Raw genomic sequence first — 288,358 nt, 5'->3', positions numbered from 1 at the left:
CTGATGACTCATTATACACACATAAACAGAACAAAGCACAAACAGTCATCACAGAGTTACTGCATGCGTTTACACATGCAGCACAGCAGAGTGTCTCTCAGCTCCCTCTATCTCTGTTTGTCTTTTTCGCCCTCCCCCTCTCCAACTCTTTATGTCTCTCTCTAACACACACACACACATACACACACACAACATGGATGCACGCAGAACGCACAGAATGCTACACCACTGTAGTTTTTGGATATGAAAATGGAAACTGGCACCAATTAGGGAAACCAATAAAGTAACCTCAGTTCTGTACGTCTGCCAAGTGGTAGAGGGGATTCAACTGGAGAGTATAGGGTTACATCCAGCCTTTATCATCCAGATAACATCATCCATTTTTTTTCACCATGGATGCAATTATATCTCAGCCTTCACAGAAACAGGACATCATATAAAACACATTTTGTCTCACTTGGAAGGAGCATGCTCCTTGTTCATTTAATGTCTTATGTCACAGATCACAGTTTGTGTCAACAGGGCAAAATAATTCAGCCTGCTCAGTAGCCTTTCATTAGGTAAGTCAATGTTTACATCCACTGGCTGCACAGCTAACTAGCAGCGGAGCAGGGAGAGGGACGTGTTTTGATTTACTTAAACACTTGCTAATTGTGATCCTCATGGCTGCTGCCATTAATCGGTTCCTGCAGAATGCTGTAGATAAGAAAGCAGAAGGGAGGCGGCAGATGGGGTGGTAAGTTTAATCCTGCCTCTGGTAGAGACACAGTAATTGGGTAATGATCCTGTGGCCCTCTGGTGCTGATGTGGTGTTGAGAGAGCAAAGGAGAAAGGAAAAGAGAGAGAGAGAGAGAGCGACCTGAGCTGCAGGAGAACCACTAAATGCTGCCACATTCATCCATGGCAGTGACGCCATGCCACACGCCAGTCACCCAATCTGCCACACACTGATGTTTACACACAGATACACACTCTCTCTCTCTTTCTGGAAAGGGCACACACACACACACACACACACACACACACACACACACACGTCAGGTATAGCAGCATACAAACATCTACAAGCATCTTCACGTCGGTCTCACAGACCACAAATAAAACATTAGCAAATTGAGAAGCAGTTTGACAACACGTACGTGGCATACAGTCTTACAAAACAGCACAACTTTGACAATAACAGTCCCAACTGACGGTCCACGTTCTAGCTTTTACTGCCGGATCACATGGTGTTTAGAGAAATCCCTCCAGCGGGCTCTGGTAATTATGCCGGGGGCAAAGCAGGAAGTAAGATGACATCATAGAGCGACAAAGCCAGTGTGAGGTCGGGTTGGATCGATGGCTCAATAAAACATTGCACTTTAACATGGGACACTGCTGTTCACTTCCTGTTTCCAACCATCAGTGCTTATTTTAACCCAAACCATGATCTTTCCCTAAATCTGAGTCTTTTTTTTTAATTATTTTTGCCTAAACCATAACGTAGCACTGTCACATCATAAAACCGTGATTTGAAATGGTTTTGGAAGGCACAGACAAATGGTGTCGTCCCGTCAGATCTTGAAAACACTTACATGTGTTGTCCTAGAGGGCATGAATCTGTTGAAGACTGTGTGATGTGATTGAAAGCTTGGGAAAAAGCAGGCAAGTGGACCATGAAGGGTTGCGTACAAAACAAATTAGATCATCTAGATATGACAGTAAAAGTGTTTGTAGGTGTTAAGAACAGCCGCAGTCACCATCATAAGCTGTCAGTCTCTACCTGACAGAAAGAGGCAGAAGTGTATTAAGACTGGTATAAGAGAGCTTGAGAGAGACTTTCAAAACCTCCTTCCTTTCTCCTTGCTCTGTGGCTGTCGTACTGACAGTTTCGTAAAGTGGCATAAAGTTTGCATGCAGCTCTCCCAGTTCCCTCTCTCCCAAAGGTGTGAGTGGAGGGAGTTCACGACACCATCAGATGGGCCAACCAGCACTTTGTTTAAAGCATACCGAGTCTGTCATACTACCAGTCAGGAAGGAACTTTCTTGCTTTGTGTAACAACACAAGTTTCCAGAGACACTGGTGAACACGCCTGTCAACTGTTAGCGATGTTGGGAAATGAGGCAGCAATGTTTATTTTGGTTTTACTCGTTCTGATTAGACTGATATGATTAGAGATGAGACTTTCATGAAGCTTCAAATTTCTTTTAGATAGATAGATAGATAGATACTTTATTCAACTCCGAAGAGAAATTTGCAGTTCCAGCAGCTCAAAAGGTAGACATACAAGGGCATGCAAAAAAGAACAAGAACTACTTTGAAGTAATGAACAACTTACAAGTAGAGATCAACTCACTAGTAAAGAACAACTTTCAAGTAGGAGGTAAAAATACACTACAAAATACAAAATAACAATATAAGAAAGAATAGTGAAGTAAAAATAAAGAACTAGGCTATCCAGGATAAACGTCTTAACATCTGGCTATACAGGATAAACATCTGTAATACAGGATAAACATTCGAGCAGTTAAATATGTGCATAGTAGTGCAGTTGTGCAAAATAACAGTGTGCAATAGTCGGATTGTCCACACTTGGGTCCAGCATTAAGATGTGTGTGTGATAAAGTCCAGCATTTTGATGTGTGTGTGATGGAGTCCAGCATATGGATGTGTGTGTGATAAAGTGCGTGTGTCCATGCTGTGTGGTGTAAGTGTGTAGTGGGTTCTTTTGTCATATTTTATGATGTCATGACCCTATAAAAATTAAAACTCCTCAATCTGAATGACGTGATTCATCATATTAAATTAGTTTTCTTCATATACATATATATATATATATATATATATATATATATATATGTAAAATCATATTCTCTAATGAATAGAACTCATCCATTTCATCAACATAAACAAATGTAGGCAACCGGTTGAACCAATAAAGAAATAATAACTGTGCCCTTAGGCTTAGAGCGATGTTGTTCTATGACAGAAATGGCAATAGAGTAAATCAGAAATTTCTAATAATACTAATAATATTACTGTAGCCTAATCTTTATCTGCAACTTGTGCAGAAAAACTCCGTTTAAACAGAATGGACAAAAAAACAAAACAAAGCAAAAATGGCAGCACGACTCGTTTCAGGAAGGCCCCAAAACAATAAATACTTACGTTCAAGTGGCAAAGCCCTCTAGTGGCCAAACTATTTATGACGGGAGGAAAGGATGAAGACAAATGACGTTGACGACAAAGTCTGCGAGGGGAAAACATCGGACTTTACTTTAACATGGGAGGCTCCTGTTTGTTTTCCATTTCCAGCCCACAGTCAGTGTTGGTTTGTTTAACCTTTCCCCAACCTTAACCAGTTGTTTATTATTGTAACCATGATGACGTAGATCCACTAATCTTAAGTAAGTGCTTAATTTAACCCAAACCATGATGATTAGGAAAAGATCATGGTGCTTAAAACTAACACAGTTTTAGAGGGCATGGACAAAAGGCCCAGTTTGTCATTCAACTGTTCTTGGCTACATGCTCAGCGTCGGCCTTTCACGAATAACTAGTGTGTTCATGTAGTTTTCTGTATTCGGCAGATGTTTCTTCATGCATATAAAAAATATTTGTTTATTTCTATTTTTCCCAGAATGCCAAGGTTGTCCGAGTCGTAAATGTGTTTTCGGTGCATATAAGCGGTCTCGGCTGCTGCTTACGCACACGTATTTGTGCGTGTGCGTACATGCTACACAATTACGCACATGCACACGTGTGCTGAAAAGTTTCCGATAGAGGGGTTGAAACACAGAAAAGAGTCGAACTGGTATGGCTCGCACTCACAGACTCGCCAACAAATACCCAACACACAGGAAAAAACAGACATGTGCAAACATCCAATCCGCAGTAAGGCCGGTCTGTGTGATGCAAATACAATATATGCACAGTCACAAACTTCTCTGTGTTTTCTTTTCATGAAACCTTCCTCACAATGACTCATGTATGCACTCAAATATTTTTTATATTATGAAAACAATTTCCCTCTGGACAGTAGTTTGTTTTTCAAAAGGAAAAGTCCCCAAACCAGTTCTCTGTGGCTCTTTGTGAGCACCCATTTAGCCATATCCTGACGTCGGCTTCCTACTCCTCCTCCGCGCCTCCTGTTCTATACCATATACCGTTTCCTGTCTCTTTTCTCCTTTCCTGTCTTCCATCCCTCCTTCAGTCTCTCCATCCCTGCCACCCCCTCTGTCTCCCTCTCCCAGCCTTTCTGGCCTCTCTGTCTCCCTCTCCCTCTCAGTTGGACTCATGTGGGACTGATTGAGCTTGAGGATCCAGCCCTCATCAAAGGCCGAGTGTGGTTGAATGCGAGCAAGCCACTGAGGCTCCAATCTCGCACTGGTTAATGAGCCCCCTCTCCCCCTTTCCTCCTCCTCCTCCTCCTCTTCTTCCTCACCCCCCCAAAGCCCCGGCATCCCTCCAGCGGCAAGCTCGTACGACACAACCCCCCCTCCCACCCCCTGCTTCTCTTTTTCCCTTTTCTCCTCCTCCCCCCAGCCTCTCCACACTTCAGCCTTCTCATATCACTCTTCTTCGCTGCTGCCTCTTTCCGCTCTTTTGGCTCGTTCATTGCTAATACAGCTTCCTCCTCTCCTCTGTCATTCATTTATCTTTCAGCATTTCAATCACGGAAATTTTCGCCTCCTTTCCTCTTCTCCCTCTCTCCCTCGTTCCCCAGTCCCTCCGCTCTCCATCAGCCACAGTCCCTCTTCAGGCTCAGCTCCAAACCAAGGCTGGCGTCTGTCTCTCTGTGTCCGACCCCCTCCTCCTCCTCCTCCTCCTCCTCTACCTCCTCCTCCTTCTCTAACCACCGCCACCATCACCGCACTGATGATACATACACTCTGTCACTCTCTCGCTGCGGACCCTGACTTTAATCACTGCACGCACTCCAGCCGCACACTTGTGCAAGTGCACTTACCGTACTGTGTGCACACGCATAAGCAAAAGCTGCGCACACACAGGTGGGCAATTTACAGGCCGCTTCACTTATGCACACGTACTAGTAAACACACACACATTGGCATAATTTTGCTAAAGCATACATGAATAATTTATCAATTCTACCCTCAGTCCTGTTTTACTGTAGAAAGCAAGAGAAATGCCACAGTAATTTACATTAATACAGTAATGCAGGGGTACAAAGGAGCCACTTTTGATTGTATTCCAGGTGGTAACCGGGTTTTTGATCATTAAGGTTAAAATATGACTTCTAAACTTACAGGAAAGCAGTGAAAAGATGCTGCAAACTATCTTGTGATTAGATATTATTTATAATTCAAACCGCGAGAGAGGTGAATAAACAAAAAATGCAGTCGTTTAAACATGAAGCGGTGAAGCTGAAACTATCAAATGACAAAATCATTTTAATTGGGGAATAATAATATGTTGCTTCTCTGTTTGTCTGTTCCCTGATTTGCATGTGTGACTCCAGTATTGGAAGGGCTAACACAGCTGGCTGCTTAAAAAACAATACATTAACATTTCTTTTAAATTACTTCTATTACTCTTCTACTTCATTTAAAACAACGGAACTTCTTTAATTAAAATATGCACAGCACAGATATAATAATCAATATGCTAAAAGTTAGCATCATATTCAAATCATATCCAATAGTTAAGAAACAAGGACTTACTGTAAACATATCATACCCTCTTATTCTGCAATAAATGACCTCCTGTACCTTTTGAGGATTTTTTAAATTTGTTGTTCGACAAGGTAGAAATGCTAAATGTTTACATAGTGAATGAATCCTGTGAATAATTTAGATATGAGCCAATTTGTAATATTCTAATATTCTAAAAATCAATCCTGACATTCAAAAACAGCTGTTAAAGCAAAAAGTATTCGATGACTCCAGAATTACTGCATGAGATAACATGAACAAGATCATTATGTTAATCTCAGCGGTTTCACTTCTGAACGATGGTGATCTTTAAATGTTGATATGATTTTGCTAAAAGTTTGACAAAGAGACTTTTATCACTGCTCTGGTCCCCGAGCTGTCTGCCGGTGACAATATGACTTCTGCCTAACTAGTTTCCACCATCGCTGTCCGAGGCATGTTTACCATATTGTGTGCCTGAAATGATGAGTTGTGATCCAACCGAATCAAAATGCGATGTGTAATTTTCACGCTTAGCTGCGGTTGCATTATTGTTGTAGAGAAATACCTTTGACTCACCACTCTGTCGCTCGGTTCTGGGCAACAAAGACACACAGTCTAGTCTGGTGTGCCTTTCTTTAGGGAGCCATCTTTGGCAGAGGACACGAACATGGTGCCGACATCCGCGTGCAGAGAGCACGTTTGACAAACCAAGAGCTTCATTTTGTTACTTGGCGAACTCACCAGATTAATGAGTCACAGCTGATAAATCCAAAAGCGTCAGTTGTCATCTCAACTGTGAATGCAGATGTACAAAAGAATATTTTTGCTGCATGTACAACCTCAGCTCCTTGTGCAGCAGCTATTATTGCCCACCATACAGTGCTTATTAGATTTTGTTTGGTTTTATCCTGTCACTGAACAACATATACATACACAATACAGAATGCAACTCCCCTCTTACACCCCCAAAACCCAGTTATTCTTTCTTTCATACAATATTTATGGTCCACCATGTCATCTGCATTTGTTTAGCATTTGCTAGTTGCCGTCTTTCTTCCACAACATACTGCCAGTCTGCCATAAAACGCTGCCCATGTATCATCACCTTCATACTCAGCCTCACACCATTTCTGGCCCATCTCCCGTCTTTGTTGTGTGTAGCTGTCTGGAAGAGGCAGAGGGTGGAAGACCAGCAGTCAGACCACTGCATGTGTTTCCAATTCCCCCTTGCAGACCTTCCCTCTCCTCTCTTGGCCTCCTCGTGCCCTCTCTCTTCTCCTCTCCTCTCTTCTATGTGTGTGTGTGTGTGTCTTTCTCTCTCCATGTCCACCAAATTGCCCATTAGACTCTATTTGTCTATCTGCTGGCCTGCCTGTCTGTGGCGTGGCAGCCAGCTGAAACTATCCCTCCAGTCCATGCCAATTACACCATGGGAGACCACTTCTAACATTTTATACTACATGGCTGCCAGAAGCCAGCTGGGTTCTCCTCCTACACACACACATAGTATGTGCTTACAAGAAAGTATTTATTTGGATCATGCAATTTACACATGCATGTGCTTCGTTGCATTTTTCGAAGCATCCACAAAATTCAGTCCCAATGACTGAAAAACACCCAGTCCGGTAAATGCATGATTCATGTGTGTTATGTTTGGGAACTGAGGAATTTGTATCAGACATTTTACATTAACATTGAAGCTCTTCCTCTGTCCTATTTTTGGTTTATATGTCCATCATGTAGCTGCACGTAAAACTGTAGAAACATAGTTCATATGGGTTCGACATTACATCTGGTTTTACCCTCATGGAGTCTTACATATACTGTATGTTAAATATATATACAGTATGTGCTTTTTTTTTTTTTACATCTCTTTTAAGAGACGTTTAAAAAAGCAAAAATGCGTCTGTTCCAAGAAAAACTGACTGATCAACCTCACACATTTCCAGTCCAAGACAGTGACCAAAAGAAGTCAAACGATGCGGTCGAATGCTTAGCTAAACATTGTTGTTGCATTCTGTAATAAAGAGAGGAAACCTACAAAACCAAAAGGCCCTCTGAGGGAAAGTTATTAATAACCTGTCAGCAGTAAATTAGCTGTACGTGTACATGTCCCTGCTCCTTCTCTTTGTTTTGTCTAGCAGTGGTCCTTCCATTGCTGCGACTGGCTGAGCGTGTGTCCCCCTGTAGCGGTTAGACAGAGACTGCATGGTCATAAAACTGCTGACAGAACTGCAGAGAACAAAAGGAGCCCATATATAGTACATGTGTACATGTGCTCGGGTTGTGGAAGGATGATCTATAGTCAGTAGCAGGATGTGTTTGTATGTATCTATACGTGAGTGAAATAAACCAACAAAGCATTCAGACCAAGTCAAAGTCCAAGAACAAGAGCCATGGCTGCCCTGAGAAATAGTGAAGAAGAGACCAAAGAAACAAACAGAAACCGTCTGCCTGTACCAATGAAAATAAATCAAGATGAAAAACATGAATGAACAAAAGGTGCCAATATGTCTGTGCCTAGAGTATGAACCGATGCCACACACAGTGACAAGATCCTCTTAACGATGTTAGTGAAGTCCCACCGATGACAGGGGTGTTTGCCTGACTATAGTGACTGTAGTACAAACTAATTAGAGACAGTCTCCAGTAGGTCACAGTTTAGTCTGTAGTGGCCTTAAAAGAGACAGAGTGGGAGTGAGTGCACAAAGAAGGTGAGAAGAAGAACGAGTGTGGAAACTGGAAGGAAAATGTCACAAAGGTCATTCATCGTGGTGCAGAACTTTGTCCTTGATGCATTGGTGTAAGACGTATTCACATTCTCTATTTAAAGCTGCACTAATCAATATTTTGTATACACAAAGGATCAAATGACTATGCCTTATGTGAAAGGAGTCATTTGTACTGACAGACTCACAGAAAATAACCATCCGACTCTGCAACTCCCTCAGCTCTGAAGAGCAGTTTCCAGCAGCAGCAAGCAGCTGTGTTCAGCAAAAAGGCTCTGATAAACTGAATTTACACGACCTGCTCAGTACAAAATGACTGACGTGGTTAGCAAGTAGCTGATGAGGAAAGTCATACAACTAGTAAAGCTGGAGACAGATATTTCCCTCAGGTGTCGATGGAAACTGAAATATAGCTAAACTTGTATTTATTATGCCAATACTGCTCTGTAACTTCTGGATGTGTAAATACACAATTATAACTTTATTAGGTGTTTTCAGTTGGTTCTGCTGCCCCCAAGTGGCCAAAAAATCAAATAATGCAGCTTTAAATAAAAGCGGTAATAAAACAATGTAAAAAAAAACAACCCTCCCATCATCACATGTAAAGTCGTGTTCAAAACTTTGCTTAAAGCTGCTGTAATTAATATTTTTACATCAATAAATAATGAAACGATTTCGCATGATGATTTGATTATTCTTATTGTTATAAGTGCTAAAGTGAATTTGAACTATTTAATATATAGTGTAACTCAATGTACAGTATAACAAGGCATCATACTTTATATGCTTATAATATGTGTTTTAAATCTTTATCTGCAAAGTGATTACTAGTAAAGCTGCCAAATAAATGTAGTGGAGTAAAAGTGTAAAACTCAAAATTCTCTGAAATGTGGTGGAGTATAAAGGAGAAAATGAAAATACTCAAGTACATGTACCTCAAATTGTTCTTAAGTATAGTACTTTAAATGTACTTAGCTACTTTCTGCCACTGACTGGAGGTATAGCTCTGATGTGTGACATTTGATATGCATTAGAAGAAGTTAATGTTGGAATTAAATTACTAGGGAACACTAACTTTAAGAGCAAAGAGTTTGGGATTTTAAAATCGCCTGTCATAAGTAATACACAGACATGTGCACAACAAACCGAGTGCAGATCAATGCAGCTTTTGGAGGTTTATTTCCCTGGAAGTGGATCAGACTACATCATGCTCTAACTGTCCAACTCGGTTAAAAATTGTGATATATTGGAAGCCATACTTGCTGAGGAAGTTTACTCTGCATGAGTGCCATCCCTCAGTGCTGGTGTAGGCTCCTGCTGAAGTCTGCATATCCTGCTCGCCGCCTTGTTAACCCAGAATACCCTAATGACTTCCCCTCTCTCGCTGCCGAGCCACACTGTGAAGTCATCCATGTTTCCATGTAGCCTAAAGCGAGGAGAGGAGTGAGGAGGAAAGGAAAGGAAAATAGACAGTACGGAGGACAACTGGTACCATTAATGAGGTGTTTTCTGATGACATAAATCCTCCTTAGAGTGAGCAGCATCTGAGTGGCTCCGCCCACCAGTGGACATCCGACATACAGTGCATTACACTCATAACCACGTATGGGACCACATCCTGCCACACTCTGCTGTAAAGCTTTAATATTCCTCCTGAGTCTACTTGAAGTATGGAAAAACAGTTAAAGATCCCCTCCACACATGTATTAAGGCAAAACATTAAAATTGTCTAATGTGTGCCTGAAGTGGTTTCGCCAGAAAAAAAAAGGATAATCACGACATTAAAATCCTTAAAATTGCATCTACTCCTTCTCCCTCATTAAAAATTCCAGGCTATATCAACTTGCAAACATTTTTCATTCCACAAGTTCATCTGCTGGACACAAGATGTCTCCTGTCCATTCACAGTGTGTTTGTGCACCGAAGATCTCATCACATCACACTTCTGAATATTTGGCTTCAAGGCTGTTAGTGATGTTGCAAATCATGTTCGTCGGCCCGCCTCTTAAAATCAGATTTTCAATTAGGAGCTAGGAAATGTCGACTTTCAGCAATGAATGTGAAACAGCTTGTCTGCACATACATCATTCAGCACAGCAGAGCACCAACATTCAGGAACAACAAAGAAAAACACATTTTTACTGGAGGAGGACTTTAAATAACCGATTAGACTCATTTATTGCCCTTCCTTTGGGGGAAATGAGAAAAAGGAGACGGAGAAGGCGGGAATGCTGCAGCGCTGCCTTTGCAGGCCACAGAAATGTTTGCTGGGTTTTATCGCTGTTTTACATCACTGTCAGCTCGTGAACATTGTTGTTGCAGAAACCTCACATACTGTATGGATGATTCAGGATTTTAAGAACTAAGAATAGTGGAACCACGTATGAGACACAAAAAGTTGTATTCTACATGCATCAGTAGCTTTATAATTTTTTATTCTATTAATACCACTAACAAACAACACAGCTGTTGTTCTTTTTTATATTCTTATTTTTTTATTTTGAAGTTTGAGATGTGGTACGTACACAGTCTTTGTCCTTGATGAAGATGGTTGAAGCTCTCAGTGCAGCAATTGGTTGTCGCCATCTTGTGGTTGAGTTTCCCACTCAGTTCTTCTTGCATGTGATCCATGCATGACACACACATACGTGCAGGCTTGCAAACACGCACACACAGATGCACACTTGCATGCGAGCGCGAAATAGGCCTGTAAGCAACATGCATGCTTAAAGCACATGTGTTACCAATAACTTAAAGGATGGCTCTGTTCTGTTCAAGTGTCCCAGTAAGTCATGACAGTGTGACAGCAACAATACCAGGACCCTGGAAGTGAATGTCTTCAGTGAAAAAGGCCAAATACGCAAGCGTGGATGCACACACACGTGTGAACACATACTGTATACATGTGTGACTGTGCACACATGCAGCAAAGGCCAAGCATTTACTAAAAGGGTTAGAAATTTCTTTCCCATCTAGAAATATCACCCTATCCTGGTGTCATGTGTTCAGTATCACACATCTCCGGTATAGATATGGATTGGGAGAATGGTTATGTTAAACAGAAATACAACATAGTGTATAATCTGTATTGAACACAGTGAACTTCAGTAACTGTAACTGTGGCTGTAATGAAATTGTGAGTAGGTGGTTAGAATGGCTCCCTCGTTTCCTGCAGCCTTCTGTAATTTCTAATTTCGTTATTGATTTCAATAACAACCCCAGTGAGAGAGCTGCTGTCACTTGGACCTGCCTGCTCAGACAGAACAGAAATGGACCAGTAATTAAACCAAAGTCCCAGTGCAAGGGGATGACTGACTGTATATTTTTTCTGTGATGTTTCTGTGGGATAGCTATTATTAAGCCAGAAACAAACAAGTCCAACCTGCAACAAGATTACTGGGACTTTGCTTTTAATTGCATCTCTGTGCCCTAAATTCTCCTCAACATCCCTGATTCTCAAAAAGTTTTGATGCTGTGTGAAATGTAACGAAAAACAGAATGCAGTCATTTGCAAAGTGTCCTTGAGCCCATGTAGTAACATCCTTTATACAGTCATGTGTTCACTAAGTGGGGAACCTCGCTCCATCCTTGCTTATGGACGACTGAGCCTTTGAAAACGCACCTTTCCCAATCCCATTACCCAATCATGATACTATCACCTGTTACCAATCAACCTGTTTACCTGTGGAATGTTCCAAACAGGTGTTTTTGGAGCATTTCAACACTTTCCCAGTCTTTTGTCGCTCCCTTCCTGACTTGAAACGTGCTGCGGCATCAAATTCAGAATAAGCAGATATTTACAAAGTTGATGAGGCAACACAATAAATATATTGTGTTTGCACTGTTTTCAGTTGAGTATATGTCAAAAAGCATTTTAAAAAATGTTTATGTTTAGCATCCTGACTTTGGAGAGAGTTGTATGAAAGTAAGTAAACAACCTTGATTATGAATCCATTCAGTTTTGATGGGTAATCAATACAACATCTCTTGAAGCAAGCCTGGGCGAATACTGTCATCTGTAAAATGAAAATACTTCCTTTTACATTCAATTTTTATTTGCAATGAACTAAAATCATGAAGCCAAGTTTGTATTTTTTAGGCAGGTTACTGTCTGCCAATGCGAAAGTCATCAACTTCATTTTAATTCTGGAGTGGACAAACATGGGAGTACACTGAGAATTTGTTGTTGACAGTTTCTATTTTAATTTCAGTTGAGGCAGTTTTAAACATTTATTCATTTGACATCCTCTTCATGCATAGAAAAATGGCAAATGGATACTGATTAAAAGGTTAAATATTCTTTATATTGGCAAGCCATTGGCTTTTATCATCAGAAGCAGGTAGAGGTGTGGGAAAACAGCTAATCAAAACCAGGTGTGTCAGCTGATTCTCCACTTAATTAGTTTGATGGTGTCACAGGTCCAACCGAAGGCTTGAAACTGCAAGAAGCACCTTTGCTGTTTAAGGGGTAACTTTACTCTTACAGGTTTCACATATAAGTGGATGTGATCTTTTTTGGTAAACCTGAATTTCCATAAATATGATCACTCAAAACGTTCTGTCTCACAATGAAGTTTAACAGTGATTTGTAAGAAGTGAAATAGCTACTAAATGTTTGGATTTAGATTTTATTAAATACTTTCTATTCTACACTAAAGCGTACTTTACTGTAATTCACATGACCTCAATAGTTTTAAAACACAGTGATCAAAGTGGTCTCTTCTTCTTTTGACTTCCTGTTTCTAAAAAAAATCGACTTCAGTTTCAACCCTCATAAAAGTCCCATTACATCTGAACAAAACACTTTTATAGCGCTCCAATAGTGGTGCATTTACCTAAGTATTGCATTCAATGAACATGTGATGTACTTGTATTTTACTTGAGCATTTCATGTCACTTTATATTCCCACTCCACTACAGTTTAGAGTCAAATATATGGTCAAGTATGTGTGCACATACGAGGAATCCAGTTTAAACATTGCACTCAATGTACTTGCATAGAACAAAAGACTGAACAATAAGTTAAGTTGTGCAAACACATAAACAGAATATACAAAGAATGATGAGGCAATAAAGAGTCTATACAATGAAATTTACAATGTGCAGGGATTTATGTTGACAGTGACAGTGAGTGGTGAGTGTGCATGTTAAAAATTGCATTATTAAGGTAAGAGTTTACACACAATACAGTAAAAATGTGTAACATTGCAGAAGATTTAATGGATATGACCATATGTTAGCATAAATAACAGTAGTGCAAACTGTAGGTTTGTGATGCTATAATGGGAAACAACATAAGACACAGTGTTATATTAAACAATGCTGGAGTTAAATAGTCTATGGGATGATAAATGATAAATACTTATACCCAACTTATAAATACTTACTTATAAATACTAAATGATCTGTGTACTTCCTCCCTCACTGGCAATAATACACTCATTTTAAACCATTAACCCACCTGACAAGGCCATTAACACAGACAATGGAGTGTATCTGTTTTGCTGTGGCGCCCCCTGGCGGTGTGACGGTGGCGTTTCAACCGCTTTCCAAACACTCTATTATCATTGGTTTAAACAGTCACCGTCGCTTTCTTGACCAATGGCACCAGTTTGACTCCGCTTTTACACATGCACGCTCCTCCCTCTTCTGCTACCCCCTCCCCCTAACAGACACACACATTCTGACACACACCCCAACCCCCTGTGATGCCAACCGTTCTGTGGCTGAACCGGACGGCGTGTCTGTCGAGGCGGTATAATCTCAAACCAAACCGGGACCTGATGGAGCCGTCGATGTGTTGACGGAGATGCGACGGCGCGTGAAAGAGGTGATTGAACTCGCAGCCTTGCACATTAATACACGCGCTAATATTCCTCCGCCGCGCAGTTAGCAGATGGCACTAACTCGCCTCTGTGTGTAATCAGTGTTTGGCCGCATTGTTGCACGTTGTCGTCGCTTTTCCCCTCAGAAATAATCCGGTCGTGTGTGCGGTGTCGTCCGCGGAACAGTCCGTCTCCACGGCGGGATGAACTATGATCGGCGATAAACGAGCAGAGGAGCGCGGAGACAGAAACCTGACTCACTGTAATCCATCAGGGCACTGGGGGGGAAGATGAGGACCATGATGGCTTCGATGAAAACGGCATTATTCGTGCTTCTACACTGGGGTGAGTGCAGTCCGCCTGGTACCTGCTCGCTCTGCACACAATGAATAAAACCGCTTGGCCATCTGTCACATGCAGATGCATTTGCATGATTGTTTCTTCATGCCAATCAGACTATTCAGTTGCATTTTGCAGCTACATTTCATGATTTGACCTGCCATTAATGCAGGACTTGAACTTGTAACAGACTGTTTTGGGATTGCATTGTTACTCTTACTGGAGCAGTGGTGCAATGCAACTAAACTCTACTTTCACATTTCAGACCAACATTGTACTTTCTACTACATGCATCTCCAATTTTAGGTGTTTTCTGAATCTGATTTGGCTGCGCATCAACTTGCAGCCCTGTGGGTCATCGTATGAAGCATCATTTCTCACGTTCCTGTGGTGTGCGAGTCATTTTCCTACCTGCTATCTGAATAGATTATAGATTTACAGCACAGATGGGACAATCCACCATCAAAGAAAGCTTGGACACAGTCTGTTTTGACGGATGGTGAGTCAGTGGTGTGAGAGAAACAGGTTTTAAGCAAATAAACCGAGTTCCTGGTGGCATACAGGAAGTCCCAAGCAAAGGTATTCACACAACAGCTGTTTTATTGTAGTCATACCAACCCTGTAGAAACACTAGTTAACATATGAATTATATTCAAACCTTTTTAATGCCTTCAGTTTTATTGTTTGACTGTGGCCGTTTTGTGTTGTCACTATTTGCTATTCCTATCAGCCACGATTGAAAATGAGATAAAACTATTGAATCTTGAGTAACAAAGCTGTGCTTTCTGATCCCAGAAGATTTTTTTGCTTTTGAGGATGTTCTTTGTGAGGGAAAACGTGGCAAGATAACCAAAGAAAACAAAGGAAGTCAGTTAAGAGTTTAAATAAGACTTAATGTAAAAGGAAAAATAGGATAAACAAACCAGATGAAGGCAATTACGCTAAAAAATGCAAAGCTGTCTTTTAATATTTCTGCCATTGGAGCTTCTTGTGTTTTTAACTCTGTGCTTCATATTTTCGATGCACAAAAAGCAACAGTTTAGACACACAATATTCATAATTCTATGACTCAGATCTAATAGCCACACGGCGTTCAGTCTTCGGTCCAGCGTGCATCTCTTTGTGGGCTCCCCTTGATAAGAAAATCGGGGCTCCCTCCTGGTTGCACAGCATCTAATCCAGACAGTATCGAGCGTCGTCGCAGGCTGCGGTGTCCCCCAGCCCTATCAGTCCGGCCCAATGTTAATTAGGACATGATCCGCTTAAGCCTCCCACTAGTCTCCCATGTCATTATCTATGGGCGTGGTGTTATGGGGCCGCGGCTCGGCCTGTGAGAAAGCTCCAGTTGTTTCTATGTCTCACAAACACACACCCAGACACAGAGGTGGGGAGTGCCGAAACACACCCAGCTTGTATTTCTAGTTGATCAGGTAGTTATCAGCTTTGGGTGATGGTAAAAGGGCGTGTTGGCTGGTGCTGATCCTCTGTCCAGTGTCAGCTCCGCTGGTGGGCGCTTGTTTGTTCATTATTATGTCGGGTAATCACATCTCATTTGCATTTTTGAAATAATGATAATAAACATGTAAATTTAAAGCACTTGGTAGGAAACAGCATTGAAGGCGTGCACCCTTTTTCATGTCTTTAACAGTTTCCTCCCACAATATGGAATAAGTTACTCTGGAGTCAGGCTGTCTGACCTCCGGCTGTCCATCCACTTCAACAGCTTAATGCCACTCTAATGAAGTCAGTGTTAGCTGGTGTGAGGTATTTGGGTTTTTTATGTGTTTAAGTGCTTTTAACCGTGGTTTTGAAGGCATGCAGATACTGACCTTGTTAAGCAGTTAATACAGCTTCCTTGTCAATAACACTATAAAATACTCATAGTGTTTCTGCTTTCTGCTTTTAAATGTGGGGAAAAAGAAAGCACCCTGAATCAATATGGGGAGAGAAAAAGATCGATGCGTCTTCCAGGTTTGGAGTAGGACTACTTTTAAAGTAATTTTTGTAAGCTTTCGTGATTATTAATATTCTTTTTTTTTATTCCAGATGTATTAGCTTCATATTAGCATTTGTCTCGTTTATCAGTTGGTTAAAATGACCAAAAAATTGTGTTGTTGCAAAAAACTAAAGGAAGAAATTAAACGAATTTGCATATAAAAGATGAATATAAATTCCTAAGGAAGTCTGTAGAGCCAGTCCAAACACATGCATCATCTCAGATTGCATTCTTGGTAAATGGTAAAATCATCCACAGTGTTACCCTTTTTAAAAGCGGTGAATATTTATTAATGTGAATATTTTAAGCACCCTTATCCTGAGAAAACAGTAGTGACATGAGGAATTTCAGTGCCTGTGGCTGGAAGAAGCTTTTGGTATTTCGATAACCCAGCTTGGTCTGAGCCTACAGCTCCTTCAGAGAGGTTTCAGGGGAAGTCGGGTATGCGGCCAGACAAAATGTGAAATACAATGAGTCTTGAACCTGGAAGCTGGCAGCTCTCAGCCCTGAGGCGTTCACACTGAATATTTTTGCTCATAACCAGAACTCCAGTGTTGCCAGGCTTTTGTTGAACACTAATGGGGATAGAGTCCATTTTATTTTTCCTTTGGCCTGAGGAGAGTTGTTTTATTCAGTTTCAGTGTGATTTGCAGTTTGGAGATATCCGGTTTAGCTCATTCCCAAAACATTGCACTCAGCAACCTTTGGGTTCTGCTGCTTTGAGCATTGAGACATTACATCTGCATAACTCAACATCAACATCTTTTTCTTAATATATAACGCAGCTGCACACAATAAGCCACACACCAGTTTCATAGAGAACTACTAAGTACACCAGCAAACCACCTGCTGGACCTCTTTAAGTTCAGAGGGAACACATGTTGCAGTTGACTTGGTAAAATTTGCTTTTTAGAGCTGAGACGATTGCTTCATTAATCAATAAGTGGACAGAAAATGAACCAGCAACTGTTTTGATAATCGATTTATGGTTCATGTTATTTTTTGAGCAAAAAAGCCAAACGCGACCTAGTTTCAGCTTGTCCGTTGAGATAAATTTCTGCATGTCTTTGTTTCATGTGACGGTAAAATGAATACTTTTTGGTTTTGGACTGTCGGTCCGACAAAAGAAGCCAAGACAAGTTGAGCATTTATCACTGTTTTCTGATTGCTTGAGAATAATTTTAATGGAAAATGAAAATAACTGTTATTTAGAGCATTATTGTTTTTTCAATGCTTCTATTTCTGAATGCCACTTTTACTGTTTTGCAGTGAGACACAGCCAGTTTCAGCAAGTCTTACTGAAACTGTAGCTGAGTACAAACTTCAGTTTTTTAGTGAACTGTTCCTTTAAATTAACCAAAGTAATCAGGGAATGAGCTGATAAGCCCAGTGAGATGATTGTTTAATGTTTTTCATTTATTAAGTGTGTCATTGTATTCAGGGGAAGCTGGCCTTGCCCCAACCCTCGTGTTTTTTTCTCCTAAGCTATTTCATGTATTGATTCCGTTAGTCAGTCATCAGCTCAGGATATTGATCGGTGAGCCCATCCACCAAACATGCTGCGAGACTGTGACCCGCAGAAACACTGTCACTGCTTCCCATCTTTCCTAACCACTCAACGCTTTCTTTCTCTTTCTTTGTCCCCATTGTTCTTGCACAGTGCTCCAGTGCGCTGTGTGTCGCGACGTGTTACTTCCCCCTGGACCCCTCTACCGTGTTGCAGGGTTCCCCCTCTCCCTGCCCTGTGCCGTGTCAGGCTACGAAGGCCCACGTACGCAGGACTTTGAGTGGTTCCTGTACAGGGATGATGCTGGTGGTAAGCATATGGCAGTGGTGTCCACCAGAGACAAGGGCTTCCCCTACGCCCCGTTCCAGGCCCGGGTGAGGAACGGGGAGGTGAGGGTGGAGAGGGACTCGGGGGACAAAGTCAGGCTGGTGATCCAGAGGCTCCGGGCCGAAGACCAGGGGAAGTACGAGTGCTACACACCCAGCACGGACAGCACCTACCAGGGGAACTACAGCGCCACAGTAACTGTGAAAGGTGAGATATAAATATAACTAAAAGATTGAATAGTTTTTGGGCAACAATGGAGGTCTGTGACAGAAAGGAAAAACAAACATCATACTTGAGAAAATCAGTTCATTGTTGGGTTTGATCTTTTCATGGTATCTGTTGAAAATAGGAAAAATAGAGAATATCACCAGACTCATCCTTTTACCAGAGAGAAGATCAGGGATCAGTAATCCAGATGAGATGACATCAGAAAGCTACTATTATGTACAATGTCCTAGCTATTACGTACAATTGATCACATGTTAACAGTCAGTAACGTACAAAAATATGAAAACAGATGCACAGTAAAACAATAAATAAAACACAACCCTGATGATGTCAATACATCCTGGAAGTCCAACTGAATAAAAAAGCTAATCTAAACGCGCAGCAGGACCAGCAAGCCTCTAGCTTCTTCCTGTTTTTTTTTTTTTTTTTTTTAATAGCCAGTGCTGGGTACGGAGTCCTCAGTCCTTTTTTGGTAAAGATGAAAATGTGCCAGTAGTACAGAGTTTTGAAAAATGGCAAGTCAGCAGAGGCTGGCATTCAATGCATGCCCGATTGAGTGAAATCAAAATGTTGCTAATTTTGCCGGAGTGTGTGTAATTGTTGGGCTGCTCGTGTTAAGACGACCTTCAAAGCCCGAGAGCTGCGGCTTCGTTTGTTAATTGGAAATATCTCTTCAAGCAAGCCAGCGTTTCGGTCTTGCTACCAAAAGCCTTGTGTCATATCACCAGCTGCTATCACATGATTCCAGACGATAGCCAACCCCGGTCCCGTTGAGATGGCAGTCATAGTTTCGTCGTGAGGTGTACTGGAAACCAAACTGATGTGTTCAAGTTCACCGGAGTGTTTAAGATTTTATCAGCGACTCTGCGCTCAATCAGCCAGATGGATGAGATATTTCATTGATGAATCATACTACGTGCTCAGCTTAGTTCTCATCCTGAGCTGCTATTTATACTCACTGTCTGCAGCTTGTGCTCTGCTTCCTCCTCTCTGTTTTTCTGTCCTTCTGCAAGGAGCCAACTGCTCAAGCTATCCAAAATATTCTGGCAATTTTCCACCATCCATATGGTTACCAGTTCTGTTTCTATTCATCATCAGCATCTTTGTGCACCACTGAGTTTGTGTTTGTTGGGTGCTGGGTGTTAGTTTTCCAGCTGAAGAGTGTTATCTTCAAAACAGCCAACTAATCCCTCTTTCTTTGTCCAATCCATTGAGAGCTAAGGGTGGTTAACAGCTTGCAGTCACTCTCGGCAGCCCCGTCTCATGATTTAGTGTTCTAAACATAGACACGGTACACAGGTTATAGGAATTAAATTTGGCATATATTTTCCTCCCATCTGGCTCCTGCAGCTTCTTGATGTAATATAATTGTCTGTGTCCACACCCGCAGTGATCCCTGACACACTCCAGATCAGCTACTCCCGCTCACTCACCAGCCAGCCCGTGCCAGAGGGGGCCGAATTAACGCTGACGTGCTCAGCCGGCATCCAATCGGAGCAGCTCACCCATCTGTCCATCATGTTTGGGAAGCGCAGCGGCGGAGAGGGTTTGGGGAGCGGAGCCGGAGGGGAGGTCAACACCGTCAGAGAGATTATCTCCATCGACAAGCTGCTGGGGGTCGTCCCCGGACGCTCGTACAAGAAGCGGTACGACGACGGCGAGATCACGCTGGAGAAGAGGAACGGGGAGGGCGGGCTCGGTGTGTACGTGATGAGGATGAGAGCGGTGCAGCCAGACGACACCGGCTCGTATTTCTGCGAGGCCTCGCAGTGGATTCTGGACCGGGATCGATCCTGGCAGAAGATCGCACAAAGGACGATGGACGTTGGCAACTTGACCGTTCAGCAACTAGGTTGGTGTAACCGAGAAACCGTGCCAGTGTTTGTGCTGACATTTCCCAAAACCATGATAGCGTGTGGCAAGTACAAAGGTCGCTCTGCAACAATCATATTGCACAAGATATCATGAAGTAAAGCTGGCTGCTCTAGTTGGAGAATAACCCAGAGACAATAAAAGCGGAGTGACTGAAGTTTGGTTTCTACATGTCAGTTCAGGAGTCTTGACTCTTTCTCTGTGGCGTCAGTCGGCCTGGACTTGTTGTGCTGTTGAGGACATTGGACTCTTTCCAGATTTCAGACTGGATGTTTGTGTTACTTAGAGCTTAACTGAACGTCTCGCTGGCTAACTGAGCAGTTCACTGATGATAGAAATGGGCCTGATTTAAATACTGATGCATCTGTAGTCAGCACATTGCCTTGTTTGTTAGCTGGTTGTCGGATAGAAAAAAGAAAGTGTTGGGGCTTCTGATTGGCTGCTTGGATGGCCTGGTGGGATGTGCTTAGCTGTGTAGATGGATGACGATCTTACTGCTAGGGCTGGAACGAATCAGTTACTCTTCTTATGTTCTTGATTAATTGATTCACTCTTTGATCTATAAAACAGTGAAATATCTCCATATCACAGGTGACTTCATCAAATGTCTTATTTTACTGCACTGTTGTATTTACTATCAAGTAAGATTGTAAGAAATTCTCACATTTGAGAACCTGAAACTATTTTTTTTAAAATTTTTTAATGGTTTAATGGTTAAACAGTTAGTCGATTATCAAAATAGTTACCAATTAATTTTGTGTCAACTGACTAATTGCAGCTCTACCTACTGTCTGTTCGGGACGTCGGCTGTCAGACCTCCTGACTGACGAGCGTGATGCTCAGCTCTCTTGTTGATTATCCAGCTGGATTTGATGGGTCGATGGCTCGCTGGCCGAGCAGCTGGATATCTGCCCGCTGCCTTGCAGCTTGGCTCAATTTAAATTGTAAAGAGCTTGTGTAGATCTAAAGGATTAAGTAATCTTTTCTCCCAACTTGTCCTCTCGGAGGACTATCTCTCTGTCAGACTGATGTGTCAGAACAGGACTGTCATTTTGGATGGAAACATTAACCCAGTATATGTGCATATGTTCTTTATGTTTGTTTATAGGACAATACTGCAGATGTTTGCCAATTTACCATCTTCATCCATATAATCTGATTAAAATTAGTTAACACACAGTTTTGCTTGAGCTGGATTGAAATGTTATTTATTATTACTATTTAGCTTTTTCTTGACAGAGTTGCTGATGAGAGATACAAACAGCTTCTTCGTAGGAAGTAGTGGAGCTAAAAGTTATTTAGGTGAATTATTTTCTCTTCAGCAGTAAAACTGAAGCTGCTGTTTGAGCTTTGAATCTCATCAATGCATGCATTGTTTTTTTTTTTTCCCGACACTCGCTGACAAGCACTATTTCGTTGTGTATTTTCTGGCCCTTGTTGTCTGGTGAACACAATGGTCTGACATGTCTCCTTTTGTCTAAATAAGTAATGCGAGCAGATCTGTGTTTAGAGAAGTGCTGTGGTGAAATGAGGCTTTGCTCACACAATGGACCAGTCTTTATATCTTCTAATTATACCAGGGGATTAGTACAAACTATATGAAACCTTTTCAGTTCGTTAAACAAACTTGCACGTACTCATTTGTGCTATGTTCTGCCTCTGCTGTTCTGCTTTATTTGTATGTCTGAATACAACACAGCAAGTCTCTTTCATAGAGCAATAGTAGAAAATCACGGCGCAAATGTAATTGTCAAAAGTGCTAATCCCTTTTATCCTGCATGTTATCCACAGCAATGATACTGATATATCTCTTCTGTGAGATTTTTACTGTCGCAGTCTACTTGCTTGCTCCTCTGCACAAAGGAGGATTTTCTTTCACTTTTACTAAGCTGCCTCCCTCCACCTTTTCCATTCCCCAGCGGCGTCTCTGAGTGTAACATCCTCGCCCAGAGGGGAGGTGACCCTGCAGGTCGGTTCACCTCTCATCCTCACGTGTGAGGTGTTGGGGCTGCCGTCTGAAGTGAGCTCGGGTCTGCTGGTCCAGTGGATGAGGAGGGGATCTGTGAGCAGCGATGTAGCTGGGACCGGCGGAGTCGAGGTACTTGTTCTCAGTATGCTGAGTTCATGGACTAACAGGGTTTGTTGTTTGCAGGATATAGCTCAATGCGTGCGATTGTTGTGCATAGTAGAAAATGTAGAGGTGTTATTTTTTGCTTGCACAGTTTGACAGAAGTGTAAGTGAATGCATCGGTTCTTGTATGAAGTGAAAGAGGGAACTGATGAAACATTTCACATCAAATTAATAATATTACAGATTCATAGTTCATTCATAGATTTAATTGCAGAGGTGGCTAGGTAATCCATCATAGTCACCATTAAGTGTAATTTATCTTCTCAGAGTTACATTATTGTTTCACGGTTATTCAAAATTACAGATAGATTTGAAATATTTTTAGGCGTGGTGCATTCAAGTGCTAGAGGCAAAGCTGTGATAAATGACCCTTGAGAGTTGGCTTTCAAAAAGCAGCCTTTTTCATTCAAGAAGTGCAAAACTGGACATTATGGTGTGTTTGACCAACATCATCAGTCTACTAAGCTGTAGCACACTTTAGGTAATCGCCAGCAAAAATATGAAGTATTCACAGATTCTAGAAAGTTGACTGAAATAAATTTCAGCTTACAATCTAACACCTGCAGACACGTTGTGTTTTACGTTCAGGTGGAGGTGGCCCGGATGAGCCCAGACGGTATTGTGAGCTGGGAGGACGACCTCAGCCGAGCTAGCGGGGGCTCTATGGAGAAAGTGGCAGAAGGGAGGTACTCTCTGAAGCTGTTCTCAGCCCGCCCCTTAGACTCGGGGGTGTATCGATGTGTGGTGAGTGTGTACGCTGGAAGAAGAAACCCTGGCCCCTCTACTCCTGCAACGCTCACCCAGAGGTCTGAGGGGGTCACCATCAACCTGAAGACCAAAGGTGAGCAGTGCTGCTAAAAAGTAAAGGATTAATGGTTGAAATAGCTAAAACTAATGTTAATGGATAAATGGTCAAAAATATTTAGCTAAAACCTGTGTATTGGTTTGGTCTAAGAAATGATTTCAATACATTTAAGTTCATGGAGTGCCTTGGGGGCCGAGAGGTCTGGGCTGTGGGCCATTTGGCTGAGTTCAAGTCTGCAACAAGACCTCTGATGCTTGCTGTCCCAAGCGCAGTTGCAGTTTTGCAAATCTGTCTTAAAGTTTTTAGTAAATTCATAAAGCTTGAGTATTTTCTTAGCAGCAGTTTTACTGAAAACATCAGGGGTAAATGATGTTAGTGTAGTGTTCAAGTGCTCAAGGCTAGACTGCTAAAACTGCAATCTGTGGTTTGATCTCTTCATATTTCTCAGAAATGCATATTAGCTCAATTTTCTTTAAGTCAGATCACCTTATTAAGCTCATTATTGACCACAAATGAAAATCATACATTTGGGTTTTGTTCTCAAGCTAGCACACATGTTCAGTTCACCCTCCATAAACTAATCTTTGAACGTACCACTTCCCTCCACAGACGTGCTGGTTTCAGCTGTGGCTCAGATCCCTCGAGGCCCCCTGTTGAAAAGAGGCAGCACCGTCACCGTGATCTGCAATGCCGCCGTGACAACCACAGGTCCCGCCCAGGCACAGGTGCAGTGGCTGCGGTGGCCACTCCCAGTCGTCAAAGAGGGGCAGAGCCCAGCATCTGATGTGACTCTGCCGGACCCCGCCGTTGAGGAAAAGCCCAGAGTGGTAGCTGCCCTCATGTACGACGGTGTTGCAAAGATCTACACCAACAGTAGTGAGGTTAGCGTCGACCGCCTGTCCGCTGTCAGCTACAGACTGAGGGTCCACGCAGCAACGATGGACGATCAGGGCATGTATGCGTGTCATGCCGAGGCATGGGGGCAGGACCCGCATGGAGGCTGGTACAACACGGGGGCCAAAGCGGAGTCAAATGCAGTGACTGTTTACCTGTATGCCAGAGGTAAGTTGGTTTTTATAATCTTAGTGATGGTGGATAAAAGTAATTCACATCTGGAAGCTGCTCAGTACAACTACAGGCTGATCTGCTACTGAGCAGCCCCACTGGGGCAAGTGGGGGTAAGTGCCACCCTTGCAGCTTCCCCATCCAGATTTTTCGTGCTGGTTTGGGGATCAAACAGGACCATCAGTCACAGACTGACAGGTAGCCTGTGTCTGCACAGTTTATAAAGATAGATTGTTGTCCACATCCATCCCAAGCAGATTGCAGGGCATGTTTCTCTGCGTTTATATCTCAAATATGTAGATATGAACTTCATGTCTCGTGTTCCTGTGACATGTCGCAGTAATTTAATACTGTGGGACTTTCAGAAAACTAGTCATGGTCCTTGAGTTCAAAATGGGCTTGCAAGCAAGGCTGCAATTACCCATTAGCTTCATGATCGATTGATCTGCTGATTATTTTCTCGACTGGTCGTTTCATCTATGAAATGTCAAAAAAAAAAGGCCATTATGATTTCCCAGAGCCCAAGGTTTTAAATGTTGTTTTGTCCTGCCAACATTCAAAAACCCAAATGCATTCAATTTGTTGAATTTGGAAAAATGTGCGGCTAAAACATGACTTGAACGGAGCTGATGTGGAGATTAAACATGAAATGTGTATTTGCTACATCTGGAGGTGATTTGGGTGAAATGATCTTCAGTGCATCGTGGGTAGGTTTGCATTGTTATGCATTGTGATCCCATCTAGTTCCAGTCTAAAAATCCAGAATATATTTGTATAAAACATTTGCTGGACTCGTGATCATTTGTACACTAATGATGGGTTTGCACTGGTAGCAGTTTTAGTTGTTGACCCTCTTTCTGTTCTACATTAAGACCAAATGGACTCAGTTTCCAACACTAGATGAGTGAATCACCAGAGCAAACTGTGCTTTTCATTTATCCAGCTGCACAGTCCATTAACTTGCTTTTCATCAATATGTGTGCTGCCTGGATGTTAAAAGTACTATAAAAGTCCATATCTGTATTAGCTTGAACCAAACAAATCAATTTTTCCCACCATTTTCCTATTTATGTGCCATGTATATTTGACATTTCCCCATCTGAACATGGGTTTTAATGCTGTTGAAAAAATAACATCAGTCAGTTTACATCACAGCATCCTTCTCTCTTTATTTATCTTCCCGCAGCTGCTGACCTCCTCCTCATCCCCTTGGTAATCGGAGTCTCCTCCGCCTTGTTTGTGGGCATCATCATCATCGCGACAGTAACTTGTTGCTTCATGAAGCGACTGGCAAGACAGCGTGCTCAAAAGTAGACGTCTGCTGTCGCCGCCTGTCTGAAATCTGAGTGTTCGTGAAGAGGCGCGAAGAGGTCAACGCGTAGAACATAATTAATAAAATGGCCAAGAAAAAAACTTCAGGACAACATGACTGTCACCCCCGTTAGATGATTTTCTGTGTTTTGACCTACCTGTTGAACAGTCAATGCCAAAAGATTCTGTTTTATATTCTCTTGTATTTTTATATCCAAAACTTCTCAACATATTTTAGTGAGTCACACACCAGTAGGCGTAATATCCTAGATTTTTGAAGCCAACACCCAATAGCTTCTCTCCACCCCTCATGACGGGAAACACTCGAAATTGTATTAGCAGTAATGATCCCTTTGTCCCAGATTATCGCTCGGTCTTGACTGCAAAGGGCTCAAAATACACAGGCAAGGTCAAAAGTGAGGAAGGTGCTGCAGGTTTAATTTGAGCCTCTCAGATGTCAGGAATCTCAGATACTGTAAAAGTCTTGTTTCTATAGAAAGGCCAAACAAACTACCCGCACAGATGTCATGGTTTGATTTTTAGAGCACGAAGGAAGCCAGTGGTTCTCGGTCTGTCAAATGTTTTGAATGATGCAGGGGAGAGAGAGACGGGATGATATGCAGCAAAGGACCCGGGCTGGAATCGAACCCAGGCAGCTGCGGTAAGGACTCAGCCTTGATGCGTTGTACGCACTCCACCGAGTGAGCTACCAGGGCGCCAGAACAAAGAATATTCTGTGTTTTCATAAATTGTTGATGGTGTTCCAGTTGTTCTTTCCTCAAACTGCATGTTTTTCATTTATTACAAACATCAACAAGGTCCAAATGTGTTTGCATGGTTAAGCCTCTACCACTGCCACTGAGGGTCACATGAATGCTGATTGGAGCAGCTCAGCCTCCAGAAACTTTATGTGAGCCGGGCCCTTCCGCCGCCTGCAGCCCGGCACCACTCTGCATGTAAACAAAGTCTGTCTGTTACTTAATAAGGAAGGCGCTGGCTGGGGACTTTCTCATGCCAAGACCAATTGAGCACCAGTTCCAAACACAAGCATTCCTCGCCTGCGATGCTTCACGCTGTTTCTATACAGACTTGTATAGATTTGACAAACAGAAATGGAAGAGATATCCGTAATGCACTGAGCTAAAATATGTAAATACTGTACGGAGTTTAGCTGTTTTATTTTTCTTAATGTAAGTAAGAATATGCTGTAGTGCCACGTTTTTGGCAAAGCACCTGTGTTTAACATTCTGCAGCAGTCTGTTCTGCTCTTTTGAAGCACTTGGACAAAAACGGGACTGGGACCAAAGCCCCTTGGTATCATTCTTTTACTTGATTTTCTTCCAGCCGAACAGTCTCGTCTTTGCCGTACTTGAGCGAGTACTGTGGGTTTTTTTTTTTTCTTTTTTTGTGTGTGCGATTAATGCTTCCTTTTACTGTGAAACAGAATCCCCCGTTTGTTAGACTGAGTTAAAGAAAAGCCGTTGTTGTGTCACACTGTTTAGGATTTTTGTCCCTAAGGTGAAAACTCCCCCGGCAGTCATACGACCTGAGTTAAGTGAAGTCTCGCCATCGTCATAGTGATCATGTGGTTCAGGCCACACATTTCTGCTGCCTGGACTTATTATGACTGTAGCCCCCGCTGCTAGCCCGCAGAAATCTGTTGGGCAGATTTACTGTGTCTGCGCACTTATTATGAGTGAAATCCATCCTCCTCTTCCTGTTGAAAATAACACTTCACTTCACGCCAGTGTGAGCGTTCAAAGTTGGATACTTGTTGAAAGGAGGAAGGTTGTTGTTATCCGGCTTGTGGCTCTCTCGTGAGACTATTTCAGGTCACTTTTCTGTTTTTCTACGTCCGTTTGCGCTGAGCTGTGCTTTGCTGTCTCAGTCTGTCTTCACTGCCTCTGCCTCCTGGTCGGTTTTCCATGTGAGAGTCCCTCTAAATCTGCCCGTCCTTCCTAACCTGCGCTCTAAACCCTGATTATAAATGTTGTTCACGAACATTAGGGAATAAAATCACAGCTCTGCTTGCTTCCTGAGCCACTTTGTTCCAGATCAACTACCCAAAGCTGATTTGTTCCCCCACATACTCACCCCACCACATGATTACACACTTGGACACATACGTGTACACAGCAGCAGCAGCAGCAGCAGCAGCAGCATAGAGCTGGCTGGCATTTTTGATGGAAGCGAGTATCTGCGTGTTCATCTCTAATCCCTGTTTATAACTGCAGTGTGTCCCGCTGCCTTCCCCCCTTCTCTCAGTGTGGCTCCCATTCGATTCATGTCAGTCCCTCTTCCATGAGAATTGCAGCCAGCTGTAAAAAAAAGAAAAGTGTAGCGTGCAAAGTATGAAAGCTGCTGTCTAAGCTGTGCTTTTGTTTGAAGATGTATTAAACCCTCTCATGAAGGTGTTATGTTTTCTTTGGATTGTTTACTCATGCTTTAATACCACTGTTCCTGAAAGCATCTTGCTGCCATTGAAATATATAAAGGAGGGTTATTACTCAGTTTGTTTCTTATGGTGCTTTGGCAAACCTGCCAGCTGATAAACCAATAAACCACTCTGGATTTATAATGTCACTTTCGTTTTATTTATTCCTATATTTTCTGCTGCTGTGACTGAAATCTGTTTTCGGCAGAGAACCTGGAAATGTTCATATCGGAGGCCGCTGGAGACAGCTGAGGTATTGCAGGACATTATGTGTGGAGGGAAATAATCCAGTGTGTCTGCTGCTTGAGCACATTTTCCATCTATATAGCATGAAAAACCAAAAAATGTCTTGTGGTTGCCGCAGTTTCCGTGTTAGGACCAGCCAAGCGGAGGTTTGTATTTCAGTTCAAGTTTTCTCTCAACACTTTGTCTTGCAGCTTTAGAGGTAAACAGGCAGAACGTTTGACTTATTTTGTTACAGAAGAAGTACTCATGCAATCCAAATAATAAATTTTATATGGCTCATGCTGGAGAAAGTCATATAAATGTTCCTACATTTAAACTGGCAGTACATGCTGAATACATATGAGATCTCATATGAGAGCTTTTATTGTATTCATTTATTGTGTAATTGGTCCGTTGATGATGTCAGAGTGCATCACATTTGCAGCCACAATTAATAAATTACTCAGTATCTCCCTGACATGGTGCTGGCTGATCAATTTCATGCTGTAGCTGAAATCTGCCAATGCAGCAGTGCATCAAAAAAAAAAAAAAAAAAACATGCAAAGATAGATTAATGCTGCCATTATCTGTATCTTTATATTAACAAAGGATCAAGTCACTATATGTTAAAACCGTTACTCTTAGTGACAAACCCACAGATGATTCAGCTCTATAGAGCGTTTAAGCGTCCTTCAGCTTGTTTTGGTTCACTCACCTCTCATCAACCTTGTTTCAGCAAAGAAGCCACTGTGTGCTGGTGAACACAATGGAGCTTTAAGCAGCTAAAAGTCTGGATATTTCATTATTTATTATTCTCAGAAGTTGGTGGAAACCAGAGATAAAGAAGCATATTGGATTTACGTTCGTCAGCCGGTCAGAAAAACAACTCCAAATGAATTACAGTGCTGTTCTGTTCCTGCTGGGTGTGTAAAAAGGCAACAGTTTGCAAAAACAACTTTATATTGTGATTTATGTCATTTGTTTCAGAGGCCAAATTCAGCTTTCATGAGGAGACATGAAAAGATTTATATTTGTTTCAGCAATGTGGAGAGGAAGGAGAGGTTGGCTCATTAATGGCTGACATGGACAACTGCATCCATCAAAGAAATGTGTTGCAGCAACTTCCATGTGTGTCAGAAGAAAGCTAAAGAGAAAAAGGACGTCAAACACAATGTAAAAATTAAAATACAAGAAACAGATTTTATTTTCAAGCATAGAATTTGATAAACTATGTCAAAAGATGCAAATATATGCAATTCTACCACTGAGGCTGCCACTAAAACTGCTGTGGCCCTCTGAGCTCTGTGGTATTACAGTATATCAGTTTACAGAGCATTACATCACTAATGCAAACACTGTACCGATGTTAATCCTCCTCTTCCTCTATGAGGAAGGGAGGGACGTGGCAGGCAGACAAACAGAGGCTTTGTGGCAAACCGATAAGACGCTGCGCTGCCTGTCGTTGGTTGGTCAACGTACCTGCTGTCCCAACCAATCGCTGCCAGCTGAATGTCAACCAAGGCAACACTAAACACGCAACGCTGCAGGCCTGCCCGGTGCCGTCACCGTGGCGAGGCCTGTTCAAGGCTGCCTCTGATTCCATCCATTTTCTGTGAAACATCTACTACAACTATCAAAAAGCAAAGACACGTGGCTGCTACAAGATGAGAATAAAAACACTCCTGTTTCAGGTTTTGTGACGTTGCTTTACTATAAATATAGCAGAGATAAAAATGCAATTACACATTTTATTTACAAACAATACACTTCTCTGGGTTCATCTTACAACATTTAAATATATTTAATAATTCAAAAGATTATGTTCAGGGAGGTAAAGAAATCAAGATAAATGCAGCACATGTTTTTGCCTTTCTGTGTGAGTCAAGGGGGCAATTAGCCTATCTTAGCATAAAGACTGGCAACAGGGGGAAACAGCTAGCCTGTCCAGAGGTCAAGAATCTGCCTACCAGCTCACTGATGTTGTACCTTGTTTGTTTAATCTGTGCACATATTATCTCAAAACTCCAAACTTGATAAAAACCTTTCTTCGTCGGTAAACAAGCCACTTGATGATTTATGTGACACAGTTTGCTAATGTTCCAATTATCAGTCAGCGGCTGGCAAAACAAAAATCAGTCCATAAAAAAATTTTTTAAAGAGAGCATACTATCAGCACAAATAAACACGTTAAATAAATCAGATGTGATAGACCAGTGATGCATCGATATCATCACACCTGACGACGTAAAGACACTTGACCCAAAGAAATCGTCACTAAAAACAGAAAACCTCATATATTTACATTTCAAGTTCCTTCCTCTCTCCTATGTTCAGTCCATCCTGATTTTCACACCGCCGTCCGTTCATCGTTCACCTCTCGAGCAGAGCGTCCGCCTCATCTGCAGGACCACGACCGAGGCGTCACCAGCTCCAGGAAACTATTCTGTTGAGAGAGAGTTGAAGAACAGGGTTGAAGCCTTCATACGGTGCTGCTGCTCCTCCTCCTTCTAGCAACATCATCTGTAATGCTTTTATACATTTCATTTGTTTGATTTTACATCCACTCATTATCACGTAATCTCATTTTACGGATGCCATGTCTATTTTTAGGCGGTGGTGATCTGTGTTAAGCCATTGTGTGTGTGAATGATGGCTTTAGAGGATGCCTTAGCTGGGGATACACAGAGATGTAGTAGTTCATAGTGGTATAAGTATGTTAAGTACATCTGCGCCCATCTGTCAGGCAAATCCTTCACATCTGTGACTTTATTAAACTCTTGGGGTTGGACGGCGGCTTTTTAAGGGTTAAATACATGTCAGATTTTTGTCCGTTACTCAACATGTATGTCTCTCCTACTTGTGTGTGTAAGTTGGGTTTGTTTTCTCTTTAAGAACAAGTTTAAGCACATCAGCCATGTAATGTTCTTGTGTTGTACATATCCATGAGTTGTTGTTCTTGGCTTTTAGTCATAATGTTATTTGTATTTCAGGTTCGTTCACCTGCTGACCTACTTTCCATTGAAGTGTGTCAGGAGGTTCTGTGTAATGATGTCACTGTAGTGCCGCACACTGCAAACAAACTGCCGATTCTTTTAAAATCCTCGCACACGGTATCTCATCGTGTGTCTGCAGCTCTGCCTATTCAAAGGATTTAAAGGTTTTTCATGTTTTGTTCTCAGTCGCGCAGCTTCTCGCTGAGCTCAAACACAAGCCTCGTTCAAGCCTTCAAACACCGAAATAAATCGCTCAAAGAATCGAACAGTGTAATTACGTACGCCTGCTGCAAAAAAGGGTCACAAATGTCACTTTCTGTCAGGCTTTATTGATTTTATTACAGACAAATCCCCTGCTTGTGTCACAGATGCAGGCAAGAAAACTGCAGTTTAATAAAACCTGACAGAAAGCACGTTTTGTTTCTTTGTTGCTATAAAATATAACAATGTCTGCTTGTCAGTAAGCCTGGAAAGAAGCTGCAGCAGAATCTGCAGGTCTGATGTCATCAAAAAAAGACAAGTAGAATCATCCACATCGGAAGAAACGAATTAAACATGCACAAGTCTGATGATGGCATTGCTCCTTATTAGCAGCTCACGTGGAGGTGGAGTACATACCCCTGTCCGAGGGCAGTGTATCTGGGCGTACCACTCCTGGCAGTACAGACACACCTGGACGCCCTGACCCAGGAAGAGACACGCCCACATGATGATGTTGAACACAGGGCTCTGTCGCTTGTCGTTCATGGTGAAGTTGAACACCACTAAGAGAGGGCGACATGGGGGAGTGTTGTTAGAACAGTTTAATTGTTGAGGTGCGAGGCTGCTAGTATGAACAAGGGCAAGAGTGTGAAAATAATTTGCCAGATGACTTCTTAATGAGTCCCAGAGGAAAAGGACATAAGTTCTGTAAATATAATGAGAGCCGTCCTCTGAAGACGGCTGCTAAATGCATGTTCGATTGAATGATTACAGACGGCGCAGTCCAGAATGTAGAACAGGACATTTACATATTTTTAACAAGCTATGGACAGACGATCCAGAGACAGTGTTTTAACTTCAGCAAAGGTAATGAGGCCCTTTGAAAAGGCAAGTGTGTTATCAAATGCTTTTCAGCTGCCAGGTCAGAGCGCCGGACACCGGTAACTTCTGCTCATATCGCCGTGGAGATAATGAGTGTGACCCTCACCTCCCAAGATGGCAAAGAGGCAGAACATGACGGGATAGAAGAAGCCGAGGCCCATGGACAAGGCGTACTCGTGGACGACAGCAGAGACGATGAACACGGAGAGCATAGCAGCTGTTCGGAATTTCCTGTTCGACAGCTGCAGGGATCAGAGAGGCACAGAGTTCAGGGGTCAGGCTGGTTCAATGGGGAATCTGTGTCAGTAGAATTTCAGGACGACTGTCAAACTACTACACACGCATCATGGGGTGACGTGCTGCTTTGGAGATACAGCCGCTGGGACATTATTGCTTTTCCTTTTGTTGTTATTTATGTCATTTTAGATTGCTGGGTTTGCACACTGCTCACCCGGAGGAAGTCTCTGTATCCGTAGTAATAGAGCCAGTCATGCACCACCACGTTCCAGGTACGGTAGTAGTTGGCGAAAGATGTGGAGTTCCACCAGTCCTGGAAAATCAACAGAGGGGAGTAAAATGAGCGTGGGGATCAAAAACAGAAGGGTCACTTCAGTTCGGGGACCTTTTTTAAGTCATGCTGGTGGGAGCCAAACCTGTATGACCTTGTCCCCTGATGTTAAATTAAATGTGGTCTTAAAACTCAACTAGAGTTTTAGGGTTTGTAGCATAAAGAGCTCCCAGTTACTGTAGTAGACTCAAAGTTAGAGGTAATGTTTTGAAGATCTCATCTGCCGTATATTTATTTGTTTAAAATGCAGAATTACAAGCACGAAAGATTTCATCTTATGCCTTCATAGTCCAGCCTGGAACAGGTGCATGCAATTAGAGCAATAAAGCACCTACAGCAGATTTAAAGGAAACAGCATGGCCACGTTATCATCACAAGCAAATAAGAATACAGCAAAAGAGAGCTTCAGAAAACTGCTGCTTGAAAGGAGTAGTTTAACATTTTCAGAAAATACTCTTATTTGCTTCCTTTATGAGATTAAGAGGAGAAGATTGATATCACTCTCATTTCTGTGCATGAAGCACGGAGCTGATGCCAGGAGGCCATTAGCTTAGCCTAGCATAAAGACCAGAAGCAGGGGGGAACAGCTATCCTAGCTCTATCCAAAGTTAAAATAATCTACCTACCAATGCCTGTAAAGCCCAGTCATTAACATGTTATACCTTGTTTGTTTAATTTGGCCACAAACTGGGATGTAAAAACGACAATTTGTGGTTTTAGGGGGATTTGCAGTACACGCAGCACTTCGTGGTGTCTTTGCTTTGGCTCACTGAAAAGCTTGTTGTTGTGTTTAGAAACAGCTACAGATCAGCTATAGCTCCCCCTAAAACCACAAACTGTCATTTTTGCATCCTGTTTTTTCTATATACAGTGTCATTTGTGAGATTTACAGGTACTTGTAGGTGGGCTTTTGATCTCAGGGGAGATTCAGGGTAGCTAGCCCAAGCTAACGGTCTCTGGCTTCCATATTTAAGGCACAGACATGAAAATCAAATCAAATCAAATTAACACTTTAAAATCTTCGTTCAGAAAAAAAGTGAACAAAGAAATCCTTCTCCAGCAAACTTCATTATTATTTTAATGTCAACATTGCAAACACTGGAACAGATACAGTGAAGTTGATCGATGTGCGTTGCATTGTGTGCATTGAGGTGGAGGACCAAGATAGAATTGGCCCTCCTCCACGTTATTTTTAGACCTAAATCAGTCTGTCAATTTGAATTCAATCACACCTTGCAGGACTTGCAGGAACACAGGTCAAAGCAGCGAGTCACATGCACGCGAAACGTGAGGGGAAGTGGCCGACAGCCTAAGTCAGGGTTTTGTCTCTTGTTCAAGAGCAAACTGAATCAACAGAGCATAATGGATGGAAAAGTTAAACTGTTTTGGGAGCATCGGGCCACCCAGCTGTAATTTCGCTTGTCATTAATCAAACGCTTTCCCGTCTGGAAAAGCAGGCGTATCTGAATGTAACGTGTTCGCAGCAGAAGCGATGCCACGCAGAAGGAGCCATACCACACACCTTGTAAAACATCCTGTCAGCAAAACACAGCAGCTCCCCGAAGAGGTTGAGCCAGCAGTGCAGGAAGGCAAAGAAACACAACAGCAGGAGCATAATACCTGAGACAGACACACAGAGAGAGGAAGGTTATGAGGAACACTTTCATTCTGGGCATCGCTCCCAGCTCTCTCATAAGACTTGTCACTGATGCTCTTATATCAACACTTACTGAAAAGCTTTTCACTTAAAGAGAGTAATAAACACGCCGGTCTTTGATACCTGTATCTGATTGCATAATAGCATCTTTAATCTTATCACAGACTTAAAAACACTAGAGACTCATTTTCCCTATTACCATCTTAAGTGATATATTAACTAGTGCTGATTCACACAGATAGGAGATAATAGAGGTGAGAAGCACTTCATGTTTGTTTTACTCCTGACTTCCTCTTAATAGGCTCAAAAGCCTTCCAGAGAAATAAGCTCCATGTCAGTAGAGAGGAAAGCGTACAGTACCTGGTAATATTGAGTTGAACACAGCCAGAACCATTGTTCGTTTACTAAAAGGCTGGCGGATCTCAGATCTGAAGAGGGGCACGCAGAGGCGGACCAGGATGAAGTAGCCGTAAAATAGGGATCCCAAGATCTGCAAATTGAGCGTTAAAATGTAAAAAAAAAAAAGTTACAATGGGAATCCAGGAAGAGGAAATAAAAGCGAGAGCACACTTGAGAATCAGCAGTAGAGAGCTAGAGTGGTGTTATCTGAGTTATCAAAGATTAAAGCTATTAGGCACCTAGTTTATGATTGCTTCACCTTATAACACAATGCTCAAATGCTACAAGCCACTTCCAGCTCAGACGCTTTCTAGGTCAGTAACCTCACTGCATAGACCTTCTACTTCAGATGAACAGCTCATATAAAGGAAGGAGTTTAATCTTACCATACCGAGCGTGACGCCAACATATTTCCATCTGATGTGGGAATTCCTGCAATGAGCAGACAGCCCAGGTCAAAAAGTAGTACACTTATTATAAATATACTCTACTGTTTTCTAAATATTTGTTAAGAAAGTCATTACAAGTACACGTTTATGTTTGGTGCTTAATTAAGTATGTTTGACTCTTTTTTTTTGCAATAAACCATTAGCATGCTTAATTAAAATGTACTTTCATTTTATGTCATTTGAAGTATATTTATGTGTATTTCCGACACACTGGTGATATAATACAATTGTACTGCAAGTGTGTTTTGAATGCTCATCCTGATTTTCACTGGTGGACTTAAAGTATACTTAAAGTTTGGAAAAAATTATGCCAATTTAGCAATTTTTACACTTCAAGTACACTCAAGAACACGAGAAAAAGTGAACCAAGGTCAATGCTTGACTTACAACATGTGTTCACAGTAAGTACATTTATGGGAATGGGAAATTATTTTTTTCTGCTTGCTGAATGTAAATCAGTTGGATCAATGCAATTAATTTAAGCTGGTCCAAATAAAAAGGGACAGTTCAAGCCAGCAACTGCGACACAAAGTGAGCAGCTGCTTTTCATTTTCAGTCATCCTTGCATGGAAAACTTCACCAACTTAAATTGAGAGTAGTGTGATATGATCTCTGTTTCTGTGGTGTCAAGTAATTAAAAAGATCATTTAAGTTGTTGTAGCACGTCTTACCGAGGATATGATTCCCTGTAGATGAGCGTTGGGCAGAAGAGGAAGTACAGATAGCTGGATAAAGTTGGAAATCTGGGACTTTCTCCTGAAAAGCAGAGACAGTTTAATAATTATGACCACCAGAGTGCAGGGGTCCACTTTTAAGTCCTAAGATCTGCCAATGAAATTGCTTTTATCCCTCAAAAGCTGCCTTAAATTATTTTTTTAAACATGTTAAATAAGATCTGTGGTTCAGACATAAGCTTCCCATTTCATTCTTCTTGTTTCATTATGTGGCACAATACCAGCCATTAACTTCCTTTTCGAACGCCTTACTGTGCCTTAATGCAGGGACCTGAAAACAAATGGCTGTCTTTAAAACTCAACGACAGCGAGTTTATCACAAAATCGTTAAGCCATTATGTCCAGTTGTCGGCATTTAAGCCTCTAATCTCTTTTGCTGAATTATTAGCTGTGCTAAAGTCCAGCTTCAACTTTTTATTAATGGTAAAACAGTGCTTTTTTGTGCAAATTGCGTTGAACAGAAACATTAATCTGCGTTGAACGAGGAACTTCAGCCGCATTCAAACAATGGCAGGAAATGGACTCTTCTATAAAGGCATCCTTTATGCAGACTGCAGAGTTTTCTTCTGGTGATATTTTACTGCAGTACGCATTCATGTTTATTACTATGAGTTTATAGTAAAAGGAGACACATTCTTCACCACTAACAGACTTTTACAGCAGGATCTCATGGGGATGCACACACTTGATCTTATTTATTGTATGTGGGTTCATTCATTGTTAGCAGGAACTTCAGCATGAATCATTAGGTGGCAGCTTTTTCTTTTAGTCATTTTTCTCGGCTGTCTGGGAGTGTCACCGTGAGTAATTATACTGCCTGAGGAGTAAATACACCTGACATCAATACAATACAGTACAGTACCTTCCTTTGGTGTATTCTTCACGACAACAGGAGCCGTTTCTCTTATGAACGAGTAGCTCTTCATCAGGAATCGAATCTGTGGAAAATTGACACAGTTATTATGTGAAGTGGAGCACAGTGTATCGATGATAGCTGTGTCTGCGTTGTCTGTCTTTATTACACGAATCGGCAGGATGTCTGACATGAACAAGCGACATCTTTATGGCCTTGATCTCACGCTTTTTGTGTCTGCACAGTATATATTGACACAGTGATATATTATTTGGTTGTTTGCTTACTTCTTCTGCAATTGATCAGGAGGCATCACAACAAAGGGGAACTGTGTGGCATGGCAGAGCAGACAGAAGCACATTTGGAGAAGTGTTTTTGTTTTTAGTCTGTCATAAAACGCAGTTCAGACATGATGCACCATCAATCTACATACAGCAGGGAACCACTTACACTTTCAGTGAGTGAAACACGTTCAATTATGCACCAAAAATCAATGCAATGCAGTTTATAAAGGGTGCGGGCAGCATCAGAATTACAAATAGACTGATTGGACGCAGGACAGATGAGGATCAGGACCCGGTTTCCCAAAAGCATCTGAGCGCTGGGATTATCTCACTCCACTGAACGCAGCTGAAATGATCTAAGCAGTAAGTTTTGGGAGACCGGGGCCAGCGTCATAAAGAGGATGAGGAGGTATTATGGTGCAGGTCCGTGATGTCCAAAGGTTGGCTACGCTGAGATCTGCTGTCTCTTTTGGCACCAGACCAGCTGGAAGCCTCCCATCTCTGTCCAGCAGGCTTTCCTTATCACAATGTTCCTGCTGCGTCCAGAATTTGGATTACCGACAAATATAATGTTACAGCACAGGGTGTTTCTAGGTCAGGTCGTTCCTAATAAGAACTTGTGGGATTTATTCTGATGGGTTTTTATGTTCAAGCTGCAATAAAAACACTTGAATCGTACTGCAGGAGTTATTAAGAGAAGAGTGACGTAACTCGGAACTGTAAAAACTGATTTCACTAAGGAAGCGCTCATGTCAGCTGTTTTGTGTCATAATCCATCGTTGTTTGGTTACCTATCATGTTCATACAAGTGTACTACGTGGCCTTTACAATCTTACATAATTCCCAACGTTAGTTCTGGTAACTGTCTCACGGGACATGATTTAAGCTTGCTATCGCTGTTTTACTGAGCTCTAATCATCATGTGTGTTAACAGCTTCTTCTGATCCTGCACCATATAACCATGGTGCCATTTGTTTGCATACATCAAAATATCATATCACATCTTTATCATGAAAGACTGTTTCCTCCACAGTCTAACTGTTCCCCTGCTTGCTGTGTGGCATGACCGTGATCCAAAAACATCATCATCAGGTGGTGTTGCTAAAGGTGGTGTCTGTATCACAGAGAATTACAGTTACATCTGTACTGAATAATGAAAAATGATTCATTGTATGTGTCCGCATACTTGGCCAGTAAAGCTAATTCTGATTCAGATACTGTTCACTAGTTTTGACCTTTATTTGTTATGTTTGTTGACTTCCCTCTGATGTGATGTCACACACACACGTGACTAGTTGGGGGCAGATGTCAACTAATACTGGATTTTTTTTTTAGGCCAATAGCAATATTTGAGAGTGAAACAGACATCTAACAATTTGAGGGCCAATGTTGATTTTTTAATAGAAACACACAACATGAACATTTTTCATAAGGATAAAGCATAAAGAATTGAGCGAGACGTGTTCAGGAGGACATTTTGCAGCTGAAAAAATAACATTTCAGTGCGCTCTGTGCCCATTCACCTGACAAAATCAGCTATTCCATAGACAAGCACTCACCTGTTCCAGTATGACAATGAACCGTGAGGCTGGTGGCAGCTGGTAGTGCACAACCACGTGAATGGGGAACTGTCCCAGCACGTACATCTGCACTGCAGACAGGACCAGGCCCGTGCCGAGAGACAGCCCCAGCTTGGAGGGCATGCTGTGGTACAAAGAGCCCCAGAACACCAGGGTGTAGTAGGGAACCAGCAGGGTGTAGGCGAACATCACAACCCAGGCCCAGGTGACTGTCCCCAGCTTCCCAAAGGCAAAGAACAGCAGGTCGAACTCCAAGACCAACCTGAGATTACATTAAGAATTACACATTCTAATTATTACGTAAAGACAATGGACATTTTATCATGAAGAGGAGACTTAGTTCCAGAAAACTAACTGTAAAAAACTGTGGCGTGTTGTAGCTTTAAACAGGGTTTTAATGACATTAAGGCATGTCTGGCTTTGGATATTTACCCATTACTTTCTCCCACCTGAAAAGAGCCCTCTGGCGATAATGATAACAGATTTTAAATACCCACTCGTAGCAGGAATGAAGATTTGTTTAATTCAACAAAACCACTTGCAAGTGTGATATTATCATTTTTCATTTCATCAGCCTACCCATATTAAAATCAATGTTAACTGAGGGTGGATGCATTGATCCATTTGCACACAGTGGACAGTTGCCCGCTGGCACTTTCTCTCAGTGCCAAACACAAGAATTAAACTCACAACCCCGTTTCTGCAAACAGCAACCAAATCATTACCGAGCTGCCCAAAGCGGCAGCAGAAATACTCAGAGGGATTGATTGCTCTATCGCTCTGCTGCCAGATGAGCAGAGTGGCAGGGAGAGGAGGAGCGAGGGAGGGACACGGCTAGCAGAAAAAGAAGATAAGACGTGAGGGAGAAGAAGAAGGCCTCGGGGTAAGTTCAAGGTCACGGAGTTTGAGATGCGTCAGAGTCGTAAACATTCGAGCTTCCACAGACACACGGCGCACTGACCTGCCCTGGTCGATGTAGTCGACGGCCAGCGTGCTCAGACAGAAGATGAGGAGCACGGCTATGAACATGTGGTAGATGGTCCTGATGTGGCTGATCTCGAACAGTTCACTGATGAAGAGGAGGAGACGCAAACATAGAAACTGAAAAAGCTATGTTGAATTCATTTGCTTATCTGTAGCGCTATTTAGAGGGTTATTGATCTCTAATACACACAAACACCCCTGTGGAATGATCTGAACCATCTGTACTTATTGACCTCGGTGCACAATCGTGCCACAGCAAGTTAGCAAGTTGCATACAACATGCATCTATTTATATTTCAGCTGTCTTGCCCTCATCAGGATGGGATATGAGGTTCACTAGAGACTACAAGAAAAATCTAAATTAGAATAAATACAGAACGCACAAGAGGGGTTTAAGTTTAAATACTGTATTTGGAAAATTATATTTTGTGAAGACACCATCAAGATGAAGGCAGGAGAAACTAAAACGATATGGCTGTGTATACTTGATTCATTTTGAGGAACTTGAATTCAAGTAGGACTGAAACTTTATATATATATATTGATCGATTAGTTGACCAACAGAAAATTAATCTGCAACTATTTTAGTTAAAAATGTAAAATGTTTGCTGCTTTTCTTTGTCTCCTGTGATTCTAAGATTAATATTTTGAAGACATTTGAAAGAGACATTTGAAGATGTCTCCCGGGCTTTCAGAAATTATGACTATTTCTCACCATTTTCAATTAATGAAGGCAATAACTGTCTGATTTATCAATGATGATGACGATCGTTAGAGGCAGCCCTATATCGATGTTCCCACTGGTCTGCACCTTGCTATGTCTCCATTCTCTTAACTAAAAATAGACTGCCAGTCTGTCATACTTACTCCAATAGTGACGGCCTGGGCATAAAAATTTTGCCATCATCCATTCTCTGAGATCTGAAACAGATGCCACAGAAAAACACACACACACACATTTTACAGCAGTTAAAGAGAGGATAAATCTGTCGTCCAGATCAATAAGGAATTTTATGCGTTCCAGTAAAAGTGGCCGACCCCTCCTCCTCACCTGGATGACGGTTTTTTAGTCATCTTCCCATTAACTGTTGGCTGGACTTGAGTAAAGGGCTGGACGGACTCAGTCAGAGCTTTGTCTAGTATATCACTGAGCTGATCCTGGACCTGCTCCAGGACTTTCACCTTCACCTTCTACAGGAGGACACACAGGAGAAAATGCTTGTTTTAGCTTTGTCAACTTAAAGTCTTCTCCATTCGTTCACTGCACGCTCTAAGTGCTGTACAAGTTACCTCTTTTGCACACTTTTAAAACATCACTTCACACTGTGACGCATTTATTCTGCTCAGCTTTAGCTTCTGTTTCCTTTTTCTATACGAGTAAGACAGAGGAGGGACTGTTGGGCAGGTTAGTGGCTGCAGTGGAGTTGTGGGTTACCTGTGCATGTTTCTGCCACTGTCTCAGATCATCTTCCTGTATGTTATTATGGTCCCCAGCTGCAGAGAGAACAACATAAATTACATAAGCTTATCAACCAGCTCAATACATTGCACATATCGCACCTGGATTAATATTCAGTGAAAATCTAGGCAGAAAAGTCAAGACATAAATGGAAATCCCAGACTTTGCACATATTTCTGCAATAATCCTACATATATAAATTTCAGATAAACAAAATCATTTTAACCATGGTTTAATGTGCTTTATATGAATGAATGTATCAAATGTATTTTTAATCCCCAAACCTATTGAAAAGTTGTAACTCTTCATTATCATGGAACCCTACGGTAAATATTCCAAAAGAAATACCGTATATATTAAATGCTATGGCTGTGTGTAAATAATAAAGCAAAATATGCAGCTACTCCTAACAAAGCAACACAGTAGAACACAAAACCACCTAATAACACACATTGACCATACCATGACTGGAGATCTCCTCTGACTGGGGGGCCTTGATGTTTCGGAGCCGGAGTCCGTTGGGTGGCTCTGCAGTCGTCATGGCAACCACCAGACCACGACACTTATGTTCTGCTGGGACTCAGGCGGACAATCCTGTGCATATCAGAGTTGTGGGTTACTCTCACACACTCCTTCTTTCCCGAGGATGAATGATGGAAATCAAAAGCTACTGAGGCTTCTGCATCGTCTTGTGATGTGTGGTTTATTAATGTTGCCTGGTTTGTGTTTGGCCCGTCTAGCCGGTTGTTTTCTGGTCTAATGCAGATGGGAAAACATAAAAGCCTGAGGTGGCTCTGTTGAGTTTACTACTACTCATGATTTGGATGCACACATGACGCAGTTCCTGATTATAATCTGAGGTAAATCCACACCAGATCACTTAAAGCAGGAATAAGATGGTGCATTGCCCACTCTGAGACGCCCCAAAAAGTGATGCGAGATCAGGTGCTTTTGCCCCCTTAAAGTGCCGTGACACCACTGGACGAAGGTGCAACATGCTCAAAACCTTCAACCCATTGCAGCATCATTTTAAATTAACTCTTTAAACTACAAATTGAGAGATTAAATGAGGTCACAGGCACATTGCTGGCAGGTTGCCTCATGCCAAAAGGCATTAATATTCCTGATGAGCCTCAGTTCCAGGGAGCTCAGCTTGCTTCGTGAATCACAAACTGCAGAGGTGCACAAACTCCTGGTCTGAATGCAGAAACATATAGGTGAGGGGTTTTGACCGGCAGTGACCTCCAATGCGTTTCCATAACATGAGTGCTACCACCAGTCAATGTAACTCAAGCTAAACAGTGTAAACACACGATAAAGCCGGTCTACCTTTTCCCTGTGGATGTCCACAGACTAAAGATAAGATACAGATGAATGACGGAGAGGCTCTGTTAACTCTGAGGGATGGACTAAAAGACACTGAGTGACCTAATTCTCTAAACCATGCTGTTTGATCACTGCTCAGGAGAAACGTCAATATAGCTGATTAGCTTTGCATAGATATAGAGACAATAGATGAAAGAAAACATGTTTTTGACCAGATCAACCCTTTTTGTTTGCATGTCTGGGGTAAGTTGAGGGACTATGCATGGTCACTTGCAGCCCAACTTTCCTCTGATTTGGTTATAATAAACACCTTTATCATAAAATAAGAGTTTTAAATTACATACATAATATATATAATGGGAATTAATAAAAAGCATTATAATAAAAGCACCAAGTAATAATTACCTTTCCAGCAGAATTTAACATAAATTTCAATCAATCTTGTTGGACCTGTTAGAAAAACATAATGTTTCATCACCCATTTATTATATATTATTTTGGCTCATGTTCACCTCCTCTGACAGCTGAAAGAGCCAGAAAATTGCTGATTAAATAGCAGTTTCCCTTCAGAACAAAGTAAAAACCTGGTCAGGATACTCAATGAAGAGTAAAAAGCTGTATACAGCTTTTTACTTAAGTGCTTCCTGTTTGTACATGTAAAGAATTTCCACCCACCACAGCTTCCACTCTGTGTTGTATTTTTCTCATTTTTAAAACTGCGGCTTATGCAAAACTGCAGAAAATTGAACCCATGCAAGTGACAGATGTCAGACACAGATGTGTGAGGCAGACGTGACCTACATGATCAACATTGTTCAGATTTATACTCACACAGTCTTCTAGCCTCGGGCTGAGTCGGCGGTCCACAGGGGCGAGAGGCACTGTTTCAATAGATGAGTCCCGCTGAGACAGAGTTGCTGGAGTGTTTTTAAGTGAGTGTGTTTCACAGCTCTTGTGATCTCTGTCCTCTCCTTTCCTCAGCAGCTACTTTGCACTTTGCCCTTTTGACTCCTGGCCCTGGTCCTCCGGAGTCCAACCCCCCTGTACTGCCTTAAAAAAATCCTGAGGGGAACTTTAAATATGGAAATAAATGTATTCATAAACTTTCCTCTTTTGTGGAAACATGTCTCAAAGTTTAGCTGTAAAATTTAAGGCTGACAAGAAAATAATGTAAGAAGTCTCTTATTCATAACTGCAGTATATGTACCTCATAAAACTGACAAATACAGGAAGACCTGCATGATGTAATGAAACTATGAGCAGAACGAAGGCAAAGGTCATTTATGGCCAGAGCAATGCAACTTGGTACTCAACAAACAAACAGGCGGGGCAATCAATTTGCTTTATGTCCCAGTTTTCAAAAAGTGGTTAACTTGGACAGGAACTTCAGGTAAATGTTTCAAAAGTTAAACATTTACACAGTGCTTAGAGGGACACGTCTGTTATTTCAATACAACATGTGGGGTGAACAGCTGGGTAACTAATGAGCAGCGTGAATTTAAATGACAAAGAGACAACTGGAGGCTCTTTGCCACATCAACAGTCCATGAATTTTACATGGATCAGTTTCACCATCGTATCAACGAAAATCATTTGCACCGAACTGTATTAAGTTATACCAGTTATGTGATGAATTTAAGTCAAAACCACAGCGGAAAGCAAAGTAACAAATATAAACAAATCCACATTCTTTGGTCGGTTATGTAAGGAGTGTGACTGAGAGCACGACCCCGTCTGGATCCTGGTTTGCTCTGCTTATTGATTTGTTTTGGCTGAATGTTCCTGTTGGCTGATGTGCTTTCCTCTCCCACTCACAACAATTCAAAGCCTACAAATTACCAACATATCCAGAGTGAGACATTCCAACACTTGAATGTTCAGTTTTTCAGATCAGCCTCATTGTACACGACTGCGGGACAGAACAGTCTCTAAAGGCTCAATCATGAGTCAAGGTAGGCGCATGTTGCAGATATTGATTTGTCTCGTCCTGACGTGGCACTGACCGCACTGTTACAGCTGTTTTTACAGCTGCTCAGCCTGTTATTATATCTGGATTTATTGACAACCAACTGTGCCACTTGAATGCTTTTATGTGCTTGGGGACTGGGGGAGAGGGGGGGTTATATTTAATTTTATAAACAAGCTAAACCCTATCCAGCGTTAGCAATATTTACAATGAAGCCTTCCCTTCCAAGAAACTGCAACACCCCCCATCCCACTATCTTAAATCTATGTATCTATCTAGTAAGTGGTGTAAATAAATTGTATTTTCAGTATTTTGGTATATATTTTTTGTATCTATCATAGGAGTGTCAACCTGTTTAATGTGCCTTTTTAAAGTACTTAAGTGTAAAAATGCCACTTAATTAGAGTAGCAGTGTAATAACAAGACGATGCAATAATGATATTTACACAGGATCATTTTTATTGGAAGGAGTTTCATGAGATAACAGTACTGTTTCTCAGCAGCTACAGAAGAAAGTACTGCATGCACTAAAATCACACGCTATAAACAAACCAACCAACGCACAAATGTACAAACAAACACAGACATGTTGCCTCTGTTTTTTTCTTTTAAACCGCCTCTCCCCGCTTGTCATAGTTTTATTTCTGCATACTTAGGCTACAGCATCACATATTATTTACCTTGCCAGAATATTTTCAGATTGCTTACAATTACTGTAAAACAAACAGAACAAAAAAGACTGAAAATAAATTCTACACTCAATCGTCTGAACGGTTACAGCTCAGTATACAACCACAGCGCGCGTCAGGTGAATCGTTGTTTCCTTCGTGGTTTTCACTGATTCACAGCAGACTGACATTCACATTCAACTCATGGTTTCTACAGGTTTGTGTAAACTCGCTCAAATTGCAATGCTAATGTAAAGTTTGTGACCTTTTAGGCCCTCTGGAGAAAGTCAAACTGAACCACTGAAGTGTTCAGTGTGAAGGCTTGTGAAGGGGACAAAGAGACACAGCATAAAGAAAACTGGTCATAAAGTGCTTCATGTGTTTCTGATGTTGGTAACGCTTTAGATTACAGCTCAGTTTGTAACGTAATAATTACGCATTGAGTTAAAGACTAACTGGGTGACTATATGGGATAAATATAGGGAGGGAAGTACAGGGAAGAAAACAAGATGGTGGGTATAAAGGGGGGCAACAACTTCATGTTTAAGAGGGAAGATGGGGCAACAGTGCAAATTATGGCATCATTTATTTTAAAAATGATGATATGTTTACTAAAGCAATTTCTTTAGGGAAATTACACTGTAAAAGCAATCTAAATATAGAGTAAAAGTATGAATGAAAATGTTATTATTATTATTATTATTATTGTTATTATTATTATTATTATTATGGTGTGCTGTATAAGTCGCTGGGGAACAAAACATTAGGTTAAGCTTATGCGTAACTTTGCAGCTGCAGCTATAAAATAATAATGAGTCTGTTCCTATTATGATAAAAGGATGACATCATATTTAGCATTCACGCCTGTAATAAAAACACGTTTTTATACTGAGTAAAAGTGCCAGATGTAGTCTGGCTCCTTTTCAAGGCATAGCTGCTCTGTGCTCCTCCTGTTGGTCCCCTGTCTGTACCCTGGGACTTTCAACATGCACCAGTTTGTACCAAAAAGTACTGAAAGTGTACTTTAAACACAAATTTCTCACCCCCCTCACGTACACCTTCCCTTGTGCCTATCCGGAGTATTTACACTGGAAATGTGCAGGCTGTAATTTAATGCTGGTCTGTTTAGTTAAAAAGAGACTTTAAGACTTTCAAGAAAGTCTCTGCTGAGATACAGCTCCTGCTCTCTCCCAAAACACACACACACACACACTCAGCTACAGTCCCCCCACTCTCACTCTTGACTCTCTTATCCTGACTGGCTGATCAGGAGGTCAACAGAGCCTGATGGGCGGCTAGGGGCGACTGACCATTACTCAGGCAGTCAATCACCTTATCTGCTCCGACTGCACCCGAGTCATACAGTCTGTGTACTGTATCTGTATTTTGGGGTCAAAGGTTAAACAGCTGCCTGGCTGATGACACACTGTATCTGAGTGTGTGTCAGAGGAATAAGGCAGGGCTGTATCAGTTGCTGATAACCTACAGTAACCCTTGGTTTATGTCTCCTTCGTGTGTACGTTGATTATTGTAGGGCAAGATCCTCTTTCAGTGACTCACTGCAATCAGGGCTTTGGTTCCAATCTGAGGTGGTTCATAAAGAGCCGTAGGATCGCTCAGTTCATATGAGAACACGTGCGCGCATTTTCATTCAGTGACACAGCTGAAATCCAGTGTAAGAAACCCACATTTACACATCAAAACAAACGCTTCACATTCAACAACTGCTATGAATTAAGAATAAATTGCAAAAGAATAACATTTAAAATAGAGCAAATTATATTAATATAGATTTCCTTTAAAGTAGAACTAGCAGTATAAAAATAGTTGCTACACTTTTTTTTTTCACTCTGCCATGCTTTTGGTTGACATGACAATGACTTAATATCTGACAGACGATCCCTGACAGGCAGCTTTTGTAGGGATAATTTACAGTCTCTCTACTACAACACAGTCAGTTATCTATTTTTTTAAACAATCAGGAATCATGTGTTTTAGACTTCCCTCGTGGTTCAGATGAAGATGCTTTTCAGACCAGCTAAAACCAGTGCAGTGAAGCAGAACTCAGACATGTGGCCACCGATGTTAACCACTGAATATTTGAGTGTTTTATTTTAAACTGTTCGCTAACCAGCTTCCTGTTTTAGCAAGATGGTTCTTCCTGCTCTTGGTGACATGTTTCACTGTCAGAGCCGTCTGAAGATTTAAGATTTAAAAGGTTTTTATACAAAGAGTTGTGATCAAAAACTGGAGGAGGCGGTTCTGTATATTCCTCTTCATCTAACAAGAGAAGAATGTTGGAATATGGAATATAGCTTCCAAGGGGACCAAAATACAAAACTATCGTGTCTTGAAGAGTTTTGAGACCGGAAGCTGTTTTAAATTTTTCTCTTTAATGCTGTTATCTCGAGATCAAGAGTTAATTACTTCGTTATCTCATGAAAAAGAGAAGTTCTACTTTCTGAGATCAAGATAATTTTTCACAACAAAACATTGTTTCCAGTCACAGTCATGTTATACAGCACAAATCATCATCACGAATCATGACACATCTTCATGTGCCAGTGTTGGAAAGCTGAACGGAAACGTTCAAACGTGGTGAGATGCAACATCTGGATCCAGACAGGATGTCTGATGTGTACGCCATGTTGGCTCGGTGTCTTGGGAGATTACATGTGCACCTGTTTGTTCGATCAGTCCCGCATTGGTCCTTTCTGCCCGTGTTAGACCTTGATTGAAGTACAGTCCAACGTGTTGATCAATAATGGGTCACCTTGATCTGACATTTTCATCTTTAATCAGCAAGATAAGTAATAGGAGGAAACGACCTTTTCTTTTCACGTGATAACGGGTCGAGTATCTCGTTATCTCGAGATAACAAAGCTTTTTTTAAGATAACAATGTAATTAGCTCATGATCTCGAGACAGCAGCACTGAAAAATAATTTTTTCAAACATCGCCTCACCTGCTTGAGGAGTGACATACTGTACTGTCTATATAAACTTAATCTACCTTTGTTTAGACTGAGTGAAAAAGGGCAAATGAAAAATTGTCTAATGTCTGAATTAAGGCTTCACCAACTTTTTTTTAGTGTGTGCTGGTTGTTACTATGGCTACTGACATGCTTTCTAAAACTTAGAATTAGCTTGAATGTTGCTTTTAGTTTGGATTGAAACTGCTGAATGTTTCAAAACTCACTTTAAAGGACAAGTCTGGTGATATTCTATATTTTTCTCTGTGTGAACAAATTCTGTAAAAAGACAAAAAACCAACAGTGAACTGTTCCTCCTAGCTGGTAGCTAAAGCCTGATACAGTATCTTATTCCTCTGAGCCAATGACCTCCTTTGTTTCCAGTACCAGTCTATGAGCCAATCAATGAGCCACGCCATGAATATATGTGCTATAGTTTATTTTCAGTCAACCCCGAATACACCGTCCTGCTGCTATAAACTCACTAAACTAAAAAATTTACTACGGTTTTAGTAATACTGCAGTGCCTGGTTGTTTTTTTTAAATGAAACAATATGTTCAAGGCCTGTTTAGGAGATTTATGTCTTCAGTTGCTTTGAGACTGAGAGGCACCAGCAGGCGGAGCAAGTCAGAAAACTTTGAGACAGAGGAACATGCTGTTGGTTTTGGCCTTTTTTACAAGATTTATTGACTATAATATTGAATAATGCCAGCCTTATCCTGTACACACAACTTTTTTTTAAGACTGAATTTCCCGTTCACATTGAGTTACAGTGCTTCTCCTGCACTGGTGTTTGGACTGAAACTTTTTATGATAATGTTGCCTCACTGGCTCTCTTCCTCTTTCATGTATTTTCCATGAAACGCTGAAGACCAACATTGAAAATCAACATGCACAGTCAGAAGTATAAATATTAGTAAAGTGAGCTCGAGGTTCACACTGTTTTCAAGTTGTTTAACACATTTTAACTTGGAGTTTTCAGATCCATACACATGTTTAATAATGATAATAATAATGATAGTGATGATAAAGACTGACTTCAGCTTGCTGTTAAATGTACTTGTTTTATATCCACTGTGATTCCCTCACTGAGACAAACAGCACACCCTAGTGGTTACCTACAGCACTGCACCTTCTCTTGCCCACCTTTCTATCTGTGGTCCCTGTTTTCCAAGTCATGGGGGAGGGTGTGCAGCAATATGGGTGTAAGAGGCCAGGTCGGGATTTTGAGATGCAGTGCTTGCCATGGATGCTACTGATACCCACATACATCCCGCATCATTGAACAGGAAGGAGAAGGGATTGAAGAGGAGCAAGCAGGGGATTGAAAAGGGACACAGGAGAGAGAGAGAGAGGTCTGTTTACAGCAGGTGAGGATGGGGGAGGAAAGAGAGGCTGGATGCATGCAGATTTACTGAGGAGGCCTCAGAAAGAGCGTCTGCCTGGAGAGAGAAACACACACACAGAAACAGAGAGAGCGACAGTCAGATACATTTGAGGGAAACACTGAGCGCAAACGATGGCAGAAAAGAAGAGACAGAAGCCAGTGAGTCATGCTAACATTGCCAGAAGGAACACGTCTCGACTCATTTTATTTCTGGTGTCTTCACTGAGAGTAACTTGTGTTTGGGAACTGCATGGAGCACTCTGGGGCCAGATTTAGACTTCATAGGATGCAAAATTCACCAACACTGTGCAAAACTTATATTTACTCTGCAGCAAACTTCATGCCAGCTTGCAGAGCTTGAAAACTTGGGGTAACTTGTATATTTTGGCATATAACTCTTATAAATAAGTCCTCAGTCTGCAGTAGTGTGAGAATATTACATATTATTAGTTTAGTGTTGAAATGTGTGTGTGTGAAAATGATGTTTGAATAAATTGCAGCACTAGCTCTGCAAAAGTAGTCAATTAACTCCCTGTGACAAGTGTTGTTGGATATTATTAACTTGAATACATGAAAAGGGCAAAAAAATAAACCCTGTGACTGCAAAAGTAGTGGGATGAAGTAAAAACCCAGAGCCAGTGATAATTTAATCCACCTTTCTCATACGGGTCTTTCCCAGAGCAATATTTTACTAATGTATAATCTTTAACCCTGCTGATCTGAGACAGATGCTGTTTGTTGGCTATTTTAGTGCTTCACAGTGCAGTCAGTGAGTGGAGGTATTTTTAGTGTGGATGGCCCCAGAAAAAAAAAAAAAAAATCAGTCCCTTCACCCTGACAGCTGGCCGGGTTTCTGCTGTAAACTGCACACAGCAACCAGGAGCTGAGACCCAATACCATCTCAAGTCATAGCGATAAAACATAGTGTCAGACAGTGTCTGCTCCATTCTAATACTACTTTAATATATTGTTGATTTTATTTAATGTGCAGGCGCAACATGCAAGCTGCAATTTACAACATTAGATTATTTCCTTTCCTGTTAATTTTTATATCTTTCAATAATCAAAACAAATGCCATAGTTGTGATTGCACGTGACTGCAGGACACAACTGTATCCGAGCTGCAGTCATGCATGAGATGTGATGTTGCCTTCACTCGTGATCTTGTCAAATGAATCCATGCTTCATGGTTCTTAGCATTCACATTAATTATGTAAATTCAATGATCAAGTCAATTTTGGTTATATATCCCGGAACCTCAAGAACAGGCCCTCGGTTTGGATAAGGAAAAACTCCCAGATCCCCCCCGAAAAAATACCTTAACAAGATTTGCCAAAGTATATATAATCACTGACATTTAATGTCTTTTGAGGAAAGCTTTTTAATATCAAATGTGTGCATATGTAGCATTTTAAAAACATCATATGCAATTTTAATTAAAAAGGTTCAAAATCATCATTGTATTGAGTCACAATGTCACAAAGCAAAACTATTCAAAATGTTCTGGCTATTATTTATGTATTGGGTTATTTAAATGTGCAACAAGAAGTAAAAACTGGCAAACTTGTCATGATCGTGTGTTCTGCAGCAAATAAACCGAAGAGCTGCTCTGCTTTTCTGTGCTCTTTCTTACCTGCTCTGGACTATTAGCTGGCCGAAGCCTCCGGCTGCAGGCTGTAGAGTTTGGCTGGGTCCTGGTTGTCACAGACGTCAGTTCTGGTAACAGAATTCACATTCAGACACATGCTACCAAACACAGCAGAATCACAGGCGGCCGCAGCACCGTCACCAGATTCATCACCAGCAGCATCCACAGCAGCAGTGGCAGTGACAGCAACAAGGGGGCAGCGATGGAGCAGAGAGACAAAGCAGTGAGGGAAGCAATTCAGTGATGCTACAGTCTTAAAACACAGGAGGTGCATGCAAGGTACATGAGGCAGTGTCACACTTAAATGTGTCCCTCGCCCATAACTGACTATTATCAAACATATTAAAAGTATGAGTTAATTACTTTTGGCTCTGCGACAAATTTTGAAATGGACAGCTGATTATTTCCTAAAAGTAAACATTTCAGGAACTTCTGCTGTCAGAGGTTTCTGCAGCCTGCAGTAAGACAACAAATCAAAGCAGCAGGTGTCTGCAGTAGTCAAAGACAGTGTGCCAGCCTTACCTGTTGTCATTGATATCTGTGGTGTTTCCTGCAGACAGAAAGAGGTGCATAAGGAGGCAAGCAGGTGCACAGTGAGAGGGTTAGAGGTGTGTAAATTAGGGAAGAAGTGGCTTTGTCAGACACACACACACACACACATACTGTATGGGTTTAACTGAAAGAGCCCAAAGCCATCGGAGATGACTTTGGAACAAGCAGCTGCATAATGTGTTGGTTCTGAGACAACAAGTCATTACACATAAATGACTGACTGGGGGGGTTTGTCTGTGCATTTTAAAACAACCCATACGTGCATTTTACTGGCGACCCAATCAGACAGGCAAACACACAGCAGCACTTTTTACGGCAAGAAACCGGCACAAACTGTCGGTTAAAGCCTTTGTACCATTTGTAACAACCAGCCTCCACCTGAAGAGCTTTCACAGTGGTGTAAGAACATTCTACTGAACATGAGCATGAGTAATTTAATGGTGTTTGAACAAATGACCAATGTTGTTGTTCTGGAGAGGTTTTTATTTGCTCACCTGCCGGAGGTTGCTAGTCAGGAAAATGTGAAAATGGGTCATTTTACAGTGTTTGACCAAACAATAAATTCTGCCATATTTCTGGTGAAGACAGTCATATTTCTGCCTCTACCAGTACAGTTAATAATAGCAATAACAAAGTGCTTCACGTTTTAAAAGAAGGCCCTTCTGGATGGCTCTTTTTGTAGTTCATGGATCAAAGTTACGTTATATGGAGCCTGATTGACTGCATTCATTTTCCAGGTGTATCAATGGTGAGTGCTTTGTCAAAACTCCTCCTCCTACAAGCTCTTTTATGTTATATTCACACCCAGACATATTAAAAAGCTTCTGCCGTTTCTCCTGCAACTGAGAAGTCTCATTTATTCATTGTCATTCATGGCAGACAGTTTACCTCAATTTTGATGAGTGGGCTGTTATCAAGGGACCTCATGCTTGACTGGATTATAAGGCTGTTCAATTTAATCTCTTAAAAAAAAAAAAAGCTGTGACACTTAGCAAAAATCTTATCCTAACAGGAACTGTCAGGGCTACACCTCAACAGACTAAAACGACCAGAAAAAGAAACAGGCCACGCAGAGCTGTTTGCAGTTCTACACTTTCCCATAAGCTCTTATTGAAATTCATGACACTGAGTAGAATTATATCCCAGAGTGAAAATTACTAGTGATGGACCAGAAGAAAATTTCCCACCGAGCCTGACTTCAGAATACATCACAGCGTACAAGCACTTTCGTTCCAAAATGTCCATTTTGGAGGAAAGCACTAAATAAAATATAAGCAAAACTGAAGCAAATGAATCTAAAAAAAAAAAAAGGTGCAAACTAATTCTATTCTTTACGGTACAAATATTTACAAATCTCATCTGAATTGCTGCCAGTATTGAGCGTGAGGATTTCAATGCCAAAAAGAGACAAATATCACCATTTTCCCCCGAATGTTGCCAGGGTTCACTAAACAGCATCGTGGGGAACATGAAAATTCTTTAAAGCTTCACTGCACGACATCTGTTATTTAATAAAAGGCGGGTGCCGTGGCAGTAGATTGATATATCGGCTCTAACGCTGTTTCTGACTTTTATTGATGCTCCTGGAGAATCGAAGAGGTGTGGCGTTGTTACGTACACAACTCTACAACTGTCATCGCTGGGTCACGGGCTGAGGTGGGCACTCGGCCCGTCTGGCCAGCTATCTGTCTGGCAGAGTAATGACACTGCAAGCTTAATCTATCTCCTCCACAGTCTGTTATTGATGGGCGCAGACACACACACACACACACACAAACACACACACATACACACACACACACTCAGACGCAAACATGAAGATGCACAAAAGTACACACAAGTAGCAGCAGTAGTACGTATAATAACTAAAGAGAATTTCCACAGTGATTTTTAAAATGTCAGGCTGTGTGAATATAGGGACACGTTATCCATAGAGTGTTGACTGATGCTGAAACCCTCCTCATCATCACCAGTGGCTCAGTATTACAGTCAAGGCTGCTGACTATGAGCCCATTGCAAGAAGAAGAAAAAATAAAAACACAAACAGCCAGCAGAATTGTTATTGTAGTGGCGGGGCAATCACTGTAAAATGGTTTAACAGCCACCACTCTGTAACATATATATATATAAAACAATATCCTAACATAATGGCTTGTATGATAGCATAATGGCAACCGCTATAAAATCTTTGTAATAAGAAGTGAATTCACCCCCGCTGATCTCAATCATAATGTTTCTCATTATTCTAACAGGCGTCATCTGAGCAGGGCTCACCATTTTCTGAATCGAGCATCTCTGCAGTGTTCTTCTCTGCTTGGCTCAGCGGCTCAGCCGGAAGCCTGCAGAAAGCAGAAAGAAATGTTTTTCAAAGTTAACGGAGGGCTCTTTGCTTCAAAACCTTACATACAAATGCAAAATATATGTGAGCGCTCACTCGGCCACAAAACAATAAATCAATGTCAGGACGAAAAAGACGTAAGTTAAAGTGGAAACTGGCTTTTCGAAGTGGTGTTATTGTTGCTACTATTGCAAAGGCAACCGGGTCGCTTTCCGTTTTCCTCTGAGCCCAGCAACTACCAAAAACACCAGACACACCACATTTATTTCCAAACTTTCATGAAGAAACAATCAACACCACTTTGGATGTAAGAGAGAAAAAAGAAGCATGTGCGCTGAAGAGCGCTGAAGGGCGCACATTCTGAAATTGTCAGAATTTTAGAGTAATAGCACAGTTTGAGTATTTCTTCATGCAAAATAGTACCTACAGCAGTGTCTGCTGTCAGGTCGGAGGGGGGAGTGGAAGAAAATATTAAGAAAAAAAGCACAAGATCATTTATTAATTTAGTCTATAATGCAGACATGAAAGCAGCCTGACTGGATCGCCAGCCTTCATTTTCTTGGGAGATCGTAGACAGAATTACACATTGAAAGCGAGGCATAGGGAACCAATCTGAATGCAGATGGTGTCATTGTTCTATGGCCATTACGCTGTGCAATCTACATTTACCTCATACTGATAACCTAAAGCAATAAACTCGTCCATTGCCATTGTTTAACTTTGATCTGAGCGTGAACATTCATTATCACCCTTGGAAATTCACTCACTAGCTGTTTGTGAAGCACTCAACTGCATTTCACAGTCATCATCAGGAGATCGTCATGACAACTCTGCTGTGGTTAAAACCTCTGGAAAAAGCTAGTAAGTGAGCTGAGAGAAGTCTGAGCTCTTACATCCATAGACGTGGCATCGTTATCACCTGCAGGAGATCACTCTCTGTTAGATTCTAACACAAGCGACAGAGTTTACTCACATGTTGTCCTGAGCATCGTTGTCGTGTGAATCGTTGTTTTGGGAGTCCGGGTGTTTGGCGGGGCTGTTCTGGTTGGAGCTGGCCTCAGGCAACCTGGGCTCGCTCTCTGGCGTGGCGGGCGCGGAGGGAGCAGCCGCATCTTGGTTGTTGCTGTTGTGGAAACCGGCTTTGCAGAAGGCAACGGGGTGATCGCTGTAGCCTCGGATGAAGAAGGGGTTGGTGGGAGAGCACGCTGGATAGTGGCCAGGACGAACAGGCTTGGCTGTTAGTGATAAAAGAGGATTCGTCTTATTGATCGATCCATTCATCCAGAAAATACAAAAACATCATCTCTATTTTGGCCTGAAGGGATGGTGCCACACGGGCGACTGTAGCACAACACAATACATTTTTAATGTGACTGCAATACAGAGAATACATAAAAGTCCAACTGAAATCAAATTCCAGTTCTTTGTCTGCTGCAATTTGCTCGGTAAATCACTCTATTCTCTTTGAGGAAAAATCTGAATATTTTTGGGTTGCATGATGGCGTCCACTAGTTTTGCATTAATTCAACAGGAATAATGTGTCAGTATGTGTCCCAGATGGAAACTTCATCTCAATACAGTCGCATTAAGCAGTATTGTTAGCTTTCTTTCATAGGCAGAGATGATCACATCGTCTGAGCCACTGACTGTGAGCAACAACCCACATCAGATTTCCCGCAACTCTTTACTGCACCTTAGCTTGTTGAATGAGCCAGCAAACAAACATTCACAGGGAAAAGCACACCTACAAAAACTCTGCAGTCCATGTAGATAGGGGGTTCTGAATGTCAATTTAAGAAGCCAGCGAATGATTGAGGGCAGTACAGGAAAACCCACATTGTTGTAACTTGCTGTAGGCTTCGTGATTAGTCTCGTTACAGCGTTTAATATTAAATTTGTTAAGGACTAAATTCACCTGCCTGCAGATAAAGCAGATCACTTCATCTGTCCCCTGAGGTCTGACGAAGTAAGGATTGATCCATTTTTCACCTCCACCATACAGCGTTTTGTTTCCATGGTGGCTTTTCCATCTCACATCCACATGAAACTGCCGAGTTGTCCATCAAAAATGCTAACTTTAGCGATCGGCACCAGCACTGATGATGGAACGTGATTCCCGTGACAACAGTTGCCATGCAACTGACAGCTGATTGTTGGGGGGGGGGGCATTTTGGCACAGCAGCCAAGTAATGTGTTAAATGAAGGCTATTGAAAGTGAAAACACTTAAATGGACTTCACAAAATGTTTCTGAGGGCCCCCATTGCCCCACATGCCGCACTTTGAGATACTCTGATTTATATGCTTTTTGCTGTCCTTCCTCTTCAATACCACTAACAACACACTGTCCGCCCATAACATGCAGACTACAATGCAAGTTTGTTTACTTCGTCTCTTGTTCCGTATGGTGTAACCGCGGCACTCTGGCAGCCTGTCAGTGGCTGTCAATCAAACACAGACAGGGAAACGCCCCTCCAGCCGGCTGAGATGCTATTTCCCCAAAGACTGTTGTGCTTCCTTTTAAGAATATAAAGCTACTAAAAAAACATCTGAAAAAAACACTGACATTATATTTCATTACAAAAAGGATGTGAAAATGTGATTTCAGTTGGACTCTAATAAACCTCACAATATCACAGTTATTCTCAGTTGCTTTGGTATAATTCTCCACTGAAAATCATTATTCTAGAAGCACTCTCAAATCAATAGCTGATTTTCTCACAGCAGCATATGCGTCTCGCATTTCTTTCACACAGGCTTCAAACGCATAAGTGCAATTTTCTCTTTTGACACAGTGATGAATTGAGTCTTGCTGATCAAGATGGATTACAGTGCTTTTCTCACAACTTGTCTTTCTCTCAGAAAAGCATACTCACTGTGTAAATCCTTGTATGCTAAGTATTCAACCATCGCACCAATTCAAGCATAAATATTGCATAAAGCATTTTGGTGTGATCATGAATATGGTCAACATTGCTGGAAGCTAACATATGTTGTTGAATGTAGTTTCTACCAGTTCCCAACATATCGGTGTGTTCCACACTGGTGAACCTGAGCCTCTGGTACTTCCAGTCCCTGCGATAGAGGATTGGTGCCGAAAACCTGTCTCGCAGCTCACTCGTGCATGAGGAGGAGGTGCATGAATGTGTCCTGTTCTGGTTGGGACGACGACAGATGATGGAGTATGAGGGAAGCAAATCTAAAGACTTGACCATTTCACAATTTTTGTCAGAGGAAGCGGATAAAATACTGTGGCCAGAGAGACTAGAGTGTTACCATGTGTGACCTGAGCGGTAAAGTGGTGGAGAGGATTCGCATTGCCATTTCTTCAATATTTCCTGTAATAATTTACATGAATTTTAAAAGTATTTTGAGACATTTGTCTTCATTAAGAGAAGAAATATGCTTTGTTAAAACTACAGGTGTGTAGCATCAGCTTTGATGGCTATAAAGGTGGATGGCTGCAGAGGAAATCGGACATTACCATTGGGAGATTACAAAACTGAATTTCAGTGGACTCACATCGGCACATTTCCTTGAGAGAATTATAAGAAAGCAATTAATGTCCTAAACAAGAAAGCAATGAAATACTGGAATATTGCATGTTAATACCCACAGATCAGATTATAATGGATGGATGCAATGGATCAATGTCTACCTACAAAGAAGAGAAACTGCTTTAATGCCGTCATTCTATCCGATTACACAGCTGTTATGAAATGACACACGCAGCCATGTAAAGCAGTGTGCAGATCACTGCTGAGGGCTGTTCAATTATTCTGAAACAGCAGAATCTGTGAGCAGGGTGCATGTGTCACCTATCTGTGCAGCATGGGGACGGCGGAATGGATTGCGAGCCCTCATCACATCTTTGATGCGCTCCACTTCCTGCTGGTAGCGGCGGCGGTCCTTCATGGCCCCTTCCTTCGCCTCCTTCAGTGCACCCTCCAGCGCCTTAACTCGCTCAGCTGTAGACCGAAGGCGTTTCTCCAGCTTTGGAAGCTCACAGCGAAGATCTGCATTGTCACGGACCAGCTGTCTCACACACACAAGAGCACTTTCAGTATGCCCACAGGGATTGACATAACATGTCAATGACCATGCAGTATAACCTCCTATATATAAAAAAGATAGTGATGAGAAAAAGTTAGAAATATTGTTTGAGTCCCTTTGAATTGCTGCATGCACCACTTTGAGACGTGGGCATGATGTTTCACTGTTTTTCTATTGTGTTTGTATTGTAGCCAAAGGATTAAGGCGATTTTTCTTTCTGACTTTGTGCAGTGTGAGTGATCCCCCTTTTGTAGCACGGAGAGAAGAACAATGAAACAGTGGAAGTAGCAAAGTGACCACATTGCCTCTTCGGTTTAAACTGGAACATTCCTGTCAGTTAGAGCTAAATCGGTGCAGCAGGGTGGAACAGAGGAGTGTCAAGTACAATCTGATGGGAAAATTGTCTGAGAAAAGACAGCCTATACTGCCTTTTACGTTGAGGAAACACGATCGACTGGTTCTGCTGGCAGACAGTCCCAGATCGGCCTAATAACATATTTCACTTATTCAACAAGGAAGACAACGCATAACAAACCACTTTTATCGATATTAGTGTTGCATCTTTTGCTAATAAAAAATATTGATTGGTACCTTTACTATTTTGACCAACAAAACACCTACAACAAAGACTGAGTTATTTTATTGACTCCATAATAGTCTGCAGGAGTAAGAGTAAAAAGTATTCTTTAGGTACAGTAACAATGACGTAAAAACTTGGTTTCAAATTGCTGCACACTGCATGTTTCTTCTATGAGAGAAAGATAAATGTGAAAATCCAGTGACTGAGCACTGAGAGTTTGCTGCTACGTGATCATGAAAACTAATCCGCGCCCTGCAGAGATACCAAGTACAAGACTAGAGGGTTTATCAAACAGGGCAAAGTTATCTAACAGGCAACGCAGGCAAAGGATTCAGGGAATTCAATAGAGCCACTGGAGGCTTAGCAGTACTAGGTTACTGTTTTGTGGTGAGTCATTTTGAAGGCAAAAACAAAAAAATGGAGACCAGACAGGAGGTAAATTATGTTATAAAAGAGCTCATCACAGTTGTGTGTGTGTGCAGATGGATGGAGAGACATTACTATATCTGTGCTGGGGCAGAGACACTCATACATAGCCCCGTTGCACTGTCCACTACCAGTCTTTGGGAGCCTTATCACTCTCCACTGGGAGTTTGCTGATATATGACCATGACTTTCATCTTTCATTCCCACAGTATCAGCAGGTGGTGGATGGGTTGGAGACTCCCAGCAGCCACTTTAGGATTGGTTTTCTGCCTGACAAACTGCTGCAGTGCAGCTCCCACCAATCTGCCAGACTGAGAATATGTGCCAATCTGCAGAACAGTTAGCACATCAACACTTAGCCCACTGCTTTAGTCCATTTAGGAGTATTAAAGAAAGATGTGAGGCGCGCGTGTGTTGATGCCGAATCTTTTCGAGCGCTGGGTTGCTTCTGAGAGCTTGTGTGTGACAGCTACAGAGAGGAGACAGACTCTGTGTGTCTGTGTGCACCTGCACGGTGAATTCATTTGTGTTTATCAAATGTGAGTAAGTGTTCTGCACTGCGCGGCTTCCTTCCCCTGAAGGCAGCACGCTTTAACGCCTCCTGCCGCTCTGTTTTCAAGGCGACGTTCGTGTGAAGTTGCTCTGGTGAGATGATTGATGGTGCTAGCATTACTTTTGCCCGTAGGAGAGCAATGACAAACGGCGCACACTGCTCTGTATTTAAATTTGGCTAGCTTTTTGTCCCCCTCTCATATTCTACCCAGCAAAGACGTTTCTGCCTTACTGCTCTGCTACGACACAGTGAGAATCAGGCTTCCAGATTAAAGGAAAGGCCGATGATCCATCCTATTTTTTAAAGAAATGCTGGCCTGGTAAAATGGCATTTTCAGCCTCTTTTTACTATAATTCTAAGTTTTATATCTGCTGCTTATACTGTTACCTGTTTGTGAACTTTTGTAAGCTGGTCCAGGTTGTTTTCAAGAAAGGAAATCTTCTGTTTCTGGGTGATGTATCCCCCGCTATCATCAGGCTCCATCCCCGCACTCTGTTAGCAGAAACAACAGAGATATTTATTTTTGTGTGAAAAAAACAAGTAAAAACAAAACAAAACAGTTCCAAAAAAGTAATTTGCATACAGCCAAGGTAAAACCACATGTACTATCTCTGCAGTGGTTACTGCATATGTGCGGGATTAAAGGTTTGTGTTTGTGTGTGCCTTACTTTTCTAACTCGAGTCGTGAGGTCTTGAACAAAAAGCTTGCGCAGGTTGTGCAGGGTGTGGAGCTCACGAGCCTTCCGTATTAAGGGAGAGACAGAGAAAGGAAATAGTGCAGTTCAAACAGTTACAGAGCATTTAGTGGATCAGTGGTCTCTGAGGGAGCAAAGTGAATAACGGCGGCAAATAATGACTTACAACCGTCTCCTCCAGCCCTTTGAGGTCCTGCTTCGACTGCTCATGTCGCTCATGGAGGAATCTACAGATAGACAGAAAGATATAGTCAGGCAGATAGAGAGGAAATTCAAAATGAAATTCTCTCTGCCAAGTTATTGCCAGAATAATTCATGAATAAAGAACGAACGCAGCATGGACCGGCTGCCCCACTCATGGGCTGTAACCCATCTGCCAATCTGATGCAATACGCTGCAAAGGTCAGTTTAGAAAGAGGCCTATTAGCAGCCAGCTGCTACCTTATCCCAGTAATCTCCATAATGGAGAAGTAAAGAGAGTTACACAATCAGGAATAGAAAGAGGCACTGAGAGGGTTAAAAGGGTTAGCCCCCAGGAAATTTCAGCCTCAAACTGTATGACTATAATACTCCACAGCGACAGAATGCTCCATAAATAGGATAACAGTCAGAGCTGTAGAGCGAGACGAAAATAAATAGACAAAAGCAAGACAAAGGACAGAGGGAAAAGGAAGACGTGAATCAAAAGAGGCAGCCCGCCCTCAGGCCTCCATATGGTGAAGCGTTTGAAAGCTGTCCAGGACGGTAAAGCACAGACTCACGTCAGTTCCTCCAGCTGCCGGCTCTTGTGATGCTCTTGGCTCCTGAGATGCTCAAAGTCACAGTGCAGTTGCTCCAACTCCAGCTGCTGCTTCTGGTTACAACTGGAAAGGCGAACAATGGCTCACTGAGGGATTCAGTGGATAGGTTCAAAATAGATACTTACTCTCCAAAAACAGAATACTAATATAGAATTTAATATAACATGCTAAGTAATATAGTGAATTCACTATACCTACTACCTAATACCTTCTACTATGAAATTCATATGTTCTTTATTTAATTCAACTTCGACTACCTCAATGTCCATCTTTAATTTTACTGCTATATCGTCAGCTATTTTACAATTAACGTACACCAGAGGGTTTATAATTGTTTTTAAACTGGCAGAAAAATGCTTTTTCATAGGCTGATTGCTTGTATTGTGACGGGGTTTTGTTGTCTTAGAATAGCATGACAACCCCCTCAGTGTCACATGAGAAGAATAAATTGTCTTTCCTGAGTCTGAGGTGTGAAGCTCCAGCTCAGTGACATGCACAGATTTTCAAAGCGAGCAAATATTATGAAGTGTTTCTGCATGCATGCATTTTGGCTGATCACGGGGGTACTTGAGTGGTCTGAGGTCAAAACTAAAGTTCCATTAAGGTTCAGATACAACCTATTTAAGAAAATAGGTCAAAATAGGTCAAAAAAAGCTGCACACTTGCACGCACCACTGTGTGTACCCTTAATTTGAACCATTTCACATTTTACTCTCCTTGAATCATGGAAGAACATTTATCATGTACACCCGCTCTGGCTACTCTACCTCAAAGATCTGAAGGGTCTTACTCCTCCTATTTCAAATGTATTCTTCGTCACTGACATCCAACCATCCAACCATCCATCCATTTTCAAGCTGCTTATCCAAATCAGGCTGCACCAGCAGGGCGAGCAGTGCAGCCCTAAAAGTCTTTTCATTCATAATTCTCAGCAGCTGCTCCTTGGGTGTCACCAGACACTCCCAGGCCAGCTGGGAAATGTACTTTAGTCCCTCACGAGGGCTTGCACTGCAGTCTGCAGACAGTCTGCTACAGAACATCTTCAAAACGAGGCACCTGAGGGGGGCGTCTTTTCAAGGAGCCCGAGCCAGCCGAGTGGCTCCTCACATCGTGGTTCAGCAGCAGCTTGGCTCTAAAGTCCTCCCACGCTGCAGTTTCCTCACCATGTCAACCTCCCACACACATTTATTTCAGATTTCAGCCCCTCTTGCAGCTACAGCAGGGCTTAGACTTCTTTCAACTCAGCTACTGACTGAGACCATGTATCCCAATTTTAGCATTTCCACGCTGCTTAAAATGGGAGAATTGAATTTCAGACTTGAGCCTCGAGTCAGCTGAGTGGGTAAGCTGTCTGCTTCTGGCCTGTATTGTATAGTGCCACACAGTCCAGTCTTTCCAGGACATTTGTAGAATTTTTGTATACTTTGGTGTATTCATATCTCTGCTTTAAAATGCTCCTGTACTTCTGTTTTTATACTCCTACACAAGTCAAGAGCAGAGTCCTGATTTAAACCCTGGTTTAGTCAGAGAAGGTGAAAAATGACAATAAAGCACTGACTCGGTTAAGTCGTCGATGATCTTCTGCTTCTCATTGATCTCGTCTCGCAGGCGGCCAAGCTGTTTGCTGTGCACCTCACGGTGTGACTCCATCTGCTGCTCCAGAGCCCTCTGAGGTACAGGCAACAAGAGGGGGGGGGGGGGCATACATATATAATGAGAGAGAGACGGGACCAGGAGGTGGGAACAAAAAGAAAACAAAATGACAAAATAACAAGAGAGGATACAATTACACACACCGGTGCACATGTGGACATAGGGGGCCACATGGGCACTGAACACATACACACAGCAGACCGCCACTGATTACAAAGAGAGACATGGCCAGTGAAACTGGAGCGTGTTGCACGCTGACATGCAAAAAGACACTCGTGAACATGTGCACAAACACAGGCAGGTGATCAAAAACAACAAACAGCTGTACAGGAGTGTTTGGCAGCTGAAAACCACATGTGCTGCATGTTTACTGTGACGCCTGATCAGCAGCTGGACCTCAAAAACCCCTCAGTTCACTGTTTGTCAGCTGCTTTTTGGACATTTTATTACTTCTAAATTTGCTTAGGAGTTTGCACCAGTCAAGAACAGTATGAAGTGGATTCTGCATTATTGCATAGTCTCGTGTCCTTATCTGTACAGGAGCCCTGTCTTATATCAAAATATATTTTACACCTTTAATATTTTACATTATATTGTATTCACATGGTGTATTTTTCAACATAAAATTGTATTTCATCAAATTTACACAACCTAACCTGGCATACAGAAAACCTAAGGCCTGGTGCTATTCCAGTTTACTGTTTATTTCTGGGTCTTTGTGCAAAATATACCAAAGCTGCGGTCTTTAATGCGCTGTGTGCACTGTATGTGATGGGAACCCGCAGGTAACAGATGCCCAAAAGCAAATGAATACTGAAAAACCGAAAGTCATTTATCAAAGAAAAATGCCAAACAGTTTCCAGCTTCTCAAATGTGAGGCTGTACTGCTTTTGTCTATTTTGTTTAAATCTAAATTGAATATCTCTGGATTTCATTTGACATCTGGGGCTCTGGGAAACTGTGATGAGGCATTTTTTCACAATTATCTGACAATAAAGGAATTGTTTGACGTTTGGGGAAACATTTATTTGCTTTCTCACCAAGAGTTAGATGAAAAAATTGATACTGCTCTCACGTCTGTACAATAAATATGTAAGTGGAGGCAGAAGCTCCACTTACATATTTAGACTTGAAACAGGGGGAAAGAGTTAACCTGGCTCTGTCCAAAGATAACAAGAACTTGAAACTTTAAATCTTGATTGTTTAATGCATACAGAAACCATAGCATAAAAATCAGAAAGTTCCATTTTACAGACAATTATGTATCAGGCAATTTCTTGGCTGGCACCAGTTGCTAGGCAACAAGTGGAGACTCCAGGAAGTTATTCATCCCAGCCAATAAATAGTCAGCAACATCGCCCTCCCTGTAAAAATATCAACGTTTCATTTTTATGCTGCAATTTTGTTGCCTTTGGACACAGCAAGTCTAGCAGTTGCCAGTCTTTATGCTAAGCTATGCTAACTCCAGCTTCATATTTATCACACAGACATGACAGTGGCATGAATCCTGTCATCTATAGAGACGAAAGCTAAGCAGCAAATGTCAAAATGTCAAACTATTCCTTAAATCAGTCAGTTTGTTGCAGCCCTGGTTTACATGCAAAAGCACTTGCACTCATGATCCCATGCACAAGCACACAGACACAGTATACTGACACATGTATGCATGGAAGCAGTCGTAGACCATCAGACCTTTACACAAACACACGCCTCAGACCCACACAGCCACACACATACACACATATACCTACACACACACAATATACACTTGCAGTTAGCTGAGTGCTAAGGTGGTGTGATTAAAGGTCATCACACTGAGTTGCTCTCACTGTAGCCATGATTACCTTTATATCACAAGAATCCTGGACAGATGTGTGATGCTTCCCCCTAGCCACCTGTGACATGGTCTCTGAAACACACACACACACACACACACACACACACACACATTTTTAGGAGAAAAGACAGAAAGAGAATGACAGTGAGCGAAACCAGGGCGAGAAAAAGAAGACATAAGAGGAAGAGAAAAGCAGCCTCATAAAAGAGAGTAACACTGTGATGTAGAGAGAGGTGACAGTGACCTGACTTTGACAGCACAGCACCACTGCCGCTTGATGTTGACAGCGAGGTCGACGCGATCTAAGCTGTGCCTTGGGTGTAATAATATCTATTATTGATAAAGACAGCTATTGTTTCACACTGATCTGATCTGTTGTTAACACACTGCTGTTCCTGGTGTCTGATGATGAAATTACAGCGCTCTCTATCTCACACCAGCCTGCGTGATCGACGTGACCTGCGGCACTTTGTACTTATCCACTCCTGTAATGACTCGAGGACCACCTGGCTTAGGCGCGGCGTACGGCCAAAATTGATTGTCCTACCCTTAAATCCAGCAGTAATTTAATGCAGTTCCGTGGGACTCCTCGGGAAGAATGACTTACATTGCCTTTGGCCTGGTTTGTGAATTGTGCCAGTGTCTTGGGAGTAACTGCAGTTAGCTGGACCTGGCACAAATTTCAAACGTACCAGTAATCTATTCGTGCTGTGAAATGTTTGGGAGCCTAAGCTGTTCATCACTGTTTACTCTTGTTTTTCTTTTTCTTGACAGGGTAGAAAGGCCTCTGGCACAGACTAAAGCTCTCCATTGAAGCCAATAAAATTGTTTTAAGCGAGGAGGCACTTCCTCTCAGTTCTAGTCTGGTGGAGCTGAAATGCAGTCAAACAGACAGGCTTGTTGTCATTTTTTATATTTCACTTGGTTCAGACATGATTCTGTTTGACTGTGGCAGAACATTAACCTCATCTTTGACTTTGTCATCTGAAATCAGCAATTTCTCAAGATTTATAGTGTAGATCAATCTAAATACTGTCCTTAACTGTGCAGTGAGTAAAAATGTCACAGTGCTCAGATCATGCTTTATTATTTCAGTCCCTTTAGCACGATGTCATCTTAAAAACATGTGCTTCCAATGGGCAAATGTTCTGCTTTAAACCTGCCGTATTTTTGGATTTACTGAGCAAAGATCTGATTTGTTGACTGTTTGAGCATGCTGATTGGATTTGTGCTGGAGGCTTGTATTTTGCCTGATTTATCAACCATAAACATTTTGTTTTGCTTGTCTGATCATACTGATGTTTTCAACTCCTTCATCTTAGAGTCTGAATAAATGTTAAACTCTTAGTTCCTTGTTTTTCTATAAGTTCGCTCACATCGGTCAAACACCCCAACCTGTGCCTCAGGCAAAGACACTATTATTACAAACACAGAAGCTGTGCATTTTATATGTACTGCACTGACTGTGTTTATGCACTATTGATCCTTGAGCGTCAGGTTTGGCTGGATTTCACCTCAAAAGCTCAGTTCATGTGCTATTGCAAATACTCAGCCTGACTCTGTAGTCCAATATTAGTATTTTAAGTAGTGTTGACTAAACTGTCACACAAGCATCATGGCTGTATGGATGGAAATGTTGGTTGGTTCAACACTTTGGTCCGATGAAAAATCATTCATGGTGCTCAGAAGATTAATCCCGATGACCTCCCCCTGCTGACTTTGGTGATACCTGGACTTTTCTTCTAGTGCCATGAGGTTGAGATTTGAGCTTTTCATTGAAATGTTTCACAGCTATTAGATGCAAAATTTGAGACAAACGTTCATATTCCCTTCAGGATGTAGGCATTAACTTCGGTGATGCCTTCACTTTTCATGTAGCAGCATTATCAGGTTTGTCCAGCACTTTGGTTTATGACTAACTACCTGCAAAACTACTGACATGGTCACCAACTGCAGCTGTATGCTAATTTATGGTGGTGAAAATGGTACACATACACTGGCTTAACGTCATGTTAGCATGCTTACATTAGCATTAAGCTCAAAGCACCACTGTGCACTGGCTGCATTCTTTAGGCTGGCTGGTTATCTGTTCTCTGTGTTTCACATTTTGATAAAGCTACTGTTGTACTTCAATCATGATGATGTTTTTTACTGTAATGAAATAGCCTAATGTCGCATTAGTCAACCTTGAGCTTGGAGTTTGGCCAGTTCCTCGCTCAGAGAGTCATAGCTGTCCTCCAGGTGTCTCTTCTTCAGCTCCACATTCTGCATGTAGTCCGTCAGAGAGCGGATCTTTGCCTCGTGCTGAAAGTCAGAACACAACGTCTCAGATGCAGAGAGTATACTGATGAGCAAAGGACCTACCTGAGACAACAAGGATAAAATGTCCTTACTCACTGTGGGATGGATTTGATCTATGCTGAATGATCCTTGTCAAGACAGTAAAACTCACATGATGGCTTTTTCCACATCAGCACCAAAATACCCAAATCTCCCACTGGATTAACAGATTTACAAACTTCTTTCTCACACCAGATGTTTTCAGATGTTGCTAGTTCCTCCATCAGTCCCTCACCTGTGAAACGAGGAGGTGACACGAGGACAGCTCTCTGCCCGTCTCCTCCATCTTGCGGTGACACTCCATCTGAAGGTTTTCCAGGTGGCGGCAGCGCTTCACCATGGACTTCACCTCTGACTTTATCTTACTGATGTACAGGCGAGCCACTGTGAACTCCTCCTCGATCACACCAGTGATCTCCATGGGCTGGAGATAAATGAGACAGACAGGAGGAGAGCTAGTTAAAGGAGCAGCAGAGACATCTGGTTAAGATCGAGTGGGGATGATTTAAAGACAGCTGGGAAGGTAAAGAGAGAGGGAGGTATCTAAGAAACCCTCACTGCCATTTTGCATGCACATCCATTAGGTTAACAGCATCATTTAGCAGATGCTGTGACTCCTGCTGTATGAAGGATAGAGAGTCTAAATATTACAGCCAAGATGGATATCAGTGGATATGCCCATAACATATCCTCAGGTATTACACAGAGAGCTTGATAGTCAAGGGAAGTACATATACATCACTATATTGTATAATGTATGCGGGAATTTCTACAGATGGAAAATATGTCAAGCTGAATTAGATATAATTTTGCATAAAATAATGAAAAAGACATTTTGAATGTTCAATTCTTGGGTTTTAAGATTTCACAGCATGATAAAGGTTTAGTGGCCCATGGCTGGGAATCACTCGTGTGGAACACATTTAAACTACTTGAAATAATTGGGTTTCTGCCCGTAGGTTTTCAGCACACAGCAAATAAATACTGTATACTGTATATGAATGGATAAAGTGTTGGAGAGTCCAGAGTTATAAAAACATCACTGACAGACATTCTGAGTCTCTGTAATTTAAGAAATGTACTATTACAAACAACAAAACACTACTTTTCATGCACTTCGTAGTGATGTAAGTATAGGTCGGTGGGTAGTAGTGTCACTGAGAACAGATGTATGGACATTTGTCTTTAGACATGGGGTGTTTACTAGAGAGACAAGCTGCAATGGTGCCAGGAGTATCTGTGCACTCTGGATATGACTTTAAAAAGAAAAATATTTTATATATATATATATATATATATATATATATATGAACTGTATCGATTGTGTCAGAATAGTTAAATGTTATTTGACTGTAGGGGGATAAGAGGATTTAAATGTTTTAGGTAGAAAAGTTTACTATTAAAAATGATCATCATCTTTTGTCACAGAATCAGGTGTTATATATCAGTGTAACTGTCTGTTCCTTCTTAAACGTCTCTGGTAAGTGAATACAATGTCCCACTCACCAGCTTGATGTCTCTGTTTCCTACGATGGTGCTGAACTCACTCAGGTCCCTCATCAGCCCGTTGAGAATCTCAGCGATGCGTTTCCTTTGGTGGCTGCTCACTTCCTGGATACGGGACAGCTCCGCCTCTAAAGCCACGAGGTGAGCCTGTGGGAGGAGAGGAGTGAAATGAGGGAGTGAACAGAGAGGAAGACGAGGGGCGGGGGGAGAGGAAGGAGAGAGAGAAAACCCAGGAGAGGAGAGAGGGGAAAGAAGAGGAATAATAGGGGGAGAGAAAATTGTGTAGCAGAGGGTTTAGAGAGGTAAGGATTGGGAATCCTCTAACCTGTGAGCACACACTGCCGCCAGACACATTTTTACCCCTGACCCCCTTCTCATCCAAGAATCCAAACAGCAAAACATAATGGCCGCTAAATTACAAATCAATAAACTGCCGAGATGGAGTTTGATGGCATCTGCGCTGAATGAAAGCATCTGGGAGGGAGAATGATGGAGCTTCCTTTGTCCTCCTCCATTTTGTACAGCATCTATAGAATGCTGTAGCCTCAATGGCTTAAACACAATTACACAATTTGTGTCCAATCGATACTCAACAGGTTTGAGGACATAAACTGAAGGAAGGGCAGCTCAAAGGTTGCATCCTGCTGCACCATGCATCAACTTTTCAATATGATTAACATGAGCAGCCATGAATGAGACCGAATTTACCCCAGTAAAACCCCATCCCCCCAAGAACTGTTTAATAGCTGTCAAAAAACTTCTCCTAATTTTATTTATTAATTTAACTGTCCACTTACTACATATACGGCTTTAAATAAAGTCATAATGCATATAACTTATGTATACATTGCTATAGAATTATAATTACTATAGATGATTTCTCCGCAACGCCAGGATAAAGTCCTGTTGGAAAAAAGTAATTGTATTTTCCATTTAATAGTAGTTTTTGCCAAGAAACAGACAATAAAGAAAATATACAGTATTTTGACCAAAGAATATTAAAATCAGACTTCAAAACCAAATTTCTGGAAACATTATTGAGGAATGACCTCTGCGTCCTCAGTGGTATCTATAACCTTGTTCTTGGTTTAGTTCAGTGTGACCATGAGCAACAAAAATGTATTCCTTTCAAATAAAGGTTAATCAAAAATAAGCTTTTCAGTTCTACACACATTGAAGGTGTTTCATTATATATTAAATGAATCGTCTATTGTCAGATAAATCATGTACTTGAGGTCTTTTTTAATGGTGTATTTAAGCTACAGCCCCCACGGATCATCAGTCAAATGAACACACCATTAGCGGCCTTCATTAAATACAGCAACATTTACTTCTTTATCAACCTCTCCATCTTCATCCCTTCATTAGCTTCAAGCCATGTGATCATTTTCCAGGTCACTTCCCATGTCAAAACATTAGCTTAGCAAAAAAACGGCACTAAATAATTAACCGAAATCGATTCATTTATGAATAAGTAAAGAGAACAGGAGAGTGGAGGTTAATGAAAAGTGTTTAGTTTAGTTGAAGAAAGATTCATGAAGAGATATTGAAGAGGAGAGATGGTCTGCTGAATGATAAATGAATTTAATCATAATGATAGAAAAGGGGCTTGAATGGATGGGCGGATGAAAGAAGGCGCTTAAAGGAGCTGATGAGTGACAGTGACAGTGAGCGATGGCATGGCCTCCTGCAGAAGAAGAGAGGGGTTTCCACTGAAAGCAGAGATGAAGACAGCTGAGAAGACGGTGGGGTGAAGACAGTGATGAATGCACTCCAGTGCACCATTTTTCTCGGTCAATGCTGCCCCATTTCTACTGTAGATAGGGAAAAATTCAAAGAGCGGCAACAATACACATCAGCATAACAGCTGGGATGCAGTAAATGGAGATTTGCTAATAAAGAGTCAGGGGGAATGAAGCTGGAAAGGGCCTCGAGAAGCTGGAATAATTGGATTCTTTTTAGATCACTGGGTGGTTTCCTGTACGTGTTGAGCTTCCCATCTTGTCAGACTGCCAGGCAGCCTCTCTGAGAAGACGCGTCAGGAGAGAGGTCAGGACAGGACAGACTGAAGAGGCCACAGAGAAGCTGAGCTAAGTGAGATGATTGAGGAAAAGAGAAAGATTTCAGCTGGCTTTAGCCCACTAAACTGTGCATTGAGTAGTTATATTGTCAAATCATTTCATCAATTTCTGCGCCAGCTCCGGAGAAAGACGGAGAGGGAGGAGAGGACACTGTGGCAGATTGTAAAGCGGTGCATGAAATATTGAAGAGGTCTTAAGAAGGTGAATAATAGTCCTCTCTGTTCACCGAGCCAGCCACAATAACTTTATTAAGGACTGACCAGCTCTGCAAATACTCTTTCTTTTATCTCAATTTGCCTTTTCAAAAGTGAGTTAGATCCAGTCACATTCAAACCCTTAAAATCATCAATACATACCACAAATTTGCTTCACTGATGCCACATTTTAAAGGCCCTGAAAACCTTGCCTTCAGCATTTCTTAATAACATTAAAAATTCAAGACTAAGCGGCATTCAAAGTCCAGAAATGTCTTTAGATGTTACTTATCAAAACTTTAACATGAACGTAATCTCATTCATCAGGTGAGTGTTGTTGTGGTTTTGAATGTTTCTTAGAGCCTTATGAGTGAATTCAAGGGCCGAGGCCAAGAAACCAGCTCTGGCTCGAATTTGAACAACATTTGTGATGTTTTATGTCAAGTTGTTGGTTACTGTCTAGAGTGATTATGGGAAATAAAATAGGTTTACTTTTTTTCCCCCTCTTCTTCCACTTGCCACCCATTATATTTATACTTTCCTAATATTTCTTCTTACATGGATCTGCAGCTGCACCTTTTATCTGAATTTTCTCTTTTATCTTTTCCTCCACGCAGCTCTGCTCATTATCTCTCTAATTGCATTTTGAACCACTAGTTCTACATATTCTTGAAAGACATGGATTTAAATGGATAGATGGATGGATTACTTTATACCTACATGCTCCTTCTCTCTGTTTTTTTTTTTTTCTAAATGTGCTTCCAAGCTCTGCATACCACACCACCACCTCGGTCCATGCCTTCATCAGTTTTCGCTAATGCTAGGACAAGCATGTAAAACCCCTCTCCGTTGATCCCTCTTTGCATTTCTTTTTCTCTTCACCGTTCTCTCTTTTTCCCTTTTGGCCCATTTTGCGCTGCAATAAATATTCGGTCTTAAGGCATGAAAGTGAGCCTCCGGCAAGCCAAACCCACCATTTTCTTTGCAAGCTCTTCAGCCAGCAGCTTGTTCTGCACGCTCTTCTCCTCCACCTCCAGGCTCTTCTGGTCGTAGTTGACTGCCAGCTCCTCCAGGGCCTGGAGGACTTCATTCACCTCAGCCTTAGCAGACTCATTCTCTGTCTGCAGCCTGCCGAGCTCCGACTGCACCTTCTCACTATCACCCCTGGATGATGCCAGAAGCTGAGGGACAAGGACATTTAACAGCTAAATATGAGCTGCAAATAAAAAAAAAAAGATTTGGTGTAAAAAAGGAACAGAGAGAGTGAACTGTCTGCGAGCATACAACAAGCAGCAGCTTCTTCGTTATTCACGAGGCAGAGCTGTGTTGTTTCAATAAAACATAATTGTGGGGTTTATCTTGCTCCTTTGCTAGTAAGAGATACGCATGTCTACCAACCCTATTACACAATACAGGAGCAATCTAACAGATGAAACATATTTTAAATATTCATGTTAGATTATCACTTGGCACTGTAAGAGCTGGCATTTTTCTGCCACCGTGGTGTTTGTTTGCATATGCACTGCTGTAGTCCACTGTGGGTCATTTTATTGAATGGGTGTCATTAAATGTGGATGTTGCTCTACCCAGGGTGCCCGCGTGTTTGTGCTGTAGCATACACATTATGTTCGGATAAATGGGTGTCATGTCACTGCACGCCAGCTAAGGCTGGGTAGTTACCTTCGTGTCAGCTCAACCACAGTAGACCCATTTTGGGATATGAATGAACTAATTTTGCAAATGTGGAGTCTTTTACTTGGCAGCGTATTACATGCAAAAAGCTTGGTGCAGGCCGTTTGGCCCTATGGTTCAGCTCCTGTTATGAATGCATGCTGTAAATACTCTTCTTAATTACCTTTTAATGAAGTCTTTTGATTGCTGTGCTTCCCACAAGTAGTTATATACAGGCAGACAGTTTACTGTAGATTTGTGTGCGAAACAGGCTTAAAACCATTTACTTGAACAAAAAAGTCTCCAAATTCACAAAGATAGTGGAGTAATGCTCATCCACAGCACATTAGATCACATATCAGATCAAACGCGTGCATTTCTTTGTGTGTTAATCAGCTACAATGTTACAATGTTAACCTACATGCTTCAGTCCTTCATCAATCTTTGTATTGATCCTTCCGTCCAATCATTTGTGTCTAAGCAGCCACTGAAACCCATTCCAATTTAAACTGCCGGGAACATACAAATACATTCATGATCAATAACAATAATGCTTTATGTTCTTCAAGTGCTTTCTGGCACCTGAAAAGTGTTTTTTTTTTTTTTCCTTTATTCATCTCAAGGGCAAGATAATAAACCTCTCACGGCTGAGTTCTATTCAAAGTGTGTGTTTTCAATGTCACGCTTGCAGGCGCTGCAGCCAACTGTGGGCCGTTTAACCAAACGGATGAAAGGATGTAAAACAGAGGTCTTTTACCTCCTCCTGGTCCAGCATCTGCTCCTTCAGTTTCTCAACCATCTGGCTCTGGTGGTTGATCTCATCATCCTTCAGAGACAAAGACACACATGGACTAGAAACAGTTCATTTACAGTGTTATGTATTGCACACACTGGTTCAGTACAGATACTTCGTACACTGGTGTCTAAATGAGAGATATGTAGTACTTTCAATACTATTTCAGACAAAAACTTCGTAAGACTTTATATTGAGCTACATATATTCACTTTTTACCAGTTTCTTACTAGAATTGTATTGTATTTTCCTCAATAACCTCCCAATTACTGCTTCTTGAAGGAAGCTGTTGTATATTAAGTATGATCTTATTAATTTAACGCTCAATAACCCTAACCCCCAGAATAAGGCATCAATAATTGCTTTATAATGACTAATAAAGAGCCAATATGCTACTAACATGCCTGCTCATAAGCAACTTATTAATGATGAATACTGTATGTGTACCTCGATATTAAGTGTCACAAAAACATCAATGTAGTATAACATAAAAATAAAGAAATGCACAGTATATTAATAAGGGTATGATAAATTACTAAATACAGCAGTTATTTGATGGGCTGTAGTCAACTGATCATGCATACCACAATGGAAAATGCAAGCCCTCTCAATGCTAAACTCCACTACCTCAACCAGAAACACTTCAAGCAGAAGTCAAGCCACACATTTGTTGTGTGTATAATACAGGTCTACTTCACCACAGAGTGCATCCCCATGGATTTCCCTGCACAGTATGTGCAACTGCATACCTGCATCTGCTTGCTTGTGTGGAAATGTCAAAAGGGTTATGTGTAATGTGCTTTCTCATATGAAATGTAAAAGGAATACAAACTGTGCCACACACGACCTGCTCTGCAGATTTAATGGAAAATCCGTTGACAAAAGCAATAACAATACACAGCACTGTGGAGCACAGCATACATGTGCATAGACGTTGAACATTACTGTTTCCCCAACGGCTACTAATAGCTGTTACATTAGTCACTACTTTGTGCCTGATCTTGAAATTATGAACATGAATAATGCATGCATGGTACGTTCTTTGTATTCATGTGGGCATACCCTTATAGAAATCTCCTCCATCGTGTGTACATGGCTCTACGTTCATGCACACAAACAGGCCTCATGCAGCATCCATTCATCACCTTATCATCCAGCTGTTTGTACAGCTTGCGGATCTCCTCCTCATACTTCTGCCGCTCCTCCTCAGAGATGTGAACCACAATGGAGGAGGCAACTGAGCAAGGGCTGCAGGGGCTGCAGATGTCGAGAATTGGCTCCTCAGATTCGGGAGGCACCAGGGGGACGTCCTCTGATCCTGGACTCAGATGCTCTAGCTCAACAACACCCTCACCTAAAGGGACAAAATATTAGATTTTTGGTGTTGCTCTTATCTCTGGCAAATCCTCCACTATGGATTAAAGCATAAAAAAAGGGATTAGTGAGTTAATCTTCAGGGTATGTCCCTTCCTTACTTATGGACACATTAAAATCTCAGGTTTGAGATATTTCTGTGCTATAAATGATCTTCCTTTCTATGGACTCAGTACAGGAGCAGTACAAATTACCAGACCTATATAACATTAAGATGTTAGATTTCTTGTGTGTCGCGTTGGCTCAGACTCTAGTATTTCAGAAAGAGAAAGGCTGTTGAATGCAGAAAAGGGAGAATATTCACCACGCTAATTGTTCACAAGTACAAGCACCTAATGCCTTGAAGAACACAGAAACAGGCTCAGACCGATTGTTACTCTGGTCATGCGTCTCTGGCTACATGCTCGTCCTTACTCATTAAGGGGGTGTCCCTTGGTATAGGACACAAGCAGGAAGTGATGCGATAAATACAACAGAGCACAAAACCATACATACATACAACATAATAGTGGGATGATGACGCTATTGGTAAAGAGTAAGATCCTCTCACACTGGCTAACTTTTAACACATTAGCATTTACATTATTCATAAGGAGAGACAACAATTCTGTTTCCTGGAAAAAAAATAGATATACTGTATATTTATTAAATATTGTTTTCAACCAGACTGGAATATTATACTAACTTAAACCAAATGCTTTTTCAAGATTCTTTGTGTCAGTAAGTGCCTGTATTTGTGCACTTTTATCAAGTATATTAAATTTTCAATTTTTTCTGCATTCAACTGCGCCCCCTCTTTTTTTCTTTGTGTTATAACTGAGCCGTTTGGGAAGCCTTCTTCCACTGTTTTCTGTGTCACTCCAGCATTTCACAGCACTGATTTGATTGATGTAATGTAGCTGGGAAGAAAAGGATCAATTGGGATCAATTGAGTGCTTTGCACCTTTAAGATGAGGTCAAATGAATCCATACAGGAGACAATACACCTTTTGCACCTGTCACCGATTAGGCCTTCTTGTCCGTCTGAAGGTGCACTAATAAAAACAGCTGCCTGGTTTAACGCCTGAAACCTCGAAGCACATGGCGTCACACTATAGGAGATCCCCACTCTAGACTGTAGAGGCGATGGGGTGGAATTTACTCTAAGAGACAGCTGTTCCTGTCTTTGAGCCATCCTTGACTAAAGAGCCGGATAATATGATACAAGATGGAGGTCAACAGCATTTGTCCCAGGGAGATCCTGGCCTGAAGTGGGCAACAATATATGGAGCAGTGAAGGTGGGAATGGGGGCAACGATGTTGTCAAAATGATCCATTAGGAAATTAAAAGTACTAAATTGTGAGAGAGACAAAGATGAAGAGAGGGCAGGGAGAGATTGTGTGTGTGTTTGTGTGTGTGTGCATGCCTGTGAAGGAGAACGAGAGTAACTAAGGCGGATGAACCAATAAAAGGAATCATTTTCACTGATAGGTGTTCAATAAAGATGTGTTACAGCGTTTTTAAAATTCAGGTCAAGCAGTGAGGGAATGATCTTCAAGAAAAACATCGGACAGGATTCATTACATGGCTTGAATGTCAACCGATCACTACTATTGAGAGCTCTGACATTTGAATTGACCTACAGTCCAGGAGGAGAGGATGCTTAGAAATGTGTGTGTGTTTGTATAATTAGCTGTGAATTTGTGTGTGTATGTATGCAGTGCTTCTTGTGCTTGTGTTTTTGTATGTGCGCCGACACAGACGGTGTATGTGTGTGTGTACCAACATGGAATGGGATCGGTGTACGTTATGGCTTTTCTGTATATGCGATTAGCTCTTGTTGCTGTGAGGATTAATAATACATAAAGGATTCATGAAAGATAAAGCCTCCAGTGATTCTTGCCTTCAGCACAATGTGAGGGGAATCAAATTATACAAAGTGCAAAAGTCTGAATAATATGAAACAGAAACCGCCAGAACGGGATTTTTAAGTGTTTTGGGCACAAGTCCAGCGAGTCCGTTTGGCTGCTCTCCTCCCTCATCACCACTGGCATGTATTCAGATGATATCAAATGAGGTTAAACCTGCACGTACGCAGACTGAAAAATAATGTCTGCAGGCTAGCAGGATGGTAAAATTTTCATTCCTGTAAGTAAGTACTATTTCATGCATGAAGAGGGACTGGAACAAGGAGATATAGTGGAGGGATTTTTCTATGTGGGACTATGTAGAGGCTGTATTCACTGGACTTGACTCTAAGCACTCTTCAGGTCAAGCTCCTTACCTGCAAATACCACAATTCTCATTTTTTTTGCCGGAGAGCAGGAAGAAAAAAAATGACTTAGTGTCCTGGTCCTGTCCAATTTTCATTTATTTTGTGTCATACATGTTAGGCCTACAGTAATTTAACATTCCACAGCTGTGCTGTGAGGCTGCACAACAGTGTTTAGTTATTATAATATTAGCATGTTCACCATTTTAGTGTAGCATTTTAGCATGCTACCATTTGCTACTTAGCAATACGCACTAAACAGAGATGAGGACGATGGGAATAAGTTGCAATATTATTAGTTTTGCAGATATTTGGCCATAAATCAAATTATTGGTCAAATTAAAAATTTCACCTGGTGGCAATAGATTTAACAAGTTATTACAATACATCCAGATAGGGATATAACAAATTTCAATGGCAACCCATCCAATGGTTGTCAAGACAATTCCCTCCAAACCATAACCGAATGGTGGTGTTAAATGAAAAGTCAGAGGAGCATCAAAGTCATTAGGATTCGTCCTCTGGGGACCATGAATGTCTGTATAAAATGTCTTGGCAATCCATCCAGTAGTAGTTGAGATATTTCAGTCTGGACCAAAGTAGTGAGCCTGACACAACACCGCTTCTGTGGCTAAAAACCTGAACTCAATTTTGATAATGTCAGACAGCTTGGGCAACAATTTTCAGTTCACTTTGACATTCTGTGTTTTTGGAAGTTGCCAGCGTGATAACAGTGTAAGTATTACCGTTCCTCCAGTGGTTCAACTCAGTCTCCAGCCTTTGAACAGTCTCCCTCAGTGACCTGTTCTTCTCCTTTTCCTTCTCGTACTTCTTCTTCCACTGCTCTGCTGTGAGCTCCAGGTTCACCGACACAGTATTTCTTATGGTTTTGGCCCTAATTGCAGTGATGCGGGGAGAAGCAGGGAAAGAGCAGAAAAGAGAGAGAGGGAAGGAGTGGTGGGAGAGTGAGAGGAAAAGATACAGAAAAGAGGAAAGAAAGTGTGAGAGAACAGCAGAGAATAGAAGAACTGTCAACAAGGGTATTTCAGCCCTGGCTGCTCAATGAAAATGGGCTCGCATCTCATTAATTGGTATGCAAATTGGGTTCCTGCCAACTGTGTTTGATGATGCATGTAGGGAGAAGGAGGTATACGGAGGCAAGGATTCAAAACGTTTCAGACCTCTTACAAGACATTCACATAAAATATAGCAATCGTACAATTCATACAAGAGCAGAGGAGTACTGTATGTGGCTATAAATTATTCCTCAATTATGACGCAAATAGGTGGCGTCACAGAGTTGAAACATTCATGATGCTCCAGCTGCAGCACTCAGCTCAGGCTGTGAATTTCACATCAGGGGCTATCACTTCATTTTACACTCCAGTGAGATAACACTGTTGTGATTATTCATTTATTCCCCGATATTAGCAATACAAGCAGCCCCTATCTAAAGCTGCCCCGTCACATCAGAATTCAGATAACACGTTGTTTGGATAGTGCTGATAATCAAACATCAGGTGGCAATAAAGTTAATGTTGAACAAAACGGTAATGGCTAATTTATGTGCTGCATCTATACACTATGTACCCAAACCATCCAACCATAAAATCTCTACTTCTAATAGTAATAAAACCCCTAAAATGAACCCTAACCGAGACACTGTATTCAGTAACCTGCTTTTAATGCCATGGATTCGCCTCAAGTCTATTCATTTGTGGATATTTTTCTGAACCATTATAGTCACTTGACACGTTGATAACACTGAAAATATCCAAATAAAGTGTGACAGAAATTTGTTTAATGCCATGTCATAGTATTTTGGTGCAATATTGATTTTAGGAAAGAGATTAATTGGGTGTTCAACAGCTACTGTGGCTGACAGGGGGAGATAAGAGACAAAATTTTCTGCTCAGTAAAATTCTAATGTCTGCTCTGGATTCTGTCACTCCCTTTGCTCGGTCATACATTATTTATTTCAGCCAACTCTCATGTCAGTCTCTATTCAAGGAATTCATTGGTAGGGGGAAAAGGCTTGGGAAGCATAAGGAGGCTTTTTGGGGATCTTTCTTTCCATCTGTGGGTTCCTTTGAGTTGACAGTGAGCAATAGGAGTGGAAAGCTGGCAAGCAAACCAAACCGCTGCCTCTATGAGTGCAGCTTACGCTTAAGATTAGAAAAGATACTCTTTAAGCAATCCCAGCACGATCAGAAACCAAATTGCAACACAGACCCTGCCTCCAAAGCAGGGTGTGGGCCGTCAAAAGCAAAGTTGGAGGCAGTAATATGTGAGCAGCATATCTGAGCTGAGCACATTTCAGCAGAAAAACATCCCAACAGCTGCAGCTGAGCGAGACAGTGATGTGTGTTGTGCCGCACAGTGCAGCAGCCCGTGGCTACTTAGCATGGAAGCAAGTTACCGTTGGCCAAACATCAAGGTGGATTTGGTCTCCACATCATTGTAGCTGGAGGGAGAGCAACAGATGAACATGGTGGTGCGACAGTTCCCGCCCAGCGAATCCTGCAAGATGCGAGTCATTTTGCTGTCACGGTATGGCACGTGGGATTTCTGCAACAACACAGAGAGAGGTTGTATGAAAGGGAAGCCATGACGGTATGAAAGACATTTTTAAAAAAAAGACAAGCAGAAAAAGGTAAGAAGATCACAAACCACCATGCAACTGAATTCCTTTTAAAACATGACAAATATGCTGCTGTGAGCATCAGCAGGAAACAAGAAAGATGAAGTTTCTGCTGCATCATTCACAATATTACTTTTTTAACCTCTGGAACGTCTTCAAAAAAGACTGTGTCCTTGCTCAATGAATAAAGAATGAATGCCAGCAGATTATGAAAGATTTGTGAGCCATTTACAGTCTGCGTGCCTTTCCGTTTTATGAGGAGTTCCCTAAGAGTTATATAATATTAGTGAATGTTTTAATTATGATGATGATGCTTGGAACGACTATAGAGCAGGCAGAATGGATCCAGTGGTTGAATTTCCAGGTGGCTTATATGAATATGAGTTACCAGCTATAGCAGCGTTGGGAATTATAGATGAGGGGTCAGAAAACTGGCTAGCATGTCACTGCAGCATTTTTCTAATCCAACTGCTAGACAAGAATGACAGTATGGGAGGATTCAGTTAAATCTGGTTTATGTTCATCGACAACATTAAAATTCTTGCTTTCCACAGTACCTGTGCATGGCGACTACGGTATGGTCCACATTAGGTAAAGATAAGATAAGATAAGATAAGATAAGATAAGATAAGACTGTGGTTATTGCAACTAGAATTTTGTTAAAGGACTAGTTTGCTATGTTGGGAAACACACCTATTTGCTTTCTTCCCCAGAGTTAGATGAGAGGATTGATACCACTTTAAAGGGTAAATATTGAGCTACCACAAGCAGCCCATTAGCTTAGCTTAGCACTCAGACTGGAAAGCATGACAAACAGCTAACCTGGCACTGTCTGAAGGTAACAAAATGAGCCTACCAGTAACTGCAGACCTATAGACAGAGCCAGGCTAGCCCCTGCTTCCAGTCTTTATGCTAAGCTAAGATAGCCAGCAAGCTTAACATTTACTGTACAGAAATGAGAGTGCTGTTGATCTTTTCATCTAACTCTCAGCAAGAAAATAAATAAGCATGTTTCCCAAAATGTCGAACTTGTTCTTTAAGGTAGGGTTTAGGTTATGGGCATTGTTCCTAAGGATAAAGAGACCGGGCTGATTAATTGTACTCTGTGATTTGGCTATTAGAGACTGTTTTGACACTATACAAACTAAAGACGTTGAAGACATTTAGGCTGTTCTAATCTAATGCATTCAAATAATTCACTGCAGCCCAGACTCAATTTTGTAAAATACATTGCTTTGGCAGCAAGTATCAGGTACACAATTGAGAGGAAAGGCATTAGGCAGCTGCAACACACATAGATAAGAAAAACTGCATAGATTTTCTCCACCATACCGTTCCCTCGGCCAAGGCTGAGATGACGTTCCCCAGGGCCGACAGAGACTTGTTGATGTTCTTGGCCTCATCCAGCACTGCTCCCTCTGCACCTGTCTTACTGACCTGACACAGATACACACACATAGGAGAAATTAGCTCTGTTATCAGCATAAAAAGCATTTATTTTTCTTTATTTATGCATTTAGTTTCTTTTATTTACCAACAAATTACATGATTTGTGACTGTAAATTCATAAGCAGGTTCCTGCAGATGACTATGTAATTGGGTGTCAATTATTAGAAGAACAATTAACCAGCCAAGAGAGTCTTATAATCAGTGTACAGCAGCTCAGCTGAACGAGCAAAAATGTGAAACTCGTATACAGGCAAGCATGCAATTCTTATTTCTGGAAATAAGCAACTGGAAAGACCACCAAAAACACTTGTTTTTAGGAAACTTCCAAGAAAACTAGTCAGAAATAACAGACCTGTAAAATGAAGCACATATTGTATTGTAAATGATCAAAACCAGATAGGAAACACTGAGAGTCGACCGGTTTTTGCAACACTTTATGCAAGACATTTGACTTTAATAGGAAAGGCACACCATACTGTGTCACAGTCGTCATGGGATACAATTATTTACAGCAAGATAATGAGGAGCTTAATTATAGAGGAGAGCAAGTTGAGCAAGCTGTCTGCGGAGCGTGCACCAGCTTCACGTCTAAGAAGTTGTTGGAGCAAAACTGTTTAACCATTTCCTCCTTCATCCTCAGGGAGGACCAAGACAACTTACAGACCTAGATTCAGGACTTATTAGCTAAACCATGTTTGTTAGCATCTATCCAGGCTGCACGGCTACTCTAAGCAAGCATTATTCTATATTTTGCATAAATACTACAAACAATAGACTACACCCAGGAGCCAGCTTTGTTGTTGATGTATTTTGTGTCTGCTTCCAGACTATGACCTATGTCCTGGAGATAAATTGCTTCATAGATGGTGTGATGGGGCTGACTCAGATTTCACCTAAAAGGCCTTGAAACAGGGAAACAATTAATTGTTTGTGGCTCCCCTCAGTTTGACCTCTGTCTTGGCTGAAACCTTGTTAAAGCTTATCTGTACGAAGAAAAATAATTTTTGAGAGTCTATTATTACTCAGAAAATGATTTTTTTTGCCTCCCCCAGTGGGATCGACTGAATTCCTTAAAATGAGAAAACATCAGCCCTGGCATTGCATCAGTGACTACAGAATTAAACTGAAAAATTCAAGAATCAAAACGAGAATCAATCCTCAGCCTCCAAGATGGATTCTTCGTAATGCAGAATTTAATAAAAATGTAATGCGGTGCCATAAAGTGAGTGATTTAAAATGCTTTAAGGGCGAAGTTCAGGGATTTAATGCATTGATTATCTGATTCTTAGTTGGCTGAAAACACCATTTCTTAAGAAAGATGTCTGGTCCCAGTGTTACACAATCCTGCAGACAGTGAACGTTGCGAGTTAATAGCATTTTTAATGTTTGTAGAGCAAGATACCCCATTGGTCCTACCTTCTCACTACCAGCAAGGTCGACCAGGTACAGCTTTCCACTCAGCTTCTGCTCTGTCTCCACATTTTCTTGTTTGATGTTTATCAGGAAGATGCTGTGACTCCGGGAACTGTGCTCATTCATGTCTAAAGAACAAAGTGAGGACAGAGGGGACTCTAATTCAGACTCATTTTATAAAATGTCATTCAACTCATTATTTCTCATAGACGGTGTTGTTAAGCGAGATGTTCACTTTGCACCTCATCGTGCATTTCTCTGCTTTGCACCTTAATATTGTTATACTTAAACCGGGAAAAAAAAATCTGATGTGAAGTGTCTGACAGTGTGAGTGTCAGAACATTACAAACTACGACTCAACAGAGTGACTCACTGGTGACAGCAACGTGACGGTTGGCCTTCCCTTCGTCTATCACATCCATCACTTCCTCGGGGCTTGTGACGAAGCGCTCCGTGCAGCCCTTAGTGAAAGAAAGAAATGTGCAAGCGTTCATTTGTGCTGTAAAGAAAACAAACAAACATCTATACACATATGCTGTATACATAGCATGCAACCAAAAACATGCTGTATCTGCAAATGAACGCTCCCTTAAGCTTCTTCTTTGCACACAGTTGTCTGCACAAATAAAAACACATGAAATCAAACAAAGATGAAAGAAGTTTGCCATTTGCTTTACTTGAAATCATCATCCTTTAACTTTAAAGCAAAAAATTGACATTTTGGGCAATAAGCTTATTTAATTTCAGGCACAGAGTTTCGTTGGCTAACGAGATGTAAAGATTGACAGCACTCAAAGCTATAACCAGGAGCCGGTTATCTTAGCTTAGCACAAAGACTGAAATAGGGAAACAGCAAACCTGTCCCTGTTAAACGGTAACAAAACAAACCTCCAAGCATATTTTGTTTTGTTTGTCAAATCTGTAAGAAAAATAAAGTATAAAAATCACAATTCTCCATTTAGCAGAGGGCTGTGTCTCGGATTATTTCTTGGCTTTGAACAGCTGCAACTCCAGGAAGTCGCACCAGGAAGTTAGTTTGGCACACAAACCTGTAACAAGGTGAACTGTTGCTTTTTAACTTTGTTTTTTGTATGGATTATACATAACAAGCTATAACATGTTAATTAATGATCTCTACAGAAGCTGGTAGATGATTTTGAGCCAGGCTAGGTGATTACCCGTTTCCAGTATTGGCGCTAAGCTAAGCTAATAGCCTGCTGGCTGTAGCAGAAACTACATCTACATAAAAAAAATCAGTCTGAATCATGTCAGACTGCTGATGACTCACCTTCACATAAGGAACTCTGTATTTGTCTTCATGCACTGACAGGTTGGTTTTTGTCACTAGGGTGTGAGGGAAAATAAGGAGAGAGGTCATGGTGTTACCCAAAGCATTATCTGTTTGTGCTGTGTGTGTGTGTGTGTGTGTGTGTGTGTGTGCAAATGTGTTTTTCTTTATTCTCTGCACAAATATATTCAGACCTGACTATGTTCCCTCTTTATATGTGAGTCAGACAGTGATGCTGTAGCTATGAATGTTTTTAATGGAACTGAAATATTTGTGCCAAAGTAGCACAGAGGGTAAAAAGATGCCTCTGCTAATGTCAGCAAAGAAAATACACATTTCTGGCAAAGCCACTTATTGGCCCGAATGGCTGCTTCAGTCACTTCACATTTGAAAGTCCTATCTTGTCGATGATAATTGAATTTCACCGGATTGCGGAGGCTGTTTTTTCCTTGGAGACTGTGTGCTTGTGTGTGCATGAGCGTGTGTCTGTGTTTGTGTTTTATCACCCTACAGTCACTTTTCCTCTGTGGAAGTTCCTCCACAGGGTGTTGTTCTCCGCACTGCCTCGATTCATCTCGCTTGCTGTTGACTCGTTTTTTGTTCGTAGCTTAAATGCTCCTCAGCTGCTGTGAACTCCCCTGCATACAGATGGGGGCTTTCACCGCCGTCTCTGGCTCGATTAAAGATGCAATCACAAGGATGCTGCCTACCTCAGGCCTCTCCATCACTTTACACTGGTTATATATCTCAGTGATAAGCCTGTGAACTACAATGTTGTGGTGCTACTGTGTGCACAATGTGCAAAAACCACAAACCTTATTGTCAGGAGCAGAAGAGAATAAAGGAAAGCATCCTGGTTATGTAATTCTTCAATTCAACTTAATCAATGAAAATGTCTTGAGTTTTTTTTTACTGTTATCATAACTTAACCATTATCACCATGGCAACCAAGTACATATTTTTTTGTTTCAGGAGTGTCTATATAGAAATATAGATGTATTTTTCATTTATAACCTGCAAAACATGTAGAAATAGATCAGCCCTGAGTTATGTCTGCAGTCCTCCCACCTTCCATCAATAAGGCAGGTCAGATCATGTGTAGCACAAGAGGTAAAAAGACAAAGACTCTAGTAAAATTGGGGTGTTTGGGTGGGTTTATGCCCTGGAAACTATGTCCTGGATGTCAATGTTACATTTTTATCTATATGCACCTAGCTATAGGGGTTTGAATTTCCAACTTCATACTTAGCCTGTGCAGTATTCGCAAATACAAGTTGTGTTTTCACTCTTTTAAGTCATGTGTTCAGTGCAGAAACCCACCATCCAGCAGGTCCCGGATTTTATCCATGTATATCTCAAAGTAGGAGACCTGCAGCAAATCAAAAAACATGAGGCAGTTAATTTTAGGAAAACCGAAGGGGAGAGACAGAAACAAGGAAGTGACACAGAGAGAGAGGGGGGGAGACAGAAGGGACGCTCATTGTGGAAATATGCAAAATGATGCTGCAGTAATCTGTCCTCTTCTGGGTCTGACGAGGTATTATCCTCCATTAGAAGACTGTGGTGTAAAAGGGAAAAAAAACCAAAACAAATATTGCGGGATTATCATGGTTTATATATTATGATTTATTGATGCTTGGCTGATTCCACTCAGTCCATCCATGTGAGGATTACATCACAGGCCCCAATCTGAACTCCCACTGAATGTATCAGAGTGTGTAAGACCAAAACTGAGCATGTACATCCCTGTGTGACACCTGCACCAATGTACACATAAACAGACGCACATTGAAATTCACACCGACCTTTATGTGGAATTCTAGGTTCTCATCCATGGCAAATATGTGCTCAAAAATGTCCTCTGAGATGCGGGGGATGATTCCCATTCCCTCTGGATCGTGGAGGTTCCCCTGCGAGAAGAAAGAGGCCAGATAAGAGCATGTCAGTGAAGAGCAAATGCAGACCCTGGGACGGATTAAGCAGGGAGAACAGTAAAAGACAGGAGAGCGGAGAGGCTTTTGACTTGAAAAGGAACAGGGTCCTTTCCCAGAGAGAGTTGTAAAGGAGGTTAGTGCCCACAGAAGGCTGGTAAAGACAGATAGTGAGCGATGACAGTGATGGAGGGAGATGTACTGTCAGGGCGAACAGAGGAGCAGATACTCTATAAAAAAAAAGGGGCGTGTGTGTAAGGGCATGTGTTCCACAGCAAGAAGTCTACTTCTTGAATTATTTAGTGATACTATACCTCCATGGTGTGTGTTTTTCCAGAGGAGGTCTGCCCATAGGCAAAGATAGTCCCGTTGTATCCACCCAGTACATCTAGAATGAGAGAAGAAGAGAAAAAAGCATGTTAAAGAAAGAAAAAAAAGCAAAGCAGAAAACCATGTGAAAATGAAGAATGGCAGCACGACTGCCAGACAAAGGGAAAACGTGACTAAATGTGACTCAAGCTAGACACACGGCAGACAAGCACCCAGACAAGGCAAATATCTTTGACCTTTGCTCCAATGACAGATCAAACTGTGCCCCGGAACGCCTGCGTGCACTTAGAAGCATGCGGCATTTAAGCTTGGTTAGTCGCTGAACAACCTCTGTGGTTGCACACAATAAACAACATTTACCTGCAGTGTCAAAGTCACCAGGAGGCACTCAGTGAAGTCCCAAGCATGTATATCTACATTATTCTCCCCATTCATCTGGTAGGAGCCGCAGCGAAAACAGCACTTCCTCACCAGTCGGGGTTATAAAAGCAGTGGCACGGCTGAATGTCATATTGCTGACACAGTCTAATAAACTCCTGTGGCAAAAGTCAAACATGGCTAAAGAAAAACACATCACCCTGAAAGGCCACCAGCTGACCACAAACTAATCACAAAGGCTCTCAGCTGAAAACACGAGGTGCCCTTTCTTAATTCTTGCGGCCCTCAGCTCGGAAACACGTCTTCTTCTGCCTCCACGCAGGTCACGTTGCGGCCAAAAAAAAGAACGTGACACATAAAAGAGCAAAGAATAAAGAATTTGACGACGAGAGGATATAAAGACAGCGGGAGGCAAGATGGCCAGACATCAGAGACCACCACAGAGGGAAAACACAGAAGGGAATAGACAGAGAGCAAAGACAGCGTGAGTGTGAGAGAAAGACAGTGAAAAGGGCAAAGAAAGAGGCAGGACAACAGAGGCAGACAGCCAGAAGAGGAGAGAATGTGTAAACATGCATCTCCAAAGCAGCTTTTTCTGGCCTTGCTCGCCCTCTCCATTGCCCTTTTTCCTTGACACATTTCAAATCACACTTTTCATCTCATTCCTTCATTTTGCTAAATGCCTCCCTAACCTTGAATTTTTCCCAACCCTGAGCTGCGATTCATCTCGCCTTTTTATTTCCGTCTTTCCTCGGCCTGCAAAGTAATCTCACACTGTAAGTAATCTTTCTCGCCGAATCAATCTCTTTTTCATGCTCCATCTAGAACTGGTTCAACCGAGTTCCACGCTCGCTTTGAGGGAGGCACGGAAAAAGAGACCCTAACCGGGCGAAAAGGGGGCAGACAGATGAAGGGAGATGAAGACGGAGGGAGGGGCGAAGGAAATAAGACTTGGCTCTCGAGGGCGTTGATTTCGTTTGATCTACTGTCTTCTGGATACACCAGTCCTGCTGTGCTGTGATAAGCATGTGTCTTGTTAATCAGCACGTTTTGAAGCTCATACCTGTAGGTTGTGTGTCTATAGAGCTGCTAATGCATCCAGTCAGTGAATAGAGCGTAAACCCAAGGATACAGTGATTCAAGATGTACTGGCTGTCTCCCTTTTGTGTCCCTCACTAATCTTGGACAACAAAAAGGCAAAAACAATGTGCACACGACTCACCTTTGACAATCTGCTTGGCACAGGCGTTGTAGACCTGTTCCTGGGAGGTGTTGGTGGGGAACACCTGGTCAAACACATACGACTTCCCCTGTGAAGGCCAGCACAAACACAGTCAGCTACACAACCGCACAGACAGTTTAAAGAAGGCTTCAGATTATTGTCAACACCTCATCCTCCCCTGTGACTCGCTGTAAAATCCGCCCTGGGAAGTTTGTGAAGCAGAGCACAAGGGTGTGTGTGAGTGTGTGTCAAAGGGAGGAAGACTTCACACATCGTGTGCATCACTAAAACATTATGCAAAGCCATATTGCCACAATACAAAGTGCCACATCAATATTTCCTTTACGCACAGTGAACATGCTTAATGGACCTTGTGTCCATCTGTGTGTTTTAGGCCTGAACAGTGGCGCATATATCATATCAAGAGCCCCATCTGTCTCCTTTGAGAGGTATGCATCCCAAGTTTGAGCTTGTGCCTAATTTTATTTGTGTGTATTTGGTGCTATTGCGAGGCGGTGGGTGTTTTGAATGAGCATGAGGCTGGGCAAAAGGCTGTGTGACCCCTAGAGAGACGGAGAAAGGGATCACGTCTGAGGTGAGGCCATTAGAGGCGGTGTTTGAGGACTTGAAGAGTGAAGTGATGGAGTGGAGAGGAGGAATGGAGAGGAGGAGGAGTAAAGCAGAGGAGCGCAAATGCGGAGAGGGTAGAAGAAAGTAGATGACCTGCAACCATGCGAGAGAAAAACACAAAGAACGACGGGGGAAAGGATGGAGAGACTGAAGTGGGTCTTGGGGGAACCCAACAGGTCAGCCGACCAGCTAACTATCAGAAATTGAACGAGTCACACAGCCAACCAGAGATATGCTAATTCGACACACAGGCTCGGAACCTTTGAACCAATTAATTAGCAAGCTAGAATTCAGCAGGAAAGCCAGTTCACCCAGATACTCAGTCAACCACCCAACCCATCATACTTAGCCACACGTCAGCCACATTCTGGTGATGAGAATAGTGACTGGGAGCATTCCAGTATCCTTAACACAACATGCCTCACTGCTAACGGGCCATATTTTATGAAGAGTGTGTGTATGGATGTATATGTGTGTGTGCAGGTGGGTGTACAGATGCACATATCCACACCCTGCAGACATCCACTGTGAGAAGCAGGCACTTCTCTAACCTTCACACTTGTGTTATATCATATTTTTTCGCTTAATTGTGTTGTGGCTGCATGACCAACTTTTTGAGCATTAATGGAAGGCTTATATACTGGAGTGTTTTTAGGTATTCTGACTTCAGGGGTGTACCATTTCTAGACATGTTTTCTAAACTCTTCCATGAAAGTTAGTGGCCTTTATCTTTTCTTTCTTTTTGTTTAATGCCATTTTTGTCTTTACGGTACAGAGAGACAGGGAAAATGTGGTGATAACATGCCACAAAGGCTCCCAGCTGGATTCACAACCCTAAACCATGAAACCACTGGGACACACCAATTTATTTGTTTAATTGTCGGAATCTGCATTTCGTCAAATTACATCATCATTTCAAGTGCGGAGGACGTAACAGAACCAGACATAGGACTCATCTCAGGTCCTGATCTATAATTAACCATAGAAAAGTGACTCAGCTATGTCTCTTTCATGCCTGTAGAAAGGACACTTATGGCTGTAAGTAAGGTTTCTTATGTAATCTGGATGTACTGTATAACGGACAGGATTTATAGATTTATAGTGGCCACAAACCAACAGTTTTCCATTCTATCTATATTGTCCTGAGGGCTGCAAAGTGAGTAGGAGCGCCACGTTATATAAGCAAGGCATTAAAGCCATACATGCTCCACTAGTCTGGTTCTATTCATGCTCCTCTACTTGGAAAGAGAAGATTAATTTTGCGGAGGGAGAAGCACATTATTATTGCTATTACTACAATTCAGATAAAACAAACTGTATAAGATTGAGAAAAAACAAAAGTTAGGGATTGAGACACAGTTTAGACACAGAGAAAAGAGAGAGAGAGTGAGAGCAGCTCCAACAAGCTGCCATACGTGGTGCACCATCTTGCATGTTATCATTTTAGATTGGTCTTAATATGCTCATCAATTGCCATGCTAATGCTTTTTACTGTTACATAATCTACTATGATGACAATTTCATTTTAGTCAATACGCATTCAATACAATTAACCAAGGGTCAAGCAATGGCTTAACCTACAAACTATACATGTGTTCACAAAAAATATATTTATTGTTTCAATTTATGGGAAATTATTCATTTTTGCTTGCTGAACAGAAGTCAGTGGGATCAATAGGAGGGACATATGAAGGAGAAAATTCCTTGTATACACACTACACATATTGGGCCAGTAAAGGTGATTCAATAGCTGAGACATCTCACTAAAATGGAAGGAGCCTTTGTCATACTCAAATAAAAAACTGTTCATTTTCAAGTTTTTGTACTGAGAATGTATCTCTTTCACACATGCAATTCCAACTGAGTCTTTAAGGTTACAGCTTCCCCCATTTAAATCTCCTTCAGTTTTTTATGGATAAAGAGCTGGTACAAGAACTGAGCAGCTCCATGATCATAAAGCTGAGTTGCTGAACTATCAGCTCAGCGTTGCAAAGGAAAAGTGTGCAACTGCCATGGCTGACAACGAGGCTGTGAGCCAGCAAAACGCTGCCAGCTTTGTCAGATCCTGGAGGTGAGCAAGAGGCTTCAGGCTGAAAAAAGCTGAGCTATTGAGGAGCAGCGTCTGACCTGCTCAAAGATCTGCTCCAGCTGAAGACCAGGGAGAACGAGGCCCTCCAATCCGAAATCTAGTCCCTCAAAGTCAAGCTGAAACCCTGCGACAATTTCAACGCAGACAAGCATGACAAGGCAATTGCCCCCAGGAGACGTCACCCCACCTTTGTGGATGGTTGTCCCGGCTGTTCAAACAAGAGCAACAGAGGCAAACTCAACAAACTTTGCATGTTTTCTACCTAGAGAACAATGAATATGTGGCAGTAGAGAGGCTCAGCAGTCGTGACTGCAGCCACACAGGATGCAGCTCTAGGTTCAAACCCAGACCTGGAGCTGCTTCCTGCCTCAGTGGGTTTACTCTGGGTGCTCTGGTTTTTCCCACACCACAAACACCTACAGGTCAGAATCATTCACCAATTAAAAAATGAAATCATTTTTTTTTTCTTGTGAAAGGAGGGATATAGTAAAATGTTAAGTCTGCCGCTAACTGATGAACAGCTCAATCTTCAGAGAAAATATAAACAAATACAGAAACACTGCAAGTTGCAGAGACCAACATTAGCCTGTACATCATATGCACATTATTTGGACAATGTTTCCGCTACAGTAAATGCTTTACATAAAAGCCATACAACTCTGGAGGATGCTCTAAACCGTTATTATGTCTGCACCAGCAGTCTGGGATAAAATACACCAGTAATCCCCTGCACCTCCAAGTATTACACACAGGCCCTGCTGCCGCTCAGCCTCTTAAACGACACATTCAACAACAACCTCGACACAAAATCCCAATGCACACAAATTTATCACGGCCTGAATAATAAGTTCTCTTCCGGGCTTTCAAGGATGGATTCTTTTGTGGTTTAACTCACAATTTATCATGTTCATTTTCAGTTCACAAGCACATTTATTATGTTGGTTTTCAAGTTGCATTCAATTTAAACCCTTTCATTTATCCGTCAGTGAAAAGCAAACTTGTCACAGTAAAGATTTGATTTTTTGTATGATCAGTAATCAATTACGGTAAGCGAAGATGAATGATTGACACCAAAATTTTGTTATGTTTTACAGAGCAGTAACCAGCATACACAACCAGGGAAGAAAGCAGAATAAGCATTTTGAAGGCTATTTAGTCAATCTCTGCAACACATAAAAGTTGTATAACCTTATTTGTGTTATAATCAGTGCTAACAAACAAAATGTGTTATTTTAGATTATTTCAATTATAGATTCAAATATGTTATTTCAATATATCTTAACCAAACCAAATCACCAAATCATTTGTATTTAGACTGGAATCAGTTAACTGCTACTGCTAGCCTAGCTACATTTGGCAGAAGATTAGATTAGCTGCTACTTTTTGTTGTTACTATTTCATTTAGCCACTGCCCGCATTAGCTTTAGCTGAGGCTAGCTGTGACTGTCTCACCAGTTAGCTTTAGCTAGTGCTGTCACTGCAGTTTCATATCTCTGTTTTCTCTTTTTGCTTTGTGTTTTTTTCTTTTTTTAAATACACATTTCTGTGGCATAATGTCATATTGTCAAAAAAAAAAACAGTTTCTTAGTACAACATTTCAATTTCCATGTATTTTCATGTGGTTCACTTGAAATGAAAATTAGATATAAGTACTGTCAGTGGCTACAGAGCAGCTCGTAGCCTAGTCCCTTTCTGTGTTGCCATGATTTAACATGCTGTAGGTATACTGTCTAGTTGATACACTGAGAGAGTGACATAGCCTGCATCAAGAAAAGAGTATTTTCATATCTGTCAGAACAGAAAAGTTCAACCTTGTGATGTTTTTCCACACTTTCTTAAGCAATATTTTTAAGGCCAATATATTGAGCTGATATACTGAGATTAAATCAGACTTGTTATTTCAGTCTGCCAAGATAAACCAGATGTTTCTGTTGTGCCACTCAGTGCTTCTGTTCTAACCTATTTTATTAAGAAAAGCCACTAAGCAATTCGTGCCACTCTTAAGAGCTGTGGCTGAAAATCAGGCATCACTACAGAGTACAATGTTGAGTGGGAGCATTCCCACAACGAGCTCCCACTTTACAGTTACAGCTTTGTGTAAAATAAATTGTTTGTGACAGAGGGTGAAGACATTTTGGCAGAATCCAAGCTTCAATTTGGTGTATTCCTCTTCCACTTCTTTATAAGGTGAACTTTTTTGCTGTTGTGTTCAAGTGCCGTAATCACAGCTGCAGGTACAAACAAGCTTCCCATCAGAAGTAATTAGGGCTGAGACTGTTCCCGATGAGCCATTTGTAATACTACACAGAGCACACATATGCAGAGGGAGGGGAGTCTGGAGGGAGGGAGTGAGGAAATCATAATGTGGTCTTCATTGGGGTGAATAAAATGAGTCAGTTATATAAGCTGGATGAAAAACAACCCCTTGCCAATCATTTGTTTTGCCAGCTCCACCTTTAAAGCTCTAATCTGCTCCTGTGCTGCATAAATATGATGATAGCATAAATGCACAAGACGTCCTGTAAGCTCTATATCAGCATGGCCATCTCTCAGCCTGTCAGTATGGCTAGGTATAGAAACATTTACTTGTTTGTGTGTTTGTATAATTTAATGGATGTCTTTTCAATTACGTGCATGCACACTGATGTCGAATGCTGAAATGGGAAGCAAAGCGCGTGTGTGTACGGGTGGAGATAATATATCAAATTATGCTTGTACATGCAGACATTGTTCACGGCCCTCAGCCTTGTGTGCCATGTCCAACACCCACAAGCCCTGTACAGCCTGCAATCTGCTGCCGTCTGCCAGGAGACAAAGAGGCGGTCGCTGGGTTGCAGGCAGAGAGGGAAAGAGAGAGAGAGAGCAGGGACAGAGCGAGAATTAAAAACTGCAATAAGCAACAGAAACTGTGAGAATCGCTGGCAGTGGGCAAAGAATAGCTGAAAACAAGGCTGAGCTGAGCAGGATGGCGAGGAGGGAATGATCAGTGAGGAGAAGTGATGAGAGTAGAAAAATTAAGACACATAATATACGTAGACGACAACAAACCGAGAGACAGAGAGAGTGAAATACAGTCAGGATGAAAAATGATGGGGGGAGGTGAACAACATACAAGGAAGAGAAAGAGGAGAAAGAACAGAGAGCGGTGAAGGGTTGTAGCAGCAGCTGTTGGATTTAGTTGGAGGTCTTCTGGTACACAGGGTTTAAGGCCCTTGGGGCCAAAGCGGCCCCCGTCCGACCAGAGGGCTTGGCATGGGAATCACAGACACATGCATGCAGCGTACAGAAACAGTGACATTTTGTACTTATGTCTTTTCACAAACCATAACATGCAATAAAACAACAGTGAAAACATGACACCCAAACAGACGCTTAGAAGGATCAACTTGGCTCAAGTGTGCCTGACTAAGCTAGCATTAGCTAACACTAATTAGCTAGTAGTGTTTGGCTAATTTCAATTAGGATAAAAAGCAAATACAAATAATAATGAGTATTGTATTCCACTTTATTTATGTGTTTGATTTGTTTTCATTTAAAATCTTCCATATGTAGGCAAAGTGCTGCTGGGAACTAAATGCTAATACATCGCAGTTTGGCTTGGTAGAATGCTAATATTAGCTAATTAGCAGTAGACACACTACAGCTAAGGATGATGGGAATGTCATTAGTTTTGCAGGTATTTGCTCAGTAACTAATTGAAATTCAATTCAATTAAAGCAACTGCAATGATTACTTCCAATGCTGCGCACATGCACATAAAAATGACAGTCAGGTTTTTTTACTTAAACCTAAAGCAAAGGAAACACCAAATTCAAATTCTGTTGAACTTCATCCTGAGGAGGGCATGAACGGAGGGCATGAACGTGCCAAATTTCATGGCAATCTAATAGTTTTTGTGGCATTTCACTTAAAATCACGAATATCAGTAGGATACATCTTTCGGGGACCAAATTTTTGGATTAGTCCATCTAGTAGTTGTTGCAATATTTCAATTCAGACCAAAGTGGTGAACTGACATTGGCATCGATAGAGTTTCATATAGTTTTCATATAAGGGTTTCATCTGCAAACTAAATGATTATAGTCTGGTTGATTAAAGGTGCCCTGTGAGGTTTTTGACCACTACTGGTGCTATAGACCACTGTCTTGATGAGTTGGTCCCCGCTCATACACCATCCACCCCAACCTTCAACCTTAACCTGTGCAATAATTACCTCATGCTACACCCACCTTTGCTCCTGAGAGACAACAGGTCTTAGTCACATGGCCACAAAAGATTGTTTCTCAGGAAAACATAGTTTCAAGTGTTTGAGCAATTGAACAATGCCTTAATTTTCTTGGTGAGGTACTGTAGCAACATCCACAAGAGAGGGCTGACACAGAATACAACTGCCTCTGCATATGGCGACTATTTGGTGCCTGCCAATACATGCTGCGAGGGAACAATACTTTCCAACACAAGCACACGCACGCACATTTAGCTCCCATTCAGGGTGGCTGAATTCTTGTCACATCCTTCCTCTCCATCTAGTTTCACACCAAAAGCGTCCCTCCCACTAACCAGGAGATATATAGCTATAACATTTTAAGGGAAGAGCTGGATGAGATGATAAGAAGATTAGGCATGTGTTCCTCCTCCTCCTCCACATTGATGGGCTGACAGGCAGGCGGCTGCTCATTTTTTGCTCCGTGGCTTCACGGTGGTTTGGTGCGAAAGCTTGACTGAGGGCAGGGGAGGAAAAGAAGAAGGGGTCCTATTTTCCCTTGCCAAATCCCGTGTGTGAGTCTTTGTCAGTCTCTGTATCAGTCTCCCCCACAAACTCATCAGCTCCCTTCTCTCACATTTGCACACACAAGCACAGTGAGACTGACTGAAGAGGAGTTCAGGCTGCCAATGTCTGTTCCATCAGTCAAGCTAATCAGGCTTCGAGCCCTAGATAACAGCATCATTAGTGATTCTTTCGACGATAGAAAAGCCCTCACAACTGCGAAAAACTCCAGTCACACAATATTACCAAACATTACTGTATCTCCTAATACACCCTGCTGACAAGTCTAAGTGAGTCGGCTGGCACAATGCCTCGAGGGCAAAACGGCTCGCAGTGCCTCAGATATACAGTAGTGAAGACTGAATGGTGAAACGTGATGGTGGTGGTGTTATTTTGGATTTTTTTTTTTTTTTGCAGCTATCTTGTACTTATCAAAACAATTTAGTAGCTGTTACTTAATTACTAGCTTAGGGAACCAAAGTTTACCGCTCAACATTACTTTCTTAACAGAGAACTAATAATTGCACTTATTTTTCTACGTCAAGTTTTTTTTTTAGGAAGGATCCACACATTGAAGTGGTGCAATTAGTCTCCCATCAAAGTGGAATACTCTGCATAATTCATCAGGATGAGTGAGGGAGGCAGGAGGCAGAGGAGTGGAGAACGAAGGGGAGGGAAGGGAAGACAGGGCTTTGTTAACTGAGTTTCAGACCGGAGAAAAAGAGCAACATCAACCTCCCTACAGACATTATGAGAGTGAGTAAAAAGGAACCACATCGACATCCAGTTGAGGAGACTGAGACAGAGGAACTGATCACGAGAACCACGAGATATGAACTGAGATGACAGCCAGAAAATTACAGAAAGGGTAGACACAGATAAAGAAAAGACAGCGATAAACAGTATTCGTTTATTTGATTCAGAGTGTGTCTGGAAAATGACAGGTGCCATGGTGGCTCCATCTTTTAGGCCTGGATATTAAGCCTCAGCGCTTCTTTGGTTTGCTTTCAGAAACTGTCAAGTCCTGTAAGCTGCCATTCAATGTCTACTCATGTTCATAATCTTACTGCATCAGGTAGTTCCTAATTTAAATCATTTTTACCCATTCCATCCATTATGATTTATTTGTAGCAAGTCCAATGTTCACTCTCTTTTAGCTCTTTTAGTTTTTGGTTTCCACCAGCTCCTGAGGGAAATATCTGGGTCTTCAGCTGTTAAATGCTCCGCTATGTTCACCAGCTGGTTGCTAGCCGTGACTGTCTGCCGTTAAGTGGTGAGCAGGTAGTGTACAGTGAATTTTTAGAGCTTTTTCACTGAAAACAGATGCGTGCTGCAGCCGAAAATGACACCAACAGAGCAGCAAGAGTGAACCAAAGCTGTAGAAAGTTGTGGGCGGACAGCTAAACAATGAGCTGAAACTATAAAGCTCAGTAAATCCAAGGGGAGCTGCAGATTCAGGTGATAATTCTCTGTAGGTTCATCACTGCATCACAAACAACCTCTCTCACATTGTCACACTGTCATTTGATGCATTATTATGGTAAAAAAAATGGCGAAAATAGCCACTTTACAGGAACAGGTCAACATTTTGGGAAATTTGCTTATTAGCTTCTTTGCTGAGAGTTTGATGAAATGAGGAGATCGATACTCTGCTGTAAATCTGGTGCAGCTGGGCAGCTCAGTGTAGCAGCACAGCCTGTGAAAACAGCACAACGGCAAGCCCTCTGAAGCTGACTAATTAACATGTCTTATTCGTGTAATCCATACAGAGCAGAGGCATAAAAGTGATACGTTGCTATGTGTGGGACTGCCGTGAGCAGTGCCTTCCTGGAGTCTTGTCATCACTATGAGGTTGCCAGACAACCAGCGAGATATAATGTGCTAATTAGTGACCTTTAGAGGTGCTGGTTAGCACATTTTGTTAACTTTGGACAGAGCCAGGCTAGATATTCCCGTTTCCAGTCTTAATGTATCCAATAATACACAGCTTTTAACATGTACGTTCATGACTCACTATCACTGTCAACAGACATTGTAAATTTCATTGTATATATTGTTTATTGCCTCATCATCCTTTGTATATATTGTTTATTTTATATTTTTGCACTAATGAACTTATTGTTCAGTCTTTTTGTTTTGTTATTTTTGGTCTTTCTTTCTCTATGCAAGTACACTGAGTGCCATGTTTAAACCGGAGTCAATTTCTTTGTATGTGCACACATACTTTATGCCAAGCTAATCTAATCGGATGCTGGCTATCGTATTTCAGTCAAGTATTCCATTAAAATATGGTAATTTTAAACATTTACAATTCAATGACAACTGAGCAAACTCCAACTGCTGATGAAGATCAAGTGATGAGGCTGAAAGCATCTACTAAACAGACTTTGAGGTGAAATTATTTTGTTAGATAAGTTTCGACAGAATTTGACTGCATTATTTAAGCAATTCTTGTACACCTTATGATTAAAAAAACATGTAACATTTGAGAATTGTTTACACTTCTCAAAGTGAGGTGTTGAATAAAGCAGGATTTTCGTATGGGCTTTGAAGTGCAGCTATTATATTGGCACAAGGATCCTAAACTTGTAGATAATACAGCCTCTCTTTATTGTGAGCTCAAGCACATATATCCACTCAGGAGAGGCCAGAACGACCTCTAACAGAAAAGCACACAGAAAATACCAAGTTCAAACACACTGGCAATGAAGATACTGCAGAGACTGAGAGAACAGACGTGGTTGAAATAGAGGGAGACTGAGGAAAAAACTTGTCAGCGATGACGAAGACTCCCCATCACCTAAGTGACACGTTGAATGTTCCACTGCTTGCCTGCAATGTCACATTTGATTGGGTCTCCAGCCTTTATATGGACTTTGAGTTATTTACGTAGTAGATTTATAGAAATCCTACAGAAAATAGAAATTAACCCTGAGAGAAATGAGTTGTCACACATGAGCTGGAATCAGTAACCTCAGCCTGCAGCAAAGAGCTTCGATTACAACCTGAGACAGTCTGAGAGCCCGGCTATTCACTGTCCTGCCTCTCAAAGGGAATATTTGATGTCAAAGGAAATATTTGATGTCAAAGGAAATATCTAAAATATTAAGGCCTTGAAGTCAACACCTCTCTTTTAGCCAGCATCCACCTGCATTCAGCTAAATCTGAGTACATGTAAATCCAGGTAAAATTAATTCACACATGATACAAGCTAACTCCTGACAGCAGCTTTGCCTCTGTCTGTGCTGCTTCAGCACAACAGGGAAAAAAGCCAAACACATTTAGCATTTAATACAGAGGAAATCAAGCCAAGTGACAAGCTTACCTTAAAAAAGCATTGTGCCGAAGTGCTAAAACATCTCAGAATGTGTAAAATAATCCAATCAACACTTACTAACACTGTGGGAATAGACAGGGCATCAATTTATCACAAGTAAAATTTTATCCGAATGTTTTCTTATTACAAAGTGTGCATGTTGCACCATTTATTCCGCAAATACTAGCACTAAAGACCCTCTCTTTTTCCTAGTGAAGCCATGTTTGGAAAGAAAGCTCTTAACAGAGCCATCAATCCCTCTCTATCAGTAATTCAATTTGTACATAAGCCTGTGAGCCAACTGCATTGAGTGAATTTAGGCGAGATGTAGTGGTCCAATATGAAATGATAATGCAGGCAACTTATAATGCAGCAACCACAGACATCTCTCGCACTGTGCCAAATTGAAATAGAGATTTTGTGTGGTCCTGGACCACAGTTTCAATTAAATCTGAACTCAGAGCCTCAACTGTGACTGATCCTCAAAAGCACAAGTGCCAGAGGAAGACACATGCAGTAATCCACCAACTGTGCCAACGAGCTGTGTCGCACCATTAGTATGAGCCCTGTTAATGACCACATGTGCCGGAGAATTAATAAAAAATTAGACCATAAAAGGGTATACATAAGCACACGTTTCTATGAACTTGCTGACAGCAATTATCAAAGTCAGGGAAGCTGGCGGCATAGCTGGGTGGAAAATGAAGCAATCCAAGAGCTAGTAGTGAGCAATGATTTAAATGTGCTATAATAATCAACAACACTGTTATGGGGGATTCTCTTTGTAATTCAGCCGCAACTAATGACAGAGCCATGCAGTGAGGTTATGTGGATGCCAAAAAGCCTCCAGAGGAAAAAAAAAAAGAAGTGAATAGGGCGGTGTCAGAATTTGCATAAAATGTAATTAATTAGCTCCGGGAGACAGAAGCAGTGAAGTGAAAGAGAAAAAAAAAACAAAAAACTGTGTTGTGATTATTGATGTACCTACTGGGAGCCACAAAGAAGCAGCATCATGGCTCTGTAGCCTGGAGAAGTGTTTCTAAAAGTCCGGACTGGGACCAATCCAAGGCCGTGCAAAGATTAAAATAAGCCCGCAGTTCATGTTTGCCAAGCTTTTCCGTGTCTCTTTTATGTCATGTATATAGAATACAATCCTAAATTAGATTAACCTAGATCAAAAACAGTAAAGGAAAGGGTGCTTAAAAGCATGGCTCCCCTGAGAGAGGAAGAACAGCGACCTAGAGGAGATGTCAGAGCTCTCAAGTGTAAGATCAATAAACTGAACTGTGATTAAAGGAAACAGAAGTCCTGTGCATACAGAAGGCAGGGATGCTCCTTTTGTCTCCTTGGGATTTCCTTGCTGTCCTATCACCACGCTAACATAGCACCAACTGCTTGGGGTCCTGGCGCTCGCGCTCACACGTGTGTGGACATGTGCAGCTGGTTGCGATGTACTGCCCTGCCCGCAGACGGCACACGGAGGGCAGACGTGGGGACCAGGCAGCATCCTGGGCAGGGCCGTGGCTAATGAGGAGAGGATGCTCCATTAACGCTCCCCGGAGCTGAAAGCCTGGTCGTCACAGCCCACTTCTGTCATGAAGGGAGCGGAATGGGCAGGAAGAGCGTTGACGAAATGGCACGGGCTTATCTAACCCCGGCATGTGTGCGCGCTGAGTAAAAATAAAGATGAGCGGGAACTGGCAGCTCATATGCTGTTGAGGCTGGCAGCTGACTAAATTGGTGTCAGTTTAATGTTAATATGAAGAAAAAGATGAGTGGGAAAGCTGGCAGTCCTTATTGGTATGGTCGTGGGCAGATAGATTATGTCCTTAAAGTCCATAAAGTAGTGTTGATTAGAATCCTGATTTTACTCTTGAAATACAGCCAAATTAATCTCAGCGAGTGTGTTTTTCATTTTGGAGATTCTCACATCTCTGAGCTGACTGCCGTGAAGTAAACCTCACCAAAGTCACTTGATCCCTCCTGATTGACAGGAGCTTCCCCCTTGACACCATTAAAACCTGCTAGCAGCTCCTACCTAACTTAATGAGACGGCAGACCGAGTTGAGCTTCTCCTCTCACATCTTCCCAAAATTGCTGCTGAGTCATGGGGAAATGAGCAGCAGGAACATAACACCGTGAAATACAGCTAGACAGAGAGAAATTCAGTGAAGCATGTATTGAGGAGAGACACAAGAAGACATGAAGAGGTGCACAAGATGAGGTTTGATCCCAAGTAGTAGCTCCTCTGATGGCGGTGTCCAGCGGGAGAAATGAGTGTGGATCTTGACCCTATGCAGCAATCCCATTACGCTGCCTAATTGGATAGGGTATGTGCACTGCAGTGATAGAATTAGAGCAGTAAAGCGTGCACTGGCACAGGGATGAGGGGAGCCCTTTGGACCTCCATTTCTGATTCTGTTTGGTTTGCAGACAGTTAAAGCCATTGCAAAGAAAAATCCGACAGGAGAAACAGCACCAGTGGAACTATAAATAACAAAAGGTACGAGGCAAGTAGATGATTTTACATTGCGCCCGCCATGCGCTGTCAACAGTTTGTTTCAACAGCAGCTGTTTTTCCCTCCTATTCTCTACCTTGGCCCCTAATCAAGGAAGCGATAGGAGAAGAAAAGAGAATCAGCTCTCGGGCGAGCACGTCGGGAAAAGAGCCGCAGCTCCATCAGAAACCAGACATCCTAAAAAGTGGCCGCTGATGAATAATCGTTTAATTTTTAACGACATTACATGCCTATTTTCTGCAACAGTAGCACACCATATGATGATGATATGACTAATTCACTTTCATTATCCCAGAAAAAGCTTTCAGGAGAGCAAAAATGCCTGCTTGTGGCAAGCGCAGACAAAATGATGAGCTTTAGTGCAGAATATACTTTACTATGTCAACCTTTTGACACAATTGTTCTAATCCTCTATTCTTCCTAAAGATGTAAACAGCATTATGCAGCTGTGAATACAGCAGAGTTTAACGCCCTGGGGTTTCTATAGTAGACTTGTAAGCACACAAGATAACAGCAGCCAGGGAAAGGTAATCCATAGAATTACAAATGGGGTGCAGAAAATAGAGAATCAATAGTTCTTTAATGCGCACATGTCAGTTGGACCTGGGTGGAGGAACCTATTTCATCACAAATAAGTTCATCCTCCTGCCATCTATCATGGCCAAAAAAAAAAAAAAATGCCTGCATATGACAATGGCAGGGAGGTCAGTGTAGAGGGTATGAAGGATGTTTTAAACTATAGTCAACACAATTACTCAGCATACACACATGAACAGGCACGCGCTCACACACTGAGGTTGAGTCTGACAGTATAATAACTGACAGTTTGGGTAACAAACACAAACAGGAGACTTTTGTTGCTGTTGTTGTATTTTGGTCCAAAACAAAATCAGCCTGGTCTTGCGCTGCAATGCAGGCTCAATAAAATGGGTGCTCCAAAATCTTGGACAGTAACAGCATGACATAGAATGGACTCACAGTTTCAGAGACACAATGACCTATAGTTGAAGAGACACTGCAGGCTAAAATCCACTCCGGAGGTCTTAAGCATTTCCTCTTGCTCGCTGAAAATTGGATCTAATAGCCTGTGTCAACAAGTTATGTCATGCTACCATACCCCCTTAAGTTAAAGTCAGCCCAAGCGTGCAGCCAAAAAATAATCACGTTGGTTTGCAACAACAGTAGCCAAATGAAGCATAAAATTATTTCATTTTGGACAAAGGGAATGAAAGAGCTCCTGTTTATCCAATCAAACCTTAAACCTTTTGCAGCTTAAGGAGATAACACAGGAAGTGATCATGGAGTGAAGAGCACAGGTCTGAAACAGAAGTTATTTCTTACAGACTCCTAACCCATATCTTATCATCATAATACTGCCGCTGGTATGATGCATATGCATACTATCTAATTTTAATAAGCCGACTCTGTGTATGGCGCTGACATGTGATCTCTATATGTCATTGTCCGGGAGCAAGAAAGAAAACATTCCATATCTTGCCACCTCCGAGGCAGCCATGATCACTTATTTATTCATAGAACTGAGTCCAAAGCGTGATTCATCGTGGCAGTCTTTTGTGCCTGCCAGAAGATTAGGAGGGACAATCTGGCCCCTGTGACGCCGCATTATTCCAGACAGTGAAATACTAGAGACAGCTGTGTCACTCCAGCGTGGAGCAAACACAAAGGCCGTGCCTCTGGGCAGTGCAGACTGAGTATGGTTATTACTGTCACACAGCCACTCAGCCCTGCGGAGCTCCACAGGTGGCCATGCATGTGAGATGAAAAAAGACATGAGAAGAAAACTAATAATAATGTGGGGTGTGACATATTGCTATTGTCATCAAAATTACTCATGGGAAAAATTGTGCTGCAGTGCCTGGAAGTGCTTCGAGGAGCTGCTGAGAAACCTGGCCGTGTAACTCAGGGCTGTGCAGCAAAAGGTTTACCTGTACTACATGTACAAATATCATCTGTCTCTTTTATGGTCCAACATTTCAGGCCTGAATGAGTGATTCTGCTCAGCACTCTTTGTGCTGCTGATGAGTTTCACAAGACTACTGTTAGCCCTGACTCACTGCTGATGTCAAGGGAATGCAGCATTGCACATCCTCTCCTATGGCAGCAAACTCACCAAACCTGAAGTCTCAAGTCAAGTCCTGAGTGTGCGAGGTGAAATACAAGTCCAAGTCACTGAGGTGACGTCTGCGTCCAGTCTCGACCGACTGAATTGAGTTCCTGGCACTCAGGTTGGTGCCAACTTGGGTCTAAAGCTACAGTAATCATATTATTAATGGATCAAATGTGTAATGTGAAGTGGTGGCCAAACTTTTTCCCTTGGAAGGCCAAAACTGAAACTTAATGGTGGACAACGTGCCAAAAGCACACATCTGTTGTAGTTTATTGTGTTGATAAGATGCAAAATGGTACTTCCCTTAATTGACTGGCTTCCTGCACAAAGTGTCAGTCTGCCTTCCGTGCTCAGACTGTGAAAAATAAATAATTAGTCATCCTACATATTTAAAGAGCAGACTCTGCTGTTCCCCACAGTTCTATGGTGTGTTTTAGCATCTTTTAGATTTTAGTTTTGCTGTCTCCAACTGCATTGTTCTGATTCAGTCTCAACGCTCTTGTCTGCCTTGATTTCAGCCACAGAGGGCATCTCTTTTCAGTTAAAAAAAAAGCTCTCATGAACTCACCACAGGCTGCCTGCTGAGCATCAAACAGCAGACAGTCAGACGGAGCCACTAGCTGGTGAACATGGAGCATCTAGCAGCGAAAGAGCAAGATATTTCCCTACGAAGTTCATGGAAACCAAAACTTATTGGACTTTCATCATGAGGTGGCCAGGAACACAACTCCCAGTGGATATTAATGCTGGAAGTAATAACACCTTTATGAGGTAGCTTATGGAGTATTATTTTAGAATAATTGGACATATACTGCTGTGTAGCTAATATTTCAGTTTGCCATCTTTACGACACTGATCTACTTCTGCTACTGCCGCACTGTGACACTAGACGTTATTAAAGGTATACAGTCTTGCTTTACGTAATCTCTTAGAATAAATTATATATATATATGCATTATATATACTGTATATATATGGCTAATGTAGGTTTTTTTGTAATTGACAGACGCTCATATAAAGATTTAGGGCAGCACATAAAAGGATGCAGAGTAAATGTTTCAGTTAATGTGTCTACTTAAAGTGCAAGTCTGAGTTCAACTCATCAAAATTCCAACTCAAGTTTTGACTGTGGCAGGAAAACACTCTACATTTTCTACCCACTCCCAACGTTTTGATGCCCCAGAGACGTTCCTCCATCAATTCAGAACACACCAACACAGCAGCTTCCCTTCCCTTCCCATCTTTAATCTCTCCAAGTGTCCTCCTGCCTGCCACCCAGGTGCAGCCGAACCATCACTCAACAATTCAAATCATTGCTTCTGTCAGTTAACAAGTTCTGGAAGGTGCAGACAAATGTGGGGCCATCAGTGCTGCCCAGATGCGAATTGTTTTTATCAACCGTCAAAATGTCGCTACCGGGTCCCTGCAGCGTGCCTGTTTGCCTGCCGGCCTGATATTTTAAATCCTGATCCAATCTGACGGCCACAGCATTTAAACTCTCAGGAGACTTTTTTTTTTTTTTTTTTTACAACTTCCTCTGAGCGTATTCCCGAGCTACATGAGAAATACCTCAGATGGAAAACACACAGTCTGACTCTACATTTGCACACCTAAAAAAAAAAACCCTTCCATCCTACACGCCTCCAAAATAATTACATTCACAGAGATGTAAACGCTGCGCATGCTTTTGTGATTACAGTCATCTTAACAGAAGGAATTTGAGGGCTGGTGCATGAAATACATGTAAAGAGCTGCCTCTGTTTCCAGACATTATCAGTTCTGAAGGTTCCTGCTGCCATACAAAAGGGTAGGCAGGGATCTCCAGCAGTACAGCGTATGTTGTCCTTTCAGAGTAATGGATCGTATTTCCCTCAATTAGATTATATGATTTTACTTCATTTCTGCACAGTTTCCAACTGTCATCATCTGTAGAATAATGAAGCATGCATTCCCACTGTCTAACACACTATGTAGCCCAAATGGAACAGAAGCACTGACATCCAATCATTTAAGACAGTAAATCAAGACAGTCTGCAGAAGTTAATACTGAGATACAATTGTTTAAGATAACCTGATAATCTGCAAGAATGAGCATCTGAATGCTTTTTTTTCATTCTTGTGCTGCCTTCAAACGCACCACGAACACAGGAATGAATGATTTCAAGCTGTTGTACTGCCAAGCTGCCATTTCCAAATAGCATCAAAATAATGCGATAATGAGCATTCAATCTGCTTGTGGAAGACATCCTGCTGATACAACCAGGATATACAAGACAGTCGCACAGGGATATCTACCCCAACAATGCTGTCTTGCATTTTAATAGGGGTACACGTGTGTGTGTGTGTGTGTGTGTGTGTGTGTGTGTGTGTGTGTGTGTGTGTGTGTGTGTGTGTGTTGCATGTGTGTGACAACAGAGTGAGCAGACAGGGATTTTCTGCTGTCTTCATCATCACTTGAAGTCAACCCTCAGGCCAAATGGGTGTGGATCTCTCTTGTGTGTGTATGTTTTAGAGATTGCATGCGTGTCTATTTCTGTTTCCATGCTTGTGTATGTATTTGTGTGTGCGTGTGTGTGTGTGTGTGTGCGTGTGTGTGTGTGCGTGTGTGTGTGTGTGTGCGTTAGCCTTGGCCCAGATGTGCTTACATCTAAATAATGAGAACATTTGCATTTAGAGCACTCTAATCTCACGGTTAACCTCAGCCTCAGATTGATGAACATGTTATAGCCTGGTTCATTTCCATTGCTGCTCCATAACAGTGACAGTAACCATCAGTTGATATTCAGTGTGCACTGAGAAAAAGCCCAAATCTATTCACTGGACAGAAACAACCCACAGAGCTCAGTAGATTTGCAGCTCCTAATAAATCAACGGTGCATTAAAGGCTGACTACACAAGATACATCACCAACTCTCCATCAATCCTGCATAATTTTCTGATACAGGAAACACACCTAAATCCTGCAGATCAATACCACAGACGAAGCAAATGATGAGGCACAGCGTGGGATCACAAAGGTGGGGTCCAGATCCAAATTCCTTTTTAACACAACAGAATGAATTTCAGAAAAGAAAAGAATGATCTAAAGACATGACATGAGAGGCAATTCATCAGCTTGATCCAGCCTTTTACCCTGCAAAGCTCAGCCTAAATGACAGATAATCAGGAAGCCTTGTTGCTCCTTCACGGCAGCAACACACACCTGACCGATGCAGCATGCTGATCAGAGTATTGATAGAGGTTATACTCAGTTTGATCCCTGTCATGAGCCTTTGAGCCCCCGGTCATTATCTGATGTGTGTGCGAGATGAGAAGTGTAACCCCTAACGTTACCGCTGATCGACTGCATGGAAGGGTGGCAATAAAAAGAAGAGTAGATGGTTAGAAATAACTTACCCCGAAGATGACAGTGTCCTCTCTTTGAAATATTGGGATGAACTTATCTCCGCGGATAATTTCGGACTTGTTCAGTGGGCGAAACCGACACAACACCTTGATATTGCATTCCGCGTTGGCATCAGCCATTGTGTAAAGACAAATAGTGGACGCGCTTCCAAAAGATAAAGAGGGATTTCTTTATCTGAATGAAAAATGAAATATTCCCTGTGCAACCTTTTCCCGTACAGCACCTGGACGCAGGCTGGAACCACCGGCTACACAAGCGAGACTGACAGGCGAAGCATTTGGACGAATGGTCAACTACGACTTTTTGGAGAGGATACAGCCAAATTCATTCAGGAAATGTCAAACAAAAAGGGAGAAAAAGAAGCCGTTTGAGAGTGTTTCGTGTTTCAGATGCCCTCGATGCAAACTCAGGTGCAGCTGAGCGGTGGAGAACAGGTGGAGAGTTGTAAATGAGGGGAGTATATTCCAAACTGGTCCGGTCGGCAGTGTCTGGATAGGCTGCAGGCTCCTCACAAGCATGCCTTGCATCACTGCCATCCCTGCTCTCTCACTGGGGGCGGGGCGTGGAGAAGTAGCGACTCCAATCCTCTCTCATCAGCACCACTGAGCGCAGGGACCGAGGCGCGGGGAAGAGAGCTCCGCGTTCCCGCACACACACCTGCACTGGCCTGCATGGAAAAGTTGTTATCTTGCTCTTTAACTTGCACGAAAAGCTAAAGGCATTGATTGCATGAGGAGATATAATCTCTGTGGCCAATAGTTTTTGGGGAGAGTTCTTTCTTTTTTCTTTTTTTTTTTTTGCAGGTCCGCACCAGACTGGTCGTCATAGCAATGCTGTTTTGCATGACAAACTGGGTGGTCACATGGGAACCAAAGGCTCCATAATTTTTTGCCCTGAGATTTAAAGGGATACTCCAGCGATTTCATCAAGTTGGATGAAAGTGAGACAGATTGAGAGACAGACTGATGGAAGTTTAAGCAGCAAATGTCCTGATATGCTCACTTTTAGTGTCTAGGGCTCAGGCTGTTCATGGGCTAATTACCCCTCATGATGAGTAAACAGACCTTCATCTGCAAAATTGGTGAAGTGCCCCTTGTAAAAACATATGGGTTCTCACTGTGGTTCCTGTAGCACATGCAAGGCAAGAAATTCAGTAAGACTGAATAAAACTATGGTACTTACAGTAGGCTTACATGTAAAGTGAACACTGTTTTATTTTTTGCATTTTATATGGGGAGTAGGTAGTATAGAGTATTATGCAAGCTATGTATGTACACGGCCATATCTCAAGAAATAAATTTGTACTATAGGCTTAAACTTCCCACTGCTCCTTATATTTGTTTACTGATAATAAGTTTTGCTTTTGATAACACTGTTCCACTATTTTTGAAGAAGCCTAAGAATACAAATTAGATGATGCTCAGTCAGCTACTCAGTCATGTGATCGGTCTGTTGCATGAGTTATAGGCTAGTGAGGGGGAAAAGAATCATTGGATGACAACGGAAAAAAATAGAACATCATCTACATCTTCATTGATTCATAAATATGTGACATGTTTCCCAATATTGTATACAAGTCTAATTTCCCTAAGTTTGTTATATGATACTGATGATGCCACTTTCATTGTATGTATGTTAAATCTACTAATTTTATGCTTTATATGTCTAGTGCTGAATGTGACATGTGTTAATAATGAAAAACAAACTTGCATTGCTAGATCAAACTCCTATTTAATTACTAGACTTTTTATTTTTGCTTTTTCATTTAGGATATGACAAATCAGTCCCTGCATTTTGCTTTCACTATGAATGGTATGTAACAAGTGTGACATAGGCAACAGAATACTGTGATACATCTTTTTAATGAATGAGAAATTTCATTTGGCAATGTATTCAGGATTTTCAATGTAGTTTTTTGTCCTGAGACATGACTTATAAACACTTTAGATAAGGTATATCCATCGGAGTGAATCATCTTATTGATCGACCATCTTTGGCTCATTGATGAGTTGTTTGCTCGTGCTTTTAGCGCCACCGTGTGACACATTGGCTATAATTCAACCACATACGTTTTGTAAATATAGACAGAATAATTTTGTTGTTGAAGCAAGTTAGCTGTTAAATACATTATGGGTGCAACTGCAAATATTGTGTTTGATGGTAAAAGCAAAAAGAACGATGATAAATAACAGAAATGGGACGGCTACATCATATTGGTCAAACGGCACGCATGCGTACGACGTTCCACTTTGTCGGGGACGTTTGTTTCGTTGGTTTTGGCAGGCCGTTAAACTCTCTCCTGTTGAAGGAGCGAACACATCACCGCCCATTTGCCTGCGCTTGCATGAAACCCAACGTACACAACACACTGTCAAATCAAGCTAGTGACCACATCAGCCTGGAAACGTCCGCCGGCTGAGAGACTGCTGGCTCATCTATCGTTAGCTTTTGTTACAATTCGACTCGGTTCATCGATAATTTACACGTTTTAAGAACTGTTATTGTTCTCTGTCGTGATTTGTTCTTCTAGTATTTGCTTCCCGCTGACAATGGCTGATCCTAAATACGCAAACTTGCCAGGAATTGTAAGTGGCTAACGCTAGCAGACAGATTAGCTAGAATGCTATTTGGAAATGCTAGCGCCAAGCTGTGGCAGATATGTTAGCTAACGTCCCTGCTGTTTACCGTGTTGTATTGCTCGCAAGTGCGATACAACTAGCGTTAATAATTGCAGACTGGATTAGTTGCTAAGTTTTCAGCTAATGTTGTGTCATGTAATACAAACCAATAAGGCGCAAGGGTTAGCAAATACGTGCTGTTGAATGGGCCGGGGCGTTGGCCGGCTAATAACAATAAACTGGAAATGTCATTGTATTACATGTTGTTTTCCTTATTGTTTTAATAGGCCTTTAACGAACCGGACGTGTACGAGACCGGTGACCTTCCAGAAGATGACCAGGCTCAGTTTGAGTCGGTGAGTGGACGTTTTGTGTACACTGGGTTTGTCAGTTTGTATATTAGTAGTTTAGTCGCTGCATACAAGCTAACCTAGCCTATACAGATTAGATAACGGTACGTATTTCTTCATTGTAATCACTAAGCATTATTCCTGCCACGACTAAACAGCTAACCATGCAATTAGTTGTGTTACCATTTCTACTTACATGGCAAATCTCTGATTGTAGGTCAGCAGTAAGTTACTGTGTTGATGCACGTAAGTGACGTGATGTCCCTTAACATTAATTATTGAGCTTTCATTTACGAAATAAAAATAATTGTAATTCATATGATGATTTTGTGTCACCAGAAATTATTTTGATTTTGTATAAATTTAATTCAAAGGGCCAAGTTGCCCATTTCAGGTTGCTGTTTAACTCATCTTCCATATAATGTGCATATTAGTATATTTGCTTCATGCGTGGAGAGAAGTAAGTAAGGAAAAGCGAATATAAAATGTTTGAAAAGCATACTAAACATACATTCTATATACCCACCCAAGCACCATTATCAGGAAGATGTCAAGGAACAAAATGTGCTGTGGATGGTCTTGTGACTCTTAGAAATGTCTATTTTCACTGTCATCTAACTGCAATGTCAAGCAGTAATCTAGAGTTAGCGGTCACGTTGCTAGAATATAATCTTTTTTTAACTGTGATATTGTAAACAGTCGAGGGATGCTGGTCTGACATTGCTTTTAAACATGTCTGGGCAGTTTACTGACCAGCTGAGTGAATTCTAATTGGCATTTTCCCTTCCATGTTTCCACATTCGTTCTTCCCATACCCTTGCCCTTGTTTTGACTCTTCCCCACCCCTCCTGGGACCCTAGTTTGTACAAGTAAGACTGGCTCCATTTTACTCTCAGTGAGCTTAATGCCATGCTTTTTATGCATGTTTTTTAATCTCATATCCACTTTTCCTGCCTCTATTGATTGGGATGATGAAATGAGAAATAGATTGATGGAGTGACCCTTTTGTGCTCTGTAATTCATCATTTTTTGATTCTTTTGAAGTGCAAGGAATTGATTCTTTTCCTCCTATTTGTGTCGCTCATTTAAACTACTTTAAGGGAATAATGATGTTGATGGGACTTCAGCAGCACTTAAATTTGCTCTCTTTCACTGGGTCATCCTTTGACCGAGCAGTGAAGGCTCAAGTATGTGTCTGTGTGAGTGTGAAGCACTGCAGGAGAAAGAAAAGTGTTTATTGATTTTAGATATTTCCCTTTTTAACCTGTCATCATGTTCTAACAGTTGCTTCTTGGCTAACCACACTGTTCTAACTAACTGGACATTTTAAAGGCTCCTATACACTGTGCGCTAACGTCTTGCAGGTTTATTGCATTGTCACGCTTTGCCAAATGGATGTAGTAACAATAGAATATGTGTGAATCATAGCATTTATTCTGTCAGTTTAAAAAAAGGCAAGCAGAAACACGCCATCACTTGTGCAATCCACCTGTGGTGCTCTCGTGTTTTTGAAAATGCGCTGCACAAAAAACAGGCTGTCATCATGGTGCTGACCTTAATAAGGTGATCAGGTATTGGCGAGATATGTTGCCGATCCACACTGAGATGAGTTTCTTTGTCAGCATCATTATGAAATTCTTCCTTTCCGTTATCAGTTACAATCATTCAGTCATAGCAGGTTAGTTTCATGTCATATTCCAGTTGGTTGGTTTGTTGAAGTCATCGTGGAAGAAATTACACTTAGAATTTGGTTCACAGTTTCTGACACTGTCAGAGTTCTGATGCTGACTTTCTTGGGTCACCAGTGCACTAAATTGGCCATGGGTGAACAGTGTGAGTAAAGACCACCATCTTGGATTTATGACCAAAGATGTCATTATGTGGCATTGTCTGGGACAGCCCAGAATCACACAGTGTATAGGGACCTGAACTTGTATATACCCCTTTTATCGCTTTGATTACGTCTAGCAGATTCATTCAGATTGAACTGCATGTTATTAAGCTATAAATCCCCTCGACTGAATGATTTATGAGAGATATAAATTTTCGTAAGGGAAAGCATTTCAGGGTTTTCAGGCCTTTAAAGTGTCTTTACTTTTTACTTTTAGGCACACTTAAACCATCATGCACCCTTCATTCTTACTCATTGAATGTTGTTTAAAACACCAGTCCCCTGCATCCATAACATAATGTTGTGAGACCTACAATGCCCTCGATGAGAGCATATGGTTGCACTGCATTATAAGGTACAGTATGGTATCAAATGAGAAAGTAACTTGTTTTATGTTAATGGTCCATCTTACCACCCTGAATCGGGGAAGAGAGAAAGAACTGGAGACATCATAAGCAGTCTGAACAGTGTGTCTCCAGGGTTTGTAGCAACTCTCAGAACACTGCTTTCTTTCTTATCTTTCCCCAACCCTGGCCAGCTGTTCCTGTTGTGTGCATGGCATGTGATAACCACATTAATCTGTGTTGTCTCTCTCTCTCTCTCTTTCTCCCCCCTACTTTTTTCTCTCCCTCTGCTCTTCCGTTACTTCCTCTAACTCTCTTTGGAAACCCAAGGAGCTGGTAAGAGCCTGACTAACTCTCCTTCTCACTACTACTCCTCCTCACTCCTCCTCCTTACATCTGTGCAACTGTCTTGTGTTCAGTGTGTTTCCTTGATCTGTCTTTTTTTATCCGAATCTGTGTGTTTGCCCGGACTCATGTCATCTATCTGTATGTGTCAGTGGTGTTTTAATCTTAACCATAACCTCTAGTTCATCATAATTGATCACTAGGAGGCTTTGAACAAATGATTCACCTTTTTTTTTGTGCTCCCCAGAATCACTAATAAAAAAAGTAATCTAGAAAAGAAAGTATTAGTAGCTTTCAGCTTTGGTTCTGCCGTTTTCATTCACATAACATTGATTTACCATCGTAGACTTATACCACATGGATGACATTTGTTATAAAAGGTACCTTTTTAAAGAGCAAGAGTCTACAATCATACCGAGGTAAAACTAAATTTGCACATTTGTCTCTTGCCCGCTGGTTCTCAAAATTGTGCTAAAATAATCTGGTTCTCCATAAAATGGCCCCAAATAATGGGACTGAAATGATTCATGGCTACACTGGCTTTTAATTTCTGATGCTGACCTTTGTAAGCAATAATACACTTATTGACTTAATTGCAGAACTCATGATCTTTTTAAATCATCGTTCGGAGCAAAAGATCAAGCATAGAATGTCCTCTCAGATCATACCAACCTGTCAACATATTTCAAGTCTACCTTGGGCTTTGAGACTTTTGGCTCACTGGCTCAGTAAGCAAAGGCTCATTTTTAAGTCTTTGCTGTCTGTATAATCTAACATGCCCTTAATGATTTTGGTCATCGTCGTCTGACTTTATTTACTGGTGTTTCAATGACAGGAGGAGCTCTGCAGTGACAGCGTGGAGAGGATTGTGGTCAACCCCAACGCAGCCTATGACAAGTTCAAAGACAAGCACGTCACCACCAAGGGACTTGGTCAGTTTATAGTGGATGATAAATCATTTTCAACTTCTCTTTTTATTGAACATATTCACTTAACAGAGGGCTATACAGAGGGACACCATTACTGCCAGTAAGGATATGGACTGAGAGTTCACAACAAATGCAAAATATAATGGAGCTGTAACTCCTATCCTATCCTATCCTTAGGCCTCCTCCTCCTTCCTTAACAGTGGGGTGGACAGAATCATTGCAACACAACAATACAACCTGCACACAAAAACTGAACATAAGCTGAGCATTCAGTTCAATTTTTATGGATTTATTGCAGGACTGTTGTATTAGACTGCATTATTTTTAACTAGGTGTACTTAATAAACTGGTAACTGAGTGCATTTCTTTCATCATAGAGGTTGCTGAGGTTGTTTCTGTTGTCCTTACATACAGTACGTCACTCAGTCCAATGGTGACCAATAATCACCATGAATACTCAGTGTAAAAGACAACTTTACAATCATTTTTTTAGAAAGTCTTTTATAAAATACAATATTTCCTTTTAGTGGATATTAACATACAGCATTATAAACTAATTTTCATGCAAATGCTTTTTGCAGAATGGAAGACTGGCTGTTGCTTCAAAAATGTTGCTCTTATTATACAGGTGTAACAAAACCAATCAATCCTTTCATTGATTTCAAACCCCAAATCTTGTTGTGGCTCAGATTGGGCGTCTTCCTGAGACCCAGGCTGCTTTTTCTGCCTCTTTTTCCGCTTCTCTTCTAACCCATTTGTCTCCTTTTCCACAGACTTCTCAGACCGAATCAGTAAAAGCAGAAGAGTGGGCTATGAGTCAGGAGAATATGAAATTGTGAGTGCATTTTGTTCAGCAGAAATTCATTACTTCACTTTTTATTCCTTTAGAAGAGGATCCACTTTGAGGGTAACAACACCATTATGATTTTTATTTCACCCGCTACATGTGCTTTCTGATAAAGTTAAGAGTCTGAGATCGTGTTTATGTGTGATAGAACATCTCGGGGCTGCACTCTTCTGGACTAGACTCATTTTGCTGTTGTGTAATATTCATGTGTTTTTTTTTCCTCCACTTTCTCATCTCTGTTTAGCTTGGAGAGGGCTGTGGAGTGAAGGAGACGCCTCAGCAGAAGTACCAGCGCCTGGTGAACGAGATCCAGGAACTCACTCAGGAGGTGGATGCCATCCAGGTGAACTGACAGCGATACACACATGCGCCTGAGCATTCTTTTCCCTTTGCCCACAGAACTTGGCAGGGGTTGGTCCACTCTGATAATCCGGCTTTTTATCTTGTTCTCTGCAAACAAATTAAATTGCCTTCCACCGAAGCACTTTCCTCCACTCTGCTCCTCAACAGTGTCATCATGTATTTATTCAGTGGAGTGTAACCTTGTAGAACATTTTAAGAGTTGGAACATTTATGTCCGGTCCATTGTCGCACTACAGAGCTGAAAATGCAATCCAAAGCTTAGTATGGTGTGTGCACCAAAGCATTAAAGTCCCCCTGAAACTAAGTTGATTAAAACCAGTGCAAGGAAGGACTTACAAAGACACCACAACCCAGAAACTAATTAAACCTTTGGTGTCATTAACTTGGATACACACAGAGCAGGGCCTGCTGCTCTATGAGTCTATCACCGGATTCTCATTTAACCTATGAATTGGCAGTTTTTTTGACAGTGTGTGTGGGTGTCAGCTCATACGGGTCATGCTAGCAGAATAAGCAGCCTGACTGTGGGGAACAAGCTGCTTCTCTGCTACAGCCTCTAAATTTGCACTTATGAAAGACCTCCGTGGTGCAATTGACTCGCTTAGAGTAATGTGGCTCCATTTGTCAGTGTGACTGTAGTGAATGAAAAAGTCAAATGCTGCATGCTTGGGGAAGAATAGACTGCAGTTCAAAGATTAAATAATGTTTGATGATACTGTAAGCTATCGTGCAGCGTTCACTCCAAAAATGTGAGCATGCCGATCCAAAGTTCTACCTAACAACAATAAATCATGAGATCATCAACTGTGCTTTGCTGTTGTCAATGTTAAAGCAAGATTCTGGCATTTGCCTTGGCCTTATTCTCATAATTATGGTTGTTTTGATGATGAGTCCAAATAATTTGCGCCTGCCACCTCTGTCATAGAGATTCAGGAAACATGAACAACAAACAACTCTCTAGCAAAAGAAGGTGCATCAGTAAAAGCAGCTCAAGTCTCCGAAGGTTACCAAACAAAACTTACACAAGTCATTTCAAACATTCGTCTGAATTGAAACAAAAGGAAATACATAAATTAGCTGGATTTTTGTATTTAATTTTGCTACCCTTAAGTAGATCCCTATGCGGTTAGCTACAACAGCTAATGCAAATCCATGTTTTTGTATTGGAATATCCCTTTAACTTGTATTTGTATTGTAATTTGAAAAATAGTGTCAGAACAAATCCAATTGACATGCCTCATGCAAGCATGCATGTTTACGTATTCAATACATTTTCCTTAATTTGGCATGGGGCTCAGTGGAAAAACATACCTGGTTGGCCCAGACAGACTTCTAGTCCTCCGTTTCATCAACCTCTTTCAACAACTGTCATTGCTGCGTAGATCTCAGTTACTCAGTGACTCTGGTGTTCCTCTGCCTCCAGGCTGCCACAAAGGAAAGCAATGCAGAGGAGCGCCTCACCCCGGTGGTACTCGCCCAGCAGGCAGCCCAGCTCAAACAGCAGCTGGTTTCTGCCCATCTCGACTCACTGCTGGGACCACAGGCACACATCAACCTAGCTGACCCAGATGGAGCGCTGGCCAGGTAAGCTGAGAAGAGGGGGGAGGACAAAACAATAAAGCAAGAGGACAAGCATCTGGAATCTGAAAGCTGAAGCTACAGACCCTGACAGAGTGATGAGCTAGTAGGCAGGGGCTTGACGGAAAGAATGAGAGGAAAAGAAGAAATAGAGGGAGTCTGTAATAGATGGTTGGAGAGAAGAGCAGGGGAATTAATTTTACTGAGCCTTGGACTAAAACCCAGATATAAAGAGTGAGAGAGTAGTAGAGGTATCAATTGCTCACATAAAATCCCACTGGTCTCAGTGTAGCACTACCTGGGGAGCACAAGAACTGATGGACGGATGATTGAAGAATGGAAATAAAAACTGGAGAAGGTGAGAGAAGTCATAGTAAGCGTAAAGACATACTGTTGGGACAGGGAAGGAGGCAGTGACACTAGTGAGAGGAGGGGAGGTATTGAAAAGATCCAAGCTCACCTTGACCTTGCAGTTCAAAACAGAGCCTGACAAGATTTGTGTCAAGAGAGAGGGAGGGCACAGCAGCACATGGGGCTGATAACAATATTGAACATATAATCCTTTTGTGTCTCCTTTTCCTTTCGTCCCGCAGGCGTCTGCTCACCCAGCTGGAAGCGGCCAAGGGCAGCCGCGGCGGCACCGCGGGAGACAGCAAGCCGACGGCATCGGCTAAGGCCCCAGATGGAGTGGTGCTCTACGAGCTGCACAGCAGACCAGAGCAAGAGAAATTCAATGAGTCTGCCAAGGTAAAATGGAGAGGGAGGTGGATGAATGTGCGCGCAAATGTCAAGTGGTATGATCAGCTAGACGCGTTTTGTATTCATTCTCATGGGAGGAATGTCAGAATATTTGATGGCAATGAACGGGACAAAGGCAGGGAGGTATGTGCGTGGGCGTTTGTGCGTGTCTTGTGGGATGCTGTTGTCACTGCCAGCCATGTGTTGCCTTGTTCTGTCCCTGTAGATGGCGGAATTGGAGAAGCGTCTCGCTGAGCTGGAGATCGCTGTTGGCTCAGGATCAGACAAGCAGGTACACAGTGACTCACACACAGTCTTGACACACAGACACACACACACCCTCTCTAATGCTTTTCTCTTTCATTCACACTAATTCTGTTTATCTCTGTCTCTCTTTCACTCTGACACCAGCTGAATTTTCATGCTGCTGTTGCTGTGTAACCATCCACAAAGTGAAATTGAAATAAAATCTTCCACTTGATTTATGTAAATTATGGGGGTGGCTTCACTGCTTCTTGTTAAAATGTATTTTTCCTCCTTTGTGTTAATGTTGCAGGGACCTCTGAGTGCTGGCGTACAAGGAGGCAGTCTGATGGTAAGAAGTCGACTCCTTTCTTTTGGAAAACACTGTGTGGAGTTTGTGTCTGTATTCATAACTCCGTGTATCTGATGTGCAGCCAGAGAACTGGGTCATGCTTCAAATATGACATGAGTTCCTCCAAGTTTGTTTACTGCTACTGTGCCACTAGTTAGGGCAAGAACACAAAAGTTTTGTCGGCAAGCTTATATTTAACTTGTGTGCTTTGTGCTTGTTTGTATCAGGACACCATAGAGCTCCTGCAGGCGAGGGTCAGTGCACTGGACTCTGCTACTCTTGATCAAGTGGAGGCCAGACTGCAGGTAACAAATCCATGCACACCATATAGAACAGAGGCTTTTGACATAAATAGACAAGTCAGTTGCAGTTTGATAGCATTGATTTGTACATCATGTTTCCCTTTTAAAAACCTTTTAAAAGAACACTGAAATGTTTGTTTTGCTGTCTTATGGAGAGTTTGTGACAAGCTTATATTTGGTCTTGTTGTATTCAGTACAGAAATTGGTTAAGATGTACCAACCAGGACCACCAAATGCAAAGCTTATTAAAAACTAAACACTTCTAGAAACTTGTGTATCTAACAAATGTGAATGTCTCAAATGAGACATCTAATGATCTCCTCTTCTGCAAGATCTCAACCCTTCCTCTGACTCTTTGTGTTTTGGTTATGTACTGTAGCTTTCCCGCTATAAAGAATCAAAAGTTAAAAAGGTGTTTTTGAAATGATGCCTAGCATTGGATGGTTACTAAAACACAGGGAGGGGAGCCATGCATTTGGACTTGGTGGTGAAATATTGATAAATACTTTTGAAAATGTACTTTCTTAACTAATATTCATACGGTTGGTGTATCCCACCGTGAGAAACTGTCAGTTTACCACAGTATTAACATTAACCTAATCAATGCTGGTCTTTTTTTTCTATTTATGTCTTTGAATGCCTCATCTGAAATTGTACCTCTCGCACAAAATAAATAACTTCCCTCTCTGTCATTTAGAGTGTCCTCGGAAAGATGAATGAGATTGCTAAACACAAGGCAGCGATTGAGGACGCTGATACACAAAACAAGGTTTGTAATCCCTGTACATCCATCAGTGCAGAAATCATCACAGATGGTTTCACGCCACGTGGCAACTTACAGTCAACCTGTGATTCCTCCGTTAAAAAATGACTTTTAGAGGGATGGTTCCCCCAAGGAGTTAAGCTTGTATCAGGGAGTTGTATAATAGGTCCAGTAATCTTGTAGTCTCACTGAAGAGTCTTGAATCTTGCTAGTTTGGTAAGGATCTGTCAGCTGGCCTAACCAGTGAAGAGCAGCATCATATGTATGTTAAATTTAAAATTTGTGTAATCTTTAACCAGCAGCAGGCACAGCCTTTAAGCGGTCAGAACCAAACCAAAATGATCATCAGGCAGTTTAATTTTGAGTCACTAATAATAATAATCAAAATTTTTTCAGGTTTTTCGTGTTAGATTCATATGAGAGAACTGAGTGATTTCCAGGCAATGTTCTTTTGAAAGTGCTGTACACTGAAAAGGCCAGCAGAGGGCAGGGCATGATAAAGATATCATTATGGTGAATGATAAAGTCATGCAGTGTGGTTTATTTTTGATACATATTGTGCATTACTGTTTGATTCTTTGAGAGACTGTAATGTACTGTAATAGCGATTTACTATATAGGGTGCGTGACTTCATTACTTGTAAAAAGTATAGGTACGGAAGCAGTGAACTGTGAGACTATGTAGCCACGGTAGCTGTCTTCAGCTATAAAATACAGCTGAAGCAGCATGAGCAGTGTTTGTAGCATTTGATACCGCAGCAGAGTATTAACACAGGTGTGTCGTAATAATAAATGCAGTATGTACGCAGGATTAAGAGAAACTGAAGTCCCCACACGGCTCACATGTCAACTACCAAATCACCACAGCAACACCTATTGCTCTTTTGACAGAGATGCATGAATTTTATCAGTTTACATTTATATGATTTACAGTATAATAATTATTACACCAGAGAACTCAGGACAAATCTGTGTTCTTGGCTAAAATAAACATGTTGTTTTAGCTGGAGGGCTTTGTCTGGGTGATAAATGTGCCTGTGTGTGCTTACCTGTCAGGTGTCGCAGCTGTATGACGTGGTGCAGAAGTGGGATGCCATGTCCACTTCTATACCCCAGGTGGTGCAGAGGCTTGTCGCTGTCAAGGAGCTGCATGAGCAAGGTACGGTAACACACAGGAACTGGAACTGGTTCACAGTGTTTCAGCCCAAGACTTTGACATAAGTCACTAAGCCATGAGACAATAGTAGTTGTTGTTGTGGGAGACGAGTTTACTGTCACATCACTTTACCCCATGACATTATATGACTGGTGTACTGGTGTTGAGTAATTGGTTCATACTGCAAATATTGTAATAATATTGCTCTAGGGGCAAGTTTCACCCCAGTGAGGATGATAACAATGAAAACTTGGATAATTTATGTTCTGTTCTTTTATGTGGGTGAAGAACCTTGAAATGACACCCCTGAGAGTTCAAGGAGAGGATATATGTAGGTTAGTGGGGGTGGGGAGTGGGATTAAAGACTCAAAATATGTAGGATGTAGCCACAGAACATAACAGGGTGTGAACCCGGATCACATTTCAGGCCGCGTCTGCGCTGGGAAGCGATACTTGGTCTGAAAGATTTGCATTTGCAATGGGAGCGTCTGTGTGCGAGACAAAAGATGAAAACTAAGCGAAAATGGGATTCAAAGGGATAATGGAATTAGCCAAAACCATGCCATTCTATTATAACAAAGGGCAAAAAATCACTGAAAGGGAGCCTCAAAATGGTAATAGAATTACACTAAATCTAGCAATACTGTTAAACACCCCCTCAGGGAGAAAGAGATGCATGATATTATATATCACATTATCATCTTTTTATTATTTAGCACATGAAAGCAGAGCCTTGGCATTAATAGATTATATTGATAATTCATTTCTGAGAGCTGAAGGAGGTCATTTATCATCCAGACTCTCTTCGCACCAATCTGTCACAGTCTGCAGCTAAAGTGTTCTTCGCTCAATAGAGTTTAGCTGCGCTGACTTTATTTTTCTGTGTTTTTCTCTCCTGATCTTGCTTTACAGATGAAGGCATACGAGTAACAGAAAAAACTGTTAAATGTTTCAGGCAGCCATTCATCCGTTTCAGATGACATTTTTCTCTACTGCCCTTCACTTTAGCTGGGAGCAAAGACAACATTGCATTTATTTTTAGTTTTTTGAACCACAAATTTGTAAATTTGAAAACTAATACTCCACCTTACGTATTCCTTCTCCCTCTCTATGCTCGTGCCTCTCGATTTGACTTCATCCAACCCCACCGTCTTGTAGCCATGCAGTTTGGCCAGCTGCTGACCCACCTGGACACCACTCAGCAGATGATCAACAACTCTCTGAAGGACAACAACACTCTGCTAACACAGGTACAACTTCAACATAAATCCTTTTTAACACTGAGACCACACCACTTAACAGTTTTGGCCACTTAAATGTTGACCTCGTGGTGAACTACTACAGCCACAAGACCATCAGCATGAGGCCAGTCGATGTTCATGTTTGTGTCAGTGGTTGGTCCACGCAAAAAGATTTCAAACAATGCTGAAATGTTGCAGGAACTAATCACTTTTTACAGTCAGAGACTGAAATTCATCTTTTTAAAAGGTAGAAACCTTGAGAAACCCTGCTCTAGTTTTTGTCTATTGAAAATGTTGCATTCAAATAAACAGAGAGACTGGACAAACTCAACCACTTGGCAAAAACATCTTGTGCATGCAATAAATGAGTGTAAAAGGTGTCCTCTAACACACTTTCAAGTGTGCTGTGAAGCCAAAACTAACAATCTAACAAAGTGCAGCAGCTAGCCATTAGAAGGACAGACGCTGTCTCGAGCCTCTTCTGGCCTCAGTCAATACTCAACCTGTGCTTTCACAGTTCAAGGCTTCTGGCTAGATGGTCAAAGCAGTGCCTTGTCAAGTAAAGCATTTCTTTTGATGGTGTTTGTTGAAAGTTAAAATATGAAATCAGAAAAGTTCTGTTTTTACTTTTCATAGACTTGCACCATTTTCTGAAGTGGTGTCCTAAGGCTTTAGAGGATTATTGAATCTGACGTTAACATACTTTCACAGAAAATGTCATTTCTTTTGTGGCAAGCACAGTAATTCTCTCGCCTCCTGGAACAACTTTGCCCTATAATGATGGCTTTCAGTAGCATTTTCAGTCATTATTTGTATGTTTTAACTCCCTGTGAAGTTTTCCTTTCACATCCATGACAGATTTATGTAGAAATATTAACAGGGCTTCAGCGAACAACTATTTTTTATTATCAATTATCCTGAAAAATGCCCATCACTGCCCTAAAATGACATTCTCAAATTGCTTGTTTTGTCGGACCAACCGTCAAAACAGATGGATATCCCATTTACAATGATACAAAACAGGAAAAGCAGCACATCCCCACACTGATGAACATAGAACCAGCAAATATTTTGCATGTTTGGTTGATTAAACTAGTGAAACAATTGTTTCTGTTTCAGCTGTAATATTTAAGTAACCAGTAAGCCTTTATTTTCATTCCTAAGTGATGCCTTTAAATGTCTTGTTTTGTTCAACCAACTTTCCAAAGCCAGATGTTCATTTTACAGTGATAACAGACACAAAATAGTGAATTCTCACATTTGAGTAGCACCTGATTAGCCTGCTATGTAACCGGGCTCTCCCTTCTTTAAGATCTTGTTGTCTTGCTGTCCGTTGGCTTTTTGCTTGTTGTCTCTGGCTCCTCACACTGTTTCCCTTTCTGCATCTTCATTATGTCTGAACATTTTCCTGCTTCACATCAAATCATTATCATCAGTCCTCCCGACCCACAGCTTCCTTCCTGGCACTTCTCTCTACTCCATCTGTTTCTCTTGTACTCCTTTACACTTAACTTTCCTTCCAACTCCACTTCCTTCTCTCTTCGCTAACCTAGCTTTTTTCCGCCCTCTTCCCCACAGGTCCAACAGACAATGAAGGAAAACCTGGTGGCTGTAGAAGAGAACTTTGCTGCGCTAGATCAGAGGATGAAGAAGCTCTCCAAATAAACGGAGGCAGAGCTTGGACCGGTCCAGGAGAGTGTAGAACATGGACAAATAAGAGTTGGCTAGAGAGCACAGAGGGGGGGATTTGGGGTTTTGCTCTGTCCTTTCTCGCCATTCCTCTCTTGCTCTCTACTTCGCCTCTGCCTTTTTTCACTAAGTGGAATGTTTAGAAAGATGGAAAAGATGGATTAACAAAAAAAAAAGGAGACCAAATGTTCTTGTCCACCCTCCTTTCCTCTTCCTTTCTCTTGCATCAAATTGATATCAACTTAAAACACATTTGTCCACTCTATACATGCCACTGATTGCAGTCCCCTGTTAAGCTTGTTAAGTTTTAGACTGGATTGTTTTTATAATTATTGGTATTAAATATAAGAAATTCCTCCATTCCATTTGGAACCTCACACTAATACTGGATTTGTACTGTATACCCTGGTCAGATTAAATGGATCACGGTTATGTTGGGCTGATGGATGACACATTAAACATGTTGTCAGCTGTGTAAAAAGAAAATCAAGATCCGTCGTCTTACAGTGTTGTAGCAGGAGCACGTCTGTGCGAGTGTCAGGGCCAAGTCACGGAAGGAAAGCTTGTAAATATGCCTGTGTACCTTATTGTTTCTTCACGCTCAGTCGCTTGTAACTATATTATTATGACTGAGACCAGACACCACAGACAAACTTTTAATCTGCTTTGTCATTGCCTACAAGTCAACTGTATTGTACATCTGTGGTCATGGAAACTGATCAATAAAACAAAGTGCGATAAAATTGGCTCCTTTTATTTCATGATATGAAGATCTTTTTTTATAATAATATTACTTGATTGCTGACCTGGCTGCCCATCTCATCAAAAATAAAAATATGACTAAATTTATTGTATAAGTCGTTTTTGCCAATTTTATGGATTATGTGATCATGTCTTGCCAGACACCTGAACAGTTTGAAAAATATCAGATGAATGAAGGGATGATGTAAGATTACATGTTAAGAGTCATCAGCTGCTGGTATTGCAAAATATAGCTATGATACTTGTCATGTAAAAATATATTCAATAGAGAGGGATACATTTGAAAGTCATACTTGCCTTCTTAATCTCTTATCTGGTACACATACAGGTATTTAAAATCCTAAAAAAAAAAAAAAAGCTTTGTGTTTTCTTGAAAGGAATTGTTATGCCTACCTATGAACACTAGATGGCAGCACAGCCTCTAATAAAACAGGTCAAGCTCACTGTACAGCTATTCTGCTCCTAAAGATAAAAAGATACTAAATAGATTCCATCAGTGAAAATTATTCCGCCATACTTTAACATGTTTCTGTCCCTGTAGAAATATATTTTATTACACTCCTAACAATCTAGTTGCCTTAGTTATCCCTAAAAGAAGAGTGACTTAGACACTGCCTACAGTGTAAAAACTACATTTAAAGGGGTTTAAAAACTTGAGGTAAACAAGATCTCAAGGGGCAACATCCCCGATCCTCGAGTCTGGCCCATCTCACTCATCACTCTCCAGTCGACTATCGATACTCGATAAGACCATTGTCCTGAAGGATTAAATAGCAAATGTTCTTTTCCATTGCGTACACGACAGCACTTATACTTGACAGTGAATGAAGACTTACAGCAGAGTAAGAGACACCAAGGACGACTAGTCTTCGTCACTCACAGAGTAAATTAACATAAGGGACTGAATTTCCCTGTGAGGTAAACCTCAAATCCTTCTGGCATTAGCAGGTTTATCAAAACAAAGAGCTTGCTCGTGTTTGATGTCAGGTGATGGCATTAGTGGCAAAGGCACAAAGGTAAGGGTCAGGTGTTTCTGATGAGTCATCCAGACACAGCACACTGTAGTCCAGAGGTCACTTTCACAAACATGTGTGCTTCTGGCTAATTGTGTCTTGTCTGTGGATTTCTCCTGTAGCTGAGTTTCATAGCTGCATCTTATTGCCTGTCTCACATCTTTCTTTATTTTTCAAAGATTTAAGTGCTGTGCAGCTTTCCGTTTCCCCTTCATGAGGAGGGACTTCAGCACCGGCCTGCTTGGACAGGACATATCAAGTGTGACTTGGAGGGAATTAGATCCAGAGCTCCAACTTAGAAGGGAATGCCCCAGATGAGCACAGAGACATACCATGTACTGTATATCATGTTATACTGCATTTGTCCTTCTATTTTGGGTGCGCTACATCGGGTCAGCCCGGCCCCATCTGTTAAGACGCATTTAAGCACAATTACAAACTGAAGATTAGAAGAGGTCAGCTCAGACTGTTCGCGACAACAAGCATTACGGTTTTATTTCAGACTATAGCTCTATATGTGGCCCTGAATATGAATGAGAATAGAAGGGTGATGAATGAATGATAAACAGAACCCCATTTGAAAAACAGGCTATTTTAGCAGTGGGCGATAAATCCAAACAGGGCTTTTACATAACATAAATGGCATTCAGTCATTCTTGACTCGACCGTGAAATTACAGCTACTTATACATGTCAGCAGTCCACACCAACCTTTACTCCACTGGACAAAGTAAATATTTAAGTCCTTGGGCAGCACAGAGCAGCTGAACACAGAGGAGGCCGTAGGGAGCACCAATTGCTCCAAAATCTCCGTTTCTGGTGCTGAGACGGGGGAAACTAAGAAGAGAGGAAGAAAATGATGGAGTAAGAGCCTGGAGTGTGTGTCTCGCTGCCAGTATACGCACCTGTTCAGACAGGCTTTTAAAGTTTAATGCCTTACAGTCTCTTGCTTGGGCTTGTTTTTATGCCTTTGCCTTTTTTCTTGTGCCTCATGTTTGACACATGTGTCAGGAAATGAAGAAATCAAGGCTGTCTGTATTGTACTGCACTGAGATTTTTGAGACAATGTAATCAAAATCAAGAAAATAACTAAAGGCAATCATATGGACTATTTGGAGAAATTTAAAGATTGCGGAAATTGACTACAGATTATTAGAATGTCACATAATAAAATATTTACTAAAATTTCAATCATTGCCTTTACTGCATGGATAACACTAATTTGGAGGAAGAGAAAAGTAGAAGCAGGGAAATAACAACTGACATCAGAAAGCAAAAATACGCTACAGAGAAGAGAAAGCCGATCACATGAGGACCTCTGCATCAGTTTGTCAAATTTCCCTGAATGGCTCTGGACAGGTGAGAAGCTTGTGGCGAAACAGAGAGAAGGACAGACAAAGCGGGCGGAGGTAGGCAGAGTAAAATGGGATGGATGCTGTCGTGGGGCAGAATGAGGCATGTAGCGAGTGGAAGAAAAAAGAGAAGACGGCGGAGACGGCGGGGTGGAGAGAGGTGAGGCTGAGAGGTAAACAGGGTTTTAACTGACTAACAAGATTGATCTGCAAAGTCGTCCTAAAGCTCCAAACACAGAAATCTCAACAAGTGGATGTGACATTCAGCTGTTCAATCTGGACAGGGCGAGACGGGATTGAGTGGATAACCTGAACACCCTGGAAAATAAACCTGAAATAATTTCTTAACTCTGAGGGAATGAGGATAGTTCCTGCTGCGTGTGGGTGCAGGACATCTTCCTTGTAAAGGAGATGATGGATGGGGAATTAAAATGCTAATGAGTTGATTAATGGGCATCATCAGACAATAGAGAATTGCAATATTGGCCTCAAATCAGACGGCCATCGGCAAAAGAGATGAATGCAGTATCAATGGGGACCTAAAGCTTAAAGACAAAGCACCGTTAGTAATGATTGTTGGCAAAATACCCCATTTGTATTGCCGTAGAATCTCACACGTGCCACTTTCAAGTTGACGTTTCATTGCTCACACAGCCGCAGATTTATTTGAATCTTTCCGTCCCAGTTCTTGTCAATGGGCCGGACTTTTTTGACAAAGGTGAGGAGGGTCTTTCTGCTGGTTGTCTGGGACCCAGAAGAGGAACTGAAACAAACAAGCAAACAAACAGCGAGACAGGGCAAGCCAAGGGAGAGAGAGAGAAAAAGAAAAGGATTTACCGTATCACCAGTACATGTTAACAGCTGTATCAGTGGTCTCAGTTCAGAGAGGGGAAGGATTCCGACAGCTGGTGTGTGTGTGTGTGTGTGTGTGTGTGTGTGTGTGTGTGTGTGCGTGTGACAGGGGGAACTGGGTGTGGAGCTTTGACCAAGGGCAAAGGACAGAAAGAAGGGAGTGTGGTGGCTGGAAATTCCCCAGACACTTTGTGCCTGTAAAACAAAAGAAGCAATAGCCCAAATCTTAGTTTTGGAGAGATAACAACTCAAAACATTAACAACTGTGTCTTTTTTTCATTGCTGAATGTTGGTTATAAATGTGGTAGCATGACAAAGAGCAACTAATAAATAAGCAAATAAATACATAAGGTGAATTCCTCTGTCCACACTTTAACACCACATTTAGAATTCAGTTCAGTTCTTCTCATTATCATTGTAAATTTTGGTCGGCTTCACTTGTTTGTCATGTTATTACAGTCTGGTAAAGTTAAAAACACGTGATGTAACAAACGGCAGATGTGTCGAAATTACAGTATGTTGGTCTGCCCAAAAAATATTAATGAAAAAAGAATAAAGAAATTATATTCAGTTACTTATGACTAGGCAGGAAAAAAGGGTATTTAGTGAGCTTGTAAAACATTACAGCAACACCACTGCAAAAAGCATCAGTGAATATCAATCAGTGTTTCCTAAAGCTTAAGATGAGGTCCTCAAATGTCTCGTTTTGTCCACAACCCAAAGATATTCAGTTTGCTGCCATAGAGGAGTACAGAAGGCAGCAAATATTCACATTTAAGAAGCTGGAGTCAGAGAATTTAGACTTTTTGTCTTAAAAATTTACTCAAACTGATTGATCGAATATTAGAATAGTCTGCGGTTGATTTTATAGCTGACAACTCACTGGTTAATCGTTGCAGCTCTACAAGTGATGTCTCCAAGTACAATCAGTGAACTGATCCACATTACCAGACAGTTGTCAGTTTGAGCGCTTGTTTACGCTCAGCTGTCTCATAAATCCTACATCTCATCTATAACATACAGTGTTTTTATTTTTAGTTATTTAATTTAATTTAATTTTTTATTTTTTTTTATTTTTTATTTTTTTTACTTTTTCCATTAGAATAATATTTGAAACGACAAAATGAATCTAAAACAGGGGTCGTCATCGCCAGACTATGTTGAAACGGGGAAAAAGAGGCAACCTAGATCTGGGGTTGTAAACAGTGTTTTATAATGAATACAACACAGACGACGGGACTGACAAAATAAACAGACGGCCGGGGTGGAGAGGGAGGGGAGGGGAGGGGGGGTGCAGAGAAAGTATGCTGAACTACTCAGCAACAGCCACTCAAGCCGTGACGTGTTCACGGTGCTTCCTGCAGCGCTTTAACCCGGGTCCTAGAGACAGTATTTGAGCTTTCTATTCGCTGCTTGGCGCTGTTGCTATGGGGCTGTGCATGTTGAGCCGTGCATGGAAAACAGTTTGTGTGTGCTGAGTTTGGGATTAGGGCACAAAGTGTCAGGAGCGGGGCGCGGAGCCCGCGTCAGGAGCGCAACATGATGAAACGTGGCTTTATTTCACCGTCACTTTTGTTGTTGTTGTTGTGTTTGTTGTTGTGTCAATGGTGACCGTCCAACAGTTACTGTACTGGGCTCCTTGCTATCTGCGATGATGACCTTACCTCATGTTATATCACTTAATTTTTATGAGGGGGGTTTATTGTGTGTTGGTGACCAATATTTTGTTTATTTTGACTTCATCAAGTCTTCGGCGTCACAAATCTATAATGTTCGCCTGAATAGTATATTGACAATACAATCTCTCATAGAATATCTATATCTGTAAATGTGACATTAAAGGGACTGCTGTGAGTCTGTAAGTGCGACCTCTTACATGGAAACACTAACATGTCACTGGTGACCTATTAGTGAATGTTTTCTCTATAAAACAATGGTACTCATCGTGACTTTATCGCTTCTGTGCAATCACAAAGCCATAATATAGCTTTTCATATGCTATTTATGTGTAACATCATAGGGGCTAAAGTTGGTCTATAAGTGCGAATCATACAATGGTAAAACGTTTCAATTGGGACCTACATTGTGTATATCTATATATAACACAATATTGCATAAGGCGTCTGTAGTGCTCAGTGGTGCTTTTTTGGCGTTTTTATCAGCTATAATCTATCAAACATTCCCATGAAAGTGCTGTTTTGGTGTGATGTGTCAGCCTATATTATTCTAGTAAAATTCAACCTTGTATCATAGCGATTTATAGTAAAAATAGCCAAATAAATCAGTAAATATCAATGAAGTAAAAATGATAACACACTTATCAGAATACCGTGTAAGAAAAGTTTTTAATCGCGGGCTAATGGAGAATTGTGCTGAATTCCATCACTAACAGCTGAAAATATGACCGGACAGTGAAAAGGGGGACAGTCTGCTGTTGGTTCACACCCAGCAGCAGCTCGCGCCACAGACGCTCCGCCGGCCGCCCGTGTTTTCATATCTCGCGGAGCTGCGACAGAGCGCGCGGTATGAAATGAATGAGAATATGACACCGCTGTACATGTGTGCTGAACGTCCGGACTGTGGCATATTACAAATACCTGGCAAATAAAAGACATCTGTCTCCAGAGCCACTGCGGTCCGTTAGAAAAGTGTCGTCTCGAGGGGAGGACCGGTTATTTTTTTTTCCTCGTGGACTATGGAGCGAAGGGGGTGTGTGTGATGTCAGTGCCACCGACAAACTTTAGACTCGCACCTGCAGTCAAAAGACAGGTGAAAACAATCAATTAATGTCACAGTGAATAAAAACATCAGCAATAAGCGCTAAATTGACACGTAACGGACTTTTTTTCATTGCGATAAAACACTTCGTGAGAAAATCGATTCAGCTTTTGTGTTCCGGAAACAAACAATTCTTCGACATTAGATATCCATGCATATATGTATATTTTTAGATTTTAGTTAGAGCCAACACTGTTTAATAAAACATGTTCTGATTCTGCTGGTGTTATCCCCAGCTAGAAATTGGTTGCCAAGCATTGCATCATTCCTTTCATGTGACTCCCATACGCCCCAAATTCGTCCTGGCCGTCTTATGACTGCATCACAATTGCTGCTCGTACAAACTATACGGGCTGGAGAGAGAACAACCAGCCAAGACGACCTTAAGCCCCGCCTCAGCACTGATTTCGGGTAACCCTATTGGATGTCGCCAAGGAAAAGATCTTAACTTCGTTACGCTGATTGGACTTTTGAAACGCCAGCCATCTCCGTCCCTGCTAGGTTGTGATGAAACTACCTTCCCATGCATAGTTCGGTTGGCCTCTCCCTCCATATAAACACCGCCGGGAGTTTCCGAAAAATCACATTCAGCCGTCAAGACTGAACAATGGTTAACATGAGCTATCACCAATTTTTACTAAAATATCCACATTCGAGTTCAAGACAGTCGAGAAGGCGAGCGAATAGAAGAAAAAGGGTAAGTGGAGCTTCTTGTCAGTAGTTTTAGCTATTAGTTGCTCGATGTTTTTCAGTCTTTCGGGGAGTAACGGCTACTTAACGCAGTCCTGAAGTGGTCTGGTGTCCTGGAAAGAAAAAAGAATTCCTGTTTTTGGCAGATATCCCAGTGCCATTTTTAGAAGAACAGTTGTCTTAATCAGTCACACTGTACATCTAGTTGTTTTCATGTGTCGTCTGCTTCGTTTGACAAGTTGTCAAAGCTCATACGGACTTGATGCTAGGAAGTTTCGAGGCTTTGGACACGAGCGTGCCAAACGTTTTAAAACAATTTTGTGGATTTTGTAGCTTATAAAAAAAAAAAAAAAAAAACAGTTGGATATAGTGTCATGTCATCTGAACAGTATAACAGACATTAGCCTCCTCCGTGTGACGTCTGACAGTTACTGGTGGGGCTGTTCACTCGAAACCGCACGGGTTTTATTTTTGACAGCTGTGCGTGTTTTTCACACTTTGGACAAACCCGTGTAAAGTAAACGTTTACCGCCGAATGAATGGATGTTTATATTGTTTTGTCCTTTTCCTCTCAACCCACTCTTTTCCTCTCTGTACATATCCTTTTGTTTCGCCCATTCCTCCTGCTGGACTTGAATTTCCATGACGTAATTGTCTTGGCTCACAGTGGACATGTAGCCCAACTAAAGAAGACATTATTTACACTTTGAATACTAAGTAATTGTAGAATAAAATAATAATTGGTACGGTATATTTACTGAGACAAAGTTTTAATGCCTGTATGGTGGCGCTACCACGGGGAGTTTAACGTTTGGCTTCAAGTTAAGGAGGATTTAATTGTTCTTTATCATTTGGTAATTTAGTAATTCACATCCCTGCCAATGCTACATCTTTGTAGGACTGTTTACATTCCCCCCCCTATTTTTGTCAACAAAGGAGCAATAGCGGAAATTCCTAATAATAGGAAATTATTCAGCTACAAGCTTTATCTACAATAAGCACAGTATTTATGATTGCTTTTGTCAGTAATTTGGACAGATTAAAGCAATTAATAAAAATAACAGACCTGACTGTCAGAAAGAGAAAGATCAATGAGGATTTACTCGCCGTTTTTAACCACTTGTTTATCGAACCCAACGTGTTTTGAGGACCGTAGAAAGCAGGGGGCGCAGTAGAGAACATTTTGGTCTTTGTTTACAAGAATTAAGTGACAGGAATTGTATTTTCTTCATCCCTGTTGATCATTTTAACAATTATTGACAATTTATTTTGTTGAATCATTCTTTTAATTCTTCAGAATTTTCCAAAGCAGCCATTAAATTTTCATTTAAAGCACCCTTTGTTCTCTGTATTTGTGCAAATCATCATTTCAGTTCTGAAATCTCAGCAAATTTCGGCTGCCAGAAGAAACACTTTTCACATCATTTAAGACTAACCTATTTTTTTTTTCTTTCAGAATTGTTGGGACAATCTATCTCCAACAAATTTGCAGACTTGATTAACAGAGACTTTCTAAAGGTAAATTGGTCTTCTCATATTTGACACTGAATGCTGCATTCAAAGCTGATTTTGCATTGATCAATTTGTTTATTTTAAGATTGTATTGAAACAGAGTTATCGAAATGTTTCATACATATTTTGAATTCCTTGTTTCAGCAATTCCAGTGCAGTACAGACATTTCCTCACTTAGTGTCACTGTTATTCCATTTCACAATTAAGTGGATTACACAATGTGGTGTGGTTTGGTCTAGTTCTCTTTATCATGATGTAAATAATTCTACAGATAAAGGCTTCTTGTAGTATTCTCAATAATGATACATGCCATCTTGTATGCCTGCATACCTACAAACCATAGCTCAACCAGTTGCGTCACGGTAGAGATGAAACACGAATGACTTTTAGTGATGTGTCAGTTATCTAATGTACGGCTGCTCTGCATTTTTCCCTTTATCTTTGTCGTTTTCCCAACCCTCCTGTGTGTGGCGGCAGGTCCAGTGTGAACCGTGTGGCCGAGTATCTGTGAGTTGTGACTGACTGGCGAGATGACTGCCGAGTGGCTACACCTGCCCCCGCCGTACCCCCCTGGCGTGGGGCCGTTGTGTGGTGCAGAGTTGGAGGCGTGGTATGAGGACCTGCAGGATATTCTGGGCTCCGACACGGGAGGGGCAAAACTGGCACGTGCCCCCACATGCACCGAGGTCAGTAGCTTGAAGAGTGAAATGGCTATCACACCCACGATGAGTGTGAGTGTTTTTGGCAGTTGCATTTTGGTTAATAGATTTGTTTAGTGTTTTGTGAAAAAAAAAATCCATTCACACACAAAGTGATGTGAAACGTTCTTATACTGTGATGTTTTACATGTTTTGGGAGGTGTTGACGTTTTCGTTTTGTGTTTGTAGAAGGAGCCGGAGTTTCTGGATGTTCTGGAGAGTTGTTCTCTGACGTGGCTGACAGATGGAAGCCAGACGTGGGGCGAGGGTGTTCAGAGGGCAACAGAGGAGATCCACAACACCCAGCCTCTGCATCACACCTCATCATCATCCTCCTCTTCTTCCTCCTCCTGCATGAGTCCAGCTGTTGCAGAAGAGCGTCGGACGGAGGCTGAGAATGGCAGAAGTGGAGAGAGCTCGGCGGGAGGTGGCAGTGATCTGCTACCTCCTGAGTTCTTTGAGTTGCTGAGTGAAGGAGGAGTGGGAATGGTGGATCCGAGCGGAGCGGTGATCAGCGGTGGCTATTACTACCACCATCATCAACACCACCAAGTTACTAACGTCCATCCTGCATCTCCTTCAGCCAGCGAGGAGGAACTGCCCTGTGTCCCTGATTCTCCATCCTGCTCCTCCTCAGCCTCCCAGTCGCCATCGCAAAATTGTTCTTCTCCCTCCTCACCTGTCTCTTCCCCCTCTGTCTACCCATCCTCCCGGCTGGGAAAACGCAAGAGGACCACCAGCGAGAGGGCCAACGGTGCCTTGCCCTCTTTCACCTCCTCCACGCAACGAACATCCTCATCCTACTCATCTGCCAAAAAGAGTCGCAAAGAGAGAGAGCAGGAGAACGAGAGGAAAGTACAGGAGCTGACGGAGCAGAATGAGCGTTTGAAAGCAGAGATTGAAAGGCTGGGAGAGGAGGTGCAGAGGACACGTAGAGCCCTGATAGAGAGATTAGTCAACACCAGGAAATGAGGGGAAAAAAAATGAAAGACAGGAAGGAAGACAGGAATTAAAGATGACAGGTCCTGCAGAATTGGAATAAGCAGTGGTGGGGAAAGGTGTAACATGGTGGTCATGAAATGCCTCTTAGACAGATGGAAACCAAAGATATATTTCATAAGCAAGATGATTTTTGGAAAAGCATGAGAGCTGAAGATGGCAAGAAGCAGGAAAGTGATGAAAGTCAAGACAAGAAAAGGCACAGAGAGAAGGGGCTGCAACAGCATTGCGGCAGATAAAAAGACACAGCACGTATAAAGGAAAGGGAAGAACAGGCAGCTCTAAGTGCAAATGATGCAGTGGTTTTGATGAATGTTTGTCATTTTAAAGGATGCCTAACTCGAAGTTCCACCAAATAGGATGGCAGAAATAACAGTTACGAGCATTTGATGATTTGTATGTTGGACAGAAAGGAACTTAATTCAGAGTGCATTTCATTGTCATCCGTTCCCACCATTTTGCAATAATTGTAACTCCTACGGTAAGGGCTGCAATCCAGCTAGCAGAGATTATTTGCCCCAATTTGTGGAGAGTTAAGGAGCTCAGGAAAAGTTTGAAAGTGCCCTGTGCAGTGTGAGTATGAGAGAATGAGTTTTTTTGGGAGAGAATTCATACTCTTTCTTACTTTTTTATAACTCATGGCTTGTGTGTATGTGTATTTAGATAAAGTAAGTAGGACCCGGCTATACTTTCTAAGCTGACCTTTTCTATCAATATGGGAATTTGTGGTAGAATTACCACAACTTGTTCTACCCTGATTTACTATTTTTATATACCACTGTAATATATATTCACAATTGTACTGTAATGGCTTGTACTGTAAAATGCCAACATATCCACTTTTGTTTTCTCATTGTAGTCACATTAATTGTTAATCGTACAATAATATGCATGGCTTTTATCATTGATGGCATCAAATCCATGTATTTTACCTAACCATTTATTTTATCCTTCATTGTAATCTCAAATTTGCAATAAAAGAAAAAAGGTGCAACTTTTCGTGTCATGTAATGTTTATTGGTTTTCCTTTTTTAATGACCTGTGTATTAATCTTTTTTTTTTTTTTGTAGAAAATAGTGTCAACCGGAGGTTACTGAGAGAGGGCGAGGGGAAGAGTACAAACTATTTTTAACAGAGCTTAATCAATTAATTAAATGTTTTGGATCCAAAAGGTGTTTGCAGCAAATGGCAAACACAATTTTCCAGGGGATATATATATATATATATATATAAAAAACATCTTTAAATGCAACACACCTTCCAACGCTAATATCGTATGCTGACTTTATCACAGGGAGAGTATAAAATCAGTTTCTTTTGGTGTAGGGATTTGGAAAAATCCCTCCATTCTGTAGCTGTATTCATTTGACTCTCTCTTTGTGTGTTTTCGTTTCCCCGTCGGCCTATCCAGCATTTCATTAGTCCTCAGTGCCAATACCACATTGTCTTAGATCCTGTCACGGCTTTGCCTTAAGCTAATACCCTCATCTCTCTTAGTGTACATCTTGTTCCCATTCTCCACTATCATACCTCAAACCATTCTACTCTTCCCTCCCTCTCACAAACCTCCATCATTTTGCTTTCACTTTGTCTGTCTCACTTCTTCTTGCCCTTCTGAGATGCAGGCTCAGGGCTCTTCCCCTCAGCCAGAGCCAGCTGTTTCTTCAGGTCCAACAGTTTGGCCACCTCTGCTGTGATCACGGCCTTTTCCGCCTTCTGGGCTTTGAGAGCTCGTACCTTCTCCCCCTGCGATAGATAAAATGACAGGTTTTAATAGATTTCTCACACTCGCATTTGTCTTTGATTAAACACTTTAGCTTTTATGGTCAAATAGATGTTGCCAACTCTTTTTATCAAATAGTACCCAAATAATTAAGGCGGCATTTTGTGATTTTAAAAATTATTTGCGTCACTCTGGGTTTGGAAATATTGAGAATTTGAAAAATTCAACCGCACATTTGTAGGAATAAGTGTAATGTAAAATGCCAAAAATCTAATTTGCAGATAAAAACAAAAAGATCAATTAATTGAATGCCTGATAATTATCAAATAGATATACAATGTAAAAAAAGCTTTTAAAATTAGCCGTTATTTATTTCAGCAGCCAGTAGTTTGTTGCATGCGTGATTTGATTTTTGGAGAGATCGTTTTAATTCCGTACTAAAGATGACGTCCGTTTTGTTATTGCTATTACAAGACGGCTATTTTAAAGATAAAATAATGCAATCAAAATGAACTTATTGAAACACAAAATCTGTCCAAATAACAAATGATTGATTCCAACATGTCAAAAATGTAAGAACTGGGTTTATGGTTGGTAACTCAACGTTGCGTTGCCGCTAGTCAGCGATCTCACCTGCTCAGCCACAGCCTGTGTGAGCTGCTTGGCTTTCTCCGGGTCCACTTCATTCACCGTCGCCACCTCAGCAGCAGCAGCAGTAGGAGCTGGCACAGCGGCAGGCTGAGTGCTGGCAGCGTTCTGAGCCGTCGTCTGAGGGAGGAAACGGACAGATGACGATGTTTAAATTTGAGGCGTTTTGATGGTTATTATTTCTACAGATCACTTATTTCATTTCAGACAATATCGCTCATCACTCAAAATGCCGACAGGATTTTATGAGTCAGGGAGTGTGAATGGACAGTGAATCACACTGGACACACGGGGATGAGTAAAAATTAAAAACATTAGATGAGGTGCTCGTGTTAGTGAAGGCGTGCACTAATCAACATTGACACAACAGTGTGACACTTCACACACAAATACCGCTCAATACCTTTTTTTTAGGTGGTTCATCTTCAGGCTAGAGGCAGGCGGTTGAGAAGAAGGTTTACAGAGGGATTATTTTTTATCTACTGTATATGATGGATGCTATGTACAAATTCTTATTCATGACGGCAGTCTGAGGGAGGGACTGTGAACGGCTATGCATTATCAATTCTTTCTCACTTCATTATTCATAAATAGTCAACCTATATTACCACAAGACCTAACTAATGCACAGACCATTAGGCATCATAAACATCAAATACCTGCTGTCCACCAAATCTCTTCTTCAAAGCCTCGATCTGGTCCACCTCCAGTTTCTGGAACAATGGGCTGACCTGGGATAAAACAGGTTGACAAAGGGAACAAAAGGTAGAAATTAACAAAAATATATGCACGAATATTGATAAAGTTTGCGCTTGTGGATCCAGCCCAAGGCCAGTGTAGCTGGAAGATTTAACCTGGAGGCTCAGTGCTCATCTTTGAACAAAGAGGATTATGCAAGTAAGTAAGTAGATAACTATGTATGAGAAATTTGCAGAGTTTCAATCATGATCGCCACTCTTCCAATGCAGAATTATAGTTTTGACAAAAGGCGTGATTTGATGAGCGTCGTGTATGGTGCATTAGTGTGACATTAGTGTTGTCTGCCGCTCCTTGCCTGGAGACCTCAGTCACGAATCATCATAGCCTTGGAGGCTGAATGCGGCGTTGGCAGGCTGCTGCAGACACAGGTCACCACAATTAGGCCTGAAGGGACAAGTGGCCTGAGAGAAACTTGCTGTTCGAAAGGCTGAAGCCGCGAAACCCCGTCTAGGCTATTATTCTCAAGTGTGTGTGTGTATGTGTGCGCCCACACGACTACAATGTCCTCCAGAGCGCTGAAATATCGACAGACTGTTGCATCCTCGTTGTATCACCCAGCGTCAATAGGCTCCACAGGTTTGTGGGTCTGCACATGTATGAACTGTGTGTATACTTTTTCAGGTTGTACTCACAGTGCCAATGCGGTGGCCGGCACTCAGGGTGCACACAAAGCTGCCAGTGCCTTGCAACATGGCGTTGACGCAAGACTGGGGTGCGTTGAGTTGATCCCTGATGGTTTGGCTGACCGTTGGCATGTATGGCAACAGCATCACTGAGAGCAAGCAGGCGATGTTTACAGAGACACCGGTTACTGTGCCCGCACGCTGCCTGAGTCAATCAGATCATGGATATAAATGTTTTGGTTAATCTTACAATGCATAGAAATTACATTACTGCTTGATTACTGCTCCTCTAATTGGCTGTAAATACACCTATTTATTTCTCCTAAGAATTGATTTTATGACCTCAATCTGTGCTAAATCAAAAGAACTTTTCCTGTGCTCAGAGATACATGACTGAATGAAGGTTTCTGTTTTTAATATAAAATGAGAATTCACACATCTGAGTCACAGCTAACAAAGTTTTACACAGATCTATCTACCTTGCACAAAACTACAGAGGTACAGATTGCACTAAACAGGTCAAGGCAACCTCACCTTTCTGTGTCTCCTCCCTTGATTTTCTTCCAGGGTTCATTGACTTGAATATACTGGTTGCCATGGCGAGAGATGTTGAGGATGTGTTTCAGAGCATCGCGGATTCTGGTGGAACATTTGAGAGAAAATTAGAGATGCATCTCGAGATGAGACAACTGCCAATCTAAAAGGAGTAACTGAACCGATGATTTACATGTTTCATTTTCAGATTTTAATCACTTTAAATCCATGAATTAAACTAAAGCCAAGCAGAATTTAACTTCTTAACAGTCATTTGAATTAAATAGACGAGTTTCCGTCTAAATCCCAGCGTAAGCCATTTGACAGGTATGTAAGTAGTCTTACTTGACTTTGTCCATCAGCTGGATGTACTGCTGCAGCTCCCAGCCCACCAGAGCCAGGAGCTTCTTATCTTCCTGCTGTAGCTCCATCGCAGGCACACAACCCTCAAAGAACTTGGTGACAAACATACCAGCTCTGGAGGAGAGAGCGAGAGGGGGGTTTTAATGAGATGGATAAAGAAAGAAAAAAAAATTGGGGGTCAGGAAAAAAATGTGGGAACACAGTAAGAAAGCCAGTGAGAGAAAAACTGTGAAAGAGAGAGAGAGCAAAACGAGAGAAGGGCATTTTACTTGACTTGCTAATTGTTTATAAATTATAGATTTTGTTTCCAGATGTAACGCATTGCTCTGCTACACAACAGTTTGCTGCATTGAGTCGCCTCACAGCTCCTTCATGCCATTTTTTAACGTAGATTTATGTGCACATCAGGAGGGCGTTCTCAGTGAGAAGGTCTTTATCATGTTTGATGTAACAGACCTATATTTAACACATGACTCAGCTTCGATGTAGGGTCTGCCAAACCAAAATGCTTTGACATAACCGCCAAATTTACAATGAACTGTGACTCTGATGTGTGAGCGTGAACTTTGTGTGACCTGCATGCTTAATTTGTCCTTAATTAAGTCCTTCAATTAGTCAAACTGATGAGCCCTGAGGTGTTTTTTCATCCTGGGACAATAAAGAACAATATTCTTACTGCTAATGATAACTGAGTAATCCAAATCAATAAAATAATATATGCTGGTGGTAAATATTAAGTAGGGATTTACTCATTTCTGTTTGTCAAGCTGATTATTTGTGAAATTCTCAAGAGTCAACATTTCAACTGAAGCGCAATTAGCTGGAGCACCACAGCCCAGAAACCGTTATGAATTTGAAAAGCCGCATAAGATGGACACAGTGTCGCTAATGATGTGATTTAGTAACTGGATCCAGGCAAGGACAGAATTTCTTTTCTGAAGCAGAATACTTTCTACCTCCAACACCTTAGGCTGGATGCAATCTACAAGATATTTTTGAGCCAATTAGGCATTAATGTTGCTGCCCGAGACCAATTTTGAAGATCAAGGTACTTTGAAAAAAAGCTGCGGAGAAAAATCTTTGATGTGGGATTTAACCCCGATCTTTTAAAAATCATTTGAGGCGATGTAATTGGGGCTAAATTACGCCATCCCAAACAAATTTAGAAAACTAGGGTGAGCCTCTTGTAATAGTTACTGCTCTAAAAGACTTTTTTTCCCAATGAGTACAACAATCTGAAAACTTAGTTGTTAATTGGACTAGATGACAGTTCTGCTGTGTGTTTACTTTTTGAGTGAAACTTATTATGTACAAAAATGTGGGCAACTTGAGGTGGATTGCCCCATTTTTTTATTTCACTGGTGACTGATCTCAGTTGATAAAAAGTGAAGTGGAACAAAAAACAGGAACACAAAGTCACAAAGTTGAATGGCAGGGAACAGGTACTTACTTTGTTGGGGTCATGGGGCAAATCTAAATTCTGTAGTAAGTCTAATTCTCACTAGTAAATTCTACCAACCTGTTGATGAAGTTGCCCAAGTTGTTGAGCAGCTCAGAGTTGTTTTTCACAGCCATGTCAGCCCAGGAGAAGGCTGAATCCTGTCCCTCCGGACGCACATACAGGAGGTAGAACCGCCACACATCAGACGGGATGCCCGTGTCCTTGGCCATGTCTCCAAACACACCCACGCCTCGGCTCTTGGAGAACTTAGTGTCCTCATAATTTAGATACTCTGTGGGGAAGTTACAATGTAAATTACCGTCAAAGCTGAACCTTAATTTCCAGTGTGAATGGGATCGTTCATGGCGTCCACATTGCATAACTGCCATACAGAGTGAATGAGCCATTATTGTAGATTTATGAGCATTTCAAGGTCTCTTAGTCTAATAATATTGCATGTAAATAATTAATCAACCTGTGAAATCAGTCAGTCTTACCAGTGGCAACGAGGTGGTTGACCAGAGTGTAGTTGTCCTGAGCTCCCAGTAGAGAGCAGGGAAACACCACACTGTGGAATGGTACATTGTCTTTGGCCATGAAGTTGTACAGCTCCACCTGATGGCACAGACACAACACTGCACTATTAGGATGACATCATATTAGATCATCATGAGATCACCCGGTTCAAAGAGGTCTTATCAGCTCTCCCCAACCCCCATCTCTCTCTCTGTGCAAATACAGGCCATCACACACACATTACAGGAGCTCAATCCTGGGGTTTTAAGTGGAGATGAGATGAGTCAGAAAGAGTGAAGAAGATATGTTAGCTATTTTTCTTTTATCTATAGGGTTTTAAGAATTTTTTTTAAAGAACTTTAAAGCAAGAGTCGCAGTTTAAGTCCACATGTATATGAATGAGCTAGCTAACTAGCATGTGTCAAATAATTCCCCCTTTCGAAGTAAAGCCGATGTCAGCATCATGGACAACAAAAATCAAGAAAATCTATGGTGGACAGAACATGCTGAGACTTTTTTCTGAGAGGTGCGGAATCTAGAAGTGGGCCTGTATTGCCTTCTACACATTATACTGACTGTGCGTACATTGTAGCTGTGGGTACTCAACTGAATGTGCATTTCATTCACAATCACAATGAAAGAGGTTATGTCTTCATCTGTTTCACAAGAGGGTTATATGGGGCTAGGAATTACACTGTTCTAATGGAGAGTGCAAAAGACCAGATGGGGCAATGAAAAAACCAATCAGACCCATTCTGTGTTTTAAAGAGTACAAAATCTGTGCCAAGCTCGTGCATCGGCACTCTGCTCGGCTCATAAATTCTGACAACATGTGTGTGTGTCACGGTGGGTTACCTGATGAGGATTCTTCCACCACTTTTCCCATTTGTCGGTGTAGTTGGCAGTAATGGACAGATATCCAATGGGGGCGTCAAACCACACGTAGAACACCTACAGAGGCAGCAAGAGGCATGAATGACAAAGGATGCAATTTTTGCATTGCTTTGTGTTACAGAGATAAGTTCAGGATCACATGACTCACACTAAAAAGGACACAAAGATTGGGAGGAATGATAAAATGACCTGGATACAAATGCTGATAATAAGTGTGCATGTAACTTTCCTTATGCGTTTGTGTTTGGAGAACATTTTAGAGGTATGTACTAAAAGAAGTGGTCCGTGTTCCGATATGTTTAGACATGTCAGACTTAGAGAGCCTCCCAGTTAAGCACAAGAGTGCTGTTAGAGAGCACTGCAGCATCATCAGTCACTGCAGCATTTGTAAACAGCTAATGAAGTGCACAGTCATTTTCAATGTTTAATTAGGAACCTGACCTTAGATATTAAGTGTTTGCATTTGTTATCTCCTCAGCAGGCACTTTAGCTCAGCCCTAGGGCTTTATTATACTTCAATAAAAGATGAAAAAAACACAATGGTATGAGCATATTTTCGACTGTATAATAAACTATAAACAAGTAAATGTTTTCAAACAGCAGTTTTTACGTGAAAAACGCTACAACAATAGCAGACCTTCTCTTGAAAGTCAGGATGAGGTACTGGCGTTCCCCACTTCAGGTCCCTGGTAATGCAGCGAGGTTTGAGTCCATCTCTCAGCCAGGAGCGAGTGATCTGTTTGGCATTTGCTGTCCAGTCTCCTGTGCTGGTTGACTTGTCCAGCCACTGCTCCAGCTGAGTCTCAAGCTGCATGAGCAAAAGAGGGAGAATGAAAATGCTGACAAAAAGAACCGAATGTCTTAACTCTAAACCACAGCTCTAGAATGAGTAAAGATGCGTAAACAATAAAGTTACCACAGGGACGACTGCCATCCACAAGCTGTTTGACTTTCAATTGCATGTTATGCTTTTACTCTCTAAACAGGCCAACTCTGTCTCAATCCCTGCTGCCAAAAAAGAACCATCTAAACTGTCGAACGGACAACCCAGGCCATTACCATGCAGTGTGAAAAGCATACCTTTGGCAGGTCCAGGAAAAGATGTTTGGAGGAGCGGATGACTGGAGTCTGCCTGCAGACCTTACACTGGGGTTCCTGGAGGGGACAGCCATCAACAATGATCAACACTGGTTAGGTTGAATTTAACCTGATTTTTACCTGAATCTGCAAGTATTTTTTCCTCTGTGAAAGCAGAAACAATTTCAAATGTTTCTGCGCAGCTACATTAACAGCAAATGAAAGCTCACAGTGGCAGAGTCTGATTAAAGGAGAAAGTCTGCATTTCTAGATTGACAGTTCTGCACAAAGTGAAAAACCAATACAGTAAGCAGCCCAAAAAGATCATACAGGTACTGCTGCTTAAGTAAATGATCAGTTTTTAATATATGGTGCAGCTGCCATCACAGATGGATCACAACTCAATCTCAAAAAATATATCTATATAAATATCTATACAGACAGTATGGCAACTGCTGCCCCCAGCATTCTCTTTCTAATAGTCAATTAATAGAAGTAATTATAAAATCATAGATTCATCACGGTCATCTACCTCTTGCCTTTTATCGTCAACATGCACCGTCCAACTCACCCTGAGCTCCACAGCATTAATGAGCCTTCCACACTTGTCACACTGGTCACCACGGGCTTCTGGGTAGCTGCAGTGGGGGCAGGTGCCTTCTACAAAGCGGTCGGCGAGGAAGCGCTGGCAGTTTTCACAACGCAGCTGCTCCACCATGTCCTCCACTAGGAAACCATGCTCGTGGAGTCGCCAGAAAATATTCTGGGCTATCCTGAAAAGGTAACAGAGGACAAAGATGGTTGAAAGAGACTTCAGGCGTCGTGCCTGGGATGCAAGGAGAAAAAGGCTGTCTTTTGACCTAAATGAAAGGTGTATGCAACTCTATTTTTGTACATTTTTTGTATATAATGTATATATAGTTGATTTCTTATTTTGTATTCCTTTTTATTGCCCATTTTGGATTCTTTGGACAATTTCTTTTTTTTTTATTTTTGCTATTATTGCTGTCTGTAACAACATAATTTCCAAAGCGTGGGATCAATAAAGTTCTCTTTTCTGATCTTATGAACACACTGAAAATTGTGTCATGTGGGAAGTAACACGTCTTTGAACCCTGACACCATTTCTGTTTTCCAACAACTAATACCGCTCTTCCCTGTTGACTAGAAAAAGATGTAAACTTAATGGATCAATATAGCATCATAGATATAGAGCAATATTCTACAAAAAGAAGATGAAGGGAAGAGCGTTTGTGTTATTGATTTGTTAAGAAAAAAATGGTACAAAAACAAAGCTGATTGTAATCTTTGGTGGTGGATAGTAAATCTAAAATGTAAGACCTAACATCCAAAGCACTTTTCATGAATCGAGTCAAAAGACTTTAATCTGTGGGCTGTTTTCATTTTTCAAAGCACATAGTTGTGGTGCAGAGAGTTTGATGCCTTTTATGTTGTACTCTATCAAAGCAAAGGCCCCCAAACAAGAGGTCTTATCTTGGTAATATTTTGTAAGTACAAGCTTGAGAAATTCTCCACTTTTGTATCCCATTTCCACATATAAGTAGATGAACCCACCAAACCCCATTATTTATAATTTATTTATTATTGATAATTAAACTATAGAACATCCAGAAAGAAATATTTTTAACAGGATTTCTTTTTCTTATTTGGTAAACTCAAGAAACGTACGCATTAACCTACATTCTACAATCACGTTCGATAATCTGAGATTAAGTAAAGCAGAATTTATGCTTGAGAGGGCTAGACATCCACACCAGTATCTAATGCAAGATTACAGTAATCCTATGTTGCGTAATTGTACAGTAATCACATGGAAACGTGCTCTCACATACCAAAGCCAGACAGTATCAGAACCTTCAACCCACTAGAGGACCAGGGTTGCGAAGCTCAAATAACAGCAGATGATATTTTTTACAAAACAGGCCAATTACAACCATCTTCCCTGCTTCCACTTACTCTGTCTGCTTCTCAGTGGTGGTTCTCCCAAAAAAGTCAAAGTCAATCTGGAACCACTTGTAGATGCTGGAGTGAATGGCGTGGTACTTATCGCAGATCTGCTGCGGCGTCAGACCCTCCTCTCTGGCCTTGTTCTCTGTAGCTGTGCCGTACTCATCTGTGCCACACACAAACAGCACATTCCAGCCTCGCAGACGACCGTACCTTAGAGGAGGAGACGCACACAGTCAGCACAGGAAGACATGATAGGCGCTCAGAGAGAGGGATGAAAGTGAGGGAGACAGGTGTAGAGAAGAAAAAAGAAATGGAGAGAGATGACAATGGGGAGCTACACAGTGAACAACAGTGAATTTTACTTTGTGAATTGTGGGTTCTTAACTTCTTTCATGATCATCAGGATTTTGTTGCCACCTATGTAGACAGAAGACTTACAAGATTAAAATCATACCTGCAGAAGACATCAGCGCTGAGGACGCAGCCGATGATGTTGCCCAGGTGGGGGACGTTGTTGACATAAGGCAAGGCGCTGGTCACGAGCAGGTTTCGTTTGCCTTCCTGTGGCAAACTGATAAGAAAAAAAAAACAAAACAGTTCTGGGTTTTAATCTGCCTGTCTCTTACTCAAGAGTCTAGATCCGCATGGATGAATTTCTAAATACTGCAGCTCAACTCACTCTACTTTTCTGCTGTCAAATGATCACTTGACAAATTTCAAGAGTTTAGAAAATTAGGTTGCTTCTCTTGAGACTGTACATGGTGTTTGCTGGGTAACATTTTAGATTGTGGGAGTATCCCACAGGAAGATGATCTTAGGTGAGGTGATCAAACTATTTCATATAATAATAATAATGTCCTATATTTCAAGTCATTGAGTGTCTGCTCAATGTCTAGAGAGGGACACATGGTACTTTTAATTACTCACATGGGACACTGTCTGTCTGGAGCCAAAGGGCAGGCATTCAAACCTTTACTCCAGGTGAGAACAGCTGCCTCCATCTCCTCCTCTGAAACCACACGCTCACCTTCCTCCCCCTAAACAAACATTTAGATATAAAGAATAATCAGGTTAGTCATGTCCACTATTAAAATTTAGCATTTTAATCCTGCTGTTTTCTTAATTTTAATTACTTAAATATAATAAATATTTGTTTAATATAGACAAAAATTCCAAACGATACTGAGACATTATGACCTATACATTTTCGGAAAGCAGTGAAAGGCTAAAATTAGCTGTTCCATGAACTATTCATAATAAACTGGCTTTGGGGACACTCCACGACTGAACTTTCAGAATTAGCTCAATTTAAACATGAATGTTAAACAAGCAAAAAACAAGAAGAGGCACAGCAGTATATGCACAAGACTCATACAGTATGCAGTAAGTGGATTTTTTTAAGTGTTTCCCTTTCCGCTCAACTGTTCAGTGTTCAGTTTGGCCCTTCTCATCTGCTCTTTTGACCTCTAACCCCAAAGCATTCAGCAATCTGAGATACACACACTCCGCAACTTCCTCTGACTGGGAGCTATAATGGCTGCTGCTATATTTGATTGACACCTGTTCACATCTTCCCATGCTCACAGAAGAAAGAAATAGAGGATAAAGAAAAAGGTGATGTAACCTTTACATGCTGCATGTTCTATATCCTAACACGGGTGTTAATTTAGCTTTCACAGAGCCAGGTTAACTCTCACACGGAGACTGCATCTGCGCTTAGCTTAAGTGGGTGAATTCAAGCCTTGCAACCCTTTGAATGCTTTAACTTTTTCCCTAAGTAAAAAAGCTACGGTGAAGTAAAGACAGCCAATGGGAAAGGACATGTGTGACAATTGACCAATCTTGCAAGGTGGTGTTTGTGCATCTTTAGCTTGAAGAAAATAAAAAAGACAATACAGTTTCTTGGAAACCTCACGTTTCCTGAAGAATAAGCATAAGTGCAGCACTGAAGCACCTCCGAATGCTTTTGGTTCAGTAAGGAAGCTTTAAGCCTAATAGCTATCCTGATGATCTGGCTGATACCTCAGCAGGGTTGCTGTTGCATGGCTGTGTGTCTCTGTACTGGCTGCTCCGAGGGGCAGGCTGCCTCTGCATGTAGCTCTTCATGCCCTGCAGGCCTTTTCCCTGCAGCACTTTCTGAGCAGCAGACTGGAAACTGTGCATAACAGCCCCACGGTCAAACCAAGTCTTCACAGACTTGTGTTCACCTGAAGAGGAAAGCAAAGGGTTGTGGTAAGGACCGTGTGAACATAGACAACAAAAAATTGGAAATAAAATATCTGAAAATAAAATAAAGGAAGAAGATAAGTAAGGGGTAAAAAAAAAAAGAGGAGAAATTTGTTAAATGAAAATAGGGAAGAAGTTTAGGTACTAAAAAGAAATAATTAGTTAATGGATGGACAATTTAGGCATGGCCAACAACAAAGAATTTAAAATTTTAATAACACTTACCTATTTCTAGTGAAGAGTCAGATAAAACAGGGTACAGAGCAGCCCACAAAACAACATCAGCAACTGAAACGGCTTCCTGAAACACAGCACAGTTTAATGAACAGCATTTTCTAAGCCGTTAACAGACACTATTCCTGAAATTACCATATGTCCTTTCTTGCCGCCCCATCAAAAACCTAAATGCCTGTCATTTTGAAAGCCCTAAATGATGCAGAGGAATAATTCCCCAGACCCCTGATGACTTTATACATACACAACAACCAAGACTATTTTCAGCATGATTGTTTGGTATTCTTGCATCTCACTGAACATGGACTATGTGTACTTCCTCACTGAGTGTGCTCACCACTGTTTTTCTTTAGCTTTACACAGTCTTCCTCCGAGCCATGCCAATCACCAAGAGACTTAACAAAACATATTTCAGTGCACATGAAACATATGACAGACACAGATGACTTGTTGCCACAGGGGCTGCAAATAGCACAGAGAACTGATCCCCCCCTCACCCATCCACTCTCAGGCACATCTACAACATAAGGGACCTCCTCCCCAGATAAATCGCTTTAACTCAAAAATGCATCACTAGTTCAGCATCAGCAGCTGAAAAAAAGAAAAGAAGAAAAAGAAATGTTGCCGGAGGAGCCTGATGCGGCACAGAGGAGACACTCAGCTAAGCTCAACTGAGCTTCCAAAAACGCATCTTGAACTTTTGACTGGATCATATGTTATATAGTATTGACTGAAAAGGCCTTGTTTAAGTAAGGTGTTTGCTTTTATCTTCGAAATGCACTATCCACAGCAACTACATGGATACTGAAAAATAAGAAGTGCAGTAGGTAAACAGGAAATGCAAATGCTGTACCCCAGTTAAATATGGCATGTTCCCCTTGCTCAAGCTTTGGTTCAAGTAGTTTAGGGGCCCCTGGAGGACCTTGGAGACCTCTGATCCTTTTCCCTGCAGCACTGCCATGTAGAGGGCCTCAAGCAGTGCAGGCTACACAAATAAGACAAAGCAGAGATTAATTAGAATTGATTGGATGACATTAGATCAAGCAGTATACCAAAGATGCATGATCGAGGTTAAACAATTAATTTCCTTAAACCCGACACAACATGCTAATAGATTTTTTCTGGACATTGTTCTTTTGAGAGCATGAGTTTTAATCATTTAGATGCAAAGATTTTACGTCTCTTTTAGTGTGGGTTTGCATTCTACAGAGGTTTAGTGTTTTGTACAACAGATAAATACAAAGTCTCCTTTATGTCAAGCTCACCTGAAGATCTGTGGCCTCCCATTCAAGCCACTGATTGCAAAGTTCACTGCAGTCTTGTCCACTTACTTCAAACAGGTATCTAAGGTGTTAAAAAGTAGGAAACAGAAAGAAATCCTGTCAGACAGTGGCTTTCCTCTGATAACAAACATATCTAAAATATAGATATCCGTCACAAATCTGCTCCATCTTTGAGAGTTGGCTACAGAGCACCTCAAAACTTCATTGTCATGTCATTGTTGTCAGAATTAAGCGGAAAAGCTGATGTCGTTGCCTGCCTCGCTTTATCGTTGTGGCATTTTCAACTCAATACATTACCAGATCATTAATATTCATCGCCAGTTATATATATCATGGAAATTTCATAACTGAGGCAGCGATTAACAGCCTCCACATTCGTGCCAACTGCCACTGGCATTCATAAAAGACCAAGCAGGAAGGACTATAATCTACTGACCGGCAGATGGCATTGGAGCTGAAAAGGTGCAAACCATTAGGCAGGAGCAGGGCTGGCAAGGCTGGACGGCTAAGGTGGGGCACCACTCTCTCTGTGAGGGGAAAAAAATAAAGAAAAAACACAAAGCTAGTAAAATGCATACAACAGCAGACATGATTGTTATCCAAATGAGCATGTTTATAGACTTGTTAGACTAGATTCTTCACCTGGTTGAAACATGTCGACTCAAACTGTAAATCTTTCTAATGGCTGTGTATTTACAGAGAGAGAAGAAAAGCTAATTCATCTCTACACTTCCTGAGCAGAGATTACATTAGAATTCAATGCTGCATCTCCAGGAGAACTAATAACACAAGACTCCTCAAATGCTTCAATGCTTCAGGGATAATCCTTCGATCAAATTCTCAGGCTCCATACTTCAGTTAAATTGCTTGAATGATCTATCAAGAACACAAAGGTCATGTGGAAGGTCAAGGATTTGATCTTCTTAATCTGGAACTTATCAGGACTCAGGGCAGATGACCACATGAGGGGGTTCTGATACTGAATTATTACTGATGGCCTGGCTTCACATTTGCCAATACAATTTGATATGTTATGAAGGCTCTAGGATTGAATACAGCAGTAATAACACTGACATTTTTATTACATTAACATCAATAATTGAGCAATATTTAGGACTTTGTAATTAATCAAATCATCGATAGCCAAATCGAGGGGTATTATCTCAGTACAGTCCACTTCATTCATACACTGTGGCTATACGCCAGATGGTCCTGATTATTCAGCTCTGTGATCCAGCTCTCAAGGAGGACCTGCACTCATCTGGGACTGGGAGTGAGGCCTCCCTGACATGTCTGAGACAATCGGACCGTAAGCCTGAAGCTGAGGTGTATTACCATTAATTTAGAATCTAATTCCTTTGCACAGCAGAGGTCTAGATGACGTTATGACAATGCATCTATTTAGAAATACCCTGAGTCACAGTAGCATGAGTATATCCAGCCCATAATATGGTACAACCATATGCAGGAATCTCTCTCTTTTGTTTGTTTATTTGTTTTCATGTCCTTATCTAATCAGGTTTGTTTTGTTGGGTGCAGCCTGACAAGCCTGGCAGGAATAACAGCATAACACTGTAAGCCATATCAGATTTTAGTCTACGTTCAAAAACAATGACAATGATTGTTGAAAAATGTGGTATAACGAGCTCTAACAAGACATTTGACTGTGTCAGCATAACGCAGCCCTACTACTTTATAATGTAACCCAATCCAAGTAAATCGGGACTGTTCCAGACCTGAAAGGTGTAGCTATAGTGAGGCATACTGTACAGGTTCAGTTGAAGCCTGAACACCTGAAGCTATGCGCTGCTAAACAAAGGCTACATTAAGCTACACAAAGAGTGCCAAAACAAGACGAACAAAGCAGTGATGTGCAGTAAGAGAGTTTTCTAGCTGTTTCTCAGATACAGTTACAGGTGGACTGTTCACTCCATTCACCAGTGACTGACACTGACAGGCAGATATCACTTGTACAGGACTGAAGCTAGCTAGCTGTTCAGCAGTTACAGCCGTCGGTTACGCCACAAACTCAACTCAAACTTAACAAAAATACATATAAGGACTTGCCACTGCCGCTTTAAGCAAACAGCAGCTGTAATTATTCTGCAATGTAGGTAGTCTTACAGAATAACGTTAAGCTAACCATGCTTTCTTACCTTCGTGGTTGACATACTGAACGTCACACTGAACTCCAGTCACTTCTAAAGAGGCTAACACCTTCAGGCAATGCGGGTTGCCTTCACTGACGAAGAGCTTCATCTGGCCGTTGGTAGCTATTCCGCTATGTAGGGAATGATGAATGGCTTTAACGGTGGCGAAATCTTTACTTTTAAACAAGACAAGAAGCTGCTGGTAGAAAGTTTGCCAGTGTGTGCCGTCCACACGCTGATGCAAGCGGCACTCGTCCGGTTACAAATGGCGGATATGTAGTTTTGGAGCGGTGTCTGTGGGATCCACAGAAACTGTAGCAGCTTGTCAAATAAACTACACTTCCCATGAAGCGTTTCACAGAGCGTAACGCTTGACATGCACGAGACCTGCTTGTTTTTCTTTCCTCTGTAGCACCACCGGGCGGGATTCGTCTCTCGCGATGTGCATCACATACCGGGCGAAGTCGTGCAATGAAACGCGCACACTACAATGCTGCCAATTCAGTGATCTTATTGGTTGTGTGTAAAATCATATTAGACGATTGTAGCCAATCTAAAACCACCAAACCCACACAGCGAAAGCTAGTTTTTTCATGCACTTAAAGCGCCAGGAGTCATGAAGAGCTGCAGCGGGTAACTTGGTGCTCATGTGTGACTGTTAATTTGCAAAAGTGCACGGCGGAGTTATCTACGAGCTTCCGTTGCCTGACTTATGTGAAGTCATCAATATTTTTACTATTCCCACGAGAAAAGACGCAACTCCTGCTCTCTCTGCAGTGCACCCCAAAAACACCACTGAGCTGTCATCAAGCCGCTGCTAGGTGAGTGTTATGTACCTCGAATGCAAAGATGAGATTTCTGCTGAATGTTTTAGTCAGAAAACTTCTTTTCTGTTGTGAAATATAACATTACTGCATGAAATGTTTTCTGCAAGATTTCTGTTGTTCAGTCACCGTCGGTATATTGATCTGCAGGGACTGTGTTTAGACTGTGAAACCATGAAACGACACTGAAATATATAATGTAGGTTTTACTTTTCAAGTTGTTAGACCATATCATTTAATCACCTGCCACATCTGACTGCAGGTCAAGAAATCTGTTATTCTCAATCACTCATTCAGTTTAATGACAGAAGCAACTTATCAGATTGTCACAAGTATTTTATTACTTTAATGATCTTTTTACCTAATTGTCACTATTTTGTACACTTATGTGAGTTGTTTATGCTTTATTTTGAAAAGTGACTTTTAGATTCATTCTAACACATTAAGGTTTGATAAAATGACAGTGCATTCATCATAGTCCATCTAATGCTGCAAATGTACTATTAAGCAACTTACAGTAGGTCTTGCTTCCATAAATAGGTCATGCATTTTGCAATTACTAGTCTCTTTTTTCCATAGCGTGTTTTTTTTCCCCCACATCATAGTGTCAAACCACATGCCACCTATGCTGTCACAACCACTGCCACAAAGGGCCAGCTTTTATAGACCCAGCACTGAAAAGAACCTACAGCCACCCTTTCCTGTTCAGCCCTCCCCCTATTTGCACACACTTTTTAACACCTAATGCACTTTGTTTTAATTTTTTTTGTAATTTGTGTACACCTAGTCCTTGAGGCGCTGATGCATCCTCACACATGTCATCACTACAGTGGTGCTGACTCCATGACCCCATTTTTGGTCATCTCTATTTCCCAGTCACTAAATGTCACACTGATAAGAATCACTAATCTCAACACTTTATATATGACAGACCTCTTTGCATGCAGAAATATTTGCACGCCACTGCAGGCTTTTAGCCCTTTGATGCTTCACGGAAAGCGCGTGGACGGGTTAACCACAGGGTGTGATTGAAAGAGTTTGACTGACGCATTGCATTTTTGGTGTTTCATAATCTTTCTTAAGTCCATGCAAAGCAGGAGATTTGCTCCCCTTTTCGCCAGCCTGTGACGACACAGGCTTGAAAGATTATTCTCCAGTTGCAACATTGACTGATTAAAAGTGCCCCGTACCATGTGCAGTATTAGCAGGGGGGTTAGAAGTTCTCTGTAATTGCTCGTGTGCTTCACTGCTGAGACAGATTGAGAGACTGAAGCGTTTCACATCCTGGTGTCAGATTATTCTGCTGCTTTCGGATATTTGAGCAAGTCTTGTGTCTGTCAGTCTCTCTTCTCTGCTTGCATGCATTCGATCAGCTGTAGAGTAAAATTATACAGTAGCAGATCACAAAGTGCAGCAAAACCTCATCTGCTCTGTACTGTAAAGACCAGGTGTCAGCCACAACACAATTCAGTCTCTTCATGCAGTCCGGTCCTGCAGAAACAGTCCTACACCGCCACATCTGACAGATGCTTTGTTGTTGTTTGTTTTTTGGTATTAATGTACAGATTTGTCTCTTCAGGTCACATTGGTCTGTTGAAGGTACTGAAGTTCTCATTACCTTGCCATCATTTTAAACTTTCTGAGAGTTCAATTTTTTTCTCAACCTTTTTTACCCCTTGACCCCATTCCTACGTCACAAAAAACTCTCATGACCCAAAACTGTCATGTGTCATGTGACATACTTTAGGAGCCTCAAACAGATTAAGTAGAAATGATGGTATATTTAAAACATATGCTTTTTTCTTGATAATGTGTCAAATATATCACTATGTACACTCAGCTGCCAGTTTATTTTGTACATCAAGTTGAAATTGATGCAGTCTAATACAGCAGCTCTGCAATAAATCCTACTTTAGAGTTAAGAGTTGTTCATGTTTTAGAGAGGTGGTCATTTTAGCGGCTCATTTTAGCGGCTGCAGATTTTAGTGCTGTTGAATTGTGCTGATTTATTCTGAGAGATTTTTCTAATGTTTTGGCCACTCTGTATAAACTAAATGTACAGCCCGATGATCTCAAGCTTGAGAAACTCAAAACTCGAGCATCATTAGAGCTCACTCTTGTACAAAAATAAATTTTTGTGTTTATGGTTTTTTCCACAAAGACATTTGGCTCAATGTGTTATTACTAATTGGCAGGGAAGTGACGTTAATGCAGATGCAATTAGAGTCCAGGATACATCGTCAGGCGATACTTGTACACTATGTGACTGGTGTCTGTCTCCTATTTACTCACTATAGTGTATTTTGTACATGCAAGCAGCTTCTCATGTCACAACTAATGTCCAGTGTAATAACGCCAACTACATTGCCATCTGTGCTCTGTTTTAATCCAGTTTAATCCTGCATTTACTTAGTATCTGCGCAATGATTTGTGCTTTCACTAGCTTGCATTATGCATAGGTACGACAGTGTGAACATCAATCCAGAAATTGAGAAGAGGATGAATATCATTGTCAAACAGGACTGAAACAGAACTCACATTTGATTATGGCCACGCTGGTTCATACACTGCCACATAATGTAAAATGAATCAATGTTTGCATTAGAGCTGAAACAAGTAATCAATAATATGATAAATGGATTGACGGAAACATCTGCAACTATTTTGATAAGCAATCAATCATTTCAGTCATTTTTCAAGCAGAAGTAGTGAAAAAGTCTGTGGTTTCAGCTTCAGCTCAAATGGGAGACTTTGCTGTTCGTCTTCATCATATATCATTGTAAACTGGCTATTTTTAGGTTTGGGACATTCGGTTAGACAAAAGAAGTTGTTTGAAGACACCGCTTCTGGCTCTCTTCAATATTTTCAGCTTTGTTTTGCATTTTGTAGACCAAATGACTCGTCTAATAAATTTCATGAAAATAATCATCACTTGCAGCCCCAGTCTGCCTACACATATCCTGTGAGTTTAAGAAAAAATGGAAGGCAAGTCATTCTTAGAAAACCAGCTGAACCAAATAGACCTGAAGGCACACAATACTCCTCTCACGTCTGACACCCCCTAACCCCTTATTATTATTTGTGTAATGTTTCTTTATTGAACAAATAACCCCTTTAACCCAGTGAAGGCATCAAAGTTGCGTCTGTGTGTGTGCCTCTTCTCTGTAGCGTTTGCCTTGGGAGATTTCGCTGCTCTTCCTTGTGCCCCGGCAGTATCGCGCCTGCTTCAGCTGTACAGAGCTGAAAGTGGGTCTTTGACTTGCCTGATAGCTTTTGACAGCTCACTCTCATCCCCGGTGGATCAATGGAGCTCAGCGCTCTTCATTAGAAACATCAATGTACCGCACATTCCCACAGGCTCAGCACCAAACCCATGAGCCCAGTCAGAGAGTGAAGGTTTGTTTTGTTATTCTCTAAAGACTGTTCTTGACTTCTGTGGAGCATTTTATTTCCTTCAATTGAAGAATATTGTGAGAATATAGCGAAAGAGGACTGTCTTGTTTGGTTGTCATTGGTTGATATTAGCAACAATATGCGCCGTGTTGGTCAAACATCACCTTCCATGTGAGTCAATCGTGATTATTGTTTAAAGATTGTTTTATGAGTAACGAATGATTTAAAAAGCTTCTTATTCTGTTTGAGTGCTGCAGACTAAAATCAATGCACTGCACAATCCATATCTTGCCAACTCCAGTCTTATATTCAGTCTTGAAATCAACATGGCTCGACATCTCCACAGTGCTACAGTCCAGTTTACAAGCGAGGCATGATCCATTCCTGTGCGTGCTGAAGTGATTAATCGATTCTTGATAATCAGTCATGGCAAACAGTCACCTGATATGAGCAGACTGGCTGCTTTTCTGTCTTGTTATGTTGTTGTAAATTGATTATCTTTAGGTTTGAGATTGTTTATTGCACAAAAAGCAATTTTTTTTACATTTTTTAGTAAACGATTAATTAAGAAACTGATGCACAGATTAATCACTAACAAAAATAATTGTTGATTCCAGCCCCAATTCTTTTGCTGTAATGTTAATAAATTCACAAGGAGCAAAATCATGTCCATTAATTATCTGAAACGTGATTTCAAAAGTAAAACCATAGGGTGACGGATATTTTATGCTGCATTTCTCATACGTAAGACAAGCTTCTTGTAGAAATAAGAAGCATTATTCATGAGCTTATTTCTCTTGCTGAAATAAGCGTATTATGATTGAACTAGAAGTATACTAGCAGTGTATTTTTCACTTCCCATTTCTTTTCCACAAAAAGCATAAAAGCTAATTAAAAATGTGATGCTTGAATTAATTCTTTCAAGAGCTTAAAATGGCCCCTGAGCAATCCTGCACTACTTTGCCTAACTGGCAAGCACTGGTCTGTCTGGTTGTTGTTTATGTTGAAGTGGGAGAAAAGGGAGTATTATTCAAGCGAACTCTCTGAAGAAGTTTGCTATGTGTCGATGCAGGCTGCAGGGTTCATTGTAAACACGAGCATTGCGTCAGCAAAGGCTTGAAATGATGGCATCACACATGTGAAATGTTGTTATGTGCAACAAGAAACAAATAGCACACATACTGGAGACACTGGAGATGGTAGTTGGTCACAGAGGTTGTTGTCACGATGATGGGAGAGAGCGTGAGCCAATGGCTGCTTTACCGTCATCATCTGCATTTTGATTGGCTCTCTGATAATTTATACAGCTCATCACTGAAAGAATCCAGCCCACCTGTTCACAAAAACACACACACGCACGCGCTTGCAGACTTGCATTCATGCACACAGAGGCAGCCAGCCGTCACACTGGGAAACACAGTGTGTGTTTCAGTGTCTCTCTCTGGTCTGATCATCAATAATGCATGGCTTTGGGAGGATGAAAGGCTGTTTTGGCTTGAGGCATGTGTCTCATATGGCGAGAGAGACATCAGCACTAGTAGTGTTAACTGTACATCCATAGACAAAGTGACTGCTCCTTCACATGGCTGTCCTCAGTAGAACTGCTCATCGGGCCAAGATTTCAGGCTAATTGTTGAAATTATTTAATCAGGAAAGCGTTTTTTCCCTTTTTATTTAGGCTTTGTAGAGTTTTTTTTTTGTTGCCTGAATTAAAGATCTAAGGATAGCGTGTGTTGTATGTTGCACATATTGTAAAACTTGACCGTCATTGCGGCCGGATTCATACTGAAGCAGCTCATTGCAAATTTCTAACAGCGTTAAATGTTAAAGGCCTTGAGTTTAAGACTTCACTTTGTGATCATTTAATCTGTTTTAGGTAGTAGTTCAGGTGAAGTCTTGTGACTCGTGCTTTGGTTTAGCATTGATTTCAGGAAAATTTCAAGGCCTTTCTGTGCTTATCGTAAGCTGTACTGCTGTGTTAAAAACTCCTGTTACTCATAATATCTGATGTGTGGACACATGATGCAACATTTCACCTCACACACTTGGCTTCACGCTGGGCCTCGAGCCGCCAGCTGAGCACACAAAACATTGGATGCATGGGAAAAATCATCATCATGCGCAGGCAGCATGGCTCGTATCACTGTCAAGACATACTAGTAGCTGTTTTGGCTGACACAGATATTAAATCAGCAGTCCTGATAACTTTAAGTGTCACACTTTTTACTTGTTTTCGTGGTGATTAAAGTCACTTAACAGCATGTATGATGTGGAGCAACTTGTTCTTCTTTCTCCTTTTCCTGTGAACCCTTTGGTTATAGACATTCATATGTAAATACAGTACAGTCTACGTGCGGATGTGTGTGTGTGTGTGTGTCTGTTTGCTATGTGTATACGGATGTGGGAGCGCACGCAGAAACCCTTTGAAGTTCCTCATTCACTCTATACTCCTCTTCCCCATGTCTCATCTCTCTTTGAAGACCATGTAGCCGCGATTATTAAAGCCGCCCTCTTTCGACTTCAAACGTATGGAATGAACATGGATATGATATGACGCCGAACTTTCCACCACCACCCTTCACTCCACTCCCGTGCTGCCGTGTGGTGGAGTTTGACAGGTCCTGCTATCTTAAACTATCTCTGCGGGAGCTGAGCTTGTCGTTTAGTGGCTTGTCTTGCAACATTGCCACTTCCTGTCATTTTGTCCGCACAGCTTGTGGTACTGTTCTTCTCTGGCGTCAGCTCAGGTGCCCTCAGATAGCCCTCAAACATGCTTCATCCCTCCGTCATGTAGCTTATTGGATGGTTATTTGCATCCACCGTCTCTCTCTCACCCTCCTGCCTCATGCTGCTAAGTGTCATGATAACATTATCCACAGGTGGTTTTGCATGCATGCCTTAGCCCATGAACCACATATTGTTTATACTTTATACTGCTTTTTCCAAAGCACGCCACGTGTGTTTACACCCATCAGCCACAACATTAAAACCACTGGTCGGTGAAGTGAAGAACACCGGTCATCTCATTACAATGCAATGTTCTGCAGAGAAAGTTAGTGTCCCGGCATTCATGTGGATGTTGCTGCACAATAAGTGCACCCCTCATTGCAGGACAGTGCGCCTCGCCACAGACAGAGAGCTCAAAGTGCCAACCTGGCCCCAGACTCCCCAGATCTCAATCAACTCATCAAGTCCGATCCATGGAGGACACCCCCAGAGACCATGTGTCCATCCCCCGATGGCTCAGAGCTAGCACATAGACAAGCGTGATTCTGTGTGTGATGTGGAAACTTGAAGCGCCCAGCACGCAAACACTGAAAACAGGCTTTTCGGTGAAGTCTGAGATATCTTTGCACAGTGGTTAAGCTATTGAAGTGAGCAGTATTTTCATATTCATATATTTTTTAATGATGGAGAAGCAGTAGACATGATTTTAAGATGTTTTAACAAAAAAAAACATAAAAACCATATCAGACACAAATCATGATTCAAAAGCAGAGTGTTTGTTATTTATGTCTTCAGGGGTTCTTTAAGATTTTAAGCAACTAAATGTTCTCTGTGATGGATTATCAATCTTAAACAAGCCTCAAGTGGATTTTCATACCATTGTGGCAAATTCCATGAAGTTGAGAAGTGAAAATTGGTGCATGCTTTGGAAAATGGTTGACTGAAACATGCAAGCCCAGCAGGAGGCCCTCTAATCCCTGGAATATTTAATCTAGTGGCCTTTCAGGATTGTTGTTTGACTGAAAATGTAGTGATTCGTTCTGGTACATTTCAAATTTAGCGAGGTATCTCCCCTGAGATGCCAAACAAGATGATGTGGCATAATGTCCTCTGCTCCACTGCTGACATTCATTTGGTGGACGTGCTTAACTGTGTGGTGGATCTCTGATGTCCAGTCGGCTCTGTGTACAGATCAATAGCTCAGTCGATAAACCTGGGCTGCTGGTCGCCTTTGTTGGGTCAGCACACAGGTCATCTCTCGATCCGTTTCTCCCGCTCGCTTTTTTTTCCTCTTTCTCAAGTTCAGATATGGTCTATTTACATGAATGGGTGATAGCCAGGTGGCACTCTCTCAGTCACTTCCCCTGTTTCTAGCTCTCAGGCAAAATGCTGGCAAAATGGGGCAAGGTCAGGTCAGGAGGGGTTCAATGAGTGGAGGCAGGATCATTTTGCTGCACAGGATTAACTGTGTGTGTGTGTGCGTGTGTGTGTGTGTGTGTGTGTGTGTGTGTGTGTGTGATTTCCTGCAGGAGGGAGCTGCTAGCTTGTGTCGGTTTTCGTGCTTTGCTCACCACCTTTTTCATAAGAGCTCAGTGTTTGCTCTCTAATCGTCGTGAGGCCAGAAGGCCTAGACTCCTCTGTTTGGGCAGGTGGGCAGTTGTTCAGATACGTTTTCAATAGTTTCTCATGCAGATTTGTTTGTTTTCAAGGGACCGAGTTGCACGCATGGATCTGATTGCAGGGTGAGCTGGCGACCTTGTTGACAGAGACGCACTCTCACTTCAGGACCATGGTGAGTCGCCCTTCCTCTCTCTCCGTCTCTCTCGCTTGCATGCACAAATTGTGTACTCTCCATTTCTTCGGCTCAGTCTGACTTGCATGCACACACAGTCCGAGCTGGAGGGAAAGCACTTGAGCAAAGGCAGACACATGAAATCGCACTCAGTTTTTTTTCCCCTCTGCCTTTTTGAAAGTTTGCTCTCATTTCTTCCTGTTTTCCTTTATTCCTTCCCTCAACGTTCACTCCTCCGTCTCTCCATGTGTGGTGTTGTTGATACCACAACATAAGCCCTGTGCCCTCAGCCCCTGGCACTAACTATCCTTGCCTCTCAGCAGCCGTGACAGGGCGCCTGCGTCTGTCTCTGACACCATATGGGCCTCTCTGTGTGTTTGAGTGTATGACGCCAGTGCCCCCTCCGCTGCCATCTGACCTGTAAATAGAAACACAGTCTGGACTCATTTCCCTTTTGTGGATCCTAACTTGTTACGATCATAATTTGCTCTTTTGATCTCAACTTGAGTCTTACTCTTTGTGCTTATTTAAGTACTTCCTGTTAATTAACATTTTAAAAAATAGCCTTTTAGATCTCTGGAGTGAATCAATCACAAGCAACTAAAATCTTGTGTCATGTGGTGAGAAAGCTCCATTCCCGACTTATCATGGCTCCCCTTTACAAGCAGCCTGAGCTGTTGCCCTGTGGGAGCGTTGTTAAAGTGCCTGAACTCTGAATAATGCAAGCAGGGACTTTAACCCCACTGTAACAGCCTAATTTGCACATGACCCGATAAAGCCTCCTGCAACTGTGTGTGACATTTGTACCTGTGCTGATGAAAGAACTGAGAAGACTCTGCAAACTCAACAAATGTTGAGGCCTACAGCGGCAGGGTATCATTCAGTTATTCTGTGCAGATCGACAGGAAAACACAAACAGGTGTGCAGCAGTATCAGAAGAGCTCTTCCTGTGTGTGCACGGAGAAGAACCTGTGATAAATCGTGGACGGCTTGTGCGAATGGGCCATGTTGTATGTTTTGGCCTTTCTTTAAATGATGTAATTCTGCTCTGCCTATCTTGATGGTAAATTACACATTACTGAAGCCATGCTGCAGGACTGTCAAGCCACAAACGGCCACTACTCTCTGCATCAAGGCTAGTCTTGGCAGTAATTAGTGCTACTCATAGAGCTGCACAGTGATCAGGTGGGACAACAGGGGCAACACAGCGTCACTGGGTGTGTTTAAGTACTGGTGAATGCAGCACAGAGTCTCTGAACTAAGATGTCAGAAAAACAAATGGCAAGTTAGAGAAGGATATGACCCAAACTGTGGTTGAACCCTGATGTGTCTCTGCAGTTTCCTGTTTTCTTGCTCGCCTTGTACTTCTGACTTTTGCCTCGTCAGTCAGTTGGGGCATTTCAAAAACCGAAGAGGCTCGCTGCACACCAGAAGACTGACATTTAATTTTTTTTGCATATATAGGAACCAACGCATTTCATGTATGCTTCATCAGGCTCACTTGCTTTAGGAGTTCTAGGAATTAACTCACAGGTGCGACACAGTTGCTTTAAACTCTTTTTTTTTAACTTTAATTTTTTTTTTACTTTTTTTAATTTGGTTTTGATCAACAACAGAAGAACATTTTCTTTTTCCAGCTGTTTCAGCTGGCAATTGTACGCTGTGCTCTTCATTAGACATGAGGGCAAGTCCTCAATGATTCTCAATTTAATATGTTTTCAAATTGTAATTTCTTTTATCCTTTTAAGTGAATACATTTTAGATTTAATTAAATTAAAGTTAAGACTTAATAATAACTGTCCACTCCAAGTTAGAATAGAATAGGTAAAGTTACAGGTGCACACATGTGTGTGCAATGTGTGTATGTGTGTAAAGAGGGAATTCAAAGTAAGAGAAACCTCATCTAATCCTAAACCATGTGCACAACAAAAACACATTCGCGCTCGCACTCACAGGTTTTTGCTGCTACAGCCTTTCTTGGTCTGGTATGACCGGTAGCTTATAAGGGTAAGATTAGAAAATTAGCCAACTTTACCTGCATAACTGCAATCAGTGCACTGACTTTATGATTCTCTTTACTTTTGCAATTACATTTTAGCGTTATTATCCTCTTGTTCATAGAAAGTTTCATCGTCTCACTTTGAATCATAAGACCATAAGCTTCACATTCATTATTGTGCACACTAATACTCACACCCAGTCTGACTTCTTGCAGATGAGTACACTTCTGTGCAGAAAACTCTTGATTCTCTCACTGATTATGGGGCATGGTTCCCTTTTGTTTCTTGCCTTTGAGATATTCATCCTACATATTTGTAAAATAAAACCGAGTAATATGAAAGAAGAGCCCTCAACAGATGTCAGTCTAGTCTACCGCATTTCGGTTTTCCTAATGTGGAAAGGTATTTATTCTGATCCATTACATTTTGATGAAGTGCCTTGGAAATGCTCCTCTGTGAGCCAGGCAGGCAGGCAGGCAGGCAGGCAGGCAGGCAGGCAGGCAGGCAGCCCCTCTGCCCATATGCTGACACACAAGGATTTTACTGTAATTCTCTGTCACGGTGGGGGTCACAGATTCATTCCTGTGCTTTAATAACGGCAGGATTATCGAGGTTCAGCCAGCTAACCCTGTCCTGCCTTTCATTGCCTTCTCATGGCTCTCAGCTTCATCCAGCTTCATCCATTCCTCCATCTCTCAGTTTCTCCATTTTTTTTTTGACTATGTGCTCTTTTTTATTTAAATATATCTCTTTTTCTTCTGTGGTTTGTCTTGTCTTGTTTGTAATTCCTCCACCCTGTGTCCCAGCCCTTACATCCTCACTAATAGCGTGCATGTCTCCATTAATTTCCTGGGATCTCTCTTGTTTGCTGCCTCTCCTCTTCTCACCCAGACTGAGATGGGTTGGGCCTGACTGTGACTGAAGCACTGTTGCTAGGTGCCCAGGGATGTTCCCCTATCTGTGTGTGTGTGTGTGTGTGGGTGGGTGGGTGGGTGCATGTACTGCGTGAGGCTGTATTGCTATGTGTCTGGCAGAAAGTTAGATGTGCTCTTATGTAAGCGGGTCTTGGCTGGGTAGAGCAGGGCTTTAGCTCGGGGATGCTGGCTCAGGTGGAGAGACGGAGACAGATGCTATTTTGGGTGCCCTGCCCTCCTTACGTCCTCAAACACATGAGTTATTCACTCACACGTGTCTGTTAGTTCTCCCGCCACGAAAGGACAATAGAGAAGTCGTGTGCTGTGGTGGTGTGAAGATATGTGCAGTGACATTTCATCCTCATTCATGTCTGTCAAGTGGAGAAAAAACAACAAAATGTATTAATCTACAGATACTGGCAATAGCAGTCAGTTATTTCTGTCTGATACTAAAGTGGTTTGTCATGTCATTGATTATCTGCACAAAATAGTTTTTGTAATCCATTAATTACTGAAGTCATATATCAACCAAAAATAACAATACACTTGTTCCAGTATCTTAGATTTGAGGATGTGCTGCTTTTTTCTTCTGAGTTTTAATTTACTGACTAAATGATGAATCAGATGATGAGAAAATGATGGAGTGGTTAATCGATAATCAAAAGAATTGTTTCAACTTCTGTCAACCTGGTACAAACTGAGCTAGCACCTTCTCCAAAGAAGGGAGAGGGAGGCAAAGCGGTCTTTATATCATCGGTCATTATAGAATTATAACACAGCCGTTACAGCTTTACACAAATAGAGCTGGGTCTTTTGTTTGTTATTTGCAAATAGGGCTGCAACTAAAGATCATTTTCATTAGTCTTTAATCAGAAAATTATTTTCTAAATTAATGAATAATAACCGGCTGGTCAGTGGTATCAATCTGCTCATCTAACCCTTCACTAGAAAGCGACAATCCAAAACCCCAAGATATAGCAGAAAAGTCAAGAAGCTGGAAGCAGTGTTGGGCGTTTTTGCGTAAAACAGACATTTTACGAAGGTCAAAGATGCAGAGAAAAAATAATGGTTTTCTAATGTTGTCACACATATCAGTGATTTTCCCCAGATTAATCCAGATTTCCATTTATAGCTCTAAAAGGATTCATGTTCTCTCCCTTTGAACCTACGCGCAGCCGGCTGGCATGTTCTCATTGTTCTCTGACAGCTTCAGTAATCCCCCCCTCTCTGCATCTCTCTGTCCATTTTTCTTCTATTTCAGAGCATGGCACTGGCCAGGCTCCAGTCTCACCTGCCCTGTGCTAACCCAACCAGTGTCAAGCATCGGCACGCTTCCAGCAAAGCTTGCTGAACAGGACTGTGTGGAGAGCCATGCTGTCTGGGACTTGGCGGCGCTCCGTGGGGCACCAGCAGTCTGCTGCACCGCCGGCGGTGGCCTCCAGGGGGATGACGGTGTGCGGGGTCCCCAGCGGCACGGTGGTCCTCGAGGCCCAGTATGACTACAACTACCGCGGGGCTGACGGACGGCAGGTCTGCATTCGGGAGGGCGAACGGTTTATTCTCCTGAAAAAGACCAACAGTGACTGGTGGCAGGTGAGAAACCGGTTCATCTTTTGTTTGTCTTGTGCCTGCGGAACCAAAGATTTTAGAAAAACATGGACATCTGCATCATCTACGGCTTTCTATTGACCAAAACCAACAACACAATTCACCTGTTGTACTTTCCCACCTCCCCTACACTACGGCTCTCAGCCTCAAGCCCATTTGTTCTCTCTGAAGACACAAATGTTTGAAAAATAAAACAAACAGGGGCGGACAATATGGATAAACTCTTCACTGAAAGAAAAGTTTGAGAGATTGAATAATCAGATGGTAGTGTTGGTTTTGGCTATGATCCCATAAAACATCCAATATCCATAAATCGGTCCTGAGCAACACTTTAGAAAAGGTGACATGAGCAGCTGGGACCATAAAGTCTTGTGGTAAAAAAATATTAACTTTTTGTGTTAAAAGAGAAGTTGTGGGTTTTGTCATTGCATCTGTTTGCATTTCCACACAGTGTTCAGGTCTCAGATGTGCTGGTTGACGCTTGGTTGAACTCAGTGGATCTACGTGGGAGAAAATAGGAAAAGCATTTGGATTTCTGTTTGCTCTTTGGCAGGTGCGGAGGATCGGGGCAGCCAGTAAAACAAAGCCACTGTACGTCCCTGCCACGTACGTGACGGAGGTGCCCATTGCACCGATGGCCTCGCCCCAGCGCCTGGTCATGTCCGCCTCGCTGAACTCCAACCTCAGGGTACTGCCAAGGGTGTCGCTCTCTCCCAGCCCAACAGCGACTCCCTATAATGAACAGCATCAAGGTAACGTGTGAGGGAACATCTGGTGTGTGTTTTCACTTGCAAAGACTGTTTAATTCTGTTATAAGAGTAGAAGGAAGGAAAATAAGTTTATCATTCACTGTGTAAAATGTGTTCCCCTTTAGTGAACAAACCCATCTACCGCTCCATGGAAAACCTCAACTCCAACAGTGCCTTTCACGGGCTGGACAACCACACCAGCATGGATGGGGGCCGCTTCCCCATCCTGCCCCTCTCTGGATTCAGCTTTACCCCCAGCTCTCCCACCTCCCCGTCGGGCCACCTCATGGTCCCTGGGTCCCCCGCAGCTTCCACGGCCCAAACAGCACCACGGAACCCCAGGGTGGTCCCCATGATCACTCGGAGCCAGAGCTCCAGCAACCTGCCTGAAAACGTTGCGGAGAACCCGTACGACGAGGTGGGCGGCGGTTTCAGCAGCCACAGGATGCCCAAGAAGTCTTGTAGCCAGTGGGATGTGGTGGGAGCTCCTGGCAAGAACCACCATCTGCAGGTTGGAAGAGGCCCACAAACCTCACACAGATGTTACTCAAACATTACTTTTCATGGGGACTCCATGTTTCTTTACAACAAAGGGCGTGATTAAAAGTAAGAAGTCACACTGACCAATAGTCCTAATGGACGAACATGTGAGAATTACACCCAGGCGGACAAATACCAGAATTTCCCTTCAATTTAGCCGAAGTTGGGCTTGTTTACATCAGCTGTGTTCGAGTAAAGCTTTAGCCCAGTAAGGTCGATGCCTTTCGCAAAGATCTGCTCCCTGTGCTCAGTTACCCCGGCAAAGTTAGGAAAAGCACTTAAATCTCCTTCGCGTTTTCTTAGAAACAAAGCGCAAACTGAGATTAAGTACTTGCACAGAAAGTTCATCTGGATTGATTAATTTCAGGAAAGGGTCAACACAACAAAGCAGATTAGTCCAACGCTTGTAAAAGTTTTTCACAAAAACTGTAACTCACAGCTTTAATGCGACCAACAATTGTTAAGAGTTATCAAACTTTGACAGGTTTAAGGGGATGCATGTTTTCAGCTGATCAGCTGCTACTTGATGCTTTCTATGATCCTAATTAGCATGAAGAATAGTGAATGAAAATAGGTCAAACGATTCCATCACATGTCGATGGCGCTGAAGGAAGTGGGATAAGATTAAATTTGACTTCCACTCATAGTCAAAATCACTAGTCTGGTGGATTTACAGCTCATTCAGTCGGAGATGCTATTTCAGGTGCAAACAAATTATTCTACTAACATAGATTTTGTAAAAAAAAAACCTGATTAAAATAAAAAAAAGACCTTGTGTGTCAGCTGAGCACAGCCGTGGCAGCAGGGGTCGTATTTGATCTACGTCGGTACTTGACCTTAATAATCCTCCTAGAGCAGCAATCAAGTTAGCATTGTCGTGACGTCAGAGCCTCCCTGTATTACATCAGAGGGGATTACACAAGGCGCTGTTGTATACTGAAGGTTATCTGTCCCTCAGCTGAGGGAAGCTCCCACAGCTAGTCTCTCCAAATAGCGTCTTGCTTCCACTGAACCATGCATGCGTTTCTTCCGACGTTGGATAGCAGTGATCTCACTGGAAATGACTGCGCTCTTGTTTCTGCGTCTCTGGTTCTCTCTTCCTCCCTGTCTGCTTCTGTACCTGTCACTCTCTCTCTCTCTCACTGGGGACCCTCACATTCGAGCCTTTAATACCAGTCAGCAGGATCATTGCAGCCACACTCAGGTCAAAACTCCCTGTGCTTCATGCAGAGAAGACACTCTCACCATACGTTTCTGTCAGCCGCAGTGATGATGACTTTGAAGTCAGCATAATCTTTGTCCTCCAGGGGGCGAAATTCCATTTGATTTTAAAGAGATAAGACTGACAATTATTATTTTCATGGCATTTTTGAGCTAATTCGTTAGTACACTACATGGCAAAAGTCTGTGGACACCTACACATTTTGTCCAGGAATAATGGTTGAGCATCCCAAAACCGCAGGTGTTAATATGCTGCTACAATCGCTTCTAGGCTTCTTTTCAAAACAATATAGGAGCCTTTCTGCAGGGATTTGCTTCTATTTAGTCCCATGAGCTGTGGTGATGTTGCCTGGCTCACAGTCAAATTCATCCTAAAGGTGCTGCATGGTAAGTAAGTTAGAAAAGTTTATTTAGTGTTGCATCTTTCACAGATGAAGATCAGGAAGTGCTTCACGAGTAAAAATAGTTAAAAAATAGGACTAAAGACCTCACTTTGTGCACAGATACAATGTCATGAAACAGGGTCTTTACCAAACTGTTGCCAAAAAGTTGGAAGCACACTATCTAGACTATCTAATATGTAATTGTTTGCTGTGACATTAAGGTTTCCCTTAATTGGAGCACACGTCCACATACCTTTGGCCAGATAGTGTTTGGCAGATAGAGACACGAAACACAGGGATAGAAAGTGAGAGAAGTGGAAAGCAATAAAGGCCCCTACAAAGAATCAAACTGGCAACATTATGAGTGTGTACATAAGACCACTAAACCACGTGGACACCCTGATGTACTCTATTATCTAAAGAATGCAAAGTTTAATGGCAGGCTTCACACCAGATGACCGAACAAAAATAAATGATCGTCACATTGAACAAAATTTACTGCAATTTACTGATCTGGTCTATTGTGTTCCCAGTCAGATGTGACTTACCATAGAAAAAGAGTGCATAAACAGTTGAGCCACACACCCACCACACCTGCAACATCTCCTCCACTCTCGAGACCCCTCCCCCCACGGAAACCAAACCTTTCAAGCAAAACGTGGGCGAGAACACAAAGTTCTCACGTCTAACCACAGTTACATATTTACACTTGGAACAGCTGCTTCTCTCTCACATATCCTACTTTTCCCAACCGTGAGCACCAAACATTAAAAACTACACTTCACACTGGTTAGCTATTACAGTAAACATGAAGAACAAACTGATCATGCTCATTGTCTGGAAACAACAGCCAGTGATGCCCTTTTCATTAGCATGTTTGTGAGTTATTTCATACTGAATAGCTATGATAAAGCTTTATAGCAAAGTTGACTAATGGACTTTTCTCACAGCAAATATTCTGACTTGTCATTGCTGGAAAGGCGTAGCTAATAACATTAATGATGCCTTCATTCTGTTCAAGTGTGCAAGTAAGCCATGCTAATGAGCCACTGTGCACAATAACAGAGCCCTGACAGTAGTACATGTAAATGGAGTGCAGCCATAATTAATATCTGCATCATTAATGTTACACCCAATTAATTCAAAATGCCTGCTGCAAGTCAGGTTTTGAGTATTTTTGAATAGAGATTTCAGCATTTTATATACAAATGTCTGCATCCACAATCAGTTTGATACAAAGTCTCATTCAAAAGGCAACTGAATGCAACCTGCTTCCACTGTGCAGGACTCTCTGAATAGTTTTTCTTCAGACACAAATGTGTGAAAGTTTGTGGAACAAATGTTTCATGTGCTTTTCTCTGTATTTACATTCACATAATTCTGCACAGTGCAAAAGTATTTACAGCAGAGTACATGACTGCTGGCAGGAATCAATGCACACTGAAATATATACAGTATGTGCCGTCCAAAATTAGTCATTCTGTGGACTGTCATTTAGATACAAATCAAGATATTAAGGATATAATTTTGAAATGATGCAGATTTTTAATCAGCTGTGACCCCTTTTGACCCTGTTGAGAGACACCTGGTTTAGACTTAACCACTGATGTGAACGGTCGGAAACAGTAGGACAGGAAGCTTAAGGTGAGCTCAGGGCTCAGTGATGCCCCCTGGAGTACACTACAGTCACATCCCTTTATGCATGTGCCTCACACACGCACATGCCTCCATACACACCACGCTCCCTCAGTCATTATCTGAAACAACTATGTGTTATGCAACAGGGATCAACCAGCTAGCCAGTCAGTCAGTTAGTGAATTATGTCCCAGCTATATTTCGTGGAAAGATGATCTTCCATGCATATCTTTTCAATTAATTTCACTGGATTTGTAGATGTCCTCTCTTGTAGCTGTTGCTTTAGTCCTCTCTATCTGGGTGATTGCACATATTTCTATAAGCTGTGTCTTAATCCAAAGTCTGACGCGTTGTTAGTTCTATAGTAAGAGGCCAGGGGGGTTATTTGCCTCTTCTTTGTACACTGAGATGTTTTTGTTCAAAGCGCTGCTGTCTGCTACTTGTGGTACTTGTTATGTGGCCTTTCTCTGAATGCACATAATTCACATAATAGTCAAGCTTATTTGAGCTGTATACTGTATAATATCTGCAGCACACAAAAGTTAGGGTACTGTCCTTTATTTGGATAAAGAAAAACCCTGTAAAGTTGCACACACACTTGCAGAGCACATGCATTCCCATACTAATGCACAGAACAACAAACAACACAACACTTACCCGAGGCAATTAAAAGACAATGTTGACACTATTCTTTGATGTTCTTATTGGCAGCAAATCCCACCAAAAACAGCAATTGATTTTACTCACCAGCACAATAAATACGTATTAATCCGCAGCTCAAAATAGTCCCCAACAAATGCACTATTTGCTCCTGTTGGAGAAGCTTTTGCTAAAAGGTGCAGTGACCAGCTGCAGTTCTGATGTTCATTGCATTGAAGGAGCATGTCAGACAGTGTTTTTAATTGTTGTTGGATAACAATGGAGGTCTATGGCACAGAGGAATAAGAAATATCAGGCTTTGGTCTCATCTGTTAGATGGAAAAATTGCCAATTTTGGTCTTTTCATGGGATGTGAAGAAAATTGTAAAATATCACCAGCCTCATCCTGTAAGTCTTATTTAGCATCATTGAAGTTGTGTTTTTTTTAGATTTATGGTCAAGTCTAATTTCCTTATCCTCCATGTCTGTCTCTACTTTTCCCGCTTTTCCACTCTTTCTCTTTCTGCCCACAAGGTCCCAACAGAGTCCTATCTGTCCCAGCTGTCCTGGCAGGACTCCCCTCTTTACACTGAAACGCAGCCAGAGAAACGTATGTCTCAGCCAGAGCCGCCTAGTCCAGCCCCAGGTCAGCAGCCTCTTCAGACCATGGACCTGTGGGAGCAGTACTCGGACCCGTCCACAGGGAGAAGCTACTACATCAACAGCGTCACCAAGGAGAGGTCCTGGAAACCCCCCCGCCGAGCTCGTGGACGCACCAACAAGGTAGTACAACCAATACGGCCAGTGTTCATTCACTGTTTGTTACTCCTCTTTTTTCTTTCAGTGGAATTGCTTTAATTTTGAAAAGGTGAGCAATTTCAGAGCTGGATGAAAGCTTGTTTTCTCAGAGGAGAGGACAGGAAAGGGTCAGGGTGTGGTGTAAAGAGTCTGCTCATTTATATGCTCACATAGTTTGCCTGTGTCAGCATTAAAGGGGACCTTTTCAGCCAAAGAACTTCATAAGACCTAAAGGAGAGCACCCTGGCTTGCATATTTTCTTTTTGCTTAGATATGAGGTGCTGCTGAGAGGGTTGCACACACAGTGATCACAGGACGGGTTTCCACAGCTGGAAGCTGCAGTCTCGTGCACGTGGGGAGACTCATGTATGAGTTTGAGTGCTACTCGAAATTTTCTGTTTCGCATGGGGGTCACATTGAACTGAACACTGAGTGTTGCTGAATATTTCATAGTAAGCAAGCAAGGTCATTTTGGGATATATGCTTATTTGCTGAGTTAGTTGAGAGGATTGATACCACTTTCATATCAATCCATTAAATATACAGCTACATCTCTGAGACGGTTCGCTTAGTTAAGCACAGGCAGGAAATAGCGGGAAACAGCTAGCATGACTCTTTTCAAAGGTGACAAATTCTGCCCACCAGCACCTCTAAGGTTCACCATGTGAAGACATTATATGCCATTTATGTAACCTGTACAAAAAAAACAAGGTGTAAAAACAGATGAGGCTCTGAACAGTTGCCAGGCAACCAGCAGAGACTCTAGGAAGTTCCTGCTCTCTGCCAAGAAGTAGTCTTGTGCATAACCCATGATAAAATGGAGGCGCTGGTAGATTGAGCTTGGGCTAGTTGTTTCCACATGTTTCCAGTCTTTGTGCTAAGCTAAGCTAACTGGCTGCTGGCAGTACCTGCATATTAAAGACCTGCTTCAATGAAAATCAAGTTTTTAGCCTTTTTAACATGTCCATGGGATGTTTTTATATGATACATGACATAGCAGGAGTGAAATAAGCAGTCAACACCATGACTGAGGATGGAACTGCTTTGGACCAATGACAGTCAGGGCTTCACGCATCACAAACATGATGAGCCAATCACAGCAGGGGTGATAACACAAATTATTAGCTGTTGATAACGTAGTCAAACTGAAGGCTTGTGATATATTTGTACATCGACTTCTTCTGGTTCGAACATGTATGGCTGAATTACTCCATTGTCACCACTTGCCATTGTGTAGGGTGCAGTAGGTAGCAAACCAGAAAACAAGCAGAGGTTAGCAGGTACGCTCAGTATCAACGTGCCGCAGGCGAGCGGTGGGTGGAGATAGAGGGGAGACGAATTGCATCTTCATAGATCCTTGCATACTAAATGAATGCAAAGGTGCAGAGTAACATCTAAGCCATTTAAAGTCACGAAGGGATTTTTTCATAAAGAAAACTTCTAAATTTGTCATTTTAATGTACATAGATGAGTTTTTAAGTTTTAATCACTGCCAGGAGAGGAGCTTTAAATGGATGTGAGAGTGTTATCAATATTCTCATCTAACTCTCTGCAAGAAGGCGTGGAAGCATATGTTATTTCCTGCCATTTCACACTACTCTTTTAATTCCTCAGTAACTGACCAAGGTTATTGCTAAGACTGTAGTTAATAGCTGTTAATGTATCTAAGAGCTTTCCTGTTTCACACTCTGTATATTTTCTTCTGTTTCTGTAGCAGGGCAGTCCGGTGCAACCTCAGACGTTACCGAGGGAAACCAACCATCTGTCGCTACCACTTCCTGAAGCTGGCAATGGAACAATGCACACGGTAAGACTACTGTACTTCTAACATTCGGTCAAATTCAGCCTCCCTGTTGACATTCTGTGTAATTGTACGAGTAGACTCTGAATGACCTTACCTGCACTGGTACTTGGAACACCGTTCACGCTGGAAGTCACCGGATATGTGAGTTTTTTGGGACGATCAGGGTGAGGTTTGGCCTTGATTATGGTGACAAAATGTAGTTACTACCTGCTCTACCACTATTGTTGTGTCCCTGGGCTGTAACTAAACACAGAGAACAACACACACACACACACCTTTGTGTTGAGCTTTGCCTGAGCCGTCGAGCACTTTGAATCAGACGTCTTGTGTTTAAAGGGCTGAAATGTTGGTTTCCCACTGACCATCACACACATTTATCACTACAACAGTGGCTCTCAAACTTTTTCTGGCATGATCGCTTTAGGGAGCCAATCACTGACTGACAATGACAGGGGAAGCAACTGATAATGAACTTTAGTGAAATAAATGTCAGCATGATAGCATCAGTAAACTTGTGCGTGTTTATTTTCCCGACATGAATCTTCAGTCAACTTAGTTTCACTCCATGTTTTTCCCCTGGTCATCCACGTCCCCCTGCAGCGTTTCTTTACCCCTCCAGGGGGCCCCACCCTCCAGTTTGAGAACCACTGCACTACACAGAGTGACCGCCTCCATCCACACAGGAGTTTCTTTGAAGTGAACACGTCAATATTCACACGTCAATATTCACTCCTGCTGTTGCGATGCGTTGCAGTCTGAACCTTTGGCAATGACTTTCATTCATTTGCTCATTTACATATTTGTGTTTTTTTTTGATACGCCCACACATTGGCTTTGTACTTAAGCTTTTAGTCAATGATCCTCCTCAAAAGGACACTGATGAGGTGGTGAGGAATGTGTTTATGACACTGTGTGCCAAGTCAGTGATTAATCTAAGTGGTTGGTTTGGTTTTAAGATCATTCATTTGGTTTCTCAGAACTGCGAGGAAGCTTTTACATTCTTCCTTTATTGCTCCGTCCTGTGATGTAAAGAGTATCACATGATCCTTCTTATGTGACATTTCTAAAGTGCAAACAGCTGTGCTCGGAGTCTGTAAACACAGACAGAACAAACCACAGCGAGAGGACAAACACATATCCGCTGCTCATTTCTATACAAACGAATGTATCGCCAGCGTCTGTGAGTGCACACGGGGTCCAGACCAGGACTGTGTTCCAGATTAAAGCAGAAACGCTGAGCACAGGCCAAATTAAAAAGGGGGATTACATCTTTCTAGTTTCCCCATCGCTTGCTGACTGACTCGCTGCCCTACTTACTTATTTATTAACTGCCCCCTGACACACACTTCCTCTCAAATGGTGTTTTTGTTGGGCTAATCCCTGAAGGGAATAACAAGGTAATGCCTCTTGATCTGATGCAGATGAGCAGAAGCCATTAGAGCCACACAGAGCACGACGGCGAACTCTTCAAAATCCGAAACATTACAAAACGTTGCTAAATTTAAACCACTCGTCGAGCCCTCTCATCAGCCTTTCTGACCTCACAGATGCCGCCACAGTCAAACTTCCAATGTTTCATTCATTTTACCTTCTGTGTTTATACGCTCCCAGTGAGGAAGTGCAGCTGTTGTGTCAGACGGAGAAGGGTTTTTTTAATTTTGTTTGGTTTTTTTAAAAGGGAATTTATGCAACAGTGCATGAAATTGACCCGTCCACTGAATCAGTGACGGCATCGACGCGGTACAGCCACGCCAGCTGCGTGATCCAGATTGTTAGAGATAAGCATTTTGCATCTCAAGGTTGCGTTGCCTCAATGTTGCGTCAGTGTTTCAAGTTTAATGTTGCTCATCAAAAAAATACCCAGATGATCAAAGCAGTGATTCCCCCATCAAGTCAGTGTGAGATGCATTCTGTTGACCTATATGTGTCACTTTTTATTCTATGCTACATGTGTTACCCATCAGGAACATCACCATTGATATATAATGCAGACTGCGTGTCACACGAGTTAATGGCCCAGGTGTTAAAACCTGCGTGACCCACATTACTTCTTTGCCCACAGTGTTCTCTCGTCAAGCTTTTTGTTTTTAAAAACCATTGCAATGCTAACCACGTTGCCTCCTTCCTGTCCTTCGTGAGCTCATTTACATTTTAAGTGCAATTTTGAGTTGTTATAGCATTTTAAACATATATTCTACTACATATAAATGGGACATTTTGTACTTTTTACCTCTCAACATACTCTGTATTTTTGACAGTAGAGCTGAAACGATTAATTCTTAGTCAATCAACAGAAAAATTATTTTGAGGTTTGCTGTAAAATGTGTGAATGTGAACATTTGCTGCTTTTCTCTGTTTTGCATCGCTGCGAATTGAATATCTTTGGTTTTTTAACTCTTGGACTGAGGAATAGTGGTGGACATTTTTCACAGTTTTCTTGCATTTGAATTGACAAAACGAGCAATCGATCAACTGAGGAAACAGTCTGCAGATTAATCATTAATGAAGATACTGTTATTTGTGACAGAATCAACCAATGGTCCCCGTCTTTTCTTTGTGCAGCCCCGTCATCGACCAATCATGTTCCACGTGTGTTCTTTTGATTATATCGACCTATATAACAGTGGATGCTACAATATTTTTTCATTAAGCCCTGGTGATCCTGCAATTGTTGTTAAGTTTGGTATCTTTTTTTTCAGTAAGACTTGTCATGGTTGCATTTGTACTCCCAACATTTAGAAGCTGGACATTTCAGTCATCCATTGTGACTTCTCTGCTCGCTTGCTCATTAGTTTCCACACTCTCTCAACATCAGTGGGTGTTCTTGAGGCGTTAACACTGACTCATCTTGGTGGAAGTTCGTGTCGTGTCACAGCTGGTTATTGTGTCAATGAATATACCACAGATGAGCCTCACACAATTTCAAATCCTAAGTGTGTGTTTATTTTTCCTCCTAAATACAAATATGACTCTGAAATTCTTTTATCAAATCATAATTTCTATTTCACTGGATTAAACTGCCAAACAGTATATTAAGTAGTTCAAGTAAGCACCTAACACCATTAAAATGCTGTTTACACATTCAGGTGTCAGTAAAAAACAACCCACTATAGCATTTATTGGATTGCTATTATTCATTTTAAGTTATTATAAAGGCTTATACCTGAATTAAAGCTGTGGTATTGTTACTTTTTACTGAATTAAAGTGTCTCTGTTGTGTTTGCCTACATGCTTGCAAACAGAAACCGGTTGGAGAGTCGTAAACTTTGTGGTGTGATTATTCTGAGCTTCTTTACGCGACACATGATTGCAGTGGCTGATAAAGCCAGCTTCCCTCCTGAATGGGGAAGTAGATGCAGGCTGAGACACGAGGGAGAGATGATTCGGTTTGTGCAGTTTGACACCAGGACGAAAAAGTGTCATGACATGAAACCATTGACGACCGCGGACTTAAACTCAACAGGAAAAACGCTCTCAGAGACAAGAGTCGGCCTGGATTGCGTAGCTGATCGGTGATAACAATGGACACCTATGCTGTGAGTTCATTTCCATTCTCGCCCAGGTTTATTTACCGAATCGTGTTTTCATTCCTCGTATTTATGGCGTGAAATTTCTGGCAGCACATGTGACATGACCAGCCTTTTTAAACCGACCTGAGTACGTTTCATTTGATTGTCGTGCTAATATATTACTCTCATTTGGATTTTCATTGACTGTGTTTGTCTCAGCAAGGTGATGTGACTGCAGTAATGTGGATGTGTGTGAGTCAGTTCAGTGACTTAAAATCAGCATGCTGGAGTCAAACCAGTACTATGCAGCGTGTGTTTCAGTCTTAACTGAGCAATGGCAGCAACTGTCTCTCTGTCATTAAGGGATGTTCCCCTTTCTGTGTGTGTGTGTGTGTGCGTGTGTGTGTGTGTGTGTGTGTGTGTGTTTGTACCTCTGTGCTGTGGTGGTGAATCAAAGAGCTTTTTTAGCCTTGCAGGATGTAAGCGGAGCAGAGGAGTAGTTTCGTTGTTGGTGTGAGCGTTAGCCCGGCCCTCGTGGCTGATCTTAACTGAACACATCTGTCAGCATCCTGTTTTCACGTGTTGGTGTGAAATTCATCCAAACTGCAAATTCTTTGTAAAGAGTGTCTATTTTTCTATTTACAGACGTGAAATGAAGCATTCTCTGATCTCTCCTTGCAGGCTTATTATACAGAAAATGCAGTGGATTTAGCTGTTGTGAATCAGGAAATATAAATAGTAACTGTTCATCTGAGTTTCCTGTCTTTGTCGTCCTGTCTCTCTGGCTTCTTTCTCGCTTTCTTTCTCTCTAGCTGTCACCTGATTTCCTCTTCGGGAGCCACCAGAGGAATACTGATGGTGGCTGGCAGATGAAACAGGTGAAACTCTACCTGCTGCATTCTTTCATCACCAGAGGGCAACTGAAACAATTCACCTTGACTTCCGCCTTGTAAAAAAAAAAAAAACACCTGTCAAAGAGTAAAGTGAAAGATAAACACCTTTTAGCAGCTTTAAGTACATATTCTCCCTTAAAGTTGTCGTGATACCAGAATTAGGAACTAACTAATTTAATAGTAACTGATTTAATACTTACGTACAGCCACAGCTTGACCACCAGTTGATCTTCTTCCCTCTTGTTTTATCTGTGCAACCTGGCCTTTAAAGTCTGATTGTATGTCTGTTTTTCTATATCTTTGGTACTTTCAATACGATTAATCATATTAATTAATGGAGATTGTATAATTTTTAACACACAGGTTTGAAAAGGTATCTTTTAAGGTAGCTTTTGACAAACTTATTCCCCCTACGCAACAGGAAGCATTTATGCAACAAAATAGGCCGACTCATACTGCTCTGGTGACGTAGTCTGCCGCCTTGACTTTGTCACCTGTATTTCTGTACATAAATACCTATAGAGTACTTGGACTGTATCCTCCTTTCAAAGACATTTAGCTGACATTTTTTTCCTTGTTATTCATGTTTGCATGCCCAACTGGGAAGGTAATCCTAAGTGTTTTATCAGCGCTTAAAGGGCTTTTCCTCATGAAAATCAATGAACTCGAGTCATTAGATTTGCAAAAACTGCATCTCCACTGTATTACTGTAGAATACATTAAAGTAATGCCAGCTATGCTCTTCATATTCTCAGAGATCAGCATTTATGCATATTAAGGTGGTGAAATAGCAACTCATGGTGTAAAAAGAAAAGGCTGTTAACCAAGCAGTTCTGACTGCAACATGTTGCATCACAGTGGGGTGTGGGTGCGCTTGGTTTAAAGCCCTTTTAAAGGCCTCCTCTTAGCAAAGGAGCAGATTTGGCTCTCAGTGTTAATCCTCCTTGCATGAAAAGATGGCAAACATTAGGAGGGATATTTAGTCTGATTGTTGAAACTGGGTTACAGGGATTGGGGAAGGTACTTAATTATGGCTGCTGCTGCATGAAAAGTTGAAGTTGAAGCAAATTTGCGCGTTTGTGTGCCATCGTGTACACTTGTACACGCACTCGCATGGGAGTGTAAGCAAATATGTTGTGCATGTACAGATGCACATACATGCATCGTTGAGTCTCTGACGCTCAGCTCAGCTTGGTGTTCTTCCTCAAAGTTTAAGACACCGGCATCTTAATCCAGAATTGATCTGACATGGCAGACGGTTTCATAAAGGCAACCACTGTGTGACATCAACTGAGAGAACTGAGATCAGGCAAAGTTAAGAAAACCTGTTGAAGTGCTGAGCCTGAGGCAGTGTGTTCAGCTGTTGACCAACATTCAAACACAAGCCAGCATTCGGTGTCCTGACCGTGCCACTCTCCAATCTAAACTTTTACTGACTCCGCTGTCCAAGCTGTCATCAGAGCATCTCATCAACAAACACATCCACTGGAGCTAAACAAACCCACGAGAAAAAGGTTCCACTAGTGAACAAAGGTCCTGCAATGAAAAGAGCAGACAGAAGTTAAAACAGCCATAAAGACGAATTACTGTCTCCAGCATCAGTACTTATACTTTTAACTATTATACTGTTAATGTGAACACACAGTGTTTGAATGCTCTTCAAGGCTCAGATTAAAAACCAAAAGTAAAAATAAAAGAGTTAAGTTAAGTTTTGAGTTGAGTTTTGCATGCTGGTTTGCATGAATTGTATCGAAAATGCAAAGTAAATGTGAATGTGTTGCCAACAGTTGCTCCTATAGGAAACGAAGAAGTCAGCATCTAATTTTTGAAAAGGCCCTGACCTTTCTGTTGCTGCTTACAGTTGCTTGTTTGCGTTTTTAATTGTTTAGGAATTTATGCTCATTGCCCTGTTGCACTAGTTCGAGCTTGCTGTAGGCAAAGCATCAGCTGAATACTAAAATGTACAGTAAATGTGATTTAAAGGAAAAGGTTCCTCCATAGTCAGAAGGAAACAAACACATATCAGCTCTCACATGCTTTAAACAAGATCAGAACAATACAATGGGAGCTTATTGTATTTGTTTGTCAGTTTCCCACACATTAAATCAGTGATTTCCCTTTCCCTTGTTTGGCTGCCCCCCCCCTTTCACCACTGACCCAAACATTTGACCCTCACCTCTAAATCCCCGTGAAGAGTATGCAGCGTGCCGCCTCCTCTGACACCCTGAGCACGATGGCGTTCAGCAAAGGCGAGGCCCAGTTCCATAACTCTGGCCCCCAGCATGACATCAAGCAGCAGCTCAGCCACTCCCAATCAATGCTCCTGCCTGAGAACGGCAAGGTATTCACCCCCAGAGCACGGACACACGAGGTCGTAAACCGCGTGCACGGCAGTCACACGCAAGCCGAGAGAAGAGGAAATGCAGATAAAATTAAACAGTTTTCAAATGAAGCTCTGCACATGTGCACGTATACACACAGAGGCAATGAGCGCAGCTTATGATGTCCACTTCCTGTCTTTCAGCTGGTGCAGCAGTGCAGAGATTTCTCCTGTAACGTGACCAACATCGTCGTGGAGCCTCCGTCCCCTCAGAGCTCTCCAGACAGCGATGGCTGCACACCGGTGAGAAAAAAAACGCTTTACACTGTTGAAACACTGCACGAGTTTGTCGGTTTGTTATTCACAGGTGTGTCCGGGTGGCTGCTCGGGTCTCCGGGCCAGTAAGCGGATGATCATTGAGGATCATTGCTGTGAACGGATTTCACTTGGTACTAAAGTTGGACAATTGAGAAAACTGTCCACAGCGATGTCTTTGGACTAATCTGAGTAACTGTATCTGGAAAAACACATTTGGGGCTCTTTTAATGTAATTTTAAAATTCTTCATGACAAAGAAGTCTCAACGTGACGATCTGAATACCTGTGCAAATAGAATAAACTAAACGCCACTAGCTATGTTCTCTCTTTAAAATGCACTTTGTTCTTTGTTCCTCACTGACTCTGTATACTGTACTGAACACGTCTTCCTTCATAGTTAGTCTTAATTCTGTCCTCTCGCACCTTAAACAAGGCCACACCGCAGTGGGGGATTCTGCAGCAGCTCCCCTCCTGCTATTTTTTGAATGATGCAACAGTCAAGTTAAATGGGTTCGCTCAGGATGCAGCATATTACACAGAGGAAAAGCCCTCTGCTGTACTTTACTGTTAACGCTTCAGCTTCTCCTCACATGCTTTGGTGCACACTCTGCATAATAACATTCGTGTGACAGTATTAGCGCTTTAATATTGCAGATTTTAAAGCCCTCTTCGTGTGTTCTCAGGAGTTGGAGAAAGCCGGCCTCTTGAACAAGACGAAGATTGCAGAAGGAGGCCGGAAACTGAGGTGAGGCGTCATGAGGCCGCTTTTCTAATTAATTCAGTCAGATTGCATCTGTTGCTATGAATACAGTGTTTGAATAAATTATTTTCTGTCGTGCCTCCCGTCTGACCAGTTTGCATGTGCTTGTTGGCTCGCAGGAAAAATTGGAGCCCTTCCTGGGTGGTGTTGGTCGGGAACAGTCTGGTTTTCTTCAAAGATCCTAAATCACAGACTCCTTCCAGCTGGGTGAGAGCTCACACAGACTCTGTGTTTAATGATTTTAGTCCAGGAACTGTCTTTGTAGAAACATAATTCGTTTTTTTCCCAGCATATACAAAAAAACACTGTGAAAAGTGATTGCACAAAGCAAATTTGTTCATTTCAAAATCCTCAGCCGGCTCTTGTGAGTCATTTTGTAAGTTCCGAAGTCAGTTTTTCTTCATGCTGAATTTTTTTCACTGCAGAATTTAACATTGTGAAGTAACTTTTGAAGTCAGCTGACCCACATTTGTCCTCACGGGGCCTCGCAGTCAAATGGCGCACATCAGCTCGACTGTTCATGAAACAGGTCACACAAACTGCTGCAGGTGTTGTGTGTGAAAGTTGGTCATGCTGTAGGAGTCGGTCAACCCCAACTCCATAGTTAGAAACACAAGCAGGTCAATTCAGCCAATGAGGTGTTGAGAAAATAGAAGAAGAAAATAGAAGAAGATGTGTTTTTTTATGTGTGTGTGTGTGTTTATTGATATCAGAAACCAGGAAACAGTCGCCCTGAGAGCAGTATGGATTTAAGAGGAGCACAGCTTCAGTGGGCCAACGAGCTGTCCAGCAAGAAGAACGTCTTCAAGGTAAGAAACAAGAGCTCAAGAATCCTCAAAAGCGAACATTCAAAACTGTTAGACGTCAGATGTGAGCCCAAAATGTTCAGACTTCTCCTTTGCATCGCTGTGTGACATGATGTACAATGAGGACAGTGTGATGGCTGATAAGCAGCAAAACAAAGGCTCATATTTCTGTCAGGAAATCATTTTTTTCAGCGAGGGAAGTGAGAGTGGGAAGCTTTTTTTTTCACCTGGTCACTCTACAGGGACCCTCATGATTAAGAGGAAGCAGTAAACGAGAATTTTCCAGTGAAATTCGGCAGATCAAGTGAAAGGATGAGTTGAACGAATGGCAGCTTTTGTTAAAACTGGCTGACGGACGTGTGAAGAAAAAGTTATGGGGACTTTTTATCATGGTTTGTTTGTGTGTGTGTGTGTGTGTGTGTGTTATAGCTGAGGACAGTGACAGGAAACGAGTTCCTGCTGCAGTCGGAGACAGACTCTCTGATCAAAGAGTGGTACAACACCATCCAGAACGTCATCGACCGGCTGGTGAGACGCAAAACACACACACGACACCCACACAGTCGTACTTTCAATGTACCGCTTCTCTGTTACTTATGCTTTCCATTTTATGCAGCTTTATACATCAAATATTGAGGCAAATATTGTACTTTTTAACTCCACTACATTTGTCTGACAGTTTTAGTTACTGGTTACTTTTCAGATTACAATTTTTCATACCCTTCCTGTCCAGTCAAAACCACCTATCTCCGTATTTGGTGCAGATATAACGACGTATTTGGTGATTCTGAATGTGAATGTTTGTGACACACTAGAGGATTAAGTGTTTCTTTATGGGTGAAGAAAATGATCCTACTTCTTAAACTAAGTAACTACTTAAAAACCCTCTTGGATTAGCAGGAGTTAGCATTAGGATTTTTTTTTCTGATAGGTGGTTCTCATGATGATTTTATAAATCTTATGTAATATTAATCCAGAAACATCAGATAGTAAAACACAGCCAGGGACCGTGAATACTTTTACTTTTCATAATATATTTAAGAACATTTTGTTAATTACACACTTTTACTTAAGTAAGGTTTTGAATGCAGGACGTGTACTTGTTGTGAGGTGTATTCACAGTGCGGCACTGACACATTTACTAAAGTAAAGGATCTGAATACTTCTTCCACCATAGCATTTAAGCCTAATGTGAAGAATTATATATTGTAATCAGACGTAGACCTTTTACACTCGCATGTATCAGCATCAGCCAAAACAATCCCCTGTCTGCTAAAGCATCAATTCACTTCTCTTTTTCTTTAATTGTTTTTATTTGAACTTCTGCAAAGTCTGTTTGAATAGATACTTCAAACGGTGTGTTTTGTAATGTTTGCATATGATGCAGTGAAGACAATGAGCATTATTTCGCATCTGCCTGCCTTCCAGGACCGCGAGAACCCGTTAGACAACGTCCTCCTGTACTCCCTGCGGCGGGCGGGCAGCGTGGAGATGCTGGACCACAGCGGAGACGAGGACGAGAGGAGAACGTCACGTAAGTCATCACCACATGACGCCTCTCATCACTCCGTCCTGACCTCCTTCCTTCACACAACCCCGTCCCTGCCGTCCGCCTCACTTTACTCACGGCCTCTCACTCCATCATCATCACTCTTTTTCTCCAAACTTCCACACAGGCTTCTTACATCCCTCCATCCTGTCCTCCATCCTCTCCTCCATACAGCCCACATACATTTTCACGCGGCCCCCGTGGCAGATAATCCCCCCCTCAGTCCTGTCTCACCTCCGCCGCCGCCCGGCCCTCCCGCTTTTCATCCTCACCACCATCCCCTCTCATCTGCTCTCCTGCGCCGCAGCCGATCGCCCCGCACTGACCTCCTCCTCCTCTTCCTCCTCCCCCACCTCCTCCTTTCCTCCCTCTGCAGTCCCTCGCTCGTCGTCCAACCTGGAGAACACAGAGAGGAAGAGAGTGAAGACCCGGCTGAAGAAGCTGATCCTGAAGAGACCTCCTCTGCAGGCGCTGCAGGAGAAAGGGCTCATTAAAGGTGAGATTTCCTTTTGAAGTTTCATTTCAATGCAAGTATCCTTTATTCAGCAATATGCGGTGCAGTGGTGAATAATGGACGTGCGTGTTCTCTTTTGCTCAGTTGTTAATATTACAAGACGGCACCTCTGCAGATAAAACTATCCGCTGTGAAGTTGAAGCTATTTTTCCACTCAACTGAGCTGCATCATAGTTGTGATCGTTGGCAGGAAATCTCAGCAGTTATCCCGCGGTGATGCCACATCCCCCAGTGAATGCGCATCGCAATCCTCCTCCCCTGTTTAGCAAGAGCTTCTCCACAATGACGAAGTTCTTCACACTGCTTGTCTGCTGATTACAACACTAGTCTAACATCTTTTGCGGATCTTTCTTCTCTAAGGATGAAATGATCTTGTGTTGTTGTTTTTTTCAAAATTCCAAGCAAAAGACATTTTACAAAGGTACAAATAGGTGACAAATGAAAGGAAAAGCCTGAATAAATGAGTGAAGAAGCAATGGATGATGCTTCCGTTCAGGGCTCAAGGGGTCAGAGTCAACAGATCTGAACCCAGTCGAACACCTGTGGGAGATTTTTGCCCGATGTGTGTGATCTTCTGAAAAAAATACTGTTCGTCCTTTCAGTGGTGTTCAGAGAGTTGGAGAGTCAGGACCACTGAAGCTGACTCATGCTGGCCCAGCAGCTTACTAAAACACTTCATGTTGGCTTTTCCTTTAATTTCTCACTCATGAACTCCTTAGCCACGCTTCTATAATGAGTCTCTTTGAAAGGCTGTTTCTCATTTCTCATCAAAGATCAAGAAAGATAAGACATTAGAAGTTAAAACACTTGACTGTTACACAAAGCAGCGCCCTGACATTTTAAGAATAAAAAACATAATCAAAAAGGAAGGAAGTGAAAGTAAACAAACATGAACTCTTTTAGAAAATTTTAACAAATTTTATGAGCCTCTCAGAAAAGCTTTCCTTGTTTTTTTTGTCCATATTTTAAGCAAAGTATTCTAAGCACCTATTTTTTTAGGTGTTTCTTTGGCACTTTTGCATTTATTTGATAGCAAGCAGTAGAGAGGTGGCATTCATCAAAGGCTCCCAACCAGACTCAAACTGGGAATGTTGCATTTGAATGATCAGGACTCTCCAGTGGATACAACAGTCATTTGGTTAGCATTGAAAAGCTACAGCTCCCTTAAGGCTTTGACAGTGTGTCACCACAGTTACGTCCTCATCCACTAGGAGGCGTAGCGTGACTTTCTGCATGTCATTAGTAGTGAAGAAGCTGTTCAGATGGAGGAAATGATGACTCCACAAATGCTTTCACAGCGACTTTGAAAATATGGTTCATTATGGTTAAACTGATTGCACTGCTCACCTTCTGATGATATTTTCACAGCCCTCATCAGAGATAACAGTCTGATCATATAGCAGTATAATCATAGCACACTGTTTTTTAACCCTATAGTTTATACAGTACAGCACATGACTTGCATTGCATCATCAAGGGTGAGCTTACATCTCTGCTGGGAACGTGGAGGTTTTCTTCCATAATGAACAGTAAACGCATCACGAGATAGCTCTTACATCATGTGTTGGCACACTTATCTGAGGGAAAAAAAACCTCTGAAGCAACATAAAAAAGAGTGTTTGTGTGTGTTTGTGTCCGTCTGTCATCGCGCTTCAGATCAGGTGTTTGGCTGTCGTCTGGAGATGCTGTGCGAGCGAGAGAGGAGCACCGTCCCTCGCTTCGTCAAACTTTGCACCGAGGCCGTGGAGAAGAGAGGTACAGTCACTGCGAAGAGGCGGCCGACTCCGGCTAATGTGATTCTCCGCTTAAAGAGGACACACGAGAAAACCCCCTCAGTCCTGTTTTTAGCAACAGTCACTCAGCTCTGTGGCGTAAATCATCCTGCAAAAAATTACTGAAAAGTGTTTGTGATTGAGCAAAGCGTGCAGAGAAGTCGTGACAGCTGCCAGCCAGAGAGAGATCTAAATGAGAGAAAATGGAGCTGTTTGGAAACTGTTTAGTAACAATGCGGCAAATAAATATTTAATACACGCGGGGGGAAAAAAATCTGTGTTTTGATCACAAGCGCTTTAAAAACCTGGTTTTGATGAATTAAATATTTCTAGGGAGTAGTTTCAGATGGAGACATCAAGGCTGTGACAGACGGCTAAAAAAGGAAAAAACATTAAGGACAAAGTAGCTTCCGTCATCGTCAAAGTTACAGTACAGCATGACTGTAGAAGAAAGAAAAGAAAGAAAGAAATGCCACCATTTTGATTCAAATGCATGCTAACAAGCTTCAAAAATTAAATATGCTCTCGTAGAGAACTAACAAGAGCAGCAAATGTTCACGTTTAAGAAGCAGGAATCAGTCAATTTTTTAGCATATTTGCTCAGAAAATGACAAATTTCTTTTCAGATTTTCTTCATCAGTTTGATGAATTGATGAGTCATTTCAGCCCTTAGTCAGATTATAAAATGTGACAAATGTGAGATATCAGCCCATGCAATTTGGGGTGATTGCAGGAAAAACTAAACAAAAGATAACTTTCACAGTTGTGCTACAAAATTTCTGCCTGTAAGATGCTGCAGAGTTTGATCTGTTTTCCAGGTTGCTTGCATGTCTTATTGCAGTACCATGATACATTAAATGTCAGTCAGTGGCTTCTTGCAACTGTGACGCCGTGTATTAAGCTCTTGTAAGATGTTAATGATCAATGTATCACAAAAACCTGACTCTGAAACCAGTGTGGAAAAAGCCGAAACTCAGTGTCAGAGCAAAACTTAGCAGGCACTTCATCAAGCATAAAGCAATGAAATGTTAAGAGGAAGTTTAAAACTACTACTCATGGGGCGTCATGTGATCATGCAAACTTTAAAAATGCTTTTTGTAGATGTCCTAAAGTGTCAAAATGTGCTTTTGCTTGACTTTATTCACACGTTTTTGGGCTCTTATGCAACAAAGCAAACTTCCTCGGCGCACTCAATTATTGATGTGCAGACAATGTGCAGCAAAACAATTATATCAGCTCCGACTGCCTCGAAATCTGAGGAAACGCTTTTTCTTTCGCTCACAAAGTCACATTTTAATGTCAGTTTGGTTTTGATGCTTGCCATCTGAAGTCTCAGTAGATGCGCAGACACAGATAAAAGCAGCCCTGTGTGGTTCGTTGCAGGACTGGACACTGACGGCATCTACAGAGTCTCAGGGAACCTGGCAGTGATTCAGAAACTACGCTTCCTGGTGAACCACGGTGAGGATTAAAACTGAACTTTAATTTAATCTCTGCCTGAAATGTCGGGGGAGGAGGGAAGTAGAAGTTGGAACTTTCTTGCATTCGTCAGAAATCACTGAATTGCATCCTGTTTTTCCAGCCGGGATAAATGTCATCTGATGCTGTTTTGTTCATTCTATATACACATGATATTGTGTAACACAAACACACACACACACACTGTAAACCTGCTTGAAACCTGTTACTGTCCCACCACATGACATCCTTTAAGTAGACCCTGCAGGAAAGCCGGCTGAGTAACTATTGGTTTTTGCAGAGCGAGCGGTGACCACCGACGGCCGCTTCATGTTCCCAAAGGAGTTGGTGCAAGGTAGATTCAGACTGACGAGGAAAACGGCCGCTTTCGCGCGCTCCTCAGCCTGCTTGTTTTGTGCATGGTGTGTTGCATAATGTGAACGCCTCGGCGAAAAACTCCTCAAAACGCCCACCCACAGACTGACACGCAGAGCTGAGCTGCGGCGCAGACGTGCACCGCACAGCTCGGTGGTTGCGCCTCCATTTGCTTCATGTATGTGTGTCCCTCGGGCTTTTCTGCCTTAAGTTTTCTGATGTAATAACACGCAGCAGGTTGTACAGCGAGCTCTCACGCAGTCCACGGCTGCCACCAAGTGGACGGAGCGCAGAATCAGCCGCTCGTGTGCTGTGGCGTGCTCTAATCCCGCAGCAGCATCTCTCTGGCTGATGTTTCTCTCCATTAGATGCTTGTTTGTGTCATATATATCGACCAGCTTGTCAGACTTGAGCCATTTATTTTCTTCCCCTTGGCTCTTCCAATTTGAGAAGCATTTGTCAGCTGGATTTGAAGAAAATGTGTGCTTGTGCCTCTGTGTCTTTTGCTTTTACAGACCATTTCTATCTCCCTCCTGCAGCCACAAGCCCTCATGTTACGCCTTAACTCTGACGTGAATTCACACTCTGCTCTGCTCACTAAACGATGCCGCCACTCTAACTGCACTTGTTTCTCTCTTAATTCTAACTCTTTGTCGCTCTCTTTCATATTGCCGTGCCTTTTGTTCACTTCCTCTGACTCCGTCTGTCTGAATTTCTCCCCCTCACCCTCTCCTCCACCCTCCTCCCCCCGCTCTCTCAGAGGAGAAGCTGAACTTGGACGAGAGCGACTGGGAGGACGTTCATGTCATCACGGGGGCTCTCAAACTCTTCTTCCGCGAGCTTCCTGAGCCCCTGGTGCCCTTCGGCTTCTTCACCGACATCGTGGAGACAGTCAGTGAGTGACCGGCTTCAGCCCCGTGCAGACTGTTTCATTTACACACTGTGCACAGCACACCCTCCCCTCTTATTGTGTCACTTCATACAGAATGACATCATCTTTGATCAAGATAGAAATTAAAGCACGTCGCCCGCTGTCAAAGTTTGTATGAAATAAAACAAAATAATCCCCTTTATATTTGAGGTGAGGCAGTTTTAAATGGCGTTGTTTTTAAAGTATAAGTAGTGGAAAGCAATTAGGAATTGAGGGATGATTTAAGTCCCTGACTGAACTCAAAGTGCAATTACATGATCTGCATCTTAAACCTCTGGGCCACAGGGACGCCCACACTGGATACTTTATAATCTCACTTTATTATTTATCCTCTGAGGTGCTTTTATTTTCAATACTCACAACACTGATGTGGTTTTAATGAGTCAAAACCAGGGCAGCCTTGGTTAGAGAGTTCAGCCCCCTCTTCACTTGGGCGCTTTCACGCTTTTTGTCAAAGCTGCGGTGGAAGTTGTTTTCTTCATTATAGAATAAAGTGTGTTTACAGCACGTTTCTGTCCACCTCTAGAACATGTTGCACAACGGCACATATGTCACGGAAGATATGTGGACGCAGTAAAAAAGGAACGGTGCTTCCCAAAAAGAAAATTGCATGAATTCCGAGGCAAGAGAAGAATAATTACATCCTGACAAAAGTGAAATTTATTGGGCAGTATTGAATTAAAATGAAGTGATGGTTTTACTGCAAAAAAAAATCCTCACAGTCTAAATCCTCACATTTAGCTGCAAGTCCTGTAATCCTCTCCATACGCAAATATTATATTTCAATCGTTTTCAAATTTTGTCGCCATTATTCAAAGGACAAGGCTCAAGTTATTCTATGCTTTTCTTCTTGTCAACAAATGGCAAGAAAAGACCAAAACCAACAACGTGGTAGTTCATCACTACTTTGCTCACGTTGTGTGAGGCTGTCCATGCAGACTATACGTTTAAAAGCAGCCCACAAATATATGGTTTAATTTCTGAAAAGACCAAACGTTTTCCTGAAACAGATGGACAGGTAGGTTTAAGCAAAGTTTACTCAAAGAAGGAGAAAAAGGGACTATTTTCAGCTGGGGATGAATACAAATTTGGTGCTTTGGTGCAGTATTTTCAGCAACAGTGCTGCGTCGGTAGAATTGAACAGTGCGCATGTTCATCGTAATAACGAAACATGTCATGTAGTGCTGTGCCATAGTGTCATGTCTGTTGCACTGAGGAATAAACCAGATCAGGCTCACATACAACACGTGTTAGCAGGAACAATTCACTGATCACGTTTAAAAAAAAAAAAATCACCAAACTTTTTCGTTAACTGTGTTCTTAATCAATTAATTTGCACAGAACTCTGTGATACAGCAGTGTATTATAATATCTTTTACTCATCCTGAAACAGTAGATAGTAACAGTGGATGCATTTCAAAAAAAGCTACCCATTAAGAAAAAAATGATAACAAATGTAAACCCGTTCTTGGTGTGAATTCCCTGTTCCTTATCAATCCATGGCATGTTTTTGTGTGAACATCAGTTCACTGTTCATCAAGCCGCACTTGTGATCGCTGATAATTGCATGCTGTTGTATCAGATTAGATAGGGATGCTAATACAGTACATGTGATATCAGTTAGTGGATGTCAATCAGGTTCCCCATGCTAATAAAGTACACGAAATGCAACGCAAATGATGATATTTATGGTGATCTGACAAGCCTCTTGCTCTGTGTTGCAGAGATGTCAGACTACATGGACAAAGTGGATCGTTTGAAGTGTCTGGTGCTCAACATGCCTCCTCCAAACCATGACACACTGCAGTTCATGTGTCGCCATCTCAAACGGTGAGAGGGCGGGAGTGAAACCACATTCAGGACCTCTCTGCTCATGTGTTTGTCTTCATCTCTGCTTGTTTCCATTTGTCTGTCCTGAAATGGGCACATTTCATAATGCAGAATATTCCCTCGGGACGTTTCGGCACGAAGGAGTGAACCAGACACCCTCGCTGGAAAATAGAATCTCCTCCTCATAACTTTTCTTTTTTGAATCTGACCACAAGAGGGGGTCGTTTCCTTGTCATTCTCAGTCATTTTCAGTCAGGGATTCTTTGGCCGAGGCTCTCAGAGTGTGCCAGCGCTGTACCAGGATCACACTGTTGTTAAGTTTGGGTCCCTGTGAAGATGAAAAGGCTGGAGGAAGATGAATGGTGTACAATGTTCTGCGAGCCAGTTCCTTTTACAGTACATAAAATGTGTGTTTTTTACCGCCTATGGTTTTTCCTTCCACTACAGGGGTGAGCGTTCGTGTTCTGAGGCCGATGTTTGTGCCAGGGTGTGGTGGGCCCCATGAATTTGTCAGCTCGGTGTCTTTCTCTCATTTTCTCCCCGCTGTCATTCCTTTCCCCCTCTCGCTCTGGTTCTCATTTATTATCTCCTCGCCCAATCACCCCCGTCCCCTCCTCTCCCGCTCGCTCGCTACCTTTGTTTCCTTACTTCCTCCTCATTCTCTTCCTTCTTTTATTTATATTCTCCCTTTCCTCTTCCTCCCTCCTTCCTCCTCTTTCTATCCCTCTCTCCTTTTTTTCCCTCCCTCCTCCTCCTCCCTCCTCCTTCCCTCCGCTCTCCTCCTTGCCTCGAAGGTCCCATGGGAGCCTTGTGGTTCGTCTGCTGGAAGGCATACCAACACTACCGCCGCCACCGCTGGAACCTCTCTCTTTTCTCTCTCTTCGCCCTCTCACTCGCTCGCTCCTTTTTTTCCTCTTCCCTCTCCTCTCTCTCTCTCTCCCTTTTTTCCTCGTCTCTTTTTAATGTGGAAGTTTTGAGCAATTGCTGGCTGCTTCTGTGGCTTGGTGGGAATGGCATTTTTAGAAGAATGCCTCATGCTGTGGCTTCAATCCATTCCTGAGTCCCCCCCAATCACACACACACACTCGAACACACCAACATAGGTGGCTACGGGCGGAGGATTTCCACACTTATGTGCACAAGTCTGGATTCTAAAAATGCAGATAACGTGAAAATGCATGCAAAAACAAGATGTCACTGGTGGATGCACGAGCGCTTTAAGTTACGGTCCTGAGTTTGTAAGCGCTATAAAGATGTCACATGCTGACCACAAGCATGAAGCTGTACGGCCAGTTAACATCATCTATATGTCTGCAATCCCAGTGATGAATTCAAACAATACTCAAGTCAATTTCGGAATCCATGAGCTGTCGTCTCATGACGGTTTAGCCTCTGCAATGTTTCAGGGTTTCCAGTGTAGCCAGCAGATATCCGGATAACAGCCAAGACTTCCTCTACCACGCGCTGATCATTGCTTACAGTCCGATTAGCGACTTCACTCTCAAACTCCACAAAAACTCATCACTTTGGCTAATCTCAATAAATAGATATCTGCATATGAATGCAGATAAATTTTAAAAAGCTAACATAAAGCGCCAGACAAACTCGCTCAAACGTGATTGGTCACTACTACTCGGGCAACAAATGGAAACCACAACCAAATTCTTGTCCCTGGCTGGCAGATTTTGCATTCATTTGCAGATGTATATATATTTATAGAAAGTCAGCATGCTAAGGTGTTCACCTTAACAAGACAAATATGCTTAATGTGTGGCAGGTCTAGTATTAATCATGTTCACCATCTCAGTGTAGAGTTTTAGCCCGCTAACATTTGCTAATTTGCGCTGGACACAGTACAGCTGAGACTGATGGGAACAAAGTTTTGGACAAATTAAAATTTTGAGCCGATGATGGCTGAAGCTGAAAAGATGAGCAGCTGTTACAGTGTTGTTACAGGCCATCGTCGCTCATCCTTAGGGGAGCATGAACGTGTGCAAGTTAAGACCACACCGCTGTGCTAGTGAGACTAAAAATTAAACTCCACAAGTTGCAACAATTCAAAATCCTTCATCAGGAGTCAGTTTTTGTTTTTGTTGTCATTCTTTAATTTGTGTTGATACTGTAGATGATCAGCTGCTCTCTGTGTCTGTCCTGTCCCTCTGCAGAGTGTTGGAGCGCTCAGACACCAACCGAATGACCACCCAGAACATCGGCATCGTGTTCGGGCCGACCCTGATGCGCCCGGAGCGGGACAATGGCAACATGGCGGTGAATATGGTTTACCAGAACCAGGCAGTGGAGCTCATCCTCAGCGAGTTTGACCACATCTTTGGAACACGAGGCCCGTCGTGATCTTTACGGACAGAGGGGGTTCAAAACGCTGCTCCAGATCAGACGAAAGCACAAGTAGTGCAGCATTTGTCCTCTTTGCCTGTTGACTCATGTGGTGTAAAATGGATTTCACATCAAAAGATAATTACGGGGTAAAAAGAACCAGGACAGAAAGCTGCTAATCATGACATCTGGCCTCCATATAAAGCCATGTTAAAACAATAATAGTAAAACAAACCAATTTTAGCTGCAATACTTGTGTCTTTGACTGCAGATGTGGAGCCCAGCCCCGGTGTTCTTTGCGGCTGGAACAGACGCCTCCATGTCACTTTTCCTTGATGTTTCAGACCTGATCAGGATAAATGAAAGCCATAAAAGTGATAAAGCTCCTCCAGCCGGTCCAGCTAGCTGAGTGTTAATCAGTTATTTATCAAGGAAGGATGTGTCTTAACGTAGCACTGAAACAAAACTCAGCAGAACCATCTCACTGTGAAAACACATGCACCAGCAGCTCTTGCAGCAAGGACGGACAGATCCCACCTGCGGCAGTGGATAGCCTGTAAAATATGCAAACAAGCAGGAAGCGAACTGGGCGTGTAAATGTGCCCGTATCGCCACTGAAGCTATACAGTGTTTAGATGAAGAGTTTTTAGGTTCATTTCAGAGTTCAGAGGTGAAGCTTGTGAATGTTCCAAGAGGGCAGAAAATGTTCCTTTGTACCAAATAGTACTTTTTAGTGTGTGGACCTTCAAAGCTTCCCTAATTGTACAAACTTGGATCTATCTGTAAGTTAAAAATATGAAACTGTAAATATGTGAAATACTGTCTTTGTCAGCTGTTAGCACTTTGCATACAGTGTGTAACCTAAACATGACATATTAGCCAAATTCAAACTCATACTTTTGAAATTAACTGTGTTGTTAAGATATTGTTGGGCCTGATTGTTAACTCTCCTGCAATAAATAGTAAACCACCTGATTTGATCTGCTTTGTGATATTTGCTCAGGATGTGTCTGTCAGGTTGTTTATACCGAGCGATGGGTTGCGTGAGAGATAGTGGAAGTGTGTGGAGGTATGTGGGCCTCAGCGACGCAGCGGGCGGAGGCATCCCCTGTGATTGGTGCAAATGCTGCTTTTAATAACAGAACAAAAGAGGAACTGGAAATGCATATGTTTAAAAAATGTGGATTTTCCCCCAAAACCCTCTCACTCTCTCACTCTGTGGCTTTGGTAATTTTATATTGGCTGTGGGTTTGGCAAAAGACAAAAAAGAGCAGAAAAGAGGCACAGGGGGGAGTGGGAGGTGGGGGGTGGTGGGTTGGGTTCATAGCTCGTAGATTTTTGCAAAGTTTTATTAGATGTATTTATTCATTTTTATGTTCGTATTATTTCAAGTCCTATGAGTGTGTAGGGAGGGGCTACAACAATGTGTGGCTGATTGATCATCAGAACTTTTGATCACTGTGTGCATTTCCAAGGCCGTGCTTTTATTTGATTGACACAGAAATATTTTCTACATCAATAGACAACCGCATTTGCTTATTTGATTCAAATGCATGTATGCACATAGTCATCACAGTTTATACATTCATCCCTCAGTCAGTATTGCAGTTTCTCAGTTTCTCGCGGCTCGTCTGACGGCCGCGTGTCCCAGAGCCTCCTCGCATTAGATTGAATGTTTCCATTTTTTTTTTTTTTTTTACAATATGGAAGGAAAATTTAACACCCAGAAAACATTCATTAAATATTTTACTGTATGTTTTGTTCTCTCTCCTGATTCTCAAACTGAAGGGACTTTTTCTCTCAATAAAAACCGTGGCATTAAACTGCTGTAGACTCTGTCGCTCTGTTTTATTTCACATGGTGCGATGGTGCTAATCACTCCCCAAAATAGAGTCAGTTCATCAGACACACAATCAAACACCCCTCCCTCTTAATCAGCAGTGTGCCGGCAGTGAAAGTCAAACACTATTACCTCATCTTTTAATGCTGCTCCTTCTTTCTTTCTGCCTTTCTTTGACTTGCTAATGATGGTACTCCTGAATAAAGTTAAAACAATGAAAAAATACAGTGCTTCTGTAGTGTTATTATAGTGGCATAAGCAGCCATTACTTCAAATGCAGGCAAAAGAGCAGAAGTGCTGCAAACTTTTGGGAAAGTTTGCTTACAACAACAGATTTTTGATGCATGAACTGATGAAATGTAAGAACCCGACATTAGTTCAAGACCATTTTGCATCTGTAGGTAGTTATTTTGTTTGCTGCAACTCTACAACAAAATGTTTTTGAGTATGTGTAAGTATTTATTAAAAATTCGTGGAAGTAAGGGAATGAGAAGTTTGGGAAACATTTTCATCTGTTGCATGTTTTTCATCTAAAGCTGATTTGATTTGAACAGTCCTAATTTAAATGAGCCATGTACTTCATAGTCATCTGCACGGCCGCCTCTATGTTAACGAATCTATACGGCTTATTCTTGCAGGAGGTGATACAACCGTAATGGCATATGGCATTTATGTGTCTGTATATCACGCCTTTGGTCTTTTGTAAAGTTGTTTAATTCATTTCCTTGGAGAGGAAAGAGGAAGAGAGAAAAGTTTGTCTATGGAGAATCGCCTTCAAACTGGGTGGAAATCAGTGTCTTCCTCAAAGACTGCAGTAATGGCTATAATGGCTATAATGGCTAACAGGCCAAGGCACCTGGCCTTGGCCTTGTTGCTCTGTTTGACGAACAGTTTCTCTACCCACCAGAGAAATACATCTGTAGCTGTGTTCATTCTTCATAGACAGGCCTGATTGCTCTGTCTCGCACAGGGAATCGAAACTTAAACATGCTCACCGCCCAATCTCTTAACTTGTTGCTCATGGATGGGACTTGCAGCATGTTGCAAGTGACGCTGATGCACAGTTGCCGTCTGACTGTGGTGATTCTTTGTACACCACAAATATAAGGCAAGGCAGTTAAATGTCATCTTACTCACCGTCGAGCCCCAAGCCAGCCGACTTATCAGAAAAATGTCATCGCCGATTGTTGACGCTATGGCTGACTAAACGCTCTGATGTATGGCACCCACAAACTTCTGACCTACGTCACTCATGCATGCTTTGTTACAGTCAGCCAAGTGTTTACTCAACGTACCGTTAAACCTAAAGCTCAGTGAAATACGAGACGGGCTGCTCAGCCCCTGCAAAGCATTTAATAGTGATAATTTAATCTGCCTCGTTTGAAATAACTTAATCATTTTAGCCCCTTTTTAAAGCAACTGGAGGAAAACTGTCTCAAAATGAACCTTGTACGGCCGATAGTTACACCCTCATAAAGCCTACAGCAAGAGGTTTTAAATGGACCGACAGGAAAATGCTGATCTAATTTAAAAAAATCAATGAAATACAAGATTCTGGTGACAAAGTATGTACAATTTTATTACAAATATCCACAAACATGCAAAAATTACATATAAAAAGTTGATACAAAAAGTTGGTGCCAGTAAAAGATTTAAAAAAAAACACTGCTTGTTGTAAAAAAAAAAAAAAAGTGCGTGGACAGTGAGTGAAAGTAAACCAATTCTTTCCTATTTCAGGTAAGGAACTATGCAAGAGCAGAGCGGCAGTTGGTGTGTCACATATGCATATCTTTGGTGATAAACACACACACACACACACACACACACACATTATGACCAAGAAGTGTCTCTGGCACATGGTATGCATGAGTGCTACAGGCTTAGTCACACCTCATGCACCACCGTCTTATCTCGTCGTACCAAGGCTTTGTCGGATTACTCACAGTGTTTGAGTACATCTGAGGCACTTTTCGCGTTGACTACACTGCAGTCAGAAAGAGGAAGTTAAAAGCTGATGTATGTATCCTGAGACTTGACCCTCTCGCCAAACCTCAACAGACAGCCCAAAAAGTGTGGCACATATAGTTCCGGTGGTGCGAAAATAGGCTCTGTCACATGTAAATTATTACGAGAAATAGGAGATGTTTTAGCAATGAATGAAATAAAGCAGCTCCGTGTGATTATTACACAAACAGTGAGACAGTGCGAGTCTTATTTGCTCCCTCAAAGGCAAAAAGCCCAGAGTCTTACTTCATCTTTTGCCCCTTTCAACCTCCCACACAGAAATGACCGTCCTCTAGCAAGGCTTACAGTTAAAAAGGTGCAGTCCACTGCTTCTTGTTTAAGAAATAAATAACCACCTTCCAGTTCTTCCTCTTTTTACTGCTTGCTCTAAACAACTAAATGGATTGCTGACGAGTTAAAGCCACTGTGCACCATAGTTGAGAAGAGACGAGCTGGTTGTACCTTGTGTTTTCACAGCATGAATGATAAAAGTTCTGGCAGCAAACACTTTTACATATAGTTCTCACTGGCTTTGGGACAAAGTAATAGCTGCATTTGTGTATTTTCATTCAAAACATTTTACAAGTTATTGTTCATTTCTTAAAACAGAGGTAAAGATTTGTTTCAAATAATACCACAGGATATTGAAAAATGAATGTTACTTGCACTTATTCAGAAGAATAAATATACTTACTGAGTATCAGGCTATACCCTCTAACTTTGATGCCATGTTAAAGTAACAGTAGACGTCTTTCCATCCTGCAATCAATCCTGCAAACGTTTCCTTCAGGGCCTGCCTTCTTAACCCGCTCACTGGTGTGCATCTACTTGTGAACAGTCAAAATGTTTCAAGCAAAGTTAGAAAAAAAAAAAGAAAAATCATCTGGATCCTGGATGTAAAAATACAAAGGCCTCTGCTTTATGGGTTGTGCAACAGTCAGCAGCAGCAAGCATATAATAAGTGAGACATCTGGATATGTGGAATGACCTCAGACGAGTCAACCCAAATGTTTTAGCTGTCCTGATGAAAAAAAAAAAAACAATTAAAAGAACAAAACGAATCAAACACTGCAGGTACATCAAGTCTATGTTGCATGATAAAATATTGTACTTTGATCACATATATTTTGTTTGTATGGCTTCATCCACTCTAAGGCCATCTATGCTTTGGCAGTTCGGTGCATTTTTTCATGTTGTAAAATGAGTAAAAAAAGTCAGTGGAGCTGTATATATAAAGGAAAAAATGCATCAAAAGTCTTAATATATATAGTATATGCATTGTAGTGGCTTGTTAAAGTCACCTTAAGTTTTTGTTCTGGGTAAATCTGTTATATCCAGGCTCAGTTCACATTTGTCCAAGTCTCCATTCTGCTCCTCAGTGTCTCGGTCCCAGAACTGTCTCTCTGCGCTGTCAATATGTTTTCCCACATCAAAACTGTTTCTCTCATGTTGCACTCCATTCTCCCCTGTTGGTGACTCTTGGATGGTGCGACCTCCCAGCTCCTCTGCTGCCCCTGACAAGCTCAGATGTGACTCTTCCACGTGACCATCACTGGCTCCTGCCTCTTTATCCTCCTCCTCTTCCTCCTCCTCCTTCAGGGCCTCTGCAGCTCCATCCAGACTGGAATCGCTGAGGAAGGAGTGCGGGGTTTGGGTATCCTCCATGGACAGAGGGGTCTCATCAGCGAGGCGGCCCACGAGATTGCTGCCTGCCCCTGGGGTAAGAGGCATCTCCTCCTGGTCCTGGTCTGGATCCTGGTCTTTGCTGCAGTAAGCGTAGCGGTGATTCATGTGTTGGGAGTATGAGCCGGAGTGAGAGAAGCGTTTGCCGCACTTGTCACATTGGTAGGGTTTCTCTCCAGAGTGCAGCCGGCTGTGCTCAATCAGGTGGTGCTTGTGCTTGAAGGCCTTGTTGCAGATCTTGCACTCATGAGGACGCTTGCCTGTAATAAACACAGAGAAATTATTTATGATTCATCCTATAAAGAAATACTTATAGTAATATACTGGAATCTCTTTGACGCTTTTCTTTGTCATAAACAGTTTGGAAAATATGCCTGTAAGGTGAACCGCTAGCAGCCAGTTAGCTTAGCACAAAGAATGGAACCAGTTAGCCTGGCTCTGTCCAAAGGTAACAAAATCCACCTTCCAGCAACAACACCTTATACAGTCTCTAATTTGTTCCTGCAAAAGCTGAATTGTAAACACTACAAGTTGTGGTTTTCTATATCTGTTTGGGCCAATTTTTACATTTTGGTTTTTGTGCGTTTTAAAGGTGGGTGAGTCATTCTGGTGAAAGATTAGACGACCTTAGCATGCCAGATTTACTCTGCTGATTGCCTGGATCAGTGTGGTGTGGCTTGGGCTGAGGTGCTTTGTTTGTTTCCCATTTACAGAGAGATGACTGTGCACAAAACAGATTTGACAATAAGGTGATATACGCTGAATACGAAATTCAGAAAATGTCTCTTCACGGTCAGTTAGCTTCTGTGTGTGCGCTTCAGTCTTTCAATCTTTCAAACAGTCTTTCACCAGACGGACTTTGTGAATTTGTGAACATCAGAGGTGCTCATAGGTAATGCTTGTTACCTTTTGACTGAGCCAGAACAGCTGTTTCCCCTTGTTTCCAGCCTTTATGCTAAGCTAGCTTTATGCTAAGCTGCTCATGGTAGCTTTATATTTACTGTGCAGAAATGACAGCGGTATTGATCCTCTCCTCTGCTTCTCAAGAAATCAAATAAACTTATTACCAAAATGTCAAACGAGTACCTTTTTAATAAATATTAAAGTAATCTATAACCTATAGGAAGTTACACATATTGCGCACATGCTACAGACCTGTGTGCTCGTATTTGTGTCGGAGCAAAGAGCTGCTCTTCTGGAAGGTTTTTTCGCAAATGTCACAAGCGTAAAGCCCTTCATCTGTTTTCTTCAGTCTCTTCCTCCCTGGCCCTCCTTCTCCGTCCAGTCCTTCATCCATGAGAGAGAGGTAGTCCAGAGCGCCACGGCTTAACACCTCACCCTACGGAGAAAGTGAGAGCAATTATTAGTGTAATTCTACACATCCTTACAACAATGCTTATAAAAATAATCACATATATTAAGATATACATATATTCATTTTTAAGCTGTTCTTCAGTAGTTATGCATAATTCTTTCCAATAAACGTGAAAGAGAAGCCTTATTCACCATGAGAGCTTGTCTCTCCTGGTGGATCTTTTTCAGCGTGGCCTCTGTGTCTGCCTCCATCATGTAAGCCATAGGAGAGAGAAACCCAGGGCTGGTAGCTGGCTGGCTGAATGGAATCGCCGTGATGCCATCATGCCCTGGAAGCCCTAAACCCGACTGGTTGAAGATAGGAAATCCATTGTATAAGGACCCTGCAAACACAGGAGCTCCGGCCCCGCTGTAGACCGGGTGGTGGTGAAGGGGTAGATGTGAAGTGGGACTTGGCCTCCTCAGCTGCTGGCTCCCGAGCTCTCTCCTCTCTCCTCTGGCTGAGTTGCCATTTACAGTTTTGCTTCTCCCCTCTTGTTGGTCTGACAGCTGCTTCGGCAGGGAGAGGTCCAGAGGTTCACTCTGTGAACTGGGGCTGCCGGTCTGGTTCTGAGGGGAGGAAAGATCAGGAGGACAGCTGGTGAGGTCGAGGCAGACCGGGGAACTGAAACCTGAAGAGGGAACTCTCCTTCTGGCTCGAGGTGATGACAGATCTGGGGAGCGGTTGATTGGTTGGCTTGGGCTTCCCTTCTCCTGGCGGGACCAGTAGGCTCGTGAGGGCAGAGCATCGTGGTGGGGCTGTGGGGGAGAGTGCATGGCGACCAGAAGCTGCTGCGTTGCTGAGTGCCAGCTGGGCTTCTGTAATGGCGATTTGCTTCCAGAGAGGCCGTTGGTTGCTTCACTCGGCTTACTGTTCTCCGGTTGGAGAGCAGATCTGGGGAAGAATATGGGTGACGAGGGGTAGTCTTTGCTGCGAAGACCCTCAGGCACCTCCACTACCTCTCGGTTCATCTTACACAGGTAGCGTTCATGCTGCAGGAGCACCGCCACGTTGGGGAAAAGCTGGGAGCACCAGCGACATGTCACCCCAAGCACACCTCTCTCCCCTTCACCTGACCCCACGGCCTCTCTTCTCCTGTCAGGTGACACCTTCCTGTCAGGCCCCCCTCCGTTGTAAATCACCCTTCTTTCCTCCATTGCAGCTCCACGTCCTCCTTCTCTCTCCATCTCCTCGTCTTTCTTCACCTCCCTGTGAAGCATCTCCTGCAGCATCTGTTCAAACTTGGTCCCAGAGTGCAGATAAGGCAGCAGGGTGGTCCCTTTTAGTATGCTAGCCCTCAGAGAGAGTTCTGCAGAGGGGTCCCAAAGCCGAGCCAGATCTGAAGTTCTGGGGAAGCCCGTGGGGTTGTGGTGGGGGCCCTGCAGTGAAAGCTGGTGAGGATCCTCTGATACTTGGCCCAGAGGCCTGGAATTTTCTTGAGTCTGTGACGACATCAGCGAGCCCTTGTCATGACTGTTTCTCCCCCCGCCTGCAGGGGGAGATGTTGGAAATGTGTGGTGGTAGGAGCTTTGGCTATGTCCATTAAATGCACTGCTGGCTCCTCCTGTGTTTCCTCCACCATTTCCTCCACCACTCAGGCACTTTTTGCTGCTTAAATGTGAGCTGTAGGAGCCAGAGTGAGAGAAACGCTTCTTGCAGTTGGAGCACTCATAGGGTTTCTCACCTAAAGGACGACACACAGAGGGATATATTCGTCAAAAGATGCTGGGTTGAAAAAAACCTTCAACTTTTAACAACAATTCTCTTGTCCTGCCATGAATTATTCCAACTTGTTCTCTTTCAACACATCAAATTAGGTATAATTTCATACCACACGATAAGTAAGGGTTACAGATACAGTGGAAACAATAGCAAATTGATGGGTGAGCACAGCTGTTTTGATGTTATTTTGTCTCACCGCTGTGGATGCGGAGATGCTCTTTGAGGTGGTGTTTGTACTTGAATGCTTTCCCACACTGCAGACATTTGAACTTCCTGGTCTCCATGGCTTGATCCAAGCCGATGGCACTCTAGGACGATTGGACATTGTTATTAGTTTTATAATACACATTCGGGGTGGAATTTCGAGTGTCAGTTTTATCAACACAAAGTTACACATAAATAACCTTTTAAGACTAAATAAGCACATCACACAATATAGGTATGATATTTCAGCCTGATTGCAGCTGTGAAAAATTCTTCTGCCGTCTGCGTGTATCTCACCTTGTCCTGCATTTGGTTGTGAAGTGCCAGGTGCCGCTCCATCTGTGCCCTAAGCGTGGCGGTGTATCCACATAGCGGACAGGCCAAGTGGCCCCCCTCCCGCTCCTGACAGTACTTGATGTGGTCCCTAAAAGATGTTCCTCGCTGATACATCCTGTGGCAGAATGGACAGGCCTGCTGGGCCCTTCCAGCATCTGGAATCCAGAGAGAGGTGACATTTTAAACAGACAATGTCAATTTTCAGACATTTACTGAATATATCCATCCAGCCAGCCATCCATCCTATAAACCACTTATCCTGTTCAGGGTTGCAGGGGGTTGGAGCCTATCCCAGCATGCATAGTGCAAGAGTTGTACAACTATTAAACTATGGCAGTGTTTTAAATAAACTTGATATACTCAAAATAAAAAGTTGAACAACAAGCAGAATATTTATAAAAATGTGTTAGCTTATGTAAAACCCTGACAAAAGCTCTTTGTTGAACCATTAGTGTTTACAAGATGACACATGAAAAGCCTCTGTTCCTTTTCATTTTCTCAGAAAAACAATAGAATGATCTGATATGTGGCGGAACGCGGCCGTTTACAGTCAGCCTGCGGCTGAGTGGATCATCAGACCTAATAACACAATGACTGGCTCAAGAGTAGACATTTTACATCAAATACCATCGCAGCTGTTCCCTCATTAGCCTACCTGCTCTCTCAGGTGAGCGGTGCTGAGCTCCTGGTGACCAGATGGCAGGTGGCAGCTCATCATGCCCGCTGCCCGGGTGGTACACAGCTGCCATGCCATTGTGGTTCAGATGGTCCAAGAGACTGGCTGAGGTAGAGGCCTTCCTCAAGTGGGCCAGAAATTCATAATGGGCCAGGTCCTCCAAGGCATTCTGGGAGTCTGAGTTCTTACCTGGAAACAGTTAAAAAGATACAGCGTAAGTGAAATATCCATTAAAAGAACTATGTTTGGTTTTTTTTTTGTTTCATTGTTCTTTTGTTTTTTACATTAAACTGTTGAGCAGTGTCTGGCATCATGTAAACTTTCATAATTATGATGCATTCGCACACGCACCTACTTACATTTGCTGAAAAATGCTAGTATTGCTGCAAGATTCTTTTTTCTTTTATTTAATGGGCTTAAAGTGAAATAAAAATCCTGGCAAAGAAGGCAGCATAAAAGCTGTGTTATGACAATAAATACAACACTGATTCCAAAAAAGCAGGGACGTTGTGTATAAGTAAATAAAAACACTCATCATTTGTAAATTAGCTGTGTTGACGGTTTTACAAAGTCTTCCTGAGTCCATGTAGTAACATCCTTTATACAATCATGTGTTCACAAAGTGGTGAACCTTGCTGAGCGACTGAGCCTTTCGAGGAAGCCCCTTTCATAAATCAACGAAGCTGATGAGATAAAACATTAAATATATTGTCTTTGAAAAATGTTTTGGAAATGATCATGTTCTGTTTATGTTTTGCAGAGCGTCCTTTTCCAGCAAACTTTTTTGGAATCAGGGTTGTACAGGACGGACGACAAAAAAAGTTAAGGAAAGTGTCACACATTGCGCAAAAGAGCAAAAACAATACTTTGTAATAATGCAGATATATATTAAGCATTCCTACATAACCTATTCTAGAAATGGTTTGTCTAAAAACCTTTAGATTTTAGCGTTTTTGAAGCTGGTCAGCCTTCTTGTCAGTGGTTGAACCACTGCTGCTGTTACATTTTCATGTACTATGTGTTCAATCGAATTCTTGAAAGAGGGATCGGGTTACATGTGTAAATGTGTGTGTGTGTGTGCAGAGGAAGTGGGAATAAACTGCAAAGTGACACCGTGCAACTGAATCTAATGGAACTAAATTGTTTACTTGAAGACTGACAGATAAAACAATATATTCAGGGAACTGGTTGGCCAGATATGAAACTAGACTTTAAGAATTCTTTCTCTCTCGTGTCCTTGAGTGCAGTGACAGGCAGGCAGAGAGAGAAAGCCACGAGAAGAAGAGAGGACGCCTCCTATCACGAATCAAGCCAGTCAGCTTACAGCCACTTTGAGGAAGATTTTTCAAATGTTTGCAGATGTTGGCATATTTCGAGCTGTTTTTTATGTGGTGAGGGGAAGAGCCTGCGCGGTCGAGTGTTGTAAAAACTCAGCTTTGCCTTCATCAGGCAAGGCCAAATCACACGAGGCGAGGGAGCTAAGTGATTGTTAGTAGGCAAGCCGCGTGAGCCTTTGATCTCTCCTAAATAAAAGGGAAAGCCTCACGTCGCGCAGTGCTGATTTCAGTACCGTAACGTCACCTCTTTGATGCATGGAAATATTGTGACATTGTGTGGGATGAGTTCTTTTGTCATGCTTTCAGAAGGCAGCCTTTTCAAAGAGAAGGGTGAAAAAAAGGAACAGCTTGTAGGGAAGGCATGGTTTCACAAGGAGCTGATATGAAGGTGTATCTAGAGGGCTCTGAGAAGCATCATGAGACTGGAGGAGTCTTGCATCAGAAAAAGAAATGTAAACTTGTTTACACTTACAGTAGCGCCATACACAGCATTCTCATACTGTGTATATGTATTATATTTTACATTGCATTGCCAGTTCCTTGGCCTTAATTCTTAAAAAAAAATACAGGGTGTTGTAGTTCAGACAATAAGAACTTAACTTCAAACAGTTTGTCTAACAAGCCAGCGTTATATTTTAGAGGATAACTTACAGTACATCCTCAATGGCTCCTGGTCTCCCTCCCTGTCAGCGGCAGATGCGGTGGTGGCGTCCTCCGCGGCCTCGGCCTCCGGCTCCACCTGCCCCCAGTAGCTCCTGCTGCCGGGGCTGAGGCTGTGAGGCCGGGTGGAGCGGGCTGGGCTGCCAGGCTCCTCCGTCCCCTCACTAGGCGTCAGACTCGTCTTGTCCAGGCTCTCCTGGCAGTCCTGGGGCTCCAGGCTCCACAGGCCAACCTCATCCTCCCCCTCAGATCCCAGTGAACTCACTTGCTCAGCATCCACTGTGAGAAGGAGAGAAAAAGAAATGACTTAATTTGAGGAGAGACGAAAGACGACGGCTCAGGCTGACGAGTCATGTTTAAATGCAGCAAACAGACAGTGTGCTCATTCGGGATGTATGTTTTGCAAAACTATATTGTATCTTTAGATATGTTAAAAAATCAGATACCATGAACGTGTGTCTCGTGGTGTCCAAATATATTTATGACATGATTCAAAATGTGACAGACATGTGTTTGTTATCATTTCAGATGGCATTTAGGTGTTTGAGCTGCAGATTATTATCAAAACAAACCAAAGACAACGCGACATCATTTTAATGAATGTGCCAGAAACTGAAACAGAACAGGGGAAAAACCTGAACAGGAATTCAAAAACGTTTTGTAAATTCCAAACTATATCTTACAAGTTGTTCCGAGTAAAAAAAAGAAATAGGGCATTATCATTTGTTTTAGTTTCTCTTTTTATCTGTGTAACCTAATTTGCTAATCCCTCCTTGATCAACGAGGTGACAGAAATACTGTGGGGTAGGTGTTATGATGCTGCACTATACTCCTAAAATGTTGGGACGCTATGTGAAACATACATAAAACAGAAAGTGCTAATTTTCTGATCCTTTTTCACATATACGCAACTGAAAATGAAGTACAAAGACAATATATTTAATGTTTGACCTCATCAGCTTCATTGAGATTTGCAATTAATTGTTTATCCTGAATTTGATGCAGCAACATGTTTCAAACAAGTTGGGACAGGAGCAACAAAAGACTGGGAAAGTTGTGGAACGCTCCAAAAACACATGTTTGGATCATTTCACAGGTAAACAGGTTGATTGGTAACAGGTGATAGCATCATGATTGGGTATGAAAGGAGCATCCTGGAAAGGCTCAGTCGTTCACAAGCGAGGATGGAGCGAGGTTCAGCACTTTGTGAACACATGATCGGATAAAGGAGATTACTACGTGAGCTCTGGGACATTTTTTAATGTTTCACACAGTGCCCCAACTTCTTTGCAATCGGTTGTATATCAGTATTGTTCCTCTGTGAGCGAGAGGAATGAAACTGTCTTCATGTAAAGTTGCTCCATGTGTTTCTTATCAGATATTTTTATGGCTTTGTGTGGATTATGATCAATACAAGCAGACTCAGCATGCAACATACACATTTGTGCAAACGGGACCTAGTCCTGTAAAAGAAGCCTCCAAACTAGAATCTTTCACTGAGCTTTCTCCACAATATAAAACTTCAGACACAAATGAATAAAGTATTAATAGTCATTGCTGATCAATTTCAAAACAGTTTGTTTTACTCTGACAGTACTGAGAGTGAAATGTGACATTGATTTTAAAACTAAAAATAAATTAAAACAGATAAATTAATTAAAAATATATCTATTTAATTAAGGTCATGACTAAAAAAATCCTTTCTTTGGCTTAGTGATCAAACTTCAATCAATTCCAATTGCAGCTTTAATTAATGTTAGTATTAATCATTTATGATGTTTTCTGTTTGCTAAATAGAGGGTTTGCCATTTTAAGACTTCTGCTCTTCAAATTTTCTTTGTATCAAATGATAATATGTTATTTTGAAGTAAAACTCTGCTCTTATAGAACGCCATCTGCGCTACTGTAGTAAAATCTGTTTTTGTGTCTGAATTCATATTTGTAGCATGTACGGTGTGTGAGTTGTGATGCAGCAGGGAAACAGTGCAGCAGCAAGAAGAAAAGATAAATAACAAATTGTAATTTCAACGTGGACCCTCAATGCCCAGACTGCAGCTAAACTGGAAAGGCGCATTACTTTTTCCCATGGCAAAGACAATAAATGACAATCACAAACACATGCCTGGGATTTCAGCTGTACGCTCTTATTTCCAAGGCTTTTTTTGAAGACTCTCTGTTTTCCTTTCACTGATTGGCAATATCTAATCACGACCAAGTAATGACCATTTAAGAACACAAATAGACTCCCTGCCAGCGTCTTTGAAATATATCATCATAGAGAGCCAAACCATTGTCGAGGGGGGAGCACGGACTGTGCCAACATGCAGAGGAGCAATTCTTCTTTTTGTGTTGTTGTGAAGACAAGGTTTCTGATCAGTATCTGACAAAGGTCAAAGTGCAACATCGTCATGCTTCTTATTAATTTTAAGCATGTTTTCTTCTTTGGCCTTGAGAGTCTTGGGCGTCTCTTCATCAGATCAGAGTGAAAATAAGGTTTCACAGCTCATTAAATTTCACCAACATAAAGTTTATTCATTAAACTGTCAAAACAACTCCAAGTCCCTCTTGAAAGAGCTTGGTTTTTTTGTGTGTGTTTTTTTGTTTAGCCTCTCCAAAGGCACCCATACTGGTTGGTGGGCACAGTAATTGATGAGCATTTTGCTTTCAGATCCTCTACACATTGAGTTTCGCCCCACAGCTCACAAAGCGAGAGACTGTGCACTGGCACAGACATTTTAGCAAATCAACCTCGTCGACTTTACATCTACAGAAGACGCAAACACACAGAGATAAGACACACACACTCACTCCGCTACTGAAAGACCAAAATGGAGGCAGTGCTGCTGAGGGGGTGGCCTGCAATCACAAACACACGCAGGCTTAAAACACTTGCGAATGTGCCTGTTAAATTTACGCACATTCTTCTGATGAGAATATTAGCTCAAAATGTAACACCTACATGTTTATCTGTATGTATCAGCATGTTGTGTGTCCTGCCCCAGCTCTGTTACACTCCTGCACAAATGCAAAACTCTGATTCATCCCAGACTAGTCACCCAAGCCTCTGCTCCATGTAGCGCTGCTCTGCTAACAAGGGGAGGAATGACTTGCTCTTATGGGCAACGAAATTGGTCATCAAATGTGCTTGCCTACAGCAGACAGCTATGAAGTTATATGATGTAGTTGAGGTCGACCTATCAGGCCTGCAGGAGTTTCCCGGGATGATAGGACACACCGCTGGGCCCGAAAGCAGCAAAAATCTGGTCTGGATTAGCATCAAATTGGCTCTAATTTTCCCTCCCATGGCAGTGAGTGACACTGAGCCTATATGTGCTGTCATTAAAGCGGCACCGCACAGGGATGGCTTTCATTATCTGGCCCGTTGATTTATTTATTGGGATAGCGATTGTACCCTTCAAACAGGTCTTTTGTTGTTGGAGCAGGACAGCTAAATCTTTGAACAGCGCAGGAGGTTCGGGATTGCCTGCAAATCGAGATTGTATGTCAAGGTACAAAGGAGTGATGAATTCATGCAATGTGCAAGAGCTTTCAGAATATGTAATTTGTTGGAATATGCTGAACACAGAATACCACACAGTACAGCACAGTAGAAAGCAGTCCACTGCTATTGTGCATGCACTGTAGTGTGCGTGGGAAGAATGTGACTCATATCCAGAGAAAGCTAACCGAACTGTGCTGCATCATGCTTGACGATGTCGATCACTCAGTCTTTTGGGGTTTCTGAAGGTTTGACAACAACAGTGTGTTCAGATCAAACGCCGTGGCACTATTTTAATCTGTCCTTCCCTTTCCCTGCCTGGTGGTGACTGAGAGATTGATGTTGCCGTCAGAGGCCTAAAAAATGATGACCTGCAGTTCTTTTAGCCAGTTTAGTTTTCCAAAACCAGACAGAGTGGGACGCCTGAATACATTCATGTGCACAACTGACACACAGGGAGGGAGACACAGAATTTTTACACAACCACATGAACATGCAAACCGCATCAAAAAAAAAAAAAGGACATAAGATAAAGAAGAAAAAATCATCTCAACATGTCTTTTGCACCAGCTCACGAGAGCACAGAGATAGTCGGTCTAATTCTGCTCTGTTTATATCCCAGAGGGCATCTACTGTACAGCAACACGCTAAGCTGCAGTTTATTTTACGATGCACACATGTGATCTGGTATTGACTTAGTAATTATGTGGCTAAATGGTAAGCACGCAATAATTACCTAGAAATTACCTTGTTTGTTTCTTTTGGTTTTAAATGGCAACAAACAAGGCCAGGCCCAATTTACCGCACAATGTAATCGTTACCGTTCTGTTGATTTTTACTATTCAAGATTGTTACATAAAAGCCAGAATAACGGCAATGTTATATTATCAGTGCTGTTTAATAGATTTTCTTTCCTCACATGAAAGACAGCAACCCAATAAATAACTTTTTATGCAAATATTAGTTTAAGACATTTCGGGAACTGGCAGAAATACTTTTTGAACAACACTGAGCACAAATATAAGTATTTCTGATATACTTTGTATTAGAAATACTGAATAATTAATTAAATACTATTAAATACTCAGAAAAGTACAGTTTTTGTGACATACTGAAAATTAGACCTATTAAACACACATCATATGCATACCTTAAAATTACCATTAAATTTACATAGAAAAAAAAGTCAAGTACAGTGCATACTTTTACGTCCTGAGTTCAGTTTTCGAATTTAAATACATTTTCAATTTTTTAGGTTATCGCTTTCTGTTTTCTTATGTCATCAGTTTTATGTACCAAATAATTTTTTAAACCAACATATCAATCAAGGGTTGTCTAACAGCCCAAAATAAATTAGCTCCATGTTGCTCTTCAGATGGCATACTGTGCCACATTAAAGTAACATCTGATACATTTCACACGGTGCAAAATATAAACAGTAAAACTGTCAGAAACAAGGAGGGACACAGTCAACTGGACAAAAACTTACTGATCCATCATACGTCTGTAACAGAACTCTTTGTGATGTCCAAAAACACGTTTGAAATATTATTTAAAAATTATCCTCTGATAGTTAGTCTTCCATGCTGTTAAAACTGCGATGGTTTCGTGGGTGACAAAAAGAACAACACTTGCTATTTTGAACTCTAAACTACGAAATTACCACATGAGGGACATGGACGCCTACACACGAAACAAAAAGCAAGCGCAGGAAGATGTGTGTATTGTCATTTTACAGTACCTATGAGAGCAGAGACGAGGTCAGTCCATATTCATCTGCAGAGCACACTCATCTTGACAACGGTGGCCTCTCTTAAAATATCTCACTGAAATCAAACATGCCATTTAAATGAAATCTCACTGTGGGAGCTCTCCTAGTCATACCTGCTCTTACTGTCTGACATTCATACGATGAGTCATGGGAGGACCGCAACCAAGAACAAACACCTCCCACCTGATCTCCTTCATCTTTGCTGAAACTCACACTCTCTGTGTCTCTGAGGGCGATGGTTCCTTCTAACTTTGGCACCTAGGCCTGATCTGGTTTGGTTTGGTTTGACCTGCCCTAACAACACTGAGAGGGAAAATTCACACTGATGACCACATGCCAATCGCATTTTATCTACCTGTGTTATTGCACATGCATCAAGTACAACTAACACACTCTCATTCCCCGTTATGTTCTGCAACAAAAAAAAGAAGACACAAGAGGATGTCATTTCAAAATGCTGTCATCCTCCAGCATCACAGCAGAGTGTAAGATAACGACAATATTCCAAAGTGAGTATAATTTACTTTACAGAAAACTCGGTGCTGAATTTTCCTCTTGGTGGTTGCCTCATTTTGGAATGTGAGTCATAATTTCAATTTATCCAAATGTTTTACAGACTATATCATGAATGCTGACAGCAAATTGAGGATTAAATACTCTAAATTACATGTTAACCAATAGGAATGGTGGTAATGTGATGTTTTGCTGCACTTTTATTGCATTTCTGTGGCCAGAGGAGAGGAAGTGCAAACATTCTTGTCTAATGATGGTGAAAATAACCACAAACACATTGATATGAAAGTTCTAGTTCAATTGATTACAGTCATTTCTTAGCTGGTTGGCAGCAGGCCACAGAAAAGTCTGCAAATGGCTGCTGGCGAGAATAAATGAGACTGAAACTGTGACACCGTGATGGGGAATGTAAAGGTCATATTAGCGAGACGGGAGAGATGCTAAAATGTGATGTGTGGTGCAGTGAGAGATTTTGCATTCTTGCAATGTGTTCGGTATACAGTGCTGTGGTGTGTATGTTGGAGAAATTGGGTGACGAGTGCGAGACAGACGTACAGAGACACCAGTGCATGAAGATGACAGCCCGGAGGAAAAACTACACTGAAGGAAGACAGAAAGAACAAGTGATGGACAAAGAGAGAAATAAAAGATAGACAGAGGTGTGAGGAATTCGAGAAGAAAAGGTGAGAGAGAGAGACAGAACGCAGCAGTGTCAAACTGTCCCTGACACAAATCCTCCAACTGATGTCAAACTGTGAAAAACACGCTACAGAGGGAAATTCCCTCAACTCAAGCACACACACACACACACGCATGCATACACACACAAACACACACACACACACACACACACACACAAACGAACTAGGGTATAGAGAAATACAGAAAAACAAACAAAGGCAACATGTATTGTTGGCACAAATGTGGAGCAAGACCGGGCTGCTGCTGCAGAGGACTGCAGCATGATCAAACACAGCAAAGAAATGCATGACAATAGCTGCGTGTGTGAGTTCCTGTGTGTATGTGACACCCCATGAATATCTGGATTGCAGTCAGAGATAGAAAAGTTGAAGACCATGCAGTCCCACAGCAGCGAAGTCACGGCTCTGTGCCTTCAGATGTCCCGCTCATTAGGAGACAACACCCTGTCAGAGCATTTAAACCACCACCACAGAATGTGCAGCCGAGGGGCAACATCTGCACTCTGAAAGAAGCAGAGGCGCACGGAACAATCAGATCAAGTAATAAACACCAAGCTAATTTCCTCATATTGATTAAGGCTCTGCAAAGACGGAAGCACAATAGCGGCGCAATTCTGCACACTAAGAAGTGGTCTTCAAATCGGCAACAAACACTGCGCTGAAACTATTTTGCCTTTGCTCAGTGTGGCTTTTAATGATTCTCTTCAATTAGGGCCCTTGTGACACAAAAACAGAAACCCCTTCGGCATTTTACTAGCTTCAAAGCCACTGAGCCATTCACTGATACGACTAACAAAGTTGATTTGTCAACGAGTTGCGTTTTTAGTGTGACTGCACGCTGGTGTTAGTTTCATTATTCACATATGAGTTCTCGGTACGATTTCAGAGCTGCGAATCAAAGCACTGCCCCCCCGGCACCGACTTTAGCACACTGTGGTGTGTTGTGTACAGCTGCTATGGCTGCCCTGAAAGGGCCCAGGCATCTGAAAATTGATTGAAATCAGTAGCACTGATCTGTTATTCTCTATCTACATGTCACATCACTGCATCAAACACCGAACCACATATGCTTAGTGGAGACCTGCACTAACTTCAAAAGACAGGCAGATGAAACCAACAGCAAATAAGCAGAAATAATGTACAGCAAACCGAACAAATAGTTAACAAAGCTGTGACTTACTGTACAGTTGTTATGCTGCAGGGCAAGCTTATCTACCTCATGATCAAATTGAGAAAATGACAACTTCGCTGCTATTGTCTTTATCTTTCCCCTACAATCATAGACAGTTTCTTTTTTTTTTTCCATCTGATAGGTCTAATCTCCTCCTACTCATATTTGCACTTTGCCCATGCCTACTGCACATCTTTCATCGTTCTTTAAATACAGCAGGGTATGTGCAACTTCACTTTTTCTGATGTTTTCCTTTGCCAAACATGTGGGAATTCTAACAGTGCGCATTGCGTTGAGATTAACAACACGAAGTGCAACGATGACACGATAGCGCGAGTGTTAAACATGCGCTCGAACAGCGTTTTCTGTGCTACCGTGTCTGCACGTCCTTTCGCATTTCAGAGAAAGACAGAAAGAAAGAATCAGGTGTAGTGAGAGTGAGCATGTACAGGAAAGAGGTCCCAAATAACTTGTGGCCTAGACCAGTAATCACACCACAGAGGTGCACATACGTACGTGCCGGTGAAACAGTGAGAAAACTGTGACTCACTTGGAGGTACAGTGTGCTGAACTGCAGATACAGACACACATGGAGAGGCGGTGTGAAGAGAAGAAGAAGGAGTAACACACTCACAGGGTATACTTTCATCCCCTCTTGTACATTCCCACCAAAGCTATGTATTCTTAGATTGTGGTGAGTCAACTCAAGACATCCATGACATCCATGATATATTTTTGTAGCCTATAATGAGTCGACAGCTGCCTCCACACGAACTCCAAAATTAATAGCTTTACATTTCTCACAGGTAGAGCTCAAAGAGGCGACGTTGCTAGACAGTTTGCTTATCATTCAGTGTATCTAACAACTTCTGCAATTGATAATGTCACCTCTGTCTATAGGGTATGTTTTTTTTTAACACGCAGCATCTTGGAGGTGCACAGATCAGCCAAAGCAAACCACAGAGGGTTAAAAATGGATGACCACCTCAGGCTCATTTTCTAAGGGTTCTGCTTTGTTTTTCAAACATAAATGATGAAAAAAGAAAAGAGCAGGACAAAGTGAAAAGGAATAGCGATCACAGTTCATATCTCAATTTGAAAGTATTTGACAAAGTTCAAACATTTTTTCTATGGCACAAGTGCTGCCTCACCTTTTTTCCTTGACCTGTCTGCTGTGTCGTACACTCTGTATCATTAAACAATAGCCTTACTACCCTAATACTAACACTGAGACTGCCAGCTTGCTTACCAAACACCATTATTGATTTGTATGCAAGAAAAATGCAGCAATCAGTTTTTCTCTTTGCAGAAAAGGCACAAGGTGTGAGTGGAGAGGTGTGCAAAGAGCTTTTGTGGTTGCGTTTGTTCTTCCTTTGGAGGTTTCCTGTACGCTGCTGCCAGCATGTTTACCTGTCCTGTAGACCACCACATTGATATTTCTCAAAAAAAAAAAAAAAAAGATCTCATTTGACACCGGCCTTTACCTTCAAAGCAGATATGTTTAGTTTTCTGCGTCAGTGCCACTTCTTTGACTTTGAGGGAAGCATTTGAAAGCAACACAGTATTCTCTCAGTGACACAGTAGAAAGGATATTAATTTTTGGACAAATAATTTATTTACCTGTTTATTTCTGTTTAGAGTATATAGCAAGTTTATATATATATAAAATAACTTTTCATAGTTCTGTAAACTATTTAGACAGTTTATACAATATTGTTAGTATTGTCCTCGCAGCGATTTAACATCCAGAACACTCACACCGTTCACTGCAATATGATGACCTACAGCCTCCAATCTCACTCACTCTTTTACTATTCTGTAATAAACCACACAGAATAGAATTTCCACAGACCTATTGAAGCTAAAATAAGAAACACTGTTGATATCATTCTGGACTTCCCTACAATGTCATGCTGAAGTGTGTCATGTGACTCATTTACCGTGTCAGTGACTCACCAGCAGTGAACAAATTGACTTTTGACTGTTGGATCTACACTGTGTATGAGAGCTTGTACATATGAGTAAAGTCTTGTCACCATGTTTGAGCTCCGTGTCGGTGCCAGCGTAACCCTGTGTGCATCTGCTGCACTGGAAGCAGGACTCGCGTTGGTGAGAAAGGTTAGCTGGGTTAGAGGAACACGTTATTTTGAGTTGGCCCTCCGCCTCCTCCTGTGGCCCGCGCTGGTTTCCGTGTAGCGAGGGATCGGTGCTGGAATGCAGTAACGGTCACAGAGGGACCCACGCACTCACCGCACTGTGAATCAAAACCCGAACTCCACTTCATTAGACTCCTGTCATTGCAAAGACTCTCACACCACTCTATAAATACCCCTGTCTCCCCCCTCCAAATTTGTTTTCCCTCTTTTTTCTTTACACATGAAAATGCTCAGGGACTGTTCCAGCTGTCTGATGTGGCTCTTTATTTTGTACGTTGGCGCAAGAAACCACACAATAGTGGCTCCTTTTGAATATTAAAACATTCTCTGACGGAGCACAAAGGTTCTGAAGTTTTTTAATAGGGGTGCACGCTAAATAAAACTTCTCTTTGAGCTTAACAGCTATACGATGTGGGATTTGGTTAGTTCAAGTCGAGCTGCAACTTTCAGTTATTTACTACGGTAGATTTGTTTTGAGGGTGAAACAAATATGCCTGGACTGACTTTGTCTACTTCAAACATCTGTGTACAAGATCTGTTAGAGGTGTTTTGCAAGATGTGGTGTTATTGGAGGGGACAATTTACTGCATTAAAGCCCAAAATGCCTTCATCTAACCACTCAAAGCAGATTTAAAGCACAAGATACAAGAATTCTGATGAGCCCACATGAAGATATAAAAGACCAGAGCAGGACACGTGAAGGTATTCAGCACCATCAATCCAACTACTATTACAGCTCTTACTGCCACTACAACTGACAATAATAATTATCTTCCCCTGTCATCCTTCTCCACTCTGAAATGCAAAAAGTAAAAAATAAAGACATACAAGAGTGGATGTCCTGATAGTCAGCAAAGAAAAGACAACAGACCAGCTGTTGGTCCCACATTAGAAAGTGTTGGATGTAACTGTATCTAAATACACTTTGTTTTGTAATGACAAATGTTCTAATAGATGCATCCTGTACATGAGACCTGGCAGCCAGTTCCTGCCTGGTTAACATACAGACGGGGCGCCATCCTCTGGCGTTGATCAACATTACATCCTCCACCCGAGGGGATGATGATGCACTGAAACATTTCAAGTGACCACATGTGACCTCCATGGCTTTGAAACATAGAAGAGATGCCTTTCTAATGTGTCACTCTGCTTTTATTTTCTTTGTCTTTCTCTTAGTTCCTCTCACATGTCTGCAAACACTGTCTCCTCTCTTCTCTCTGTCCCTGCCTCTCTGTCTCTTCGCTCTCTTTCGTCACTTTCTTCCCTTTAAGCACGCACATATACAGAAATACAGGCAGCAAAAAGAGAGGAACACACACACGCTATTAAACTGGTCTTTTTGTGGTTATGCAGTTCTGATTAGGAAGACGTATGACTCATATTGCATATTAATGCACACACATCTGTATGTTTAGTTAGTTACAGCTTGATGTACTGGTGTGTGTGTGTGTGTGTGAGAGAGAGAGAGAATGTGTGTGCTGTGCATGTGAAGCCTGAACCAACGCCTTGAAAAAGAAACTAATTAAAGTCATGGAGAAAAATGCAAAGGCAGCAGAACCACACAAGAGAGTGTGTGCATGTCATTACTGACCTGGCCCAGTTGGAGAAAAAAAATGATGGCGAGAGAGAGAGAGAGAGAGAGAGAGAGAGAGAGAATAAAAACCTCAACCAGCGAAATAATGTATATAAAAAAGACTCAACAAGAAGAAAGGTTTAAAAAGCAAACTTTGGGAGTTTAAGAGGATCTTTGATGTGTATCAGAAGAGGAAAGCAGCCTTGCGACTGGGACGACAGTAATTTTAAGTCGAAGCAGAAGGCAGGCTGGCTGGCTGGCTGGCTGGCTGGCTGGCTGGCTGGCTGACTGGCTGCCTGACTGTGGGCTTTGATGGCGCTGGCTGTTTGAAGTGGTTTTCGGGGGATGGGAGCAGCGTGTGGTGTCAGTGGGACAGGGGAGGCGCTCAGGGAGGAGGGGGGGCATGATGGCGACCGTACAGGGCTTGGGGAACCCAGGCTGGGAGGAGCGGAGGATGGATAGATGGAAGAAGAGGGAAGGAAAGGAGGAGAAGGATTGGTTAAAAATGGAAAAAGAGGGAAAGGGGATAGGAGGTGGAGGAGGTGAGACATGTGGAGATAAAGAGCAATCAAAGGGATGATAAAGAAAGAGGGGAAAGAGAGAAGTCAGAACACTGAAACAGAACAAGAAAGAGATACTCACACAAAGAGAAAGAAGGGCGACAGATGAGAGGCAGAAAAAGCTGCAAATCCGAAAAAGAAGTTACAATGAAGAAAATGAAGTCAACCCTTCAGATCTGTGTCTGACATTCAGAGCCCTGTCTCAGCATCAGGCCTGGACACATTCACTCCTACCTATTACTTGTATCATTTAGATGACGTTACCTCCCTCTGATATGCTGCCAGGCTGCCTTATGAGTGACTTCCCCTTCCATCCCTCCTCCAATGCTGGACACATGTATGCACCGTATAATCATAACTGCACTGTTTGCCTGAGGTGCAGAAGTCAACTGCACAGCCTTAAAATGAAAAACAAATCGACCCTGTACAACTGATTTGCCAATTAATTTTCTTTTGTCGGTGATTGGCCTTTCAAATGAAAAAACTTTGCTCGGTCTTGTCATTTTGCAACACTAACAAAAACATGACAACCTGTCATGAGAAATTCTTTTAAAAAGATAAGACTATCTACTAGATTGTTACACGGGTTGCATACTGATGTTTATTTGAGCTGCTTCCTTTCTTGCACAAAATACTTCCGGTGTAAGGATCCTGTTCCTTATCATACCTGAGCGAACCAAAGATGAATTTGAGTGATCTAATACCGCATGCTGCTCGCAAACATCGACATCTTTGCTTTGTCTGGGGTAACCAGGTTGTTTATCAGACCTAAAAAAAAGACCACATTTAAAGGCATAAGCCAGTGAAGTGTTTTTTTCTTTTTTGTAAAACCAGTAATATATATGCAGTACAGACAAAATTACTGACCGAGGTGATGCATTCACTAGCTCTTTAAGTGTCTGCTGGAGGAAAAGTGTAAATGTGCTAAAAAAATAAAAATAAAATGAGATGTTGCCAGCAAAATAAACAGATTAAGGGAGTGAGAGAAAGGGAGTCAGATAGATCGTGTGATAGTGTGTGTAAAATATAAGACCTAAAGCCTTGACCGTTACAGGTGGGCCTAAAAATCAGTGAGGCATGTTCGCTCTATGAGGGAATGTGTTTACTCCCTCTCAGGTAACTATGTGTATGTGCAGTATCTGTGTGTGAGCAGGACAGAGCGTGGGATATGCAGGTCAGAGGAAGATGGTGGTACCAGGTGATCACAGGTACAGGGAGACAGAAGGGAGGAGGGGGAGCTGCTGGCTGAACTCTCCCATTCCTATCTTGCTGTCAGTCCAAGTTTACTTATTTTTTTTGCACCTGGGCTGACAGTGTACCAACCCCTGTTTGCAGATAAAGTTTATGATGGTGGACTGGCCTGAACAGAAGATCAGCCTGCCTTTCTGATGATCATTGATGACATTTTTCACAGAAATACTGTGGGCTAGTCGTTATGATGCTACATCATATACCATGAGATACACAAAAAAAGTTGGGGCGCTGCATAAAACACACATAAAACAGAGTCTGCTATTTTTCTCATTCTTTTTCACATACTCATTTGAAAACAGTACAAGGACAATACATTTAATGTATCACCCTAATAGATTTTTGTAAATAGTTGCTTATTCTGGATTTGATGCAGCAACATGTCTCAAACAAGTTGGGACAGGAGCAACAAAAGACTGGGAAAGAGGTGGAACGCTCCAAAAACACCTGCTTGGAACATACCACAGGAAAACAGGCTGATTTTTGCATTCATGTGATGATGTATTTGTCAGGTACTTAATTTGTTGGACAAGCCAAAGATGGGTTTAGATAAATTGTCAACAATTTGGACAAATTATGAACCCTCCAAGTAATTTTAGACGCAAAAATGCATTCCATTCTCTTGTTCCATCTGATCAAATGTAAATATTTTTTGCTTTTCTCTGTTTTATATCATTGTAAATGGACATTATCTGGCTCTCACTATAATTTCTGGGAAGGTGTAACAGATATTATTCAGAATTACAGATAATTTATGGACAACACAATTAATCCAAAGTAACTCAATAACAGAAATAATCCTTAGTTGCAGCCCTGTTTCAAAAAGACTGGGGAAGTTGGGGAACGCTAGAAAAAACACCTGTTTAAACATTCCACAGGTGAACAGGTTCATTGGTAAAAGGTGATAGTATCATGATTTGCTTGCGAACGACTCACTATGTAATGCTTTAGCAGTTCTTTAATTCATTTTCCGATATCTGACATGCATTGCATTGTATAACTTCATACCCAGTAAAAGACAAATTTATCCATGTCATCCATTCCGACTGGAGACTCCCTACTATTAATTCACAAAGAGCGTGCTTCTTCTAGTGCAATGCTCTGGTCTTGAGAAACAAGATCCCTTTGTTTGTCCGTCCTCAGAGAGTCTATGCAAGGCACAGCTAAACATTTTAACCGATTATTTCTCTTTCGATACAGCTACTTAGTTCTACAATCTTTTTTAGTCAGCTGCTCTGTACTGTATATGGTGCTAATCATAAGTGGAAGGACAGATGCGCATGAGACTAAAGTGATAACAGACTAATATTTGCCTTGAAAACACTGAATCAATGAGAATGAACTCATAGGACTGCAGAGCTTGTTTAGGTTTTCTGGCCTCAGAAGTGATCTTAAACAAAAGTCACCCCACTCCTGCTGGTTGCTGATGCACACCACATATCAAACTTCCTCTTTCACCCTGCTGCTCTGCTATATCGAGTTCCCTCGCTGGCAAACACTGGCACACTCTCAGCCAGCTGAGTGCGTCTGCCTGTCTGCCAGGCTGCTCTCCTCTCTCTCCCTGTCTCTTTTTCTCCCCTCTCTCTCTCTCTCTCTCTGCCACCCATCTGGGCCTTGTAATACATGACAGCTGAAGCAGGGTTTCCAAATTTAATTTGAGGTGTGATAAAACAGCACATATCTATAAACTGTGTGCAGAGAGCCTGCCTATGTGGATCGTTTTAACCTCTTTCTTCTGTCAAACATGTGCAGCATATCAAACGCATAATAACCAGGCTGTCTGCACAAAAGGAAGATCCACAAATAGACTTAATGGTGAGGAGCCTTGCCAAAGCAACGACAAAGAATGTAATAATAACACTGCAAATGGAATATGTCAAGAATGAAAAGGGATCAATTTGCAACATCAAGCTATATAATACATAAACCTTCTCTATCAGATAAAACGCCTTTGATGTGAAAATAGAAATGCCCGTATATGAGTGAGAAGCCACAAGAACTACAGTTTGTGTTAAACGTGCGAAAAGTGTATACCCACGCACCTACACACATGCAAATACATGCACACACACCTCATGAGCTCTGCGGCTATTAGCGCTATCTTACAGTTTAGAGGAGTGTGATCCTTAGACATCCTTTCAGCTCTCAAGTTTCTAATGAAGTCATGTGTTCATTGTGGTGCTATTCTAGTCTATCAAGACTATTTCAGTGTTCCTGATGGCCATGCCATGGATTTGACCAGTGCATTGTGATTGTTTGAATAAAAGTCTTATTTCTTTGAGCAGTGCACATACTTTTAAAACACAAATTTTATATTTTGTTGCAACGTGCGGAAAAGGAAGTTGCTGTAAAAAAAAAGAGAGAGAGAGAGATCCTACAACTACAGAGAGTCATGTGCATGAGCTAATATGGCGGAAAACCCCTCTGCGTGTATTAATCCTCCAACGGCACCACAAAACTTTCCAAATAATTCCTCCTGGAGCAGCGTGGCAGCCACGCAGCAACAACGTACAGTAAGACATGGGACTGCTTTGGCTACATCTGAAGCATCAGAATGAGCAATAATCAAATAAACATGTGAAAAATACCAGAGGGACTCAATCAAGGGATTCCCCATTACTGCTGTGCAGATCTTGCATCAAACACACAGAGCATGGATGGGAGAAATGTGTGACACTTGGACCTGTGGGAACATTGAGGAGCGAATGAGGAAACACTTAGATTTTCCCACATTCTGTCGCCCATCTCGTCTCTTCTGTCTCTACCCCTCACGCCCCTCAGCCCCTCCATGTCTTGTCTTCTCACGCCGCAGAGCTGTTTTCACTGTCTCCAGCCCCATCAACCCCATCAGTTCCCCACCTCTGTCATCCTCCTCTCTTTTCTTCATCCTCTGTCCCTCCCACCCGCTGGTTCTGACGCCTGAGCTGAGCCCCTTGAAGAGTCCTGGTAATAAACTGTGGTGCCTGGGCTCTTCATTGCTGTCTCGCTCTCCCCACCCCTCGTCCCAGAGCGCCGATACATCTGCCGTTAAAGTAGGCCCGGTCCAAAAGGCCCGGCCTCTCCACTCTGTACAGTACAAGCGCGTCAGTCTTTCACGTTCAAATGTTTTCCCCCTATTCTCTCTTTCTCTTTTTCCCTCTCTTTTCTGCTGCGCGAGTCCTTTGTGTACAGTGTGCTGTGCTCAGTGTGGCAGCACTGTGCCAGAAAAACCCACACAAACACACGCACGCACACACACACACACACGTATGCACACACATACACAGTCACAGACACACAGCTGGGGCCCAGCTGCATACAAAGACTGGGGTTTGGAAATCAATGAAGGAGAAAGAAGAAAAGGGGAAAGGAGTTTAAATAAATTGGCACTTGAAAAAAGAAGAAAAACGAGAAAGAGGGAGTGAGGGAAACAGGGAGAGAGAAAGTTCTCTCTTAAAAAGGCACATCAACTCAAAAACAGAGGGAGGTTTTTCACCGACTAACAAAACATAATGCGCAAGGCAATGGGACTAAATATGTTCGCAATGGTGCTCATGAAATGCAACCCTACATTTGATTCAAGAGGGTTTGAGTGAGTCTGAGCAGTGGTGCGGATGTCATTCTGGCGAAGATGCCTGCTGAGTTTGAATGCAGGGGAAAGCCTGTACATAGCGCAGCCAGAAGACTTAAAATAAATGATAAAACTTTCTGAACTATGCTGCTTCTGCTAAGCGGCAGTACAGCACCAATAAGGTGGCTTTTGTGAAATTAAGATGTAGAATTGATATCAAAGAGCTGCCTTTCAAAAACTAAAGTAGCTGTAGATGTAGCTGTTTTCTTGAATTTGTGAATTTATCTGACTGTTAACAATGATCATGGCATTTTTATGTTGAGGAAAAAAGAGGTAATCTCTTTTGTTCTTCAAATATCATCCAGAAATTTAGAGATTTTTTGTTGTGCAAAAAACAATTTAGATGATGAAAAAAATATGGGATCACCATTCTCTCTCAATAACAAAAAAGGCAAATGACCCCAAGCTGTCAGAAATTACAGATTTATAACCAACTGTGTATATGGGCCTGAAGGGGGGATGTTGACCCGTTAGCTATCTGTGCTCAGCTAATTAATTCACACTCTTTGAAACTCAAATCTCTCACGCACAACCAGAAAATACAGGTCATCATTTCAAATGGATATGTTTCTGTCCTTTGTCTCAGGGCTGTTTTTAATCTGCCATGAAGAGTCTGGAATGAAGAGTAGTAATTTCGTCACATTGCTTAAGATTGGTGAACATTGACAGTTTTATTGGGGGAGACAGAGACATAATCAATAGGCGCCTTGGAGACAGAAGAAAAGTCAGCCTATGTTTTTTTCTCTTTCTTCTGGTTTGGAAAGTATCCCCAAATCGCTGTCTTATGACTCTGGCCTGCCAAATTCATTTGGTTTTATCAAGGACCTTTAACTCCCTGCTCACACAGCCCAGCACATTCCAAATCCTACACAGAGCTTTAATACACACATTTCTACACTGACAAGAGGATGTAAATGCAGCAAGCACTCACTCACGCAAACCTTTCATACACATTACACTTGACATACACATATGCTATGTGTAAGCACGCCATCAGCGCAGGCATGCATGCAGAATCACTAACTATACGCAGTACAATTGGGAAAAAAGCAGTCCAAACTTATGTCCTAACTTATAATATATTGTAGCATATATTACAGATAACAGGCTTCAACATGACACTTGCAGTTTTCAGCTAAATGTCACTTTATAATCCCTTTTATTTACAGTCACTTTTAAAACGCCTTCACTGGTAAAACTTACTGGAAATTGACCAGAGGTGAAGTTTATCTTTCCTCTGAGGTCACTGCAGGAATTTAAGGAACTGGATTTTTTTTACTGGTATTCTGATAAATGACAGGTCCTTGTCAGTAAGTGTGCCTTTTTGTTCATAACCTTCACAGTAGTGTGATGGTGCTGATTTGTGAGATAGAGTGTAGTGGTCGACAAACTGCTACGTGACAGTCAAAGGTGAGAAAGAGAGTGTGTGTGTGTGTGTGTGTGTGTGTGTGTGTGTGTGTGTGTGTGTGTGTGTGTGTGTACACATGCAAACTCAAGTACCCATTATTGCTAAGCGGCCAGAGGGTATCTCACCCTGGTGATACTCCCGCTGAGCTTCACACCTCACCAAATAAAATGAGGAAACACTTGCAGCAAGCTAATAAACCATATTAGTAAACGGGCTCCTGAGAACAAACAGGCTTAGGACAGTTGTGTGTCAGATCAGAGACAAACAAGCACGCTGCATGGATTGCAATGGCTTTCACGAACCTCGAGAGAGTTAGGAGGGCCAGCGATGTTTGTGTATGTGTGCGCATGTGTTGAAGACAAAACATCCTCTCAGTGATAGCAAGATGACAAAAAACCTGAGTGACCAACTCAATTCTGATGTTTTTCTGGGTTTACGGCTATGTTTGCATTTGGTGTAATGGTTACATTTGTTTATCTCATGGCTTTCCCTAAGTCATCCAACAATTTTGCATTAACTACAGAGCCAGCTGTGCTCAATGGCAGTCATGTATCACCCATACACTCCATTAGTACAAAAAAAAAAATTTAGGTTTAAGGAGTCACAGTTAGGTTTACATTTTGGTTATTTCAAAAATGGTTCAAAGTTAAATTTAGGATCAGAGAAGCGTCTGATGTTGTGGATAACTTTTGTTTGTTTTGATTTAGGAAAGCAGGATTTGATCCCAACATAAATTTTCAGGCCCTATCAGCCAGACAGAAGAACAAATATTTACATGCGTGTGCATGCACAGGTGTGCGTATCTTTACTTCTGTTTGGGAGTTCAGAGCCACACACAAACAAGACTTTACCTGATGCATGAAGAACTCAACAGCGTTTCTAAATTCAGCTTCAGTTCCTCTGACGTAGGGGGTGTTAACTGCCATCATGTTAAGCTTTAGGTCAGTTGAAGCTGACCTGATAAGATGATAAGATCCACTAATTCTTCACAGTTCATGTACGAATTAGAGAAAGATTAAAACATGTAAAATGTGCAGCAGAATTAATTCCATATGTACATCATAGGCTACTTTGAATAAATGCATTATATTTATAAAAAATATATTTCTTTAAAAAATGTAAAAAAAAAAAAAAAGATTTTTTCCAGAGTCTTACTATTTCACCATCTACGTATCATGCATGTATTGAAATATCTGATAAACAAGGTTGTCAAACGTATGACACTGTAGTTCAAGAAACGCCTTAGCCTCACAAGATCAGCTGAAAATCCAGCCTAAGCCATTTTTCTTTTCTGACTTCTGATGCACTCCACATTGTACGTAAAGAAATGCTGATAAAAACGATATTAGACGCTTGAAATTTTGATGTAATGTCAGATTGGTTTGCAGGCAGGGCGTAGAACACAGATAACACGGGAGCAAGATCCTAGAAAGTTTCAGTTTCAGAGCAGATTAAGCTTTCAGCGTGAACAGCAACAAAACAAAAGCATGTATGAGAAAGTCGCACTTCAGTGCAGTAACAGCGGGCTGTAAGATGCCTTTCTGACCAAAACAAATGTCTTAGTTACTTAATAACAAAACTTCACTACAAAGTTTTATTAACAGAGGATCCTATTAAACCGTTGATTTACCCTTGATTTAGAAAATACGTTTTTTTTTTTCAGACACGTCAAATATACAAGGGTCAAGAGATTGCCAAAAACACACACACAAAAAAAAAAACGCGTGCAGCCACATAGAGCTTTTCTTGCGATTTCCTCACACTTTTTTCATGGCTGTACACAGGTATGTGTGCAGGTAGAATAATCCCAGTGGCTGCCGACCTGACGAAAGATGACTGCTTATCCCTGCAATTTATGCTGCAAGGCAATCACAAGCCATGAACGCAGAAAACACGTCTGAAATATGAGTGTAGTCGATGTGCCGTGCGATAAATTGCCACGCGGTGATAATACAAGATCTGAAGTTAGTTTTTCTGCAAAGTGCAGAAGAAATAAACCCGGTTCGCGTGAGGGCTTCTGTCCGCTGCAACATCTGCCTGCATCGTTCACAAAGTTATAAAAACTTTCCAGCGCTGCACGTTTCTTACCTCGATTCCTCCTGGGGTTGGCTTGTTTCCTTCGTTTGCCCCTGCTTTCTTCTGTCATCATCACGCTTTATTTCGCTTCAAAAAGTTGTCCAGGAGGAGCGGTGCGAGCGTGTGTTTGTCCTGAGTGCCTGCCTGGGAATGAATGGTGATGAGGCATTGCCTTCGGTCACAGCGGGAGACTCAGACCTTGATGCGACTCCAAGCAGAGGCGACGAGCCGTGAGGAGGAGTGATGTCAGCAGCAGAGGTTGGCCCTGAGGTCAGCCTTGGCATAGTAAACGTACACCTTCCCCATTTACAAAGTGATCGGCGTTGGTAAGACTTGCGCATATGGCCCACCACTTATAACGCGCCTTAACTTTGACAATATTGTCCCGAACTCGCCGCCCTGCGCCTCCTCTCCAGAAAGGGGATTCCGAGAGCGTCAGTGTGTCTATCAGCATGTTCTGGTTTTCTAAAGACGCTGGGCTGCTTTCACCTTTTCTCCATGCAACACATAAACTGAATTTATGATTAGAGCTATTGCTTCTGGGTCGTTTCTTTGCAGTTGAATCTGTTAAAGTCTTTCAGAATAATCCGAACGACCAGCCTCATCGATGAAAAGCGATTCGCCCTGCAGTTGATACTGGATTTGACAGTTTTCCCATGTTTTTATTTTTCCTCACTGGTTGTTTAATTTTGCTGATCCGAAAAGCTCATCGCTAACCTGTGAGCGTGCATCTCATCTGTGCTGGAGCGCAGACTCCTCACACAGGAGCTTTTAGCCGGCACAGCGTCCAAAGTTATATCAGCAGTGCGACTCCGACGAGGTGCAAATTAGGCTATTAACTCATCTCGCGACATTTTCAGTATTATACTAACTGCAGGTTAATGAGAACAGGTATGTGCGCACCCCCTCAGCTCCCCCTCCCCGCCACGTTTTATGGCTTGACTGTTATGCGCGTCGCACCTGCGCTCAAGTACCCTGGAGTGGACCCCGTCCTGCGCCCCATTCACTCCTGGATGGCTGTAGGAAGTGGTGCATTGACAGTCCTTTGTGTTGCAACCTGGACCGTAATCTGTTTTGCAACTGAAAAAACATCCGAAATAAAACTCTAACGCAGCGTTCAGGACCCCCACCTTGGCTTTCTGGTGCCCCCCACCTCTCAGTAACTCTGCGAGATAATACAAGCGAGCCGGGTAGCTTTTTACGGCGCATAATGCGTCCTGCTGCAGAGTGTGTGCGCAGTAAACAAACCGGGATCTGACACAGTCAAAACGATTAGAGAAGAAGAAGATTACCTGCACGGAACTTTCACGGATGATCCACTTGATTAATCGACCACTGCATGTAAACTCTAATCAAGCAATGATTAGGTGTTCGCTACAGTATCAAAGCATACACTCCTGTAAGCATAAGCACAGGGAAAGGCCTGTTGTAACCCTGCCAAGCCTGATTAGTATGAAAATGTCACTAAAATTTCAAAAATAAAAAACAAACTTATTGTCCCTATAGCGATATTATGAAACAAGAGCCAACCTCATGCACAATAAACAAAAACTGAAGTCATGAGATGTGATATATATATAAGCATATTCTAAAATGTCTGATTTTATGTAATTAACAAATTTAGCAGATAACTTGATAACACAATAGGAGCAGATAACATCATAATGCGATATCTTAATTGCTCAGGAGGGTTTACTTTTTCTGTGATTCTAACAATGATTAAAACTCCAGCCACCTCAACCTTTTCAACTGCATGAGCTCAAGGTCGCATTTTTATGCAAGACCCTTTTCCCTACATTATCAGCTCATGATGCAAAACCAAACACATCCCCCTCCATTCCTTCGCCCATCACGACTGCTGGGGGTTTGTCTCTTAATGGATTCTGGAAGAGAAAGCATCCTGAAGGTGGGGAGGGAGTGGAGGCCCGAAGAAAGAGAGGGACAGAAGGGTCATCATGGCTCTTTGTGGCAGGATGGATAGAGGAGAGGGAGGAGAGAAAGAGGGAGGAGAGGAGGTGGACGAGGAGGGGGGCAATAAACTTTGCTACAGATGAGGGTCACAGAGGTGCAGAGGTGCTTCTGAGGTCCTGGGAGCTGTTTTTTTAAAGTTATGCTTATATACATCCCTGTATGTTGGTGCTTCAGGTTAAGTGGAAACGTTTTTCATTCAAACATTTGATTTCAAAGTGAAAATTTCTGACTCAGGCCTGATTTGTTCAAATGTATGTATAGAACTGTAGCTTGTAACAAGCTACCTGAAATCTAAGTTTTGTGAGGTTGTGTTGTTTATTCAACTTGGCTAAAAAAAAAAAAGTGCCATGCTGCACTTCTTTTGATGGGTTTAACCACTCAAAGTTAAAATAAATCAACCGCAGCATAGCCCTCTTTGTTTACTTTAAAACACGCTCTTACTGCACTCTAATGTACTTCTTTTATAGATACATTTAATTATGCACTGTTTGAAGGGTTTACTGATTACTGATGGAGTATGACTAAGATTGGTATATTGAATGTTTGTGCACAGTCTTATTTTGATTTAATAGTTGTGTGGCGTAAAGTAAGGACACAGAAATGCTGTGGCACTATAGTTTGAGCTTTCTACTGTCTTGTTAAAACAACTACCTCTACACACACACACACGCACACAAGGAGGAGGAAGCAGTCCCACTGGGGTTTTGTCCCTGACTGTGGTCTATGGGTTCAAAGCTTCTTGCATGGGGAGGAGAGCCCTTAAACAGCATATTAAGCAGGAGTTAATTATATGCCAACCTAAGTGACAAAGGAAAAGAAAAGCCTCCCTCTGAATGGCAAGACAAGAAAAGAGAAAAGTCATTATGCTGCCCACTTCTTTGCATTTGAAAAACTCAGTTCTTATTTTGGCATTTCCATTTGTAACTCTACAGAAAAGTGGAGATCACATTGTAGAGAGTCGACGACACAATCTCTGCATCAGTGCCGTCTAACGTTTTACTTTCAAGTCTAACTCAGACCCGTTAAAGAATATATCTTAAAAACACACACACACACACACATTCTCAAATTTTGTGAAAAGGAAGCCACGGTCAATTACTATGGCCTGAGGCAGAAGACAAGGCAGTGTTTCCTACATGTCCATTCTGAAGGAAGGAATCAGTGAAGGACACTGTGTTTTAGATCTGAATATTATGTAACTGTGTCAAATCAGGAGTTAAGTAACAGTCTAAACATTGACCAAATACAGCAGGCCTCTTCAATATCCATCAAAAAGCAAAGCCTACCTCTGATGACGAGTCACCACCACTTTTCATATACTGTACACATTTGTGATGGTTCATCCAAAGGGTGACTTCTTAAAATCTACAAAGATGTGTGAGCCTATGGTAGCTGCAACATTACATTTTTGATGCACTAACACTTTCACAAATGTGTTTATTCATGTAGGCATAATATTGTGGACTGTAAAATTGTATTCTTTTCCCTTTCATCTCCAATCTGCTGCCCTTGCTGCAAAGACCCCATTAGACCCTGTTGTGGAGATTCAGCTATTGTTTCAAATAACAAATGCGGATATGCCAGATTGCAAATCAGTCGGACCGTCAGGAGAACTTCCCCTCGCCTCGGAGCAAATGAGTCAACCCTTAGCATCACTGCCAGGCTGTAGTGGCTGCCCTGAGTCTACTGTGCCATGCCACAACACCACAATGCCAATATAGTCCAAGCACACTGGGGCCCCTCAACCAAAATGAGCCAACACTGTAAAAAGTAATGGTGGTGGTGCCATGTTAAAAACACTACATTAAAAAGTTGCTGTAAATCATCTTTTTAAGACCACCAAACACAGCGGATTAGCTGACGGCGTTAGCACACAACGAGGTGTTATATAAAGTGATGAAAATAGCTGGCAAGGTCCTTTACCAGGCTATCAGGATATCCTAATAGTATTCTAATATTTGAGTATATTCACACTTACCATTGGTGTTCAAGTCATCAGGAAGTTTTAAAAGTTTATTTGCAGTTTGATTAATTTATTATTAGGTTGGTTAAAAGTTTGAGCTAGCTTGTTTACCTAGCCTGTAAAGTTGCACGTGCAGTTTTAACTATGTTGATTTAGAAAAAAAAAATGATAGGATGATTTTTGTGCGGGACTACTGTTTGATTCATTTTAATGGGCCAGCTGATCGCTAATACAAGGGCAATTAATATTTGTGATAGTGTAGTTAACCAATACCCTTATACTTAGCTATAATTAGGCTATTCGTTTTACTTTGTTGTCATGTAGATTGAGTAAGTGTACACAAGTGGTTCTGAAACTGGCGGAGGGATACTTCACTTGAGTCCTGACATAAATCCGAGAGGTCACAAGGTGATTGAAGGGATGAGAGAGAGGGAAAAAAATACCTCTGATACACAAATTGGGTCTATTTTTATGTGTTTTCTCTAATTTTGTTTCGCTCGAGGGAAAAAATCACTCTTTGGTTGCACTGCTCATAACTCACTTCCACACCACCATATCCTGTGATGTGAGGTCACAAATAGACATGACTTCATTTCAAGGAGTCACAAGCCAAAAAGATTGGGAATCACAGCCGTGTGGTGACATATGAAACAATATGATGGTTATGAACTTTGTAAGTGTCATTTCTTCTCCAAAATTTCCCACCACTCTCTTATGTGATGTCTTTTAAAGCAGATATGTCATGTTGATAATATTTTACAAGCCAGATTTGTGTAGTTTTTCTTTCTTACAGCATTCAGCAGCCCACAGTGCCAGTCCCCACTGACCACAGAGAGCCCGTCCAGGCACTGATGTCATCAAGGGCAGCCATTTTTAATGCTAATTCACTTACATATGTAGCAGCCTAGGAGATCACTGTAGCTCATAATAGGCTGCAGTGACAGGCAGGTCTAAATCATATTCATAATGAGGGGTTTTTCCAATTAGGACAAGGACAAAAAGAAGGATGATTTAGGATAAATATGCTCTGCTTGGCCACTTGGTTAGACTTTTAATAATTTTGGGTTAAAATGGCATTGGATCAGAATTATGCAAAATATAAATTAACTGCTTACAGGGGTGACACTTTGTAGAGTGTGCAGCATCCAAGTTATGCTGTAGGGGCTCCATTTGTAGTGAATGAGAGAGAAATACTGTTGGCTATCTGTGCTTGATCTCAGGTTGTGCTGCACTCTATTGGAGGAAAGCAGTCATTACATGAATCCACTGGGCACAGGAACAAATGACATCCACAGTTATACCAATGTCTTCACCTGATAACTCGTTTTATGAATCTAAGTCTCATTAGCCTGAAATTACAATTATATAAACACCTAAAACAAACCTCTTTGATGTATAAAATAAGGCTCATTACAGCATTTGAGTATTAGCATTTGAGTAATATAACACAAAAACACTTCACAACTACAGACATGAAAAGAAATGTTCGACAAACAATCTGCATCCATCCCACTGAACATGTTTATTCATAAACTGGTAAAATATAGCACATTTGTATAAAAATGTAGAAAATTGTACACAAAATATAACACTTGGCTTTTGTCTATTATAGTTAATGCTACTATTATAGCTTTCTGTTGCTAAAGGTGATATTCTTTTGCCAGCAAAAAAGTCAGAATGAAGGATGACAGTTATAAAAAACACACACACACACATAGAAGGCAACGTCCATAAAGTTCATTAATATAAAAAGATAATTTTATACAAAACATCTCATACATTCTAAGGAACAGCACTATCAGTCAATGTTCATGCCCTTATTGCTAGTGTTAGTGTTGTGTTAAAATAGACTATTTGTGCATCTTTTTCTCAGTCATTTTAAGGTGTCTTTGGTAGGTTGTACACTTTTTCCAAAATGAAGAAATGCTCATTTCTTGCTTAGTAAACTTTTGACGCAACTATTTTATTCTGATAAGTCATATGAAATGCTGCAGCAATGTGGCCTTATTGAGTCTAGCTGTGCTCACATGTGTACTTGTCTGACTATTAAAAAATACTATGACGATTCCTTATCGCTATCAAAATGAGGTTCATGTGAATAGTCACAAGAGACAGAGACCTTTCCACACAGTGCTGTAGTCAGTGCAAAGCCACAGTGTAAAATTAGTTCTCCTACCATGAGCTGCAGCCTTCTTCTGTATGATACAGCTCAATAGTCGCACAAAAGTACCTCAATTTACACATAACTACACGTATTTTAATACAATAGGAGCAAGTGATAAACTTCCCGCTTCTTGATCCCCTGTTCTTAATTAGTAATGCAGAATTTTCCTCTTTGGGATTAGAGCCAAAGTGCAGCAACACTGTATTATGAATGTACCTCAGTTTGTCAAATACAGGCAACTATTACTGATCTGTTAACAGATACAAACCAGCTGACTCGGGTTTCATTCAAAATATTCAAAATAGCCGTCATCCTCAGCTGAGTCATGTACGAGTCGTGGGTTGGGTTAATGTTGTGCGAAGGCATTATGTTTGAATACATCAGACATACTGTAAAGTAGATGGGTTTGTTACACACGTATTATGTTGGAGCTTTACTCAATATCCCCCATGTATGCACCCTAAAAAGAGAAAGGCCCTGTCTGTATTGCAGTTATAAACACCACTGAAAAAAAATACACAGCTGCTTTAGGAACACTTACAGTAAATATGTGGAGTGCAAACTCTCTGTCTGGAAAGGCAGTTACAACACACATGTATTCTGAACACCAAAGATTCAAACACCAACAAGTCCTGAGTGTCTGCGTAGGCTACTGTATGTGTGTGTCTGTGACTGCATTTGTGCATGTGTGGGAATACTGATATACCACTATAAAGAGTGTGCTGTTCATGACAAGAAAGAAATCTCTAGCAGTACAGATTAATATTTAGTAGCACCGAGAAATGATTTCTCCATCACTAGAAGAACATCTTCAGGCTTCACTCAGCTCTTCGAACAACCGTCTTACAAACTCCTGTCTGAACATTAACCTTCAGAATCCAAGCAGTCAATCACAAGGCAGGGGGTGATTTATCCACTGTCTCATTGTCGTATACACAGCATATATAAATGTATATAAAACGTATTTACATGCATCCTTCTCTGCTCCACTGTTGCTACAACCCTACATTACTGGAATGCCTGTTTGGAAAAAGTTCAGCGTCAGTTTCTTATCAGGCATACAGCTCTGTGTCTTATAGTAAGGCACAGAAAAACACCAAGTACCAAGGCAGCGAAGGAACAATACAGTGAGGGAGGTTGATCAGGCACCTTTGGTTTTAAGGTTTTGGATGGGGATTCAATTTTAAAACCTTTGATAGGATCACATTTGTAGCTCAACTTGCAGCCGAAATGCATTACTACATATCATCAATTCCTGTTACATGGGTATCCAGAAACGACAAACCCCCAGCCAGTTCATCATCTTGGCTCGAACAAGGGCTAATGTGTTGGGTTCACGTATAAAGGCTTAAGGGGAGGTATAAAACAGCCCAGACTAATGATCCATTACATAAAATGATTAATTCAGAAGTTTGTCTATCTCACCCTAGCTGGGCTTTCTTGCAATGTACCAAGGGAAATCACTCTAAGCGACACAACTTAAGTGTTTTAAATTCCAGGCTGGTGACCTCTGGATACTTGGCTACATACACTTCCATGAGGGATCTCAATTTAAACATTAAGAATGGGCTAAGGCCTCTACTTGATTGTTAGTCTGAAAAAAGATGGCCCAAAGTCTTCTTCTAAGACAGTGTGTTCAGGTATTTATTCTCCCCAGCCAGCGAGGTAAGCATGGACGTCATGTCCCCCACAGCCATGTTGGACAGGCCAGAGCCTGCAGCTAGGCTGACAGAAGTCTGGGGGGTGGTGAGGCGGGAGGAGGCCTGGGAGGAAGACCCTGGTTGACCCTGAAGGGGATTGTTGACTGGGCTGAATGTGGAAGATTCAGCATCATCGATGATGGAGGTGAAGTCTATGCGAGCATTGTCCAGGTCTAGGTTTTCTAAGGCATTGGAGATAGGGCCAGACTCAGGATAGGGATCCAAGGGGGCAGACTTTGTGCCACCTGTTGGGTCCAGGTTGGTGCCCATACTGTGCTGCTGGTTGAGACAAGGTCCATTCTGGGGGTCCATGTGTTTCTCCATATCCATGTTTATCTGGCCCGAGTAGTACATGTTGTTGTTATTCGAAGGAGAGAACATTTCATTTTGCGGGTGCTGTGGATGCTGAACTGGAGGAAGTCGGACCCCTCGCCTGGGGCTCGAAGTGGAGTGGACAGGGCTGAGGTGGGGTGGGCTGCCCAAGTAGACTCCTCCTACCTGTGACAGGCTGTTCTGACGGCTGAGAGGTTTCCGTCCCTGAGGAGGCCTGGGGACCACCATCTCCTGGCCATAACATGAGCCTTGGAGACCTGTCAGCTGCTGTTCTTTAGGTGTCACAGACGTGGGCCCTCGGCTGTGGGCTGGAGGGCTCATGACCAGGTTCTGGTTGGGGTAGGATGGATAGGCCTGGCTGGAGTAAAGACTCTGGTTTTGGTGCTGTGGACTGTGCTGCATCATTGCGGTCTGGGCACTCATATCCATGCTATCAGATAGAGGAGGAGGTTTTATTCCACTCTGCTGCTGCTCTTGTTGCTGCTCCCACATGAGTGCTTGCTGGGACTGCACATAATTCCTCACCATCATTTCCTTCACTTGCATCATGGGGGTTTCTGACCTCTGCCCATCTGAAAGCGCAGTACCAGCACAGCCCAAACTCAAGCCTCCTCCACTGGGGAAGGAGTTCTGGTTCTGACCCGGGAAGTCACAACTAGGATTGTTAGAGTTCCTCATCATGACCTGGCCTGCTTGCTGTGGGTAACCCTGGGTCTGCTGGAGGAGCAGCCGCTGCTGTTGGAGCTTAGCACTTTGACAGGCATCTCCACCACCCATCCCAGGGTGGAACTGCTGCTCAGGCTTGATGATGAGTTTATGGGTTCCATCAGGACTGTTGTAGAGGCCTGTCTGATTGTTGAAGTGGGCCTGTGTCTGTTGAGGCTGCAAGCTGGGATCTGAATACTGCATTCCTCGCTGGTTCTGGAGAGCATGGCTGGAAGTTTGGATTTGGCTGTGGGTATCACTCCAGGGGCCTCCAGCATCACCACCCTGCCCTGTGCTAGGGTAATGGGGGCCTGAGGGACTGAGCTGGCAGGTGCTCATACTGTACTCGGCCTGTTGCAGAAGTGTATTAGACATGCCCTCTGAGTGAATAGGCCTTGCTTGGCCTATTGAATTTCCACCCGCCCTGGAAGTGACTTCCCCTCCCTGGGTCTGGTAGTGCCCTTGCATATAAGCCTGGTCGGGGCAGCTCAGTGAGTCATGGCTCGGGGACAGTTGGTTTGAAAGAGGACCTCCACCTCCAGCTCCTCCAAGAGTTTGGTGCTGTTGTTGGTATCCCATGAAGCTTCTCTCTCCAGGGGGCATCATCAAGGAACGATCCCTGGCATCAACAGGGGCAAGGTGGGGCTCCATACCCATAGCCTCCATCATTACATTCTCTGTAATGCTAGGTGGTCGAGGGGAGTACATGTGGCGGGCAAGACTGGACTCAGAGCCACGGTGTTGCAGCGCATTCCTTCGGCCCATCATGGCTACATTGTTAAGGCTATTGAAGCGCTTGGGGAGAGCTTGTGGATCTGCTGCTGATCGAACTGGGTCACTGGCTCGCCTGCTATTGTTACCTGGAGCTTGGTGAGGGTAGATAACACCAGTGCCATACTCTGTGTTGGCACTGTGTCTACGTGGACCCCCTTGTTGAAGGAAAGGTGGCAGAGGCTGTCCCTGGTACTCACTCAAAACACCTCCTCTTCGGCCTGGAGTACCTGTCTGCTCCATATTGGGTAAAGGAGTGGGTGGTGGTCCACCAGTTGCTGCAGCATATTTGGCCTTTAGGCTGTATTGCTGGGCTGGTGTTAAATTAGGAAGACCTGGCAATCCTCCTCCTCCAGGACATGGAGCTCCTCTGCGATTGGTCTCAGGAGAGAGGGGGTCTCCCCCACTCTGGTCTGGGCCTAGGAGGTGACATCCTCCCCCAGCTGTGCCCCCCATTTGTGAGACCTCGCTGGAGCGCCGGCTGGAAAGATAAGGAGACACCATGGAGGACCGCCGGCTGACAGTATATGCAGAGCTTAGGCTGCTGGTGCCACTTCCTCTCCTGTCATTAGAAGAGCAGCCAATTGATGTGCCACCTCCTAAGTCGTGATTGGACAGCTCCATGACTCGCCGATTTGAGAGGAGAGGAGAAGGGGCACACATTCCCATATTCTCCCCTGGACCTGAAAATTAACATCCAGAAGGAGGAAACAGCTTAGACACAGTTAATCGACCCAAACCAAAAGTTAATTTAGAAGTCACACTGAAACTATGCCTTAATTAATCAATATGCCCACAACTCAGTTCTGAACGTTATTTTTTTTATTCAATCACAGAACATACCAGGGAGTGCAGGGAGCTTGCTATTGGCACAGCGGGCAGGAGGGGTTGGCCTGCGGATTTGCTTCAGCTTGTCAATCTTAAGGTTTTCCAGCCTCTTCAAAGCCTGTGCTGACATTCCCATTGTTCCTCCTACACTTCCCGGTTCCCCTCCTCCTCCTCCACCTGCAACTCCGTCCTCCAGTGCCGTGAGATCCTCCAGACTGCCTGCTGCATTCAGGTTCATCTCCACCCCACTATCATTGTTGTTAGCGCTCCCCAGTGGAGAGCGTTCGCTACTGCAGGATGACTGACCTCCAGGGCTTGGCTGGGATTTCTGAAAAAAGCAACGTATTGTGATGTGTACTTTAAGATACTGACAACCCTTTAAAAATGGCAGAAATGTTAAGTATATGCTTTCTAATTAGATTAAAATAAACATTTTGAGCTTTGTGTATTTTCTCACTGTATATCTAAAGGAGATTGCAGGCCAGAAATACAATCACTCACCAGAGCAGTTTCAGGAGCCAGCAGTTTGCAGTCCTCCCTGCGTGTCTCCTCTTTTTCCAGCAGCAATTCAGAGCTCTGGCCTCCAGGGGTCAAAGCTGAACCCGGGGGTCGAGGTCCTGTATCTCCTCGATGCTTCTTGGTGATGTGGGCTTCAGGGCCATGCACCGTCTTCACGTGTTTACGCAGAGAGCTTGGATCTGTGTACCGCTTAGTGCAGCCAGGGATCTTACATACATAGGGTTTCTGTAAAAGAGTAGACAAAATCTTATTTGAGTGCACAGTCCAGCATGACAAAATGTACTTTACTGCAACTTCACTGATAATGAAAGGGTCTCTAATGTATATCAACAATTTACAAAGCCAAGACAGCAAGTAAATGTGTACATTATTATACCTCATTGGAGTGAGTTCGGTTCTGGTGCTTGGCCCGGTCTGAGGCATTGGAGAAGGCCTTGTTGCAGCCTTCATGTTCACACACGTATGGTTTCTCTCCAGTGTGAGAGCGCAGGTGGGTCTTCAAATTCTCGAGGCGGGAGTAGGCCTTATTACAGCCTTCAAACTAAAACGGAAATACACAAAAAATATAACAGTATAATAACAGGCACGTTGCAACAAAGAACACAACTTCCAATAATCTTAACTAATAGACTATAAACTAATAGCAATAGCCAGTCTGTGAAAGTTTTGCATACAGGCCTACAGTCTTACAGCTGTACTGTATTTGAGCTACAGTACATTCAGTAAGCAAAAGCTTTATAAACTGGTCTTTCTTCCTTGCATTAAGGATCTGACAACAAATCAAACAACAGCAGCGACAGAAACTGAGAGAAATAAAGCACATCGACAGAGAGCAAAGATAAACTCACAGTGCACTTGTGTGGCTTCTCTCCTGTGTGTCTGCGCATATGAACCACCAGCATGTACTGGGCTTTGAAAGGCCTCTGTTCTCGAGAGCACTCCTGCCAGTGACATACAAACTCCTTCTTTTCTCCATGGATGTGCTCATTGTTGATGTGCTGTTGAATAAACACAGAAACACTTTTTAATTATCAAAGTGGCATACTGTAGTTACCTTTTTGCTAAAAATGCTGTATTTCTCCTGCTTTTTTGTTTCTCCATTCAACAATATCTATCGGCTGATCTCTCACTTACATGAACCAGCTGGTCTTGTGTGTCAAACTCCTTGTTGCAGCTCTCCCAGTGGCAGTTGGTTTCATAGATGGCCTCCTGTTCAGGCTTCCCATCCTCCTTGTCCAAGTCATCTCTGCCATCGAGTAGACCCAGGAGAGGGTCCTAATGAAATATACAGGTGTAGACCAGAAGCTCATGACTCAAGTTTAAGAAAACAGTGTAAAAACATAAACATGCAATTTTACTCTGTGCATTTATCTTGAAACCACGTATATGACCACATTTGGACTCACTGTTCTTGACAGATCTAATGTTGAAGCTAAAATGTAAATGTGTGAGCGTGAAACTACTTGTGAGAATAAAACTATACCTGAGTGCCAGTGGAAGAAGGACTGGCCACATCTCCCTCTGACCTCTCCTCCAGGCTCTTCACATTCATGCCATCCATCACACCTCCCAGGCCGGGCTCCGTCTTCAGCTACGAAACAAAAACACACATCAAATCATCAGCATGCTTTTTTTTTATTTTTAACATCTTTTTCCTCCAAAGACGTTCACATGCATACAGTTCACACAGATTTTAATTCTCAATGCTTTAGCGTCCTATTCCCACCTCCCATCCATCCCATTCATCCCAGCAGTCAGAGGCAGAGGGTGCTCTGATACTGAATTGCTCGGACTGCTTTGTAAAGTGAGTGAGAAAGCCATCTTACATGTCCATGCTTGGGCGGAGCATGGAGCCGAGGATTGTGGGGAGGTAAGCGGGAAGCTTGGCAGGGACCTGGTGGGTGTCCTCCCAGAGGCGTCACCCCGCCTCCTCCATACATGGAACCTTGTTGCCTGGATTGGCAATTTATATTGCTGGAGTAGCCGAGGGACGGGCTGTGGATGACAGAAAAAAAAACAAAATATGTCATCTCTAATGCAATAAAAGCTGACGGAACTGGTGAGGTATTCAAATCGATCAGAATTAATAAAACCGGTTACCAGTTTCCTGAAACAGTAAAATATACAGGTGAATGTGTACATGTATCGCGGGCATATACATATTTGTTCATCTAGTTTTCTTTTTATACTGGAATATGTAACCTTTTTGTCATTATTTGCATTTAGTATTTTCTTCATTTTAAATGCCTGCAATAAATCACCCTATTTGCTGAGCTTGCTTGCAGCTATCAAGTTGGGGCAAACAAGCACAGTTGAACAGGTAACATTAAAGTTTTGATTTATCCTTTAACTGATTTTATTGCAGTTCACTTGCATTTGATGTCTATTTTTAACCACGTGTGGTGTCTTTAGGGATCTAATTACCTCATGCTCAGACTAGATGCGGTTTGAATGTAATGTTGGGTGATAAATATCAGTGTGGTAATGTGGCCAAATGAGGGGAGAGGCAGTAACAACAAATGCCTTAAAGTAAAACACTGCATTTTGAATAGCTATTTTAAAATCTGGGAATGTGCAGCAGATACTTTGAATCCAGTACCTTGAATAGAAGACCTTTCTAGTCTGATGTAATAGATATGGATATTGCTGGCTTTTAAATACTTTTTTGTGCTTAGCATAGAATAGACAAAAATATCTGACCTCATGGCGCTCACAGAGAGATGGCCATAAGAACTGGCACCGTTGGGGTTGCAGCGAGAGTTGACAAAAGCCACCAGGGAATTGGGTGATGTCCGGATCACCGTCTGCAGGTCCACACTGGCATCAGACAGAGGAGAGATGGACAGAGCTCTCTTTTTACTCAGCTTCAGCATGGAACGAGGTGTGGAGAACCTAGAGCCTAAAGGGGACCAGAGGACAGCGAGAACAGGAGGGTTAGCTTTGATGACGAAAATCTTTTAGAGACATTTAGCTTTATAATGAAAGGAAACAGTGTTTACTGACCATCGCCTGAGCCAATCTGATCAGAGCCGGGTTGAATCTGGCAGAAGTTGTGATGTGAGGACATCATGTTGTTCTGGTTACAGTAGGGGGTGCTATTGCCACCTGTTAGACATTAAAGAGCAACAGTTGTGCTGAAACATACCAATGCAAAGATCCAAATTAACATCAAGATAGTGAGGCAAACAAACGGTTTCTGGGTCACTGCAGCTCACAGTGTTGCATGTCTTCGAAATCTAAGATACACATCATGCTGACCTGAAGTCTGGTGCATTCGACAAGTGCTAATTGGTTCTTGCTTGCTTAATAACATCACTTGAAGTACAGCTGTAAGAAGCACTTGTAAAATCTAGATTTTCTGAAATAACAGTGAGAAACAGAGACAATTCACTGTCCTGGCAGGTTTTGTAGTCTAGACTATGTCCTTCTGAGATAAATGAGACAAAACAGAACTGGTAAGGTAAGTGAAGCAGAATTTACAAAGGGAATATGACACCATGCATCTGCATCCAGACTAGACTTAATTTGAACTCACTCAAGACTTCATCCTACGTGTGTCAAAGAATAGATACCCAGGTATCTATTCTTTACCGCATATATAGAGGAGATTATTATGTAATGTCTGAAGTAACCAGCTGGCTCCTGTTCAGTATTCATATTAGCAAATTAGACATGTTATCATTTTTAGTTAACTGAGTGATTTAGTTTAGTTTAGTCCAAACAGCTGCAGAGTAACGGACACATGTATCTCAGCAGTACAACCGGCCTTCTCTTGACTGCAGATCTTCAGTCTCTCTTTCTTACTCAGTCTCTCAGGTGTCTTTAAATCCAAATCATTAGCAGCTGTGAGATTCAGGCGATGTAAAAGATACTCTGACTCACCCTCTGTGGGCGGCATGCCCCTGTGGCCCATCATACTGTGTGGCGGTGGGGCCTGAGGGGGCCTCATGTATTGATCCATGCAGTGGCCCATCCCCTGTCCTGGTCCTGAGCCATGAGTCATACTGGGAGTCATGGGATTATACATGGCTCGGCAGTCCTGGGGAGGGCCGTTAAGGAGCGGGGCACGCAGCGAGGACACATCACTGTAGGGAGACTGGTCTGACGGGACTAGGCTGCAAATATCAAAGAAGCACAATTATGAATTGTGATAAATAACCTCAGATTAATGTGAAAAAATGGCCTCTGCAAAAAGTAATGATGGGAGCTTCTTTAAATCCCACCTCATCTATAACATGAAGTATTTATAGTAACTGACAGAGATTAATTTAGAGGCGGTGCACGGCCTGGAAAGAAACGCTGTCTGAGGAATTGAACTCCAGAAGCTCTAATCTCTTGTGATGTCTCGTTCTCACCACTAGATGGAGTATAGCCCCTGGTCTACATTGTGGAAACTTACTCATTTGGGTTTTCCCCTTCCAAACTACAGAAGGAAAGCTTCATTGGAACTTTCCAGTCTTCTCATGAATTTAAATGTTTTCTCTGACCTTTCTTCAGTCTCACTGGTTAGTTCAAAATCAGTCTCTCCTGTCCTCTCTCTCTCTCGCTCTCTCTCTCTCTCCCTCCTCTCCTAAAGGGGCAGACTTCATCCATCCACCTTCTCCTAAGTCGTCCTTTCAGTTCTTTAATTCTTTCACCACAACGTGTATTCCACATAGGAGCTTAATCTGTCCTCTCTAATCCACTGTGCTGGTTCCCCCCGAATCTACCTCCCTCCCATTCTCACTCCTTTCTCCCTTTCTCTTCTCCCATTCATCCCTTCTGTTCTGCTTCTCTCTCTCTAGCTCTCTCTCTCTCTACCCCTCTGTCCTTTCTGTCACTTTCTATCTCCTCTTCCTCTCTCCCTCCTCCTCCTCCTGCTCCTCTGTCTTTCTCTGTCCAGCCCAGCCACCTTTCTCTCCATCTCTCTCTGTTTCTCCCTCACTCTGGGTAACCTGAGCGGGGCGCGAGGCAGTCATGCAGAGCGCAGCGGGGCCTGGTCAGCCTGTAATTAGCAGCTGTCAGAGAGAGGCCGAGTCCACCCGCAACCTGGGTGGCATGAGGGAGGGAGGGAGGAGGGGGAGAGGGAGGAGCGGGGGAGGAGTGAGGGGCTGAGCTAGCACTGTGTCCATAACAATTACAGCGAGACCTGGGCTTCTGCACCCTCAGAATATCTGTGAGATTAAAATAGTAACAGTTTCGGAGCATCTAAAATGAGTATCATCCCTGCCATCTACAGAGGGACTGCTGTGATTTCTGGTTCTTTGTTAATAAAATTGCCTGTTGGCAAGACGAGAAGAGTAGCTGTGGTTGCAATGCAGCAAAATTGGAACAAGTGCCCAGCAATTAAAGAAATAAATCAGCATTTTGGGAAATATGTATATTTGCTTTCTTTTGATGAGTAACATGAGAAGACTGATCTGACTGAATCTTAGCATAAAGTCTAAAGCAGGGGGAAACAGCTAGCCCGGCTCCATCTAAAGGTAAAAAAATCCTCAAAATCTTGATTCTTATTGACAAGGCACCCCTGTGCAGAAACAAGAAAGACCATTTGTGATTTTAAGTTTGATTTAATAGTTTGTGCTGGAGCCATTTCTTGGCAAACAGCTGGGCGCAGTGACTGTGCAGTGTGGATGAAAGAACTGTTGTTTGTCAAGAAAAAGCTCAAACATGTAAGAATTAATCTGCTGAGTCCTTGTATTGACCGCAGTCACCGACATATTTTAATTGTCATATATGCTGACTGAGAAAAAAAGTTGGTAGTGATGAGTCGGTATTTTACAACAAGAACATAGAAATTTAAAAGATCCCTTTCAAAAAGGTTGGTAAATGTGCATTTTTATAAAAACAAGAAGAATATTGGTCAATATATCGCTGACTCTCAAATATCTTTAACAGTATCAGCCTCAAAACTCCAGCAATGGTTTGGCTCAATTCTGAATCTTTCTCGTTTTTGCATTTTTGTTCTTGCAGAGTTTAAACAAACAACATACAGCATGTTAGCTTGGAGTCGTTGGTCAGAGTATTTGTGAAGTTTGAGCAGAGCAAGGTTCGCTTTTCAACCCTTTATTACGCTAAGACAGGCTAACCACGTCCTCAATCTTGCTCTGAGCTTAACATTCAGATGTCGGAGTGATATCAATCTTCTCAATTTACTCTTGGATATAAAGCAAATAAGTGTATTTCCCAAAATGTTGAACTATTCCTTATGTTTTCTCTTATGTAAAACAGCTGTGGAATTCACCATGACCAGGAGAGGTTAAAATGCAGCCACAGAGTAATGAGTGAGGACGGAGCACATGCTAACTGCTGTCTTACCCTCTGGAGGGCTGACTGGGTGAGGTCTCGTAGTGATACAGCCCCTGGTGTGGCTGCATGTCCACTGGCATTGGAGCTCCGAGACCGACTGCTCCCCTTACACCCTGGACCTGACATGCAGAGACAATGACACGGTTAGGATTACCAAACAAACCCAACCAGCCTACACTAAACTATACCAGAAAGAAAAGGCAAATACACAAAAACAATTGTGGCTGCGGAAAAAAAGAATATGTAGGATGTTAATAACAGACCAAACCAAACCAAGCAAAACAGTTCAAGGGCAGAATAAGCTCGCTCTGAATAGCTTGAGTCATACTTATTTTAAACAGAGCTGGTCTAAAGAACTAAATCCATTACTGAAGTAAAAGTAAAAATGTAAAAACCACAGAGGAAATAACAGGAAACACACAGTGACAATGCATCACTAAAAGTCCTTCATTTAAAGTTTTATTTATAGCAAGAGAAATGTGAACGGTTAAGAGTCAAATTTTGCTAAGCATCAAAAGTAAAAGCACTAATAGTGACCAATGTAAATGGTGTTAAACTTGTAGATTTGCATTTTGCAGATGGTGCAGGTGGTGCTATACCTGCTTCAATCCATTATGTCTTAGTAGATTAGTTGTATGTTCAAACTTTTAGTACAAATTCACAACTACAGTCATATATGAATAAAAACCGCAACACTTCCCAAGTCGTACACAATGACATGGAAAGAGATAACACAAGGACAATGAGGTACTGTTTGCAGGTGACCTGGAGGAAACCTTCATTACAGGTGTGTTGACAGTTAATGTGATTTAAAGTGCAGTTGCACGGTGTTGATTTCAGTCTGAGTGCTGGGGGGCTGTTTTTAACACTTTGAGAGCCCTGAAAAGTTTCTGCAAGAGCACAGATACAGTGTTTAACAACTGTTACCTGGAGCAAAGGAACCACAATGCTGGAGGTGCCTGTCTGCACTCACGCTTATAGAAATATAAGCATCTAAAACTCTATTTGGATAAATGACATCCATAAGTATGAAGAACATATGATGAAATGCAGATTAGACAATTGAATTGGTGTGAAGGAACTCTGAAATCTGGACATGTATACGTTACAGAGACTTTAAAAGCAGGTCATGTGATGGCACTGATGTGCCCTGACACACTCCTACAGATTAGACAAAACCCTGTGACACCAACAGTGGGCTTGGCTGTAATCTCCCTTCTCTAAACACAGTCCTGCACCTCAAACACTGCTGACAGACAGCGAAAACCTGCCGCACCTTCCCATCCTGGAAAGTAGTGATCAACGTGGAAAAGACATACAGAAGAGGAAAATCTGGGTTTTGCCTTGAAGCTTAAAAGACAAAGAGTTAAAGGATGTCAGAAACACAAACAGAGAAAAAAAACGAAAGTAGAGCAAAGCAGCCTTTTGTATGAAACTCAAATTGAGACGGTATCTTTCAACAAGAGCACATGTGTGAGGTAATGCTAGCTGAGAGATCTTGGGAACAAGCACCTGCTCATTATATCCAACCACATCAGTGCAGGTACTAATAGTCAGGACTGTGGCTCTTTCATGGTTACAGAGGTAATTAGGGCCAAAAAATTAGTGTACACACTAATTTCATAGCTACCACAAATGGAGAAAAGCCAAAAAGTGTCTTCATCATTTGTCATGTGAACTAAATGAAATATTGCATATCAAAAAAGCAACAATACATTTATTTAAAAAAAAAGACAAATCTGACTGTCTCACACCATGTCCTTTAACTCTGCGCTGAAATCCTCACCATGCATGTGGAATCAAAATATCACATTGGTGCTGTTCATGTGACAAGTGTTCAAGCCCATACTGGGAAAGCTCCTGTCCACTGCAGATGAAAGCGCTGCGGTTTGAGTGTAACAGGTTGCCAGGCCTGTTATGTAGTAGCACAAGTGTTAAAAGGGCAGCAGGGACCTATTTAAGCCCACAAGCCACCAGGGGGATTTGGTACGCAAAGTTAGCGAGTGGCTAAATGATGTGGGCGGTCCGGGGCTAATTGCGCGTATTCAGCGGCAGCTTTCGGATGAGTGTATGATAATTAGCCGGAAGTGCTAAATTGAGATCTCGCCGAGCACCTCAGCTGTCCAGAACTAATAAATACCGAGAGGGGGGTCACCAGACAGACTGACACACACATACACACATGCTAACACACCTGTCAGGCCCGCCAGGGGGAAGCATAATGATCCAGTGGCCACCAAGTCTACAGAGAATGTGCGTGTGTGTGTGTGTGCGTGTGTGAAAGAGTGAGTGTGACTGAATATATCGAAGCAGTTTGCATGTCTAAGCTCAGTGGCAGGTGTGTCTGAGAGGGGAGATTTGGAGACAAGTGTATTTGCAGTACAGCATGTGCGTACGTGTGTGTGCGTTAGAGAGAGTGTGTTCGACATGATATATGGTGGTGGATCTCAGAGTAAGAGTGAATAATGTATGAGACCACCTGCGCATAAGCAAGCTGGATTTTTTTTTTGAAAAATATGTTTGCGAGTGTGTCTTCGGGGAGCGAGGCAGCGAGCGAGTGTGTGAGTGTTGCTGTTGTAGCTCCATGGACACACACTCAGCTGTGTGTTATGCAATTCATTTGCATGGTACATGGCTTATGGGAAAAACGCAGTGCAAACGCAGAATAACTCCACAGAATAAATATTAAGTAAGTCTGAGCATCCCGGTCTTCTAAAAATTATGTTTATTTGCTAAATTTGCACAGTAAATACGTTAAGATGAAACATTCTATTAATATAATGAATGAATTAGCAAAGTCGCAAAAGTGTTGATTCTGAACATATTTGCAAAACATCCACTAATAATATGATTTACTTGTTTTCCCTACAATATCCACTCATAGCAACAAAAGCAGGTTGTCTTTAGGCACCAACATCACTTAAGCAAGATTAGAGATTTTTGATCTTGGTTAAATGTTTAAAAAGTCAATAGTGACTTGAAGCATGAGACTTAACACTTAACTGAAACTACTATCTTACCCTAAAATTAACCAAAGTGCTTTTGTTGTGTAGGTCTAAGGTGTAAAAATCCCGAACTTTGTGTGGCCACCGTCCACTACAACTGCCTCCTCATGACCCTGGCGCTGGACAAAAATATACGATCTCATTCACAGAAAAAAAAAAAAACATTGCTAGTCATCATTATCTATGAAGCAATTACATTTCATTCAAAACATATGCACATATTTACAAATGTAAACACATATATAGTACAGTATATATCACAAGCACGGACCACACTATCGTAGAGTTTAATGTGCTTGTACTGTACATACTGATGATTTTCAGGTAGGAAAAGAACAAATCCTATGCATAAACGTGTAAAAAGCATGTGTTTATATGCATCTATGTGCTGTTATGTGTATGTATGCGTGAATGTATTCCTGGGCAGCATGTAGGTATACATAGGTGGATGATTCCACATATGCATGGTGCTGACACAGGTGTCGTGGCATTGTGCTATTTTAGGTCAATATTTTGTGAGAAACTCTCAGGGATTTAGCTCCCCGGTGTAATTTTGTGGTGCTGGGTTTTAGAGGGATGGGGCAGAAGCATATTAAAAACCCCAAGGCCATAAATCAAGCGGCTAACTAAACAAGTCTGCTCCAGTGCGGCGCGGCGAGCTGGGCAGGAACCAAGGTGCTGAGGACGAGGACAGGATGTGCAGCTACTTTCTACACCCAAAACCTCTCCATTCAAACTCTCCAGGTTCAAAACCATACATCACCACCCCATTCAAGTAAGCCCCACCTAAAAGCCAGGAATCTCTAAATTCATCCTCAAAGTCACCTCTACAATATCACCAATCAAAGGAAACTTTTTAAAGAACAGCTTCGGGGCACTGTACTACTTTTCCAGAGAGACAAACTCATGGAGGTCTTTTTTAAATCCCTGCTTGAAGTTGGATGGATCCTAGGTTGCGTTCTTGTTTAAGAAGGTTCCTGACTAAGCGAAATGAGCAAAGTGGCAACCATGATAAGAGCAGGTCAAATTCTCTTAATGCTAATGAAAGGTGCTTCCGTGCTTCCTTTCTTATTTCCTTTAGCACAGGGTAGACTTGACCACCCTTTACGAAAGGAAAGGAGATAATGACATCCCACAGTACGACTGCAGCATTGCTGCATAATTACGTAGCCTTGTTTTTATGAATTCTCCTTCACATCTTTTTTTGACCTCATGACGTTTTCCATCGAGGTCAAATGAAAGTGCTGAGGTTACTTCATTTACTGGATATTTTTAGACAAGCCCAACTGTGGTCAGGCCTAATAAATTTCCATTCCAGCTTACCTACTTACTCACCAAACCAACACAGCTTACCACCACTAAATAAAATATGGTTTTGTAGTCCTAATGGACTATTACTCATTCACTGTCAGAGTCCCAACCACTGCACTGTAAAGACCCTACAGCAGCACATCTAACATGTTCTTCCTCTTACAAATTAAAAGTTGGAGTTCAAGCAATAAAATGCGCCCTTACCATTCAACACACTCAGCTGTTTTGTCGCTACAGCCTTACTTGGTCCGGTATGGCCGGTAGTTTATGGCGGCTAATGGTAGCAAATTAGGTAGACTGGCTGACTCAGAATCTTTCAATCCAAGTTAGCTAACATTAGCTACAATGAGATACTGGTCATACCAGACCAAATAAGGCAGTAGCGCCGAAGTTTCTTGAATTTAATTTTGGTGTGTTTTATTGCTAATAAACTCAACTTTCCATCATCAAAAGGAGGAATGCATTATTTACTCTTGGAAAACTGAAACAGTTGGGTTTTAAGAAATCGAGCCACACTGTATTTAAAGTGGTAATCTCGAAGAGTTTAGTCTTGGTTGATTTGGTTCATTAATACAACAGGTCACATAATTCTGGGGGCAAAACAAACTATTCTTTTATTAATACAGAACTCAGTCAATAATTGGCCCTTTTCCATCGTTGTGTGAGCTGCAATGATCTGATGTTGTGTTGCACATTGCATCAGTCTGCAGACAGCAGGGCTCGGTGAAAGCTAGAGGAGGAGCTGGTTACATTGCTGAGAAGTTGGAGGTGTACAGCCTGTGTGGCTGCACCTGACAAACTCACTGACAAACATGTTGCATTTCCTGCCACTACTTTATAAAAGCCCTCTCGCCAATAAAATGCTTTTAATGTGAATCTGCAGCAGGAGGAAATTTTAGGTTTTCATTAGCAGAAACTTAGTGCAGCACATTTTCTGGGAATGTCGAGACCGACACCCAGTTCATAATACTGCAAATATACAAATACTGCAATTCTTTCATCAGAGGGCCACATAGGCTCGATCACCACTGCGTTAACTCGTTCAGCTATCGACAGTAATGTAACAGACAGTTATTTAAATGAAAATCTTTGCGATTATAATTCTACATGGTTTATTGCCTTTGTCAGTTTCACTTTGGTGCTTTGTGATGACATTTAAGTCTAATAATATTCCCACAAGCTTCACAAATGTAGCAGCCTACTTGTTGCAGGGCTTGGAGTGTGTTTGGTGACTTCTTTCTAAAGGCCTGTGGTGTGGTCTGTCCCACAGACTTCTGCTCTCAGGTGATAGTTTGTATTTGTGTGTACACAAAGAGAAACATTGTTTGGTCTTGCACGGTTTGGCCATTTGTGACATTCCCATAAAGCGTCACTCCTCCTCCCTCCGAGGAAGTCTCCAGAGAAGATAGACATTTCCACAGGTCACTGGTCGTGTCAGACAAAAGGCCCGATCCGGCTCTGCCCCACTCTGCTCCTACACTCCTCTACTCTTGGGTGTAACACTAAACTGGGGCTCACACATGCCCCCCACCCGCTCCCTCCTCAGCCAATGTAAGAAGCGGCGTTTAATGACAGGCCCTCTCCTCTTAACCTCATTTCTCCTCTCCTCTCAGATGGGAATGTGAGCATGTGCAGCGTGTGTGCTCATGTGTGTGTTCTCATTTGTGTGTTTGCTGGATAATCTATTACTTAGACAACACAAAACAGCCTAAATAAAACCCAACACACACACACATCTGCAGTGTAAACACCCATCTGAGAGTATTTTGTCCCAGCCTTTCTCCCCCACCCTCTACCTCATTCCCTGCTTTCCTCCTCTCATTCTGCCTTTTCCATTGCTCTGTATCTCTATCTCTGGCCATCTCCTGCTCTCTCTCTCTCTCTCTCTCTCTCTCTCTCTCACTCTTCTCCCCCGCTGCCTCCACCCTCTCTCTCTTTCTCCTGGCTCATTCCTGCTCTCCCTCGCCCCTCCCCCTCCTGGCGGAGCTGCAGTCGAGGTGGGTGTTCTCTGGCTGTTATGACTTGAGAGACGATAATGGCAGCTATAATGTAGCCAGCCGTTCCTGATGTGGCTGGGCTTGTGGGGGATTCTGTTGTGTTAGGGCTGGAGACTGAGCTGAGGGAGGGAGGGGGGGACGAAGGCGGGGTCCGGGCCCTCAGCCAACCACAGTCCAGATTCTACCTCATTTTCTTCTTCTTTTTTTCCCCCTCTTTTCTTTCTTTCTCTCCTCACCCACCAACTTTTTCTAGGCCTGTTGTTTTCCTTCGGTGGTAGACTTTGTTTTTAAATTCTGGCTTTGTTTTTGTAACCCTTCCACCCAACACAGACTATCCTCCTTCCCTGCTTCTCTCCCCCACCCACCCTCCCCTGTGTTTTTTACCCCTTTTACCCAGACTTTGTGAATTCCTCACAGCTGCTGTAATGTGATGGGGGCCAACGGTGTGACCACTGAAAGGCCACAGGGCTGGAGACATCACTGTAATGTACAATAAGCCCTACTCACTGACCTGCTGCAAGGAAGATTAGTGTCATATCTACTTGAACAACTGCTTTGACTTTCATTTAAACAGCTTTAATTCCTGTTAAGCCTGACCTGACATTTTCAAAAGACACCGAACAAGAATAAGCATCATTGTGAAGCAGGTATTCACTGAGCTGGGCAATAATTCCAATTATCATGTTTTGTATAACAATGTCAGGAATATTAGTGTTATTGATTCCATCTGTCACCCAGCCCTTTACCATGTTATTAATGCAACAGAATTATTGCCTCCACCACATTTGTCCAGGCTCATATAATACATGTGGTGAAGACTTTGAGGGAATTTAATAAAAAGTATGAAGAGACTTAAGTGACTTTATTGACATGCATGATTCCAGTGAATAATTTCCTGTGAGAAACATGCTGTCTTCACTTAGAGACTATTTCTACAGAGGAGCACAGAGGATTGATGGAGAGCTTCATCACACGGTGCAACGACAATCACCTGAAGTGATCGGCACAGTGTCAAGGTGGACCCCAAGATTAGTGCCACCAATTCAGTATCTGACCAAAAGTGAAATATGGTCACCATCTCCCCTTCTGTTCCTGGGTGATGGTGTGGAATAATGGCCAGAAAAGTGCTTTTGTGGAACATTATGATGCCACAGTGAAGTTGACCTTTGACCTTTTGTACATAAATGTCATCACTTCATAATTTTTTTCTATGAGACATTTGTGTGAAATTTTGTCATAATTACTGCATGAAGTCTTGAGTTATGTGCAAAAATGTGTTTAGTGAGGTCACAGTGACCTTTGACTGCCCAAATCTAATCATTTTATCTCTGAGTCTGAGTGAACGTTTGCGCCAAATTTGATGAAATTCCCTCAAGGTGTTCCTGAAATATCGTGTTCAGAGAGTATGGGACAGACGGATGAACGGACGGACGGATGGACAACCCGAAAACAGACCGTTCCAGCTGAATCTCCCTCACATGACAAAAATACTACAGATGCTCTTGGGTTCAAAAGGGGAAGACTACAAACTTGTCATTTTGCAGCTACGTTGAGAAAGAAGAATCCCTGAAGCCCTAAACTAATGTTTACTAAACTAGCAGTGTGGTTTAATACAGTCAACACCATGACCTCACTGATTCACACCTCACATATCCCTGTACTGTAAACTGTGGGCTGAGGAAGCTGCGGTGCTGATGTCTCACTGCTGGGGTTCTCACCTTGTCGAAATGGCAGAATGAAACGTTGATCCCTTGTTGCTACACAGCCGGAGTGACTGATGACAGACGTCAGGGCGCTAGAGGGCTCGAGTGCGGCATCTCAACATGACTGAAGCGGGAGCTGAGCTAAACCAAGCTGAGTTGAAAAGAGCAGAAAACAGCACCCGATGAGCCTTTAGTGAAGCTTTTTTTCTTTTTTTTTTAAAGTTTGGGCAAGCTGAAAGCCAAATTCTTATTTAACATGCTGAAAAGTTCTGTTAGAGAGGGTTATGCACATGCTGCACATCCGCAAGGGGTGTACAATACTGGCTAAATACACTGACAAAGAACCAATTTTGGTGCAAAACGTACTTTAATTTACTCAAGCTGCCTTGTAGTCACATGTACAGCAACACAGCGCACAGTCATGATTACTGTTTTAGCACTTTTGTAACTGTTGGCTTGATCAGCCTGTGACTTGATCATGTTTGTTTTAGGATTAGGAGTGGTTCACCTCTCCTTGTTTTCATTTGCCCGCACAAGCACAGTTTTGTACTGCCGGCCACCGAGCAGTCTCACTTTTAGGTGTTTAACGTTTGTCAGTTCGGGGATTTCAACCAACAACTCCGTCCAGAGAGGTGCCACCAACACGTTTCCTCTTTGGTTCCTTCGCTCCTCCAAAATCCCGTACTTTTCTCTGTCCTCTCTCCAGGCCACCCACCCGCCATCCTGCACATACCTGTGGTTTCCTGCAGCCCCGCTCCTCTCCTCCCTCCCTCCTCTCTCTTTACCTCCAGCCTCTTTTCCTCCCCCCACACACACCTTCCTCCCCTCTCTGTCTACCAAGTAACATCGAGCTCATGTCTTGTCCCTCCTCTTCTTCTTTTACTCTTCTGCATAACTTCTGCGTGTCTGTGTATCAGGTAGGTAATGCCCTAACCACAAATATTTCTTTGAACTCCTTTTAAGGAGGGGAAGCGGAGGAAACGGGTGGGGAAAAAAGAAGGAAAGAAGGATGGATGGATAAAGCAGATGAGGAGAGGTTGATTCACGCAGCTGGCTCCCAGCTGTAGACTGAGGCAGCATGCAGAAATGCTCCATCTATAAACAACTAAGAGCCCAACCCCCATTTTCAAGACAGAACTGTGCTTTGTCATTGTAAATCTAAGCCAAGCACTCCTCTTCACCTTCACCAGCACTCCTGAACGTCACCCAGCTGCTTGTTGCTCTTTTCCTCCCATCCTTTCTGCAGCTCTACATCACTTGTCCTCCTGCTTTTTGTCCACTCTACTCATCACTGCTGAGGCTATGCCGTCGCTGTGGCTACAAATCGAGGCCTTGTAAATCTTCTCCAGTCACTCATCTCACTGAAAACAGCAAAAAGAACATGTCCTCTACATAAATCCACTACAGCAGTTTGCCACACACTGAAACAGGGACCAGGGAACAAAAACCAGATAATAATCTGTTCGGTTTATAGAAAGACCGCAGTGATTATATGAAAAATAATAATCCTAACAGACTTGGGTGGGCAGGCGATATTTATAGCCGGCCTGCTGCTACTTATATTCCTTAGCTGTATAACACAGCTGGAAGAGAGGGAGGAGAGAGAGGAGGTGGAAAACTTGTGAGGAAAAAGAGACAGAGGAAAGAGAAAGAGAGAGAGGGGCTCCGAGGGATGGAGGGTGTGTGTGTGTGTGTGTGTGTATGTGTGTGTGTAAGTGTGTGTGCGTGTGGGGGTGGATACCTAAAACATGTGTGTGGCTGAGAGCAAGATAGACAAAGCAAGGCAGAAAGAGACACACAGACAGAGAGCTGACGACGCGAGGCTGTGTGTGTGTGTTTTTTTTCATGTGTTTATGTGTGTGCGTGTGTGTGTTTGTGTTCGGTGTGTGGGAGAAACCGCTGCGCCGTCCCTCCGAACGACGACAGCAGCAGGCGAGGCCTGCAGGCCACCAGACGAACGCAGTGACCACAGCTCTGAGAGCCTCTCACCGAGGGGAAAGAAAGGAGAAATATGACACAGACAGCACGACCATCAAACTGACTGGGTCGGATTAATCAAGAGAAAGCGGCGTGGCGTTCACTGACAGTTCATTACTGGGCTTTTGTTTCAGGCTTTGAAAGGTCTTTTCTATGCATGTGGTCCCAGAGGACAGTATAAATGGATTGAAAGTATGGATACTGTACTAATGTGTAGATTTAAAGGCAGGGTCAACCTCAGAAAGTACTCAGATACTTTAAATGCAATAAATACATGGTTTTGCACAGTGGTGGAATATAACTACATTTACTTGGTGCTCATTAGGCATATAAAGCATAAATAGAGCATATAAAACTACCCAAATACAGTTTATACAACTACATCTGAACCATCAGGTTTCAGGAAAATTAATTGGCTACTATTTTGATACATTGATATATGTTTTAAACATTACGCAGCATGGAAAGCTGATCCACTTTGACTCGGCATAGGCTTTTCTCAGCCCATTTATCCCGGTTTGGGACAGACAATTAGGAATGCACTGGCCACCGGGGTTCAGTGTTTTTCCCGAGGACATTTCAACTTGTGGACAGGAGGAGATGGGAATCGAACGGCCAACCCTGTGATCAACAGACGGCCTGATCCACCAATATATACAATACTGACAGTACCCACACATTTCAGTTGGTGCTTGAGGTTCAATAACCATCTTACAGCAGAACAAAAAGCACTTGCTCTTAAAGAACAGCAAGCAAACTCTCCAACCAGACCAACCTGGACTCACCAGCCTCCAGACTTTCACCTTCCTCACTCCTGTTTTGAGTCCATTGATCTCTCAGAAGCTGCTCTCTACAGTTTGCAGACATCATGTTACACTTGTTGTCTCCTGTGGCCATTCGGGGTGACAATGTGAGCTGTCACAGTCTATCTGTCACCGTGCTGTAAGAGCGGATGTCAACTAAACAGTGGATGATTGTATTAACAGGGTCCTACTATTGGGCTCTTCATCAGAAACGCTGCTACATCACGTTTAACTTCACTTCATCAACAAATAAAGTTCTACAAAGCAAACCTCTCTCTGTCTCTCTCTCTCTTTGTTTTTATGTTTCTTCCTCTGTTCAGCATGTAAACTGTACTTACATTCATCCCAGCAGATGAACACATGTGGAGACTTGTCTTCATCAGTTCTCAGCTGCATCGCGAACATGCGAACATGCACGCCTGCGTGTGCGTCGCTGTGTTTGTGTGCACAGCCTTGGTGAGGGTCACCGTATTACACTATGTTATATCATCACTTTCACGCTGATGCTTTCCCTCAACTTGCCTCCTCTCCCTCTGACCTCTATCCTTCCTCTGCATATGCTCCCATCTTCTCCTCCTCTCACTCTCCTCACCGTCTTTAAGTGTAAAAAAAAAAAATCCTTGCGACAGTTTTACAGTTGCCTGTTCATTTTGACGCCTGTCTCGTCTGTAGTTTTACAAAAAAAAAAATCTACATGCAAAAAAACGTTTACAGGCGAAGCAACACATGCTGTCCGCCGCAGAGAATGTGCTCCAATTTGTTTCAGTCCACAACTCATCTCCCCTGAGCGCCCACTGGGAATCTGCACAAAACTATAAATCCCACGAGAACTGATGACTGCTGACAAATCTGTTGATGCAAAACAGTAGGGATGAAAATGATGCTCTTCTTTTTCATTCTGCTTGCCATTTACTTAAACAAACCTCATCAATTTACACAGTGAACAAATTACAGAGCGACTATTTGGATGACTGAGACATACAGTAAAATGTGCACTTCTCCTGTGTGGTCCTTCTCAGAGCTGCTGACTTCATAACTAATATATCACAGGCGTTTAGTTTAATACCCAGATGTTGGTAGGGGCAAGGCATCCGGGCCTGCATTGGCTTTTAATTGGCTGGGATCCCTGAGCTGATGTTTGGGGCTTAGTATGTGACTCAGGAGGACACACATACACACACACGCACAGCTAGAATCGCCCACACACACATGAATGCGTACACACACTTTCCCTGAGCGAATGAAAGGCTTGGCCGGGTTCTGACAGGGCGGCGGGCTCACATGCTGTCAGAGAGAGACGAGTCATGGCTGTCCAGCGCAGTCTACAAACTAAACAAACGCGGACAACACACACACACACACGCCCATGCACATACACACACAGAGTCACATCTGTGAGATCCCAGGACTGACTGACGCCACGCCACTGATGGTAGCTGCCAGGCAGCAGCCATGATATCTGTTGAGCTGATTATTACAGTGTGAAATAAAAAGAGGCATACTACAGAAGGAGAGAGAGAGAGAGAGTAAGGGAGAGGGGGAGAGGGGGAGAGGGAGAGGGAGAGGGGGAGAGGGGGAGGAAGAAGTGGGGTGAGGATTCAAGGAAAAAAAATGGCAGAATGATCCTGTAACAATATGTCTCTTGATCACAACCTGCACATCCACACAAGCAAGGTGATTGTTGGTGTGTGTGTGTGTGTGTGAGAGAGAGAGAGAGAGAGAGAGAGAGAGAGAGAGGGAGGGAGAGAGAGAGAGAGAGAGAGAGTGAGAGAGTGTGTGTGTGTGTTAGAGAGAGAGAGGGAGAGAGAGAGAGAGTGTGTGAGAGAGAGGGAGAGAGACAAAGAGAGAGAGAGAGAGAGAGAGAGAGAGTGTGTGTGTGTGTGTGTGTGTGTGTGTGTGTGTGTGTGTGTGTGTGTCTTAAGTTCTCACCAGGGCTGTAATTAAGTTGCATTAACATAACTAAAAGGCAACAAATCAGCTACTCAGCTGGCTGTGAATTGGAGGGGGCTGAGGAGGTTAACACAGACACACACGCACGCACAAACACACAAACACACACACACACACACACAAACAAAGTGATACTTGCACGCATTCACACAGAATAAAAATACACTTATTGTAGCCACATTTTAGGCTTTGCCCCCAAATAAAGAGACACACAAACTTGCGAGATCAAGAACATATGAGGAATTTCAGCAACCTAAACTGTCATTAATTCCAATTGATTGTGAAATCAATCCTGCAGTTGGGAACACATTTAACTAGGATCCTAATTTGTATTTGTGGGAGACCTCACACAGAAAGAATGCCTTCACCAGTTTTGTCACATATTGCACCGCACTGAAGTGTAGGCACGGCACTTTACCCAATAACAAGATTTCAGACTGACCTCAGAACTGTCACTCAAACTTCTCCTTTGATTCTTTTCCGCAGCCACTTGTACGCGAGGCTTCCACCACTTGTTTAGTGCACACTACCAGACATTCAGGAGAAACAAAAGCATGGAGAACATAATCTGGCTGTGAGAAGGGACCGAACGAGGCTCTTCACAGGACTTCTACTTGTGTTTGTCAGATCAGTAAACATCATGCAACACTGACAAGTGAATAATTGTTTGCACGTGTGGCTGCCAGTAAATGTGATGAATAATTTACAGTATGTTTTACACCGCTGTACAGGAGCCGGGTTTTGACTGACTAATCCAACCGCCGATTCCTACACACTACACTCAAGATTGAACCGTTATGAACCTTACGCCACAACTTCAGCTGACATGAGAACAGGTAGCTGTGGCTCTTTGTGGCATGCATGTAGAGGTATGAGGGAATGGATCCTACGCTGGTACTTTACTGTACAACACCCACAGTTCATCAGTTCTCCATTCACACATGCTGTGTAAACATAAGCATGTACTGTATATACTGTATATATGTGTTACTCGTACTTGCTGAGTGCAGATTAACAGCCGGTGGCAATAATATGTTGTAAAAGGTAGCAATGCAACAATAAAAGCGAAGACAAGCCAAACTCATCTTAAATAAGGGAGTTTCAAAGCATTACATAAACATGTTTCATGTAATGCATTCATGTTTTCTGGGCCTTTAGGATACATGCAGTGTGTCCTGGTGAGAAGTGTTGAATGTGAGCAAAACCGTGTTTTTTTTTTTGCACTTAAAATGCAACAGGGTACATTTAACATACTGTAAATGAAGTGTAAGGAATGTGCGTCAGGCTTCAGGTTTATCTACTAGTGCAAAGAGCTTTAAGCTGGAACCAGTGCTGGCTCCCACATCAAATCTTAGCCATGGGACCAGACCCTTGACCTGACCCTATTTACCAAACATAACCAGCTTTCAAAGCTACACTGTCCACACGCAGTCAATGTTAACCAGTGTTACTGGTTTCCATTTACACTTGATGAAAGTCTGATAAAGATGCTTCGATGTCTGTCGAATGCTGCAGTTTACATCAGAAAAGTGCAGGAGATGTTTTGCAATCGCAGAAGCTTTCTGCTATTTGTGCATGTAAACACTGATCCTATCTCATGCGTGAGGAAGGGGCTCCCTTTCACTGTGTCTCAGCCCTAAATTCCAGTCTGTATCTCCACGCAGTGCTCAGTGATGCGCAGGCAGCGCCGGCGCGCACACACACACACACACACACATAAAACAGACACACATGTAAACATTCGCTCTGTCTGATACACAGACCCAAGCATTTAAAGGCAAACTGTACACGGAGCTCACGTATTTAGACATAAACTGCCACACAGACACTGAAAAGAGATGTATATACTCACACACACAGATGCACATGCACATATACAAACACACACACATACAAGGAACTGGGGTGGGGGGGTGATGACCCAGGGACCTGATGTGACAAACACAATAAGAAGGGCACAATTTACGTCAGCAGCTCGTGAATGGCTCACTAAAGACATGCAGACACGCACGCACACACACACACACCTTGTGTCTGTCCTGCTCTATCAGTCTTAAAACAATCCTGCTTTGCAAGTGAGTTTTATTTTCCAGGAGCTTTCATCACTCAATCTGTTCAGGATAATGTGCCCAATCACATCTGAAAAGAAAACTACAATACCACAAGTTACCAAAAAAAGGAAAGATTATAATTAAAAACTATGATTAAAGTGAGTTTATGTAACTTTTGCTGAACAGCGGCCTCTGTGGCTACAAGTGGTTTACAAACTTTCTTTTGAGTCAGTCACTCAGTCACTTCATGTGGCATTAAAGTCATGTAGGAACAACCAGATAAAGCTGCTTCTGACTTGCAAATACAGTTCACCTCAACACCCAAGTCATAATCACAAGTGTTTCCTGAAAGCTCTGATACGTCTGAGTCGGTGCTTAATTATCCAAAGTGCCTTAAATTGTTGAATGTCTCAGTCAAAATCCACCCGAAAGCGAGGGTTTTGGTTGTTGCTTGTTTTACTCCTGTGGTAAAAACATAAGACGCAGCATTAATAACAGAAATGTACAGCAGACTCCTAAAGCTAGTGAAGCGGCATCAGTTAGCAAACTAACAGCAGCCACCGGTCAGACTTAACGTCACACTTTACCACATTACCAGCAAAATGAACTGAGGTGTATTTTATTGCTTATAAATAGGAATTCTTATGTATGAGAAGAATATACAGTATTTCCATTTAAAAGTCACATTAAAAAAAGAAAATACGGGGGGATTTAAAAACGCGTAATAAATTTTGACTGTTAAGGAAACAGGAGTTTGAGACATAACTGCTCATAAATGTTCATTGTTTAGGGCCCAAGTGTTTACTATTTCTGAAGAAATGTTGCTATACACATATGAACCCTGCCTACCCATGTGTGCATAAGGGGTACAATTCTCAATAAATCATAAACTCATTACATAAACGCGATAAAAAACTGAGCTTGAGGACTTGACGTAGGGGAAATTAAAGATAAAAGGAGGGCAAGGAGAGTACACTTTTACCGCTGTTTCCTGTAGAGAGGGAAAAAAGGAGGTAGAGTGATTCACTTGAGATGGAAAAACTCTGGCGGCGGTAATGCTGCTGTGCAGCGGGCGACTCCGAGTCTGTGTGTGGTATTCATGCTCTCCTTTCTCCTTCACAAAGGAGGAATGGGGGGAATCAGAAGGGACAGAAAGAGAGAGAAAGACAAGAGATGGTAGAGAAAATGAGGGCGACAAAGAGAAACAACCGAAGAAAAAGCGAGTTGATGGAAGAAGAGGAAGAGAAAAAAACGAGGGGGGGGGGCGGGTTGAGCGGCACTATGCTTGAGCAGTCCTTTTGACTGAGAAGAGAGGGACTGCGGACCTATTGTTGAAATCCCATTCCTCACTGTATTGTCCGACCTTATCAATGCAGGGTCACCAGGAACAATAGTGAACGCTCCCATAAGTTCTCATTTGTTGGCAGTGTCAGCGGCCGCCGCACACAGAAAACGCAGGTGTCGTATCTGTAAAACCTTTTAGGAGTCCAGGATACGTGAGTAAATCTGTATGATGCTTTTGATAATATCGACATTTATTAGGCACAGCTCAGCTCCAGCTATGTGGTACGACGTCGTCTGTGGAGCTTTTGAACACTGGGATCATCATCGTGGTTATCTCAGCGTGGCTCTGATACAAACTGCAGGTGTGGGGTTTCAAAGAAGTGGCATTATGGGAAATGTAGGATGTTTTTGGAGCTTACCCATACTAGACAAGTAGAGCTCATGATGTCTTGGCCTTTGCTGCTTTGAATCTGACTGTATCTTTGTTTTGAGTGGCCCAATTATAAGAAAATGCTACTCTAAATTACCAGAGTACAACTTAAGAGTGTATTTTTCTATTGGCTTCTCTGAAGTCAATGATTTTACCAACACTAATTAAACACTAATTAAAATGAGTCCATATCATCTGACTTCCTAGCATTTATGTACTCATTATAACAGTTTAATTGTTCCCAATTTAAAATGGTACGTGGTGTGACTGTTTATGCTTTGTAACTCCATTATAAATCCATTATCTATATGGGGGCAGGGCATACAATGAACGGGTCAGGCTGACACATAGAGGCAAACAAGCATTCACTCACTGACATTACAGGTAACTTAAGAGTCTCAAGGTAACCTGCATATCTTTGGGCGGTGGCAGGAAACCTTCTCGCTGTGAGGCGACGGTGCTGACCACCAGGGTTTGACTACGAACAGGAACTACCAGAGATAAAACATGAATTTGCTTTAATTCCTTCACTGTAAGATTTTCATGCACATTACTCGAGGCCGACTAGACTGAAAGAGAAAAATTCCACCTGTGTGACAGAAAAGACCCCCCCTCTTCTCTAGGGTCACCAGGCGTTTCTTATTCATTACCAGCTATAAAGCCTGACAAAGAGAGAGCTCCTAGCCCTTCTTCTGCCTCTTCACTCCCTCGCTCCCTCTCTCCCTCCGGCTCTTCATGGAGAACAGAGAGGGGGAATCATTCAGTGGCTGAAAAGGTTAAAGTCTAGCCGAGGGCTGGAGTTCCTGCGTCTGCCAGGGGCACCTGAAGAGGGGCAAACATTTACCAGCAAAGAAAAGAAGGGGAGAAAAAAAATCAACAGCCTGCCCGAGAGCGGCCGGGTCCGCGGTGAGTGCTGGTGTAGGGTCCTTGGAGAGTTTGTCTTGTAATTGAGTCAATTGTTGACCCCTGTTCAGCCTGCCTCTGCAAATCTTGGGAGGAAAAGGCTGCGGAATAATTAATGTTCTCTCTCCTTCTTTTCCTCTTGCTCTTCATCTATCCATCTCCCACTCCTCTTCGCTCCCCCTCCCTTCTTCCCTTGTTTTCCGTTGTCTCGAAGGATGATTGTGCTGTGAGTCAAAGGCAGTCATTTAGAGAGGGGGGGACTGTTCAGGGATCTGCTGAGGCTTACAATCTTCTTTTCAACCCAAATCTTACTTACCCCCCCCCCCCCCCCAACACTCACTCTCTCCTCTCTCCTGCACTCTCCCCCTTTTTCATTCCTCCTTTTGTTTGCACCGTGGGATGAATTTTAATCACTCCGCTCTCCACCTCCGATCTCAGTCCCCCCTCATTTTTCCCCCCTCTCTCTCCCCAGTCGGGCCACTCACTCCCTGTTTCCAGCTTCTATCCAGCACTGCAGCACCTTCTCCCCTTACCACTCCTCCACTGATCAGCCCCTCAACAGCTCGGAGAAGACAAGGACACAGATATAGCCCTTTGATGACGAGAGGAAGGGAGTATTTGTCACTCCAGGTTTAGCACAGGCCAAATGTCTTTAACAGGCACGGGGGCAGCCGAGAACTGGGGGAGAAAGAAGGCGAGAATGATAAAAAAGAGGGAGTTTAGGGAGGAGGACGAGGAAGAAGAGGAGGAGGGGGCGAAAGCAGGACAGAGAGAGGAGGGTCGCATTCTGTTTGTGGAGAGCGATCATTTTTAAATGCCTCCTTCATTCGAGAACACTTTGTTTGCACAAGGGCTCTAGTGTTGTGCTCCTATTGTGGTGGCTTATCCCGAGGGACAGTGCAACCCAGGGACACTGTTGTCATTCACATTTCACACATTTACTTATTAGCAGGCGCTCTAAACCAGAACACTCTGACAAAGTGCACTGATACAGCAGTAAAAAGGGAAAGTAAAGGCACATTATCGTAAGAGGAGCAAGTGAAAAAAACACTGAGATAAGTCCATAACATAAATTACAGAAAGAAATCAAAGAGTGCCAAAAGCTAAACACCACCACAGCCAACAAGGCTTCCTGAAAAGCCAAACGGCGACACTTAACGACAGATTTTCTTTACAGCGTGCCTTCCTCATTTTCTCCCTGCAGGCCACAGACGGTCAGCCTGCACATTTGTCCCGGTTGGACTGGTCTGCACCAGTGAGGACATTCACTAAAGGACAAGGGACAGTCGTTCTTTATACCAGGATGTGCAGCAACTCACTGTGTGGAACAAGGTCATTAACCTGAAGACACCGTGAACTGTCCATGCTAGTGGTGATGTGATGATCACATGTATAGTATGTATGTATGTATGTTTGCAGGGGAGTATTTATTTTTTTTTATCTTTCTTTATACTTCCACTAAAAAGAGGGAAACATTGTCATTTTGAAGCCACCACATTTCTGTGACAGCTGTAGTAAGATCTTACAGATGTGTGACCTCCAATAAGTGTGTGAAGGTCTGGAGAGGGGTCTGCTACTCTATCATTTAAAAATGCAAACCTCACTCCTCTACTGATAGAAATCTTTTTGAGAACCCATTATCGCATCTAGAACGGCGGCTTATTTTGTAATGACAGTGCATGAACAAGAAAATGTTTGTGCCTCAGTAAAATTTAGCTCAGTATCACTCCCTGCAGTTCCCTTCCAGGACAGACCAGAATCAGGACTGTGATCTTAAGTGTTTAAAAAGGTTTTCTGTCTGTCCTTAAACATCTTAAAACTCTGTTGAAAATAAGTATTCTCACATTAATATGCTAAGCGAGGATTCAGTGAGTTTTGTAGATCTATAAATACATCAAATCCAAAAAAAATTATCTTATAAAACGTGATGCTTAATGCTTCAGTAGTACAACAATTCAATTGTTGATATATGCATGTATATATAATCACACCATAAAAGTGGTCATTTTGCATAATATGTGTTTTTATTTTTGATATTTAAAATCATTTTTCTGATAATACTTCAATCAACCTTTAATTTAGTTCAACACTGTAGAACCAGCAAAGAATCTGAATACTTCTTTTTCTTTTTTCATATACCGGCACTTTTTATAAACAGCAGGTCTAAACACTATTTCTATTGTTTTCAGTGCTGTTTGTTTGCGTTTTTATGTGCAGGGTTGGATCAGCATCCAGTGGAGAATCACCTGACGAGCGAGACGACAGCCTGTTTCATGTGGCGTTAGACAGGGCGAGTCAAGTCCTCACAGCCGTCTCTCTTTCTCTCTGTCCGTGGCCCTCCTCGTGGAGTGTTTGTTAGGAAATCCTGAACAAACCGCAGCTGTTTGTTCTCTTTTTGTCAATGACGGGTTTTTATTGACTTCTGCTATTGACAATCGCTCGACTCCTGTTGGCCTCACACAAGCTGGATAGCGCTGTGCAAATAGGTGTATGTACACACACATTCACAATCTGTCCGAACCCTGCGTCCGAATCAGCCAGACCATGTTGTGGGGAGGGCTGAGAGAAAAGATGACTTAGAAAGAGGAGAACATGCTCCATATCAATGCAAATGGCTATAATTACATATATTAAGTGGCTAATTCCTCAAGCCTGAGTATCAGTGTAAAAGATGTCTTAAGACTTAAGACACCTGGATGCTACGTCTATATGAGATTGTGAACAAGCCCAATTTATAAAACATGGGCCTTAATATGCTGCTATAACCACTTCTACTCTTCTGTGAGGGCTTTTAACATTTTAGAGCCTGGCTGCTAGAATTTGCTCTTGCGGCTGCACAAATTTGTGAGGTTCCTCCACAATAAATTAAGAAAAGCACTTTATATGGACCCTTTATGTATTTCATGCAGAAACTAGAAAAGGCTTTAACCAATCTGGAAGCACACTTTCAAAATCTCATTGTATGCTACAACATTTAGATTTCAGGAGGTCTGAGTTCCTGTCCTCTTTCATATTTCTGAGACTTTTGTTGGAGTTTACTAACTTGAGGAGGAGTTAATATTCTGTAGTTGTTTTATCATCTGAACTCTGGGCAATGTCCTCAGAATCAGATCTGGCCGTTGTCTGGAGCTGCACACATTAGCGTAATGACTGTTTTTGTCTTGACATCAATATCACACGTATTTGGACATATGCACAGTATCAACGAAGGAGTGTAAAGCAATACACAGGCAAGGAGAAAAAGAGTACAAAGAGCTACTCTCTTTGCAACGTCAACACAGCCCCCTCGCTCGCTGTGAATTCTCCGGACAATGACCTGCTCTATACACACATGTGCTCAATCGGACATTACACAGACTTTGTGTTACGGCCCTGGCACGGAGTCCGCTTAATGTTCGTTTCAACTCATGTAGACAAACTGTATTCGCACATGCAGCTCCTCTGGGTAGCAGTGCATGTGTGAAAGGGGCTTGTTATGAATTATTATCACGAATGTTAAAGTAAGTTAATACTAAAATATAATGGGATTTACAGTAATATTGTCCACCACAAATACACAGATGTAGAGAGGGGAAAGGGTCAGCATTGACTTGAAATATATTTATTTAAATATAATTGAATACTTAAATTAAAAAGAAGACGTGAAATATTTTGTTGTAAATACTTCAATTAAATAAAAAAATAAATAAAATTTATTTATATAATAAAATTTGTACGTGTTGGGTGGTGATTGTTCAGGTTAGTACAGGGGTGTCCGCATACTTTTGGCCACATAGTTGACCATATGTCCTACGGGTCCTCTAAATTAAACACATACAGTAGCAGTTGACAGCATGGTAAAACACAGCTACAGTGACCTGTCATCATCACCATTCACAGCCATTAAATGCATTAGTATGAATCCAGTTAACTCAAACAGGCGAGCGGAGGACTCTCCAGATTCTTTGGCTCTGACTCAGAGCAAAGAGAGAGCTGAAGAAGGGAGGTAAAGAGACACCGGGTGTGAGGCAGTGAGAGAGAGCGAGAGAGGGAGATGGAGTGGTGAGAAAGAGGTTGACAAAAAACACACAGGGAGCGGAGCAGAGCTTCTGTGTCAATGGAGGAGATCATGGATGCCAGTAGGGGGCTCAGCCTGCAGCACAATAGACCCCCGACTGAGCCAAGACCCTTAATACCCATACTCCTATTTCACACATCTTTTCAAAGCACCCACACAAGCCTCACCCACCTCCCCCCGCCTCCGTACTTGGGCCGAGCCCCGTGATTGCGGGAGGGGGGGGGGGGGGGGTGACAATAGCGAGAAAATCCTCAGCGGTGCAACTAGGGGCCATCAGGACACCTTGTCTTTGTGTATTGGAAGACAATGGTGACATCTCAGGAACAGCAGTAAAAGCTTCCTCTGTCCTGGCAGGGAGCTGTTAAGAATGACAGGGGCATCAAGTGTGGGTGATAAATGGGTCATTATCATCTGATCTAAGGTGAAGTGTGGAGCTGATAATGAGTCTCTGCGTCACAATCAGTTACCAGTGAGAGCCTGCTGTGCTGCCACTCAAATGACCCTCACGACTGTTCGAGGACAACTGGTGCAAGTCAAAGTTTCCTCTGAGATAAATGCATTTAAGAATCTGCAGAATTATAATAAAAATGTCACCAAGTTTCAAAAGTTTTGGTGTCCACTGATAGTGAACATCTAGCAAGACGTTAATACTTGGCAATAATAATCAAAATCTAGCTACTTTCCTTCCTTCCAGTGCAAAAATATTTTAAAATGACTCCAGACTGTATATATTAAAGATCTCAGAGTCTTTGGGGTGTGATCTGGACTGTGCAACGAGAGAGACATGCAAACATTTCTCTTCAGCCAAAAGAAAACATCTTGAAAAAACTCATCGTTGGGAGCGGGGAGGAAAAATATACCTCAACATCCTGGGCGGTTCCAGGGGAGTTCTGGCTCAGACCCAAATTCTGGAAACAGGGTGAAGAAGGCCAGGCTTTGTGGAGGAACCGGGTTAGGGAGCACAGTGAGGGGCGTTAGGTAACTTAGGAATTACTTAAACTGGCAAAAATGTGACTTTTTGTGAAAAAAGTCACTCACTTAGATGATGCTTTCAGGAATGTTTGTGCACAAGCAGGCATAACGTATCTTTGCACTATTACTTTCCTTAAATCGATGCTAAAGCTAAAACTGGAACAAGAGATCTCTTTTTATTAGCCCCTTTGCTGCTGAGGGAGCTCATTGCATCAGTACCCTTAGGGCATTTGCAGGCTAACAAACTAGCCTTTAGTCATGGCCTAGCTTAGCTCCTCTAGCCTCTCAGCCCAGCTACCGGCCTCCACTCAAGCAGACCCCCTCCTCCATTTACAAGGCCCTTCAGTAGCCGGCTGGTTGCTAGACAATGTGCTTGGTTACGTGGGTTATGTAAAGACCCTCCTGCACACAAAAGCCAATGTGGGCGCCTGTTATCTGCAGCTCTTCAGAGCCCCGGGTCAGTTAGCAGAAGAGCTCTGGCGCTAACACTCCAAGTTAAAAACGTTTGCTCTTCAATGTGTTTACTAAGAGGAGAGGAGAGGAGAGGAGAGGAGAGGAGAGGATTAGGAAAGGTGAGTGTGTGAATGTATTTGTATGCATGTGTGCATAGATACTGAACATCTGTGGTTCTCACATATCCAACAAAAATACATTTTTTCCCCATCATATCCCTGAAGTGACAGCCCTAAATGTTGAAGCATTATTACAAAATTATAAGTCAACTGCCAAAACAATGTGCTCAGACATGCATCTCTGAATTTTGGTTAATTAACATGCTCAAATAAGCAGCCAGAGTCACAAGGGCAATCTTACTACCACAGTACATCAGACAAGACTTCCATCACGGCACAAGTCTGAAGTAAAAGAGCGCAACAGCAGGTAATGAAAAACATTCACAGACAGACAATCACGTCATGTTTGCCTTTTAGGAGCGCTGTAATAACATGCAACTCTTAAAATGATAATAAACCATAAAACACTGAGAATAAACCGATCTGAAGCTGTTGAGTAGATTCTTCTAATGTCATGTCTATAAAAAGGCTCGCATTACGGGGCAAAAAAACAACTTAAAAAAAAAAGCTAAAAATAAAAATCATACAAGCACATTATTAATCAGACCAGCACTCCCTCCTTTTACTTTTGATTCTCTTGCAAGCCTCTTCAGCTGCATGGCTGAAAATTTGAATATCCAGCAAAATGTTTTACATACAGCTTGTGAGCAGTTAAATTACAATAAAAGAAATGTTCTAACCACCATCTTTGCATTCTATGCTTGTGCACTGTTGGACTTCACAAAATGGGCATCAGCAGACATTCATGTCTGAATAAATGACACAACAATGCCAAAAATCCACCACTTTTACAGACAGCAATGTCACATATTAAACCTATAAAAAGGGCTTGAAAACGTCAGTGTTCATTTTGGTTTCTCTTATTTTAATACAAACAGCTGCTTTGACTCAGTTCACACTACACTACATTTTGCACCTATCTGATGCAAAACGTGGCATTTCATTTTGCACAAATAAGTGTTCACCAGTATTTCTGTTCGTTCAGGCTGATGTTGTCCTTCATTCTGGATCGATCAGAGAAGGAAAACACAACGTCTGTGTGTGTGTGTGTGCATGCGTATGTGTTTGTGTGTGTGTGTGTGTATGTGTGTGCATAGGTGACAACAGACAGCAAGAGCCCTTCAGGCAATGACATGGTGGTAAGCCACACACCTCAGACACACCACCAGTCTGCTCTGATGGCCAACCAGCTGGGGTGGAAGCACTGAGGTAAAGAAAGCCACCGTTTGTGTGTGTAAAGGTTCAACTTAAAGACACACAGCCTTGCTTACACAGAAATACGCACAGATCCCGTTGATGTTTGTACACCGCAGACTGTCTCCTAACATGCTGCCTGTGAGAGATCAGGCATGATGTGGAACCGCATAAACATGCCAAAACCCTGACTGTGTGAAATTACAGTCCTGAACAGTTCGGTTTCAAGAAAAAAACCCACACAATTATTTCCCTGAGTTTAAAGAACAGAGTGAATAAAGTACGTTTGTTAATGTGACGACTGTTAACGCCTTGTTATGACAGAGGTTCATCATTATAGGCTACGCTTGCAAAGGATACAAAACAAATACTGAAATATATTCAGTTTTGTGAAAATATGAGAGCTTTAACCACTATTTTGATCATTGATTATTTTTCATATCATTTTAAAACATATGGTTCAAGCAGCTAAACTTTGTGAATTTGCAGTTTGTCTGTTTGTTTTTGTCTTATCTGATATTAAATCCCTAATTTTAGGGTTTTGGATTATTAAACAGGCAAAACAAACCATCTGACGACATCAGCTCGAGCTTCAGGAAAGGAGTCTTACAGACCAAATGATTAATCAGTAAATCAATCAAGAAAATAACTGGCAGATTAATCAGTTTTATCATTAGTTGCAGTCCTACTAAATATGGCCTGTAAGGAAAACTGCAGCTTCAGATTGCAAAAAGTTTTAATTCACAAATCCACATTTTCACAGGCTAATTCTCTTGTGAAATGAAATTAAGTTTTAGTTTGTCTGACCGCAATTCAAAATGACAGCTACAACATCTCTAATCTATGAGCTGTTGCCACATAAGAGCAGTTTTGTGAGCACTCACAAACTTTTCCTGTGTTTATCTCAGGTGAATTAACAGTTGCACAGTAATGAACAGCACTGGTAACTGTGTGCAAGTATCACGTATGCATACTATTTCTGTTCCACTGCAACATAGGCACAGAAAATGTTTTACAGAGGCTACAGAGGAGATTTACCGCTGCTGTCCCAGACATAAAACTCGCAGAGACAAAGCTGTGTTTAGGCAACCTGAGATGAACCTGGGCCGCAGTGAACTACTGCTAATTGAATTTTTCATCATGTCTGAGACAGTCACCTCCACCCACAGAGAGAAAACAGCCGTATCTCTGAACATCTAAACACTCGCTTGCACCAGGACTGAGGCTCGCAGACGTCCTGTACGGGACGCTTCCACGCAAACGCTCGCTCTGACACCCAATCACCCTCACACAAACTGAGTCTGACAAGCTGCGGCATGTGTGACAGAGCTCTCCGGCTGGAAACAGACGTCCCCCTGCCCCGAGGCTCGGCTCTATCCCACAGGAAGCTGGAGTGTGAGCTGGGACACACAAGACGAGGGAGGAAGAAGGGGGGGGCACAAGGACTCAATTCACCACCAGCTGCAACTACGAAGGGATCACTTGCTGATGAGTTGATTTGTGATTACTCATTGATTTGTTAGTGCTACTCAAGTTACTTAAAAGTTACTGAAATGACGATTGCAGGAAAAAGATGCACGAAAAACATCAAGACAGTGCGTCGTCTAAGAGCCACTGGATTCCTTTAGGACAATGGAATGTAATGATGGCTGATTTTTGATGCCAAGTGATGCCAAGTGGTGACACTTCAAGGAACAGTTTATTTTATGAAAGACATTTGCTGTCTTGCAGAGTCAGATGAGAAGATCGATGCCACTCTCAGGTCCGTACTGCAAATATGAAGCTTCCACCAGCTGTCTCCTAGCTTAGCTTAGCACAAAAACTGGAAACTGGGAAACAGCTAGCCTGCCTCTGTTCAACGCGAACAAAGTGCGCCTACCATTATCCCTAAAGCTCACTAATTAACATATATTTTGTGTGTGAAATATACCAAAGCTTAAAATTTGTGAATAGTTGTATTTATGTTCACTTTATGTGTCAAACTAGTTTCTGGTGGAATTAGCTGTGCAGATGACCTGGTGTTTAATGAACAACTGACATCAAGACATACTGTAAACGACTTAAAGTTTGAACATGCAACTTCTAAAAGAATAAGAAACACCAGCCTTGTCTAATTCCACGCACTCTTTGCACACTTTAAATAGACACTGCTTTGTAAGCGACCTTTCTGAGTCAGCTTGCTGATTCTTCTCTACTTGTGCTGCTGTGAAACTACATTTCCACCATCATATCAGAGCTGTCACTTGTGGCCACACTGGCAGCTGTTCTGCAAGCGTTACATTGGTTTGCTTGAATGATGCTTTAAATTTTACTTATATAAAGTGATATTTTAATACAGCGTTCTTCACACAAAGTAGTTCAGTGTTTGTGCCAATCAAATTACAGCACCAAAACGCAAGCTTTGGACCCAAAACTTCAGCTAATCACTAACAAATTCCCTCCTCGCACAGCATCCACATCTGGGACCCTTCGCCCACTGTTCGCCAGAGCACATGCACACTACACTTAACATTCACACAGACACATTGACACGCACAAGTGCTCACCACATTTCTGCTGCACAGCTGCGCGAGAAGACAAGAGTCGATAAATAACCCCTTTGAATGGGATCCTGTGGGTTTCAGTGTTTGAAACTTTGAACATCCAGCGATTGTTCTCGACAGCATAACAAATTTCTGTTCATATCCCAAATGAAGTGCTCCTCTCACCACGCTGAGAACTCAAAGACAGTATGTATCTGTCAGGCAGTCAGCAAACCAGGGCCTTTAATGGACTACAGGTGCTAGCTAATAGGGCCAATAAATGTGCCACAGCAGAACAACTGCCTGTCCAGTCCTGAATAGAAATAACGGGAACAGAGTGATGGACAAGCAGGTTTAACTGCTGTGGAAATAATCAGCAGTCGGGAAATCCGACAAAGTCGCAACCTGCTGCAGAGTCGTCACATGAGGAGAAACTGGAGGGAGACTGTACTGGTTTTTATGATCAACCACTGACACAGACTGTGAGCACTCTATTGTTTCTTATAATACAAATGCAAAGTGGTGCATGGCACAAAAACTGTGAGTCAAGCAAGAGACATTACTTTGAAATTAAGAAAAATTGATGTATATGGTACAAAAACCTAACATACTGTGTGTTGTAAAGACAAAACATTGTCACTTTTTGTAGTACATTCACAAAATCAGTATTTTACTTCAAGTTTACTTACTTCAAAAAAGACATTTTAGAAACATGTTCGACTGTACATGTGCATTCTAATGTGGTGGTTTCCAGCCTTTTTGGCTCGTGACAACTTATGACAAAGCAGTACTCAAAAAAGAAAAAAGAAACGATGAGAGAAAAGTCCAAAAATAAATTAAAGGCATGCAGCACTTTTTTTCTTCTTATTTCCAACCCCATCAATCATCTCACGTCCCCTTAGATTTATCTTGTGACCCACCAGAGTGGGGCCCAACCCACAGGTTGAGAACCGCTCCTCTAAAGTAATTCACAGCTACCACATCAATTGGCCAACTTCTGAAGCTTGTGAAACTTTCCTGCAATGGGCAGGGCTGAAAAAATTCAGTTACCGTTTTGGTTTTTAATCATTTCGAAAACAGCATAATCGAGGCAAAACGAATACTCCGTTCTACAGTGACGCTCTCGTTTCGTCTTGTGTTAGAAATCCAGCGCACCCCTTTCCTTTACAGTGGCGTGCTTTCAACTCTCCCTTAAAGGTAAACGCTCTCTCAGCCAGGCTGTGGCACGTTCAGTCCAGCTCACTGCGGTCAAGCGTCACTGCATTTTGATGCACGTTATGTGCTGCTACGGTACAGATACTTGGAGTGGCCAAAAAGGACGAGAGAGTTGAATGACATAAAAATATATATTATATATATTATTATTGCATATTATTATAAGACACTTATTGTTTTATTTGTTTTTTAGCTGAATTATATTCAAAGTTTGAGGATATCCATAATTTATTATTACTATTTCTTAAAAGTACAATAAATGCATGATGTTTCCAAAGTCAATGATGATTATTATTGACCAAAATAATCATGATTAATGATTTCGGCAATAATCAACCAGCTCTAACGATGGGTGTTGGAAATCTTGTTTAGTTTGAGGACTTAACTGAAAATTTTAATGTATAATGTCCCCGTTTGTGTGATGTATAGAAAATGTGATATGAGAAAAAGATTTTGGCAGGGCTTTTCATCCATTCATACATTCTCTGCTGTTGTTCAGGGTCTGGATTCTGTCCCAGCATGCACCAGGGGAAAGGCGGGGATCCACCCTGCACAGGTCGCCAGTCCATCACAGTATGAACACACAGCGCTGTACTCTGTGTGAAAAGAAAATTGAGCGTGGATCCCTGTTGACCCTCTGTGTATTCAGCTGAGTCTGGTCCCATAAGCCTTGGCATAAACGCCCAGCATGGTACCTCGATCCTCCCCGCAGTCCAAAGACCAAGAAACTCACTCTCACAGCCTCTCCCTTTCACTGTGCCCTGCCCTCTCTCTGTCTCTCTCCGACACTCACAGAAAGACAGTATCTCTCCCCCACTGGTTACTCTCCCGTCGCTCTGCTCAAACTGCTGCTGGCAGGTGCATTACTGTGTGAGCTGCTGTCCTACAGGCGGATCCCGCTCCGCGCCCCCCTGGCATAAAGACAGCGACGACGACAAGAGGAGCATCAGGAGAAAGCAGTACAGGAGGAGGAGGAGGAGGACAACAGATCTGGACCTGAAAAAACAACAGCTGCGACAGCCGCATTGTCATTCCAACATTTGTTTCATGCTGAGTGCAGCAGCAGGTCAGTTCACGGCATGGGAACCACACAACTCATGCCGTTTTGCATCCCTGCTGGTGGCGTTTTGCATCCTCAGCTCAAAGGACAGGTTTGTTTAGAGCTGCAAAGATTATCAATTGATTAATCAATTATTCAATTAGCTGATCGACAAAAAATTCTAAAATCAGAAACTATTTGTACAGTTGAATAATAGTTGTAGTCATTTTAGTTTCCAGCTTCTCAAATGTGTTTTTATTTGTCTTACAAGATAATAAGCAGAATATCTTTGTGTTTTGAACTGTTGGTTGCACAAAATAAAACATCTGAGGATGTCAAATGTGAGAAATGTTGGAACTTATAACAGACACTTTTCACTATTCCCTAAAATTTTAAACCATTTTTAAACCAACAACCATTAATTGACCGATTGATCATGAAAATAATTGTTAGCTGCAGCCCTAGAATTGTGTCACAGTATACTAAAATACCTTTAGGACTGGATGACATGTGAGTGCTGTTTTAAGACAGACAAAAACGTGAACCTTAACGTTAAAGGACCAGCGTGAAAGATTTAGGGGGATCTCCTGGCAGAATATTGATAGTTATGTTTTCCTTAGTGTACAATCACCTGAAAATAAGAATTGTTGTGTTTTCACTACCTGAAAATATGTATATATATGTATATATATATACACAGAGACATTCCTCTCCAGAGTCCGCTGTGTTTCTAAAGTAGACCAGAATGGACAAACCATAGCCATCATAGGTTCTCCTACACACCTGAAAAGGGACGGTGAGGCCAGGTGTACTCAGTTGGTTGATATCTGCAACCTCACTGCAAGATGCCACTAAATCCTACAAACTGGTCCTTAAAATTAGCTGAATTCTGCAAAATAATCTTTCTGGAAACCAAAAAGGACACTATTCAGTATTACAGGGTCATTGATATTTCTAAACAGCCTTTAGATTCTCTCCAATCATGGTGAAGCTTTTACAGTAACCATGCATTCCAGTCAAACAGAAGCTCTCCTCAGTAGCACAGTCGCGGCGTGAAACCCACCACAGACATCACACCTGCATCCATCCAGTCACAACACATAGGTGAGCCACTTCTCTGGGAGAAACGACCTGCAGGGAGCTTTGTGTGTGGCCAAAAACAGTGGCTACTGATGCTGAAGAAACAACAAACTGCCTCAAGATTTTAACATCAAGAACGGTGTTTAACCAACAGCTGTGTTGCCACGTCACTCCTGCTTTACTCTGAAACCCAACTCCAACGTATAAGAGGAAGATTTGCATCAGCTTCAAGGATGAACCCACGCACTCTTCTCCGCACAACGCTGGAAACACAATATACTATGTGGCTTTTTAACCTTGGGCTGCTCTTAAACCTGAGAGCCCATGTTTCATATTTCACCAAACACACTATAATCATGTGTGTCTCAGAGTCCTTCTTTACTGGCTCTCTTTTTGTTAGTTACTGGCTACCAGGAAACGAAGGCCCTCCTCACGTAATTAATGGGCACAATTATGTAATTGAGGAGTGGTCTGCAGTTTGCTGCAAATAGGACCAGATGTCCCGCTGGCCTGCTTGAGAAATTGACTTGTTCTGATCGCTTACAGTGGGGTCAGCGCCCATACCAAGACCCAGCTCGCCCCCACGCACTTACCCAGACCCCTCTTTTCTTTCTCTTGTAAATAAAGACTTAATGGTTTACAAGCCTTCCAATAACCGTAATACCTTCAGAGCGAATTAGCTCACAAAGCAGCCAGACACACAGGCTAGAATGAACCAAAACTGCCGGGAAGCAGAAACACACCCACACGCATTTCTGTTCTTTTCAAAATCAGACTTTTTATGTTTTAACTTAGAGGATAATGTGTGTTTTACTTTGTTTTTTTTTTAAAAAGACAGACAATTTTGTGATTAAAGCCTTGACAAGAATTTAAATCTGAAGATAAATGAGCCCTGTTCATACTAACGCAACCACTTGTTTACTTCCTTCTGGCCTCTTATTGTTGTAGTGTGTATGCATGCATGGACATGTGTGTGTGTGTGCGTGCGTGCGTTTGTCAGCACATTATCGTGGTGAACCAACCGACCAGCCTCTAAATTTGAAGTTTAGATTATTGCTCTGCAGCGAGCTGATTTACATGCTGCTGATGTCATCCCCTCGCTGTGCATTCAGTGCTGCGCTGTTACTGAGGCAGAGAAAACCTCCCTGTTCTCAGAAGTTAGAGAAACTCAGCACTGAACAGGCCTCTCAGTGTTTAAGTACAACACAGGGAGGAGGAAGAGCTCAAACTGGTGTGTATTGTTAAAGGCAGTAGATGTTTCAACTGGTCAGAGAGCTACATAAGGAATCCTTGAATTTCTAGTGAAGGATTCCTTCTAGATTTCACTTTTTATTTCATTACTGTTAAGCTGACACCACTATGAGCAGCTTGTTTCCAGCTCTGAATCTCCACTGTGGAAAACACAGCCTGATAGCCGGCTGTTGATGAGCTCCTCTCCTTCAACCTTAACATGAGGGAATCTACTCGAAGGCAAGATGTGGGCCCGGATCTTTCTCATGCTGAGCAAAACAAACAGTCATTGCTGGCATGAAACACAGAGGAGCCAGAATTATGCCTTATCTGATCCAAGTTCTTGGGTAAAGACGCTTCTCAAGCGCAAACTGCTCAGAGGAAACCAGTTTAAGCCCTGGAATTCCTTTAAGCTTCATAAAGTGTCATTTTTGACAAACGACAGAAACTGCAAAATACGTCATAATTTCTCGCTCGTGAAACCTTCGGCGTGCTCGCGACGGTTCTGCCGCGGCTTCCAGCGGCTTCCCAGACTTAAAAAACAAGAGAGGCGTCATTAAAGTGAGATATGCCACCTAAAACACTGCGAGCCGCGGTTGCTCAACAAAGCGGCAGAAAGCTCAGTCGGTGCAGTTAAGTCAGGCGGGGCAGGGCCAGGCAGTCAGTCAGCCAGTCAGGACGGTTGAGTTGTAAATGTGTTCCAGCAGGAAAAGCCAAGCTTCAGAGCGAGGCGAGCAGTCTGGAGTCGGCAACTTTCCCCTGCTCCAGCTAGCGCGCCGCCCTCCCTGCAGCCCACCCAAGAAGCAGCCCATGGGCATAAATTTGAGAGCCTGACTCGCTGCGGATTTAAAACAATCTGCATCTCTCTCTCTCTCTCTCTCTCTCTCTCTCACTCCTCCACACTCACTATGAAATGTTTCACGTTCACCCTTTACTCTCTTCTGCCCTTCTTTCCTTTCCAACAAATTCCACTGTTAATGAAAATAGAAAGCTCTTTCTCAGCGCGTGCCAATAATATTATTTTTCTAAAGGCTTAATTAAGTTTGAAAATACGGAGCGAATGCACAGGAACTGTGTTTTTCTGTTACCGTATGATCCTCATAAGAAATTCATCTTCATCTTCTCTACTGTAAAGCAGACGACGGCGAAGCTATGTTGAAACAAAGTTAATTACATGTCACAAAACACAACCTTCCTATAGTTTGTTGTTTCCTGAAGGGAATTATTTTCTCAATAATAGCTTCAACACAAAGTAGACTGCTAGTTTCCATTTACGTTTTATGGCAGCGGACCACAGGGAACATAACTGTAAACAAAATTTGATGCTACAGAAGAAAACATCCAGTCAGTTCAGTTTAGGCTTTCACAAAACCAACAAAACAAGCACACCACATCACTTTTGTTAATCATGTGCTGTACAGCTCTTGAGCTGAAATGAGCTCTGTTTGGTTGCAGATGCTTCTCTTTAAGAGAAGATTTATCATCGTTTCTGCCGCGAAAACAATCAACAGATGTTCCTGATAAATTAAAAAGAAGGTGCAGAGCTTCCTCTGAATCTTCGGTGAGAGCCTGTGAGTTTCCATAGCCTGGAAGTCGGATCAAAGCGCTGGGCAGACTGGAAGTCATGTCAGATCTGTTGTAGTAAATATGAGGCTGTTTGACTGAGGGTGCAGCTACCTTCGACCCACAGCAGATTCATGTCAGTGTATCCGGTGACGGCTCGGCCTGCATTTGGCTTGCACTGATAGTAAGTCATGCGCGTGTGTCACTGTGCTGCGTCCATGCATGTGGACCGACTTCCTGTTATGGCATCTGATCTGGTTAACGTGGCATCAGCAAGCCGCTGTAGATTCTCACAACTGTCACTTACATACAGGGCAGGGAAACAGGAATAGAAAAAGACGCAAGAGGCTGAGCAGCGGAGGAAGAGGAGAAAGAATGCGAACGTTTTAAAAGACGGGGGAGAGGAGGGAGATTTACACAGAACTGGGAAAATTTGGAAGAGAGGCAACAAAACGAATAGAATAGAATATCCATCTTCTTTGTGGTCTAAGAAGGTTGGCCACACTATTTCTTTCTCATAAACATGCAATACGAAGCAACAATGCCAGTGCGGTTTGGGTCATCCATTGTTTAAAATTTAGTTTTTGCAACTCTATAAACCTGGAACACATGGAGATATTCGTCAGTTTCCTTGGAAATATATAAAAAGAGGTGTCATTTGGGGTAAATGCACTTAAACTCCATTTACTCACTTTTCAAAAGCTGCAAAAAAAATCTTTTTACACATATTTATGGAAGGTTTGTACAGCTGAGAACACTCATGCTTTCAAACTTGGAGATTTTGGGATTGCTCGAATCATATTTTGCAAGATCTTTATGCGATCACTGAGCAGCTAATAATCCAATGCTCAGTCGTGCAACCAGGAAATGAAAACACGCAAATGCTTCTCTACACTACAGAGTCTACAGTAAGGCTGGGTATCAACACTCAGTACTTTATAAGCATCTGAACTGAAGTGTGTCCTTCATACAGAATATTGATAAATGTCAAAATATCCAAAGATGGAATTGAATGCTTGGACAAATTTACAGTCTTGTTTGCTTTTTCTTATTAAAAAAAGAAAAAAATCAAACAGGGAAAGTTATCTATTTTTAATATAGATGAACAGTTTATCATATTTTATCAAAGCATCTAAGTTATTGAAAAAGTATTACTTTGCTATCAAAACTGAAATCCGGGTATCCTATTTGCACCAATAGCAAAAAGTTAGAAATGCTACAAAAGCCCTGAAAAGCACTCACTGAAGCTGCATCAATAAATAATGCACTTAATACAACATCAAGTAGCTTTCAGCCCTCATGTGCAGCTACATCATATAGCGTCTTTGTGCATGCCAAATGTCTAAAGGTTAAAAATGCTACATGAGTGATCATAAATGTCCGTGTTCCTTTATAAATGAATATCTATAGATACTCGCTGTGTACATTAGGGAGAGAGCGTGGAATGTGGAACTGCGAGTTGCCCAAGAACATCTGCCAAGCCAAGGATCTTCGGCTGCTATCTCATCTCAGATAACAGAGTTGTTGTCCAGAAGGCTCATCATGAACACACGCAACATGGATGAGCCTCTGCACTCTCTCTCAACTGCAGCCTCTCTCACTCCGTCTCTCCCTCGCTTCGTGGAAGTTGAACATAATTATTCCAGCTGCAGTAAAAAGTAAAAGCCTATCACATAAAACGGCGCTGGAAATTTAGTGACTTACATACAAACTGTTAAGGAGGAATAATGTAACCTCTCCACTTAAAGTTAAAATGAGAAATTGCTGCTTTGTTGGAGAGGGACGAAGGAAAAGAAAGCATTTTTTTATGTGGAGCAGCAGAGTTTCAGCCAGATGTTTTTTGTTCTTCTGTGTAGGTGAACACAAATGGCTTCAAAAACTCGTCATATCACAACAAATGCCTTGGGATGACCCTCCCCGGCTATCTGACAGCATGCAGGGAACCACAAGTTTTCCTATTACTGGTGGACGTCAGAGAGGCGATGGCGAGGAGGGTGACTGTCAGACACTGTGTTGTAATTACACCGATGATGGCAGCACCCGAATGCACCGTGGCTATGGCAACCTGGTAAAATAACAAACACCGCCTCCTCCTCGCTTTCTGCCTGCCGACAGGGTAGCACGCCGTGAGTCATCAGCGGCTGAGAACACACACATTGAAACACACACACACGGCCAAAGACGCTCACACATGCAGGTACAGAACCTTGCGAGCGTTCACTCTATGAATGAACCCGCGAGCACAATTTGTAAACAACAAATTCATCCCGTTGTAACTCGCACACAGTTTAAACCTGCAACAATTCACTTTCATCTACTCAAATGACTGAATCTCAACCTGAAAAGTCACAAGATGCATTTTCCCCAACTCCCACACAGACTGCTAATGCTTCGCCTTTGTCATCCACAGCCGACTCTCAAAGAAAAGCCAACCACAAGCCCATTGTTGCAAACCGAGCTAATGTAACAGTGGGAAATGAGTAAGAATCAGCGTGGGTTGTTTGGGCATATGAAAGCTATTCACAGTCTCACCTGGATCCTATTAGAGCTGGTTTGATTTCTAATATCAACCACATGAGACGATAGTTAGCAGCCTAACTGCTTTTACACACGTGCACACACGCAAATGTATGAAAAACCGCCACCCTCGTTCAAAGAAGGAGGAGGGACGATGGGGACGGGATGCACTCCGCCTCTTACTGTCAGCAGCGTGCTTAAATCTGTATCACACACACACACACACACACATTCCCCCAAGCACTGGCTGACGCAAAAAAAAACTGCTTTTTCTACACGTAAAATACGACCAACATCGTTCTTCACGCTGGCTGCTGCCCCACATGTGACTTGACCTTTCATGTGTCGTATTAAGGCATTAGAGTTGCAATGGCTGAACCGGAGTGTTCCCACATGAGGGACCAGGCCCGCCCTAAAAGACAGCTCAGTGCCAGCAGGAAGTACTGGACCCTGGGATGTAGCAAGGAGGAAAGTGATGGCGTGGAGATGTGCAACCCTGTTCCCTACAAAATATGTTTGTATGCTAATAATTAGCCAAACACATTCTTGGAGAAAACTGTCCACCATGTTGTACCACGTTTCTACAGTAGCCCAGGAAGAACAAACCAAACATTGGCCCTAGAGAGCTCATTTTGCATTTTTAGCAGCCACTGCATGTCATCCTACACACTTGGAAAGGGGAATGTGAGGCTATGAGTATTCAGTTGGTTGCAATCTGCAACCTCACCACTAGCTGCCACTAAATCCTACACACTGGTCCTTTAAGATTAGGGAACGACCATGGTTTCAGTTAATAACGATATTTTAATTAAACCAAGACCTCAGCCTAACCTAAGTGCTGTGAGTGCCTTTAATCATGTGACTGAGTTTAATCATCCTTTGGATGTTATGGGTAGATATTGTATTATAAGAGTGTACTGTAGGCAAAACAAGCAAAATTATTGTCAGTCAGCAACTTCCACATTCGTCCACATTTCAGCATTTCTTCATCATGATGGTATAACATGGAATACGGCAGGGATGATGTTGCTATAGTAACGCATTTGCCATTTCAAATTATTCATATATGACTGAAATTTCTTGGGAGACACAGTTGATGTCGGGGTGGTGGATGATTCCCATCCAACCTTACTGTCAGAGACTGGAGTTCATGTTCTACCAGCGTTTTTTTTCCCTATAACCAAGCATTTTAGTTGCCTAATCCTAACCATGCCGTAACCACACTTTATCTGCCATAACCACAGTCTTTTGCTAACCTTAACCCTACTGTAGTTGTCACTGAACATTATCCAGGGTTTCTGCAAAATCACCCAATATCAATGTTGTCTCTGGCAAAAAGGCTGTTTTATGGGATGCCCTGATTGTTGTCGACTGTCTAGTCAACACCGCGGTTTAAATTTCCCGTCATCCACCCACTCGCATAACAACATTTTACTGCAGCAAACCTCTCATTCATCTATTGCTTTGAACTGATTGTCTCTGTAGATCTTTTTTTTTTTTATCTCCACTGCTGCAATTACTCTAATATGCCTTCTAATGGGTGGGAAAGCTCCAAATGACCATGAACAATGATTTTCAGAATGTTTCCCATGACTGCAACATTTCCCCTTTCTATTATGTGTGCCCTTTGGCTAATGCAATTCAAGCTCCCTAAAGTGTCTAGTGCCTTTGCCCTCTGGTGTCATTCATTCTCATTTCAGCATTATTTGATGAGTTCAATGTTATATATTTGTGGGAAGAGGGATTATGAACAGGAAACAGTCATCTGACCGTACGCAACTATTTTCTGATTGTGGCCTCTTGTTGTGATATTCAGATGGCTCCAGTGAGATGACCAAAACAACAACCCGAATCCATTCACTGCAGTCTCGTCGTCGCACAACGTGAATAAAACCCCGCAGCAGTTTGAAAACAGCACAAACTCAATCCGATGAACCAAAATAACCTTCAAATACCAGACCCTGACATCGGCGATCTGGGGGTAGCGCACCGTCTCTTGCCTTGAAGTATGGCAGGAAAACCAGAAGATGGGGAGAGAAAAGAGTAGCAGGGGATAAAGACAGAAAAGGAGTGTTAGTGCGCGTCTTTGCTCTTGTGTCCTTTGGAGCATCCCCAGGCCGGTCTGCCCCGGTCGGCTCAGCGCTGCGAGCCTACACGGTCTTAGCCGGGGCCGGCGCAGACAGACAGCTGCTATTAAACCCTGATTGTTTCAGGTTCACAGGGTGTGAAAGGGTCTGATTGAGGGGCTGTGATCCCAATGAGGGTGGTCTCTCTCCCCCTCACCTCCCTCCCCCTCCTCACCTCCCTCTCACTAGAAGGTGGGAGGAGGAGGATTGTTGGGGGGGTTGCAGGCATCACGTGACGCATGTTTCTTGCTGAGCGGACCAAAATGGAATCTGGACAAAAACACACCACTTGTTGCTGCCTGCCTCTGGGTACCCGTGTGTCACATAACTGGTGGCAACACAGGAATTAAACACGTCCACATCATTCATGTGACAGGGAGCTGCTAAGAGAGCTCCTTCATATTCCACATTTTGCTTTCTTAACTGTCTTCGCTCAAACTGCCTTTGCTTTAAGGAGCACAGATTTCATAAACAATCCACCTTAAAATCCTCCAAATACCTTTGGAGGAGGAATTCATTCCACCAAATTCAATTGCATTCAGGCTGATAGAGACTTATCGCCGCTCTGATATGGTGGTGATAAACCAGATTAGCCCTCTCCTGTGGCTGGATAGGAGGACAGTTGCTTCCTGTATGCTCTATTTGTTTAAGAGCATTCCCATTAAGGAGCCTTTTGGCCCTAACACACTTGATAAAGACCAGGGAGCGTGAGGAAGCTCCCCTGTAGAGCTTTTCACACGTGGCCAAAGGACAAGTGCACTTTCCTCCCTCGAAACACTCCCCCCGTCTCAACCTTGAGAAGGGTCCGAGTGTTAACTCTGTAATGGATTACAAACTGCGCTGCGGCTGGAAATATGACTGGATTACATTTTCTGTTTTCCTGTAATCAAACAAAAAGTCTGAGGCGTAATCAGAAACTCTGTTCAGCTTCGTAATTTTCGAAAAACCTCTGACCACTTTTTTGGCCTCTTTTCCTGTAATCAATTAAAAACGATGGCTGTTTGGCCGATAATCCGCAATTTCACTTCAAATGTTGCCAGTAAATCTTTGTCTTTCCCTCTCATGTTTCTGGATATCCACTAAAGACCCTTTGTGACTTACAAACACTCTCTCTCTATGTGTTTGTGAGTGTGTCTGTGCACATACTGTTTAGAGAGGTTGTGAGTTTGTGTGCTCAGCACTTCTCACTGTCACTTCGGCATAAATAAGTGTTTGGCTCTTCTATTGAGTCCAGTGTTGACGCTCTTCAGTCCAGGGCCGCTACATGAAGACCGGCGGCCTAATCTTCCCACATTAGCAGCTACAGTCACCTCTTATAGAGATAATTAGATTAGACTCAATCATCTATCTCAGATTAGAGATGGATGGCGGCTTCAATGCGTGTTTTTTTTTTTTTCATCAGTCCAAAAGATAGAAACTAAGAAAAATATTCAGCCAGCATGTGAGGAAACCAGTGAGTTACTCATGGTCAGTTGAGGGGACCTTTCAGGAGCTTTCTGCCTCCTGAAGCCTCACACAGCGCTCAGCGATGATGTTGTTTTGTGGGTGTCCTGACAGAAACTCACATTTGGAGAAGATATTGGCACCTAAAGTATTTCAGGTTACAAGAAACAGCTGTTCTCGGGTGGCCCTGCCTCCCTCCGCTGGTGCCAGATGATTTTCAAGCCTTGCTTGTTGTCAGAGCCCTGAAAAGCTCCCCAAGAGATGAACGCTGAAAAGAAAGAAGGCGCAGATTTTCTGATGTCTGAACTCTGACAAACTTTGGCCCGGGCCAGCACTACTCTCCTCCACATCTCCACAAATGGACAGAGAAGACAGGACAGCTGCTTTGCGCTGAACCAAGTGAATGAATCCACAAAAACCGGCATAACACAGTGGCTGAAGCTTTACACATTTTGGCCAGTTTTTACAAACATTATGAAACTCAACTGCTGAAACTTGGCGCAACCTAAAGCAGCATAGTTAAGGCAACGCGTCCAAAACGTAAAAGTCACGCACAATCACCTGGAAGGATAGAGCCAGAAAGAGGATTTACTATATCATCACTAATAACACAAAGCCACCTCAGAAGGTACGAAAGTAACTATTATAGTGCCGAATAATGAAGCACAACTATCCAACCGTGGATAAACTTGTGATTTATTGATTAGTGGTCGCTATTTAAAAAGCCAACATGAATCACCAGCTGTACTTACCTCAGGTTAATGCAGGAATATTCAGCATGAAACTTCTTGACTTGAGTCCCAGAGTCCTTGAAAGAGCTCAGAGTGTCCAAGGACTGTGAAAGTCTGGGTTTCCAGTAAAGCCTCCCTGCTCTCTCTCTCTCTTTCTCTGTCTCTCCGCTTTCTGGCACACGCACTCGGATGGAGATGACTGAGTTCTGCACAGAAACCGACACTTTATCCTGTTTCAGAAGCGCTTTTCCACAGATTTTCCCCCCCTTTCAGAGTCACTTTACGCAAACGGTGACAAAAATGAACCCCATGTTCGGCTCCGGAGTCCCGCAAAGCGCCCTGGAGTTGGTTGCACAGCCAATGTGGGAATGCGCACCCCCTTCTCTTCCTCCCTCCTCCCTCCCTTTCTCCACAGTCTGTGGACCACCCCGAAACAGGAAGTTCACTTTTTGTTTTTCTTAAAAAAGGACCACGCTGCTTCAGTTTTAAGTTAACATGCACCACACATTATCCACCGAGCCTGACGGATTTTCAATTTCTCGCCTCTTTTCGTTGTGAGTACATACGAATACATTTAAAGCGATTAAGTTAAGTTATATAAAGACACCACAACATGCATCTTTATAAAACACGTGTGTGGACATGGCTGTGTCTATATAAAGTGCGTTCCTGTGTAGTAAATGGGATAATCTATCTATAAATGTTTGTGTTTACTTCAATGGTGTAACTTCATAGCAGCTTCTCGGACAGCGTGTGTGGCTGGCTACGTGTGGGGATGCTGCAGATTGCTGCGCCTCGCCACCAAAATCCACCACAAAACATGGACTGGAGTTTAGTCTGCAGCTCAGGACCAGGACCAGAGCCACAGGTTAACGGCATTGTATCTCTGCTTCATACAGAGAACATACGCTCATGTAATATATGGGCAAAAAACGGATTGTGACAGGAGTATACAAATAAAAAGAATATTAATCACATTTAAGAATCAAATAAGCTGCAGTTGCGGTGTAATTTCTTGAAATATGTGTATAGAGTTTACAGGAGATCGTGGGCTAAAACCCTGGGACCCCTGACTCCCAGGGTCCTAATATTCTGTGTGTCAATAGTTTGATTAATGTCAAATTTATTAGACAATTTGTGACACTAAAGTTCAACCATGATCACAATAAAGTTGGGACTCTGTTTAAAACGTAATTAAAATCAGAATGTAGCCATTTACAAACAAACTGTGTTTACTGAGAAGGTTTTACAAAGTGTTCCCAAGCCCGCAACATCCTTTATCCAATCATGTGTTCACAAAGTGGTGAACCTCGCTCCATCCTCGCTCGTGAACGACTGAGCCTTTCCAGGATGCTCCTTTCATACCCAATCATGATGCTATCACCTGTTACCAATCAACCTGTTTACCTGTGGAATGTTCCAAACCGTTTGTTTGTTTGCTTTTTTTGGAGCATTTTTTGGTTGCTCCTGTCCCAACTTGTTTGAAATGTGTTGCTGTATCAAATTCAGAATAAGTAGATATTTACAAAAATCACTGAAGTTTAAGAGGTCAAACACAAAATATATTGTCTTTGTACTGTTTTAAATTGAGTATATGTCAAAAAGGATTAGCAAATGATCATTTTCTTTTTTTATGTATGTTTTAAACAGCGTCCAAACTTTTTTGGACTCAAGGCTGCACAACATCAACTGAAGCAGGTCTTGCATATGCAGTAATCAATCTTGTGGCCATGTCTTGGAGTGGGGCCGTGTGTCAAAGCCTCCCTAACACAGTTTGCAGTGTTCTCATACACTACGCTGCATATTCTGTAATAAATTTGTCAATTTGTTAGTCAAATTACAACAAACTATCTGGCACAGAGAGAACCTGGGGCCAGTTAGTATTATTCCAGCAATGGAATATGAATTAGTTTCCCAGTCTCTGTGCACATAATGACGCTGCCATGTGTAGTCTGCCGCTAGTGCTGCTCTTAACGGGAACATGGAGGCAACAACGTACACACACAGTGTAGGGTGGCAGGTGTGGGGCCAAATAAGGGCCTGGCATAAAGTTTTTGCCCCTCTAACAGTTTAATCTACTTTTAGTCTGTCAAAGTGTCTTGCATAGGTTATTTCTACAGAAATATTTGTGCAACAAAGTGATTGTAATGCAAACGCAAAAACCAGTTGTTTCTGTCATTCTCAGTTTTTCACCTCACAAATAGTTTAACTGATGCTTTTCCTGCACATAATAACAATATTTGGATCAAATATCCCTCTCACTCTGCTTGCAACAATTCACTGAAGTCACAACAGAACAAATAGCAAAGCACAGGTAATCACAGCTCCAGTTCAACAAGTGTTTTTGTTAGAATTGTGGTTTTGATTGGTTACCTCCTTAATAACCTTTGATGATCACTGTTTGGCTTCCTGTGAGCTGTGGATGTGGTTTCACAACAGAGGTCAATAACAGCCAGACTTTCTGACTGTTTGCTGAGGCTCTGTCCCACATGGTTGCGTGTGTCGGACGCCAGATTCCAAAAAAGCTGCTGTTTAAAATGTAAATGAAAACAGAATGCAGAGGGAGTCATTCTACAAGATGTTCAGTACACCAGAGGGCGTACTCTCCCTCCATGCACAAAAAGCTTTCCTCCGGGCTTAGTGGAATTAAATTTGAATCAGTCACTTCATGCATTAAAATATTGTATACCACACCAACAGCTTAAGCGTGCACAAGCTCAATCAGATTTAATTGTCTTTGCACAGAGGGACAGCGGTGATACCTTTCACGGTTTCTATTGGGCCTAGCCACTGAACCACTTGCAGCAACCCTGAGATTGCAACAGAGCAGAACAGGGGTCAGTAGAAGCCAGAAAACACATAAGGTATTGCTATATGCAGAGGACCTCTTACTACATATATCCAGCCCAACAGAATCAATTCCTAAGCGGCATCCATCCATTATAGCAGCTTGAAACTAGAACATCAATCCTTCACTCACCTGGGTATACGTGTTACATGATTAGCCTGCTTAGAAATGCACAGGAGGACTGGGTTTGCCTAATTTCTTATTTTACTCCAAGGCAGCTAACATTTCTTAGTTGAATCACCAGATTATAATGCATGAAAACAAACAGGGACCAATATGGGCCTCCGTGGAACTTTCATCCAATTAGTTACCCGTGTCTTTTTCCATCCTAAATTGCTCTTTACCTCTCAATTTAAGTCCCTGAAGCCTGAGCCCTGTTGTTCAAAAAAGCATGTTCACTTCAGCCAGGCAAACATTCTGCTCCCGTTAGTAGACAATCACCTGCCCCCCCCCCCCCCCCCCCCCCCCCCCCCCCCCCATCCTGGCTTGACTGTCACTGCCTTTCAAGCATGGCTAAGGAACAGTACACAGAATATTGCAAAGAAACATTTCAGGTGCGTAGTTTTGCTAAGAAACACTTTTGCGTTGTTGTGGCTGGATGACTTGCATTCAAGTCAGATTCAAGGAAGCAATTTATGATAATTCTTTACTGAGTTTCTTATTGTTCTCATAGCCAGTTTTAGGCTCATGTGTAATTTCTTTTCCACACTGGTTTAATGTGGTGTATGACATTAGCAGGCCCCAGTGTTACTACAATCTCTGATTTAACTGGAGATCATGCTTTTGTTCTGTGATTAACATAAGGTTTGAAACATTTCCTTCTGCCATTTGCACTTTGCACTGTATGTACAGTGTATGTGCTAGGCGTGTTCAGGTGCCCTGACTTTGTATTTAACTGATGCCACTAGCACAGAGAGTGTGAGTCAGCTGTGAAAATGAAATAGTCTAATAATGTTGAGCATGCAGTCCATACCTCCCATTAGGCTCCTCTGTGTTCCTCTAAGATGTTTGTTGTCTCCTGACAACTTTGGGAGATTGTTCTCCACAAAGACAAAGATATCTATACTTATGATTCACTTGTATTAAACTGTTTGATTCTGTATCAGAAAATCTACACGCACGAAGCAGTTTTGTTTTAAAGCTGCAATGAAAGCTGAGTCAAAGTCTGAACAGTTGGTGACCTGAGCCGAGGCAGGAGTCCATTGAGAACATACGGCCAATGCTTAAATCAGATTTTGTCAATGAAAGTTGTGGGCTTTAGTCGCTGCAGTAGCAGCCAAGCAGGGAAATCTTGGATGTAAATGAGCCCACAGATGCTGGAGCCATATGCTTCATCTGACTGCGGAGAGAATCCAACACAGGCTTCACTTGAGATTATCAATGGGAGAGGATTAAAGGTGAAGCAGCAAATCCAGACAGCTCCAGTATACAGTAGATGTTCTTATTGGATCGCGCAAGACATTTATGTTTGGTATTTCCTTATATTCATTGTATTGATATTTTTGGGGATTACGTTTCCACAATTTTCACAATGCACAAAAATCATCTTGATTAAACATGACCTCTGTATGGGCAAAATTACAGCCTCTGTTGAAAGCTTTAAGTGTAGAACTATGAAGGACTGGAAAACACACTAAAAGTATTGTCAAGTAACATAATATTATTTATTACTTCAACAGGAATGCACAGAGATTTATATTGAACAGAGGATTTACTTGTAAAGGTGAATGAGGAAGAAAGCTGCATAAATTGATTACTTTGGCCACTTGGGAGCTGCAGGACAACCTGAAAACATGCATTAAAAGTACAGTATCATTAGCCAACTGTAACTTATTAACACATCCAGCAGCAACAGAGCAACATTGACATTAATTCAAAGTCATGTTTCTGTCCACCTGACAAATGTAAATCCCATTCTCATTCTCATTTGAGCTCCTCCCACCAACGCCTGATGGATATTTATGGCTTTTTAAGATGCTAAATGCTCCGCTATGCTCACCATCTGGCTGTTAATTTTGTCTGTCTGTTATTTGATGCTAGATTGGTCTACTAGAGCTTTTTTTTTTTTTTTTTTTTTGCTGAAAATGAGGTTGCAATGAAGGTGTGGGACAGTTCCATCTGTCAAGTCTAGCTCCACACCTATCAATATCTGGTCAACTCTATGGTCTTTTTCATTACGTTAATACTCTGGTGCTACAGAATCTGAGACATCACAGAAAAAATGAGTGACGCTACAATATCTGAATACATTTGAGGAAATGTGTACATTGACAGCTATAAGAATAAAGTATGATGATAAACATTTGCAGGTGGAAAATAGCTGAAATTCCAAATAAGGTCTGATACAGATTTTAGTGTAACAGCAGAGCTAGAAGTCTCTGCAGAATTGGGTAATAATTCTCAGTGAGGCTGTAAGCCACTCCTTTCATATTACACTTAAAGTAACCCACTAAATATTTATTGCTGCAGTTTGAAAGCACTGAACAAGGATGTTATCAAATGCAATCAAGTTCAGAAACAAGAATCGAACAGGGATGCTTTTATTAAAAAAAGACCAAATGCATGTCTTAATGAAGCGTAAAGAGGAAAGATGAATGGCACAGAAATAAGTTACAGATGTCTTCCTGCAAAGCTCATAGAGGGCTTAGAGCACTAGATGGATTAGAGACGAGGTAAGTAATGTAGGTAAGGCAGAGCAAAAGCTCTTGGCCATGACATTAAGTTCAGTTCAAGTGAATGTGGCAGCTTAGAGCTCCAAATGAAGTCTTATTTCACTGCTTATCACTTTTATCGAAACGTGGCCTACGCGTGTTCTCACAGAACCTTTTCACATCCTAAATCAGTAGAAGCCATTAGGTGGTATTGGTGGTTGCTTGCACTTCTGAAATACACTTTTACTTAATCTGCTGCGAGTAATATACATTGATATGACAAGATGAGATATTCCCACGATTGTCTCGCCAGAATATCCATGTAACATGAATCGTAAACATCCCCTTAGCCATCTCAATTAACAGCCTAACAGTAGAAAAAGTATAATTCACTCTCTGCTGAAAGTGCTGAATGGGTGGAGGCTAAGGAGCATCCAGGTTTAGAGTATTTAAGGCCACTGGAGGATACAGAGGAACGTGCATGTTAGCCAAGTGAGAAGGAGAGAAAGCATCTGTCACTAAGCCTCGGGGCAGCTGGACACCATTCCCCCGTGCAGCAAAATCCACAAAATCTTTTACAGGATTTGTTTTTCCATTGCAGATGGTCCTTTGCACATGTTTTCTTCCCATTGGTCCGGGGTCTCAGGCTGCTAGTGCTGCAGATACTATATATAAAGGTGCTCTCTGTCTGCACTAGGTTTCACCTCATCCCTTGCACACTGAAGAGAGGAAACTGGAGAAGAGAGACTGTAGGGAATAAACAATGCAAGAGGAGGTCTGCATGAATTCTGTATAGCCTCAGTCACAGCAGGGTGGACAGGTAAGAGTTGCACAGAGATCTTATTGTATTTCATTAAGAAATCTAATGCACTGTGCACTTAGTGCAAGTGTTTTTGCAATGCATGTTCAAATTTAAATGTATTGCATTTGCATGGTTGCTCGATAATTGCAGCTTGTAAAGTGTTTGCAATGCATTTCCTATACAGTAGGGTTGTATGGTGTAACTTCAGTATGCCGCCACATACAATTTTCCAGCATTTCTACGGTGCATTTGTTCAGTTGAACTGTGACATTATTGCTTTTAAAGAGTGTTGCATTGAAGTAATTCAAAAAAGACATTACCTGTACCATGACAGACAAACATTTACATCCTAACTTTTTGATCTCAGACCACAACCTAATTTAAATGGTCTGAAATTAGAAATCATACGTCATTGTAAGAGAGGTGCATAATGTTTGACTTTTTAGTTTTATTGGAAATAACCTAGATCTAATTGATCATGAACAACTTCTTGATGACTCAAAATCTGCACTTAACAAAGTCTTGTGACACTAATGAGTTCTTAAAGTCACAAACCATAGCTTTGATTTTCCCAATAGCCCAGTTTACTCACAAATACCCCATTGACTTTAATCTAATTCAATGTATCTTTACTATATCAAACTTCTGCAGTGTGATTACATTTCCTCTGTGGAAAAAAAATGAATGCTTGCTCCTATCATCTAAGGCACCTCCTGTTCTCCTTACAATGTCAAGTTACTCTAGATTGAATATCTCTTCTATATTTGTGTAACGGCAGAATATTTACTATTAACTTCAAAGAAATGGATGTTCATTACTGAGCAACCGACACTGCGGAGAGTAGGTTTTAAATGGAATGGGTGTTAAATGTTCTACAGCATTATGTGATAGTAGTACTACAAGAGTCAGCGTAATCCACAGTACCGTTTTGAATGGATTATGTACACTAAACTGTAAGACAATTTAAACAAGAGATTGAGGTTGAGCAAGGCCATTTTACCATTTGTATTTTCTTTTTAATTATTTCACAATGAATAATAGAAGAAAATTCAATTTTAACCCAAAGATATTTAAAGTGTGTTTAAAATAGTGTAAAAAAAAAAGTTAAATCACTATACGAAGGTTTTTGATTCTGCATTTTCATTGCAATTTTGTGCAATGTTGCAAAACAAACAGAAAAAATAAAGTAAAATAAAGAGAATATTTCGATATTTATATCACATCATATCATGACATGAATATATAATAGTTTTCCTGTGTTATGGCCAGCTGTCTCTGTTGCCTATGTGCCATTTTTTCTGTGTAAAATTATGTAAACAATTTGCTAACTCGAAACGCAGTTGTCAACACTACCTACATGCAGATTTAAGTCCAAATATTTTACATGCCAAAATATTCCTGAATATTCTGTGGAGAAAATACAACAACAACAACAAATACAACAGATATATTTATCATGCATTAAATACATTTAATAGCACCGATGCAAATAATCATGCTAAAGTTTGCTTCTACATACCGTATGTCCAATGATAAGGGAAAAAAACGTTGTTTTCTTTTAATTTGCGTGACTGCCACCAGAGGGCAGCATAACATCATAAAGCAAAAGCAAAACATCATGAAAACAGCAGTCTTGTGTACAGTACTCACCATTTGTGATGTGTTTACATACATACAGGCATATTATTACTTAATGTAGCACATACAGATACATGTACACCTCCTCTATATATTCATAATATTTAAAATATGTGTATAGAAACATACTATATGCTTTTGTAGATATACTGTATCTCATGTGGCACATTTAAGCATTCAACATGGTTTTGTATGTTTTTGTTTTCCTCCCGACAGCTTTGTGATGTTAGAAACAGAACCACAAATCTAAGTGTGTTTCTTCGAGGAAGTGGCAGAATTTATGATTAAATATAAAACATTTACTGCATACATACAGCCTGGATTTCCACCGTTGTAGAGTCAAATGTCAAAGCGTTTTGTTTACTCATTTGCACATATGTTTACCTCTGTTTACAGACATGTCACTGCCATCACTTGGAGAGATTCCACATCATCTCAGCAAATACTTTTATGTGACGAGAGCCATATTTAATGACTCTCTATGTCCTGGGGTACGTATGCAACAAAATGTAAAGTGAAAACCTAAATTTATTACCATATTCTTCTGCAGTGAACCAAAATGATCAAAATATTAAATTAAACTAGAAAATTTTATTCTGCAGCATGTACAGGACAGACAGAGAATTGAAATTGCGTTACTTTTCAACCTTTTGTGACAGGACATATATTAAAAAAGAAATAAATAAAAACTGTACAATTTAAACATGAAACATTAAGAGAATGTAATAGTGCAAATGTAACTGTAAGTGCAAAAAGAATTAGCTTAACGACTGGTGGTGAATAAAGTGACTGTGTGTTGTCCACTGTTGATCTATTCCACCCAGTATTTTAATCAAAAAATAAAAAAGACCTTACACTGAATATAGCTACTGCTCGTACACCTAATAGTTTTGTTTTTACATCAAAATATCAAGAAATCACTGTATTTATTTTATTATGATAATTGATTGTATACAGTATATATTGATTATTTATCTGTATTTAAGCAAATAAAGTAAATAATCAGATGAGTCATTTGCTTATTTAATCTTATGCAGTATATGCTCGAAACTCTGCAGCAGGTCATGGCTGGTCCATCTGTAAGTTGTCACACGAGAAGCTGGCATACAATAACCTGATTGGATGGATTCTGTTTAGTCTTCCTTGACAGAATTAGGTCCCCACAGGAAATTGTGTGCTGTAAGACCTGAGCATGGGTTAAGGTGGAACAGCAAGGACTGTGACATTAATTCCCTGAGCTGCACTGATGCAAGCTCCTGCGGGTTCATGAACTATTTATATCTAGCAGCCCCTGTTCTGATTGAAACACTTCGTCACAGCCCACTTGTCTTTAAAGACACTGGGCTTCGAAAACTAAAGGCTACAGAGGATTGTTATCTCTAGCTGAAGACAGGGACAAGTTTCATTTCTAACCAGAGTTTCACAGATTTTTTTTTTTTTACAAACCTCTTTATGTAGGTTTAAAGAAAACCTGACTTTGGCTCCCTCTAATGGGAGTACCAAAAATTA

At 42.1% G+C, this 288,358-nt stretch overlaps 9 protein-coding genes across 16 annotated transcripts; 4 read left to right on the top strand and 5 right to left on the bottom strand.

Annotated features, from left to right (window-relative positions):
* The first annotated feature begins 14,059 nt into the window (after positions 1–14,059).
* On the top strand, positions 14,060–28,355 carry igsf8 (immunoglobulin superfamily, member 8). Its single transcript, XM_041961272.1, has 8 exons — positions 14,060–14,196; positions 14,338–14,536; positions 18,187–18,567; positions 19,979–20,440; positions 22,380–22,558; positions 23,180–23,432; positions 24,006–24,458; positions 25,648–28,355. Exons 2-8 carry the CDS (start codon positions 14,482–14,484, stop codon positions 25,773–25,775), a joined length of 1,911 nt encoding a protein of 636 aa, XP_041817206.1. The 5' UTR covers positions 14,060–14,196; positions 14,338–14,481; the 3' UTR covers positions 25,776–28,355.
* Positions 28,356–30,826: 2,471 nt separating this feature from the next.
* soat2 (sterol O-acyltransferase 2) lies at positions 30,827–42,015 on the bottom strand. Its single transcript, XM_041959783.1, has 15 exons — positions 41,937–42,015; positions 41,451–41,509; positions 41,067–41,206; positions 40,883–40,936; positions 39,993–40,100; positions 39,011–39,293; positions 37,177–37,252; positions 36,252–36,336; positions 35,518–35,563; positions 35,093–35,222; positions 34,598–34,695; positions 32,959–33,057; positions 32,614–32,749; positions 32,043–32,188; positions 30,827–30,874 (listed from the first exon to the last, which is right to left on the bottom strand). Exons 1-15 carry the CDS (start codon positions 42,013–42,015, stop codon positions 30,827–30,829), a joined length of 1,587 nt encoding a protein of 528 aa, XP_041815717.1.
* A 7,699-nt stretch (positions 42,016–49,714) lies between these two features.
* Positions 49,715–106,764, bottom strand: kif5ab (kinesin family member 5A, b). The gene is made up of 29 exons (XM_041953251.1): positions 106,636–106,764; positions 87,790–87,877; positions 86,174–86,247; positions 85,734–85,838; positions 85,249–85,297; positions 83,929–83,984; positions 83,014–83,101; positions 82,644–82,768; positions 81,111–81,215; positions 79,557–79,705; positions 77,884–78,032; positions 74,657–74,865; positions 73,476–73,544; positions 72,022–72,228; positions 68,773–68,919; positions 67,502–67,690; positions 67,113–67,230; positions 64,934–64,998; positions 62,995–63,104; positions 61,398–61,499; positions 60,803–60,863; positions 60,610–60,681; positions 60,329–60,433; positions 58,148–58,364; positions 55,305–55,566; positions 54,268–54,332; positions 51,964–51,991; positions 51,427–51,487; positions 49,715–49,848 (listed from the first exon to the last, which is right to left on the bottom strand). Exons 1-29 carry the CDS (start codon positions 106,762–106,764, stop codon positions 49,768–49,770), a joined length of 3,285 nt encoding a protein of 1,094 aa, XP_041809185.1. The 3' UTR covers positions 49,715–49,767.
* A 2,256-nt stretch (positions 106,765–109,020) lies between these two features.
* dctn2 (dynactin 2 (p50)) lies at positions 109,021–123,136 on the top strand. The gene is made up of 14 exons (XM_041951557.1): positions 109,021–109,230; positions 109,551–109,619; positions 113,029–113,125; positions 113,896–113,957; positions 114,214–114,312; positions 115,756–115,916; positions 116,504–116,657; positions 116,875–116,940; positions 117,205–117,243; positions 117,471–117,548; positions 118,243–118,314; positions 119,365–119,467; positions 120,623–120,714; positions 122,284–123,136. Exons 1-14 carry the CDS (start codon positions 109,195–109,197, stop codon positions 122,368–122,370), a joined length of 1,215 nt encoding a protein of 404 aa, XP_041807491.1. The 5' UTR covers positions 109,021–109,194; the 3' UTR covers positions 122,371–123,136.
* A 6,574-nt stretch (positions 123,137–129,710) lies between these two features.
* ddit3 (DNA-damage-inducible transcript 3) lies at positions 129,711–134,037 on the top strand. Its single transcript, XM_041954111.1, has 4 exons — positions 129,711–129,847; positions 131,297–131,358; positions 131,831–132,039; positions 132,241–134,037. Exons 3-4 carry the CDS (start codon positions 131,884–131,886, stop codon positions 133,021–133,023), a joined length of 939 nt encoding a protein of 312 aa, XP_041810045.1. The 5' UTR covers positions 129,711–129,847; positions 131,297–131,358; positions 131,831–131,883; the 3' UTR covers positions 133,024–134,037.
* A 1-nt stretch (position 134,038) lies between these two features.
* mars1 (methionyl-tRNA synthetase 1) lies at positions 134,039–149,759 on the bottom strand. Of its 2 annotated transcripts, XM_041954094.1 has the most exons (22): positions 149,499–149,759; positions 147,779–147,869; positions 147,325–147,403; positions 146,913–147,044; positions 146,051–146,126; positions 145,622–145,806; positions 144,527–144,636; positions 144,054–144,170; positions 143,606–143,809; positions 142,200–142,401; positions 141,632–141,706; positions 141,189–141,359; positions 140,513–140,608; positions 139,639–139,756; positions 139,220–139,433; positions 137,683–137,814; positions 137,338–137,442; positions 136,813–137,008; positions 136,081–136,152; positions 135,825–135,851; positions 135,407–135,541; positions 134,039–134,796 (listed from the first exon to the last, which is right to left on the bottom strand). In XM_041954094.1, the coding sequence occupies exons 1-22, from the start codon at positions 149,599–149,601 to the stop codon at positions 134,647–134,649; spliced, it is 2,790 nt and encodes a 929-aa protein (XP_041810028.1). In that variant the 5' UTR covers positions 149,602–149,759; the 3' UTR covers positions 134,039–134,646. The 2 variants fall into 2 exon arrangements, with proteins under 2 accessions (XP_041810028.1, XP_041810037.1); XM_041954103.1 differs by lacking the exon at positions 135,825–135,851 and having other exon boundaries at positions 134,040–134,796; positions 149,499–149,758.
* Positions 149,760–150,098: 339 nt separating this feature from the next.
* On the top strand, positions 150,099–190,868 carry arhgap9 (Rho GTPase activating protein 9). 6 transcript variants are annotated; one of them, XM_041946511.1, is made up of 22 exons: positions 150,099–150,313; positions 158,146–158,228; positions 162,404–162,735; positions 163,304–163,502; positions 163,625–164,010; positions 168,453–168,701; positions 170,434–170,523; positions 174,842–174,907; positions 177,117–177,263; positions 177,447–177,545; positions 178,243–178,304; positions 178,439–178,526; positions 179,033–179,128; positions 179,555–179,653; positions 180,554–180,659; positions 181,051–181,170; positions 182,845–182,943; positions 184,344–184,421; positions 184,720–184,773; positions 185,554–185,688; positions 187,449–187,554; positions 189,720–190,868. In XM_041946511.1, exons 3-22 carry the CDS (start codon positions 162,514–162,516, stop codon positions 189,904–189,906), a joined length of 2,688 nt encoding a protein of 895 aa, XP_041802445.1. In that variant the 5' UTR covers positions 150,099–150,313; positions 158,146–158,228; positions 162,404–162,513; the 3' UTR covers positions 189,907–190,868. The 6 variants fall into 6 exon arrangements, with proteins under 6 accessions (XP_041802445.1, XP_041802436.1, XP_041802462.1 ...); XM_041946502.1 differs by having other exon boundaries at positions 170,431–170,523; XM_041946528.1 differs by lacking the exon at positions 177,117–177,263 and having other exon boundaries at positions 170,431–170,523.
* Positions 190,869–194,807: 3,939 nt separating this feature from the next.
* Positions 194,808–222,063, bottom strand: LOC121612447 (zinc finger E-box-binding homeobox 2-like). The gene is made up of 8 exons (XM_041945337.1): positions 222,006–222,063; positions 201,696–201,983; positions 199,687–199,896; positions 198,993–199,186; positions 198,688–198,799; positions 196,922–198,453; positions 196,571–196,754; positions 194,808–195,675 (listed from the first exon to the last, which is right to left on the bottom strand). The coding sequence occupies exons 1-8, from the start codon at positions 222,061–222,063 to the stop codon at positions 195,035–195,037; spliced, it is 3,219 nt and encodes a 1,072-aa protein (XP_041801271.1). The 3' UTR covers positions 194,808–195,034.
* A 5,357-nt stretch (positions 222,064–227,420) lies between these two features.
* On the bottom strand, positions 227,421–279,183 carry gli1 (GLI family zinc finger 1). 2 transcript variants are annotated; one of them, XM_041957143.1, is made up of 13 exons: positions 278,932–279,183; positions 239,245–239,354; positions 236,830–237,062; positions 235,951–236,052; positions 235,648–235,846; positions 234,774–234,942; positions 234,431–234,538; positions 234,082–234,222; positions 233,796–233,945; positions 233,324–233,488; positions 232,930–233,172; positions 232,444–232,756; positions 227,421–232,283 (listed from the first exon to the last, which is right to left on the bottom strand). In XM_041957143.1, the coding sequence occupies exons 2-13, from the start codon at positions 239,313–239,315 to the stop codon at positions 229,714–229,716; spliced, it is 4,464 nt and encodes a 1,487-aa protein (XP_041813077.1). In that variant the 5' UTR covers positions 239,316–239,354; positions 278,932–279,183; the 3' UTR covers positions 227,421–229,713. The 2 variants fall into 2 exon arrangements, with proteins under 2 accessions (XP_041813077.1, XP_041813082.1); XM_041957148.1 differs by lacking the exon at positions 278,932–279,183 and adding an exon at positions 247,267–247,329.
* Between the last annotated feature and the right edge of the window lie 9,175 nt (positions 279,184–288,358).

The sequence above is a fragment of the Chelmon rostratus genome, chromosome 2, assembly GCF_017976325.1.
Source record: "Chelmon rostratus isolate fCheRos1 chromosome 2, fCheRos1.pri, whole genome shotgun sequence".
Classification (NCBI taxonomy): domain Eukaryota; kingdom Metazoa; phylum Chordata; class Actinopteri; order Chaetodontiformes; family Chaetodontidae; genus Chelmon; species Chelmon rostratus.
This window is presented reverse-complemented; position numbering and strand designations above follow the sequence as displayed.

Bases quoted from the DNA above. Each gene is read 5' to 3' on its own strand.
- igsf8 (XM_041961272.1), top strand. From the start codon at position 14,482: ATGAGGACCATGATGGCTTCGATGAAAACGGCATTATTCGTGCTTCTA. The intron at 18,568-19,978 runs GTGAGATATAAA...CCACACCCGCAG, and splicing joins CGCCACAGTAACTGTGAAAG to TGATCCCTGACACACTCCAG. The intron at 22,559-23,179 runs GTACTTGTTCTC...TTTTACGTTCAG, and splicing joins CTGGGACCGGCGGAGTCGAG to GTGGAGGTGGCCCGGATGAG.
- soat2 (XM_041959783.1), bottom strand. From the start codon at position 42,015: ATGACGACTGCAGAGCCACCCAACGGACTCCGGCTCCGAAACATCAAG. The intron at 40,937-41,066 runs GTGAGGAGGAGG...CATCTGTTTCAG, and splicing joins ACTAAAAAACCGTCATCCAG to ATCTCAGAGAATGGATGATG. The intron at 32,750-32,958 runs GTGAGCAGTGTG...TGATCCCTGCAG, and splicing joins GATACAGAGACTTCCTCCGG to CTGTCGAACAGGAAATTCCG.
- kif5ab (XM_041953251.1), bottom strand. From the start codon at position 106,764: ATGGCTGATGCCAACGCGGAATGCAATATCAAGGTGTTGTGTCGGTTT. The intron at 83,985-85,248 runs GTGGGTTTCTGC...CTCACACCCTAG, and splicing joins AATCCGGGACCTGCTGGATG to TGACAAAAACCAACCTGTCA. The intron at 67,691-68,772 runs GTGAGTGGGACA...ATTTATCTCCAG, and splicing joins GAAACAGAGACATCAAGCTG to CCCATGGAGATCACTGGTGT.
- dctn2 (XM_041951557.1), top strand. From the start codon at position 109,195: ATGGCTGATCCTAAATACGCAAACTTGCCAGGAATT. The intron at 114,313-115,755 runs GTGAACTGACAG...CTCTGCCTCCAG, and splicing joins AGGAGGTGGATGCCATCCAG to GCTGCCACAAAGGAAAGCAA. The intron at 117,549-118,242 runs GTAACAAATCCA...TCTGTCATTTAG, and splicing joins AAGTGGAGGCCAGACTGCAG to AGTGTCCTCGGAAAGATGAA.
- ddit3 (XM_041954111.1), top strand. From the start codon at position 131,884: ATGACTGCCGAGTGGCTACACCTGCCCCCGCCGTACCCCCCTGGCGTG. The intron at 132,040-132,240 runs GTCAGTAGCTTG...TTGTGTTTGTAG, and splicing joins GTGCCCCCACATGCACCGAG to AAGGAGCCGGAGTTTCTGGA.
- mars1 (XM_041954094.1), bottom strand. From the start codon at position 149,601: ATGAAGCTCTTCGTCAGTGAAGGCAACCCGCATTGCCTGAAGGTGTTA. The intron at 145,807-146,050 runs GTAAGTGTTATT...TTTCCTCTTCAG, and splicing joins TGACTCTTCACTAGAAATAG to GTGAACACAAGTCTGTGAAG. The intron at 141,360-141,631 runs GTATGCTTTTCA...TTGCTCATGCAG, and splicing joins TTTTCCTGGACCTGCCAAAG to CTTGAGACTCAGCTGGAGCA.
- arhgap9 (XM_041946502.1), top strand. From the start codon at position 162,514: ATGCTGTCTGGGACTTGGCGGCGCTCCGTGGGGCACCAGCAGTCTGCT. The intron at 168,702-170,430 runs GTAGTACAACCA...CTGTTTCTGTAG, and splicing joins CTCGTGGACGCACCAACAAG to CAGGGCAGTCCGGTGCAACC. The intron at 170,524-174,841 runs GTAAGACTACTG...CTTTCTCTCTAG, and splicing joins GCAATGGAACAATGCACACG to CTGTCACCTGATTTCCTCTT.
- LOC121612447 (XM_041945337.1), bottom strand. From the start codon at position 222,063: ATGACAGAAGAAAGCAGGGGCAAACGAAGGAAACAAGCCAACCCCAGG. The intron at 198,800-198,992 runs GTGAGATACACG...CAATCGTCCTAG, and splicing joins ACAACCAAATGCAGGACAAG to AGTGCCATCGGCTTGGATCA. The intron at 198,454-198,687 runs GTGAGACAAAAT...GTCGTCCTTTAG, and splicing joins GCATCTCCGCATCCACAGCG to GTGAGAAACCCTATGAGTGC.
- gli1 (XM_041957143.1), bottom strand. From the start codon at position 239,315: ATGCCAGTGGACATGCAGCCACACCAGGGGCTGTATCACTACGAGACC. The intron at 234,539-234,773 runs GTAAGATGGCTT...TTTGTTTCGTAG, and splicing joins CTCCGCCCAAGCATGGACAT to CTGAAGACGGAGCCCGGCCT. The intron at 233,946-234,081 runs GTAAGTGAGAGA...TTTATTCAACAG, and splicing joins CACAAGACCAGCTGGTTCAT to CACATCAACAATGAGCACAT.